Source organism: Eleutherodactylus coqui, chromosome 9, assembly GCF_035609145.1.
Source record: "Eleutherodactylus coqui strain aEleCoq1 chromosome 9, aEleCoq1.hap1, whole genome shotgun sequence".
NCBI lineage: Eukaryota > Metazoa > Chordata > Amphibia > Anura > Eleutherodactylidae > Eleutherodactylus > Eleutherodactylus coqui.
In genome coordinates this window covers 70017053-70305410 of record NC_089845.1, presented here as the reverse complement: position 1 = coordinate 70305410, position 288358 = coordinate 70017053, and the positions used below count along the sequence as shown (strand labels likewise).

Sequence of the window (288358 nt, the reverse complement as noted above, 5' to 3'; positions counted from 1 at the left end):
TCAATGGCTTTTCAGGGAAGGGCTTTAGAAGCCCTTCCCTGAAAAGCCAATTAAAAGTAGTGAAAAAAAAATTACTTACCTGTCGGCCGCTGCTGTGTCCCCCGCGGGGATGAAGAATTTCCGCAAGTTAAAAGAATTTCCTGTTGCTACATCTGACACATCTGTGGCAGATGCAGCAGAGGAATTCTTTAATTCTCTACCGCAGCTGTCACACATGTCAGCTGCGGTAGAGGATTCTGCTGCCGGCAATTAATTTCAGGGAAGGGCTTTGAATATAAGCGTCTTCTCCTGCTGTCCCCTGCACTGTGGTGCTGATCTATCAGCAGGCGGGGATTTTAAATCCCCGCCTACTGAAAGAGCTGAATGTGATAGGCTGAGCTGCTCAGCCAATCACAGGCAGCTCTCCCCGAGTAAATGATGGGGGGGGGGGCTGCCTGTGATTGGCTGAGCACCTCAGCCAATCACATTCAGCTCTTTTAGCAGGCAGGGATTTTAAACCCCCAGGTGAGGATTTTAAATCCCCGGCTGCTAATATATCAGCACCACAGTGCAGGGGACAGCAGGAGAAGATGCGGCTGTGCCCCCGCAGCTGAAGGGAGGTGAGTATCTATTTTATTTGTTTTTTAAACCACTTTTACTTGATTTTCAGGGAAGGGCTTATATTCAAAGCCCTTCCCTGAAATCAATTGCCGGCAGCAGAATTAAAGAATTCCTCTGCTGGATCTGCCACAGATGTGGCAGATGTAGAAGCAGGGAATTCCTTTAACTAGCGGGGATGAAGGAAGCAGCAGCAGCTCCATTGAAGAGAATGCCTGCATTTTTTTTTTTTAACACCAAAGTTTTTCTCTTTTAGGGAAGAGCTTATATGTAAAGCTCTTCTCTGAAAAAGAATGCAGGGGTGCCGTCAGACTATTGTTTTCAATGGAGCCGCCGGCAGCAGCCACAGCTCCATTGAAAACAATGCATGCATTCCCTGTGCTGCACGCATGTCCTATCTTTGCAGGCACGCACCTGCAAAGTACGAACATGTGCACACACCATAGGGAATGCATTGTTGCAAATAGAAGCATGTTTTTGTGCGTGCGTATGTACGCACAAAAACACGCTTGTGTGAACGCACCCTAATGGTAATATATACATGCTTAAACCATTGTGTATTTGCAAGTAAAGGTAATAGATGTACGATTTGCAATATATCTTTTGCACCCTAAATAAAAACCAATGTGGATAAAAAAAGAAGAAGAAGAAAACAGGATACATACCAGAGTGCTGTTGTTAATAGTGTACATTCTAATGAGGCACAAGTACCAGAAGGTTTTTCAACCTGTCCTGGGCCTGTTCTTTTTACTATGTAAGTGACATAGGGGAAGGTGTGCTAGGTAATTTTTGTTTACCTATAACACAAGCTTGTAATGGTGTTGATATTCCAGGTGGTGTCTGTAACAAGGTAAAGAATTAAAGCAAGCCGGAAAATATGGTTGAAATATTTGAGATTAAAAACGGGTCTCAGGGTCACCATAAGTACCTGTCCTTTTAAGCAGCTTTTGCAAACAAACAAGCAAATATTATTTCAGGTCAAACAAAAAAAAGGAAAATGCAATTCCATGAAATGTAATAACCCCATCCAAATAACAATAAACAAACACAACCCTTTTACAATTCAAAATTATTATTTTTTTAAATAGTGCACTATAAACAATTCATATTTAAAGGGGTTCTGACATGAATAATTTTTTTATGCTTTAGCAGCCATTGTTCCCTGGTCTGCCTAATGGACCCAGGGAACCCATGGTTTAATGGCTGCTAAAGCATAAAAATCTTATACTTACCTGTTCATCTGTTGTTGTTGACATCGGGGGGTCATCTCCCGGCAGCATATTAGCACTTTCTGCTTAGGTTAAGCAGCCTGACTAGAGCCACCTGATTGGTGCACGCTGTGCAGTCACGTGGTGCCGAAGAGCCAATCAGGTGGCTCTAATCAGCAGCGCTGCTTAACCTAAGCAGAAAGTGCTAGTATGCCTCCCGGCAGGCAGTCTTCTTCCTCCAGCAGCCGCGCCGCTCCGGGATCGCGCGCATGCGCAGTGGAGAGGTGCCCTCTGACAGGAGTCAGGACGGGCTGCGTCTCCACTGCGCATGCTCAGCACTCCGGAGTTCAGCCAGGACGGACGGGCCGCCCACAGCAAGCACTGCTTGTGACGTGCTTGCTGTGGCGGTCCGTCCGTTGACCTCGGAAGTGCCTGACGGACGGACCAGAGCAGGAAGCGGTCTTTTTGACCGCTCCTGCTCTGCTTTAAAGGCACAGAAGAAGATGCCGGCTGGAGGGGACATGCCTGGCGATCGGGCCAGGCCAGGCAAGGTGAGTACAAATTTTTTTTTTTCATGTCAGAACCCCTTTAATAGTGCTGCAGTCATAATAATAACCCATAAAATGAAGCTAAATTACTATTTACACCTTATGACATTGACAAAAAAACCTGATTGCTGCTTTTTGCACCCCTCTCTGACAAAAATAGTGAAAATTAACCAATAAACTATATGTAAAATACCAATATAATTATATGTAAAATGGTATAATTGAAAAATATAACTCGGCCTGCAAAAAACAAGATCTTATTTGGCTACATCAATGAAAAAAAATTAAAAACCCATGGCTCTTGGAATACAACAGTGAATAGTCAAAAAAGCTGGCTTAGTTCTTAAATTGGCATTCCCATCCTGGGAATCCTATTTCAATGTGTTCAAAATCACTAAACAATGCACTCACCCAAAGGATGTTTATTTCCAAAATGCTCCGTTCTCCAGATATTGCAGCCATGGATTCCTCTGTCCTCTGGTTGTTTACTGCTCGTTGCCATGGAAACAGTCCACTTTTTCTATGGAAAGAAATAGCAGAGCACAGTAGTAGCTGGTGGCCAGTTCGAAAGCTGGCGCTGGCCTCCTCTGATATTTCTTTCCAAAGAAGAGGTAGTCTGTTTCCCTGGCAACAAGCAGTAAACAACCAGAGGACAGAGTGATTAATATCTGCTGATTGCTCCATGTAAGTGGAGCTGAACAAGCATGGATCGATTTGAAGAATGTCGAATGGCGCTTGCTCCTGGCAGAAAAATCACCAGCACAAAATGGCCTTAAGTGCTTAGTTTAATAAAAGAAGAAAAAAAACCTGTACAATGCTTTTCTTGCTTAGTGCCAGCTAAAGTATATGAACAATGCAGATCGAAGAAGCACTAGAAAGAGTGTAATTATTCTATATAGCTGGTGACAAATGACTTTTGACAGGACTGGCTGGCTGGCTTTTTTTTATAAGGAAATACATTATTATTTGGCTCTTCACACACTGCGTATCAGCCCTTTGTCTGGTATTAACACCTAGAAAGATTCCTGGCATAGACGTCAAACATATCCACAGGTGGCTACTCAAGTCATTGGAGACCAAAAGACATTTATTTTAGCCTCCATTAGACTGGAATATGTCACTATACTAGCTTAATGGACACTGACCCAATAGAGGTTAAAAAAACCCAACCTTTTGGCCTCTCTCATGTGAATGGTGGCCTACATATGTATATGCTTGAAGAATGTGCAGGGAGCATTTTCTGGCACATATGGCAAATAGGCACTGCAAATGCAATGCAAAAGTATTTTTTTTATCTCCAGAGCTAATAGCCCTGTAGATATTCATGGCAGCAGCAGGCTTGGTGCCAGTGTCTCTTAGTAATCTGTGTGAACCATACAGTCTCTCAGTTTCTTTTGTCCTCCCCATGTTTTGCCCAAACTGAATTATGCTAAGACCACTCCAAGACACTAGCAACACCAAACCCACTGACGCAATGATTAGCTACAAGGATACTATTTCCGGAGAAGAAAGGCTTTTAAAAATCTGCCCATGTAAAGAAGGTTGGTGTATGTAACACTTCACATAACATTTGTCATTTCCATATTTAGGTACTATTCCCAAAGCACAAACCACATTCTATTGACTAATAGAATGAACCCCTCGGAACTTTCTCATCAGTCCTGGCTGCTCCTTTTATACCTGCAGCTTCTCTCTCTCCTTCTTTAGTACAGATTGCAGAGAATTCAGGAGCAGCTGACAGATGTTGCTCTCATCAGCACTTGTTTTTTGCTGCAGAAGAGAGGGAGAGTATTGTCCATCTTTTCTCCCACCGTCTTTTGCCATGGAGTCTCACACCTTCCCCCCCCCCTACCATACTGGTTTTGATAGTAAGACTCTCAGGAGGTAGCACTAGTAGCTAGGGCCACCACTTGCAATGCACCATGCTAGGCATTGGAACTCTGGTGCGTAGTGGAAAATACAGCCTTGCTAAGAATTGTTTACATATTGACTCAAACTAGCTACATTTAAACTAAACGGTAAAGAGCATGTGATATATGGCCTTACAGGAGTCAAAAGGGGTGTCGTCTCTCCTTAAGGAGAGCACCCAAAAAGTCTGTAGAGACACCTCGGGGGTGAGTGGGTCAGGGGATGGCATCATCTCTCCCCAAGGAGAGCACCCAGAAGGGGTGTAAGAAGACACCTGAGAGGTGAATGAAGAGACTTATACGGCAACACTGGGTAATTTATGCAAATAAGGAAGATGGAAGAATACTCTGCAGTGCCACCTATCGGATGGCAGCATTCCTTCAAATCAATATCAGACCCTTTATAAAGGTCTTTAAATCAATGTGAGTCCCTTTATACTCGGTATAAAAGGTCCAACATTGATTTAAAGGAATGCTGCCCTCCAATAGGTGGCGCTGCAGACGAATTGTTCCATGTTCCTCATTTGTATATATGGCCTTACAGTTACAGAAATACATGCCAAATAGCAAATAATGCAATGGAATCTAATTCCTCCAAGTAGAAAGCATCACAACCGTAATATAGTTCACTGTACTACTAGAAGTCCACTATATTACACTGTCTTATATTAAAGTAAACACGTAGGTAAATAATATTGCACACGATTTATACAAAATATAGCTCTGCATATAGTTTTGGCATCAAAAAGACAGCATAAAGGTTCTAAACACTAAAATACAGAGACAGGTCCCTTGGTAAGATTATATGCAGAATAAGATAAACTGTCTTTAAACTAATTAAAACAATAAATGGTGTGAACTATATTAGGAGTTAAAAAATGCTTTGTCAAATGTAACACATACAAAACATTATTTATAACATATACACAGTACAAAAGAGTGCAACATATACACAAAGGATAGATGTGTTAGTAACTAATGACTACATGTTTCATAAACACATCTCCTAGACCTATATTCTCTCCAGACATAAAACTCTGTTGGGACATGTAGCTAGCAGTGCATGAGTCAGAAACATATGCCAACTACTCTGTAACTATACTGTCACATATGCTAAATGTGTTAACAGCACTCACATATCACACATGGGGTACAGTGGAGCCAGAGCTCATAAGAAGCTCGTGAAATGAAGCATGAACAAAATGCAATTACAATATAAAAACATCTGCTTTGCAATAATGAAGGTATCCTTGTACAACTTACCCTTGTCATTGTTTTAGTGAATCAAGTGCACCGTTTCTTATCAGCGAAGGTAGAATCTATTTGTTACAAGACAAGGAACTTGAGAAAACAGAAAAAACAACAGACATATCGACACATTAAAAGGACATCAACTATACAGACATAACTGAGAAACTAAGATTATTTGCATTAGCTTTATTTACTGTTCTATTTTACAGCATATCCTATGCATTAATATTTAGAACAGTCTTGCTCATATGAAATAATAGAAAAAAAAGAGTTTAAAAAAATGTTGATTAAATATTGGTAGACTTTGTAAAAAAGCTAAGTGTTAAAAATGTGTTTTGTATTCATATATAAGTTACTTTGCATTTGCTTAGATCTGGATGTGGAGCAGGAGACACATGTAACTTCCCCATTTTCACCCACTCTAAAGTTGCTGAAACTGATAACACCATAGATGTCACAGCAGTACTAAAGTTTGTCACCTGGATTAGAACAATACTGGAAGTTCAAATCCTACCGTTCATACTTGACTCTTGAGTCACAATCATATAAGGGTTCGCAGAGGCAGTTACGTCTATAAGAGAATATATTATAAAAGCACTTCGCAGTTATAGACTAAGAATTAAAAATTAACTTTTATTAAGTCCTTTCTAAAAAACATATATGTGGGCCGACAAACACACAGAAAACATATAGTGACAAAGGGACAAAAAAGATGTTTTTATAGATACCACTGATAGTATATTGCAACAGTGAGATTTAGTATAGAGATCACTGTCAGTGGAGTCAAAAATATGACAATAATGCCTTATTTTAGATCCTGTCCGCTGTTATATGCATCAATGTTTGTACTCTAATCCCGATGCTAAACATATAGTGTCAGGATGGCGAGTTATATTGAACTGGATCCAAGGCAGTATATGGTAACCCAGAATAAATGATGTCAAATAATCAAGGGACCATTTGATTAGGTCCTATATTGACATCTGTCTATATAGGTGATTGTAGCATTGGATATCACCCAAATGAATAGGTATGGAGTCGATATTAATTATAGCATCAATCAGCGATCTAAATTGAAGCTGAATTTTTTTTTTTTTCAAATCAATTTTTATTAGATTTTTTATATAAACATACAAGGTATGGGCATGCCTCAACACATATGTAATACCGCTAATACAACAATCTTTTTACTCCAGAAACCCTGGCTCTGCAGTGACAGCGTTAAATAAAGGCTTTAACGAGAGATCAGGGAACTGAAGACCAGCGCGCGTCCGCTGCCCAAGTGGTCCCTGTGGGCCCTCCGGACTGGAGGATCCAACAAACCTGTTACACAACACATATTGGTAAAAGTGGGGCGGGTAGGAGGGGAAGGGGATAGGAGGGTAGGGGGGTCTTGGTAACTGCACCTACTGTTGGGAGAAAACGTCTAGGAGCCTCAACTCACGCCAGGGATGCCACGTTATAATGAATTTGTCATGTGTGTTATTCTGCCAGCTCGCCAGTTCCTCAAGATTATAGATCCAATCCACCTTCTCTTTCCAGTGTGAAAGAAGGGGGGGTGCCTCAGACTTCCAGGACAGCGGGATCAGGGCTTTGGCTGCATCTATCAACTGGGCCACCAATCTGTCCCTCCGAGGGTGAAACGCTTGGGAGGGTTTCCACAGGAAGACTATCTCCGGCGTTAGAATAAAGTTTTGTTTAATTTCACACAACACCTCGCTCACTCCCCTCCAGAAGGTCCCAAGTCCCTTGCAGGACCACCATATATGTAGGTAGGACCCCACTTCGGCGTCACACCTCCAACATCTGTTATGTGGTGCCAACCTGTATGCAGCCAACCACTGTGGTGTTTTGTACCAGCATACTAATAATTTATAATGGGATTCTTGGGCAAGGATACATGGAGAAAGGCCGCAGGAGTTGGACAAAATTAGATTGATATCTGAAGATGTCAACGAGATGCTCAGTTCCTTCTCCCAAGAGGCGAGAAATCCTGGCTTGATTATAGCATGCGGAACAATAAAATGGCTGCGGAGCTGCGAGATTCTTCTTGCCCTGGGGTTGGGATCGATTAAAGCGCGTTCAAAAGGGGTTTTGGGCCTGGTAGATGCATAAGCTTTAAAAAAGTCCTCCATGACCCTTGTAACCGTGGCTTTCACCAAAAAGGAGGGGGACCAATCCGTCTGGATTTTTTGTAAGATATCTACAGCCGGCAGGTGAGCCAGCGCCTGAAGGTCCCCCACCGTAAGGTGGTTAAATTTTTTCCTGACCGAGGTGGTAGTGGGATCTTCTGGTAACTTCATGTAATTGTGTATTAAACTTATTGGAGCCACCAGGGAGGGCTCTGGTGACAGAGTCCCCTTCAGTTTATTCCACACTTCGCACGGTCCTTTCAAAAGAGGAGAGAACCCCTTTGCCAGGTATCTTTTCCTCTCAGGGAACCATAGGTCTTTCTGAGAACCGCTGTAGGTGTGGGCCAATGCCAGGTTAGAGAGTATCTTGTCCCCTGACGGACACGTCAAGTCCATCCAGTAGTTCAACTGGGCTGCACGATAATAATCCAGGACATTCGGGAGGCCTATACCTCCCTCCGATCTCCTTTTGATCATTAGGCTGTAAGCCAATCTGGGTCTTCTTTGCCTCCAAACGAAGGCAGCAAAGACCGTGCGAATCGTTCTAAAGAAACTGGGAGGTATATAGATCGGTAGCATTCTGATCTTATAAAGGATAATCGGAAGGATGTATGATTTGAGGATATTGCGTCTACCAAACCAAGATATGCTGGGTATATCATAATCTTTCACAAGCTTTCTAACCTGGTCCAGTAGCTGGACGAAATTAGTTGCATATATATCCTCTATTTTTTGTGGGATTTTAACTCCCAGATAGTCCATGGCTGTCTCCGACCAGACGAACGGTGAAGAACTAGCTATGTTTTTGCCAACTGTGTGTGGAACCGAGACATTTAGAACCGTAGACTTGTCGAAATTAATTTTAAAATTTGATAATTCACCATAGGCGTTTAGTGTTTCGACAAGTCTGCGGAGACCCTCCTCGGGGTTAGTGATAATAAAGACGATGTCGTCTGCAAAAGCCGCGGAAGACAACCGATAGTTTCCAACCGCTAGGCCTTCTATCTTTGGGTCCTGTCTGATCTGTACTAGGAGGGGCTCCAGAGCCAAGATGAACAGCGAGGGTGATAATGGACACCCTTGACGTGTGCCATTGTTAATTTCGAAGGGGGGGGGGACAGAGTGTCGTTAACCTTAATTCTCGCATGTGGAGCGGCGTACAGAGAAAAGATGGCTGTTACAAAACTATCCGGGATATTGTAATTTAGTAGGGTAGTTTTCATGTACTGCCAATTGATCCGGTCAAAGGCTTTCTCTGCGTCGGTTCCCACGAATACCATGGGGATATTCTGTGATTGCGCGTATCGGGAAGCATGTAGAAGTCTCCTACAGTTATCCTTACCCTCCCTTCTTTTTACAAAGCCCGCTTGCTCCTTGCCGACAAGATCGGGGATAAATTTGTCGAGTCTACTGGCCAATAGCTTAGCCCATAGCTTGGCATCTAGGTTAATAAGGGAAATAGGTCTGTAGTTGCTACAGAGAACAGGATCTCTTTTTTCTTTGGGGATTAAAGTAATGTGGGCTTCTTGAGCCTGTCTAGGGAGAGGGGCCCCACCTAGCAAGGAGTTAAATAGATCCGTCATCTTGGGCACCAGGATATCCTGGAGGGCCTTATAATAAGGCATAGAAAGCCCGTCCGGGCCAGGACTTTTATTGGGGGGGAGGAAGCTAATATCTCCTTAACTTCTGCTTGTGTGACCGGAGTCAACAAAGAGTCAGCGTTCGCTTCGCTCAATTTCGGTAGAGGAATCCGACGGAGGAAAGACTCAATCCTGTCTTTTGCTAACAGGGCTTCTTCTGGGGAGGTTTGTTTATCCAAATTATATAGGCCTGAGTAATAATGTTGAAATACTTTAGCTATTTCGTTAGTGTCCATTGATATTTTCCCAGTGTGGGTTTTAATGGCAGTAATTGTGTTTTTGGTCTTTGCTTTTTTGATTAGTGAGGACGTAAATTTACTTCCTTTGTTGCCCTGTATATAGATTATATGCTTCCAGAACAAGTGTTTTTTATTAAATTTCGCGTTAAGACAGAGTTGGAGATCTTTTCTTAATTCCGTCAGCTTTCCCAATTCAGTTTTCACTTGGGAGAGTTTTACTTTTTGCTCAATGGTGGCAATTTGGGTTAATTTTTCGTCTATCTCCTTTTGCGCTATTTTCTTGGCCCTGGAGCCCATAGCAATCAACAGGCCCCTAACATATGCCTTGTGGGTTTCCCACACAGTTGGCACATTCACCCCTCCCCCAGAGTTTAGCTGGAAGAATTCCTCTATTTGAGCTGAAATGGCGGAGACATTTTCCAGAGAATCTAGCAAAGAGGCGTTCAGTCTCCAACGCCACTCTCTAGACGGCTGTCTGAAGGGAAGGAACGTTGCGTGGACCGGCGCGTGGTCGGAGACAGTCAATACATCTATGTGCGCCCCTTGAAGAGCTTTTAACAGCCCCGGGGAGACGAAAATGTAGTCCAATCTTTGATGTGTAAGATGGACCTGAGAGAGGAACGCATAGTCCCTATCTACAGGGAATAGGAGGCGCCATGCATCTACCAGGCCCAACTCCTGCAAGCTTTTGTTCAGTTTTCTTAGCTTCGATTGGGATATATGGGAGCGACCGGTGGAGGAGTCTAACAGGGGATTAAGAGTTAGATTCAGGTCGCCCCCCAGGATAATTTGGCCTATTGCAAAATTTTTTAATATGTCCAATTGTGCTACCAACCATGAGACCTGATCTGTGTTAGGTGCATACAAGTTGGCGATGGTGATTTGCATGTTGTCTACCCCTTCAGGAGCAGAACCCTTCCCTCACCATCCGTGTACTGCGAATCGCATATAAAGTTAACGGAATGGTGGAAGAGAGTTGAGACTCCCCTGGTGGCGGAGATCGCGTACGTGCTGTGGAAGTGCTGTGGAAATTGCTTACCCGGTAGCGTGAAGCACCTGGTCCCCTTGAAGTGGGTTTCTTGTAGAAGCAAAATTTTCGTCCCATATTTCTTAATCATACAGGCAGTGTTGTGGCGTTTGACCGGCGTGTTGAGGCCCCTGACATTGAATGACGTGACCTTCAACTCGTTCATCGTACCTGCTCACAACGGAAGATAAGACAAGAATTAATGGAAAAAGTGATAAACGTTACTTATCTTACTCAGTTACCAAAGCAGAGGTAGAGGGACAGGGACAGGGACAGGGAGGGGGCAGGGAAAGCGGGGGACGGAAGGCTTGTAGGTAAGGTGTGGAGCACCCCTAGGTGCTTACTGAGAGAACAACAGGGGTTGCCTCTCAGGGATATGAATCAAAAGATTTCAAAAGACTCAGAAAAAATGGAGGACGGACTGCGTCCAGGAGTATCAACGCAGTACTCAGTAATTAAACGAGAACTAAGTCAGCCTGACCTGACAGGCACGATCGGGGACCCCCTCTAAAAGGGGGGAAGTATTCCAGCATAGAACTTTAGAAAAAACAGGAGTTTAAGTAGAGAACAAATACTTAACAAAATAGACCATTCTTGGCCTGATTAATCGTGCAAACAAAGAAACTCCCAACGGAAGGCGGAGAGGGGAGAGACGTCTGGCCCCCTGTAGGTGGCTGCACAGCCCGCCGAAAGTTCCGCTGCCTTTCTTCCTCTCACTTGGATCAACAGGAGAAACATGAACCATGATAGACCTCAACCCTAGGCAATAGGGTTGGCTTGCTCCAGGGCATACGCGGTGTAAGTGGGTTGTCCATTACTGTTCCAATTAGCCCTTCAAGTGTCCCTTGCTTCGGATTCGTCTCTGGTTTTCTTTTTTTTCCCTTTTGGGGACTTGTGATTGACTACCGGTTGCCAGCTCTCTGTCGCTGTTAAGGAGGGTAGTCTCACCGGTTCAGGCAGCGGGAGCCAATTAGGAATGTCCAGAGGTTCCATTTCCAACTGATGCCAGCAACGATGCAAATCTTCCGGGGACCGTATATTTATCTTACGGTCTTTATGGGTTATCCCCAGGCCAAAGGGGAATAACCAAGCATATCGGATCCCCTTCTGTTTTAGGGCATCCAGAAGAGGGCGCATCATCCTGCGTTTTGCCAGAGTGGATGGGGACAAATCCTGGAAGATGCGTATGGAGGCGTCACCGTAACGGATGTCGTTAATTTGCCTTGCAGCCTTCAGGACTTCCAGCGCATCAGGGAATGCCAGAATCTTGCAGATAATGTCCCTCGGTGGTTCCGAAGGTGGGGGAGGGGGTTTAAGCGCCCTGTGGACTCGCTCGATGCAAATGGTCGCCGCTCTCTCTTCTCCTAGCAGTTGGCTGAAGATCTCTTTGGAGACTTTCATTAGGCACTCTGCAGCCCAGGTCTCAGGAAGCCCCTTGATGCGCACATTATTGCGCCTGTTTCTATTTTCAATGTCCTCTTGCATCAAGAGGGCTTTGTTAATTTGCAGGTGGTGCTCTTGTAAGGTTTTTTCCACCTCTAGGGAGTGAGATGTGATTGCAGCAGTAGTGGACTCCAGCTCTTCAACTCTGCGCCCCAGCTGCTTCAGCTCTTCTTTAATTTCAGTCAAATCAGTTTTGACTGGGTGCAGGGCTTGTGAAAGGAGCTCTCTCATAACGCTCCTGGATAAGCCTTCTCCCTCCTCTCCATCTGAAGAAGCCCCGTCCTCCCCCTCCTTACTGTTGGTGACAGAAATCCCTGCAGCCGGCGCCATCTTGAAGGGAGCATGAGGAGAGCGGGAGCTCCGTTCTTTTAGGTATCGCTGCATGTCCGCTTGTCCCTTACTTGCTCTGGGGGTGCTCTGGGCTTCTCCCCCCTTCTCTCTGCCGATTTTCCCCATCTAAGCTTCTTGTAGCCGCTGTGTGGGGTCCCCGCGGGTGCCGGTGTGATGGAGCTCCGGGCTCAGCACTCCATCTTCTTCAGCGGTCAGGCTCTGCCCCAATTGAAGCTGAATTGATTAAGATCATTCAAAAATAGCAACTCCAATATCCAGCATCAATCTTCAATAGAGTTGATGCTGGACAAGATGGACACGAGGACACAGCAGCTCAACGCGTTTCCCTGCTGTGATAGCCAGCAGTTCATCAGGAGCTATTAATAGACAATCCTGTATACTTCTGGGTTATGAACTGCGATAAAAGTGTAATTAGATGAGGTATCATGAATGATACTGATTGCGCAAATATATTATGTCATGCAAGGGGCGTTAGGTCCTCAAGATAAAGGTAAGCCCACCTGGCGTGACATATAGGGATAAATGGTGCAATTGACCCCACTCCTAGATTCCACACCGTGTTTCATCAGTTTTTTGGCTTGAAAAAGACCTTTTGTAGGTCGAAACGTCGCCTAAATTTTAAACTATGAAACAATAAAGCATGTTCCTTTAGACAAGGAGTTCATCTTGCATCATTATATGTTGCCACCTTTTTTGCTACATGTGTTTCCCTAAGGGGCTTATGTCCATAGCCCTGTTGGTGGCTTTGCATCAATCCAAAAAAAATTTTTTTCACTACTGGTAACAAGAAAATCCTTTAATAATAATCTTGTTATTTTTTTTCTAAATTTGCCTCCCCCGGAATATCTTTTTCCAGTGGGTTTTAAGTGAGTGGGTTTTAATTCTTAGTCTATAACTGCGAAGGACAATCATATAAGGATGGTTCAGGAAGCAGGAAAGGGAATCCCCGCCAGATGGCTGTGTTTTAGGATGGTACCGTACATGCCAAACAGGCCGTATTGACTATAATCGGGTCAGTTCGGTTTCCGCTCAGCTGCCCAGCTTTTGGACTGAAAAAAAGTGCTGAATATAGCGCTTTTCTTTCGGCATTGTGAGCCAGATCTGTGACAGAACCTCCGACCGGAGGTTTCAATGCAGATGTGAAACTAGCATAACAGACTCTGCGCAGAATAGGCAGCATTGTGAAACTAGATTTTATACAAGCACAATATTACCTGTCCAGTAAAAATGAACACCACTTCAACAGCCTAGGAGCGATTTGATGTGTCTCCCTGGATTTGGGAGTAGGAGATGACTGGCTCCCCCCCCCTAAGTGAGTTAAATCCACTCCATATACTGTATCACATTTATCTATTCATCTGATATATATCGAGCATCCTGGTGTTTTCAGAAAGAAGATTGAGCAGCCGGGATCTGTTATAGATAAGCCATTCTGGAACTGGAGAAGAGACCTATTATCATTATTGATCTCCATGGGTAAGCACACCCTATTGTGATGCCAACTCCCAGGAGAAAGGTACTTTTTTGTTGGTGATACTTTGAGTATGTTGGAGTTACTTTGTTTCAAATCTTAATCTGATATATGTGAGTACATACACATCTGCTACAGCCAAATCACTATTCGAATAACTGGCTAAAAAAATCAGATTATTCCAAACCACAGCCCTTGATGTCTGCCCTCCATCAAATTAAATTTACTAATGTTAAATATGGAAATTAAATCCCTGGAATGTTTTATGAACTGTACAATCATTTACACCAATTCTGCAGTGCATTCTGTCCTTCGGAAAAATATATATCAAATACAATTTGTTCTTGAATTCTGCATAAACGATACATCCCAATCAATAGGGCTTTTAGTGGGAGTGTTAGACATATAAAACGTACATTAGAGGGTTACTGTTAAGTCAGCTTTTGAGAACTGATGTTTGTGATTTTGTAAATATTCTACATTCCTATTTTGCCACAAATCTCTCTATTTGTCAATTGAGCTCTAGTCCATAATCATCTAAATAACAAATAGCCATCTCTACTTAATTGAGAAGAACTACAGTTGCAAGAAAAGTAAGCGAAGCATTAGGAATTACCAGGAATCTTGTATTGATTACTAACAAAATGTAACATAATGTAGTGTGATTGTTACCTAAGTGACAGTTATAGATAAATACGATCTAGCTAAACTAACACACAAACAGTTCATATCTGTTATTGAGCACATTGAGTAAACATCAACAGTGAAGGAAGAAAAACCAAGTAAACTATTGCATTTAATAACCTATAGATTCTCCTTTACCAGTAATCGTCTTCACCAAGCGTTTCCTGTAGTTGCAAATAAGATTTGCACAATGTTGGGGAACAGTTTTAAGCTATTCTTCCTTGCCAATCTTCTTTGGTATCAATATTGCTGGGATGCCATTCATATACAACCCTCTTTAGGTCAGCTACAGAATCTTGATAGAGTTAAGGTCAGGACTCTGGCTTGTCCATTCCAAAGCACACATATTCTTTTCAATCATTGATTTACTTGTGTGCTTTGGGTCATTGTCTTGTTTTACCATCCGGCATCTCTTGAGCTTAAAGTCATGGACTGCTGCGCTTACACCTTCCTGTAAAATGTTTTGGTAGACTATAGAATTGATTGTTCCATCCAGAGACGTAACTTGAAGCTCCCGGGTCCCGATACAAAACCTGTAACAGGGCCCCCAACTATAATGCTTTACTCATAGTACTGGGTTCCCTATATGGAGAAGAGAGGCCTTATGGGCGCCCTAAGGCTCCTGGGCCCGGGTGCAACCGCATCCCCTGCATCCTCTATAGTTACACCCCTGGTTCCATCAACAATAACAAGGTGTCCAGGTCCTGAGCAGCAGAGCAGCCCCAAACCATGATGCTCCCTCCGCTATACTTCACAAATGGACAAGAACACTAAATATCGAAGTACTGGTGATCAGTTGATTGTGATAGATAGTGCAGCTGAAACACCTACCAATCATTTGTCTACAAATTGGTCATGTTGTAGATGCTCACCTGAAATCCTCCAAAGTGGGAGATACATGTTGCAGTGGCTATGGATAATAGAGAAATATCTCAAGCAGGAAATTTCTCTCAATTACATAGGCCATATGAACAGGTGATGCCCTAATAGGTCAACCCGCTTAACTTGGAGACCTATCATAATACACACACATAGATACACACATACACAAATTAAGCATATTCATCATTCCAAGAGCAGCACATTTTTTACAGCATTTTAGCTTTTTTTTAGTATTCCTTTAAAAATAAATGGAAGTCTAGGTTACTATAAAATTACCATGCCATAATACTGCCTTTCTACATACAGGTTTTTGCCAAAACAAATCATGCTTTTGTTAATATTCAGCGTTATTCCATATTCTGTGCAAAAGGTTTTACAAGGCAAATGACAGCAGAACCATTCTTCTCTTGTATTTACAATAGTGAATTTATAGTCCTATCATTTATATTACTAAGACAGGCGGAGAGCTAATAAATGCAGATTAGGCTGAATAGAGCAAATTTCAGATAGCTTTTTAGCAGTAAGATATATTTTTTATCTAAATGGCTCATTGCACTGGAATTCAAATCTTCTGGTTTCACAAATGTTTAGAATTTTAATATTTATTGGTTTCTTTTGTATCACACATCTATTTTTAATCATTTAAAATTTGCTGAAATCTGAAGTTTTCTCACCTAGCCTTAAGCATAAAACATAACTCCACTGCACAAATTTCATAATGGTAAACAAATCATTAAACGTACAGAACTTGTATGTTTGTAGGAGAAGCTGCTAGCATCAAAGTAGTAAGACCCGACATTGGTAAAGTGCACTATTACAAGTCAATGATCAGAAGAGGATCTTTTTACATGGCAGGGAATCAAAAAAAGCTAATCTGGGAATTAGGCTATATGAATTTAATGTATTACGTCTTGGTATGGCCGGGCTCACACGATCATATGCGTAAAATGCTGCGTATATAGCACAACGTTTTACCGCTAGGTGAGCTGGCGGTGAACATTCTATCTCTGTGCTCTGTCTCTTACCGGCATTGCATATAAATGCCACACATACGCAATGTAATTGCATATGTACAGCGTTTATTACGTGCCTATAGAGAACAGTAGGGCTCTATCGTACGTAATACATGCGTATCATACACAATAAAATGTGATTGTTCTCCATAAGAGAAATCAAGTAATCTTGTAGATATGATACCTTTTTATGACTAACAAAAATATATGATTTTATAGTGAGCTTTCAAACATACACAGTGTTCTTCCTCAGGCTTAAGTGGAATAGATAATAAGAGGCATCTATATATATATGTACAAAAAGGCACAGACATGGTGTGATTAATTTGCACTTCAAACAATACCAGAACAGAATGAGTAGAGGAGTAAATACTTATTTAGTCCATTTAAATGGATGTGAGAGTTTTATGATCTCTAAATTGGTGTTAGGTGGTCACCAGGCAAGGTGTTATCCCTGCTCCAGATTTCTCATATTCTCCACTAATTTAAGAAGCCCCTTCCGAGGCTCATTCTGGTCTTGAAAGCGTCAAAGGTTGTTATAAATTAGTACTCGCATTAATTCTTCTGTGACGTTGGGATTTGAAATTACTGTTTAATATAGTTACTTTCAATATGCAATAAAAAAAACACCAGTGTTAGTGGGACAATGAAAATCAATGTACTTTCATCGACTCCATTCACTGCATAATACACGGTGAAATTACGCTTATGTGAGCCTGTCCTTAGTTGTCCTTAGTGCCATAATATAGAAGTCAATTTCATACTGAGGCATACAGAGCGTTTATCATGTATACAGAATACAACATAAAATGTTGTATGTATGGAGGTATTCTTCCTTAGAACAGTTGCTACCATTGTAAGCTGTAGAAGGCTGTACATTTCTCTTTCAAATGCAAGTCCAACAGAATATGATTGTGGTATACTCCATCCAAAGATACACTGTATGCACAATATACCTTAAGGGTGCATACCCACATGGTGAATTTGCTACAGATTTTCTGCTGCAGAAAAAATCTGCGCCAATATCCGCACCAATCTGCAGCAGATTTCATTTCTTCAGTTGAAGGGGTATAATCTACTGTGTACAGGCATGAAAATCGACACTGAATGGTACAGATTTTAATGTGGATTTTCAAGCCGCATCCACATGAGCGACTTTATCGACTCAATCACAGCCATTCAATAAATCAATGAATGGCTGGGATTGGTTCATCAAGTGCCAACTCTGATTGGCTGAGCCACAGCGCTTGTGAACCAATCAAAGCCAGCCCTTCTTGAAGGAGGGGATTTTGATCCTCCAAACCAGGAAGAGAGGGCAGAAGACTGAAGACGAGTGCCGGAGGTAAATAGAAGAAGACACGCCGCAGATGAGAGAGCTTTTTAGGTGATTTTTTAGTTTTTTCGGGGTTTTGTTACTGCAGCTAGGGCTTATTTTTGAGCCCCACCTGAAATTCTTGCATGTGGTGCTAGAAAGTCACACAACTTTATAGCACCACGTGCAACTTTGCAGTGACACAAAATCATGTTATCACCATGAGAAAACACAGCAATATCGTATGGACCACCGATGCGATATTGCTGTGATTTTCCCGCATCAAAATCGTGTCACCCGTGTGGATGAGGCCTCATAAAGATTTTTCGGCTGCAGAAAATCCACTGAAAATGCACCACGGGTTAACCTACTCAAAGACGCATTGCAAAAATGCTAAATGTATCTTTGTTTATTCTTTTTAGATAATTTATTTGAAAGTTTTTACATAAACTAAAAAGTAATAAAGATGAGATTGCATTATGTATATGATATGAATTAGCACTTTATTTTATCTATTAATTATGTGAGAAAACCTACTGTTTCTGCACCAGTACACTCTTCTGTGTTAAAGACGTGAATGTATAAATAATCACTAATCATTTTCTCACTATTTTAATGTCAATCCTGATATAGCGTATGGAGCAAAAATACTGAATTCAGCAGAAATGTTTTCTTTTAATGTATTTTAAGTGAGATCTCTGTGGCGTAGTTGCCTCGAGTCAGGTAGTAACAATTGGAGAATTGTTAGTAAGGAGATGCTGAGATGCTAAAACAACAATTCAGTAACAACCCACTTGTGTATGATGGCAAAAAAAGAAAGCTTGGAAATCTTCTGTGCAGAAACCGCTGAGTGTTGCTAATTAACGTTTGTGCACTTTTGACAGGCAAAATCTCCTCCAGAAACTGATTAAAGAGTGACCCTAAGGTAACGTTGGAAACGGCGCTTCAAAGTGCATTCTATGCATCATAAATGTCAACAGAGATGTCTTAATACGTAAAATGTGAGAAATATAACTTCCTGGCAAACATTTAGTCCACTAAACTTCTCCTATCTGTACTATATGGGATTATTATTTAACTTTTCCAATCTGCATTGCCAAAAGATGTTTATAATTTATCATTAGTGAATTCATGAACATAAAATTCTGTATTGTCTTTAGTAACTCTTTAAGATAAACTTATTTTTGTAAAAATATTTGGTTGTGGTTTTTTTTGTCTTTTCTTAAATTCTGACATTTCATTTTTTACATTGGCCACTAAGCACACCTATAGGCTCACACTTCCTGTTCTGTAGAGATCACTTTTCACCCTTGTAGTACAGATGAAACATTTGTTAAATAGTTAGTATGCTGCACCATTAATGCCTTTACGCTACAGGATGTACAGTTACATCCTACAGGTTCGAAGCTTGTATGAAGGGGGAGTGCGGGTCAATCCTGCTCCATACAATGCAAGTGTCAGCTGTTTTTCACAGCTAACACCCGCCTGCAACAGCTCTGGGTGATGCCCTTGCTTGGATGTTTTTTTATGACTTCAGCCTCTCCTGATGCATTCACACCATGCTCTATGTGAGTCATCTGTGAGTAGGTAGGCGGCGTAGTAGATGCGGCCATCTGTTGGTCAATAGAGCTGAGCCCCTGCAAATGAGTGGTGGAGTTGATGCTATATAAACCAGATGCTATTCCAGGCATATTGGCTGTTCCTTATCTATATCACCAGTCCACCCTCAGGGCTGGTGATCCAGTATTTGTTATTTTTTACTTAGGCTTCCTTGAACTAGGAGCCTTTCTTTTGTATTCATGTGTGACTGTGTTAAGCTTACACAGCTAGTAACTATATTTTATATCTTGCCAGCCAATCTATATTCCTACTTGTTATGTGATTGTGCACAGGTCAGGCAGTCAGCTCTTTGCATTCAAATACTTTGCTCAAGCTAGCTAGCCAGTCAATATCTCATCTGCGTATAGCTTAAGTATTGTTAGTTTATATATCAACCTTGCTCCCGATGATCCAATGCTGATGCGTTAGGGAGACACGTTAACATTTTTTATTTAGTTTTTGTGCTTCGATACAGAGTTTTCTTCACTTTCAAGCCATTGCATTAAGTTTGTGTGAGGTTATCTTGAGTCTAGTTATGTCATCTATTTGAAGCTAGGCTGGGTGAGCATTTCTCTCTCCTGAGCCTTCATATGCATTTTTCCTCACTTTCAAGCCCTAATATTGAGCCTATGTGAGGTTTTCTAGAGCCTAGCTATTTTCATTCATCTTGAAGGACCTATTCTAGGCTGAGTTTTGAGTTATAGATTAGTTTGGATAATCTGACTTTTCTATTTATCTCGATTCTATGGGCATTTATAAACAATTGATTGGGGTCACCCTATGTTAGCCCATGCAGATTGAGGAACAACGTTTTCAACCATTACTTGAAGATTCACCGACAGTGCTTCTCCTGCCAGTTACTCTGGGGTTTTGCTCTGTATCAGCACACTGACCAATTAATATTTGGCTATCTATGGTCTTTTGTGTCTGACTGATGTGGTTTCCCATGAGTATAATCCTTTTTATGACTAACTCTTCAGACATCATTTCATCTGTTATCCCTGACTTTTTAGTTGTGTAGTGTATTTTGTTCATTGTTTGTCCTTGCTTTTGATGTCAGCCCTCATTTTTAAATTTATCTTATTAAGGGCTCAGTCACAAGGGCGCATCGGCACCTGTGTTACAGCACGATAAGACGGCCGCATTGCTGGTCATGTGTTCTTTCTTCCGGCGGTGCAGAGAGTTGTCTGCACCTACAGTGTGGCCATCTTCTTCGTGCAGTAACACGGGCGCATCGGCGCCCGTATGCGCCCGTGTGACTGAGCCCTAAATGTTATTTTGTAGGGCTGTTCGCAATAAATTTTTACCCCCAATTCTTGATCAAAATCCACAGTTATACTTGTAAATTTGGTATAGTAAATCACTCTATAAGGCTGGTTATAGCAAGACAGGGCCTTTTATATAAAATTTTGTATAAAGAAATTAATGTGCACAGTATTAACTAGTATGAAAAGGCTAACATTCAGTAATACCCTCCTAAGGCACCAGGCCCAGATGGTTTCTCCAATGAGTATTACCAGACTTTTGGACCCATTGTATCACCTATTCTGATGAAAGTTATGCAAGAGGCAGCTGACACCCATTCAACTCCCATTAGAGCTTCTTGAAATGTTCATTCCAGATATAAATGTAAAATCCTGGACTAAAAAAGGAATGAATTTTATCTCAGACTTATTTCAACAAGGGAAAATTAGGGAATTTAAAGGGGTTGTCCCGCGGCAGCAAATGGGTCTATACACTTCTGTATGGCCATATTAATGCACTTTGTAATGTACATTGTGCATTAATTATGAGCCATACAGAAGTTATCAAAAGTTTTATACTTACCTGCTCCGTTGCTGGCGTCCTCGTCTCCATGGTGCCGACAAAATTTTCGGCCTCCGATGGCCAAATTAGCCGCGCTTGCGCAGTCCGGGTCTTCTCCTGTTCTCTATGGGGCTCCGTGTAGCTCCGTGTAGCTCCGCCCCGTCACGTGCCGATTCCAGCCAATCAGGAGGCTGGAATCGGCAATGGACCGCACAGAAGAGCTGCGGTCCACGGAGGTAGAGGATCCCGGCGGCCATCTTTACCGGTAAGTATAGAAGTCACCGGAGCGCCGGGATTCAGGTAAGCGCTGTGCTGTTCTTTTTTTCAGTCCCTGCATCGGGGTTGTCTCGCGCCGAACGGAGGGGGGGGGGGGGTTGAAAAAAAAAAAACCCGTTTTGGCGCGGGACAACCCTTTAAAGATCTAGTACAACAATTTCATATAGACCAACAGGACTTTTATACATACCTCAGAATTAAACATTACTTAGACTCCCATCCACAAACCTCCCTACAAGTTCCCTGTCCAATCTATGAGTTCCTGAATGATATGCCTAAACAAACACTGGGTACTACTAAGCAATTATATGTATATGTTAATGGAGAAGCGGAGATCGCCAAGAAAATACACATAATTAATTGGGAAAAAGATCTTGGAACTACCTATTCTATGGCACAGGTCGCTCACCACCTTGTAATGGACTCTAAAGGCCTTGTTGTGTGCTAAGATCCAAGAAATATATCACAAACTGTTTCTATGGTGGTATTATTACCCCTCCAAGTTAGCTCACTTATCTTCTGGCACTTCTAGTCTCTGCTAAAAGAATTACAGGCCCACTGGCACTATTTGGGACTGTCCTATCATTACTCCTTAGTGGAGAAATATATTCAATCTCCTTACAGAAATCTTTGGTATAACTATATTACCTAATCCAGCCCTGACCTTACTGGCATTAGGAATAGAAGATCTCCCCTCAAACACTAGAAGGCTTTCCTGCCATATTTTTACCTCAGCCATATTGGTGATAGCATGAAATTGGAAATCTGCCACTTCTCTGTCTATCAAAACGTTAACATAATTGGTTTCCGAGCATTGCCTTTATGAACATCTGTTTTTAGCTAAGCAAGGTAAACTCATTTCATTCCTGGTGGGACCTTCGGTTACAACATTTTCCCATATAAATGAACACATTTTTCCCCAACATCTATAGGAGGCCTTAAACCAGACTTTACTTCAGAATTAGTTCAAAGTCCAACTTTGACTTGAACTATAACACCAATACAACCATCTCATACCCTTTGAGTCAGGCCTGGTTGTCACAGAAACATTCCATTTCAATTTAATTCCACATCCTGATGGTTATTTGATATTTATGTACTATGGCACTCAAGTTATCTCTTTTTTTCATATAATTTAGTGCTTTCAACTGATAAATCAGATTTCAATATGCGTAATTAAATTGAAGGTTGATTGTTATGTTACTATAACCTTGTTAATACAAAACTTTCACAAAAATTATTAATAATACTCGTTTTTTTAGTAAAACGGTGATTAAACAAAAAACCTACACAAATCATTTCTTCATAATCATAGCTAGTGTTGAGCGATTATTGAAATATTCAGATCGGGAATGCCCAACCTGGTTTAAATCAGCTTCACTACTGGGACAGCTGTGTGTGTGTCTCAGTAATTAGCATTTGCTACATTTCAGTGCTTGGGTTCTAGGTTCACATTCAATCAAGGATAACATCTGCATGGACTTTGAAAAACTTTATGTAGATCTTACCATTTGAACCTAGAATTCCAGCATTGCAAGACAGCAATGCAAAAACTGAGCCACCACACTTGCCTGTTCTTCTCTAGAGGAAAAGAAGAAGACCAACAAGAATATAACAAAGGGACCATAAAAATCCCATTCAAACATTGCCCTTGGTCAGATTTGAACCTTGAACTCCATCACAGCAAGTCAACAGTACTAGCAACTGAGTCACTGTGGTGGCTCAAGATTCAAGTGCTAACAATGGAGCCACATTCATAGAAACACACACACACAAGCGCATGCTCACACTAACACGCCCCTCTTTATTTGTTAAGCTATTTTATGTCAATTTTTGAAAAAGATTGGGTAAGGATGACCTAATCCATTTTTTTTAAAGTCATCCCGATTTTATTGCCAAGCTAATCCTGACAAACAACATTTATCGAAGCACGATAAAAAAAACATGCAGTATTAAATTTATTTTTTTTTTAAGCTTCTTCAAATGGAAATTCTGAAAGAGGAACTAAAAAGTTTAAAGAAAATGATATGGCTGTTGGAATGCCTTGAGGAATAACTGAAAAAATGCAGCATTCTAAACACATTCAATTATAGACTGCACATTTATTATGATAACAAATGAGAGGTGAAATTATCACCTCTTAACTTTCTACATAATGAATGAACAGATAAATGGTTAACAGGACCCAATGTTCTACACAGTAGTTTCTCTACGATACGGAAGGTAAAGATAATTAGGTTACAACTTGTGCTTCTCGCAACATCTATAATTCTCGCAGCATCTACAATTCAATACTACCTCCTGTACATAAATATATTTATTCATAGTCAAGGCAATAATTATATTCCCTTTTTTTCCTTACTAATTTTCCTACTGCAGTAGCCAGTAATGAAGTTGTTAGATGAAGTTTAAAGATGTTCTGGATAATTAACTCAGCCCAGGTGATTGTCGAAGAGAAACATGAGCAGAGGATGGATACATTTCCTGTAGGGATTCTTAGGTTCATTTTTATAATAAGATTTGCTTCCATGAAATTATATTTTGCATTTTGTTCATTTTCTGATTGATATAAAAAATGTAATTCTTCCATTGTGTACCTGATCTCTGTTTATAAGTCTGTAAAGGTACCGAATATTCTGGCTATATGTAAATTCTAGAATATGCAATTCCAACTTGATCGTCTGCATAAACATTACCGTGAAACAAGAAAATCAATGGAAAAAAGTATTGGTTTTATTGTAAGTAGTGTATGATGTTCATAAGAGAAGTTTATATATGTTCTCTTATATAATGCCATACGGTAAATTTCAAAAGGAATCACACAAAATGGGATTCCGTCTTGTATCATGCAAAATTAAAGTTAGGTGCTTCAGAAGGCATTACTTTATTTTTGGATTCACAGGGGCAGTGTTCCCTGAATATGAGTAAGGCAAATCCACCTCGACTCAATATACTTTATTAAATGTATCTAAACATACTGTACATGTACCAGAGAGTATGGTATGTCCCTAGACCACGTGTTTAGCTATGACATCAAATCAGTGTTCCTTTAAGATAGTCAGGGTGCCATGTTAAGTGCAAAGCTGCAGCATGGGCATGCACTGATTATATAGGGTCTGTGCCCACTGAGATAGAGTAATTGGAGTCACAAAATCCTAACACAAGGGGGTCTTACTATTGTTGTACTGAAGAGTGCCGCACACATAGTGTGATGTGATGAACTGGTGACATATGACCTTCCTGTCTGCTACTCATTTGGCCAGTGCTGTGTGCTTTTCCCCGAGGCTATAATTTGGCAGCCAGCCCTTAGTCCAATTGTTACACTCTGATGAATGTAACCTGCTAGAACCTTGCAGCAAAATCAAATCCCTTCTTACATATTTAAAGCGATCCCCTGATCCTTGACAAACAAATATGCCCGCCCCAGCTTCTCTAACTACCTGATGCACACTCTACATTAATATGAATCATTAGTCTAAGACTCTACGCCTGCTTTGATTGACCAGTGCTGCCCACATGAGCAATCCTGGCCAGTCAGATCAGTGTGCAGTATCTTAGACTACCGTTGCACCAAGAAGTGATGCGGCCATCTTTTCTTGTCCAGGACTGGACTGTTGCTTTAGCAGTCTTTTACAGGGGCTGATTGTTGTGCACAAACATTTGTCTGGCTGTTGGATTGCCCAATTACTAGCCTGTCTGAATGTGCAAATGATCAGCTGACAAACGAGAAAACACTTGTGAATGGGGGAGGTGCTGCCAGCAATGATAATATTGTATCAAAAAGGAAGAATCATTAATAGAATTGTTTTTCACTGATATAGCTAGTCTAATTGGCCTATGTACCAAGCTATTTAATCCTTTCCAATTCAATTTTGGATTCAGGGTTTCCTAAAAGGCTTTCTCTTTTTGCTGTTACACAACAGTGCCATCTGCTGGCTAAAGCCAGTGTGTGTGCACCAGAGAGGCTAAGGCAGTGAAGTGGCTGGCAATAGATGGTAAGAACACCCTGTCGGATGTCTTCTGACATTGAAGCTGTACAAGCTTCAATTAGAATGTAGAAAGACGTCAGACAGTGGATTGGAAAGGGTTAAATGAGCGCTAATCTCCTTGGTCACAACTCATTTAAAACTATTGCTGTCGATCCTCAAAAAAGGGCCCTTCCATGGTGAACACAAAGGTGTCTGTTATATTCAGCCACTGCAAATCAGGTGTACCACAGAGAATCCCTCAGATCTATTACAGACTTAAGTTAGATGCCTTATTTTCTTTTCATTTAATGTTTCTAGACCAAAATATCTGAAATGTTGAAACGGTGTAAAGAAAATGTGAAAATAAGCAATGAACAATAAAGCAAACCGAGTAAGAGTATATAAATAAATAAGTGAATGAGATACTGCACAATTTCAATGAAGTTACATTAATAACTGCACAAAACATTGAACCATTATGTATTGCGCTATATTCAGAAGAAATTTCATATTTATTCTTGGTAAAATGTCATTTTCAGTAGTGATTCTGTATCGCCATCATTTACCTCTTTGGAACAAAAAACATTTTATAGTTGCTGTATGTAATTTAATTATTTGTCTTATTGCCATAACGCAAAAATGAGTTGGCATGGAACTAGCAGATGTTATTGGCCCATTACAACAATGCTGACACATTTTGTAATCCTGCTTCCACGCAAGCTCTAATGAAAGCACAGCAAAGCATGCATTATTCCTTTAATTAGTGTATTATTTTTCACATTAACTGGTTTCATCAAGGAAAATCACATCTGCTGCATCTGTACCAAATAAATTGCATGAATAGAATAATATAGCAAAGCCAAATTCTCCTTTTTAGATCCGTTTCTCTTTGAATTGACGCTGTTGTGTCATTAACTCTTTGCTAATCTGTATTCCAAAGCAAATGTTTTTGCATTAAAATATGCAACAAATATAAATGTGCTACAAATATAAATGACCATTGTCTTTTCAAACAAATTGTGCTTATATGATAGTCAATGTAATAACTTGAAAAATTGCTATTTATTTGATCTAAAATGATGTTTTCTGATGAAAAGAACCCTCCAAAGTGCTATCCACTATGAGATTTCTTCTTCCTAGCTTGCTCATATTATCTTTATTGCTGGAGACCACATCATTGTGCTCATTGAAGTCTATGACAGCAGAGGGAAGGGGAGGAAGAGGAGAGACTCATACAGATGTGCCTGCAGCTCTGAGGGAGCTCAGAATCAGCAAATTCAGCACTAATGTCATTATGCCTATATTTTGTCATAAAATTGCCCAAAATATTGTGTATTTCTGATCCATAATGTTGTATCAAATGCAAAACCCATTAATTAAGCAAATTAATCAAAAAGAATAATCCGCTATACCTTGCTTGAGAAGGGATGTGGCTTAATAGAAAGGGTGTAGTTTAAATGTGATAGTGAGAGGCAAAAATAAGCCAAAATTTTGCCACTAATTAAGTCAACAAACAGGTGCTAGGGAGAAACTTAATAGACAAAAGTGTTTTTAAATGTGTGCAAATATATCACCCAGCATTAGACACCGATTTATTTACCACTTTTTTAGCTGCTTGATATGTTTACGTTATTACACAGAATTATTAATTCTGCCCCTGTCCCTGTTGAACACATTTTTTTTTTAAACTTTGGCTTTTCCCTCTTTCATTTCAGCAGCACTATGCCATTTAAAATGAAATGCAACCACTTTTGTAACTTCAATGTACAAATTGGATCTCCCTTCAGAGGCTGATACGGTTATAGCCACTGTCCCAGGTAATTGTGGAGCAAAGATTACAACACAAAGGCTCTGGCTGCCAGCTATGAGATACTTGGGCTGTAGCATCTGGGGCATTGTAGTTTTTTCTCATATGGGGGCATTCAGAAAAACGACCTATGAAAAGATCTAGCAACAATTAATCTCCCGAATGCTACGAATAAGAGTGTCCCAGCTGGAAGGTGAGGGAATTATTACTTTTAATGGTTGAAGTTCAATAAATAAGTTTTATTCACAGAACAATTAAGTGCTGCATATCCACAGATATTATTATTACCTCTGGAACTCGTTTATTTTCATCTGTGCACCAGGGAAGGAAGCTGAGGCAATGCAGAGATAAGAAACCTCTTGAAAAGGATGAGCTGCCCTGTTCCTTTGTTAGTAAGTCTGTTTGATGTTAAGGATATTTAGGGTGTTTAACATCTATCTCCTAATTGCAATTTTTGCATTATTATTGCATCTGATTCATCGCATGCTCGTTTATCATCTATACCATATACATTGTTTTTTGTTGTAGCAAATATTATCCCTCTTTTCCGCATCGTCCAGTCATGACAGCACACATGGAGGTTGCCCTCAGACCTCTGTAGGGATAGGAGAGTTTAAAAGCACCTCCCTCTGTCTACCTCCAATGTTCTTCCTGTCTCTGCACTGGACACAGACAGTAAAATCCATTTGTGTGGACAATGTAGACTGGGTTTGATTGGCAGCTGCATTTCTCCTGGTTTACCTGTCTGGATAACCATCTGTGGAAGAAAACTCCTAGAAAGGACATAACACAGTGCCTCACATTACTTAAAATGGCTACAGGCTTTCTAGCAGTTGCTTCTACTAAAACAGTTCACTTTAGAACCAAGAATACTGTTTTAGGCAACTCAACAAGATGAAAATTATGGCTGAAGTCTTGGACTGAAGATACTACCTCCAAAAATAAACTTTTCTCAATTCAAGATTTTGAGAAAACGGAAAGGGGAACTTTCTCCTCAATCCAAAGCCAGAGTCCAGGCAATGACTTGGAGGCAATGGTAGTAAGATTATCTTGGTTCCTGGATTATTGAAAATGGATAACTAGAAATCCGTGGGCGTTACAGACAATATCCTAAGGGTATAAAGTAAGATTTTCAGTACTCCCTCCCAAAAAGTTCCAGATAACTACCTCCAAATCCACCCCTCTTGACAAAAAATTAGTAGATGGTATCAGGGATTTGTTATCCATGGGGGTAGTTGTTCTAGTACCCAAAGATAATTGGAGTGAGGCTATTACTTCCCATTATTTCTAGTCAGTAAACGCGTCATTCAGAACTATCATCAACCTGAATTCGCTCAACAAATATATCACCTACTGTAAATTTAAGTTGGAAATCATCAGATCCACAATCGCATTAATCAATAAAAATAATGTCCTGTGTACCATTGATCTTAAGGATGCTTACTATCTCATCTCCATAGACCAAAAATATCATAAATATTTAGGATTTGCAGTTAATTGGGGTTTGGAGGTCTACCACTATTTGTTTACCCTTTTCATTCCCACCACTCCCAGGGTACTTTCCAAGGTGATAGTGGAAATAACGGCTTATCTTAGAAAACCTTGATTATTTCATGGTCGTAGCTAAAGCCCCATTTGCATTGGACAAACTGTCGAGCAAATGATGCCCCCCAGAATGTCCCATTGATGCTTGCGCCTGTGCTGTTACACAGGAGCGAGTGTCGCTGGCATCTATCAGAGCATGGCCAGCATGGAGGCGGGGTGGCTAGAGAGTGCTCTCCCCCCACCCGCCTCCATTCACTGTAAGCAGACAGTCATTCAAAACTGAACAACTGCTGTTTACAATGAACGGCTAGTCCTTCAGGTTTTTGCTCAGTCATTCAGTGTCTGCATGCATTTCCATGGGACGACTATTGTTCAAACGCCCGCATTTACGTGAGGTTTTGAATAATTCTGACTGATAATCATCTTGTGTAAACAGGCCTTTACAATCTGAAGAGAACACTATGTCCTCAAAAAAGCCCTCTGCACTAAAAGGAAACATGTTGCCTGTCTTATTTCCCTGTACTACGTGTTTGCACCTAATAAAACCTTCAATTGGATCTGGTTGTCCTACTCTGACCTGTTAGACAGCGCCTTAAGGAGGGGGTATATATTTTACCACATACCTACCTCCTGCAAAGTAAGTGCTTTTCAAATGTCTGTAACCTACAACTTTTATGAGCACAGAGTGTCTTTTTCTGACATAGTGTTCTTTTCTTTATACCAGACCCCACCAGAGTTTTGGACCCCCCTGCAGCTCTTCAGCCTGTCTGGATGCCCCATTTGGCAAAAGAGGTCGCTAAAAATGCTCACAGGGACTTCAAGTGTGACAGCTAGCCCTACCTACCTGGGTTTAGTTGTTCACACCAGATAAGTCTATCTTTTCAACTACAGGGCTCGTTCAGACGAGTGTGGTTTAAGCGCAGTATAGGTACGTGAAAAGATCGTGACTATACTGCACTAAAAATTGCGTGAACTGGTGATTTCCAACTATTAAGTCTCAAGCTTAATTAGCTGTGAAATTTCCCATTCACATGACAAGGTACATGGAGCGTGTTATCCAGCATCCATAGGAGTCTATGGAAAATCCGACGCATCATGCACGAAAGATACGTCAGGTCCTATCTTTTCAGCGCACCATGGACCTTAGATGCATGCATTGCAGTCACATGTTCTATCATTGATAGGCGTGAGTATTTTGCGTGTCTAAAATTCCTTCATGTGAATGCTTTTATAGGAAACCATTGGTTCTAATAGACGCAGTCTTTTCACGCGCCTGTAATGCGCTAAAACCACACACGTGTGAATTAGCCCTCATGCTTATTATTTGGATCTTTACCATCTGAAAATCATGGACAGACATTTCAATCAGACAATGACTTTTCTTTTATTTTGGATAGATTATTTATAAACTCTCAATAGTCCAACCTCATTGCAGGCACTGAAAGTTTTCTTGGGTGTACTCCTCGATTCAGAGTTAGGTTGTTCTTTCCTCCTTCAGTCTAGGGAGGTAGGTAGGTATTATTCAGTCCATATCCACTTTCAGACATAGAAAAAAGGTGTCACTAAGAGAAGCAATGAGGATCTTGGGGCAGATTACATCAGGGAGCCCAGGGGACCTTGATTAGCCCAGTGTTTCCCCTCAGTTCTATTCCAGACCATTACAGAATTTTATTTTGTCAATATAGGAAAAAGATCCATCCACCATAAATAGGAAAATCAGGCTTAAGAGATCCCCTACCGGGTGGGTATTCCCTTCTAACCTCAATTAAGGGGTTCCAGTAGTCCCTTTCCCTCTTTGTGTCAGTAACTACAGATGCGAACTGGTCAGGCTGTGGAGCGCAAGTAGCAGACCTGTTTTTTCAGGGTTCCTGAGGAATTATTGTTAATTCCCAATCCTCAAATTTCAGAGAATTAAAAGCAATATGGGTAGTACTCTCTTAGGCAGGGGACTTACTTAGGGGAAGGCATGTCAAAATCTTCTCAGATAATATAACCGCAGTGTCCTTTTTTTGCCATCGGGGGAGACACCAGACAGTCACAACTACAAAAACTTGCCTGAAGAATCTTCTCCTAGGTAGAAACAAAACTGTTATCCCTCTCAGCTGTCCATCTAAAAGGATCCCAGAACAGATTAGGGGACTACTTGAGTTGATGGAAGTTGGACCCCGGAGAGTGGACACTGATCCATGAGGTCTTCAGCTCCATCATAGACCAACAGGGGCAACCTCTGATACACCTGTTTGCAGCAAAGGACAATATCAAATGCAAAGATGTTTTTGTTAAATTTCAAAGATAGGTCTGGATGCCCTCTCACAAGTAGGGCATGGACATAGCATATGCCTTCCCCCCACTGCCTCTTACTCCCCAGGTCTTGCAGAAAATACAGAAGGGCAGTGCAATAGTACTATTAATTACACCCTCATCTATTGAAGTCACTCTGAATCCGAGACCCTATGCCTCTACCTCCCAGACAGGACCTTCTAATCCAAGGTCCAATCTGGCACCAAGGATCCAAAATATTAAAACTGATGACATGGATGCTGAGAAACAAAGACTCTTAGATCGAGGTCTCTAGAGCAAGGTAATAACCACCCTCTTTCGGAATTGTTTGCTTCTTGGGCGGCTTGGATCAGCCTGATCTGAATGACCCTAATCTGCCTAGGATAACAGATGTTCTTCAAGCAGGTCTAGATAAAGGGTTGAGTCGTAGAACCCTCAAAGTACAGGTTTCCGCTCTTAGCTCCTTTTTTGATGTCCGTCTTGCAGAACATAGATGGATCCAGAGATTCATCAAGGGAGCAAGTAGGCTTTAGCCCTTTAATACAGTGTATTTTAGAATTTAAACTCTTAACTGTAATTGGTATTCTGGTTGGTATGAGCACAAGGTCTGTTTTCTTTCAACGTTTCTTTTTTTTCTTCATGAGGCCCAAGACGTATATGAAGCTATTTCATTTCTTTTCAACATTATTCAATGTTTTCTTTTTCACCTGCTCAAGAAATTTTTCAGCATGTGAAACTTGTATAATAAAAGAATCTTATAGTGAAATTAGATGAATGCCGTATTTACACCTCTGTAAAGGTCTTTATGAGAGCTGTATGATTCGCATCACAATAAATTATTTAGAAAATACATGATTTTACAATGTGATACATAGAAACCTGCTGCCTTTCGTATTCATACATCATTATCTGCAGGTAAGATCTAGTAATACAGTAGGAATGTGACATTATATTTCTGTACAAATGTGAAGGCTTTCTTTGATATGTATTGAGCACAATAGACAAATCTCATACTTTCCAGAGTACAGAGCACGCTACTGTAAAGTCCAACCTATTCGTAAGCCAAAAACTTCACCTGCTCTCTGCTAAATGATGTGAAGGGGTTTAGCATAAATCTTATGTTAGTATCATTGATTGCCAGCCATGTCCGATCTGGATCGGGGGGGGGGGGGGGGGGTGTCATGGCATCAGACTTGAAAAAGTCGCTATAGGCGACGAAACGCGTCGGACATATCTTCAATAAAAGTCATTTTATGTTTTGATACCTAAGGAGCCTTCTAGTGATTTAGTTAATAAGGCTTCTTTTGCTTTGGAGCGCTGGATCTTTTTTGTTTTCTTTTTGTATTCCATGGCATCAGTCCTGGCCCACTTGATCCACACATCTGCACATGTTCATTGTCATTCTGGCATTGAAAGTGAGTACTTCTCTGCTGTTGTATGGATGGATTGGTGACTGGGAGGCAAGTGTCCCAGCTGGCCAGTCAGCGCTTGTCTGTACACATTTATTCTGCATCGTCCTGATTGAGGACACCAGTTATACTTCTAAGTTGAAGTTGTTTCTGGTCAAGTTGTCAGCTGCTATCCTGTTCCACTGTCGAATAAGTTTCTTCGGTGTTAATAATATTTGGAGGGTTTAACATCTATCTCCTAATTGTTATTTCTGCATTGGTATTGCGTCTGGTTCATTGCATGCTTGTTTAGCATTTATACTATATACATTGTTGTTTATTGTAGCAAACATTATCTCTATTTTCCAACTGCAGAGAGTCAAGGTCACCCCAGGCTCCTGATGTGGGGTTGCCCTCACCAGGGTGAGTGTTCCGCTTTTAGGTAGGGCCTCATCACATCAGTAGATTAGGCTCAGATCCCACATTCACCCACTTTTTGTGTTCATTATTTATATTTTGGGTTACTTGAGTTAGTATATTGTGTGCATATCCATCCTTTTAGGTCAACAAATTATGTCCAATCCAGTGTTTTATGTTCAGCTCTGACATAACAGTTAGGCTAAAGTGTGAGTACCTTAAAAACAGATTTCTGAATCCCCCTCTCTGAGGCACATTTGACTTAGTATGTACTTTTACAATTAACCTTTTTTTCATAGGTGGCATATATTCTTATAGTTTATTAATTCCTTGTTGCAATGAAAATTATTAATGCCTGCTCTGATATTTTATTGCACTCCAACAGAGCAGCTAATTGATTATGTAGAGCTGCAGTATCAAGTATGACACAGGGATAAAGCAGCAGCCTGAGCCAACAATAAACATGAGTTAGGGGCGGACTTATTTTGATTTTTAGACTATTATGCTTCATTATTGCATTCACTGATTAATTATAGCTTGATAAAATAGAGCTAAAAAGCAGCTGACCAACCAACACTACAGGTAAACATTATCCATTGCAGTGGCATAAATATCGTTTTTAAGTTCTTAATTGGCCAAATATGCATCACCTGATACTGCAGGGCAGGCTCAATCACCATATTCCCTAGTAGCATGCAGAAAGCCAGATTGCAATATGAGGGAGCTAAATGTTCATGTGCAGACTAATGTGCAGCCACTCAACTCAACCCAGATTGGGGATGGGGTGACTGCAGACAACATAGTCTGCACATATGAACTGATACCAAGGATGTCAGCCATAGAGGAATACAACCCAAACTAGCAATGCAGTAGATTGCCCTGTAATCACCACAGTGCACCACACTGAGTGATGACTTTGTACATTTTTTCTCTCACCTCTGTGATTTTAAATTCTTAATTGGAATTGAACTGAAACAGAATATACAATGTACCTGTAGTCTGTTTTAAAATTTTGCAGTAAGGTAATTAACAGCTGAATACTAAAGAGGAGGTCAATAATCCATGTCTGAAGGTTATGATATGCTGGGTGACACCAATCATTTTCATGTAAGGATAAATCCCCTATTTGTTAAACCTCTATTACCAGAGATCCCATAGGGATGCACTACTATACCAGGCTGCTGCAGAATACACAACATTTATTAGAATTATGGCTGACCACCAGTTCATTCACATCAGCTGATTGCTGAGAGTCCAAAGCAGCAGAGCCCACTGATCTGCAATTGATGACGTATCCTGAGGATAGGTCATTAATAGCTTTGGGCTGGAAAACCCCTTTAAGCTCTTGGGCCCCAACACATAATCTAGTGGAGGGCCCCCTACTTACCAAGTGCCAGTTATAATATTGTTATATACCAGGGGGGCTTCTGCCCCTTTCATACACCAGACCCTACATGCAACTTCTACCTCAGCACCAATATAGCATGTGGTGTCAATCATGTGGTAGTTCCTCCTTGGCTATTCCTTGCATGGTTACTGAGTGTTTAATAATTGTAAGTCGGCAGCATTTAGGAATCGGAACATAGTTGAAATGTGAAGATCTTTTGGGCATAACAAGGGGCCATGAAACTTCTGAGATTATGTTAATTAGGTAAGAGAGAGCCGGTAAAGGCTTTGTTGTTTGTCTATTAAGTACTATACAAAACAAAGATATTCTGACAAATGTTAATATAAAAAAAAGTTAAATCCTGCTACCCTCATACTGTTAGATATTACAGATAGTAAAGTGTTTTTTGCAGTGAAAGCTTCATACTCAAGGTGAAGCATAAAACAATAATGTAAACATCACTGAACATAATGGCCTCCTCTTCTTGATCCTGTTCTGCTTCAAATTACAAGCTAAAGAGTGAAACAATAAGCTAACAGGCTATAATGTTTCCCTGGAGACATTTGTTTTGTCCTCCCAAACCCTCCATTTGAGAACATTTATTTTAGGAACACTGTAATAATTGGGCTACTTTATCTTCCTATACGTCTTTGCCTGCAATAGAGACCAAGAAAAATGTAATCTCAACTTTTAAATAACCGTCACAACCTCCAATGCTAAAACTATTCACTAGGAAAAGATTAGCTTTTCTAATTCTTCTCTATGTTTAGTGTCCATTTGAATCCATAAAAGAAATGCATCATTAAAAAATGAACTAATATTTAAATCTGGTTATATTGCAAAAATATATTTCAGTGTCTTTTTTATGCGACTTTCCCAATTTTAAAAAATCTTAAAGCCTTCTATTGGTGACTAGAGCAGTCAGAATAGACTGACATCTACTGTATTCTGGAGCTCACTAGTCAGCTTTGCTGTATACCATAGATGGTGATAGTAGAGGGCAAAGGTTTGCAGGCGCATTGTACTGCTAAAAGGCTAGATAAGGCAAGAGAACAATGCAATACTATTTATTAGAGATGAGCGAACGTACTCGTCCGAGCTTGATGCTCGTTCGAGTATTAGTGTGTTTGAGATGCTCGTTACTAGAGACGAGTACCACGCGATGTTCGAGTTACTTTCACTTTCATCTCTGAGACGTTAGCGAGCTTTTCTGGCCAATAGAAAGACAGGGAAGGCATTACAACTTCCTCCTGTGATGTTCCAGCCCTATACCACCCCCCTGCAGTGAGTGGCTGAGGAGATCAGGTGTCACCCGAGTATATAAATCGGCCCCTCCCGCGGCTCGCCAAAGATGCGTTCTGACATAGATCAGGGAAAGTGCTACTGATGCTGCTGCTGCTGCTATAGGGAGAGCGTGAGGAGTTATCTTAGGCTTGAAGAACCCCAACGGTCCATCTTAGGGTCACATATGACCGTGTGCAGTACTGTTGAGGCTGCTTTTAGCAGTGTTGCACTTTTTTTTTGTATATCGGCCGTGCAGAGCATTGCGTCCTAAGTCTGCAGTCATTGTACATAGTATAGGGCCAGTACTGGTGAGGCAGGGACAGTGGGAAAGGTGAAAGAGATATCCTGTCTATATAGGCAATGGGCTTTTTCAAACAAATTTGGGGAAAAAAATATATTTGGGCTGCCTGTGACCTTCCTCAGTGTACTGCGTGTCTGCTGGGGGTAGTAGTCCTAATTAATACGCAGCTAAGTGTTACAGCAGGCTTGCGCAAAACTGTTTCCTGGCTCTGCGTTGCCCGTTACATCACCGCCGTCATCCCGTCCACAGTGAAACAGTATACATATATACGCTGCCTACAGTATCTGTCTGCTGTCTCAGCTCAGCCTTTCAAAAAATAGAAGCAAAATACTTAAGGCCTACTAGTGGCGTTTGGCCACTTGACTGCTTCAGCGCTGTGAATTCCACTAGCTGAGTCATACGCACCTACGTCTCACTACAGGCGTGCGCTAAATTGTTTCCTGGCTCTGTGTTGCCCGTTACATCACCGCCGTCATCCCGTCCACAGTAAAACAGTATACATATATACGCTGCCTACAGTATCTGTCTGCTGTCTCAGCTCAGCCTTTCAAAAAATAGAAGCAAAATACTTAAGGCCTACTAGTGGCATTTGGCCACTTGACGGCTTCAGCGCTGTGAATTCCACTAGCTGAGTCATACGCACCTACGTCTCACTACAGGCTTGCGCAAAATTCTTTCCTGGCTCTGCTGTGCGTTCCGTAAGCGAAGTCAGCCTCCAACCACAGGCCAATAAGCGGCACATTTAATTACAGCGTTCTGTTTCTGCACTACTGGTAATACACCATGCTGAGGGGTAGGGGTAGGCCTAGAGGATGTGGACGCGGGCGAGGACGCGGAGGCCCAAGTCAGGGAGTGGGCACAGGCCGAGCTCCTGATCCAGGTGTTATCGCAGCCGACTGCTGCGGGATTAGGAGAGAAGCACGTTTCTGGCGTCCCCAGATTCATCTCACAATTAATGGGTCCACGCGGTAAACCTTTATTAGAAAATGAGCAGTGTGAGCAGGTCCTGTCGTGGATGGCAGAAAGTGCATCCAGCAATCTATCGACCACCCAGAGTTCTACGCCGTCCACTGCTGCAACTCTGAATCCTCTGGCTGCTGCTCCTCCTTCCTCCCAGCCTCCTCACTCTATTACAATGACACATTCTGAGGAGCAGGCAGACTCCCAGGAACTGTTCTCGGGCCCCTGCCCAGAATGGGCAGCAATGGTTCCTATCCCACCGGAGGAGTTTGTCGTGACCGATGCCCAACCTTTGGAAAGTTCCCGGGGTCCGGGGGATGAGGCTGGGGACTTCCGGCAACTGTCTCAAGAGCTTTCAGTGGGTGAGGAGGACAACGACGATGAGACACAGTTGTCTATCGGTGAGGTAGTAGTAATTGCAGTAAGTCCGGGGGAGGAGCGCACAGAGGATTCGGAGGAAGAGCAGCAGGACGATGAGGTGACTGACCCCACCTGGTTTGCTAAGCCTACTGAGGACAGGTCTTCAGACGGGGGAGGCAAGTGCAGCAGCAGGGCAGGTGGGAAGAGGCAGTGCGGTGGCCAGGGGTAGAGGCAGGGCCAGACCGAATAATCCACCAACTGTTTCCCAAAGCGCCCCCTCGTGCCATGCCACCCTGCAGAGGCCGAGGTGCTCAAAGGTCTGGCAGTTTTTCACTGAGAGTGCAGACGACCGACGAACAGTGGTGTGCAACCTTTGTCGCGCCAAGATCAGCCGGGGAGCCACCACCACCAGCCTCACCACCACCAGCATGCGCAGGCATATGACGGCCAAGCACCCCATAAAGTGGGACGAAGGCCGTTCAGCGGCTCCGGTTTGCACCACTGCCTCTCCCCCTGTGCCCCAACCTGCCACTGAGATCCAACCCCCCTCTCAGGACACAGGCACGACCGTCTCCCTGCCTGTACCCACACCCTCACCTCCGCTGTCCTCGGACCCATCCACCAATGTCTCTCAGCGCACCGTCCAGCCGTCGCTAGCGCAAGTGTTTGAGCGCAAGCGCAAGTACGCTTCTGCTCACCCGCACGCTCAAGCATTAAACGTGCACATAGCCAAATTTATCAGCCTGGAGATGCTGCCGTATAGGCTTGTGGAAACGGAGGCTTTCAAAAACATGATGGCGGCGGCGGCCCCGTGCTATTCGGTTCCTAGTCGCCACTACTTTTCCCGATGTGCCGTACTAGCCCTGCACGACCACGTCTCCCGCAACATTGTACGCGCCCTCACCAACGCGGTTACTGCCAAGGTCCACTTAACAATGGACACGTGGACAAGCACGGGCGGGCAGGGCCACTATATCTCCCTGACGGCACATTGGGTGAATTTAGTGGAGGCTGGGACCGAGTCAGAGCCTGGGACCGCTCACGTCCTACCCACCCCCAGAATTGCGGGCCCCAGCTCGGTGCTGGTATCTGCGGCGGTGTATGCTTCCTTCACTAAACCACCCTCCTCCTCCTCCTCCTACGCAACCTCTGTCTTGCAATCAAGATGTGTCAGCAGCAGCACGTCGCCAGCAGTCGGTGTCGCGCGGCGTGGCAGCACAGCGGTGGCCAAGCGTCAGCAGGCCGTGCTGAAACTACTCAGCTTAGGAGAGAAGAGGCACACGGCCCACGAACTGCTGCAGGGTCTGACAGAGCAGACTGACCGCTGGCTTTCGCCGCTGAGCCTCCAACCGGGCATGGTCGTGTGTGACAACGGCCGTAACCTGGTGGCGGCTCTGCAGCTCGGCAGCCTCGCGCACGTGCCATGCCTGACCCACGTCTTTAATTTTTGTGGTTCAGCGCTTTCTGAAAAGCTACCCACGCTTGTCAGACCTGCTCGGAAAGGTACGCCGGCTCAGCGCACATTTCCGCAAGTCCAACACGGACGCTGCCACTCTGCGCACCCTGCAACATCGGTTTAATCTGCCAGTGCACCGACTGCTGTGCGATGTGCCCACACGGTGGAACTCTACGCTCCACATGTTGGCCAGGTTCTATGAGCAGCGTAGAGCTATAGTGGAATACCAACTCCAACATGGGCGGCGTAGTGGGAGTCAGCCTCCTCAATTCTTTACAGAAGAGTGGGCCTGGTTGGCAGACATCTGCCAGGTCCTTGGAAACTTTGAGGAGTCTACCCAGATGGTGAGCGGGGATGCTGCAATCATTCGTGTCACCATTCCTCTGCTATGCCTCTTGAGAAGTTCCCTCCAAAGCATAAAAGCAGATGCTTAGCGCTCGGAAACGGAGGCAGGGGAAGACAGTATGTCGCTGGATAGTCAGAGCACCCTCCTGTCTATATCTCAGCGCGTTAAGGAGGAGGGGGAAGAGACAGCTGGGCCCACTGCTGAGGGTACCCATGCTGCTTGCCTGTCATCCTTTCAGCGTGTATGGCCTGAGGAGGAGGAGGATCCTGAAAGTGATCTTCCTAGTGAGGACAGCCATGTGTTGCATACAGGTACCCTGGCACACATGGCTGACTTCATGTTAGGATGTCTTTCTCGTGACCCTCGCGTTACACGCATTCTGGCCACTACGGATTACTGGGTGTACACACTGCTCGACCCACGGTATAAGCAGAACCTTTCCACTCTCATACCCGAAGAGAAAAGGGGTTCGAGAGTGATGCTATACCACAGAACCCTGGCGGACAAACTGATGGTAAAATTCCCATCCGACAGCGCTAGTGGCAGAAGGCGCAGTTCCGAGGACCAGGTAGCAGGGGAGGCGCGGAGATCAGGCAGCATGTACAGTGCAGGCAGGGGAACACTCTCCAAGGCCTTTGACAGCTTTATGGCTCCCCAGCAAGACTGTGTCACCGCTCCCCAGTCAAGGCTGAGTTGGCGGGAGCACTGTAAAAGGATGGTGAGGGAGTACGTAGCCGATCGCACGACCGTCCTCCGTGACGCCTCTGCCCCCTACAACTACTGGATGTCGAAGCTGGACACGTGGCCTGAACTCGCGCTGTATGCCCTGGAGGTGCTTGCTTGTCTAAAGAACCCCAGTCTGACTGGGGCATGCAGTGTGGGAGACCACCTGCATTTAATCGGACGTTACCTCAGCTGTGATGGGCAATGCAATGGGATATATTTATGTTCCGCCGGTGGCTTCCTGGGACCCACCCATTCTGTCGGTCCACACAGAGTTGTAACTGCATGTGTCCACTTCTAAAGAACCCCAGTCTGACTGGGGCATGCAGTGTGGGCCGAAGCCCACCTGCATTAAACCTGACGTTACCTCAGCTGTGATGGGCACTGCAATGGGATTTATTTATGTACCGCCGGTGCGTTCCAGGGAGCCACCCATGCTGTGGGTCCACAGGGATTTCACATTAGGGATTTGTACCTGCCAGTGTCTATGTATTAAAAACCCAGGTCAGACAGGGGCATGCAGTGTGGGCCGAAGACCACCTGCATAAAACCTGACGTTACCTCAGCTGTGCTGGGCACTGCAATGGGATATATTTATGTACCGCCGGTGGCTTCCTGGGACCCACCCATGCTGTCAGTCCACACGGAGTTGTAACTGCATGTGTCCACTTCTAAAGAACCCCAGTCTGACTGGGGCATGCAATGTGGGCCGAAGCCCACCTGCATTAAACCTGACGTTACCTCAGCTGTGATGGGCACAGCAATGGGATTTATTTATGTACCGCCGGTGGGTTCCAGGGAGCCACCCATGCCGTGGGTCCACAGGGACTTCACATTAGGGATTTGTACCTGCCAGTTTCTATGTATTAAAAACCCCGCTCAGACTGGGACATGCACTGTGGGCCGAAGCCCACCTGCATTAAACATGACATTACCGCAGCTGTGCTGGGCACTGCAATGGGATATATTTATGTACCACCAATGGGTTCCAGGGAGCCACCCATGCTGTGGCTCCACACGGACTTCACAATAGGGAGTTGTACCTGCCAGTGTCTATGAATTAAAAACCCCGGTCAGGTTGGGGCATGCAGTGTGGGCCGAAGCCCACCTGCATTTAATCTGACATTAGCTCTGCTGTCCAGGGCACTGCAATGGGATACATTTATGTACTGCCAGTGGGTTCCAGGGAGCCACCCATGCTGTGGGTGCACACGGAATTCCCATTGCGGAGTTGTACCTGCCTGTGACTTTTTATAAAAAAACGCGGTCTGACTGGGGCATGCAGACATCTTGACAGAATGAATAGTGTGTGGCACATGGGTTCCCCATTGCTATGCCCACGTGTGCAGCTCCTGATGGAGGTGGCACAGGATTGGATTTCTCATTGCTTCTGTACAGCATTATGGGCTATCGCCCCGTCCCTTTTAAACAGGGTCGTTGCCTGGCCGTGCCAACGCTCCGCAGTGTGTGCCTGCGGTTCCTAGTCATGGCAGACGCGCTTATAAATAGACATGAGGGTGGTGTGGCATGAGGGCAGCTGAAGGCTACACAGGGACACTTTGGTGTGCGCTGTGGACACTGGGTCGTGCGGGGGGGTTGGGCAGCATGTAACCCAGGAGAAGTGGCAGCGGAGTGTCATGCAGGCAGTGATTGTGCTTTGTTGGAGGTAGTGTGGCGCTTAGCTAAGGTATGCATTGCTAATGAGGGTTTTTCAGAAGTAAAAATTGTTGGGGGGGGGGCACTTTTGCCGCTATTGTGGCTTAATAGTGGGACCTGGGAACTTGAGATGCAGCCCAACATGTAGCCCCTCGCCTGCCCTATCCGTTTCTGTGTCGTTCCCATCACTTTCTTGAATTGCCCAGATTTTCACAAATGAAAACCTTAGCGAGCATCGGCGATATACAAAAATGCTCGAATCGCCCATTGACTTCAATGGGGTTCGTTACTCGAAACGAACCCTCAAGCATCGCGAAAATTTCGTCTTGAGTAACGAGCACCCGAGCATTTTGGTGCTCGCTCATCTCTACTATTTATACATTCACACAGTGTTTTGGTCTGTGCAGTTCTTTTCCATCTCGGGGTTTCATTGGCTGCACTATTATATCCTCCGAAAACATAGATATGAAAAGAACCCATGGTAAAAGGATACCAAAGGTTGCACTTTTAGGGTCCTTTCAGACAAGTAAGATTATTCCATATTGTGCACCCAGATTCCGCATCAAAATCTCTGTCCACGTTTTTATGCAGAATCAAAATGGCTTAAATCAGCTTGCAATTCCACATCATATTCCACAATAAAACTTGAGGCTTTCAGTGTGGACTTTGCAGTAGAGGAATAAGCTGGGGATTTTGGTACAGAATGTCGAGTAATTCTGCCCCGTATGAATGTATGTAAGCAGATGTAGTCTCCATTTGAGTCATTAAAATCAATAATTCGTATAGGATTGTGTTTGAACATCGTTTCGACTGTCCAGACAGATATCCTGAGATGGAAAGGCATAGTGTAGACCAGGGGTGTCAAACTCATTTTCACCGAGGGCCACATCGGGCTTATGGTGACCTTCAAAGGGCCGATTGTAAGACAGTATAGTGAGGGCTCGTTCACACCAGCGTATTTGCGTACATAATATGCAGTGAATAGAAGCCATTGGTTTCAGTGATTTCATTCACATGATGTATATTGTCACACAGCATAACCTATTTTGTTGCGTACTACGCACCACGATAGGCCATTGAAGTGAATGGGCCGCGCAGGAAACCGATGTATTCACTGCATATTAGCGCACCATCTCAGTGGGCCCGTCTGTGTTCTTTTCTGCATGCCCAAATATGTAGGTATAAGCGATTTTCGATTGCGCAAATACGTAGCGCATTTGTGCGACCGAAATGCAATTACGTCCGTGTGAACGAACCCTAATAGTGACCCCTATAGTGGTCGCAGTAGTCATAGTGACCCCTATAGTGGTCGCAGTAGTCATAGTGACCCCTATAGTGGTCGCAGTGATAAGTGACCCCTATAGTGGTCGCAGTAGTAATAGTGACCCCTATAGTGGCCCCAGTAGTAATAGTGACCCCTACAGTGGTCACAGTAGTCATAGTGACTCTCATAGTGGCCCCAGTAAAAATATTGACCCCCACAGTGGCCCCAGTAGTAACAGGCTACCCCACAGTGGCCCCAGTAGTAACAGGGTACCCCACAGTGGCCCCAGTAGTAATAGTGACCCCCACAGTAATATTAACCTCCTCCCAGCAGCAATATAACCCCCCCACCCAGCAGCAATATTAACCCCCACCAGCAATATTAACCCCTTCCCCCCGCACCAATATTAACTCCCTCCCAGCAACAGTATTAACTCCCACCCACCCAGCAGCAATATTAACCCCCTCCAGCAATATTACCACCCCACCCCCGCAGCAATATTAACCCCCCCCCCCGTCCCCTTCCCAACCCGGCAGCAATATTAACCCCCTGCCAGCAACAATATTATTCCCCCACACCCAGCAACAATATTAACCCTCCCAGGAATATTAACCCCTCCCCCCGCAGAAATATTAACCCCCACCCAGCAGCAATATTAACCCCCACCCCCGCCAGCAATATTACCACCCCACCCCCACAGCAATATTAACCCCCTCCCAGCAGCAAAATACCCCCCCCCCCCCAACACACCAGCAATATTAACCCTCTCACCCCTGGCAGCAATCAGTAATATTAACCTCCTCCCAGCAACAACAATATTAACCCCCCCACCCCCAGCAGCAATATTAACCCCCCCCCCGTCCCCGTCCCCTTCCCAACCCGGCAGCAATATTAACCCCCTGCCAGCAACAATATTATTCCCCCACACCCAGCAACAATATTAACCCTCCCAGCAATATTAACCCCTCCCCCCGCAGAAATATTAACCCCCACCCAGCAGCAATATTAACCCCCACCCCCGCCAGCAATATTACCACCCCACCCCCACAGCAATATTAACCCCCTCCCAGCAGCAAAATACCCCCCCCCCCCAACACACCAGCAATATTAACCCTCTCACCCCTGGCAGCAATCAGCAATATTAACCTCCTCCCAGCAACAACAATATTAACCCCCCACCCCCAGCAGCAATATTGACTTCCCCCTTCCCCAGCCATATGCTTACCTCCTCCTTGCTGTCAGCGCCGCTCCTCCTCGGATCGTGCTGAGCCCGGGTGGCATATTATCTTTTTCCACAGGACTTCTGCACTATTGAGCAATTCCAGCAACCTGATTGGTTGCTTGGTGAATCAGCGAACCCAAACAACCAATCACTGTGAATCAGCCAACCCAGACAACCAATCACCGTGAATCAGCCAACCCAGACAACCAATCACGTTGCTGGAATTGCTCAATAGTGCAAAAGTCTTGTGGAAAAAGTTCATATGCGCCCGGGTGCACAGTGTGCAGCACGGCACGCTTCCTCCCTGAGTCCTCTCCTGCGGAACTGAAGAGCAGGGGACTGGGGAGAAGGATTCTGATGTCAGAGTGTGCGCTAGGATCAGCGCTGTCAGTGTGATTACAAGTGGGGAGCAGGGGCACCCCAGCTGGTAATCAATACAGTGGTGAGCGGCCGTCGGCATGCCGCGGGCCACATAACATGAGACAGCGGGCCGGATTCGGCCCGCGGGCCTTGTGTTTGACACATGTGGTGTAGACCAAAACACTATTTGAATGTAGCCTAAAGCCTGTGTATCTGTCAGAGTTGGCCTTAGAGATGTGTGACCTGTGCACAGGGTGCAAAACTTTCTCAGAGTGCCAGGGACGGGGGGAGTTGGGCACCATCACAGTGCCCCCACCATCCACCTAAAGATAGCTCTTACCCACTCCTAGTTGCCTCCCTCTCTTTATACACAGCAACTCTTGATTCCTCATGGTTCTGCACTGCTCTCGGGCTGTTTAACAGGTGGACAATGATTACAAGGAAGAGTTGTGTAGAGCCGCGGGGATGGAAGAGCAGCTATGTATAAGGAGGCTAGAGAGCAAATCCATATTGTAAGGGAGATACAGTATACTGTATATACATTCTGTGCGATATATATATATATATATATATATATATATATATATGAAATTCTGCTGCGGAATCAAGGACATCTAGCAGAATTGTTGTTATGGACTTCTAACACACAAGAGATGTAATTCCGTGATTTAAGTCTGCAAAAAAATGCAAGAAATTCCACAAAATGTTCTGCAGAACACATTCCTCAGTTAAAAACGCAACAAAACCTATACTGAGACCAGTGTCACATGAATGTATTTGTACAGTTAGGGTTCGTTCACATGTTTTGTACGTGTATTTTTTTGCAAAACAAATATGTAGCATGCTCTAGCACATATTGAACTATTAACTTAATTGCCCATTTCAATGAATGGAAGCATGGTTGCATTCTTTTTGCACGCATACATACACTTACATCTGTGTGACGCCAGCCTGACAAAATCCACAACTCCGCTGCGTCCTGTGGAATAATTCTGCAGGTGTGCCAGTACTCTTAGGCCTTATTCACATGAGCATTTTCTCGCAGTTATTATCCGCAAGAAAACGTTGCCAGAAAATCACAACCATGTAAAGCATTGGGTTCTAATTAGAGATGAGCGAACGTACTCGTCCGAGCTTGATATTCGTGGGAATATTAGGGTGTTCGGGATGCTCGTTACTCGTAACGAGTACCACGCGGTGTTCCGGTTACTTTCAGTTTCCTCTCTGAGACGTTAGCGCGCTTTTCTGGCCAATTGAAAGACAGGGAAGGCATTACAACTCCCCCCTGTGACGTTCAAGCCCTATACCACCCCCCTGCTGTGAGTGGCTGGGGCGATCAGATGTCACCGGAGTATAAAAATCGGCCCCTCCCGCGGCTCGCCTCAGATGTCTTGTGAGTTAGCTGAGGGACAGTGGTATCATGCTGGAGCTGCTGTAGGGAGAGCGTTAGGAGTGAGTGTAGGCTTCAAGAACCCCAACGGTCCTTCTCAGGGCCACATCTTAAAGTGTGCAGTACTGTGTTAGCACTGTATATATATTTTTTTTCAAAATTGGATCTGCAGAGCATTGCGCCCTGCAATAGGGACAGAAGTGGTGGTTAGGCAGGGAGAGTGTTAGCAGTGAGTGTAGGCTTCAAGAACCCCAACGGTCCTTTCTAGGGCCACATCTATCCGTGTGCAGTACTGTCCAGGCTGCTGTTAGCAGTGTTGCATATTTTTTTTTTTTCTCAAAACCGGCTGTGCAGACCATTGCACCCGGCATTAATACTACAGGGATAGAATTGTGTAGGCAGGGCCAGAAGACATACATTATTCATTGAATACACGCAGTGTGGCTTGTCCTTTGAAAACCAAGGTAAAAAATTCTATTTCGCCTGCCTCTGACAGTCCTCAGGGCTCTGGGTACGTGTGTGCTGCGTGCAGAACGTTAAAAAAAATCAGATGCAGCCAGCTACGTTTTACTGCAGGCTTGCGCCAATTTTTTTCCTGCATGGGAAATCCCTGATCTGCTGGAGCCAATAACTTTGCATCACTGCAGTTCTCTGACACATTTTCAGGGCCACAACACAGTTATTAAACTTAGTAGTATTCATTGAATACACGCAGTGTGGCTTGTCCTTTGAAAAACTAGGGAAAAAATTCTATTTTGGCTGCAGGCTTGCGCCAATTTTTTTCCTGCATGGGAAATCCCTGATCTGCTGGAGCCAATAACTTTGCATCACTGCAGTTCTCTGACACATTTGCAGGGCCACAACACAGTTATTAAACTTAGTAGTATTCATTGAATACACGCAGTGTGGCATGTCCTTTGAAAAACTAGGGAAAAAATTCAATTTTGGCTGCAGGCTTGCGCCAATTTTTTTCCTGCATGGGAAATCCCTGATCTGCTGGAGCCAATAACTTTGCATCACTGCAGTTCTCTGACACATTTGCAGGGCCACAACACAGTTATTAAACTTAGTAGTATTCATTGAATACACGCAGTGTGGCTTGTCCTTTGAAAAACTAGGGAAAAAATTCTATTTTGGCTGCAGGCTTGTGCCAATTTCTTTCCTGGCTTGGAAATCACTGGTAATACAGCTTGCTGAGGGGTAGGGGTAGGCCGAGAGGACGTGGACGCGGCCGAGGACGCGTAGGCCCAAGTGAGGGTGTGGGCACAGGCCGAGCTCCTGATCCAGGTGTGTCGCAGCCGACTGCTGTGCGATTAGGAGAGAGGCACGTTTCTGGCGTCCCCACATTCATCGCCCAATTAATGGGTCCACGCGGGAGACCTTTATTAGAAAATGAGCAGTGTGAGCAGGTCCTGTCGTGGATGGCAGAAAGTGCTTCGAGCAAACTATCATCCACCCAGAGTTCTGCGCCGTCCAGTGCTGCAAATCCGAATCCTCTGTCTGTTGCTCCTCCTTCCTCCCAGCCTCCTCACTCCACTACAATGACACATGCTCAGGAGCGGGAAGACTCCCAGGAACTGTTCTCGGGCCCCTGCTCAGATTGGGCAGCAGTGGTTCCTCTCCCACCAGATGAGTTTATCGTCACTGATGCACAACCATTGGAAAGTTCCCGGGGTCCGGGGGATGAGGCTGGGGACTTCCGGCAACTGTCTCAAGACCTTTCAGTGGGTGAGGAGGACGATGACGATGAGACACAGTTGTCTTGCAGTGAGGTAGTAGTAAGGGCAGTAAGTCCGAGGGAGGAGCGCACAGAGGATTCGGAGGAAGAGCAGCAGGACGATGAGGTGACTGACCCCACCTGGTGTGCAACGCCTACACAGGACAGGTCTTCAGAGGGGGAGGCACGGGCAGCAGCAGGGCAGGTTGCAAGAGGCAGTGCGGTGTCCAGGGGTAGAGGCAGGGCCAGACCAAATAATCCACCAACTGTTTCCCAAAGCATACCCTCGCGCCATGCCACCCTGCAGAGGCCGAGGTGCTCTAAGGTCTGGTAGTTTTTCACCGAGACGCCTGACGACCGACGAACAGTGGTGTGCAACCTTTGTCGCGCCAAGATCAGCCGGGGAGCCACCACCAACAGCCTCACCACCACCAGCATGCGCAGACATATGATGGCCAAGCACCCCACAAGGTGGGACGAAGGCCGTTCACCGCCTCCGGTTTGCACCGCTGCCTCTCCCCCTGTGCCCCAACCTGCCACTGAGATCCAACCCCCCTCTCAGGACACAGGCACTACCGTCTCATGGCCGGCACCCACACCCTCACCTCCGCTGTCCTCGGCCCCATCCACCAATGTCTCGCACCGCACAGTCCAGCCGTCACTAGCGCAAGTGTTGGAGCGCAAGCGCAAGTACGCCGCCACGCACCCGCACGCTCAATCGTTAAAGGGGTTGTCTCGCGAAAGCAAGTGGGGTTAAGCACTTCTGTATGGCCATATTAATGCACTTTGTAATATACATCGTGCATTAAATATGAGCCATACAGAAGTTATTCACTTACCTGTTACGTTGCTGGCGTCCCCGTTGCCATGGCTCCGTCTAACTTCGGTGTCTTCTTGCTTTTTTAGACGCGCTTGCGCAGATCTATCTTCTCCATTCGGCTCGGCATCACCGGCATTTTGGCTCCGCCCCCTTGTACGCGTCATCGCGAAGCTCCGCCCCCGCCACATGTGCCGATTCCAGCCAATCAGAGGCTGGAATCGGCACATGTGACGGGGGCGGAGCTTCGCGATGATGCGTACAAGGGGGCGGAGCCAAAATGCCGGTGATGCCGAGACGAGCCGAATGGAGAAGATAGATCTGCGCAAGCGCGTCTAAAAAAGCAAGAAGACACCGAAGTTAGACGGAGCCATGGCAACAGGGACGCCAGCAACGGAGCAGGTAAGTGAATAACTTCTGTATGGCTCATATTTAATGCACGATGTATATTACAAAGTGCATTAATATGGCCATACAGAAGTGCTTAACCCCACTTGCTTTCGCGAGACAACCCCTTTAACCGTCCACATAGCCAAATTTATCAGCCTTGAGATGCTGCCGTATAGGGTTGTGGAAACGGAGGCTTTCAAAGCTATGATGGCGGCGGCGGCCCCGCGCTACTCAGTTCCCAGTCGCCACTACTTTTCCCGATGTGCCGTCCCAGCCCTGCACGACCACGTCTCCCGCAACATTGTACGCGCCCTCACCAATGCGGTTAGTGGCAAGGTCCACTTAACTACGGACACGTGGACAAGCACAGGCGGGCAGGGCCACTACATCTCCCTGATGGCACATTGGGTGAATTTAGTGGAGGCTGGGACAGAGTCAGAGCCTGGGACCGCTCACGTCCTACCCACCCCCAGAATTGCGGGCCCCAGCTCGGTGGTGGTATCTGCGGCGGTGTATGCTTCTTCCACTAAAGCACCCTCCTCCTACTCCTCCTCAACCTCTGTCTCGCAATCTAGATGTGTCAGCAGCAGCAGGACGTCGCCAGCAGTCGGTGTCGCGCGGCGTGGCAGCACAGCGGTGGGCAAGCGTCAGCAGGCCGTGCTGAAACTACTCAGCTTAGGAGATAGGAGGCACACGGCCCACGAACTGCTGCAGGGTCTGACAGAGCAGACCGACCGTTGGCTTGCGCCGCTGAGCCTCCAACCGGGCATGGTCGTGTGTGACAACGGCCGTAACCTGGTGGCGGCTCTGCAGCTCGGCAGCCTCACGCACGTGCCATGCCTGGCCCACGTCTTTAATTTGGTGGTTCAGCGCTTTCTGAAAAGCTACCCACGCCTGTCATACCTGCTCGTAAAGGTGCGCCGGCTCTGCGCACATTTCCGCAAGTCCCACACGGACGCTGCCACCCTGCGCACCCTGCAACATCGGTTTAATCTGCCAGTGCACCGACTGCTGTGCGACGTGCCCACACAGTGGAACTCTACGCTCCACATGTTGGCTAGGCTCTATGAGCAGCGTAGAGCTATAGTGGAATACCAACTCCAACATGGGCGGCGCAGTGGGAGTCAGCCTCCTCAATTCTTTTCAGAAGAGTGGGCCTGGTTGGCAGACATCTGCCAGGTCCTTCGAAACTTTGAGCAGTCTACCCAGGTGGTGAGCGGCGATGCTGCAATCATTAGCGTCACCATTCCTCTGCTATGCATCTTGAGAAGTTCCCTGCAAACCATAAAGGCAGCCGCTTTGCGCTCGGAAACAGAGCCGGGGGAAGACAGTATGTCGCTGGATAGTCAGAGCACCCTCCTGTCTATATCTCAGCGCGTTCAGGAGGAGGAGGAGGAGCATGAGGAGGATGAGGAGGAGGGGGAAGAGACAGCTTGGCCCACTGCTGACGGTACCCATGCTGCTTGCCTGTCATCATTTCAGTGTGTATGGCCTGAGGAGGAGGAGGAGGAGGAGGAGGAGAAGGAGGAGGAGGAGGATCCTGAAAGAGATCTTCCTAGTGCGGACAGCCATGTGTTGCGTACAGGTACCCTGGCACACATGGCTGACTTCATGTTAGGATGCCTTTCTCGTGACCCTCGCGTTACACGCATTCTGGCCACTACGGATTACTGGGTGTACACACTGCTCGACCCACGCTATAAGGAGAACCTTCCCACTCTCATTCCCGAAGAGGAAAGGGGTTCGAGAGTGTTGCTATACCACAGGACCCTGGCGGACAAGCTGATGGTAAAATTCGCATACGACAGCGCTAGTGGCAGAAGGCGCAGTTCCGAGGGCCAGGTAGCAGGGGAGGTGCGGAGATCGAGCAGCATGTACAGCCCAGGCAGTGCAACAGTCTTTAAGGGCCTGGACAGCTTTATGGCTCCCCAGCAAGACTGTGTCACCGCTCCCCAGTCAAGGCTGAGTCGGCGGGAGCACTGTAAAAGGATGGTGAGGGAGTACGTAGCCGATCGCACGACCGTCCTCCGTGACGCCTCTGCCACCTACAACTACTGGGTGTCGAAGCGGGACACGTGGCCTGAACTAGCGCTGTATGCCCTGGAGGTGCTTGCTTGTCCTGCGGCTAGCGTCTTGTCGGAAAGGGTGTTTAGTGCGGCTGGGGGAATCATCACAGATAAGCGTACCCGCCTGTCAACCGACAGTGCCGACAGGCTAACACTCATCAAGATGAACAAAGCCTGGATTTCCCCAGACTTCTCTTCTCCACCAGCGGACAGCAGCGATACGTAAGCAATACGTAGGCTGCACCCGCGGATGGAAGCTACGTTCTCTCTCACCATCCAAAACGGGGACATTTCTGCTTCATCAATCTGTGTCTAATATTCCTCCTCCTGCTCCTCCTCCTGAAACCTCACGTAATCACGCTGAACGGGCAATTTTTCTTAGGGCCACAAGGCTCACATATAATTTTTCTAAAATTTTTTTATACGTTTCAATGCTCTTAAAAGTGTTGGAACTTTAACTTGAACCAATTTTTCGTTAAACTGGGCTGCCTCCAGGCCTAGTTACCACTTAAGCCACATTAACCAAAGCGATTAATGGGTTTCACCTGCCATCTTGGTTGGGCATGGCCAATTTTTACTGAGGTACATTAGTACTGTTGGTACACCAATGTTTTGGGGCCCTCACCTACAGTGTAATCATAGCAATTTGTATGTTCTTCGCCTGCACTCATGGTACAGAAGTGTGTGTGGGGTTGGCCTACACTTTAGCTACATAAATGTAACTTGGGCCTTGGCTATACTGCAGCTACTGAAATGGAACTAAGACTGCGCTCCCACTATACTGCTGCTTCGGAATTGTTCCTGGGGCCTGTGTAGCCTGCTACTATTACTGAAATGGAACGAAGACTGCGCTCCCACTATACTGCTGCTTCGGAATTGTTCCTGGGGCCTGTGTAGGCTGCTACTATTACTGAAATGGAACGAAGACTGCGCTCCCACTATACTGCTGCTTCGGAATTGTTCCTGGGGCCTGTGTAGGCTGCTACTATTATTGAAATGGAACGAAGACTGCGCTCCCACTATACTGCTGCTTCGGAATTGTTACTGGGGCCTGTGTAGGCTGCTACTATTACTGAAATGGAACTAAGACTGTGCTCCCCCTATAATGCTGATAGTGATATGTTAGTGGGGCCTGTCGCTAATGCTACGGCTGAAATGTTACTAATTCTGGCTCTGCCTATACCGCTGCTAATGGTATGTCTCTGGGGTATGGAAACAGAGGCTTCCCAAAGACATGATGGCGGCGAGGCCATTTCCCACCAACGCTGTTACTGTTAAGGTGCATATAACCACGGACACGTGGAGAGGACACATAGTGCCTCCAAAACATCCCCCGCCACGGCCCACTTAATCCTGGCCACAATCCGAAAACCAACAAAATAAAACCGCGCTACTAGGTCCGCAGTCACCACCACATTACCACCAACGCGGTTACTGTTAAGGTACATATTACCAGTCTGACTGGGGCATGCAGTGTTGGCTGGAGCCCACCTGCATTAAGCACGACATTACTACCTCAGCTGTGTTGGGCAATGCAATGGGATATTTCTATGTACCTCCGGTGGCTTCCTGGCACCCACCCATGCTGTGGGTCCACAGGGAATTATAAATGCATCTGTTTCCACTTGTAAAGAACCCCAGTCAGACTGGGGCATGCAGTGTGGGCCGAAGCCCACCTGCATTAAGCACGACATTACTACCTCAGCTGTGTTGGGCAATGCAATGGGATATTTTTGTGTATCGCCGGTGGGTTCCAGGGAGCCACCCATGCTGTCGGTCGACAGGGACTTCACAATAGGGAGTTGTACCTGCCTGTGTCTATGAATTAAAAAGCCCGGTCTGACTGGGGCATGCAGAGACACCTTGACAGAATGAATAGTGTGTGGCACATAGGTTCCCCATTGCTATGCCCACGTGTGCAGCTCCTGATGGCGGTGGCACAGGATTATATTTCTCATTGCTTCTGTACAGCCTTGTGGGCTATCGCCCCGCCCCTTTTAAAGAGGGTCGCTGCCTAGGTGTGCCAACCCTCTGCAGTGTGTTCCTGCGGTTCCTCCTCATGGCAGACGCACTTCTAAATAGACATGAGGGTGGTGTGGCATGAGGGCAGCTGAAGGCTGCGCAGGGACACTTTGGTGTGCGCTGTGGGGGGGAGGGGGGGCGGTTGGGCAGCATGTAACCCAGGAGAAGTGGCAGTGGAGTGTCATGCAGGCAGTGATTGTGCTTTGTTGGAGGTAGTGTGGTGCTTAGCAAAGGTATGCCATGCTAATGAGGGCTTTTCAGAAGTAAAAGTTGTTGAGAGGGGGGGGGCCCACTCTTGCCGCTATTGTGGCTTAATAGTGGGACTTGTGAACTTGAGATGCAGCCCAACATGTAGCCCCTCGCCTGCCCTATCCGTTGCTGTGTCGTTCCCATCACTTTCTTGAATTGCCCAGATTTTCACACAAGGAAACCTTAGCGAGCATCAGCGAAATACAAAAATGCTCGAGTCGCCCATTGACTTCAATGGGGTTCGTTACTCGAAACGAACCCTCGAGCATCGCGAAAAGTTCGTCCCGAGTAATGAGCACCCGAGCATTTTGGTGCTCGCTCATCTCTAGTTCTAATGCATTCATTTACATGAGCGATTTTCAGACACAAGAAAAAATTGCGATTGAAAATTGCCAAATCGCCAACGTTTTTTTCTGCTGCAATTTTTCCTTGCAGTGTCAAAAGATAGTCCATGGCCTATCTTTTGACGAAAATCATAGGGAACTCCCATAGACTCCCATAGACTCCTATGGGAGCTGAAAGAGAGGGAGGGGAGGGAGTTTACTTGGGTCCGGTGCTCGTTGATGAAGACAGCTGTCTCTATTTAATAATAATCTTTATTTATATGGCGCCAACATATTACGCAGCGCTTACAAGACAGGTGAAATAAAAACTAAAGATTTTTTATCCTCCCAACATCACATCAGTGAAAACAACGCAAATGGGAGTGAAATCATTGTAAATCATTGCTTTCATATTGTGCTTTTTTTACTGACTATCACAGTAGGGCTCGTTTACATGGGCATCAAAAGCACGCAGGAGTTAGGCCTCCCTCACACAGGGCGTTTGCAGAAACGCAGCGTTTCAGCAGCGCTGGCATACTTTATGCCAGCGTTTTGGCTGCGTTTTCAGCTCGGCTGAAAACGCAGCCAAGAATGCTGAAAAGAAAAAAAAAAAGTAATACTCACCTAGCCGCTGCAGTCCGGGTCGCGGCCGCTGGTCTCTGCAGCTGATCCGGGTTTCCTCGGCACTCCCAAGTCTATTGCCAGAGTCCAGGTTTGAGAACCCGGCCTCCGGCAATAGAGTGCTGTGATTGGTTGTCGGTGCTTGCTCGATGCCCAATCACAGCCCTTCATTGATTGTCTCAGCCAATCAGAGCTTTCCGGTGCTGATTGGCTGAGACAGTCAATGAAGGGCTGTGATTGGGCATCGAGCGTGCCGATAACCAATCACAGCACTCTATTGCCGGAGGCGGGTTTTCTCAAACCTGCCCTCCAGCAATAGACTTGGGAGTGTTGGAAAAGCCCGGATCAGCGGCAGAGACCAGCGGCCGCGACCCGGACTGCAGCGGCTAGGTGAGTATTAACTTTCTTTTTTCTCTCTACCTAGCTGGGGCAGATTTTCGGGGTAGGGCTTCTATTGCAAGTCCTCACCCCAAAAATCGGCGAGTGGTTAACGCTGCCAAAAACGCGGCACCAAGTGTTGATTTTTGGGGAAGGACTTGAAATATAAGCCCTTACCTGAAAATCATCCCTAGCTGGTGAAAAAAAAGTATATACTCATCTTTCCGCCGCTCAGGCGCATCCTCCGGCTGGCTCCCCTGCACTGCTGTCAAGCTCTTTCAGCAGGCGGGGATTTAAAAATCCCCAACTCCTGAAAGGGCTGGCTGATTGGCTGAGCGCTCAGCCAATTTCAGGCAGCACTTAGCCATTCATTGATGAATAGCTAAGCTCTGCCTGTAATTGGCTGAGTGCTCAGCCAATCAGCACAGGCCTTTTGGCAGGTGGGGATTTTTAAATCCCCGCCTGCTGAAGGAGCTTCAGAGCAGTGCAGGGAAGCCAGCCCGAGGACGCACCTGAACAGTGGAGAGGTGAGTATATAATTTTTTTTTTCACCAGCTACGGATGATTTTCAGAAAAGGGCTTATATTTCAAGCCCTTTCCCGAAAATCATGCTGTAGGGGTTGCCTATAACCCACTGCTCTCAATGGGGCTGGCAGCAGCAGTGCCGACCTCATTGAAAACAATGGGATTGCATCCTGGACTTCTGCCACAGCTGTCACAGCTGTCATAGTAGTGGCAGAAGTCTGCGATATACTCCCTATGTTTTCAATGGGGCTGGCGCTGCTGCCGCTGGAGATTTTTACATCTCTTTTGTCTCTGTTTTTTCTCCATATTCAGTCTGCGTATGTTTATTTTTATTCCGTATGCAAACCGCTTTTTACGTCCGTGAAAAAAAACCTCAAAGAAGCCTAATTATTTTTTCTGCATCTTTTTTTAAAAAAATAGACAGCACATGACAGCACGGATGGCATCTGAGTGCTGTCTTTTCTTTTTGCATCCCCATTGACCTGCATTGGATCAGAATACTGCATGCCATTAGTTTTTTCACGCAATCTGTATGAAAAAAAATCTGTAGTGTGTTATCATGTACAATAAGGGCGAGCACCCACTGGCGTTTGCGTTTTCCGCGGCGTTTCCCGCGTTTTTTCCGCGCGTTTTTCGTGGCGTTTTTCGTGGCGTTTTCGCGGCGTTTTCGCGGCTTTCCCATTAATTTCCATGGAGAAAAATAAGGACACATATGCAACTGACAGTTCCTATGTTAAAAATGCAAACGCAACGCAAAAAAAACGCCAGTGGACAGGAACACATGTTATCTCTATGCCTGTGCAGGAAAAACGCAAAACGCAAAACGCAGGTAAAAAAACGCCAGTGGGTGCTCGCCCTAATATGGGTCCGATTGCTATCTATGTGCAGTCCATTTTTTTAAATGGACTACACAGGGCCAAAAAGAGCTAATTAGCTGGGGGCCTCGGACTGTATTGTGGTGCACTTGGAATGTGCTAAGGAAGCTGGAAATGATTCCTGTATCTTTAAATAATGGTGAAACAGAGCAAGCACACTCCTTCCCAGAAAAGAAATGTTGTTTTGCAAGTCGAAATAAAATAGGGTATTCACTTTCCTCCGCAGCCACAATAATTAAGGGATTATAACTGATCCTGAAATGCTTAGTTAATGCATATCTTTATTAAGGGCTTAAGCAGACTGAAGATGTAGTCCTTATTGCAAATCCACATGTGAATTAAGTCCTAATTAAATAATTCCCCCTTAAAGTCCTATTTCATTTCCTGTAGAGATATCCATTTAGGCAGACTACATTCATTGAAACATTATAGCTGTTCTCTAAATACGTAGATATAGAAAAATAGCAATGCAAGTATGAATATGGTATAGGTTCATTACATTATGCTGCCGACAAGGCTTTAGGGAAGGCAAGTTAAGATTTTATAAATCATTCAATTTTACAGTTCATTCAGCAATTGCATTTTCTTGTAGCAATGTTGTTCAGCAGATTTCTATATTTCACACACTTAGAAATTAAGCAAAGCTATTTTAAATGCTGTTGAAAATACACGGCTTAATTGACTTCTGTTGTTATTCATCTGGGATAAAAGCAAGAAGAATATGATCTGACCGGCATATGCGCTGGAATTTCCATTTGATATACTTTCAATGCAGTTTAGAATTACTGCCCTGTATATGTATAATCAAGAAAGCATGTAAGACAGTCAGTTCTGTGTGTGGCCCCCTGACTGTTAGGGCTCTTTCACGTGAGCGTATTACGCAGTGAATAGAGACCATTGATTTCAATGAGTTCATTTACAGCTGCGTAATTTTCACGCAACTTTTAGTTGCCGGAAAAAAATGCAGCATGTCGTATCTTGGTGCGTATTACGCACTGTAATGAAATCAATGGTCATGCATAAATATGCAGGAAATATACAGGAATAGAGATGAGCGAGCGTACTCGGAAAAGCACTACTCGCTCGAGTAATGTGCTTTATCCGAGTATTGCTGTGCTCGGGTCTGAAGATTCGGGTGCCGCTGCGGCTGACAGGTGAGTCGCAGCGGGGAGCAGGGGAGAGCGGGCGGGAGAGAGGGAGAGAGAGATCTTACCTCCGTTCCTCCCCGCTCTCCCCTGCAGCTCCCCGCTCCGTGCCGGCACCCGAATCTTCAGGGACGAGCACAGCGATACTCGGATAAAGCAAATTACTCGAGCGAGTAGTGCTTTTCCGAGTACGCTCGCTCATCTCTATACAGGAAATCTTTATCCTATTGATTTTCTGGGGTACTTTTTTCTGTGTATGCAATCATATTTTTGCCCATATGCACTGTATATTCGCATGAATTAATTTTTGCCACAATCTACTCCTGATCATATCTGGCGTATTTAAAGCTACTCACATGGGGCGCTGCTGTATGTATGTAAAAAAACACACTTAAGTGATTGCAAGCAATGATCGGAATAAAATGCTTGGAGAAATAATTAATGCTTAATTAGAGCCAGCTGTCTTCTTTTCCCAGCGTTGTATGCAGGGTAACTTCCTCCTCCGTCCATTTTTTCCAGCTACTGCATAACACAGCGAAAGATAAGTCAATACATATCTTTTGACGTGCCGTATAAAAAGACGGCTGAGAAAGTTTTTACACTTTCATGCGTGCTCCGTATAAGCGCCTGAATGTGCGTTTTTTTGCAATCCATTGGCATGATCACGAGCGTCATTTTTAGCGAAAAAATACGCCGCACCCCAGAATACCCTCGCTCTGCCAAAATCCTCAAGATGCCTTCAAGTGCCTATATAGAGGCACCTGTAAGTTTTTTGCTGCGTTGGACGCTGTAAAAATGCCTCCCCTCCCTTCTCTTTCCCTGCTACCATAAAAGTCTATAGGACCCGCCCGCGTATATTGGCCAAAACATAGTTCTAGAACTATGTTTTGGCTGAGCGTATATGCGTTGACTGTGTATATGTTCTATTTTTCACGCTGTCGGCGTATTTATACCCAGTATATTCGCCTGTGTGAGTGGCTGCATTGGAAACCAATGCTTCACATGGGTACCGTATATGCGCCCGGGTGTATATGCGCTTGTGGGAATAAAGCCTAAGTCCTATTTTTTTCATGCAAATATATTGTGTAGAAAAAAACGCATGCGTCCTATGTTTCGCATGGTCGCATTTTATGTGCAGAGGTATTGTTTCATCCCCCATAAAACAGTCCCATTTCTTAGCAGTGGACTGATTAAGTATTTACCACTCTGCTCATCTTGTCTGGGATAAGTGCAAATCAGTCCCAAATTTCTGTGTGTGAACATTTGTATTTAGATCAAGAGGGGTGTCATCTCTGCATTCGTATACAGTATATATATATATATATATATATATATATATATATATATGCCTCCAAATCAGTTTCATTAAGCCTGAAGAAGGCTCAATAGAAGATCCGAAAGCTTGCTATAACATCATATTTTTTTGTTAACCATTAAAGGGTATTATATCTACAAGATTACTCGGTTTCTGTTGCTGGGAAAAATCACAATGTGCCGAAATACCTGCACAAATATAGTCATCTGAATAAGCCCTTACTGTGACTTCCACTCAAGAATGGCATAGTAAAGAAGCAGACATGTAGTGGTAATTTTTGTATTTACTCCAACAAGGGTTGTGAGGCTTGGTTACAACACAAGGCTTGGAAATTATGGGCACAGTAGGTGCAGAGCTTGTTAGTTACTAAATGCCGTGAAACAGTTTCTCAATGACAGCTTGCAGGATATTGGTTACAGTCTCTCTTGAAGAACACACAACATATTGGTTGCAGTATCAACAGGCCAACAGTCTCCAAGAACAGCTCAAATTACTGAACTTGGCAGGGAACCATGTGTTGGCATTTTCATAGTCTCTGGTAGTGTTCCCCAGGACTTTACTCTGCTCGTAGTACAGTCTCTCTTTCTAGGTGGTGGTCTGGAGTTGCCTCAGTATTCCAAGGACACCTCTGGTTAAAGAACATCCTCAGGCTAGCAGTTGCAAGCAAGGCTACAAAAAGTGCAGGGCAATGGTTTTCCACCTAAAAGGATCTCAGGATCCATCACCAATATCTCCCTGCTCCAATTCTCCCCAAAGAATGCGCCCAGTTGTCAAGGAAACTGCAAATAATAACAGGGAGATATTGGTGATACCATTAAAAAAAATATATTACCTATATGATAATAATGATAACTTTTCCCCTTTTTCTTTTTGCAGGTAAAAATCTATTGCTAAGGTCAGAATTAGAGATGAGCGAGCACCAAAATGCTCGGGTGCTCGTTACTCGAGACGAACTTTTCGCGATGCTCGAGGGTTCGTGTCCACTAACGAACCCCATTGAAGTCAATGGGCGACTCGAGCATTTTTGTATATCGCCGATGCTCGCTAAGGTTTTCATTTGTGAAAATCTGGGCAATTCAAGAAAGTGATGGGAACGACACAGAAACGGATAGGGCAGGCGAGGGGCTACATGTTGGGCTGCATCTCAAGTTCCCAGGTCCCACTATTAAGCCACAATAGCGGCAAGAGTGCCCACCCCCCAACAATTTTAACTTCTGAAAAACCCTCATTAGCAAGGCATACCTTAGTTAAGCACCACACTACCTCCAACAAAGCACAATCACTGCCTGCATGACACTCCGCTGCCCCTTCTCCTGGGTTAACATGCTGCCCAACCCCCCCGCACGACCCAGTGTCCACAGCGCACACCAAAGTGTCCCTGCGCAGCCTTCAGCTGCACTCATGCCACACGCTGGCCTCATAGCCACACCACCCTCATGTCTATTTATAAGTGCGTCTGCCATGAGGAGGAACCGCAGGCACACACTGCAAAGGGTTGGCACGGCCAGGCAGCGACCCTCTTTAAAAGGGGTGGGGCGATAGCCCACAATGCTGTACAGAAGCAATGAGAAATCCAATCCTGTGCCACCTCCATCAGGAGCTGTACACGTGAGCATAGCAATGGGGAACCCATGTGCCATACACTATTAATTCCGTCAAGGTGTCTGCATGCCCCAGTCAGACCTGGGTTTTTTATAAATAGTCACAGGCAGGTACAACTCCGCAATGGGAATTCCGTGTGCACCCACAGCATGGGTGGCTCCCTGGAACCTACCGGCGGTACATAAATGTATCCCATTGCATTGCCCATAACAGCTGAGGTAACGTCAGGTTTAATGCAGGTGGGCTTCGGCCCATACTGCATGCCCCAGTCAGACTGGGGTGCTTTAGAAGTGGACACATGCAGTTACAACTCCGTGTGGACCGACAGCATGGGTGGGTCCCAGGAAGCCTACGGCGGTACATAAATATATCCCATTGCATTGCCCATCAAAGCTGAGGTAACGTCCGATTAAATGGAGGTGGTCTTCGGCCCACACTGCATGCCCCAGTCTGACCGGAGTTTTTAATACACAGACACTGGCAGGTACAACTCCCTAATGTGAAGTCCCTGTGGACCGACAGCATGGGTGGCTCCCTGGAACCCACCGGTGGTACATAAATATATCCCATTGCATTGCCCATCACAGCTGAGGTAACGTCAGGTTTAATGCAGGTGGGCTTCGGCCCACACTGCATGCCCCAGTCAGACTGGGGTTCTTTAGAAGTAGACACATGCAGTTACAACTCCGTGTGGACCGACAGCATGGGTGGGTCCCAGGAAGCCACCGGCGATACATAAATATATCCCATTGCATTGCCCATCACAGCTGAGGTAACGTCCGATTAAATGCAGGTGGTCTTAAGCCCACAATGCATGCCCCAGTGTGACCGGGGTTTTTAATACATAGACACTGGCAGGTACAAATCCCTAATGTGAAGTCTCTGTGGACCCACGGCATGGGTGGCTCCCTGGAACCCACCGGTGGTACATAAATATATCCCATTGCATTGCCCATCACAGCTGAGGTAACGTCAGGTTTAATGCAGGTGGGCTTCGGCCCACACTGCATGGCCCAGTCAGACTGGGGTTCTTTAGAAGTAGACACATGCAGTTACAACTCCGTGTGAACCGACAGCATGGGTGGGTCCCAGGAAGCCACCGGCAGTACATAAATATATCCTATTGCATTGCCCATCACAGCTGAGGTAACATCCGATTAAATGCAGGTGGTCTTCGGGCCACACTACATGCCCCAGTCTGACCGGGGTTTTTAATACATAGACACTGGCAGGTACAAATCTCTAATGTGAAGTCCCTGTGGACCCACAGCATGGGTGGCTCCCTGGAACCCACCAGCGGTGCATAAATATATCCCATTGCAGTGCCCTGCTCAGCAGAGTTAACGTCACATACAATACAGGTGTGCTTCGGCCCACACTGCATGCCCCAGTCAGACTGGTAATATGTTTATGTAGTAAAAGTGTAGGCCAACCCCACACACCTTGCTGTGCCATGAGTGCAGGCGAAGCCCATAAAAATTACTAGGATTACACTGTAGGCGAGGGTCCAAAAAAATTGGTGTACCAACAGTACTAATGTACCTCAGAAAAATTGCCCATGCCCAACCAAGAGGGCAGGTGAAACCCATTAATCGCTTTGGTTAATGTGGCTTAATTTGTAACTAGGCCTGGAGGCAGCCCAGTTAAAATAAAAATTGGTTCAGGTGCAAGTTTCAACGCTTTAATGAGAATTGAAACGTATAAACATTGTTTACTAAAGTAGTATGACTGAGCCTTGTGGGACTAAGAAAAATTGCCCGTTCGGCGTGATTACGTGAGGTTTCAGGAGGAAGAGCAGGAGGAGGAGGATGAATATAATACATAGATTGATGAAGCTAAAAGGTCCCCGTTTTTGATGGTGATAGAGAACGATGCTTCCATCCGCGGGTGCAGCCTACGTATTGTTTAGGTACCGCTGCTGTCTGCTGGTGGAGAAGAGAAGTCTGGGGAAATCCAGGCTTTGTTCATCTTTATGAGTGTAAGCCTGTCGGCACTGTCGGTTGACAGGCGGGTACGCTTATCCGTGATGATTCCCCCAGCCGCACTAAACACCCTCTCTGACAAGACGCTAGCCGCAGGACAAGCAAGCACCTCCAGGGCATACAGCGCGAGTTCAGGCCAAGTGTCCAGCTTCGACACCCAGTAGTTGTAGGGGACAGAGGCGTCATGGAGGACGGTCGTGCGATCGGCTATGTACTCCCTCACCATCCTTTTACAGTGCTCCCGCCGACTCAGCCTTGACTGGGGAGTGGTGACACAGTCTTGCTGGGGAGCCATAAAGCTGTCAAAGGCCTTGGAGAGTGTTCCCCTGCCTGTGCTGTACATGCTGCCTGATCTCCGCGCCTCCCCTGCTACCTGGCCCTTGGAACTGCGCCTTTGGCCACTAGCGTTGTCGGATGGGAATTTTACCATCAGTTTGTCCGCCAGGGTCCTGTGGTATAGCATCACTCTCGAACTCCTTTCCTCTTCGGGTATGAGAGTGGAAAGGTTCTCCTTATACCGTGGGTTGAGCAGTGTTCACCCAGTAATCCGTAGTGGCCAGAATGCGTGTAACGCGAGGGTCTCGAGAAAGGCATCCTAACATGAAGTCAGCCATGTGTGCCAGGGTACCTGTACGCAACACATGGCTGTCCTCACTAGGAAGATCACTTTCAGGATCCTCCTCCTCCTCCGGCCATACACGCTGAAAGGATGACAGGCAAGCAGCATGGGTACCCTCAGCAGTGGGCCAAGCTGTCTCTTCCCCCTCCTCCTCATGCTCCTCCCCCTCCTCCTCAACGCGCTGAGATATAGACATGAGGGTGCTCTGACTATCCAGCGACATAATGTCTTCCCCCGCCTCCGTTTCCAAGCGCAAAGCGTCTGCCTTTATGCTTTACAGGGAACTTCTCAAGAGGCATAGCAGAGGAATGGTGACGCTAATGATTGCAGCATCCCCGCTCACCATCTGGGTAGACTCCTCAAAGTTTCGAAGGACCTGGCAGATGGCTGCCAACCAGGTCCACTCTTCTGTAAAGAATTGAGGAGGCTGACTCCCACTACGCCGCCCATGTTGGAGTTGGTATTCCACTATAGCTCTACGCTGCTCATAGAGTCTGGCCAACATGTGGAGCGTAGAGTTCCACCGTGTGGGCACGTCGCACAGCAGTCGGTGCACTGGCAGATTAAACCGATGTTGCAGGGTCCGCAGGGTGGCAGCGTCTGTCTTGGACTTGCGGAAATGTGCGCTGACCCGGCAGCCGGTATGACAAGTGTGGGTAGCTTTTCAGAAAGCGCTGAACCACCAAATTAAAGACATGGGCCAGGCATGGCACGTGCGTGAGGCTGCTGAGCAGTGACTGCTGCCTCTCATTGGCTCAGCGGGACCAATCAGATGAGAGGCAGCAGTCACTCACCCATTCATAAATTCATGAATGGGTGTGTGAGTGAGATCTGCCTCTGATTGGTCAGGCTGTGACCAATTAGAGGCAGCTTATTCAGCAGGCGGGGATTTTAAATCCCTGGCTGCTGAATACTACTCACAGTTGTTCAGAGCAGTTCAGGACGACTGCCGCTGGCCGCGCTGAACTCCGTCTGCCGGGACCAGGTGAGTATATATATTTTTTTTATTTTTACACATTTCTGGATGAATTGCAGGAAAGGGCTTATATATTTAAGCCCTTCCTGACAATTCATCCCGCGCTCGCCGGCAGCCCATTGCTTTCAATGGAGCCGGCTGTATTGCCGGCTCCATTGAATTCAATGGTCAGTGCTCGTTTAATCGAGACGAGTACCGCGTGGTGCTCGTCTCGAGTAACGAGCATCTCGAGCACCCTAATACTCGAACGTGCATCAAGCTCGGACGAGTATGCTTGCTCATCTCTACTTCTCACCTGTCAGCTGCGGCGACTCACGAATCTTCAGGGACGAGCAGGGAGATACTCGGCTAAAACACATTACTCGAGCGAGTAGTGCTTTAGCGAGTATACTCGCTCATCCCTAATTATAAACAACCCAGACCGTCCTTAGCAATTTCTGCAAGGACATTTTAAAATGTCCTTGCAGAAAATCCCCACAACCCCCCCCCCCACCCCCCTTCCCTTTCACTGTGCAGAAGCTCTGTTATCTTAGTGCCTGATGAAAGCTGAGATTTAGCATGGTCTCCAGGCATGTGATGGCTGTGAATATTATAGTTTGGGAATATTCTTCCAAATCTGAAAAATTCTATATAAGCTGAATAAATGCTGGCTCCATGAAACACATTTTCTTTTTTTGCATCACAAAAACACAATTGCATTGTGAAAGTACCATGTGAGACCATGTCCGTGCTAAAATGTATTATGAGGGCAAACTGCTTCCTTGATCACAAATTTTTATATTTGATATACTTGTAATGTCTGGAAACAATAAAAAATAAAGTAAAAAAAATGATGCCAAGATAACATGGACATATAGTAAATGTTATTTATTAACTTTTTGTGTGCCATAACTATCAGTATTGCAAGCAGAAATGACAAATTTTGAAAAATGCTCATTTTTCAAAATTTTCTCTAAATGTTGTTTATTTTCTAAATTAACAAAAAACATACCAACTAGAGATGAGCGAGCATGGTTGTCCGAGCTTGATGCTCGTTCGAGCAGCAGCATACTTGAAGGTGCTTGTTACTCGAGCGAGCGCCACGTGGTGCTCGAAAAAATTGCATCCTATCCTCCCGCATGTTTAGCACCATTTTTTAGCCAATAAACATGCAGTGAAGGCTTTACCACTTCCTGCTGTGACATGCCAACCCTGTGCACATCCATAGCAGTGACTGGCTGGGCTGATCAGGTGACCTCCGAGTATTAAAACTCTGGGCACTTGAGGCTTGCCTCACACGCATGCTGCATGAGCTGAGGGATTGATCAGCTGCTATAAGGAAAGCTATAGTGTAGGGTGCAGGTTGTGGTTAGGCAGGGATCCTAGCTCCAAGAACCCAACAATCCTTTCTAGTACTACAACTCCTCTCATTGTGTGCATCAGCATTTTGGCTGGCTGGGACCAGTAGTACGCAAAAATTTTTTCTCAAACATCCCGGCTGTATACTGCATTCTGTTACCGGTTTTATGCAGTATACTGCTAGTGGTGTACACAGAGTAGATAGGAAGTAACAAAACTCCTATCATTTTTTTGGGTTTTTTTGCCTGCTGATAGCGTATGCTTTATACACGTGTGTTGGTGCTGTGAACCTATGGTATCTAACAACAGTATACACACTTTAAATTTTTCCTTTGTCTGCTGAAAGCGTATGCTATATACCCGTATCTGGGTGCTGTCTATCTCCCCTATCTAACAACAGTATACACACTTTAAAGTTTTTGGGGGCCTGCTGGAAGCCTACAGTATATACTTGTGTCTGGGTGCTGTCAATCTATGCTATCTAACAACCTTACACACTGTTTATTGTGTCTATCTTGGCCTATATGCATATGCAAAATAACTTGCATTTTGCGTAGCATTTTCTCCAAGTGCATTATCCAACATGATGAAGACTAGGGGTAAGGGTCGAGGTTGCGGACGTGGGTGTCCGAATGAGGGTGTGAGCAGAGGCCAAGTGTTATGGTATACTACCCTTGATATGCCAGCCCAGGTGCCCTAGATCTCACCCACAACCCCTGTCCCTGTCTACTTGCCTCCACTCCTGGCTAACCCCAAGCAGGCAACTGGGCAGCGATCCCTACTCTCACTAGGGAGCGAAAAAGGGATGCTGGCGTACCTGGATGGAAAGGGTAGAATACTGACAGAATAGGCAAATGTAATAACCAACACGAGCAATACTAAGCAGAACTGAGGCAGATGGAAAAACCTGGCGGATAATAGCAGAGTATAGCAGACAAGATGACAGAAGCAGGAGACCAACTGAGGCAGACTAGCTAGCACACTGAGGGAAACCAATAACTGTCAGTGATTGACAGTCTCTGCCCAGCCTTTAAACAAAAGCCTCCGCCCAGGGGCGGAGAGAGGGAGACAGCCAACTCCCAAAAGAACATAATAAAAGGGAGCTCATGCACGGCTGCTGCACTCACAGGTGCCACCAGCACCACGCCGCCTGTGCCGGCCAGGCACCCGTGCCCCGGGCAGCCGGACAGCAAGCCTGAGGAGTTTGTCGTGACCGATGCCCAAAATTTGGACCTTTCATAGACTCAGGGTAATGAGGCTGGGGACTTCAAAAGTAGTGTCTTAAGAGCTATTTGTGGATGATGATGAGACACAGTTGTCTGTTAGTGATGTTGTTGTTAGGGCAGTAAGTCTGAGGGAGGAGCAGACTGAGTATTCAGAGCAAGAGCTGCTGGATGATGTGGTGACTGACCCCATCTGGGTTGCTAAGCCTACTGAAGACAGGGCTTCAGAGGGGGAGGCAAGTGCAGCAGCAGAAAAGGTTGGAAGACGCAGTGGGGTGGCGAGAGGAAGAAGCAGGGCCATAGTAAATTATCTCCCAACTCTTTCCCACAGCACCTCCTCATGGCAAGCCTCCATGCAGAGGGCTAGGTGTTCGAAGGTCTGGAGGTTTTTTATTGAGAGCGCGGATGACCAATGCATAGTAGTGTGCAACCTGTGGGGAGCCACCACTACCAGCCTGGCTACCACGAGCATGTGCAGGCATATGATGGCTAAGCACCCGATGAGGTGAACCGAAGGCCATTCAATGCCTGCGGGTCACCACTGCCTCTTCCCCTGTGTCACATCCTGGCAAGCAGGGACGAGCATCTACCGGCATGCACCCACACCCTCACTTCCATGGTCCTCCACTGCCTCCACCAATGTGTCCCAGCACAGCGTTCAGATGTCGATAAGCCAAGCAGTGGAACGCAAGCGGAAATATGCTGCCACTCTCCCACATGCACAATCACTAAACATGCATATTTCAAAATTACTCAGCCTGGAGATGCTGCCATATAGGTTAGTAGAAACGGAGGCTTTCCGTAACCTGATGGTGGCGGCTGTCCCTCGGTCCCCAGTCGCCACTATTTTTCCTGCTGTGCCGTCCCGGCCCTACACCAGCACATGTCACGTAATATAAACCATGCCCTCACCAACGCGGTTACTGGGAAGGTTCACTTAACCACGGACACATGGACAAGTCCTGGCGGGCAGGGACACTACATCTCCCTGACGGCACATTGGGTTAACCTGATAGAGGCTGGGGCCAAGTCTGACCCTGGGTCCGCTCATGTGCTACCCACACCGAGGATTGCGGGTCCTACCTCGGTGATGGTTTTTCCTGAGTATTATGCCAGCTCCTCTAACCCTCCCTCCTCCTCCTCCACCTCTCAATTACCATGTGTGAGCATGTCACCTTCAGTCCGTAGCTCGAGGCGCTGCAGCACAGCAGCGGGGAAGCATCAGCAAGCCATGCTGAAACTCCTGAGGTGACAAGAGGCACACCGCCCAAGAGCTGCTACAGGGTTTGATGGAGCAGATGGATCTGTGGCTTTCGCTGCTGAACCACCAACCAGGCATGGTGATTGTGACAATGGGCGTAACCTGGTGGCAGCTCTGCAGCTTGGCAGACTAACACACGTGCTACCTCGGTGATGTTTTTTCCTGAGTATTATGCCACCTCCCCTAACCCTCCCTCCTCCTCCTCCACCTCTCAATTACCATGTGTGAGCATGTCACCTTCAGTCCGTAGCTCGAGGCGCTGCAGCACAGCAGTGGGGAAGCATCAGCAAGCCATGCTGAAACTCCTGAGGTGACAAGAGGCACACCGACCAAGAGCTGCTACAGGGTTTGATGGAGCAGATGGATCTGTGGCTTTCGCTGCTGAACCACCAACCAGGCATGGTGATTGTGACAATGGGCGTAACCTGGTGGCAGCTCTGCAGCTTGGCAGACTAACACACGTGCCATGCCTGGCACATGTGTTCAATCTGGTGGTTCAGCGCTTTCTTAAAAACTACCCCAATTTTACTGAGCTGCTTAGCAAAGTGCATCACAAAAGTCCACCACAGATGCTGCAACCCTCAGGACACTGCAACATAGCTTCCAGCTTCCAGTGCACCGACTGTTGTGTGACGTGCCCACGCGCTGGAATTCTATGTTGCACATGTTGGCCAGGGTTTATGAGCAGCGCAGAGCCATTGTTGAATACCAGCTGCAACATGGCCATCATAGTGGTAGTCAACCTCTGCAGTTCTTCACAGAGGAGTGGGCATGGATGTCTGACATCTGTCAGGTCTTAGGAAACTTTGAGGAGTCTACACAAATGGTGAGCGGAGATGCGGCCATTATCAGCGTAAACATCCCGCTGCTTTGCCTGCTGAGAGGGTCACTGCTAAGCATTAAGGCCGACGCTTTGCGAATAGAACAGGGGATGAGGGATGACAATACGTTGCTTGATAGCCAGACCACCCTCATGCCTGTTTCTCAGCGCATATTGGAGGAGGGAGAGGAGGAGGGGGAAGAGACTGCTGCCCACACTGCAGAGGGTACCCATGCTACTTCCTTCACATCTGTTCAGCGTGTATTGGCTGAAGAGGAGGAAGAGGAGGCTGAGAGTCATCCTCCTAGTGAGAAAAGCGATGTGTTGCGTATTGGAACTCTGGCACACACGGCTGACTTCATGTTATGCTGCCTTTCCCCTGACCCTCACGTTAGACGCATTCTGGCCAACACGTATTACTGGGTGTTCACCCTTCTCGACCCATGGTATAAGGAGAACCTTTCCACTCTCATTTCCAAAGAGGAAAGAAGTACGAGAGTGATGCAATACCACAGGGCCCTGGTGGAAAAGCTGATGCTAAAGTTTCCATCTGACAACGCTAGCAGTAGAGGACGTAGTTCAGTGGGCCAACTAGCAGGGTAGATGCAGGGAACAGGCAGAATGTCCAGCGCAAGCAAGGGAACACTCTCCAAGGCCTTTGCCAGTTTTATGGCTCCCCAGCCAGACTGTGTCACCACTGTCCAGTCTAGGCTGAGTAGGAGGGAACACTGTAAAAAGATTGTGAGGGAGTACATAGCCAACCATACCAAGGTCCTCTGTGATGCCTCTGCTCCATACAACTATTGGGTCTCAAAGCTGGACACGTGGCACGAATTTGCGCTGTACGCCTTGAAGGTGCCAACCTGCCCTGCCACTAGCATGTTATCAGAAAGGGTGTTTAGTGCTGCTGGGGGGATTCTTACGGATAAGCATACCTGCCTATCAACTGACAGTGCCGACAGGCTTACACTCATTAAGATGAACAAAGCCTGGATTTCCTCTGATTTCTCATCTCCACTGGTAGAAAGCAGCATAACATAGCATAAAGATTCTTTAAGCTGGAACAGGAGAATCATGCACAAATTTCTCCGGCCTTTGCCTATACTCTTAGCCAACAAATTTTTCAGGGGTTCGCCTATACTCTTGGAACACAAATGTTTCAGGGGTTCGTCTATACTCTTGCTACACAAATGTTTCAGGGGTTTGCCTATTCTCTTGCTACACAAATGTTTCAGTGGTTTGCCTATCCTTTTGGAACACAAATGTTTCAGGGGTTCACCTATACTCTTGGTATACAAATTTTTAAGGGGTTCGCCTATACTCTTGGTCAACCAATTTTTCAGGGGTACACCCATACTCTTGGTCAACAAATCTATCAGAGGTTCCCCTATACTCTTGTTACACAAATCTTTCAAGGTTTCGCCTATACTCTTGGTACACAAATGTTTCAGGAGTTCACCTAATCTCTTGGTACACAAATGTTTCAGGGGTTCGCCTATACTCTTGGTAAACCAATTGTTTCAGGGGTTTGCCTATACTCTTGGTACACAAATTGTTATGCGGCGATTGCGGCTCCTCCCGCGGCGGCGGGGTGCTGGGTCCCGCGGTTGGAGCGCATCTCAATGGCTTGTGGTCCGGCTGCAGGGGGCGCGGATGCCTGGCCGGCGGTGTGCAGGTGGCTCACAGCACGGTGTGGGCACACACCGGTGAGTGCAGCTGCCATGCACTAGCTTCCTTTTTATATTGTCCGTTGGCTTCTCCCTCTCTCTACCCCTGAGCGGAGGATTTTGTTTATAAGTCTGGCAGTGACTTGCAATCACTGCCAGTTATTGGTTTCCCTCAATGAGTTAGCTAGCCTGCCTCTGTCGGTCTCCTGCTCTTGTCAGCTTGTTTATTATTTCTGCCAGGTTATTCCATCTGTCTCAGATCTGCTTTGTATTTTCATGTTGGTTTATTACATCTGCCTTTTCTGTTGTTATTCTGCCCTTTCCATCAGCGTCCCTTCTTGGTCCCTAGCGAGAGTAGGGCCCTCCGCCCAGTTGCCCGCCTGGGGTTAGCCAGAAGTGTATGCAAGTAGGCAGGGACAGGGGTTGCGGGTAAGATCAGGGCAACCCCGGCTGGTATATCAAGGGCAGTATACCGTAACACAAATGTTTCAGGAGTTTGCTTATACTCTTGGTAAAACAATTGTTTCAGGGGTTCGCCTATACTCTTGGTAAAACAATTGTTTCAGGGGTTCGCCTATACTCTTGGTACACAAATGTTTCAGGGGTTCACCTATACTGCTGGCACAAAAATCTTTCAAGGGTTCGCCTATACTCTTGGCACACAAATATTTCAGGGGTTCACCTATACTCTTGGTACACAAATGTTTTAGGGGTTTCCCATACTCTTGGTACACAAATGTTTCGGGGGTTTGCCTATACTCTTGGTAAAGCAATTGTTTCAGGGGTTCGCCTATACTCTTGGTCAACAAATCTATCAGGGGTTCGTCTATACTCTTGGTCAACAAATGTTTCAGGGAATCGCCTATACTCTTGGTACACAACTCTTTCAAGGGTTCGCCAATACTCTTTGTAAACAAATGTTTCAGAGGTTCACCTGCACTCGGTACAAAAATCTTTGGTTGTACAATGGGTGGTTGAATTGTGCAGATGGGTAGAAGTACTGACATCTGAGTCCCCTTTATGGGCACGTTTGTGACTCCTGACAATTTTGTGATGGAGGTGGCATGGGATTGGAATTATTGAAACCCAACAGTCCTTTCTAGGACTACAACTCCTCTCATTATGTGCATCATTAATTTGGCTTCCTGAGACCAGTAATGAGCACAAAGCATTCGCAAGCATCCCGGCTGTATACTGCATACTGTTACCGCTTCTATACAGTATACAGCTACTAGTGTACATAGACTATATAGCAACTAACAAAACTATTCTCATTTTTCATTCTTTTATTTGTTTTTTGCTGAAAGAATCTGCATAATAGGCCCAAGTGTGTGTCCCATTGATAGAAGTAGCTTGGTCTATCCTTCTCTGATCTTCCCCCTTCTCCTCCTCTTAAACCAGCATTTCAGCATACTGAACAGCCAATTCTTCAGAGGGCCCCATAGGTTATTTAAAAACAATTTTTTTTACCAGGTTTGCCTCCAGCCTCTGTGAAAACATTTTTTTGCAGAGGGCCACCTTCAGGTTCTCGTCACCAATTTTGAAGAGGTTCACCACTACAGTTCAGCAAATGTGCTGGTTCCAGCATCATACGTCCAGAGTCCCCAAAGGTTTCCCAGCGCAGTGTCCAGCTATCTGACACCTAGACAGAATGAATTGTCCTGCTTTGGCCACTCACATTTCTTCATGGGTCCCACTGTCTTTGTAGTGATCAAAGGAAGCGTTACTGATTTCATGAGACATTGACAGTTTCACTGTATGCCTGTGGTAGCAACTTTTGTGACACCTCCTGCTTAAAACCAATCTTTGGTTTTAGAATGCATTGCTGAATTGTGCAGATGGTTAGAAGTACTAGCATCTGAGTCTGCTTCATGGCCAAGTTTGTGGCTCCTGATAATTTTGTGACGTAGATGGCATGGGCATTGGAATTCTGATCAGCACTGTATAGCAAGACAGAACTCATTGTACACTGTCTATTTTTGGAATTAAGCGGACGCAAAATACCCTGAGTGGTAAACAGCCGGTTTGGTTTGGATAGGATAAACGCACACATCCTTGGGGGTTAGCGCTGGTCGGCATGTATTAGCTCTCGTTTTACCACAGTATCCGAAACTTTCACAGGTTCACTGTATACCTGTGGTGGCTACTTTTGCAACACCTCCTGCTTCAAACCAATCTTTTGTTTTAGAATGGGTTGTTGAATTGTGGAGATGTGTAGAAGTACTGGCATCTGAGTCCCCTTTATGCCCATGTTTGTGGCTCATGAAATGTTGTGACGGGGGTCACATAGGATTGGATTTATGATCATACATTAATTTATCAGCAATTCTCATCAGCATTGTGGGCTATTACCCACAATTTCAAAGATGATCGCTGCCAGGCCCTGCCAACCCTCTGCAGTGTGTGTCTCCTGCTCCTCCTCATCCAATACGCACTTATAAATAGACATGAGGGTGGTGTGGCTATCAAGCGACCGTGTGGCATGAGTACAGCTGAATGCTGCGCTGGGAAAACTTTGAGTATTCTGTGGATGCAGGCTCGTGCCTGCATCCTTTGGAGGATTGGACAGCAATGCCAGCATGTAACACAGGAGAAGAGGCAGTGGTGTCACCTAAGATATGCCTGCGTGTGTGCCTTGCTGATTATGGTCTGTCCAAACTGAATTGTTAGGGGGGTGACCCCCAGGCTCTTGCCCACAATTTGGCTTAATAGTTTGACCTGGGAGCCTTAGATGCATTCATGCATGCTGCCCCTCCTGTTCCCTATCGGTTTCTGTGGTGTTTCCATGGCTTTCTGATGTTTTCAGGTGATTCACACAACCTCCCCTATGCAGAGCATGGGTTACCTTGAAAAATGCTTGAATCTCCCATTGACTTCAATGGAGTTCACTACTCGAAACGAGCTCTCGAGCATTATGAAAAGCTCGACTCGAGCAACGAGCACCCGAGCATTTTGGTGCTTGCTCATTTCTAATACCAACCAAAATTATATAAATTGATATAAAGTAAAATGTATAATGAAAAGAAAACAATCTCAGAATCACTTAAATAATTAATAGTATTACAAAGTCATTACCACATAAGGGCTCAGTCATACGGGCGCCCGTGTTACTGCAGGAAGGAGACGGCCGTACCTGAAGACGGACATCTCTCTGCAGCGCCGGGAGAAAGAACATGTGACCGGCTTCATTGCCAGTCATGTGTTCTTTCTTCAGCACTGCAGAGAGACGTCCGTCTTCAGGTACGGCCATCTTCCTCATGGAGTGAGGGCTCAGTCACACGGGCGTATTGGCGCCTGTGTATGGGTACCGATGCACCCGTGTGACTGAGCCCTTAAGTGAAACATGTCAGGTTTGAAAAATTGGTTAATGATATTTCCTTGTTATTGTTTACAGTCTCCTTGACAACAGGTGATGCTCCTCAGAGCAAGAACTAGAGGTGTGGTTGCAGCCAAAACTAGATATAAAAGTATATTGCATGGTATTTTTTTTTGCTTTGCAAGAGGATAACAGTTATGTAGTTAACCGTTTTAGGCTAAAATAAGGTTAGATTTTATATGGATACTCTACTGCCTTGGATTATGCCTTTTATGTGTTAAAGCAATCCAGCGGAAAGATAATATCAAATTCAGCATAAAGGACTGCAAGTGCATGGAATTTACACCATTGATTTGAGGATCTACAGTTCTATCATAGCTCTCTGGTCAGACACAACACCATTCTCAAAAACAAGGCTTATTGATGCTTTTGGCTCTTCGTCAGCCACGTGTAGACAGTCTCAGCTATACTTGACACTTGCTGTACACTCTACTGCTAAGTACGACTACAATTCCCAGAGGCATGTAAAGCAGCCCTATATATTCTCTGACCCTGCCTTCAATTGAGCCTTGCTTCAGTGGAACAACTGCAGTCTATTACTGTATACAGTAACAATGTCCAGTTTAGACATATACCTGGTGTCACAGTTGCAAATGGTTCATCTCAACCACTCCTTACAAGATACTATAACCTAAAATACAAGAAGAATTGCTAGGAAGCCTAGAGGCTGTTTAGTAAGTAATGCTAGTCAATATTGAATGAAACAAAAATTTCTTAAGGGCTCGGTCAGACGAGTGTGTGTTTTGCATGTGCATAATGCACGCTTCTTAAAGAACCAATGGGTTCTTACAAAAGCGTTCATATGCAAGGAATTATCACCGCAAAATGCTGCGCACCAAAAAAAGATAGAACATGTTCTATTATTGGTACACGTTTTGCAGGAGTTTCCATTGACTCCTATGGGAGCAGGAGTTAATGGAAAATCCTGCACTGGAAATAGATTCCCTTGTGCTTACAGCAGGGCATTTAAAATGTGCTTCTAGCCAGAAGCACCGTTTAAATGTCCCGCTGTTAACTCCTGTTAGTCCCTGCGGGGATGAGGGGACTCCCCAAAGGTTCCGTTAATCCATGTGGGGAGTTCCCTGATCACTGAACATTATGACAGCACGGTCACAGTGTTCAGTGATGAAGGGACTCCACGCAGGGATGAAACAATACCCTGAATAATGAATGGCTGTGATTGGTCCCTGCACGCAGCCAATCAGAGGCAGCACTTCCAGGAGTCAGGGATTTTTCAATTCCTGGCCAGAAGAAAAGAAGAAAAGTACCAGGGAGAGAACAAGCGCCAGAGCCGGACAACGCTTTTAGGTGATGCATTTTTTTTAAATAATTTTTTCATGCACCAAGGGCTTCTTTTTGGGGTAGGGCTTATATTTTAAGCCCTTCCCAGAAAGTCCCTGCAGGGATTGCCTTCATCCCATTGCTTTCAATGGGGCAGCAGCAGCAACTGTCCCATTGAAAGCAAGATCACAGCTATGACAGCTGCAGCAGGGGATTCTTTCATTCCTGCGGGGAGTCCCCTCATCACTGAACACTGTAACAGTGCTGTCACAGTGTTCAGTGATGGGGGAACCTTCGTGGAGCAGCTGTGCTTCTCCAAGCACAGCTTCTCCAGTGAACAGGCAAAGTTTCATGCGCTGCGCATATGAAACTTTGCCCGTTCACGTATTTTTGGCTCATGCGAGCAGCGCATTTTTTTCGTGCACATAGCCATGCCAAAAAAAACAACTTGTGTGACCTCAGCCTAAGTATAAGATGTGAAAAGAAATAGTAAATAACAGTGTTTCCATAACAGTCTTATAAAAACCCTGATGTTCATTGAAACCTACTTCCATTGAACTCAGCAAAACCAAGATCAATTCCTTTGTAGGGATAGGGTAGTTGTAGGGATCCCACCAACATAATAAGGTTGGCAATTTAAGGTATACTTTATGCTATGACAAACTGTGTCATGGGTACATGTCACCAATAAATAATAGTATACAAATAAACGGTGCATTATGTTTCAGCAGTCACATCTGCTACAGATCTACCAAATGTTGCATTTGATTTTCCAAGATAATGATCAATTATAATTTTGACATTTGTAATTACTTTTTATTGCCCTATACATTTAGGCATAAAAAATGATTTCTGATTAAAAAAGGTTGATCGCCCTTGTGTCCCAGTAGTCACTATCCTGCTCAATCACTGAACATCTTGGGGCAGGAACGGGGAAAACTAAAACATTTTTGACACTAGCCCATCAGTAAGGCCAGGATAATGTAGGTGCATGTTTGTACCCATATTACGTATTACAGATTGCGTCACTTTTGGGCATTAGACTTGCAATTGGGCAAAAAATATGTATTATACTTGTGTCCACCTGGTCTAACTTCAGAAAACCTGGTGCTCACAGCTTTTCATTTGTCCATTGATTTGTGATAGTTTTAAGTGAGTGTTTTGATGATGGCAAAAGAAATCAAGGCAATAAAAGTCTGAAACATTTTGATTTTTAATAAGAAAGTACAGGTTTCTGTATAAATAAATAGGAGTGAATATATAAATATACAGTCTTTAAATTGTTTAAAATGTATTATACATAGCAAAGTGTTCTTAATTGGAATCTTTATGGAAATAGGATGTCATTCTTGTTGAAAAAAAGCGAACTGGATGCATGTAATATTGCACATTTGCCCCCTTTTTCTCCACTAATTAGACTTTCATACATAAAAATTCATAGAAATGCTTCAATTTCTATTATTTTCAAAGGCATAAATCTGTCTGTGCTGAGCATTTCTTTTCTATGAACTTGGACAACACCTGCTTTAAAAATATGCATATTCTGTACAATGTACAGTATATGGTGAAGTCAGCAAATATATTGTATGATATTTTAACTATTTTACAATTCTTCTGACAATATATATAGTTTATAAAAAAAAATCATTTTCACAAATAGAGTATTACTGTTTACCCTTGCATCAGCTTCTTATTTTACCAATGCCATTGGGAGACTGTTGGAACATTATTATATTTTATATATTTGGGCTTTTTACAGTATTGATCCGAGAAACCCTTGATAGCAAAAGTGCACTGTGTGTCTGACTCTATGAATATGTATAAGGTCTATTTATTCAGACCTCAACCGTAATTAAGCTCAGAAAAATGCTATTCCTTATGCTGCAAACAAAATGCACTTAAACTTCAGTTACATGCCTTAATTGCACAGAAAGATTGGAAATGTACTTAGCAGTTTTCCTGTTACCAAAGAATGCCCAAAGTTTGCCACTGATCTGAAAAGGACATCTTAAAGGGAATCTGCCACCGCCAGGTAGTACCATAAACTAAATTATAGTGCTGTTCTATGAAGTGAGGGGAGCCGGGGGCGAACTTTCTGTAGTCACCCGCTCCCCCGTTCCAGTGGTGTCTGCTGGTCAGTTTCTTGGTTTTGACCTGTCCATTAGGCATAACATAAACCTCTGACCTGGTAGAGCATAACAGCTGAAACCCTTTTGATCTTGAGATTGAGTAGTTTTGAACCATCAATCAACAGAGTGTTAACCATATTTTCATAAAAAACTGTAGAATATTCTCTTTTGCTAGTTTCAATGACTGTGTAGATGACTGACAGCAATACTTATGTGCGCCACGCATAGCAACATACTATGCATAGCAATTACTTTTGCTATTACAATTATTACTAATTGTGCTTCTAGAGGGGAATATATATGATTAATACGGGGCATCAGATAGAATATGCAGCATTTTTAATTCAGATTACACGTTAAAAAAACCTACAATGCTATATACTACCTTAAAAATAATATGATGCCATGCACCCCTCAATAACAGTTAATTACCACCAGCTTCTACAATTTTACTGTATACTGTATGTAATCTGCAGATGTATGAGAGCGTACCAGGACTGGAGGTACTTTTACACTGAGCGATTATTATTCACAAATGAGACGTCATTCAGTTCTCATTCATCATTCAGTTTCTGACTGCAGCAAACTGACTGGTGTATTATTCAGTGTAAGTAGGCAATCGTTCACTTATGAACGACTGCCTGACTACCGTGAACGGAGTCGGGTGGGCTGGAATGATCCCGTCAGCTCCGCCTCCATTCAGTCAGCACAATCAGCAATGTGTGTTCCTGTGTAAAAGCACATGAAAGTTATGATAACTTTCTGAGCCACAGTTTATTTACACTTTTAATTGCTTTACAGTGGGTTTTGTTGTATTAAGATAATAGAATAATAGTTTTTTAGTGGCTTAAGATAAGATTCCTTTTTTGATAGCAATCACATTAAACTTTGCTGCATCTTTAAGTTCCATTAGCATCTAAAGGCCCTTTTACACACAAAGATAATCGCTTAAATGGCTGAACAATTGAATGAATGGACATTTTTGCATAAAATTACACACATAGTTAATGGCTTGAATCATCTCTATTTCCTTCATTATCTAAAGTAAACTCAGTAGCAGCTGTTTGCTCAGGTGGGTCTGTGTTTATGCGAGGAATTATCTGGCTGGCAGGATTCCATCGGCTTCTCCAAGCATGAGTCTCATTGTGTATGCAAGGCAAACAAACACTTTCCCCTCCAGTCAACAAGCCACTCAAAAGGCTGAACAATTCAAATGGAAAGAATTTTGAGCGACTTGACGATGGTTTTTAAGCGGGCTAAAAAACAGTGTCAAATGACAAGTGAAGGAATACTTCATGACTGTCGCGTATACATGTAACAATTATCATTCAGTTTGACCATTTGAACATGTTTTGAGTGATCATCGTTGCATGTAGAAGAGCCTTAAGGTATATAAGTCCTATTAAGTTCAATAAATAGTGACCATGTATGTGTAGCTAGCTCTACAGAGAAAGCCAAGCAAAAAATCAGCCCTGTTCTTGGGATATGTGAAGGGGCTTAGATTTGTACTAATCAAAGTTTTATGGCATGTTTTACAAAACACTGTTTTGTACAAAACTTGAAAAGGCTACTTAAGTGAAGTTGGCATTCATTGTATTATCATTGGAAATTCATTAGACTACAGGAATTAAATACATTGTATTTAATGATTATTTGAAATATAGAAACATTATATTAACATAATCAGTGGTTAGAACTTAACAGCAAAGCACCGTGGGTCTTATACCAATCAGCCATAATATTAAAACTACTGACGGGTGAATTGAATAACTGATTACTTTATTACATCAGCACTATTCAAGGGGTGAGATATATTAGGCAAAATACAGTCAGTTATGGAAGTTGATTTGTTAGAAGCAGGAAAAATTATCAGGTATAAGAATTTAAGTAACTTTGACAAGGGCGAAATTGTGAGGTCTAGATGAATGGGCCAGAGAATCTCCAAAATAGCAGATTTTGCAGGATATTTTGGTATACAATGGTTAGTACTTACTAAAAGCAACCGAAGGAGAGACAACTGGTGAACTGGCTAGAGGGTCATAGATGCCAATAGCTCATTGATGCACATCAGGAGTAGAAGCTACCCTGTCTAGTCTAATTTTACAACACACTTACTGATAGCTACTGTATGACAGAAAGGTGTCACAGAATAGTCAGAGTGCTGAGCCCTGTCCAATGCACACAATTGTCTACAATGGGCATATGAGCATCAGAATTGGATCATGAATCAGTCGAAAAAGGTGTCCTAGTCTGATGAAACCTGATTTATTTTACATCATGGGGATTTGCAGGTGCATGTGGGAAGAAATGGCACCAGAATGCTGTAAGGGAAGCACGCAAGCAAGTGAAGGCAATGTCATGCTCTAGGCAATATTCTGCTGGGGAACATAGGGTCCTGGCATTCATGTGGATGTTACTTTGAAACATACCACCTACTTAAGCCTTGCTGCAGACCAAGTGCATCACTTCATGGCAATGGTATTGCCTAATAGCAGTGGCCTTGTTTGGCAGGATGAGTTCTGACATATTGCAAAAATTGTTCAGGAATGGTTGGAGGAAGACAAAAGTGTTCAAGATGTTGAGTTGGCCTCCAAATACTCTAGATCTCAAACTGATCAAGCATCTGTAGGATATGAAGGCCCCATCTCGCAACTTAAAAGGACTTAAAGGGGTTTGAGACCCCACAATCCTGAGAAAGGAGGTCTTGGAGGAGGTCCTCACATGGATAGAGCAGTGGTCATACTTTCGTGCCACTGCTCTATTCACCTCAATGGGAGCGTTGCAAATTGCCAAGTACAAATGCTTGAAATAAACAGAGCAGCAGTATGCTTATGTGAACTCTGCTCTATTATTTATATCTTGACACAAAACCTTTAAAACCTCATCTGTTAATGACTTTCTACTAGATACCAAAGGAAACATTGAAAAGTCTTGTCGAGTCCATGCCTCAATCGATCAGAGCTGTTTTGGTGACACAAGGGGGAACTACCCAATATTAAGCAGGTAGTTTTCAAGTTTTCACTGAGCGGTGTATAACTTACAGGACCAACTACATATTTGTATTTCTCAGCTAAAATGTATCTCATTGCTGTAAAAGGCACAAGATTATCATATTGCAAAGCTCAAAAGACTGTTCTTGTATAAATCTAAGTATTATTTTTATTGCAAGCCAAAGTAACTTGTTATAAATTATACAAATTTTACACTGTATGCTGTAACTTCCATAATTCCTTCTAGCGAAAAAAGTCAATATACGTTGTCAAGGATCTCCTGCATGGATGCTCAAGAATTTAAAAAATTGAATAAAAATATTCATAGATATTTTAATAGTACAGATCAGCCTCTGATACATTAGTCTCAGTAAGGCTAAGTGAGCTAAGTGATCCAGTGGGAGAACCTGTGCCTTCCAAGGCATAGCAATGAAGATAGTCCAATGGAAGAACATTTGTGTCAGCATTTGCTTCTTCTAATTTTTCAGATAAGAATTCCTTAAAAATGGCAACATCAGGACCAAGACCCAATGACAATCGATACATACTCTGAATATCAGTTCTGAGTGGCCGCTTTGGCTTCCGTTCTCTCATTACTGTGTGATGTCTAAGTCCAGTAATATCAAAAGCTTCTGTGTCCTCTTCTCCTCCCCCTTCATCATCATACTTGACAATATTTTCTTTTAAATCTTCTCCTTTCTCATTCAGGCTATTCTGATTTTTCCGGCATCTAATGTGCACAAGTAAAGCCAACACTATAGACAAAACACAAAGAGATTATTTCCACACCATAAATGTCATTATGTTGTATAGTGTTAAACAGTATATTCTGTTTTTTAGTGCTGATGAATATTTTCGACTATGCCATCTGTCTGCCACAGGAAACAATGTAAAAAATATAGAATGACTTGCATTCAATATTTTAACAAAACAGAATAAAGCTGTTTTCCCTGTTAAAATATGTTATCATAGCAGTTCTAATATTTGTATATGGCTTCATTTTGGGAAACTGGTGAGTATGAGTTTGATGTCCCTGCAGCATTGCAGGTGGTCATTAAAATCGAAACGGTGTCAAGCCCCTATTTATTACATGGACACCAGAAGATATGATGACAGAGAGCTGCACTTATAAGGGATATTCACTTAAACTGGTGCATTCTGTTCTCCAGAATGGTAGCGAGGATGAGAGAAACCTTTGTCATATCCGGCATCTATTACAGTTATTTCTGAGGAAGGGACGGCGTCTCTAAAACGCATTCAATATTGGCTGTTTTTTAAAAAACCTTTTATAAAGAAGAATCGGGTAAAACTACCTACTTGAATACCATTTCATGAGAGTTGCGCCTCCATGTCTACAAATTTTTAGAATTCCTGTCATCGAATGAAAATTTGACATCTTTGGTACATCACGTAGGGTTTTTCTATGCTGTCAAACAGGTGAAAGGATGGTATCTGAGTGTGTGAGACCAACTGTCAAACATGGAGAAGGAAGTGTGATGGTTTGGGGCTCTTTTGCTGGGTCCAGAGTTGACAACTTGCACACTGGACTAAAAGGGTTACCACAGCATTTTGATATGCCATGCTATACCCTTTGGTGTACAACTAGTTAGTCAAGCATTATATATAAGTTTAAAATTATTTGAAAATCATAATTATACATATGTATTTAGGATAAAGAAACATTTAGAATGGAGTATGCTTATTTTAAGTAAATCAAGTAAAGGGACTACTAGTAGAGTGAAAATTATTAGATCTACTGAACTTTCCCACTCATAGCCTGGTAAATAGTCCAGTACGTATATATTTAAAGATAGATAGATAGATAGATAGATAGATAGATAGATATGTAGGCAGTACGTCTACATATATACATTCACATAAGGAATGAAAAGACAAAATAGTTGAGAAAATCAAAAATTGATTTCAAGCCATATACAATTTACAATAAAATGCCAAATACATTATGTCTTACATTATTGTTAGCAGGTTCACCTAAGGAAAATCATAATTTTATAAATTACCTAAAATTAAAAGGATAAAAACTGAGATGGCAATGACTGCTCCCGAGTTCAAAAAGTAAAATAAAAATCCTCTTTTTCCACACGATTCTGTATTGTTATCAATGCCACAATCACACACTTTAATGGTTAAGGTGCTGGTGCTGCTAAGTGAAGGGGTCCCATTGTCATTTATTATAACTGTCAAGTAAAATAATGGATTATCTTCAGAGCTATATCCATCTTGTGCTGTCAAAATGGTAGCTGTGTTATCTGCAAAAAATTCAAAAACATCTATTGAAGAAAAGTTTAAAAGATACATGTCATTTGTAAATGGAAAAGTCTTACTATAGTAAAATAATCATGTATTTCCTTTTCACTTGTCATAGCACATTTTATACCATTCCATCTTCCAAATGTGTTAAAAACCTTATAATATCTCTATTTTATTTTGTGATTGTCTTATAAAGACATGCTGTATCTTTTCCAGTTCAGGGATAACTCTCTAAAAAGTAATCAAAGTTTGAAACACTCCAAAATGTATGGCAAAAAAATGTTTTTTAACATATCCCAATTTGTACTGTTTACCAACTAGAAGTATATTAAAAACACACAATAGAAGTAAGGGCATTGCAAATACACTCATTGTCGAAAAAATAAGCTCCTGGAAGACGTTTTCAGAATCGAATGAAACTTTATATGTGTTATTGTAATGTTAATGTGATTACACATAGTGTAATGATTACACTATCAGAGTCATAGGCTAGTTTATTGCAGAAAACTGAAATTGAAGGGAGGCTCTAGTACCCTGTTGGTCCACCTCTAGCTTGGATGCAAGATGTAATACGGGCGGGCATGGAGACATACTGGTTCTGTATGTATTCTGCATCATATCGGTCCATATTTGTTGTAACGGAGCCTTCAGATTGTGAAAACTCATGTGCTGTCATAGTTGGTGTCCCAGATGGTCCCATGCATGTTATAATGGTGGCAATGTTGTAGATTAGGGTGGTCCTTATTATTTAACTTTCTGAATGTTTCTCTCCCACCCCCCTATCTCGTTCCAATCAACAAAAAATGATCTGTGCTAAATTTTAGCTCAATCGGACAACTGCAAGTTGACCCTCATCAACCATGAAGTTTTGGAATTTTCGCCCAGAAATTCATTTTTTCACATTAATTTTATCACATTAATTGATTGCCTTAGAACTCAGGGGTGTATGCCATTAGGACCCGGTGATTTGTCTACTTTAATCTTTTTAAGGCGACTTTGCACTTCTTCGTCGATAAGACTGGTGACATTTACTTTATCACTTTTAATTTCATTCGAAATTTAATTTTTCTGTAAGAATATACAGGCAAAAAAACTTTTTAAAAACTTTTTAACTGATCTGCTTTCTCCTTATCCCCCTCAACTATTTTTTGCTCCTTTCTTTTCATTTCCGTTTTAATCTTTTTGCTGTTTATATAGTTGAAGAACAGTTAAGGGTTAGTTTTACTCTCTTTTTTTTTGTAATGACTCTCTCTGTCTTCACCTTTGCTGCTTTTATTTGCTTTTTACATATTTTTTTTCATGCAGCTTTTCTTCAATGCCTTCTTGTTTTAGTAGTTTAAAACATTCATTTTGTTGTTTATTGCCTCATTTACAGCCTTATTGAGCCACATTGGGTTTGTCCTACTAACCCTTTTATTCCTTTAAGGTATGAACGACTAAAAGTGAGTATGTAAGATGCTTTTAAAAGTTTGACCATTGATTGTATGAACTCATATTTCTGAGGACCTTGTTCCTGTCAATAAGCTTCAGGACATCTCTAAGCTGATTGAACTTTGTCTACCTAAAGTTTAGTAGTATTGTAGCTCCCCAATCAGGCTCCCTATTGAAACACTAGTTGAAATTTCTTATATTATGGTCACTATTTCCTAGGTGCCTCCTGACCTGCAGCCATATTATTCTGTCAGGTCTTAGGGATAATATTCAGTCCAAACTAGCCGTCCCTCTAGTTGAGTCCTGCACAATTTGGGAAAAGTAATTGTCTTTCGTTATTGACAGTAACCCATTGCTGATGGTAGCTATTTAAACCAAGCAGAGAAACTGTTGAAGTATGGTGACATGTGCTTGATTTCAAGTGTGGTTGTTCTAAGTGTGTAACTTAAAATTGAGTGGAATCTCAGCTTATTTTATGTGTACTTGTATTTATTTATTTGTGTCCCTCGGACGGAGGGGGATATGCCCGCAGATTTACGCTGCGGGAGTACCGCAGTGGTAAACAAAAAGTCCCCGCTGTTGAGCGTGGAAAAATGAACGTTTTTCCGTGGTCTCCATTATTACTATATTAATGGAGACCTCCACTGCGGAAAAACACAGTGAAATAGAACATGCCATGATTTTTTTTTCCCCGCAGCGGAAATCTGCGCCAGAATCACGCATGTAAGCACTGACAGGCAGGAAAGCTATTTAATAGAACCTAATAGCTGCATTATTCCGCTGTGGATTTCCACCATGGGGAACATGGCAGAAATCCGTCCGTGGCCAGCAGCCTTAATACATCATGTTGAGAGAGTATATTGGGGGATTACATTGTTAGTTTAAAACACATATATTGTTACATTTGAAAAACACATTGCACTGGGGATTAATTAAGGGCGGGGTTACTTAATTAAGGTCTGAAAAATTGCACATGCTGAACTTGCTGGGTCTTTTCCAAACAGAAGATTCATTACAGGATTTACTGCGGCCGATAGCTGATATTTAAACCAAACAAAGCAACTGTTGGAGCGTGACAGCAAATGCTTGATTTCAAGTGTGGTTGTTTTAAGTGTGTTTGACTTAAAATTGGGGAACTTTAGAAGGGAATAACATACCTATTTACTGTTATTTTTAATTTGTATAAATTGCTTGATTTTTATCTGTACTATTCCCGTTTAGAATGTGCTCCATGATTGACAGTGTACAACTAGTGTACAACTTATGCCGTGTCTGCAGTCCTTGCAAAGCTGTTCAAGGGTGCATACTGCTGTAAGAAATGTGAGTGTGTTGTACATTTAGAAGCATAAATCCAATATCTAAATGTGCAGCTTGCTACACTGAGATTTATTAGTTACCTGGAAAGGTGTTTGCTGCTAAATGAGCAGACACTCGCTGGGGTAAATATGGGGATGGATGGTAGTATAGGAGTGCAGGATGAGCAGGCAGCTAGCTGGGTGATAGTTAGAAGGAGGGGTAGAGATAAGAGTGTCAGGAAGGCTAGTTCTGAACTGGTACACCCCAACAAGCTTGCAAAGCTGGCAGATGAGGGAAATGCCATTACAGCATTAGCACTTCTACAGTATGACATGCCCTCTGACTGCCAAAAGGATGTCTGCTCCAGTAAGAAGGGGAATAGGTACGCAGGGCAGGCTAGACTGGTCCTGGTAGGGGGAAACTCAATTATTAGAAGGACGTATAGGGAAATCTGCCATAAAGACCAGGATTGTCAAACAGTGTATTATCTTCCTGGTGCTCCAGTTTGACACACTGAGGATTGGCTTAACATATTGCTGGGAGTGGCTGGTGAGAATTTAACAATCATGGTGCACATTAGGTTCCTGGAGAACGGGGCTGACTTTGCAGCTGGCCACAGGTTCTACCATATGGATGGGCTGAATCTCAATGGGGAGGGTGCAGCTGTGCAGGGACAGAAGATGGATAAAAGGTTCGTCAGGTTTAAGCTTGGGACTGGGGGAGGACAACCAGAAAGATAATGGGGAAGATAGTGTAGACAGTGATCTGGGACAAAGTAATGGCAATCGGACGGGGTTAAGGAACAGGTTAGTAAAGTTAGAACTGGCGAAACAGAGGCTGAACAGACATCTGTCTAGGATGATTTAGTGAATCCTGCATTCAGCAGGGGGTTGGATCAGATGACCCTGGAGGTCCCTTCCAACTCTGTGACTCTATAACAAGAGTTAATAGGGATGCAATTAAAATAAAAATAGCTACATCGTTCCAAACTGTATACTGACTAATGCTAGAAGTCTGACAATAAGGTTGATGAACTCAAACTAATAATGTCTGAGGAAAACCAGACATTATTGTGGAAATAACTGAGACCTGGTTGGATGAAACTGTGACTGGGTAGTTAACCTACAGCATTATAGTTTGGTTAGAATAGTTTTTAAAAAATGGAAAAGGAGACATGTTTATCTTTATGTAAGGTCCTGTTTAAAGTTCACACTATGGTAAGATATATATGAGGTAGATGAACAAGTGGAGTCCTTATGGGTACAGATTAGAGATGAGCGAACGTATTCGTCCGAGCTTGATATTCGTGCGAATATTAGGGTGTTCGGGATGTTCGTTATTCGTAACGAACACCATGCGGTGTTCCGGTTACTTTCACTTCCTTCCCTGAGACGTTAGCGCGCATTTCTGGCCAATTGAAAGACAGGGAAGGCATTACAACTTCCCCCTGTGACGTTCAAGCCCTATACCACCCCCCTGCTGTGAGTGGCTGGGAAGCTCAGATGTCACCCGAATATAAAAGTCGGCCCCTCCCGCGGCTCGCCTCAGATGCCTTGTGAGTTAGATGAGGGACAGTGCTACTGGTACAGGAGCTGCTGTAGGGAGAGAAATAGCAGTTAGTGTAGGCTTCAAGAACCCCAAAGGTCCTTATTAGGGCCACTGATAGCTGTGTGTTGGCTGCTGTTAGCAGTGCCTTTTTTTTTTCTTTCTCAAAATCGCTCTGCAGAGCGTTGCACCCGGCATTAGGGACAGAAGTGTTGGATAGGCAGGGAGAGTGTTAGGAGTGAGTGTAGCCTTCAAGAACCTCAACGGTCCTTTCTAGGGCCATATTTAACTGTGTGCAGTACTGTGCTGGCTGCTGTTAGCTGTGTTGCATTTTTTTTTTCTTCTCAAAATCGCCTCTGCAGAGCATTGCACCCTCCATTGATACTACAGGGAAAGAATTGTGTAGGCAGGGCCACAACACAGTTATTATTCATTGAATATACGCAGTGGGTCCTTTTGGTGTAAAAAAAGGGAAACGAAATCTATTTGTCCTGCCTCTGTCCGTCCTAAGGGCTGTGGACACGTGTGAGCTGCGTGTACAACGTTAAAAAATCAGACGCACCCAGCTACGGTTTACTGCTGGCTTCGCCATTTGCTTTCCTTAATTGGGAAAAAAATACATGCTCTGCCAGAGTTAATAACTCTGCTACCCTCAAGTTCTGTGACACATTAGCAGGGACACAGCACAGTTATTAAACTTAGATTATTCATTGAATATACGCAGTGGGTCCTTTTGGTGTAAAAAAAGGGAAACGAAATCTATTTGCCCTGCCTCTGTCCGTCCTAAGGGCTGTGGACACGTGTGAGCTGCGTGTACAACGTTAAAAAATCAGACGCACCCAGCTACGGTTTACTGCTGGCTTCGCCATTTGCTTTCCTTAATTGGGAAAAAAATACCTGCTCTGCCACAGTTAATAACTCTGCTACCCTCAAGTTCTGTGACACATTAGCAGGGACACAGCACAGTTATTAAACTTAGATTATTCATTCAATAGAGGCAGTGGGGCCTTTCGTTTTCAAAAAAGGGAAAAAATTATATTTGGCCTGCAGTCTTGCGCCAATTTATTTCCTGCCTGTGAAATCAAATCACTGGTAATACAGCATGCTGAGGGGTAGGGGTAGGCCTAGAGGACGTGGACGCGGCCGAGGACGCGGAAGGCCAAGTCAGGGTGTGGGCACAGGCCGAGCTCCTGATCCAGGTGTGTCGCAGCCGACTGCTGCGCGATTAGGAGAGAGGCACGTTTCTGGCGTCCCCACATTCATCGCCCAATTAATGGGTCCATGCGGGAGACGGTTATTAGAAAATGAGCAGTGTGAGCAGGTCCTGTCCTGGATGGCAGAAAGTGCTTCGAGCAACCTATCGTCCACCCGCAGTTCTGCGCCGTCCACTGCTGCAAATCAGAATCCTCTGTCTGCTGCTCCTCCTTCCTCCCAGCCTCCTCACTCCACTACAATGACACCTGCTCAGGAGCGGGAACACTCCCAGGAACTGTTCTCGGGCCCCTGCTTAGATTGGGCAGGAGTGGTTCCTCTCCCACCAGAGAAGTTTATCATCACTGATGCCCAACCATTCGAAAGTTCGGAAGAGGCTGGGGACTTCCGCCAACTGTCTCAAGAACTTTCTGTGTGTGAGGAGGACGATGACGATGAGACACAGTTGTCTTGCAGTGAGGTAGTAGTAAGGGCAGTAAGTCCGAGGGAGCAGCGCACAGAGGATTCGGAGGAAGAGCAGCAGGACGATGAGGTGACTGACCCCACCTGGTGTGCAACGCCTACACAGGACAGGTCTTCAGAGGGGGAGGCACGGGCAGCAGCAGGGCAGGTTGCAAGAGGCAGTGCGGTGGCCAGGGGTAGAGGCAGGGCCAGACCGAATAATCCACCAACTGTTTCCCAAAGCGCACCCTCGCGCCATGCCACCCTGCAGAGGCCGAGGTGCTCTAAGGTCTGGCAGTTTTTCACAGAGACGCCTGACGACCGACGAACAGTGGTGTGCAACCTTTGTCGCGCAAAGCTCAGCCGGGGAGCCAACACCAACAGCCTCACCACCACCAGCATGCGCAGACATATGATGGCCAAGCACCCCACAAGGTGGGACGAAGGCCGTTCACCGCCTCCGGTTTGCACCCCTGCCTCTCCCCCTGTGCCCCAACCTGCCACTGAGATGCAACCCCCCTCTCAGGACACGGGCACTACCGCCTCATGGCCTGCACCCACTCCCTCACCTCCGCTGTCCTCGGCCCCATCCACCAGTGTAGTTCAGCACACCGTCCAGCCGTCGCTTGCGCAACTGTTGGAGCGCAAGCGCAAGTACGCCGCCACGCACCCGCACGCTCAAACGTTAACCGTCCGCATAGCAAAATTCATCAGCCTTGAGATGCTGCCGTATAGGGTTGTGGAAACGGAGTCCTTCAAAAGTATCATGGAGGCGGCGGCCCCGCGCTACTCAGTTCCCAGTCGCCACTACTTTTCCCGATGTGCCGTCCCAGCCCTGCACGACCACGTCTCCCGCAACATTGTACGCGCCCTCACCAACGCGGTTACTGCCACGGTCCACTTAACAACGGACACGTGGACAAGCACAGGCGGGCAGGGCCACTACATCTCCCTGACGGCACATTGGGTGAATTTAGTGGAGGCTGGGACAGAGTCAGAGCCTGGGACCGCTCACGTCCTACCCACCCCCAGAATTGCGGGCCCCAGCTCGGTGGTGGTATCTGCGGAGGTGTATGCTTCCTCCACTAAAGCACCCTCCTCCTCCTCCTCCTCCTCCGCAACCTCTGTCTCGCAATCAAGATGTGTTAGCAGCAGCATGTCGCCAGCAGTCGGTGTCGCGCGGTGTGGCAGCACAGCGGTGGGCAAGCGTCAGCAGGCCGTGCTGAAACTACTCAGCTTAGGAGATAAGAGGCACACGGCCCACGAACTGCTGCAGGGTCTGACACAGCAGACCGACCGCTGGCTTGCGCCGCTGAGCCTCCAACCGGGCATGGTCGTGTGTGACAACGGCTGTAACCTGGTGGCGGCTCTGCAGCTCGGCAGCCTCACGCACGTGCCATGCCTGGCCCACGTCTTTAATTTGGTGGTTCAGCGCTTTCTGAAAAGCTACCCACGCTTGTCAGACCTGCTCGTAAAGGTGCGCCGGCTCTGCGCACATTTCCGCAAGTCCCACACGGACGCTGCCACCCTGCGCACCCTGCAACATCGCTTTAAGCTGCCAGTGCACCGACTACTGTGCGACGTGCCCACACGGTGGAACTCTACGCTCCACATGTTGGCCAGGCTCTATGAACAGCGTAGAGCTATAGTCGAATTCCAACTCCAGCATGGGCCGCGCAGTGGGAGTCAGCCTCCTCAATTCTTTTCAGAAGAGTGGGCCTGGTTGGCAGACATCTGCCATGTCCTTGGTAATTTTGAGGAGTCTACCCAGGTGGTGAGTGGCGATGCTGCAATCATTAGCGTCACCATTCCTCTGCTATGCATCTTGAGAAATTCCCTGCAAAGCATAAAGGCAGCTGCTTTGCACTCGGAAACGGGGGCGGTGGAAGACAGTATGTCGCTGGATAGTCAGAGCACCCTCCTGTCTATTTCTCAGCGCGTACAGGAGGAGGAGGAGGAGCATGAGGAGGATGAGGAGGAGGGGGAAGAGACAGCTTGGCCCGCTGCTGACGGTACACCGGCTGATTGCCTGTCATCCTTTCAGCGTGTATGGCCTGAGGAGGAGGAGGAGGAGGAGGAGGAGGATCCTGAAAGTGATCTTCCTAGTGAAGACAGCCATGTGTTGCGTACAGGTACCCTGGCACACATGGCTGACTTCATGTTAGGATGCCTTTCTCGTGACCCTCGCGTTGCACGCATTCTGGCCACAACGGATTACTGGGTGTACACACTGCTCGACCCACGCTATAAGGAGAACCTGCCCACTCTCATTCCCGAAGAGGAAAGGGGTTCGAGAGTGTTGCTATACCACAGGACCTTTGCGGACAAGCTGATGGTAAAATTCCCAGCCGACAGCGCTAGTGGCAGAAGGCGCAGTACCGAGGGCAAGGTAGCAGGGGAGGTGCGGAGATCGAGCAGCATGTACATCCCAGGCAGTGCAACAGTCTTTAAGGGCCTGGACAGCTTTATAGCTCCCCACCAAGACTGTGTCACCGCTCCCCAGTCAAGGCTGAGTCGGCGGGAGCACTGTAAAAGGATGGTGAGGGAGTACGTAGCCGATCGCACGACCGTCCTCCGTGACGCCTCTGCCACCTACAACTACTGGGTGTCGAAGCTGGACACGTGGCCTGAACTCGCGCTGTATGCCCTGGAGGTGCTTGCTTGTCCTGCGGCTAGCGTCTTGTCGGAGAGGGTGTTTAGTGCGGCTGGGGGAATCATCACAGAGAAGCGTAGCCGCTTGTCAACCGACAGTGCCGACAGGCTAACACTCATCAAGATGAACAAAGGCTGGATTTCGCCAGACTTCTCTTCTCCACCAGCGGACAGCAAGGATACGTAAGCAATACGTAGGCTGCACCCGCGGATGGAAGCTACGTTCTCTCTCACCATCCAAAACGGGGACATTTCTGCTTCATCAATCTGTGTCTAATATTCCTCCTCCTCCTCCTGCTCCTCCTCCTGAAACCTCACGTAATCACGCTGAACGGGCAATTTTTCTTAGGGCCACAAGGCTCACTCAAATAATTTTTCTGAACAATTTTTAAAAGTTTCAATGCGCTTAGAAGCGTTGGAACTTTAACTTGAACCAATTTTTCGGTACACTGGGCTGCCTCCAGGCCTAGTTACCACTTAAGCCACATTAACCAAAGCGATTAATGGGTTTCACCTGCCCTCTTGGCTGGCTATGGCCAATTTTTTGGATGTACATTAGTACTGTTGATACAGCAATTTTTGTGGGCCCTCGCCTACAGTGTAATCAAATGAATTTTTAGCCCACCTGCATTACAGCTGACATTACCTCAGCTGTGTTGGGCAATGCAATGGGATATTTCTATGTACCGCCGGTGGCTTCCTGGCACCCACCCATGCTGTAGGTGCACACAGAGTTTTTACTACATCTGTACACTTGAAAAGAACCCCAGTCAGACTGGGGCATCCAGTGTGGGCCGAAGCCCACCTGCATTAAGCACGACATTACTACCTCAGCTGTGTTGGGCAATGCAATGGGATATTTTTGTGTACCGCCGGTGGGTTCCAGGGAGCCACCCATGCTGTAGGTGCACACGGAGTTTTTACTACATCTGTACACTTGAAAAGAACCCCAGTCTGACTGGGGCATGCAGTGTGGGCCGAAGCCCACCTGCATTAAGCACGACATTACTACCTCAGCTGTGTTGGGCAATGCAATGGGATATTTTTGTGTATCGCCGGTGGGTTCCAGGGAGCCACCCATGCTGTAGGTGCACACGGAGTTTTTACTACATCTGTACACTTGAAAAGAACCCCAGTCTGACTGGGGCATGCAGTGTGGGCCGAAGCCCACCTGCATTAAGCACGACATTACTACCTCAGCTGTGTTGGGCAATGCAATGGGATATTTCTATGTACCGCCGGTGGCTTCCTGGCACCCACCCATGCTGTAGGTGCACAATGAGTTTTTACTACATCTGTACACTTGAAAAGAACCCCAGTCAGACTGGGGCATGCAGTGTGGGCCGAAGCCCACCTGCATTAAGCACGACATTACTACCTCAGCTGTGTTGGGCAATGCAATGGGATATTTCTGTGTACCGCCGGTGGCTTCCTGGCACCCACCCATGCTGTGGGTCCACAGGGAATTATAAATGCATCTGTTTCCACTTGTAAAGAACCCCAGTCTGACTGGGGCATACAGTGTGGGCCGAAGCCCACCTGTATTATGCACGACATTACTACCTCAGCTGTGTTGGGCAATGCAATGGGATATTTTTGTGTACCGCCGGTGGGTTCCAGGGAGCCACCCATGCTGTGGGTCCACAGGGACTTCACAATAGGGAGTTGTACCTACCTGTGTCTATGAATTAAAAACCGCGGTCTGACTGGGGCATGCAGACACCTTGACAGAATGAATAGTGTGTGGCACATAGGTTCCCCATTGCTATGCCCACGTGTGCAGCTCCTGATGGCGGTGGCACAGGATTCTATTTCTCATTGCTTCTGTACAGCATTGTGGGCTATCGCCCCGCCACTTTTAAAGAGGGTCGCTGCCTAGCCGTGCCAACCTCTGCAGTGTGTGCCTGCGGTCCCTCGTCATGGCAGACGCAATTCTAAATAGACATGAGCGTGGTGTGGCATGAGGGCAGCTGAAGGCTGCGCAGGGACACTTTGGTGTGCGCTGTGGGGGGGGGGGGCGGTTGGGCAGCATGTAACCCAGGAGAAGTGTCAGTGGAGTGTCATGCAGGCAGTGATTGTGCTTTGTTGGAGGTAGTGTGGTGCTTAGCAAAGGTATGCCATGCTAATGAGGGCTTTTCAGAAGTAAAAGTTGTTGGGAGGGGGGGGGGCCCACTCTTGCCGGTATTGTGGCTTAATAGTGGGACCTGTGAACTTGAGATGCAGCCCAACATGTAGCCCCTCGCCTGCCCTATCCGTTGCTGTGTCGTTCCCATCACTTTCTTGAATTGCCCAGATTTTCACACATGAAAACCTTAGCGAGCATCGGCGAAATACAAAAATGCTCCGGTCGCCCATTGACTTCAATGGGGTTCGTTATTCGAAACGAACCCTCGAACATCGCGGGAAGTTCGTTTCGAATAACGAACACCCGAGCATTTTGGTGTTCGCTCATCTCTAGTACAGATATATGGAGGAAAAAATAATAATAAAATCTTTATAGGAGTTTTCTATAAACCACCAAATATAACAAAAGCCACCAAAAATCTATAACTGAGGCAAATAGATTTAGCATCAAATCACAATGGGGTAATTATCATGAGGGACTTTAACTCTGGATATATACACTGACCTTGTATGCCAATTCTGAGCAGTGTAGATGTGATTGCAGTAGCTATGAGATAGTAACTAACTCACAATTAGCTCCAGCAGTCATGTCTGTGTGTGAGCCTTTTACCCTCCTCCTTTCCTCCCCCATCACCTCCCTATAAATTTCTATGGGCAGTATAGGCAGTTAAAGGGTGAAGTGGTGGATGGAGTATATCTACCTTCCAGGCTCTTAGTCTGGGCAGGGTGGTGGTCCAGTCCACAACTTCAGCCTGCTTCTCAGAGAACTCAGCTGTAGGTACTGACCCCGTTACTGAGGCATGAAAGACTGCAGCTCTAGGGAGTCAGTTTCTGACAAGCTGAGGAGGGAATACAACCTTAGGCTGGATTCACACGAATGTATATCAGCTCGGTTTTCACGCCGAGCCGATATACGTCGTCTCTCTCTGCAGGGGGAAGGCTGGAAGAGCCAGGAGCAGTGCTCTGAGCTCCCGCCCCCTCTCTGCCTCCTCTCCGCCCCTCTGCACTATTTGCAATGGGGAGAGGCAGGATGGGGCGGAGCTAATTCTCAGAACTTAGCCCCGCCTCCTTTTATTGCAAATAGTGCAGAGCGGCGGAGAGGAGGCAGAGGGGGGGCGAGAGCTCAGTTCCTGCTCCTGGCTCTTCCATCCCCCCCCCCCTGCAGATGAGGACGACGTATATCGGCTCGGCGTGAAAACCGAGCCGATATACGTTCATGTGAATCCAGCCTTACAATGTGGACCTGAGAAAACCTCTGAACCCCCTTCATGGTGTATCGTTGTATCTGCTATTGAATGGACTTTTCTGTTGCTTTACCTGGAGTGTGCTTTAACGAATAAAACTGAAGTAAGTTGTATTAATATTTTAGTCCAGAGTGTCATTGCCACCCCCTGGAGGACTTTGTTACAGCAGTATGAGTCATCCCCTCCTCAACTTCATGTTCTCCATCTTGTTTTCTCTGTTACTAGACATGAACTTCCCTTTACAACGGACAGTATACAGCAAATTAAATGGATGACAGATCCTAGTGGCCTGCTCTATGGAGAATAAGGTGATTTGCACTTTTGCTAGCTGTCACTAGCTATCACATTAGCTATCATATTAACACATATGGTCCTACTAAAATGAATATGAGTTTAGAAAACTCAAGTTCATATATATTAAGAAATTCTAAGTTAATACAGGGGGTCCTGCTCTCATGTACCTGTCCTGTTCTTGCATTTCACACATTTGATTGGGCTCAGTATAGCGCTTAATTTTCCTTGCTATTGCACTTCTGGGAAACTGCCAGGTTTCTCCCCAGATATCCATGCACTGCGAGGGGTACTAGCAGCTGGACTTTTATTGATCAGTGAACCATTTTATAAAGTAGTCATTGCCCAAACACAGAACCCCTTTATGTATATTCTCAAAGGTGAAAAACAATGTTCAAAGACTTCATTAGACCTGCCCAGCCTTTTATTTGAACATCATTTATTTCTATGATGATCATTGCCTTAGAAATCCTGATCTTTGCCTTATAGACACATCCTTATATTTGAATCTCTTTACTAAGTCTTTTATCATTACTATACCATTTGCTTTATATTTTTTGATTGCTAGATCCTTTGTTAATGACCTAAGAAGGCAGAAGCTGTCTAATTCTGATATGTCTCACATGTCTTTATATTCGACAGGTATCTGCCTTCTCTACTGTCATGAACTCTCTTGTCTTCATCTTTAACTGAAATTCTATGTTTTATATCTTTATTTACAGCATATTCTTTTTCAGCTGTAAATTAGGTGTCATGAGTATTTGGAAAGTTAATATTTCTTTAAATTTGAAAAGTAATATGCAGTTACATACAGATGTAAGAACTTGAGTCTTATTCAATGAGTTCATGAGACATAAAACAGAATAGTGAGCAACGAAGTCTTTTTATTGCATCCATTAATTTTTATGTAAGGAAATCTAATATTTTCCTCAGGATTTTCACTCTTATGTAGTGTGAACATTTTTATTTCCTTTAAGGAAGCTACTGTATAATTGTCTCGTAAAATTAAAAGTATGCAAGTCAATGGGTTCACAAGGGACACATCAAAGTGCATTAGTAGAGCCTAAATAAGTAATTCTAGAATGACCGCATATACATATTTTTACTGTTACTATCTATCTATCTATCTATCTATCCCATATCTATCTATCTATCTATCTATAAAACCACTTTTACATGGGCTAATCCTCTGTTAGTTATAAAGACTGTCAATCAACAATTAGCATGTTGATTGGAGCTTGTTGCTGCTGTTCACTAGCTTTGGAGGATCGTTGGTATAGAGATGAATGACCATCTCTACTATTGTTCATCCTCACACAGATACCATTTGTTGCATGGGGGATGTGCTGCCAATAGGCAAGCATTTTTATGCCAACATAAAAGGTTTAATCAGCCGATGAACAAGCATTTGCTTCTTCATTGGCTGATTGTGGTCCTATTAGATGAGCCGATGAACCGGCAAATGAAAGATTGGGCAAACTTTTGTGTCCGATCATCAGCCAGTGTAAAAGAGCCTTTATATCTGATCAGCAGATTCCTTATTCTAACAGTAAGCAGCTCCTTAATAGGGTGTTCCCATCTCTCTGAATTACCTCCTGTGCAGCTTCTGTAGCCAGTTACTTTCTGGTTTCACCCGGGTGAAACCTCACCTTATAATTAACAGCCTTAATGTGCACAATCCTGCTGCCCTTATATAAGCTGCAGGTATAGCATTGTCACCATAAAAATCTCTCTGCACTGTTCATTCAGTTGTGCTAGTTACTGCTTTGTTCCCCTCTCCATTCTCCCTTTTTAGTCCCCCATTCTGCTTAGTACCTCCTTTCCCACACCTGCTCCCATTTGTCTCCACCTGTTCCATCTGTCCTGCTGCCGAGATGCAAAGTGTGAAGGCTCTACAACCTGGGCTGTTATCGCTGTAAATTACAGGTATAACAAACCTTTTGTGTCCTCTTTCATGGAGTGAGAAATCATTCGCAAGAGCGAATGATGACAAAGTTTGCTCATTTTCTCCTTCATCCAGTTTATAATAGCAGATACATTGTTCAAATTTTGTTCGCTTGATCATTAGGTTATTCACATTCACTGTAACAGTGAATGTAAATGACTGAACGATTTCTGAACAAATTCACTTGAGCGAGCCAACAATTTTTTGAACAGTAAAAAGGCCCTTAGAACTGACTTCTCTGATAAGCTCTGTAAACAGAGAAAATCTATTGACCCCCATAGAAGGACTTCGGAGATACTAAGCATGCCCAGAAGCTATCCTATTAAAATGTACTGCACAGCAGAGCAGTGGCCATGCTGACAGAGTACTGCCGAGTTTCCGGCCGCCAGGTGCAGATACTAGCTTGTAAGCATGACCACCACGACGGAAGAGTAGTGGTCAGTCCTTTTGACAATGAGCTGTACATTGTGAAGATAGAAAAGGGAAGATATATCTGCAGTGCTACATTTTGGACACATGAAGCATATTGGTGAGCTGCTTCATTTCACTTATTGGACACAATGAACATTGATTAATGAGATGGCGCTATCCCTTAATGACCAACAGCAGAATAATGAAGATCATTATAGGTTCAAAATTAAGTACTTATTAATGTTATATCTTATAAGTCTCCCTTCCTTCTAACTTGCTGTCCAATACCTGTTGTCCGGTGACATTATCTCTGTTACTTGAGTTGGCAATTTTGAGAACAGGAAGTGAAGGAGGAGGATGAGTCATCTTGCTCATTGAAGTGTATAAGAGCTGGAGTAAGGAGAAGGAAAGAAGCTGCAATACAGATAGATGTACTTTTGTAGCTAATAGTGAATGATTTACTGCTATTTATTCACATCTACACTGCTCAGTACTGCTGTACACTGTCCTGTAGGATGATTTTATGCCCCTCTTTGTGTGTTGTAGACAGGGAGCAGAATCTGCAGTTGTCTGTGCAGTGTATAGAACATAACAGCAATTGCCTCTTACCAATTCTGAGAGATCAGTAAATCACGGATACAGACTGCATAAGGGGAAAATGGTGAATAGTGTTATTCTTCATGTAGATATCAGCTTATTTTGAAAAATTATCTGAAAAGTTAGGTATTCTTTAAAGAAAATGCATCCATGTGCTTCAAAAAAACAAAAAAATCAATCAGCAGTGTAAATTGAGCTTTGGTGCAGATTTGAAATCGCCAGCATGTCAATTTATTCTGCGGATTTTCACCAGAGTTTACCCCTTCGAATGAGGGAATGAAATCAGCTGAAAATTGGCATAGGAATCCATGTAATACACAAATATGATTTTGCTGAGGACACTTCGAGGATTTTGCTGCAGATCCACCGCTAAATACAAACCAGAAGATTCATTACAGAGAATACATCCCATGTTGACTTAAAGGGGTTGTCCCGCGCCGAAACGGGTTTTTTTTCTTTCAATAGACCCCCTGTTCGACGTGAGACAAACACAAGGGATGGGTTAAAAAAAAAAAACAGTTTAGTACTTACCCGAATCCCCGCTCTGCGGCGACTTCTTTCTTACCTTAGCAAGATGGCCGCCGGGATCTTCACCCACGATGCACCGCGGGTCTTCTCCCATGGTGCACCATGGGCTCTGTGCGGTCCATTGCCGATTCCAGCCTCCTGATTGGCTGGAATCGGCACACGTGATGGGGCGGAGCTACGAGGACCAGCTCTCCGGCACGAGCGGGCCCATTCACCAGGGAGAAGACCAGACCGTGCAAGCGCGTCTAATCGGGCGATTAGACGCTGAAATTAGACGGCACCATGGCGACGGGGACGCTAGCAACGGAACAGGTAAGTGAATAACTTCTGTATGGCTCATAATTAATGCACGATGTACATTACAAAGTGCATTAATATGGCCATACAGAAGTGCTGAACCCCACTCACCCGTGCCCGGCGGCCCCGGCTCTTTCATGTGCCGGCTGCCGGGCAGCCGACGCGTGCGCAGACCGGAGCCGGCGGCTGCGTGAGTGACGTTTCTGTGCGAGGCTCTGCGAGCCCCGCACAAAAATAGGACATGCCGTGGCTTGTTTGCCGCGCGAGATTTTGCACGGCCAAACCGCGGCCGTCTGCATAGGAGTGCGTATTGTAATGCACTCCTATGCAGGCTTTGAGCGGCGGAAATCCAGCGGGAAATCCCGCTGCGGGATTTCCGCCCATGTGCAGGCAGCCTAACTCGGTACTGGTGTACCTTGATGCCACCAAGAAGTCCTGGTGGAGTCAAGTATGACAGGGGGGTAAGGCCCCCTGTACCTGATTGGCTGCAGAGTTGGATAGTCTGCAGTTGCTGGAAGGACACTAAGGATTTATGGAGAAAGCATCCAGGATCCCCCACTGCAGCCAGGCAGCCCCATTTGCAAGGAAGGTGCTTCCCTGCCGGCCAGCCAGAAGGTGTTCTTTCAAAGACATACCGGGCCCCCCGCTGCAGGCAGCCTGAACCACAGTGTCATGAAGATCTTCCCTTGATGGTGCCCTATTTACCGCAGAGGGGGGGGGGGCCTTAGCAGGGACAACACAGCGGCGTTAAGCGTCTTCCCTACCGGAGCTGCAGCACGGAGGCCAGAGCAGCATAGCACACTGACTGAAAGGCTGTGGCCACAGGAACATGGATATTTGGCCACCGAAAAGGCCCCTCACATCAGTTGGTTGGCATGCAGGTCCCCCGCTCCTGCCACACATTGCCAAATCGGAAAGTCCCTTCACCGGAGTGCAGTGAGAGGTGAAGTGTTGATCCACAGCCTCCTTACATAGCTAAACAACTGCAGAAAGCCGACAGCGTCTGCGGACACCATCTCACATCGCAATGCCACCAACTGCATGAGGATAGGCAGCTAACAGCGTTGCAGCACAGGGAGCGCTCCTCAGTCACATCCCATGGCTATTCAAGGAGAAGAAGGTTTTTGTACCTTCTAGGACCTTGAGGTTTTGACCCAATTGGCAGCTAGGGGTATAACAGGGGCGTTCCTCTATGCTACCCCTGCTAAAACCCCTAGCTTCCGGTGGCGTCAAGATACACCAGTACCGCTTAACTCAGTAACAATTAAGTTAACTGTTTGCAGGCCTCGCATCATAGTAAAATACTTTTATTAAAAGTGAACTTTTGAACTGAGAGAATTAGTTTGCTCATCTTCATAAGTCATTCTCACATTGGAAAAACAATAGTTTTGTATAAAGTAGTAGGTGAAGAGAATTACCTTCATTGTCTGTAATAGTAAAATTTGCACTGGTTGATTCCTCTGGAGGTTGAGAAAAAGAGAATGGATGGCTGAGTTTTGGTTCATCCTTATCTTTTGCAGTTATGGTGTGTACATGCTAACAAAAAAAAAATGTGAGCATCATTTGCATTGAATGGAATAAGCTGAATACAATGCATGTAATTAAAAAAGTGTCAAAACTGGAACACATTGAAAGAAGTAATTAAAATGAGCTAATCGAAAATATGGATTTACCAGGTAAACTACCATGAATGCTGCAATCATACATTACTTTTGGACAATGTGAAATGTACAAAAAAATATTGAATCTCTGAAAAACTGTATTGAATTATTAGATTGACAGATATAGTACTATGTTTGCAAACTAATGCTTGAAAATCATTTGAGTGCTTTAGCAAATTGATCAGGAAGCTGTAAAATTTTCTTTTCAATTAAAAAACATGCATAATGGAAAATCAAATGGATACTTGTCATACCCACAGAACACAAATATAGTTTATGCAATCATATTTACACATTGTATACCTTCACCATGATTTTTGCATTTTAATATTTAGTAAATGAAACAATATATACATAATAACATTTATAATAGTAAATACATGACCTGTGATTCTTCCTCACACTGCTGTGGCAGACTCATCTGCATACACCTCCCACACTCTTACAGCCATTTCTGCGGAAGGGCTGCATCCCTGAAATGTGTTAAAACTGGCTGTTTTTAATAAAGAAGAACTGGGTAATTCCCTTGTTTGATCGACTCGAGGTTTTGCACCCCAAGCCCATGTGTTTTACTCCATCTCAACTTAATCTCATAACACTAATGGGGGTACATGTACTCCTTCTAGGTTTATATGGAGTGCGTCCATAAGCTGAGCCACATAAGCACAGTGGATGTCGGCTGTTGACAGCCAATACCCATCTGAAACAGCTGCAATCAGGGATTACTTCAATCCCGGCCATTAACCACTAAGGAGCCTGACACATTGGATGGAACATTCCTCAGCAGCATTGCAATATATGCACTCCTGTGGGATGCTAACATGCAGATTGTGATGCAGAATTAAAAAATGGTAGAATTCTGCCAGCAATTTCACAGCAAAACCTGAAGTTAGTAGTGCAGAGTTTGCTGCCGAATTCCAAGGCGGCATATTCCGCAACACTGTTGTAGATTTAAATGGCGCAACAGAAGGAGCAAGCTCCCTCTGTCCCTTGAAAGGCCCCCTTAGGGCTCAGTCAAACGGGCTCCGATCCGCAATGGAGCCGGTCATGTGTTCTTTCTTCCGCCGGTGCGGAGAGTCGTCCGCACCTGCAGTGTGGCCGTCTTATCATGCAGGAACACGGGCGGATCGGCCCCCGTGTGACTGAGCCCTTACAATGAGATTACAGGATGCAATTTGAGTATTATAACAGTCTGGGGTCTGTAAAAAAGGACCTAAGACTTCCAAATATTTCTGGTATTTTAGCTGTGATTGTGACACATCTTAATATGTCTGCAGAAACATAATATACTGCAATATACTGCAATATTCACTAATGGTGATACTGCTAGAATGTGTTCCACCCATAGGACTATGTGTTCTGCCTATTTTAGCAGATCAGAGTGAGAGGTGTGACACCCTATGTATAATGAGCAGGGTCGCGGCTAACACATGTCTAGCTAATTCTTCAGTAGAAGGGGTATTGATATAAGCATAGGACAGTTCTATGTGGCTGCAAAGTGGACACATCTCCTGGCTGGGTGCATGGGTTAGACAAGAAAAGTAGGCTGGGTATAAGGAAGAAGTCATCGGCCCACGTGGTCCAACAGATTTACTATAAAATACACCAGGAATTGACTTAATTTATAGGCCATCTACTTCTGCTCATAGCAGGCATACATTTGCATATCTAGCACATGGACTGGCATTGATGCAAGAGACCTAATTAGACACCAGCACCTTTTTTTCTCATTTTCCTCCAGTGCACTTTGCATTAAGCCTGGCACAACAAAAGCTGGTTTTAGGAAATTCTCCACTATCATCTATTTTAAGAGATAATTTATCTGTATACATACAGTACAGACATTATCTAACCTCTTCATGCAGTATTATTCTGCATGCAGTATGTACTAATCACCTGAATGTTATATGCATTTTTATCTGGAAGCTATATGCACCATTAATAGAGATGAGCGAACGCGTTCGTCCGAGCTTGATATTCGTGCGAATATTAGGGTGTTCGGGATGTTCGTTATTCGTGACGAACACCATGCGGTGTTCTGGTTACTTTCACTTCCTTCCCTGAGACGTTAGCGCGCTTTTCTGGCCAATTGAAAGACAGGGAAGGCATTACAACTTCCCCCTGCAACGTTTAAGCCCTATACCACCCCCCTGCTGTGAGTGGCTGGCGAGATCAGGTGTTCGCCTAATATAAAAGTCGGCCCCTCCTGCGGCTCGCCTCAGATGCGGTGTGAGTTAGATGAGGGACAGTGCTGTTTATACCGGAGCTGCTGTAGGGAAAGAATTGGTAGTTAGTGTAGGCTTCAAGACCCCCCAAAGGTCCTTATTAGGGCCACTGATAGCTGTGTGTTGGCTGCTGTTAGCAGTGGGATTTTTTTTTTTCTCAAAATCGCCTCTGCAGACCGTTGCACCTGGCATTAGGGACAGAAGTGCTGCATAGGCAGGGAGAGTGTTAGGAGTGAGTGTAGCCTTCAAGAACCTCAACGGTCCTTTCTAGGGCCATATTTATCCGTGTGCAGTACTGTCCAGGCTGCTGTTGGCTGTGCTGCATTTTTTTTGGGCTTCTCAAAATCGCCTCTGCAGAGCATTCCACCCTCCATTGATACTGCAGGGAAAGAATTGTATAGGCAGGGCCACAACACAGTTATTATTCATAGAATATACGCAGTGCTGCCTGTTGGTGGGAAAAAACTGAAAACAAATCTATTTGTCCAGCCTCTGTCTGTCCTTACGGGCGGTGGACACGTGTGAGCTGCGTGAAAAACATTGCTAAATCATACGCACCCAGCTACGCTTTACTGCTGGGTTCGCCATTTGCTTTCCTTAATTGGGAAAAAAAATACCTGCTCTCCAAGAGTTATAATAACTCTGCTACCCTCACGTTCTGTGACACATAAGCAGGGACACAGCACAGTTATTAAACTTCTCAGGTTCATTGAATATACGCAGTGCTGCCTGTTGGTGGGAAAAAACTGAAAACAAATCTATTTGTCCAGCCTGTGTCCGTCCTTACGCCTGTGGAGACGTGTGAGCTGCGTGAAAAACATTGCTAAATCATACGCACCCAGCTACGCTTTACTGCTGGCTTCGCCATTTGCTTTCCTTAATTGGGAAAAAAAATACCTGCTCTGCCACAGTTAATAACTCTGCTACCCTCACGTTCTGTGACACATAAGCAGGGACACAGCACAGTTATTAAACTTCTCAGGTTCATTGAAAATACGCAGTGCTGCCTGTTGGTGGGAAAAAACTGAAAACAAATCTATTTGTCCAGCCTGTGTCCGTCCTTACGCCTGTGGAGACGTGTGAGCTGCGTGAAAAACATTGCTAAATCATACGCAGCCAGCTACGCTTTACTGCTGGGTTCGCCATTTGCTTTCCTTAATTGGGAAAAAAAATACCTGCTCTCCAAGAGTTATAATAACTCTGCTACCCTCACGTTCTGTGACACATAAGCAGGGACACAGCACAGTTATTAAACTTCTCAGGTTCATTGAAAATACGCAGTGCTGCCTGTTGGTGGGAAAAAACTGAAAACAAATCTATTTGTCCAGCCTGTGTCCGTCCTTACGCCTGTGGAGACGTGTGAGCTGCGTGAAAAACATTGCTAAATCATACGCACCCAGCTACGCTTTACTGCTGGGTTCGCCATTTGCTTTCCTTAATTGGGAAAAAAAATACCTGCTCTCCAAGAGTTATAATAACTCTGCTACCCTCACGTTCTGTGACACATAAGCAGGGACACAGCACAGTTATTAAACTTCTCAGGTTCATTGAAAATACGCAGTGCTGCCTGTTGGTGGGAAAAAACTGAAAACAAATCTATTTGTCCAGCCTGTGTCCGTCCTTACGCCTGTGGAGACGTGTGAGCTGCGTGAAAAACATTGCTAAATCATACGCACCCAGCTACGCTTTACTGCTGGGTTCGCCATTTGCTTTCCTTAATTGGGAAAAAAAATACCTGCTCTCCAAGAGTTATAATAACTCTGCTACCCTCACGTTCTGTGACACATAAGCAGGGACACAGCACAGTTATTAAACTTCTCCGGTTCATTGAATATACGCAGTGCTGCCTGTTGGTGGGAAAAAACTGAAAACAAATCTATTTGTCCAGCCTGTGTCCGTCCTTACGCCTGTGGAGACGTGTGAGCTGCGTGAAAAACATTGCTAAATCATACGCACCCAGCTACGCTTTACTGCTGGGTTCGCCATTTGCTTTCCTTAACCCCTTAGTGACCAAGCCTGTTTGCGCCTTAATGACCAGGCCAAATTTTGCAAATCTGACATGTGTCACTTTAACATGGAAAAACACCAGAAAGGTTTTGCATATCCAAGCGATTCTGACATTGTTTTTTCGCCACATGTTGTGCTTCATTTAGGCGGAAAAAATAGACCGATAGAAATTGTGTTTATTTATTAAAAGCGCCAAAATTGGGAAAATTTTGAAAAAATCGTCATTTTTTCACATTTCCAACTGCAATATCTTAAATATGTGCAAACATAATATAGAAATTTTTGCTAAGATTTATATTTCCACCCGTTTACTTTATTTTGGGCGCACATTGGAAAAACTTTCGTTTTTTTTTAACTATTTAGGAGACGTACAAATTTAACATTACTTTTTAGCATTTTGAGGAACACTTTGTTTTCCTATACCAAGCCGAGATTGGAATGGCTCATGAGTGTCAGAATAATAGATACCCCCCCAAATGACCTCATTTTAAAAACTACACCCCTTAATGTATTCACTGAGGGGTGTCATGAGTATTTTGACCCCACAGTTTTTTTTCAGGAATTAATTCAATTTAGAGGAGAAAAAGTAAAATTTCATATTTTTGCAAATCTGTCATTTTAAAGACATATTTTTTTCCTATAGTTTACATGAAAATCAGGATTTACACCCCAAAATGGATACCCCTATTTCTGCCGTGTTCAGAAATATACCCATTGTGGCCCTATTGTTATATCTGAGTCCACAACGGGGCCCAAAATGAAAGGAGTAGTCAGTGTCTTTCAAAACAGAAATTTTGCTTGAAGTCCTTTTAGGCCCCATAGCACACATGTAGAGTTCTTGAGCGCCCAAAACCATAGAAAACCCCCACAAATGACCCCATTTTGAAAACTAGACCCCTTAAGGAATTTATCTAGGGGTGTACTGCATATTTTGACCCCACAGTTTTTGAATGAATTCAAACCAAGCAAAAGGAAAAAATTGTGATTTTCGTTTTTTCGGCAATTCTGTCATTTTAAAAACAGCTTTTTTTGTACAGCACACATATGAAGGAAGACTTGCACCCAAAAATGGATACCCCTGTTTGTCCCGTGTTCAGAGACATACCCATTGTGGCCCTAATCTTATGTCTGGATACACAACGGAGCCCAAAATGAAAGGAGCGACCGGTGGCTTTCGGAACACAAATTTTGCTTGAAGTCCTTTTAGGCCCCATTGCCCACTTGTAGAGTTCTTGAGCGCCCAAAACCATAGAGAACCCCCACAAATGACCCCATTTTGAAAACTAGACTCCTTAACGAATTTATCTAGGGGTGTACTGCGCATTTTGACCCCACAGTTTTTGAATAAATTCAAGCAAAGCAAAAGGAAAAAATTTGGATTTTTGTTTTTTTGGCAATTCTGTCATTTTAAAAACAGCTTTTTTTGTACAGCACACATATGAAGGAAGACTTACACCCCAAAATGGATACCCCTGTTTGTGCTGTTTTCAGAAATATACCCATTGTGGCCCTAATCTTATGTCCGCATGCACAACGGGGCCCAAAATAAAAGGAGTAATCGGTGGCTTTCAGAACATAGATTTTGCTTGAAGTCCTTTTAGGCCCCATTGCCCACTTGTAGAGTTCTTGAGCGCCCAAAACCATATAGAACCCCCACAAATGACCCCATTTTGAAAACTAGACCCCTTAACGAATTTATCTAGGGATGTACTGCATATTTTGACCCCACAGTTTTTGAATAAATTTAAGCAAAGCAAAAGGAAAAAAATAGGATTTTCATTTTTTGGGCTATTGTGTCAATTTAAAAACAGTTTTTTTTGTACAGCACACATATAAATGAAGGCTTTCACCCCAAAATGGATACCCCTGTTTGTCCCGTGTTCAGAAACATCCCCATTGTGGCCCTAATAGACTTACAGGACCCATGGCTAGGCCTACAATGAAAGGAATACCCGTTGGATTTCAGGTTACAGCTGAATAAATTCCAGGCCCCATTGCCCACTTATAGAGCCATTGAGCGGCCAAAACTATAAAGAACCCCCTCAAATGACCCCATTTTGAAAACTAGACCCCTTAACGAATTCATCTAGGGGTGTACTGCGTATTTTGACCCCACAGTATTTGAATGAATCTAAGCAAAGCAGAAGGAAAAAGTTACGATTTTCAATTTTTTTGGCAATTTTTTCAATTTAAAAACAGTTTTTTTGTACAGTGCACATAGGAATGAAGACGTTCACCCCAAAATGGATACCCCCGTTTGTCCCGAGTTCAGAAACATACCCATTGTGGCCCTAATCTACTTACAGGACGCATGGCAAGGCCTATAAAGGACGGAACACCTGTTGGATTTTAGGGCACAACTGAATAAATTCCAGGCCCCATTGCTTATTTGTACAGAATAAAGATTGACTCCCTAAAAATCCCCCCCCTCCCCCTCAGCGCCCTTTTTGGCGTTCGCAAATCTTAGATAAAAGTAAAAATGTGAACTGTGTAGTATTTCCGAAGACAGGGGTAATTACGGAGGCTGGTTGAATGGGCCCATGGGGCAATAAAACCGGGTATCCCCCCCCCCCTCCTCTCATGCTTTTTGGGGGTATTTCGTGACCTCAGTGGCAGGTATGGGGTGTAAAAAGTGGCGTTCCGTGAGTCTCCGTAAGCTTGATGAGGTGCGGCGGTCTCACACAGAAGGCGCTCAACAAGGTGCTCCTGGAACTGCAGGAAAGCGAGCGTTCCCGGGGCTTCTTGTAAAATACGTATCACAGGTAGCGGTCTGAATAACGCCGGGCTCACGCGGGTGCAGGCGGAATCCGCTTGCGGAGGCCCACAGCGGATCCCATCTGTGAGCCCGGCTGTGACCCTGCGTACGGCTGCGTAATGTACTGCGCATAACTGCCTACTCACACAGGCGGTCATGCACAGTACACCTTTGTTTGTATTTCCCGCACCATCGCTTAGCGATGACGCGGGTACCCGCAGCCCGTATACAATGTAGTTGCGTATGGGCTGCGGGTATATCCATGACCATGGAGCACAATGGGCTCTATGTTGCCGATATCCGCAGTAAAATAGAACCTGCTGCGTTCTCTTTTCTGCGAGTGGATTACACAATTCCAACCCGCTAATGTGAGCGGAATTGTGTAATCCGATACGATTGATCTGCGTATTACCACGGATCAGACGCATGCGGAATCCGTCATTCCTATCCGGTCATGTGAGACCGGCCTAAGGTAGATCTCTACCTTTTTATCACGTGACCGGGGACCGCTCAACGAGGCCCCTGGTCACTGCTCCAGGCTCTCTGTGACCGTTGGTCGCTGGGAGCAAGGAGATTTTAAATTTCCTGGGCTCCCTGACTCCTGCGCATGTGTCCGGCTTTTTGCCGGCAATCGCATGTGCAGAATCCTGGAAGGTCCACGGAGGAAGATCGCGTCGGGATTCAAATACGCAGGCCTCCGGTAAAAAGATTCATCTCCTCTCACCGATCGCATCAGTGAGGGGAGATGAAACTTCAAATTTTTTTTTAACTTTTACGTGATCGCCATTATTGGATAATGGCGAACACGTGACCAGGAACTGCTCACCGCGGACCCCCATTAAATCTCCATGCTCTTGGCTACGTTTTGTAGCCAGGAGCAGGGAGAATTTAAATTATCCTGGCAATCCACAGCTTTTGCGCATGCGCCCGCCATTTTGGCGACGGGCGCGTGTGCAGAAGCTGTGGTAAGGTCCGCGGATAAATCTGGGGGCCTTAGGTACGTACTTTCATCCTCCCTCACGGATATGATCCATGAGGGGAGATGAAACGTACGCTTTTTAAACTTTTAAAAACTTTTTTTTACTTTTTTTTTTTTTTACTTTTTTACACTTTTTTCTCACTTTACATGATCACTGTCATCCATTGGATGACAGTGATCATGTCCCCGGTATAATCTCTCTGCTCCCAGCTACACATGGCAGCCAGAAGCAGAGGGATTTTAAATTTCCCGGGGCTCGAGCCCGTCTGTTCACGCGCCCGATGTCAATCATCGGGCGCGCATGCGCAGACGGGGATTCGGGTCCCGGGACATCGGGACACCGCTGAGGACTGGGGGTGAGTATTTTCACCTCCCCTCATGGATCCGATCCATGAGGGGAGGTGAAACTGACTTTTTTAAAACTTTTTCGCGATCGCCGCTAACCATTGGATAACGGCGATCGCGGTACCGGGGACCGCTCACCGCAGTCCCCGCTGACATCTCCTGCCTCCCGGCTACCTACAGGAGCCGGGAGCCAGGAGATTTTAAATTTCCCGCGCCGCCGGGCCTTCTGCGCATGCGGCTGACGTAATGCCGCCTGGCGCGCATGCGCAGAAGGACGGCTGCGGGGCCCGGAGCATCGGGACAGCGGGGAGCCGTGCGATGGACCTCGGTAAGTAGTTTCAGCTGCTCCGATGGATCCGATCCATCAGAGCAGCTGAATATGTCACTTTTTTTGCAGTTTTGTTTACTTTTTTGCGATCGGCGCTATACATTGCATAGCGCCGATCGCAATGCCGGGGGGGGCTCCGAACAGCCCGGGATGACAGCTCCATGCTGTCAGCTACCTGCGGACACCGACAGCATGGAGCTGTCACGTCCACATCCCGAGGGGCACTATTCTCTGCAGGAAGCATGTTTTTACGTCCTCAGAGAATAGAGCCCACTTCGGGAGGACGTAAAAACACTATGGGCTGGTCGTTAAGGGGTTAATTGGGAAAAAAAATACCTGCTCTCCAAGAGTTATAATAACTCTGCTACCCTCACGTTCTGTGACACATAAGCAGGGACACAGCACAGTTATTAAACTTCTCCGGTTCATTGAATATACGCAGTGCTGCCTGTTGGTGGGAAAAAACTGAAAACAAATCTATTTGTCCAGCCTGTGTCCGTCCTTACGCCTGTGGAGACGTGTGAGCTGCGTGAAAAACATTGCTAAATCATACGCACCCAGCTACGCTTTACTGCTGGGTTCGCCATTTGCTTTCCTTAATTGGGAAAAAAAATACCTGCTCTCCAAGAGTTATAATAACTCTGCTACCCTCACGTTCTGTGACACATAAGCAGGGACACAGCACAGTTATTAAACTTCTCCGGTTCATTGAATATACGCAGTGCTGCCTGTTGGTGGGAAAAAACTGAAAACAAATCTATTTGTCCAGCCTGTGTCCGTCCTTACGCCTGTGGAGACGTGTGAGCTGCGTGAAAAACATTGCTAAATCATACGCACCCAGCTACGCTTTACTGCTGGGTTCGCCATTTGCTTTCCTTAATTGGGAAAAAAAATACCTGCTCTCCAAGAGTTATAATAACTCTGCTACCCTCACGTTCTGTGACACATAAGCAGGGACACAGCACAGTTATTAAACTTCTCCGGTTCATTGAATATACGCAGTGCTGCCTGTTGGTGGGAAAAAACTGAAAACAAATCTATTTGTCCAGCCTGTGTCCGTCCTTACGCCTGTGGAGACGTGTGAGCTGCGTGAAAAACATTGCTAAATCATACGCACCCAGCTACGCTTTACTGCTGGGTTCGCCATTTGCTTTCCTTAATTGGGAAAAAAAAATACCTGCTCTGCCACAGTTAATAACTCTGCTACCCTCACGTTCTGTGACACATAAGCAGGGACACAGCACAGTTATTAAACTTTGATAATTCATTCACTAGAGGCAGTGGGGCCTTTCGTTTTCCAAAAAGGGCAAAAATTATATTTGGCCTGCAGTCTTGCGCCAATTTATTTCCTGCCTGGGAAATCTAATCACTGGTAATACAGCATGCTGAGGGGTAGGGGTAAGCCTAGAGGACGTGGACGTGGACGTGGCCGAGGACGCGGAGGGCCAAGTGAGGGTGTGGGCACAGGCCAAGCTCCTGATCCAGGTGTGTCGCAGCTGTCTGCTGCGCGATTAGGAGAGAGGCACGTTTCTGGCGTCCCCACATTCATCGCCCAATTAATGGGTCCACGCGGGAGACGGTTATTAGAAAATGAGCAGTGTGAGCAGGTCCTGTCCTGGATGGCAGAAAGTGCTTCGAGCAACCTATCGTCTACCCGCAGTTCTGCGCCGTCCACTGCTGCCAATCCGAATCCTCTGTCTGCTGCTCCTCCTTCCTCCCAGCCTCCTCACTCCACTACAATGACACCTGCTCAGGAGCGGGAACACTCCCAGGAACTGTTCTCGGGCCCCTGCTTAGATTGGGCAGCAGCGGTTCCTCTCCCACCAGAGGAGTTTATCGTCACTGATGCCCAACCATTCGAAAGTTCCCGGGGTCCGGGGGAAGAGGCTGGGGACTTCCGCCAACTGTCTCAACAACTTTCTGTGGGTGAGGAGGACGATGACGATCAGACACAGTTGTCTTGCAGTGAGGTAGTAGTAAGGGCAGTAAGTCCCAGGGAGCAGCGCACAGAGGATTCGGAGGAAGAGCAGCAGGACGATGAGGTGACTGACCCCACCTGGTGTGCAACGCTTACTCAGGAGGACAGGTCTTCAGAGGGGGAGTCAAGGGCATCAGCAGGGCAGGTTGCAAGAGGCAGTGCAGTGGCCAGGGGTAGAGGCAGGGCCAGACCGAATAATCCACCAAGTGTTTCCCAAAGCGCCCCCTCGCGCCATGCCACCCTGCGGAGGCCGAGGTGCTCTAAGGTCTGGCAGTTTTTCACAGAGACGCCTGACGACCGACGAACAGTGGTGTGCAACCTTTGTCGCGCAAAGCTCAGCCGGGGAGCCAACACCAACAGCCTCACCACCACCACCATGCGCAGACATATGATGGCCAAGCACCCCGCAAGGTGGGACAAAGGCCGTTCACCGTCTCCGGTTTGCACCCCTGCCTCTCCCCCTGTGCCCCAACCTGCCACTGAGATGCAACCCCCCTCTCAGGACACAGGCACTACCGCCTCATGGCCTGCACCCACACCCTCATCTCCGCTGTCCTCGGCCCCATCCAGCAGTGTAGTTCAGCGCACCGTTCAGCCGTCGCTTGCGCAAGTGTTCGAGCGCAAGCGCAAGTACGCCGCCACGCACCCGCACGCTCAAACGTTAACCGTCCGCATAGCAAAATTCATCAGCCTTGAGATGCTGCCGTATAGGGTTGTGGAAACTGAGTCCTTCAAAAGTATCATGGAGGCGGCGGCCCCGCGCTACTCAGTTCCCAGTCGCCACTACTTTTCCCGATGTGCCGTCCCAGCCCTGCACGACCACGTCTCCCGCAACATTGTGCGCGCCCTCACCAACGCGGTTACTGCCACGGTCCACTTAACTACGGACACGTGGACAAGCACAGGCGGGCAGGGCCACTACATCTCCCTGACGGCACATTGGGTGAATTTAGTGGAGGCTGGGACAGAGTCAGAGCCTGGGACCGCTCACGTCCTACCCACCCCCAGAATTGCGGGCCCCAGCTCGGTGCTGGTATCTGCGGAGGTGTATGCTTCCTCCACTAAAGCACCCTCCTCCTCCTCCTCCTCCTCTGTCTCACAATCAAGATGTGTTAGCAGCAGCATGTCGCCAGCAGTCGGTGTCGCGCGGTGTGGCAGCACAGCGGTGGGCAAGCGTCAGCAGGCCGTGCTGAAACTACTCAGCTTAGGCGATAAGAGGCACACGGCCCACGAACTGCTGCAGGGTCTGACACAGCAGACCGACCGCTGGCTTGCGCCGCTGAGCCTCCAACCGGGCATGGTCGTGTGTGACAACGGCCGTAACCTGGTGGCGGCTCTGCAGCTCGGCAGCCTCACGCACGTGCCATGCCTGGCCCACGTCTTTAATTTGGTGGTTCAGCGGTTTCTGAAAAGCTACCCACGCTTGTCAGACCTGCTCGTAAAGGCGCGCCGGCTCTGCGCACATTTCCGCAAGTCCCACACGGACGCTGCCACCCTGCGCACCCTGCAACATCACTTTAAGCTGCCAGTGCACCGACTGCTGTGCGACGTGCCCACACGGTGGAACTCTACGCTCCACATGTTGGCCAGGCTCTATGAACAGCGTAGAGCTATAGTCGAATACCAACTCCAACATGGGCGGCGCAGTGGGAGTCAGCCTCCTCAATTCCTTTCAGAAGAGTGGGCCTGGTTGGCAGACATCTGCCATGTCCTTGGTAATTTTGAGGAGTCTACCCAGGTGGTGAGCGGCGATGCTACAATCATTAGCGTCACCATTCCTCTGCTATGCATCTTGAGAAATTCCCTGCAAACCATAAAGGCAGCTGCTTTGCGCTCGGAAACGGGGGCGGGGGAAGACAGTATGCCGCTGGATAGTCAGGGCACCCTCCTGTCTATTTCTCAGCGCGTACAGGAGGAGGAGGAGGAGCATGAGGAGGATGAGGAGGAGGGGGAAGAGACAGCTTGGGCCGCTGCTGACGGTACACCGGCTGATTGCCTGTCATCCTTTCAGCGTGTATGGCCTGAGGAGGAGGAGGAGGAGGAGGAGGATCCTGATAGTGATCTTCCTAGTGAAGACAGCCATGTGTTGCGTACAGGTACCCTGGCACACATGGCTGACTTCATGTTAGGATGCCTTTCTCGTGACCCTCGCGTTGCACGCATTCTGGCCACTACGGATTACTGGGTGTACACACTGCTCGATCCACGGTATAAGGAGAACCTGCCCACTCTGATTCCCGAAGAGGAAAGGGGTTCGAGAGTGTTGCTATACCACAGGACCCTTGCGGACAAGCTGATGGTAAAATTCCCAGCCGACAGCGCTAGTGGCAGAAGGCGCAGTTCCGAGGGCCATGTTGCAGGGGATGTGCGTAGATCGAGCAGCATGTACATCCCAGGCAGTGCAACAGTCTTTAAGGGCCTGGCCAGCTTTATGGCTCCCCACCAAGACTGTGTCACCGCTCCCCAGTCACGGCTGAGTCGGCGGGAGCACTGCAAAAGGATGGTGAGGGAGTACGTAGCGGATCGCACGACCATCCTTGGTGACGCCTCTGCCCCCTACAACTACTGGGTGTCGAAGCTGGACACGTGGCCTGAACTAGCCCTGTATGCCCTTGAGGTGCTTGCTTGTCCTGCGGCTAGCGTGTTGTCGGAGAGGGTGTTTAGTGCGGCTGGGGGAATCATCACAGATAAGCGTAGCCGCTTGTCAACCGACAGTGCCGACAGGCTAACACTCATCAAGATGAACAAAGGCTGGATTTCCCCAGACTTCTGTTCTCCACCAGCGGACAGCAGCGATACGTAAGCAATACGTAGGCTGCACCCGCGGATGGAAGCTACGTTCTCTCTCACCATCCAAAACGGGGACATTTCTGCTTCATCAATCTGTGTCTAATATTCCTCCTCCTCCTCCTCCTGCTCCACCTCCTGAAACCTCACGTAATCACGCTGAACGGGCAATTTTTCTTAGGGCCACAAGGCTCACTCAAATAATTTTTCAGAACAATTTTTATAAGTTTCAATGCGCTTAAAAGCATTGGAACTTTAACTTGAACCAATTTTTCGTTACACTGGGCTGCCTCCAGGCCTAGTTACCACTTAAGCCACATTAACCAAAGCGATTAATGGGTTTCACCTGCCCTCTTGGCTGGCCATGGCCAATTTTTGGGATGTACATTAGTACTGTTGATACAGCAATTTTTGTGGGCCCTCGCCTACAGTGTAATCAAATTAATTTTTAGCCCACCTGCATTACAGCTGACGTTACCTCAGCTGTGTTGGGCAATGCAATGGGATATTTTTGTGTACCGCCGGTGGGTTCCAGGGAGCCACCCATGCTGTAGGTGCACACTGAGTTTTTAATACATCTGTACACTTCTAAAGAACCCGTCTGACTGGGGCATGCAGTGTGGGCCGAAGCCCACCTGTATTACGCACGACATTACTACCTCAGCTGTGTTGGGCAATGCAATGGGATATTTCTATGTACCGCCGGTGGCTTCCTGGCACCCACCCAGGCAGTGGGTCCACAGGGAGTTAAACCTACATGTGTCCACTTGTAAAGAATCCCAGTCTGACTGGGGCATGCAGTGTGGGCCGAAGCCCACCTGTATTACGCACGACATTACTACCTCAGCTGTGTTGGGCAATGCAATGGGATATTTTTGTGTACCGCCGGTGGGTTCCAGGGAGCCACCCATGCTGTGGGTCGACAGGGACTTCACAATAGGGAGTTGTACCTGCCTGTGTCTATGAATTAAAAAGCCCGGTCTGACTGGGGCATGCAGACACCTTGACAGAATGAATAGTGTGTGGCACATAGGTTCCCCATTGCTATGCCCACGTGTGCAGCTCCTGATGGCGGTGGCACAGGATTCTATTTCTCATTGCTTCTGTACAGCATTGTGGGCTATCGCTCCGCCACTTTTAAAGAGGGTCGCTGCCTAGCCGTGCCAACCTCTGCAGTGTATGCCTGCGGTCCCTCGTCATGGCAGACGCAATTCTAAATAGACATGAGCGTGGTGTGGCATGAGGGCAGCTGAAGGCTGCGCAGGGACACTTTGGTGTGCGCTGTGGGGGGGAGGGGGTGCGGTTGGGCAGCATGTAACTCAGGAGAAGTGGCAGTGGAGTGTCATGCAGGCAGTGATTGTGCTTTGTTGGAGGTAGTGTGGTGCTTAGCAAAGGTATGCCATGCTAATGAGCGCTTTTCAGAAGTAAAAGTTGTTGGGAGGGGGGGGGGGCCCACTCTTGCCGCTATTGTGGCTTAATAGTGGGACCTGTGAACTTAGGATGCAGCCCAACATGTAGCCCCTCGCCTGCCCTATCCGTCACTGTGTCATTCCCATCACTTTCCTGAATTGCCCAGATTTTCACACATGAAAACCTTAGCGAGCATCGGCGAAATACAAAAATGTTCTGGTCGCCCATTGACTTCAATGGGGTTCGTTGTTCGAAACGAACCCTCGAGCATCACGGGAAGTTCGTTACGAATAACGAACACCCGAACATTTTGGTGTTCGCTCATCTCTAACCATTAATCTTTACACTATGTACACTATGTGTGTTCTGTTTGACTATTTAATTGGCCCTAGTATTTAAATATTTATCAGCCCCATGTTTCCTGTTGTTTAGCTGCTTTACAAACTGGTTAAAAAGGCTTAAAAGAAATCTTTCAACTTAAGGGCTAATTCCCACGGACGGATTTCTGCCGCATTTCACGCGGCGGAAATCCCCGGACGTTATTCCACAGCTATTAGGTTCTATTGAACATCATAACTTTCTGCCTTGCAATGTTCACACTGCGAAATTCTACTGCAGAGTTCCGCAGCGTGAAAGAAGTTGCCGCATGTTCTATTTGCCATGGAAAAACATGCGGCTGGCTTCCATTGTGGTCAATGGAAGCCATCCGTCAAGTGATACTTCCATTGTGAGCACAGTGGAAGTATTGCGTGATTACGTGTCACCACCCACCGCTGCCACATCATGCACTGCGCATGCTCGCCAGCTCGCCAGATGGGACTCTCGCGGCGCATCCAGAGAGGTAAGTATGGGGTCTTTGTGGGGCGCCGTGTCGGACTCCACTGCAATATTCTGCAGGCATTTTCTGATACGGCCATGGGTAGGAGGCATACTGCTTGTTGATATGTGTGTCACCTAAAGTTAAAGTAATAGAGAAAATGAATTTTTTTCCCATTACGCATTTGGGCTTGGTCTCTATCTAGGACCACATGGTGAATTATTGCCTGTGTTTTCCCACTTGGGCCCCCTTTTTAGGAAATCCCTATATGCCATGTTTGGGTTTCTCTACACACTCATCAGGGGATAGAGAGCTAATTTGTTACCCTATTCGCATCTCTGGTTTTAACGAGCAAAAAAGTGATAAAACTCTTTAAAGGGAAAATCTTTCTTTATGTGTTTTGTTTGTCTGTTAAGCCTTCCTGATTTTATATCAGGGAACTCAAAAGTTAAGTTTTAAGGAATTAGTGCAGTGATTCCTCTGCTACAGTGAAAAAGTATAGAAAAGCAAAGTCTGTTGTGCTTTCCTATAGATATGGATACAGTAACAAAATATTTATACTGTACATAAGTTATTTTTTCAATATTAATGGAAATTGATGGATGACATGAGCCATTGCATTTCCATAACTTTTTCTTGTTTTATATATTTCAAAGTTACAAAATTATGTCTTTATTTACATTTAAAAAATGGAAATCAACTATCACAGATTTTCATTGTGGCCTCTAAACTTTGGACTACAACTGCATATACAATTTATATAGTGTTAGTCTCAAGCGTCATATAATAAAATCAAAATGAATTTAAAAAAATCCATAATGTTCTCTCATACAAGCGAATTATTTTGAACGTGACAGCTTCATTTAAATGCTGATTGAATAGTTTCCATGATTTTGACAATCAGAGTCAGTTTGATAGGCACAATAGAGTGTCTTACCAAATCTAACCTTAGAAATAGAAAAACGATTTGCCCTCAAGCATAATTAAATAATTTTGCTCACGTATAAAAATTGACAAATTGTGTGAAATGTTTGAATTTATTTCAGTGTTGAAGTCAAATGTTGTTTCTATGTTTGATAAGAGATGATGAACCTGCTTATTCAATACTACTGATTACAAATTTCACTGATTGCTCCCATTTGCCTCCTTTAGAGGTTATGCCTTCTTTATATGCTGGTATCTAGGACAGTGGACTGCAGGTTGTGCTGTACTGTAGTTCTTATGTTACTATATGTACTATAATTATAGTAATTATAATCAGTGACTAGAATAAAGAGGAACTTTCTTAGTAAGATGTTAACAGAGTTAACAAATTTCTATCCAGTCTGGCTTCCTCCATACATCTCTTAAATAATTTGTAGACACCAGCCAAAACACACCCACTGTTTAATCACTGCCCCATACCTTTCCTTAAGGGCTTCTGTAGTTCCTGTCCTTTATTCAGAAAATTGCTTCTGTAGACCCTTCAACACTGTCCAATACCCTAACCTCCATAGCCTCCAACCTAAAAAAAAAAGCCAACCTCTCCAGATTTCGCTACCTAAAGAATTGCATACTTTTATTCATCCCCAATATAGGTTTAATATTGTATGTCAATTTACTTTATCTCCACACATTTTATTTAATATTGTTACAAGTTGCGGCCACCACCATCTTTCCTCACTTGTCTAAATTGTCGGCCGCAGCTTACACTCTCCCCTGTCTATGGCAGGTGCTGGGTTGCGGTCCCCTGTCAGTCTCTCTAATACTTGAAGAGTGTGCATACACACTCCCATAGTCTTAAAGGTAAAGTGCGTATCTTGTATTTTTGTCCCCCTCCAATCTCAGAGCATCTTCGGTTATATCTAGCAACTTCCCCTTAAGGAAAGTTCCCAAGCTTTTGGTCTCCTTTTCCAAATGAAGAAGCTTCTTGTTTGTTCTGCCTTCCTTGTTACTGACTTTGGCTATACCAGGACTACTCTGAATTTTTCCACTACTGTTCTCAGCTTGCTTTACTGACCATTGTCTTGGCTGCTGGCTGCTCCAATTCCTTTTGAACTTATTCCATGTGCCCTGGCCTCTGGACTGTCTCTTGTGCTGAAATATACACTGGCTGCTTTGATTCTGGATTCCTTAAACTATGCCTCTATTCACATACTCAAGTGCTGCACCTCAGTCTATAGTCGCTCCAGCAGCCACATAGCTTGAACCAATTCTAGTGTAATGTCCTGGGGACCCCACAGAGAAGCCTAGATCTTGATGGATAGGGTAAAAGGGGGAAGACTAAAATTCATCAAGTGTTACCTCTAGATTTGGAACAAAGCCAAACCAGTGTACGGCACAGCGGGTCCATATCCGCTTATCCAGACGTACGCATTTTGATATAATATACTCATAAGTCTCTCTTACTCTTTCTTGTTAGGGCTCAGTCAGATGAGCACATTTTTCAAGCATTCCAGGCATCGGAAAAAAACCACACACATTGTATGTAGAAAAGTGGGTGCATTGGAACTCACATGCCCTATATTTTGCAGGTGCGAATTTAATTTGCATGTAAAAAATGCACATGACTGCTTTCATTGGAAAGTGTTGGTTCTTATAAATGCGAATCGTAAATGTCCCTAACATAACATGCGTGCACAAAAATGCTCGTCTGACTGAGCCCTTATTGTCAAGAGTGTTACTGTATCATATATTTACATTGAATATTGAACTTATAATTTAATTACTCTTGTACTACTGTGTTTTTGAAAACATGGAGGAGGAGAAGGAAGGGGAATAGGAAGAACAGCCATATGGAGCCTAATATAAACTATAATATGTTACGTGCTTGCTCAAGAACTGAGCCTGTAATCTTGAAAGGGTTGTTAAAGATTAGAAAAATATGGCTGCTTTCCTCCAAAAAAACATCACATCTGTCTATGGGCTCTTTCACATGAGCGTATATCGGCCTGGCGTTTTCACGGTTGGCCAATATATGCTGTGATCTGATGCATTGGATTCCAATGCATTAGATCATATGGCCATATTCCCACGACACAAAAGTGCCATGCAAGCCAATATAGCACCGGGCATTTTTACGTCACGCCCAAAAGAAAGTCTTGGAACTATCTTTTGGGCCAGAATACGTTGGCCGCTGCATGGGCTTCTATGGGAGCCAATGACAGTGGCTAGAAAAGGGAGGTGGGAGGGAGTTTAGCAGCGTGACTGCTAAACTCCCTCCCTCTTCTCTTCTTCCCTCTGGCTGATTACAATGGGAGGGGGTAGGATGGGTCAGAGTTAAGCTCTTGCCCCATTCCCACCCCTTGTCTGCAGCCAGGAGTAGAAGGGGCAGGACAGGGTGGCACTTAGCTCTGCCCCGTTCCGCCCCCTCCCATTGCAATCAGTCAGAGGGGAGGAGAGAGGAGGTGAGCCAGTGAGGGGGAGGGATGGGGCAATGGCATGGCTGCCTTGGCATATATGCGCCGGGGCCCATGCCATCTGAACAGGCACACAAATGTTAGATTTGTGTGCCCATTCACAAGTTTTTACACCTCACACTGTAGTGTATATCGGTCGGCCGTGAAAACAGCAGCCAATATACGCTCATGTGAAAGAGCCCTTAGGGTTATATCTGGTATTGCAGCTCAGTTCCATGGAACTAAATGAGGGCTGAGCTGCAGTACAAAACACAACTTGTGGACGGGTTTGGCACTGTTTTTGATAGAAGGTAGCCATGCTTTTCTAATCCTGGCTAATACATTTCATAAAATTAAAGATGCCACCTAAATAAAGTTCTACTCTTTAAAAAGTGGACAAACTATATAAATAAAATCAACAAAGAAATATATGTTTTTCATATAGGTATTCAAATTCATGTATAACTTATATACTGACAAAACTTTTTTTAGGAACTTACAAATACGATGCTAAAGAAAAGCTTTAAATAAATAATAGCATCGAAAAACAGATTCCCGTAAGTTGTTTGTAAATTTCAGTCGCAAAAGTTGACATCTGACGTTAAGACAAAGATAACAAGGTTAGGTTCAGCTTTTAGAAAACTTCAGCAGCTGTGTTATTGATTGGATCGCAATCTAATTGCCATGAATTGTGTTATTTCAGGATTCATTAAACTGGAAGCTTTGGAAAGAGAATTTTAAAACCAACATCTTTCCGAGAAATAAACAAGTGAACAAAAATGCATCTTTAAAAGTAGGATCCAATACATTTTAATGTTATTAGATATTCATTTATAGTTCCATTAATTCACGGTGCTGCTGAATTTTAGACTGTTATTGTTTTAAATTTCTCGTAGTTTCTTGTTTACGGTACTTGTTTCAATCTATTATAAAAGCATTTTAAAACTTTATTTTTTTCATGAGGACAGAGAAGACTATTTTAAGGTGTTGAAAGCTCGTAAAAGGCAAAATCTAACATAGTAAAATGACATGTGGAACAAGGAAAGGCTATAGAAAACAAATAGAAAAAGTCCAATAGAGTTGGCAATGTTATTTTGTAAGCTACTGCTATAATAAAAAATATTCTGTTGTGCAGATTTAATTTTACATAATTTTCACTATATAAAATCCTTGAAGTTTTGCACATATAGGCGCATGTAAGGGAGGGTTCTACACAGTGATTACCAGGCAAAAGCTTCAAGTCATTGTGGCTCAAAAATGAATTACCGTATATACTCGAGTATAAGACAAGTTTTTCAGCACATTTTTTTGTGCTGAAAAAGCTCCCCTCAGCTTATACTCAAGTCAGGTTTAAGAAAAAAAGAAAAAACACAATACTCACCTCCTAGCCGGTGTCTGTGTCAGTGCTGTGTGAGGAAGCACTGTGGTTGGATCGAGCACCAGCCAATTACAGCCGGCGCACGATCATTCACAGCCATCCAGTGGGACACAGACGCCAGCTGGGAGGTGAGTATTGTGTTTTTTTTACCTAGTATATACTCAACTATAGCTAGGCTTATACGCAAGTCAATAAGTTTTACCAGTTTTTTGTCGTAAAACTTATTGACTTGGCTTATACTTGGGTCGGCTAATACTTGAGTACATACAGTAAGTGGTAACTAACTGTTAATTGTTAATAGCAGTGTGGGACAAATGATTAGTGGTATTTCACTGTATAATGTGATGTATCATTGTTGGTGGTGTTTTCCTCTTGAGTCTGATGGCATGGTACTGGAACAATGAGACACAATGCTATGTTAAAAGTGGCAACTTACTTGACCCTCTGCAGGGAAGGACTTGTAATGTACACCAGGTGAGTACCTAGTGGCAGGACAATGGGCATAGTACTATGTAGTTTATAAAATGGGCAGTAGTTGGTGTGCTGATCATCATTACTGAGTGGCCTGTGGTGACGAAAGAAACCCCTTTGTTGCTAAGCATGGATACAATTGGTCAAACATAGAGCAACATTGCCTTATCTTGGGCTCTGGAGACAAATAGATGTGAGTAGGGCTTCCTGCATTGTGAGAGTGGAGTCTCTGTGAGGAGTTATGTCCCTTTTACACTGGATGACAGTTGTCTAATTGGCTGCACAAGTGCAGACGTCACCGCTAAGGTCGTTAGTGCTCGTGCAGAGCATTTAGGCTGCCAGACTTCACCTCTGGATCGTGGGCTTCTCACTGGCTTCTCAATCAGTGCTTCACCTTCTACATCAAGCGTTGAGCATTTACACTGAGCGAAAAGTCTGTGATCTAGCAATGATTTTTTTGCTGACTGAAAGTCAGTGATAACAAATAGTAAGTGACGTTTTTGTATTCACACTGAATGATTATCGTTCAATTTTGTTCGTTTGAAAAAATTTAGAGTGATAATCATCCCGTGTAAATGGAATATTAAGCTCAATAAAACGGGCTAGTGGGTAAACAGCTCCTGCCCAAAAGAGATAAGGAAAGTGAGGATTATCCAACCCCAATTCCAAAAAAGTTGGATGCTGTGTAAAGTGTAAATAAATGCTAAGAAAAAAAAAAAGAATGCAGTGATTTGGAAATCTCATATAACAATAGTAGACATGTTCCTGGTCCAATTTTTTTGTGATGTGTTGCTACCATCAATTTCTAAATGAGTTAGTCTTTAGAGTGAAATGAAAAAATATCTCACTTACAACTTCTAATATGTGTTCTATTGTGAATTGAATATGCTTATTTGAGATTTCCAATATACATATAATATGTGTTGCTTGAAGACTTTTAAATGTGCCTAGCTGCTATTGGACAAATCAGGGTAAGTTCAACCATTGCCACACTGTCTAATGAACTCTTGCTCAAGTTGTCCTCTCAGTAGCAGAAATAATTATGCATCTGTGCCTCTTCAGAGTATAGCTAAAGCTTGGTTCAAGTTCACCACTGCCTCTTTGACAATATTTCCGGGCTGTTTGAAGAAGAATTGTACCTGGCAATTTACTAGGCCACGTTACATTATTTTATATTTTTGCCACATAAGTTCAAAGTGATGAAAAGTAAGGCTAAACATGCCAACACTGCTACCTTACTCAAACACAATAATAGTTTTTCCACAATTATTTATGTATTTCAAGTTTCAGCAGTTTCCAATTATTAAAATGTATCTCTGGTATATAAAATATAATATGATTAGAGATGAGCGAACCTACTCGTTTCGAGTAATTACTCGATCGAGCACCACGATTTTCGAGTACTTCCATACTCTGGTGAAAAGATTCAGGGGGCGCCGGGGGGCGGGGGGAGGCGTGGCGGAGCAGGGGGTAGCTGCGGGGAACAGGGGGGAGCCCTCTCTCTCTCCCTCTCCCCCCACTCCCCGCTGCAACCCCCCACTCACCCACGGCGCCCCCCGAATCTTTTTGCCCGAGTACGGAAGTACTCGAAAATCGCGGTGCTCGGGCGAAAAAGGGGCGTGGCCGAGTAAGTTCGCTCATCTCTAAATATGATGTTTTCTTGCCTGGCATTTCAAACTCAGATGAGCATTTTGTAACATGTCCGTAAAATGGATCCATAATATGGATGTGTTACAGTTGACATTGCACTATATGTCAGCAGTTTTTTGGGGGCCTTATACAGAGTTGATGTTAACATCAATAGATCGAAATATAAATTATGTGCATATTCAAAAAACACAGCATGCATAGCTTTTATCTCTTTTGCAGGGGAAGAACACATATTGAAGTCTATTGAGAGTGCTTAAAATATGGATGCATCAGTATTTTATCAGTATTGCATCTGTATTTGCATTCATTTTTCTTATGCTCTATTGAGCAAAACCAGATTACTTTTTGCCCAAATTGAAGTAGTACCAATGAAAACATATACAGATACAATACTGATGTAATACTGATGAAATATTAATGAAATACTGGTGCATTCTACTTCATCATGCATCTACATTGTGGACCATATTATTGATTTTACATATGTTTGTGTGAAACAGACTATTAGGGGGTGTTTTCCGTTAGCAGCAATAAAGTGGCAGCATCAGTGGTGGGGTAAGCAAAAAGTAGATTTATTGCTCCATAAAAATGGCGACGTTTCGATTGGTGAGTCTTTATCAAGCCTTGATAAAGACTCACCTAGTCGAAACGTCGCCATTTTTATGGAGCAATAAATTTACTTTTTGCTTACTCCACCACTGATGCTGCCACTTTATTGCTGCTAACGGAACATACCTGGGGCTGTAGGTCCATAGCCCCGCTGGTGGCTGTTCATTTTTCCTTACTGGAACCTCTGCACGTGCTGTGCATTACCACTAGGGAAAAGTGATATGGAAAAGGATCTGGGGGTATTAGTGGATAATAGACTAAACTGGAGTTACCAATGCCAGTCAGCTGCTGCAAAGGCAAATAAAGTCTTGGGGTGCATTAAAAGAGGTATAGGGGCGAAGGACAAGAACATTATCCTTCCATTATATAAGGCACTTGTCAGGCCTCACATGGAATACTGCGTACAATTCTGGACACCGGTGCTCAGGAAAGATGTCACAGTGCTTGAGGGGGTTCAAAGAAGGGCAACTAAACTAATACATGGAATGACGGGACTGGAATACCCAGAGAGGCTATCCAAATTAAGACTATTTACTCTAGAAAAAAGAAGGTTAAGAGGCGACCAAATAACCATGTATAAGTACATGAGGGGACAACACATGGATCTCTCCCGTGATCTGTTTACACCCAGGACCACGACGGTAACAAGAGGACATCCGCTACGATTAGAGGAAAGTAGGTTTCATCACCAACACAGAAAGGGGTTCTTTACTGTAAGAGCAGTTAGACTGTGGAACTCTCTACCGGAGGAAGTGGTGATGGCAAAATCCATAGAGGAGTTTAAAAAGGGACTTGATGTCTTTCTGGAGAAGGATATTACAGGATATAAATATTAGGTTAAGTGTCAATCCTGGTATATAGGCAGGTAGGAACTATTAGGGGTTGATCCAGGGAACAGTCTGATTGCCATTAGGGAGTCGGGAAGGAATTTTTCTCCCAAAAGGGCTAATTGGCTTCTGGCCTTGGGGTTTTTTGCCTTCCTCTGGATCAACACAGTAGGATAGACAGGCTGGACTAGATGGACATTGTCTTCATTCGGCCTTACATACTATGTTACTATGTATATTACTAAGGAGTGCTGCGGGACTTTCCCTATACAATATTAGGAGGTGTTGGGACCCGTGAATGCATGAGGGCATTCAGACTCAGGATGCCCTTGATAGACCACCAGTAGTGAGAATTGTCTGACCGTTCGATCATCCGACAAGCATGAGCAGCTCCAACTGTTTAGTTGTCCACCATCCATAGACAGGTGGCATCATCATTACAGGCCCCCTGTGTTTGTCGAAATTATTTCCTGGCACTTGTGTGAAAGACATCTAGTCTCATGTCGTTTATTCCATGTATTGCCTTTGATACCCATCCACTATCGTCTTCAGTGATGTCATGAATGATAAAACTGGGCTGCTGCGGAGTGCAACCAGGTTGTCATTAGCAATAAATCCAGGTTAATTATGGGCATTGACAACAACAATGTTCACGTCTGGAAACTTTGGGGTGAGCACCTCAATCCTGCCTTTGCTGTGTAGTGGCACACTGCACCCACTGCTGATGTGATGATCTTGGGAGCCATCACATATGACAGTCGGTCACCCCTAGTAGTGGTATGAGGGACAATGACAGCTCAGCAATATGTACAGGACAATATGCAGCCACATGTGTTGCCTCTCATAGCAGCTTCCAAGAGGCATTTTCCAGCAGGATAATGCTTGGCTACACACAAGAAAGGTGTCAAAGGAATGTCTCCACAACATTGGCGCATTCCATGGCCAACCCAGTTGCTTGATTTATCGCCAGTAGGACATGTATAGGATAATCTTGGAGGTCAACTTTGAGAGCCTACAAATTTGTATGATGTAGAGGCTCAGTTGCAGGAAGCATGAACTAATATGTAGTAGGATACTATACAGAATCAGTATGCCATCACATCTTGCATTCAAGCTTGAAGTAGAGCTTCCCTTCAAGCATTCAGTTTTCTGCAATAAATTATCCTTTTGCTCTAATATTGTAATCACTTACTTATATCAATGCTACAATCACACATATAAAGTTTCATTCGATTCTGACACCTCCTTCTGGGTGTTTGATTATTTTTTTTGAAAATAAGTGTATTTTCTGGATTGCAATTGCACTTGCAATTATTTCAAGCTCCATGTCCAAGTGCACTCCAATCACTGTTAAAGCACAAGCATTACCCATTGTTCTGTAGTAGCACCCTAACACTGAAGCAAACAATAGAAATCAATGTCCTTGGTGTGACAATAGTCTCTGTGATAAGGAAATCTTACAATACACTGAAGTCTTTCATTTTCTATAACTTGTGTAATACATCTCTTCATGACTCCAAGGTTTGAAAATCTTGTACAAATTTAAAATATTATCCAGCGGGTATAAACGTACTAAATACAGCAGTGTGATAGCTATATTATACAGTTTATTAGTACATTAGTTCATATATGAAAATCATGTCATGTACATTACCTGTCCGATTCTTGATTTTTCACATACATATATATCAGGCAAATTTTGAAGTTGAGGAGAATTGTCATTAACATCCATAACTCGAATATACACATGTACATATGACACATAGGCTGCTGTTTCTGAAAGGCGAACAGAAATAAAGAAGATATTTAAAAAATGTGTAAAATTTCATAGCACATAAATAATACATTTCACATATATTTTACTGACTATACAGTACATTTTACTAAAATGTAAAGTATTTACTGGCTTTAAAGGTATGTTCTCAACTTTAGCTGCAATTGGAATACTACTTTATATGACATTGACAGGTGGAAGGACACAGCCAAACACTGCTGGGCTATGCTGTTTGCACAATTCTCATAGATGTCAGTGGAAGTTGTGCAAGTAGCGAGGTTCTCTGTTTCCACAGCTCTTAAGTTACAGGAACAGCATAGCTTGCCGTGCTACACTGTGTAAATCCTATTGATTTATAACAGAATAGTGGTGCCTGCTTGATTGTTTCTGTAAGGCCAGGAACTCCCAGTGACTGCATATGGACTATGGTAGTTGGGGTTGGGGTTACAACCCAAGCAGATTCTATCAGACGTTTAAGGCATAGCCTGTTGATATGTTGTAAAAGTTGAGATGGGAATACCCCCTATCAGGGCGAGCACCCACTGGCGTTTGCGTTTTCCGCGGGAAAAAAACGCAGCGTTTTCGCCGCGTTTCCCACGTTTTTTCCGCGCGTTTTTCGCGGCGTTTTTCGTGGCGTTTTCGCGGCTTTTCCATTAATTTCAATGGAGAAAAATAAGGACACATATGCAACTGACAGTTCCTATGTTAAAAACGCAAACGCAACGCAAAAAAAACGCCAGTGGACAGGAACACATGTTATCTCTATGCCTGTGCAGGAAAAACGCAAAACGCAAAACGCAGGTAAAAAAACGCCAGTGGGTGCTCGCCCTCAAAGTAGAGAAATTATTACCCACTAAAACAGGGTCATCTCTTTGGGATCATTTTACATGACTAAGAGCCAAATGGGATGATGCTAAATAATTTTATACACAGAGACATGTTGAGGTAAAAAGCACTCTGAATTTATTGTGACAAAGAACATTTTATAGTATTTTATTATCAGTAAATTACCTATTCCTGGACCATGTCCTCCCTCTTTCTCAAACTTAACCTCTCAAAAGCTGACCTCCTCATCTTTCTACCCTCAACCAGCCGAGCTCCCACCAACATCTCCATATCAGTATCTGGCACCACCATGACCCCCAGACAGCACACCTGCTGCCTTGGCATCACACTGGACTCTCTTTTACCCCCCACATCCAATCTCTGGCCCAAACATGCCACCTGCACCTCAGAAATATTGATAAACGCCAGCTACGGTCATGCTAAAGACACTCACTGTCTCTCTCATCCATTCCTGACTCGACTACTGCAACTCGCTGTTCATTGGCTTTCCCCGCACCAGACTCTCCCCTCTCCAATCCAGTTTTCTATCAAGCTGTTTCTCAGATGCCTCTGCACCATACCAGTGATTGCATTGGCTGCCCATCCACTGGAGAACTAAATTAAAACTCCTCACCCACAAAGCTCTTCATGGTGCCGCACCACCATACATCGCTACACAAATGTGAATTACTAGGATAGGAAATTCCTAGTAATTCACATCTGTAAATTTTTAAATAGTATCATGGTCAAAAGGTTAGGAATAAGCAATAAGTAGTTCTTTACAAGTATCACTTACTTGCCTCTGTTGCAGATACTGTTATATTATGCCAAATATCAGCTTCTCGATCCAAAGATTTAATTGTGAAGATAGAACCATTATTTGGATGAATTTCAAATGGTCTGGAGTATTTCTTGTGAAGAATGCCATACCTAGAGAAATTAAAGTGTAACTGAGTTTTCAACAAGTTTTCTAGAATATAACAGTTTTTCCTTACACTTTTGGTGATGTCTGTGCCCTGTTTCATATCTGTAACTCCTGATGCTCAGGTAGTCTTCCCCCATATAATGTATGTTTACACACAGGAGAGGCAGAGATTGCGGAGATCATTATCACAGCGTCTGCAGATGCCAGCTTGTAGCCTCTGATTGCACAGGAGAGGCCTGTGAAGATAGCTCCTCCCCGCATTGCTAAGGAAACATCCCTGTGTGCTCTGTACTACAACAGATCTGTACTTACCAATGGAAAGTGAATTGCAGAGAAGCTAGGAGATCCCTAGTGGCAGCCACTTCAAACATGATTTACAGTTGTAAAGCAAAACAATTTTTAATATTACAGAAATGATGAGACTAACAAACGCTAGTAGATGAGCACAAGTCATTTGAAAAGTTATAGTCCCTTTAAAGTGAAATTCCACATCTTAATATGTCACATGTATAAATGCATGTTTCTTCAGATCTACTCTATAAGCCTGAGGAAGAAAACTGCGTAGGTTTGAAAGCTTGCTATAATATCATGTATTTTGTTAGCCATTAAAAGGTATCATATCTACAAGATTACTTCGTTTCTCTTGCTGAGAACAATTACAATTTGCTCTACTGGCTAACATGGAACCAAATGTTGTTTGTTTTTACTAGAAGCAGGATTCTACTTGTTGCATGACCTGACTCACCAACACCTTCCTGAACAGCACCATAGCTTAGTTAATGATCATGTTAGGAGGTAACAGGTTCCCTTTAATTTCCAGATATGTTAAGGCTTCTTTCCCCCAAGAGCTGTGAATGTTTGGAATAGTCACCTCAAGAGATGAACAAGGAAGGAAACTTTAACTTCAATGTAGCAACTTACATATAAAGACCTACAGGGACAACTGGGGCATTTGTGCTGGAATGGAGGAGATTGAAAAGGTGGGTACGGTTTTATTTTTTTATTTTGAAGTACGACATGTATAGCTCTTTTTAATGATCTTCAACTAAAGGACAACCCCTTTACCCTCTCTGTTCCCTTTATACACATCCTCTCCCCTCCACTAGTCAAACTTAAAAGACATGCGTCAATGCTCAACCACACTTTAAATACATATGGCACAAAGCATAAGTAATTTTTGTGATTTCAAGATAATGGTGGTAGAAATTATGCAAACAGGAAATATTTGTATATTGCCAAAAAAGCAGAATCATAATTGTTCGACTAAAAATACTTTACATATTATTTTACAAATGCTTTCACCTTATCATAATATCAGTGCCGTCAGGGTCTTTTGCAGTCACAGAGCCAACATATGAGCCAACTGTGGCACTTTCAGGGATTTCCATGAAATATTCTTTTTCAAGAAACACAGGAGGTTCATCAACGTTAGAAACACTGATTCTTACGGTTGCTGTATCAAACAGTGCAGTGTTATACTTGTTTTCTGCTCTTACTCGAATGTTATATCTTCTTCTGCTTTCAAAGTCGACTAGCTAAATGTGTTACAGGAATGAAAAAAGTTTTATATTAAAATTTGAAAAATTGAAACACTTCAACAGTGTAACATTTAATCTTTAACAAGAAGGTGTAATCAGAAAATAACCTATTTATAACAGATCTTAAATATATATATATATATATATATATATATATATATATATTCCCCTTTAAGTTTAACATTAAAATTAGACACAGTTCTTCTTTTGCTTCTTTTTAGCTTTGTGTCAACATGGCTTAACAAGATCTTTATAATGGGACATGTACTTTTATAGTTTAACCTTTTTGTGCATGTATTTGCTAGTGCTTAATTTATGTTCATTTAATGTTGGGGGTACCTTTTAATCTTAGGTTTGCAGGGGTATCAGAGGTTAGACTACCACCTATCATAAAGTGTTGCCATTACTGATTTGCTATTACTTGATAAAAAGGGAATACTCCTTTTAATTTATTTTTTTATTCACAATTTTCTGAAATGTTTCTGTGTGACTGCATATTGTGTCTCTTGTAAGCCATCGGCAGGGAAAATATTGGACGGAGTGTTCAATTCACCCAGATAGTTAAGCTAGGTGAGATGAGGAATCTGGGAGAGTTGGGTTTTGCTCAGCAGACCTAGTTTATTAAGCCTTTCTTTAAGTGAATTTTATGGTCAGGATTTTATTAGAATTATGGGTAGGTTGGTAGTATAAGGTAAAGTAGCCCAGGGTGACATCACATCGTGACATTTTCTTGGCAGACTGTTTTTACAGGGTGGTTTGCCATTGCCTTCCCCAGTCAAGATTGGTAGTGGGACCCATCATTCTCTCTCCTGATCAAGAATGGTAATTTGTCTTGATCCCCAGTCAGTTCAGATGAGACTGCAATGAAAAGCAGTGTCTGTCAAGAGTCTGGGGTACAAACAATTCTGCTGTAGAGTAGATTGACTGACGTATAATATTCATCATACTTTTTATAGCATAAATATATGAGAAAAATCACTTTTAGTTAGTGCTCAGACAGGCATGACTTTCTTTATTTCTTTCATGAATTTCTTTGGATGTATTTATGTGCTGTATGTGTGTACCACAGATCTTGTGTTTGTGGCAGAAATGAAGCTAAGTTGAACATCATCTGGACAATCTCAGCCATTTTCTTATTGCCAAATTACACCCCAAAGCACATATCAAGGTATGCTACAAGTTTTCCCTAATAGACCTAAATGAAACAGCCTCGGAGACCTCTGTCAGGTCTAAGATTGGCTCCAAGGTGATATGAGCCCTGGCAATTATTCCATTGGGATTGTTAAAGGTATGTATATTGGGGAACAAGGCTATGCACTATAGAAATAGATCTCTATTGCCATTATACCATAGCTTTCTATGTAAAATTTGTATTTTACAGTATAAAGGGTATTTAAAGAGTCCCATTAGTACCACCTTTTGTAACTGCAGAAGTGTCAGCAATTATAAAGTGAAGTGGCCACACATTAGCATACAAATGAATAGATAACCTTGTACTGTACTTTATTGTTGTGCCAAGTTTCCCAAAGAAAGAGCTGCCTTTTTAGCAGCTTTCCTCTCTAGATATTAGAGGATAATGCTAAAAGGGAATCTCTATATATGACGTTCATAATAAAGAACTAAAATAGCTTACAAGACTGTATTGTTCCTACCGGACAACCCCATTCATTTCTAGAAAATCAACCAGTACAGTAAAACACAAGTCTTTACCTTATTTAGTGTAATTATTCCTTCTTGTGTCAAAGCATCAGTAGTTATATTAAACATACTGTAATCCCCTCTTTCATCAATTGAATAAATCATTTCTGCATTATGTCCAATATCAATGTCATCAGCCAAAACCGCTCCAACAAATTCTCCAACAGTAGATGATTCGATAATCGTCATCTCATATGTATCTGAAATAAAAGTGCCGTTCAATGTGGCATGTTTGATTAATATTTGTGTTTCATCTGTCAAATATATATTTTTCTTCAAAAACTTTGTATTACCAAAGCACAACTATAGCAAGCAGCACTTTGCCCAACAGTCACTGGTCTGATAATGGTTTTCCTATCCTCAATACATATTCAGTTTTGCTATTCCCTTTGTGATTCTAGATCTGATGCGTTACCACACCCAGTGGTTCAGATTAGTAGGGGTATTTTCACACATAGTTGAAAATGGTGAGGCCTTTCTGCAGCAGAAAATCCACACCAAAATCTACATCAAAGCCACAACAAAAAAAAAGGCATCATCTACTCCCTTGGTGTGGATTTTGATGCAGATTTGCAGTAGATTTTACCCTCTTAATTGACAGTGTAAAATCTGCTGCGAATCCACATCAAAAACTGCGTCAAAATCCAAATCAATGGCTACGATTTTTACTATTTTTTTGTTGCGGTTTTAATCCTGATTTTGGTACAGATTTTGATCCATTTCCAGCTGCGTGTGAACATCCCATATGGGTTATTTCTGCTTGCAAGGCATTTAGCTGTTTATCCGGAGCTAATCTACCTGGCTATAGAGCTTAGTTGATCTAGACCTTCAGTGAAAATTAATATTGCCGCTAGTCAGTGTGTTTGGTATAATATATTCTGATAGTCTTCTGATGTTTCTGATCTGGCTTGTGTTTGGACTCTAATTTTGAATGTCCTACTGTGCTCATATGGATTTAGACCTAGGAGTTCCTGAATTTGATTTCTGCCAGCCATGCAGTGACTTGTTTTCCCCCTGCTTCTGACCCTGCTACATACCTGGTTTTGCCTTTTTTACATCCTGAGACTTTGGCATTTTACTACTCAGTACAGACACCTGTATGACCAAATATGGGATTGACAAGGCAACTGTTAGGTGGATTTAGAACTGGCTGAGTGATCGTACTCAAAGAGTGGTCATAAATGGCTGCACATCCAAGTGGAAGAATGTATCAAGTGGGGTACCACAAGGCGCAGTCATCAACCGGAGGACAGATGAATCAATAACTTTAATATCTGGAGAATGAAGCATTTAGGAAATAAACATCTTATGGGTGAGTGTATTGCTTTGCGATTTCAAACACACTAAGAGATTGTAGTGGAAATCCAATATATTTATATTTTGGATAGTGGACATGTGTAGTGGACAGTGGACCTGTTTTTATATGTTAAAGGGGTTGTCCCGCGCCGAAACGTTTTTTGTTTTTTTTCAACCCCCCCCCCGTTCGGCGCGAGACAACCCCGATGCAGGGACTGAAAAAAAGAACAGCACAGTGCTTACCTGAATCCCCGCGCTCCGGTGACTTCTATACTTACCGGTTGAAGATGGCCGCCGGGGTCTGCTCCCTCCGTGGACCGTAGCTCTTCTGTGCGGTCCATTGCCGATTCCAGCCTCCTGATTGGCTGGAATCGGCACGTGACGGGGCGGAGCTACACGGAGCTACACGGAGCCCCATTGAGAAGATAAGACCCGGACTGCGCAAGCGCGTCTAATTTGGCCATTCAACCATTTTAGACGGCGAAAATTAGACGGCAACCATGGAGACGAGGACGCCAGCAACGGAGCAGGTAAGTGAAAAACTTTTTATAACTTCTGTATGGCTCATAATTAATGCACAATGTACATTACAAAGTGCATTATTATGGCCATACAGAAGTGTATAGACCCACTTGCTGCCGCGGGACAACCCCTTTAAGCATTCTGTATACCAAATGACAGTACTTTTCCATTGTTGTCTGTTTTCCTACGAATATAGATATATATTCTTTCATGTATCCAATATATCTACTTCCTCATATCATGAAACTTTCTGCTTACTAAACTCTGTAAACAAAGCTAGCAGTTAGTAACTCTAGAAGAAGTAAAATCAGACATAAATAACCACAGTCTGAAGCAGCTACCGCAATAATAACCTGAGCAGTTTTACTGGAAAATTATGCAAATAACACGGGAAATTTATGCAATTAATAGTTTAAGCTGTAATATCCAATCAAATCGGAGGAAACACAAGTGGGTCCAAGACAACCCACTCATCTCGTCCTGCTACCACATGATGGCCAATGGCAGAGGACCGGAGGATGGAAGAATTTCAAGATGCTTATCCAATAATTAAACAATACGTTGTATCTATGTAATCTTTGACCTGCCCAGATGGGCAGATATGTTAAACTCTTTAAAAGAGGCTGCGCTCCCAACAATAAAGCAGAATTGAGGAAGCTTATGCATGCTGAACCTGTGTCAGTGTGAAATCTTCTTATGCGCATAATCAATTCATAATTAATCTGGAAGGGTGTAAACATTCCTTATTGAGTAGGCTGTGGACGCGAAAAGGAAATCCACGACAGTTGGTGGCCCGTACGGGGAGTGGTCGATAGGATCTAGAGACAATTGGAAACAAGGCGTGGACATAGGCAACCTTGGACTTGGCGGGCCCAACAAATCATCAGAACACGGTAAGATAAATTAATTATCTATACCTGTGTGGCTGACTCCAAGCTTGCCTATGTGCCGTGTCAAGGCCGATCGCTCTGGATCCGCACGACAGGTATTTTAAGTCTCGACCACTCATCAAAACCTGTCATATATATATAAAGAAAAGGAATGTTTGCATGCCTGTAGTCTTGAGAGTACTGGTCGACTGGCAAGGTCAATGAGTTGCCCTAAGGGGAGGGGGGGGGGGGGAACCTGAGCAGGTATCCCTACTCGGGTGAGGTTTGGCTACAAATCCTAAGAGTAAGGGAACTGTCAGGGGAGTTTGAACAGGTATCCCTACTAGGGTGAGGTTTGGCTACAAAACCTAAGAGTAGGGGAACTGTCAAACATCTGGACAGGTATTGCTACTTTGGAGAGTCTGGTAATAGACCTAGGGGAAAGGGAACTGCCAGACAGGATCCCGAGGGGCAGTGAGACTAAGCCAGCCGTACTGGTGTTCTATCTATTTGTGTGTACGTCCCACTCCCATGTCTTACCCCGATTGTAAGAAAGGGTTATTGTTAACCATAAGCACCTGGGGATGGGAGATCTGTAAGCAGGATAACCCCCACCCCGCTCACCGGTGTGGCTATGGTCCACTGGTTGAGGGTTACTATCCACACTTATTTGTTTATCGTTTGAACGTTCATGAGTGGATCCCTCTGTCTGAGGGTAGATTATTAAACTGTGTAGCGGCAGAAATGCTAGAGACCCTAGGGCGGGACATACTGTGTCCGGCGTCTGAGAAGAATCCTATAATCATAAATCTGGCTGCCATGATTGAGATTGAGAGGCAGCAAACATTGTACCAAGGTCAATTCTTACACCCTCCAGAAAAGTGTGGAAGGTGTGGAAAGTCAAGTTATCATTGATTAATTAAGCAATCTTTCTGTGTGCTCAAAATGTCCTACCTGTCCTTTATATAGAGTTAGTGTGCTTGTCTGTTGTGTAGAGCTAATCCTGCTGAGTTGTTTATATAGAAATAGTCTGTTTGTCTATCATATAGAATTAATAGCAGTCCTACTCAAACTGTAAGAAGGGATTGTCGGCAATGAGAACGCATTAGCTGGGTTATAGCCAAGATTGATGCACCGTACACAGCGGCGTTGTGGGTTGTAATTTAAGAGCAGGTGGATTAGACCCAAGTGATAGAAGAGAAAGCAAATTCATGTGCTGTGACAAATAACAACTACTGTTCGTATGTCTTGTTATGTAATCTAATCTTTATTATACGTCCGTCCGTCAATGTAAAAACTGCATAGCCCACCATGCCCACAAGAAAATACATCTATGTTTGCCAAGTCCCCAATTCAATTGTAACCATATACAATGTGAGGTGGTCACAGCTGTGACCGTAAAGTTACAACATAGTAGTTATACAATAGACGTTAGAAATTCCCTGAATGTCAGTCAGAGGAAGGGAAGGCGGGCTGAAATGGCGTCGGTACCCACGCATGCCAAAGACACCAGCGTTCAATATAACAGGTTAATTGTATAACAGTTCAGTAAATAAGGAGATAGAATAATATCTCAGTCACTCAGCAACCTTTGGCACACAATATGTGAATTACAGTACGTTACTAGAGATGAGCGAGTATACTCGCTAAAGGCAATTGCTTGAGCGAGCATTGCCTTTAGCGAGTATCTCCCCGCTTGAGACGGAAGGTTCGGGTGCAGGCGCGGGGGAGCGGTGAGTAGCGGCAGTCAGCAAAAGGGAGCGGGGGGGGGAGAGAGGGAGAGAGAGATCTCCCCTCCGTTCCGCCCCGCTCTCCCCCACAGCTCCCTGTCCGCTGCTGGCACCCGAACCTTCCGTCTCAAGTGGGGAGATACTCGCTAAAGGCAATGCTCGCTCGAGCAATTGCCTTTAGCGAGTATACTCGCTCATCTCTATATGTTACCAATCAGATGGAGATGCCTGGCATCTAAGACTGAATTTGCTCCAGTCTCCGGTTAAAAATGTCAGTTGGTTTCCCATTCGCCTAGGGCAGGGGTGTCAAACTCTTTTTCACCGGGGGCCACATCAGGTTTTTGGTGAACTTCAAAGGGCCGATTGTAAGACAGTACAGTAAGGGCTCGTTCACACCAGCGTATTTGCGTACATAATATGCAGAGAACAGAAGCCATTGATGTCAATGAGTTCATTCACATGATGTATATTCTCACACAGCATGACCTATATTGTTTCAAACTACGCACCCCGATAGGCCATTGAAGTGAATGGGCCGCGCAAATACGTGGTGAATGCGCAGGAAGCCTATGTATTCAATGCATATTTGCGCACCATCTCAGGAGCCCATCTGCGTTCTTTTCTGCGTGCCCAAATACGCAGGCATAAGCGATTTTCAATTGCGCAAATACGTAGCGTATTTGTGCGACCGAAATGCAATTACGCCCGTGTGAATGAGCCCTAATAGTGACCCCCATAGTAGTCGCAGTAGTAATAGTGACTCTCATAGTGGCCTCAGTAAAAATAGTGACCCCTATAGTGGTCGCAGTAATAATAGTGACTCTCATAGTTGCTCTAGTAAAAATATTGACCCCCACAGTAGACCAGTTAGTAATAGCGATCCCCACAGTGGCCCCAGTAGTAATAGCGACCCCTACAGTAATATTACCCCCTCCCAGCAGCAATATTACCCACTCTCAGCAACAATATTAACCCCCCCCCACACAGCAACATTAACCCCCACCAGCAATATTAACCCCTCCCCCCTGCACCAATATTAACCCCCTCCCAGCAACAGTATTAACCCCCACCCACCCAGCAGCAATATTAACACCCCCCCCCCCCTCCCCTTCCCAACCCGGCAGCAATATTAACCCCCTGCCAGCAACAATATTAACCCCCTCCCAGCAGCAATATTAACCCCCACCAGCAATATTACCACCCCACCCGACCCCCGCAGCAATATCAACCCCCTGCCAGCAACAATTTAACCCCCCCCCCCCCAACACACCAGCAATATTAACTCCCTCAGCCCCGGCAGCAATCAGCATTATTAACCTTCTCCCAGCAACAGCAATATTAACCCTCACCCCCCAGCAGCAATATTAACTTCCCCCTTCCCCAGCCATATGCTTACCTCCTCCTTGCTGTCAGCACCGTTCCTCCTCGGATCGTGCTGAGCCCGGGTGGCATATGAACTTTTCCCACAAGACTTCTGCACTATTGAGCAATTCCAGCAACCTGATTGGTTGTTTGGTTCTCTGGGTTGGCTGATTCCCCAATCAGATTGCTGGAATTGCTGACAAGTGCAGAAGTCTTGTGGAAAAAGTTCATATGCGTCCGGGTGTGCACTGACATCAGTGAGCAGCACGGCACGCTTCCTCCCTGAGTCCTCTCCTGCGGAACTGAAGAGCAGGGGACTCGGGGGAGAAGGGATCAGCGCTGTCAGTGTGATTACCAGCGGGGAGCTGCGGCACCCCAGCTGGTAATCACTACTCGGCACGCCGTGGGCCACATAACACAAGGCAGCGGGCCGGATTCGGCCCGCGGGCCTTGTGTTTGACACATGTGCCCTACCAGCAACAATATTAACACCCCCCCCCAACACACCAGCAATATTAACTCCCTCAGCCCCGGCAGCAATCAGAATTATTAACCTCCTCCCAGCAACAACAATATTAACCCTCACCCCCCAGCAGCAATATTAACTTCCCCCTTCCCCAGCCATATGCTTACCTCCTCCTTGCTGTCAGCGCCGTTCCTCCTCGGATCGTGCTGAGCCCGGGTGGCATATGAACTTTTTCCACAAGACTTGTGCACTATTGAGCAATTCCAGCAACCTGATTGGTTGTTTGGGGAATCAGCCAAATCAGCCTGCTGACAAGTGCAGAAGTCTTGTGGAAAAAGTTCATATGCGTCCGGGTGTGCACTGACATCAGTGAGCAGCACGGCACGCTTCCTCCCTGAGTCCTCTCCTGCGGAACTGAAGAGCAGGGGACTCAGGGGAGAAGGGATCAGCGCTGTCAGTGTGATTACCAGCGGGGAGCTGCGGCACCCCAGCTGGTAATCACTACAGTGGTGTGCGGCCGTCGGCACGCCGCGGGCCACATAACACAAGGCAGCGGGCCGGATTCGGCCCGCGGGCCTTGTGTTTGACACATGTGGCCTAGGGAATGACCAGGAACAAGTCTGGGACAAAACTGTTGTAAAAGTAAATTAGCCACATTTTCCCTTATAATCCTGTCTATCTGTCTCTTACATTCTGTGTTAGAGAAGGGAGGGGCTGTCACGGGAGGGAGAGATTTTAAAAAGAGGAAGTCACTGGGAGAAGCATTGGTACTGCAGTCCCAGGGTAGATAAATTAGCAGACAGTATAAAAATGAATAAATTAAAATCAGGTAACGATAAGGCCTGGTATCCACAGGAGGGACGGGGCAGATTGACCCGTAATTTGTAAAATGTAAATTGTGTGATGCATAAGACTTTATTTGGTTGTGATGTGTATCCGAGGACTGCAAACGTTGAATGAGAAAATGAGGAAGCAAGTGATAAGCCAAATTCAGAGGGGTGGAGCTAGATGATGCAAGAATACATAATGGGTCATCCCTCTCTTGTATAAGGAGGGGGTGAGAATCATAGATAGCCTGGAAAAGTTTTGTTTTTTTCTCCTGTCTCAAATTTGATGGGACATTGCAGGCAGGATCAAATTAAATGAATAAGGAATTCTCTTAAAGAATATCACATTTTAAATAAGGCTGCCCAGATGGAAGGCATGTCTCTGTTATTTGCACTGATATTTTACAAACCCTATCTGCATCCATCATAATGGCGTCAGATGGATCGGTACGGGTTGGGACCTCAGGTGTAATTTAAAAAAAAAATAACAAAATTTGTAAATTAAACTGCTCTTTTGGTGGAGCTGGCTTATGTGTTTGGCCTGATAGCCGCTGCGGAAACTCAGCTTCCCACTGTTCCTGACAAATTATGGGCCAACTACAAGACAGACATAGGGAAACTGAATGTATCCACCATGATAATATGGTGTCAGAAGTCAAACAGTATCCCCTTAGAAAAAAAAGGGTGAAGGGTCAGCCACGCATGTTAGGTGCTGTGTGCTGATGATTTTGGAAAAACTGCTGACCGGCCACAATTTCACTGTTAATTTCCCTTGCAGAAGATGGCTGTAAGGCCTGGAGGCCTCCAAAGACAAACTCCAGTTCTGCAAGAATGGTTGTTCTCCTGGATCATTGTTTAGCCAGGGAAATAGACATCTGACAGAGGAACAAAAGGCTGCTGTCCAGGCCATACCTGTACCTACATCCGTTGCCAAATTCCGCACCTTTCTGGGCCTTGTTTCATACTGCCGCCCATACGACAGTATTGACACAGGAGGACAACCACGGCCACTGGGATACTACTCCATGAGATTGGATCCAGTGACTCGAGGAGCTCCCTCTTGTGTTTGTGCGGTGGCAGCAGTACAGGCAATGGTTGAAAAATCTTCTAAGTTGGTATTGGCACTTATCCCTGGCCTATTAGATCTGGCTACAATGTGCTCTTTCCATGCCTCCCCCAATATTTCTTTCCGATGTTGTACTACCTTGAACCCGGCTACTTTTCTTTTAATCGGGCATTCCGGTTCAAACGGGGGAGGGGAGGCATAGGTGATCTGATTATGGCAGATCAGCTATTTTTTTAACTTTTAAATTCTTTGCAACAAGATTCTGATTAAAAAAAACTGTTATTAGAACCCACTGTTAATAATGCATATTTTGAGTTTTCTTTTGTAGATGGTACCAGAGTGAGGATTGATGACTACGAACCAGATATGCAGTGGTCACACAACAAGATGTCCTAAAAGCAGAATGCCTCCGTATGTCGCAGCACAAAAAGCGGAACTAAAGGCCCTCACTGAGGCGTGTAGAGTGGCAGAAGGTAAGACGACAAACATTTACACTGACTCCCGGTATGCATTTGGCATAGCTCATGATTACGGCCCAATATGGAAGGCCAGACAGCTTCTTATCTCAGTAGGACAGCCAATTAAGAATGGTGCAGCGGTGCAGAGTCTCATGGAGGCCCTACTACTACTACTACTACCTGGCAATGGAAAGCTCACACCGATTCCTACAATGGAGAAGCGAGAGACGACACCCTCGCCGACAGCACAGCAAAGGCAGCGACCCTCAAGCCGTGGAAGAAAGAAGAAAAGATACTGACAGCATGAGTCAGTGGCAAAAACTTTGGACATTGATAAAACTTTGGACATTGACAAAACTTTGGACATTGACAAAACTTTGGACATTGATAAAACTTTGGACATTGATATGCCAAGGACTTTACAGTTACAAGCCAACGAGGAAGGAAAGCAAAATGGGCTAAAAGATGGGAGCAACAGAACAGGACGGCGTATGGCGAACAGTCAGCAGAACTTGCCTACAGAGGTCCCTGTCCCCCATGATGGCCCAACTGGTACACAGAATCAAAAGCAGCAATGACATCGACACTGAACGAGAATGGGCGACACCTGGGTTCTCTGTAGCTGCTGCATCATTTGTCCAGTTTGCATGATCTTTGCCATATGCGAGTCAGGACAGAAGTAAGGTGGCCATATAACACTTGCCTGGACCACTCTACCTATTTCAGAGAATGACAATTTGACCACATTCTGCTCACACCTGTTGGGGAATATGAATATGTGCTTGTTGTTGCTGGAGTCTTTTTCAGGTTGGAGGCCCACCCTGATACTAAGGTAAATGAGCAGGTAACCACACAGAAGCTCATGAATGAGGTAATCTGCAGATACAGGGTACCGGAAGTGAATGAGTTAAACGAAGGTACACACTTCATAGGTAAAATAATGTGACATCATGTCTGCTCTGGGTGTATCCCTGGCCTTTTACACACTCTACCATCCTTAGAGTAGTGGAAAGGTGGAGAGACTTAGTGGCATGCTAAAAAGGGAGAAGTGGAAGAAGGAATACTCTATAACTACTTAAGTGTTTTGCACCAGAGAGAGTATTACTGACTACCCTGGAAACTACACCTGCCAGACAAATGGGCAGGGTGGAGGGAGATTTTTGAGGAACTCACTAACGGGTATTGTTCTTTCTATGGTACGATAGGAGGGGAATGGAAGTAGAATCAGGTCCAGTCCTTAGTAGACGTTTACTGGCTTTGTGGAGACATGAGGTGGAGGAACCGCCTGGAAGGTAATTGGACAGGTGAGTGTGCCTTAGTAAATCCCTTTTGCTCCTCCACATCCTGTCAGACGGCATTGAGGATAATGAGGTTACCCCCAATAGTTACTTTATCTCGATCCAACTCTATGTTTTGTGGTTTTCTTGTCATGTTGGTCTACCCTTGTTTCTGCATAGGTACGGCGGTTCCTTCCAGTCTTGTCACTAGGTAGTGTAGGGTCAGTGTTGGCGGCCTGGACCTGTCCACCTTCAGGGCTATCTCCAGGAGGGACATTGGTGTGGGTGAAGATCAGGGAGTCCCACGCCGCGCGTACCTGTGCACACTACTAGTATTGTAACAGTACACTAGAGTGAGAAGAGAGGCTCCTGGTGGTAGTTTTGACCTACACGTGTACATTGACGTCATAGGACAGCCAAGGGGGGTACCTGACGAGTTTTTAAAAATTAGAGACCACGTTAAAGCTGGATTCGAGTCCATTTTTCCTGATCATTATGGTAAATAAAATGTCTGGATGGTAGACTGGAGGTGCTGCTGCATTGCTCTCTCACTCCTACTCTATTTGTTGCCCTACTATTAACAGCATAGAATCTTGCTAATCCAGAATAGATTGGTTTTAAGTATCTACTTCTCGGCTTCATTTAAGGCTCTCTGGCAAACCCCTATTTTTGGGCGACCATCTGTTTGCTCTTTTGGCGCTTTAAGGCGAGCATTAATGGTGGTGATCGCTCACCCTCTATTTTTTAAGAGGGGTGCACGATCCAAGGGCCCGTATAGCACTGTCATCAGGCCTTGTGGTATCGTTGCATGGTTTTCACGCCAAATTACGGCAGCTTTGTTCTTTTACATTAGCTGCGTACCACTTATTCCGGGTCACCGTCTGTCTGCACTGTCTGTGCTTTCAGGCGACTGGTCTTGGTGGTAACTGTCCACTTTCAAGGAGTGTGAGAGTGGGGTGCACGGTCCGCTTCGTTCCTTCATCGGGCCTTGTGGTACCGTTGCATCCGCCTGACGCTAAATCACGGCAGCTTCGTTCTTTCATATCAGTTAGGGTCATTGTACCCATTCTTAGTGTAACTTATCCACGATAGTAGGTTCCTGAGGAAGTCAGTCCTCTGACAGAAACGCGTTGAACTGAGAACCAAATACGAATTAAATTATATTCGTGTATCAACTTATCCAGTTTAGTTTTGGCACTTGTCCAAGATTTTCTCTTTTGGGATTTGTTATATCTAGGAATTGCTCCATTGCAGGTCCGGTCAGTAGCCCCATACTATTGTTGGTTTGCACCAGCATATACTATTTTTACGTGTGGGTGCCTTCCTCCTGTTATATGAGCTATTCACTCATATGGGGTTTCTCTCCTAACATTTTTTATCATTAGCTCAATATAGAGCTGTTTTTGTATATGTATGTTTGTCTATGTCACGTCATGTCAGTGAGGCACCCGGAGTTGTTTTAAATATTATTTAATAAAAGTTACGTTTTAGGAATACGTTCAGTGAATATTTCCAAAAAAAAGACTTGTCTTTCCCGGTATTCCTCTGCCTCCGTGAGTCCCACATAATATGGAATTGGAACTAAAAAAAATATTTGATTTGTCCCTTTAAGAAAATAGTATGACCATGGCTTTTATAGTTCATTTTGTTGAATACAATAAAGTAAGCAATTTGGCCGTTAACACCTATGAAAGCGATGTTTTGTAGCAAATATATTCACCTATAATATTATGGATAGTGCCCCCTGGTGTTACTAGTGTTGCCCACTTTGTCCATACATCTATGTGACTCAGTTCTGGTGGGCGAACAAGTGCTGTCAATGCTGTACTCTATCTTCTAACAATCCTGCATGTCTTTAAATTAGATCTCTCCATCTGTGCGAGATCTCGCCAAGTGCTACGTATGTGCATGGAGATGCTGTATATGAGTTTCTGATTTTCTCAGCATATCATAGTTTTCACAGCACTTGAAGGCAGTCAGTCAAGCTGGAGGGGACTAATTTTGTTGAAATTACAAAAACACAACAAGTGAAAAGAACACCACAAAAGAAAAACACATTGAATTTTTTGCTGCATAGACAGCAGGGAAATACATCCTAAAAATGCTTTGTGTGTGAAATAGCATGCAAAATACAATGTATACAGATGTGGCAACTGTCAATATGACTGCAGCATTGTAGTATATTGTAGTTGAGTTACTGTACTGTGTAAAATGTCAAGTTATTGTTTGCTGAATCTGTATAAATTTGAAAAACTGCCAAACGTATGCATTTTTACATGCAATGGTGTTGAGTAGAGATGAGCGAGCACACTCGTTCAAGCTTGATGCTCGTTTGAGTATTAGGGTACTCGAGATGCTCGTTACTCGAGTCGAACACCACGTGGTACTCGAGTCAATTGCATTTCCTTCCCCGCATGTTTAGCGCCATTTTCTAGCCAATAGACATGCGGGGAAGGCATTACCACTTCCTGCTGTGACGTGCCAGCCCTATCCCACCCCACAGTAGTGAGTGGCTGGGCCGATCAGGTGACCGCCGAGTACTTAAAGTGGTCCCGCCCGCGGCTCGCCTCAGACACATGCTTGCAGAGGTTAGGGAAAGTGCTGCTGCTGATATAGGGAAAGTGTTAGAGTAGGATCCTGTCATCAAGAACCCCAACAGTCCTTCTTAGGGCTTCTCTTCATAGTGTGCATTACTGTTTTTTCATCTCGGGCTGTGCAGGCCATTTCAGCTATAGTATTCTCAGTCTGCAGTATATTATGCAGAGTTTAGGGAAGGAGCTGCTTATATAGGGAAAGTGTTAGACTAGGATCCTGTCTTCAAGGACCCCATGTAAACACCTAGCAAACAAAAGGAGTCCGTGGAGGATATCAAGAATAAGGCCACTTTCACGCAGACCACACATCGCATGTGTACATTTTCAGTGTCTATTAGAGACCTTTCATATGGGTCAGAATTATTCCATAACACACAGCGTAATTTGCTGCTGCAGAAATCCGTACAAAATCTGCATGTCTAAACGCAGATTTAGATGCAGAATTTTGCCAGTAATTTTCTCTTAAAAAAATCTTTAGTATTACAGACATTTACAGCGGTATGGCATATTTCAAAAGCCATTGTCAAACTGCTAGAACCTGCTCATTAGAGAATACTAATTCCATTGCCAGACAACCCTTTGTTCAAGATGATATGCTACATAGAGATGAGCGAGCATAGTCGCTAAGGCAACCTACTCGAGCGAGTAGTGCCTTATGCGAGTACCTACCCGCTCGTCTCTAAAGATTCGGCTGCCGGCGGGGGAGAGCGGGGAGGAACGGAGGGGAGATCTCTCTCTCACTCTTTCCCCCCCGCTCCCCCCTGCTCACTCCCGCAACTCACCTGTCACCCGCGCCGGCAGCCGAATCTTTAGGGCTCATGTCCACGGGCAAAATAAGAATTAAAATCCGCAGCGGATTTTAACTCTTCTCCTGCCCGCGGATCCGCACCCCATAGGGATGCATTGACCACCCGCGGGGTAGATAAATACCCGCGGATGGTCAATAAAAAGGATTTAAAAAAAAATGGAGCATGAAAAAATCTGGACCATGCTCCATTTTCATGCGGGTCTCCCGCGGGGACGGCTCCCGCGGGCTTCTATTGAAGCCTATGGAAGCCGTCCGGATCCGCGGGAGACAAAAATCGGGATTTACTCACACGCTCCGTTTCTTCTCTTCGCGCGGCGCCATCTTCTCTCCGTCGCGGCCGGATCTTTTTTCTTCGGGACGGCGCATACGCGGGGCACGTCACCGACGTCATCATGCGCATCCGCCGAGCCGAAGAAAGAAGATCCGGCCGCGACGCAGAGAAGATGACGCCGCGCGAAGAGAAGAAACGGAGCGGATGGGAGGTGAGTTTATTCTCATTTATTCCTATTTTCAGCGCTCATGTCCGCGGGGCAGGAGGGACCCGCTGCAGATTCTACATGTAGAATCTGCAGCGGATCTGATTTTCCCCGTGGACATGAGGCCTTAGAGACGACCGGGTAGGTACTCGAATAAGGCACTACTTGCTTAAGTAGTTTACCTTAGCGAGTATGCTTGCTCATCCCTAATGCTATAGTATTGGAAAAATCCTAAACAATAAGCATAAAAAGCAAAATTTTTCTTACTTAGTGAAAATTTCGGGGCGTTGTCATTGACGTCCAACACATTAATTTTTACAGTTGTTGTTGACGAGAGTGCACCTGCATCACCAATCATATCTTTGACTTGTACTATTACTTGATATTGATCTTTAGTTTCTCTGTCAATTTGGGAAGCAACACGAATTATTCCTAGTTAAAACAAACATCAAAACAAAGATTAATACATTATTAATAATGCATCTGAGAAACATTCTACATTCTTGACATTGAAATAATAACCTCACCCTTAGTTTCTAGCAGTTAGTACCATAAACGGATATAAAATACTACTTTGAAGTTTGCAGATAAAAAAAAACGCAAAAAGCAAATACATTTGAATATAAAATCCCCTTTTTAGAAACATTTCACGTTGTACACTTTGGAATAATGAGGCTGGTCAACATGATTTCTTTCACAAGAATATTTAATGGTAATTCTAAGCGTATTTCACCTGGATTCAAAGATGCTGTTAGAATTTTTTCTATCAGGCAGGGTTTTTTTGTGAAACACTTTTGAAGGTTTATAAAATTAGTACTTATGTAGGTCAGCATGAAATACGGTTTACTTTTTGATGATGATTGACAGGAATATTTTGTTTGTGTAAAGTTGGTGATACTGATAAGAACTGAAGAATTTACTACGTGGACCCCTTCAACTAATAATTAGAGATGAGCGAACGTACTCGTTTCGAGTACTTACGCACCCGAGTACCGCCATTTTCGAGTACTTCAGTACTCGGGTGAAAAGATTCGGGGGCGCCGGGGGGCAGGGAGAGGCGTGGGGGTGCGGGGGGTAGCAGCGGGGAACAGAGGGGAGCCCTCTCTCTCTCCCTCTCCCCCTCACTCCCCACTGCTACCCCCCGTGCCGCCACGGCGCCCCCCGAATTTTTTCGCCCGAGTACGGAAGTACTCGGAAATCGCGGTATTTGGGCGAAAAAGGGGCAGGGCCGAGCACGTTCACTCATCTCTACTAATAATCTTAAAAAATACCTTTTATTACAATTGATTAAAAAAGAGGAAGAACAAACACACATATATTAAATTAAATCGATGCCACTTAATTCAAGAAATAGAGACCAAGTACGCTGAATAGAGGTGGTGTATTCAGCTATTACGTATTGTTGGTCTACACAAATGACTAATTGATCTGAAATATGACACGATTGGTTACGCAAATGTCATCTTGATGATACAGCTTTGACAAGTGCGATAACTAAGTATATTATATCACCCAACGCGTTTCCCCCACAACCGTGGGTTCTTCAGTACTTATGTACTTATGTAGGTCAGCATGAAATACGGTTTACCTTTCGATGATGATTGACAGGAATATTTTGTTTGTGTAAAGTTGGTGATACTGATAAGAACTGGGCCCCACATATATGCTGTTTATCACGTGTTGGGATTCTTACTGATTTGAAAAACGGTTCACATCATATGCCATTTGCTATTCTGATGATTTAGAGGGAACCAAAGGACCATTTAACAGATTGCTATTTTACCTAACTAACATTAAAAGAATCACATCTAAAACAAAATCTACAGTTAATTATCCCAATTTGCAATCTGTAATTAGGTCTGTCTTACATAGTAAAGAGTATTCTGTACCAAAGTATCCAGATTTTGTGACCATAAGTAACAGCTCTGACCTCACTTACACTGAAGAGGAAACATACAGCAAGTTGAGAAGTTGTTCATCACAACCTCTCATCTTATCTCAAGAAGATCTTATTGATCTTATCTAGGATTTAATCTTGTCTAAACAGCAATCAGAACTTCTAAAGGCCCAATTAAACACAACAGATTGCTCAAAATTAGCTCAGAAGTCATCTTTTGAGAGATAATTGTTGCATGTAAATGTGCCCATCTTTCACTTTTCTGCCGAACAATGGATCACAGTTCAGCATGAAATTCATCCTTTGACAGAACAGCTGATAAGCAGGACCGCATGCTATGTTCTGCCTGGGGAGCTCAGAGTACAGCTGATTGCATTGTCTCAGCTGTCAGCCCCGCGGCAGAACAAAGGGAAAGTAATCAGAGAACAGCAGGAGGTCTGTTCCCTGAATACAGCTCCTGGCGGCTCACATGCTACTAATTGGTACTAATAGGCATAAGTACCAATTAGTAGTTTATACAAAATGATTATTCAAAAGCTATCTTTTGAGCGATCATCTTTGTGGTGTAAATGAAACCTTAAGTTCCAGGCTCAAAGGATGGAAATTTCTCCACAAACACGTACAAATATGCAGATATCCTAGATGCAAGAGTGATTTTAAACTAGTTTTCTGAAAAAGGCATAGTTTTTTGTAGTAATGTTTGTCCTCTTATGGAGGCCTTTGGAGATCAGCACCGTGCAGATGAGTGGCAATTGTTCGTAGACTCATTAAAAATTAGTTTAAAGACTGTTCTTTTGCATAATAGTAACCAATTCCCATTAATACCAGTAGTGTATGCTGCTGATATCAAAGAGACATACGGAAATATGAAACTGGAATATCTGTGGAGACTTGAAGGTCATTGCTTTATTGCTTGGAATGCAACTTGGGTCACTAAATTCTGCTGTTTCTTATGTGAATGGGACAGCAGGGATGGAAAGTCTCACTATAGTCAAAAACAATGGTCTAAACGTGCATCTCTTATTCCTGGACAAAAAATGTACCTTTAGTGAATCCTGGAAAAGTGTATTTGTCTCCACTGCATATAAGGCTGGGACTGATGAAACAATTTGTAAAAGCAATTGATGGAAATTCTGCAGCATTTCTGCATTTGAAATCTAAATTTCCCAAGGTAAGTGATGTGAAACTGAAAGAAGGAATTTTTATAGGGCCACAAATTAGATGAGTGATGGATGATGAACAATTTCAGGAACTGTTAAATCCATTGCAAAATGCAGCCTGGCTGTTATTCACAAATGTCTCCTCTTCTGTTCTTGGAAATCTGAAGTCATAAAAACTATTGTAATGTAGTGAGTGATCTTGTGAAATCATACCAAGCTGTGGGATGCAATATGTTCTTAAAACTTTACTTCTTCAACTCCCACCTGGACTTCTTCCCCGAAAATCTTAGGGCAGTCAGTGACCGGCATGGCGAGCGTTCCCATCAGGAGATGTCTACGATAGAACAGAGGTACCAAGACAAGTGGAGCCCCAGTAAGCCAGCTGACTTTGTGCACGCAGGACCAGTTCATGCGCACATGTGACACACCCCTTCCATGGATGTATTGCCTATTTAAGCCTATTGAGCTCCAGATGTGTTCTTTTTCCCACATTTTGGGCAGTGTCATTCCCTTCCCCTTGTGTATTTTTGCACCTCCAATAGATTTCAATGGGACTTTTGCTATGCAAAGTACAGAAAAATTGAGCAGGTCCAATTTTTGTGCAAAATGCGCTTATGTGAACAAACCCATTGAAATGAATGTGTTTTATTCTCTGTGTTTAGCACACACAGATTTTGCATTAACAAATACCTGCGCAAACACGGTCATGTGAACAAACCCTTAAAGGGGTTGTCCCGCGAAACAAAGTGGGGGTATACACTTCTGTATGGCCATATTAATGCACTTTGTAATGTACATTGTGCATTAATTATGAGCCATACAGAAGTTATTCACTTACCTGTTCCGTTGCTAGCGTCCCCGTCTCCATGGTGCCGTCTAATTTTCAGCGTCTAATCGCCCGATTAGAAGCGCTTGCGCAGCCCGTCTTCTCCCTTCTCTTGGGTCTCGGCAGCAGCGGAGTTCTGGCTCCGCCCCCTTCTACGCGTCATCGCGTAGCTCCGCCCCGTCATGTGTGCCGATTCCAGCCAATCAGGAGGCTGGAATCGGCAATGGAATGCACAGAAGACCTGCGGTCCACCGTGGGTGAAGATCCCGGCGGCCATCTTCGCAAGGTAAGTAAGAAGTCACCGGAGCGCGGGGATTCGGGTAAGTACTATCTGTTTGTTTTTTTTAATCCCTGCATCGGGTTTGTCTCGCGCCGAACGGGGGGGCTATTGAAAAAAAAAGAAAAACGTTTCGGCGCGGGACAACCCCTTTAAAGATAAGTATGAAGATCAGTATGATGAAACATTATATTTCATATGACATTTGTCTCATTCTGTCCACATTGAAATACAGTATTCATGCTATTATTGATTTTTTCAGTCTTTTAAATACCAAGTCCATACACAAGATAAAACAATTCAGAAAACATCTTGCTCAATACAAAAGGTCTACTAAATGATTTATTTTTTCAACTCCACTTTGCTTTGCTCTTAAAGCTGCACAAAGAGTGAAAGCAAATAGAGTTGAGAAAATAGCTAAATGATTGCCATCAGAAATGATTGTGATAAACACCATATTGTATGTAGATTTTTTGGCTTTAACCTCTTAATGACATGGCCTATTTGGCATTGAGGACCAAGCGATTTTTGGTATCTTTCCATCTCCATTTTTCAAAAGCCATAACTTTTTTATTTTTCCGTCGACGCGGCCGTATGAGGGCTTGTTTTTTGCGTGGCGAGCTGTAGTTTTTATCGGTGCCACTTTTGGGTACATAGACAATATCGTAAAACTTTTATTATTTTTTTATGATAACAGGGAGAGAAAACGCATCAATTCTGACATATATATATATATATATATATATATATTTTTACAGCGTTAATTATGCAGCATACATGACACACTAAATTTTTTCTGCGGGTCGGTACGGTTACAACGATACCAAAATTGTTATTTTTTTAGGTTTTTATTAGAGATGAGCAAACACCAAAATGTTCGGGTGTTCGTTATTCGGAACGAACTTCCCGTGATGCTCGAGGGTTCGTTTCGAACAACGAACCCCATTGAAGTCAATGGGCGACCAGAACATTTTTGTATTTCGCCGATGCTCGCTAAGGTTTTCATGTGTGAAAATCTGGGCAATTCAGGAAAGTGATGGGAATGACACAGTGACGGATAGGGCAGGCGAGGGGCTACATGGTGGGCTGCATCTCAAGTTCACAGGTCCCACTATTAAGCCACAATAGCGGCAAGAGTGCCCCCCCCCCCCCACTGTCAGCATAAAGATCGTCCTCCTCTGGCACAGCTGTAACAGCTGTAGCAGAGAAGAACGATGTTTGCCCATTGAATTCAATGGAGCGGCAATACAGCATGTTCCACTGAATGCAATGGGCTGCCGGCGATCGCAGGATGAATGGTCGGAAAGGGGTTAAATATATAACCCCTTTCCTGCAATTCATCCAGAAATGTGTTACACTAAAAATATATACCGGCGTATAAGGCGACGGGGCGTATAAGACGACCCCCCAACTGTCACCTTATACGCCGGCAATACAGTGGAGCAAAGAATAAAAAGCATTACTTACGTTTTTAGATGATCTGCGGTGCTCCTGCAGGCTGTCACTCCCTCCTGGTCCACGGCAGACAAGCTTTCTCTATGAAAGGCTTTAAATCCCTGCCTCCAGGAAGACACGTGCCTTCAGCCAATCACAGCCAATGACAATGATGTCATTGAATGGCTGTGATAGGCTGTGTTTCTGGAGGCGGGGATTTCAAGCCTTGAAATCCCCGCCTCCAGAAACACAGCCAATCACAGCCATTCAATGACATCATTGTCATTGGCTGTGATTGGCTGAAGGCACATGTGCTTCTGGAGGCAGGGATTTAAAGTCTTTCGTGGAGAAAGCAATACTCTGCCGTGGACCAGGAGGGAGTGACAGCCTGCAGGAGCGCCGCAGATCATCTAAAAACGTAAGTAATGCTTTTTATTCTTTGCTCCACTGTATTGCCGGCGTATAAGGTGACAGTTGGGGGGTCGTCTTATACGCCCGGTCGCCTTATACGCCGGTATATATTTTTAGTGTAACACATTTCTGGATGAATTGCAGGAAAGGGGTTATATATTTAACCCCTTTCCGACCATTCATCCTGCGATCGCCGGCAGCCCATTGCATTCAGTGGAACATGCTGTATTGCCGCTCCATTGAATTCAATGGGCAAACATCGTTCTTCTCTGCTACAGCTGTTACAGCTGTGCCAGAGAAGAAGGATTTGTCTTCTATATGTTCTCAATGGGGTCAGCGCTGCTGCCGCTGGCCCCATTGAGCGCATATAGAATGCATCCATAGCGAGCAGCGGGAGGGGCAGATTTCAATACTCGGGTGACACCTTATCTCCCCAGCCACTCACAGCAGGGGGGTGGTATAGGGCTTAAACGTTGCAGGGGGAAGTTGTAATGCCTTCCCTGTCTTTATATTGGCCAAAAAAAAGCGCTAACGTCTCAGGGAAGAAAGTTTAATTTACCAGAACACCGCATGGTGTTCGTTACGAATAACGAACATCCCGAACACCCTAATATTCGCACGAATATCAAGCTCGGACGAACGCGTTCGCTCATCTCTAGTTTTTATACTTTTTTGCAATAAAAACCCTTTTTTTGGAAAACATTTTTTTCTCTATAGCTGCATTCAAAGTCCTGTAAATTTTTTATTTCTCTATGTACAGAGCTCTATAAGGGCTTATTTTTTGCGAGACGAGCTGTAGTTTTTATTGGTACCATTTTGGGGAATGTACGGCTTTTTTGATCACTTTTATTGCATTTTTTGTGAGGCAAAATGCTAAAAATTAGCATTTTGCCTCTGTTTTTTAGCGTTTTTTTAACACTTTTTGTTGTACAAAATAAAAAGCATGTTCAACTTTTTGAACACGTCGTTACGGACGCATCAATACCCAATATGTGGGGTTTTAATTTTTTTTTACCTTTTTTTATGCTAATATTAGAAAAAGCATAAAAAGGGGTTTTCTTACATTTTTCTTTTTTTTACATTTTTCTTTTCTTTTTTTCCACTATTTGAGTCCCTCTGAGGGACTTGCAGCACTGTGCCTATGATCGCTGTCATAAGGCATGGCAGAGCTACTGCTCTGCCATGCCTTATCGCTTATACAGCGATCATAGGCATAGGCAATACAGGACGCCAGTGTCTGGCGTCCTGTTGCCATGGTGACAGGCCGGGCTCTCGCGATAACGCGAGAGCCGGCCGGAGACACAGAGGGAGCGCGATCCCTCTGTGAACTCTTTCCCTGCCGCGATATACTTAGATCGCGGCAGGGAAGGGGTTAACAGCGGGGGGCGCATCTCCGCTGTCATGATCTCGCGCTATCCCGATGACGTACCGGTACGTCATTTTGCGTGAAGTACCAGGCTCCCATGACGTACCGGTACGTCATGGAGCGGGAAGGGGTTAAAGGTGTTTCTAGTTCACCCCTTTAGGTGCTTTTAAACAGGCTGACAGTCTCCTGTGGAGTCAACAGGGTAAGTGAGTGAGAATTGCTCACTTGTTGGAGTCATTTGGTTTTCAGCTCACCTAAAAACCAAGGCCCGTGTAAACAGGTAGTATACCATCTATCAGCGACTGCCCTTTCACTCAAACTGTAGGCGAGCTGTGGGAAGAGATCTAGAGTGTGCTCCGCCCTCATTAATTGAGTAGGACTGCCTACCGTAAAAGTTGCATCGCAAAACACGAAAACCGCGTTTTCGTGCGATGTGATGCCACAGAAAGGAAGGCTCCATAGGGGAACATCGGCTACAAAACAGCAAATCGCGGCTGTATTGATCATTCTGCGATTTTGTATTCTAGCAATGTCGCAGGCTACAAAACATAGCTCATATGAAAGAACCCATTGGAAACCATAGGCTTCATATATATGTGTTTTGTAGCACAGTCACTTTACTACCAAATCGCGCGATTTTGTAGCCCATGTGGAAACAATCTAATTCATGTAAAATAGGCAACATTGCTTTATTGGCTCTTTCTGGGGTTTTAAGTGAATAGACAGAACAGAACATTACACTCACCAGCCATGCAAAAATCAAACCTAATACATCTAATACTTGTTGCAGAAGGCTTACATCATGCACACAATATACCTCCACTAGAGATGAGCGAGCACGCTCGGATAACCCAGTTACTCGGGTGAGCCTTGAGTAACTGCATTCTTGTCCGAGCGTGCTCTGGGGGCCGGCGGGGGTGAGCGGGGGGGCGGCGGTGGGTAGCGGGGGGGGGGGGGGGGGGAAGAAGAGAGATCTCTCTCACTCTCTCCCCCGCTGCCCCCTGCTATCCCTCATCGCCCCCTAGCACACTCGGACAAGAATGCAGTTACTCGAGGCTCGCTTGAGTAACTGGGTTATCCGAGCGTGCCTGCTCATCTCTAACCTCCACTATTGGAAGGCATCAGACAACTAACTACAGATCTTGGGATATGAGATGACATGGTCACCTGCTGCTGTCATTCTCTCACTAGATCTCAACCACCTCCCAACCGTGACCTTCTAGCCATGATGGAATCACTTATAGGAAAAATTATTGGAGACATACAAAACTTCCCCTAATTGCTCAAATAGCAAACACTATCCAATGTAACTACACTATGGAATAATAAGTGGCTAGTACACTAGGTAACAATCAAATTTCATTGTCTGGTAAAATAGGCAGAAATCTGGAAACTACAATCTATGAATATTTTCATGACTATTTTTTCCTGAATGTGAGTTTTGTGTGACATTTATTGTTTTCTTATTACGGTCTCTGACATTATAGTGACAAGCAGACCGTGCACATGAAATTACATGCTTAGCTTCTTGTTTCTCTTACCTACAGTACTGCATACTACTCTGGTATTATAGATATTACTTTTTGTAGCATTGTGAACCCATATCCCTACAAATTATATGTACATGAAAACAGTTTATAATAATTGTACAATTTTGAAAACTATTTTTAAAAAACCTGAATAACAGATGTAAAGTAAAACTATTTTATGCATCAGTCATCTCATTGATTTTGCATGTGCCCTGAATAAATTCCACATGATTTTGTGATGCTTTGTCTGGAGCTGTATATGCTTTATTTGTGTGGCTAAACAGTGGTTGTGATGTGCATTGCAGCCTGTCAATGGCTTTCCTAGCAAGCTGCACTAATGTATTGAATTTGAATATTGAGAAATTAGAGCTCTTATCTTTCAGTCACAGTCCAAGAGTGCTATAAAAGCCCATTAAGACTCAACAACTATTGCTCAAAATTATCGTTGTGTGTAAATGTGCCCATCTTTCACTGTTCTGCAGAATGATTAATTTTAATTCTGCCTGATATCCATCGTTCATCAGAACAGCTGATAAGACGAACCGCATGCTGTGCTCTGCCCAGGGAGCGCTGATTACAGATGATTGCATGGTCTCAGCTGTTCTCAGCTGTTAGCCCCGCGACAGATCAAAGGGAATGTAATGAGGGAACAGCAGGTGGTCTGTTCCCTGAATACAGCTTTTGGCAGCTACAAATAGGCATTTACGAAGCCCTGTAGCTAAGCCAGCCACATGGCAGAGCTACATGTAATGAACAGGATGTCTGCACCAATGTGCCAGGCAATCATTTCACTCATTGATACTGTGCTCAGTTCATCGCACCTCAAGCAATCAAGATGAAGGCCACATGGTAAGCTGGTGGACCTCCACCTGATGCTTCCGCTCTGTAGAGTGCTTTCTGGCTCTAGAGTCGCAGCACTGCTCTTCCGCACCAACGGCAGCAAGGATCGACCACAGGACACTGGCATGAGCCAGTAACGGTATTATCTAGACTCAGGTTATGTTTAGGATGGTTGCAGTAGCCAAGTTATCATGGGAACACTCAGAATGTGGCTTTCACTTAGCCACCCATGCTGAGTCCAAGCCATACCCCCTCCTTTGTCTATTTTTACCATGTTATTGGCATGGCATTATGTATGCGCTGTTTGATACAACTATTGTTCAGTATCATGTACTTTATTCCCCAAAAGGCATTTTCTATCACATACCAGATCATCAACTTCCCAAAATAGGTGACAAACTTTAAGTCCTTCTCTAATGAAGGCTTCATCCCTAAGGCCAGATTTCGACTAGGAGTTTGTGGAGATTTTATATTTAAGATTTAAAAAATAAAGTGTCAATTAGGTATTTTATGTGAGCAAAGCACAATGCATGAATTGCTATTAAGAGCACTGTGTAGGCAAATTTTCTTTTTTTAAGATTCTTCTTTTTTAATTTTAATATGGGGCATGATCTTTCACCCAAAAGTCATTTGTCAGAGAATCCTTAATAAGTAGCACAAGGGTGTTACTTCCCAATCAAACATTATTTAGTCATCTCCTCTTGAGAGCTGTCTTTGGAATTTGAATACTCTAAATAAGTCTCATGAATCACTATAATTATGGTAGTTCAAGCACATCATAAGATCAGGTGCAAGTAAATGAGCACTAACTAGCAGGCTATGTGGCCAAATGCGACCGAATTTTTTGTAAAACTGTTTTTTGATTTAACAACACTTTTATCCACTTTATTATAATAATCTGTTAAACAGATGTGATCTTTAAATGTCAATATAATATATGAGATAGCGGAAATTATTTATAACGCGGGCTAACATACGACCTTTATTGCTGTTTATGCAAATATTTCATGTACGAGGGTGAATCAAAAAGTAATGCCTCTGTGTCTGTAACTTTTTATCTATTCCAGTGACTGTGAATGGCTATGAACAGTGTTATATAGGTGTCCATACTCTACTAATGTATGTTTTTTTTTTCAGACTAAGGCTTCATTCACACAGGTGATGCATTTTTACGCCATCCGAAAATCGCATCAGTGGAGGATAGCCGTGATCAAGTCTCAAGATTAATTAGTGTTTTCTCACCCAATCATAGGGGTGTATTGCATGAAAAGTATGCTGTAACGCGTAATTTCATTGGTCTGCAGATATGCTCAGGATGACTTCTAATGCTTAAATAGAGCCAGCTGTCTTCTTTTCTGAACACAGGTAAACTCTCTCTCCTTCCCTTTTTTTCAGTCCCTATAGGAATCTATAAGAGCTTCCAGCATTTTTCGGTAGAAGATAGATCAAGATCCATCTTTTGATGCAGAGTGAAAAATTGGTGACCGAAAATGGTCGCCGATTTGACGTTTTGACAGTGCAACTTTTTCCCACACCCGAAAATTGCTCATGTGAATGAATGCATTGGAATCCAATGCTTCTCATGGTCGTGATGTTCGCCCAACGTTTTATCGTGGCTAAGTAGTCACATAAAATTGCCCATGTGAATGAGGCCTAAGTGATTAGAACCATGGATCTGACAAAGAGCTGTCATTCAATTTCTGGCAAAAGAAGGATGTGCACACAAGGAAATTCCTAATCAGATAAGAAGGTTTATTCGGGCACTGTAATAGACATTAGCAATATGCGGAATTGGGGGAAGAAGCAGGAGAAACCAAAATTGCAGATAAGCCAAAGAGTGGCTCTCTGTTAACATCAGTTACCAATGAGAACCAATGATTACTAACTTGGGATATGACTAAGTTTGAGCTAAGTGGATTCCCAAGCAGTTGGCAGATGACAATCAGAGAAGGTGGGTAGAAGTCTGACTAGAGCTCCTGGATGCATTTGAAGCTGAGAAACAGGATTTCTTCCAAAATGTGGTCCCCGGGAGACATGGGCATACCTATATGACCTGGACAGTGAGGCTCAATCTAAGAAATGGTGCCACAGTAATTCTCCAGAAAAATTCAATTCTACCAGATAAACACAGAAGGTGATGACAGCAGTGTTTTGGGACAGACAGCCTTTTATTCTCATTGACTTTTCTGATAAGCATCACATAATCAAACTAAACACAAGCAAACTCCTCAATTTTTCCAGCCTGGATTTCATACTTGGGTTCAATGACGGCATAAATGTATTGAATGTTTTATCTTGAAAAGTAGTTTTGTGTACTATTTGTGTCACTTTAGTTTCGATCTGTTCATTAATAAAGTTGTTGTGACTGCGGAGGCATTACTTTCTGATTCAATCTGCCTGTCTGCATGCTGAAGGATATGGTGTTTTTTTTACCTGCCCTTGTAATATCTATCAGTATACTGGTAAGTATGGTATGGTATGAGGCATATAGGTTCCATATGGCATCCTGTAGCATATCGGTCTATAATTGCTGTAACTGAGCTTCTAGATTGTGCAAACTCATAAGCTTCCGAGGCCAATGTCCTAGGTGGTCCTATACATTTTCTATTAGCAATAAATGTGATGAACTTATTGGCCACAAAAGTGTAACAATGTGGTGGAGGCATTCTTATGACACCCTTGCTAGACAACGAAACAGTTTGGGCTGCACATACTTGTCAGACTTTTAGACAATCATCTTTACTGATGGTCTGTTGAGGACGTGCTGAGCCAGTTCGCCTTGTGTGCATGCCCTCATGTATCCACTGGTCCCAACATTTCCTAACAGTCTGGTCATAATGGCCTGAGTGGCGAGCAATTCGTGGATACAACTATCTAGCTTTTTGTATTCCAGTAATGCGCCCTCTCTGAAACTCTGTTAACTGGGCAAAATATCTTTGATTGTCCTGTAGAGATGTCTAGTAGTCACCAAGCTCTATACAAGTGGATAAAGAGGTCCACTACACATAAGTAGCCCATGGCGGAAGCACTTTTAGGTGCCTCAAGTTGCAAGGCCATTCATCTAATCATGCCACAACTATCATAATTTGCATATCTGCCTTAGGCCTCATTCAAGCATGTATTTGCACATACCTATGTACGTGCAAAAACATGCATCTATTAGAACAAGTCGTTCCCTATGGTGTGTTCACGTGTCCATGTTTTACAGGCGTGTAAATATGCGCACCTGAAAAAGATGGGATATGCGTGCACCAGGAATGTCCGTGCTGCGCGTAAATATTCCCTGCGGGAGTCCCCTCATCACTGAAAACTGTGAGAGCATCGTCACAGAGTTCAGTGACAAGGGGTCTCCCTGGGGGGAGTAAAGAATCCCCTGCCACAGCTGTGACAGCTGTGGCAGAGGATCGCAAAACTCTCCCATTTATTTCAATGGGATGCCGGCATCCACTGCAGTGATTTTTGTGGAAGGGCTTTAAATAAAAGCCCTTCCATGAAAATTAACCCTAGCTTGTGTAAAAAATAAAAAAATATATATACTCACCTCTCAGCAGCTGTTGGGGCTCAGACACGTCTTTTCTGCTTGATCCCCATCACTGTAGTGAAGCTCTTTCAGCAGGCGGGGATTTAAAATTCCCGCCTCCTGAAAGGGTTGCAACTGATTGGCTGAACACTCAATCAATCACAGGCAGCGCTCAGCCATTCATTGAATGACAGCTGAGTGCTGCCTGTGATTGGTCACAGCGTTCAGCCAATCACAGGCAGCGCTCTGCTTTCATTGAATGATTGGCTGAGCGCTGTAACGAATCACAGGCAGCCCTCAGCTGTCATTCAATGAATGGCTGAGCGCTCCCTGTGATTGGCTCAGCCAATCAGTCGCAGCCCTTTCAGGAGGTGGGGATTTTAAATCCCTGCCTGCTGAAAGAGCTGCATTACAATGTCGGGGACCAAACGACCAGATGCTCTGAGTCCCGACAGCACGGCGGACAGGTGAGTATTTTTTTTTACACCACCTAGGGTTGATTTTCAGGGAAGGGCTTACATTTAAATCCCTTCCCCGAAAATCACTGCAGGAGTGGCTGGCATCCTATTGCTTTCAATGGCGCTCCTGGCAGCAGCCACGGCCCCATTGAAAGCAATGGGTACGGAGTGTTGCTCACACGTGTTTTGACACGTGCATGGATGCGTGGTTTTGCAAATCCACGCTCGTGTGAACAAGGCCTTAGATCTAACTGCATGCCAAATTTTGTAGTAAAACAACAACTCCTTCTAGGAGATTGATTTTTTTGACAAAGAGTGTATTTAAGGACAGTATGTGGGATATGTAGATATTTATTTCTGTATGTACAGCCTACACTATTCAATAACACCAGATTGTAGGCTGAAGGTCATTGTGTTAGGATGTTACATTGTGTACTAATTCAGAGAACAATATTTTTCTAGGTATACTACTTCACATTTGGCTTCCTTTAATATATATTCAAATTAATTGTAATCTACTTTTTATCAGCATCTACAGTGTATATTGTGAACCTATACATTAATTTATGATTTGTTCTTATTCTCCCAATCAGCTTCCAATCATTGAACTGCTTTCAACTTTGCCAATTAAAACTTTGCTCACATTGCAATAAATCAAATATGTTACAGTGCTGGTACAAGATGAATTTCTAACTGCTGTATCATGAATTTTTCATGATGCTATAATCTATTGTAGCATTATACCCAAGAAATAACAAATGCTGTACAATTCACTTGCTGTATTGTATAATCAGAATACTCTTGAGCATTTCTCTTTGCAATGCATTTCAATGAAAATTTAAAAAAAAACTGACAATGGAAGAGATGTTTATTCTTGATATTTTTCCTTATTCTGTATTGGTTGCACAGTATGTTAAGTCTAACTGTATAATTGTGCTATATATAATAGTTATTTGCAGAAATGAGATATGCTAGATATTTTTGCTAGGCTATTCCATGATAATACGTCACTCACAGGAAGGCAATCAAGATTCTTATAGTTACACTAAATCCAACTCAACAAATAGAATCTAAAATATAACCTTTAATAATAAATATTAAAAATAGGAACTGAGCAGATAGTTAAGAAAGATATAGCAATTATTACACAGAAAAAAGATAACATCTGTGACTGCGATATTACAGTCCCAGGCAATATCTTATGTCTTACTAGGGGGATACATCTCTTGATGCACAGAAAAAGAGGGATAGGGTAATTAGAAAAAAATCCCCCTCCAAGTATTTTTACTATATTAGAGGTAGAATTACTTATTTATGAGAACCTTATATTAGAAATGTTTGAGCCCTTCAGTTTATCTGCTAACTGTGGTAGTCTTCTGCTAATACCTCACTTGGTGTTTTTGGATCTTCATCTGGTAAGGTAAGTTATTGTATTAGTTAGTTATTTTATCATGCTTGGGCAATGATGGTCCGTAGCGCCGATCAAGAATGACCACGACCGAGAGCATTGTTCCATTCAGTGCAGATGTCAAATCTTAGTCCTGAGTGGCATATTGTGCCTCCGCCAGAGTTTTTTCAAGGACCTCATCACCAAGGCTGCCAGCACTATACTCCTCAGGATGACCGGAAGTGCCCTCCCATCTGTGTGCTGAACACTTCCGAGGTACATGAACTCACTTAATTGTGTCTATGGTCTGTTTTCAATCTGTCCTGCTTAGCTGCATTATTTAATATGTTGCATGGCCTATGAGATTTTGGTCTTCTATGGTCTCTTCACTTTTTTTTACCTGCCCCAAAGGGCTAATGCAGCGTTTATGCCAGGATCCGCCAGTCTCCTGATCTTCAGAGAGCTGCTGGATGGCTCTGCGCTTGTATCTGCATTTGCGGTGTGTGACACGGAAGTGAACCATGGCCCAGCTTCACCGCATGTTTCCCGACTGGGGAAAATGCAGAACCCCTTGATTGAGGGGCAGGGCTATGAGCTTCTAAATCCAGGAGTATGCAGGCTTACTGGCATTACCTGAGCAGCTGCTGGTTGATCACCAAGACCAGGCAGTGTTTTGTTATTCTGACTAACTTGTATTGATTAGGGATGTGACATTTTCCATCTGGCTTCTGATGTTTTAGTTGCTTGCCAGACTAAGGAAACACGTTGAGTCTTAGTATCAACTTGACCAATTTGAGTCCGTCAGGTAGATTTATAAGTTTAGAATAGAATTAATATTCTATGTATTAGGGTCAGTATAGTTATCATCTCCCCAGGACTCTGAGGTATGCTACATCTCTCCATCTGGAAATGCAGAATTCTTTGATGCATCAAATTAGACTGACTCTCTAATACCATCCCTTGAGCTTTCACAGAGGTTTTGCATTGAGCTTGGTTTTACAATACCCTGCACAATAAGCCATTATTGGCATGCATCTGATATTATGTAGTAGATCCTACCTCGATGTAAGGCCAGTCATCCTTGTCTGCCCTCTGTGGAGTGAAGGTGATGTTTTTTTCTGATTACCCTATCCCTCTTTATCTTTATGACAATGGGTGTATTCCTCTAGTAGGACATAAGATGTTGCCTGTGACTGAAATATTGCAGATATTAGTATGGGTATCATCTCTTCTTAAGGAGAGCACCTTGAATGTGTGTGTGGAGGCACCTAGGAGGTGAGTGAGGAGACCTATAAGGCCATGTTGCTCCTCTGGGAAATATGCAAATAAATAAGATGAAACAATACCTCTGCAGCACCACCTATCGGATGGCAGCATTACTGCAAATCAATGTCAGACACTTTTTACAAGTCTGTATAGCAATGATTGGGAATTGACCAAAAGCCAGAAATCTATACACAGACAGCTGTTTTGGGGGTTTTGCTTCTCATCAGTGTGCAGTAGGTTCTTGGAGTGGCTAGTGAGAGGCCTATCATGTGGGTCGGAAAGGGTATCATCTCTACTTAGGAAGAGTATCTAGAAGTTGTGTGAGGAGACACCTATTTGCATATTTCCTAGAGGAGCACGATGGCCTTATAAGTCTCCTCACTCACCTTCTAGAGACTTCTAAGAGCCACTCCGGTGACATTTTTTCATTCACTATGTAACTAGCCCCCGAGTGTATATATATATATATACTGTGTATATATATATATATATATATATATATATATATATAGTTGTCCTGATGTAGCATGGGATTTATAGCACAGAACAGTGAAAGAAAAAACAGGGACAAATCTCAACATCAACATTATGTCCAGAAATGTTAGATAGGAGGCTGCATTCCATGGAAGTGACTGCAAAATGCATAAACGACCTCTACAGTGTGACAGGCAATCAAATGAGGGGTACTTGAATGAGAAAAAAATGTTTTTTTGCTGGAGTAGCCATGTAATAATTAGACTCTTATTGTCCTCCAATAATAATTGGGATCAAAATATTTTCTTAGAGTTAACATGCAAAGAAATAACTGCAAAGTTGAAAAATAACTATTCTGTTTAATGTCTAATACATATAGCTGAGGACTGATACCATAAGTTATATTCATAGTTGAGTAGAGAAAATAAAAACAGCGAACATACTGTTAGCAAACTACATATTTTTGCAATATGTGGGTCAAGCCAGCTTTAAAGATTGTCCTCACTTGAACCATATTTTCAGATCTCAGATGTTAAACATTTCTTACTATCACATTATATAGGTAAATGTATAAACAGATTTTAAGATTAACATTGAATAAATGTTATCTAGAGGTATAAGATACCACTCTGAGTCTATATGAAAAGATCATTAGTATTGTAATTAGAGATGAGCGAACCTACTCGACCACGCCCCTTTTTCGCCAGAGCACCGCGATTTTCGAGTACTTCCGTACTCGGGCGAAAAGATTCGGGGGCGCCGTGGGTGAGTGGGGGGTTGCAGTGGGGAGTGGGGGGGAGAGGGAGAGAGAGAGGGCTCCCCCCTTTTCCCCGCTGCTACCCCCTGCTCTGCTGCACGTCCCCCCGCCCCCCGGCGCCCCCCAAATCTTTTCACCCGAGTACGGAAGTACTCAAAAATCGCGGTGCTCGATCGAGTAATTACTCGAAACGAGTAGGTTCGCTCATCTCTAATTGTAATACATAAACTAAACTTATCATATATTAACATCTGTGTATAACTTTTGAAATCTTTGAAGAAAACAAAAATACTGTGGGTCAATACTGCTTAGGAATATTTATTTTCTGGCAAGTTTTTTCAATCACTGATGCTGTTGCAAAATCCTAACTTGTGAACATTTTGTATTCAAAGGTCCTGTTTTGTCAATAGTTTGATAAATCGTTCTTGGCATGCTAATATTAATGTTTTAAGTGTGAATGTCTCATACTTCACTATATATTTCTCTGGTATGCTGATCTATGATGGAACTAATATTTCATATACTGTATTATAAGTGTGTATTTTATATTATATTATACTCTAATAGTCATATATATATATATAACTATTAGAGTTGGTCTCTATATACTGTATTATAAGTCCATATACCGTATTATAAGGCCTTAGTCACACGGGCGTTTTTTGCCGCGATTTGCGCATGCGTCCGGCGATTTTATAAAACCATTGCTTTGCAATGGTATCGGACACGTGAGCGCTTTTTATGCGCTCGTCCGATAAATTATAGAACAGAAATCGCAGATCGCACATATCAGCGATCTGCAATTCCTGTTCTCTTCTCTATATGCGCTCAATGGGGCTGGCGGCAGCAGCGCCGACCCCATTGAGAACATATACTAGACAAATCATTCTTCTCTGCCACAGCTGTAACAGCTGTGGCAGAGAGCGATGTTTGCCCATTGAATTCAATGGAGCCAGCAATACAGCCGGCTCCATTGAAAGCAATGGGCTGCCGGCGATCGCGGGATGAATTTTCGGGAAGGGCTTAAATATATAAGCCCTTCCCTGAAATGTGTAAAAATTAAAAAAAAATATATACTCACCTTGTCCCGGCAGACGGAGTTCAGCCGCGGCCGGCGGCAGTTCTCCTGAACTGCTCTCTGCAGTATTCAGCAGTCGGGGATTTAAAATCCCCACCTGCTGAATGAGCTGCCTCTGATTGGTCACAGCCTGACCAATCAGAGGCAGCTCTCACTCACACCCATTCATGAATTCATGAATTCACTGATTTTCAGTGGTTCTCATTTTTGACTGATAGAGAAGGGACCCAACCAGGAGTTATCTGTCTCTAACAGCCATATGCTCTAGTGTGACTTGTTGCTCCTGTTTTTTAATGCAGTTAGTATATATGTTAGAGTTATGTATTTTTCTGATAAAACATGTATATGAGTGCTGTTGCTGTGTGTTTCTGCTTGTATTGTTTATTCGCATCCATGGTTTAACGTGGACCTGTAGATTTATATTTGGAAAGTGTTTACTTTTTTTCTTTCTTATTTTGTTTGCGCTGCATGTACGGCGGTGGAGTTGTGGTTGCCTCCACTTTGTCATGCACTCCCTTGCTCCCATCTGTCTCCTGTCCTTTTAATTAGACCATATAAATTGGTATCCTACTTTCCCTGGTTTTATTTGAAGACTTAGGCCCAGAAATAGCTGTGTGCTAAAAGGTAGGATATCCAGCTTTAGGTCCCGTTGGAAAACATGGTCACCTAGACGTTAGTGGATGGGCCAATATACTTTGATCAAACTTTATACTAAGAACCTTGCTGTCACGTCCATCCAGGATGTGCTGGATCCATAACCCGCAGATTTCACACAAATGCACACAAACTGTGTCAAAACAATACACCAAAATATGGGAACACTTTCCCAATCTAAATAAACTCATGGACGGGACTTGCCTAAATGCAGGCAATTTGTTCCGAGAAGGACATACTGGCCTCATATCTCGGCCCTTAGATAACTCTACATGGGACAGAAATACTGTAGAAAAGAAACACAAACTTAGCTTTGAGATGCAGCAGGCAAATGAGAGATCCAGGACCAAACTCTAACTGAGACCACAGTCAGAGCTGGACTGAAGATTCAACAACAATTCAGTTCAGCATCAGGCCATACTAAATAGCCCTGTCAATTACCCACAGGTGTGGCTAAGCACGTCTCACCTAATACCACACCCACAGGAGCCAGAAGATGGAGAACCACCTGCAAAACCTGCACTAGACTACCAGCAAGGCAACAATCCCAGAATTGCCGCTACCCTTTCATTTATTAATGTGGTTAGTATATATTAGTTATGTATTTTACTGATAAAAGATTTATATGAGTGCTGTTGCCATGAGTTTCAGCTTGTTGGTCCTATAATGACATTACACTACCACTGATTTGCTACGGAATTCAAATTGAAGAGGTGAAATCTGCACCAAAAAAGTCAACAACATCTGCAGCTACTAAACTATGTGTGAACGCGCTCTTAGGGATTATATATTTTCTTTTTTTCATGACTCTTTTGTCTTTTAGATGAAATACTGTTTGGTAACATTTTGCAACACCTGTATTATCTCTAAAATCATCCTGTACTGGTGTTTTCCTTCATTTTTTCCTGTGTTTTTTTATATACTCTCAGTTGTTCATTGCAAAACTCTGAAAAAAAAAAATCACAATTTCCTTTTTTACCTGATTTTATTTCAATAGAAAACTGTGGTTGTCCTTGTAGAATGCTGTAAACCAACCTGGCATTATTTCCATGTGTTGGATCATCCTTATCTGTAGCAATTACTTGAGTGACACGTGTACCTACAGTTAAAAAAATAATAATTTCACATACATATTTTTCAGTGATAAAAAGATAGATAAAATAGAAGGAAAGCAATAATAAAACGGCAATTTAAATTTCAAAGACTGTAAAATTCAGCAGACATCGTACTAAAGCCAACAGTACGTCTCTTTATTAGGTCTACTGCATTGCATTTGTGAAAATACATATATACTGTAACCTCTAGTGCTATAGTAAATATCAGACAAATGACATTGCTAAATAAATGGATCCTGAGAGTATCACTTGTGCAGAACATTATACTCTAAAGATAATAGCTATACAATATAACATATGGGCCTGCAGTTGCAATTGAGGTAGAGTGCACTTGCCATGAAAATCAATTTATATTTATTCAATCATTTTATAACATCACTAGGCCTTAGTAAGAAGAAGAAGAAGCAATCTAATCTGTCAACCTCTGCAAATGGTACATAATAAAATGATTTATCATAGACAACACATTGTGACTACTTGGGGGGATGTCAGCTCATTGGGATCGCCATCTTTGTGGTAAGATGGTTGGCACCTATATAAAATATACTCAGACTATGGATTTCAGTTTAAACTGGTGGTACCAGCTTTTACTAATTTTACGGTAAATGCTTCACATTCACAATTCAGGAACAAAATGAATCCCAGACCTGTCAGTCCACTAACTAACATTCATCAGATAAACCAGGGGCAAGGCCTACACCACCAAAAACAATGTTACAAGATGCGGCTTTTACCTTGAAGTACCAAATCCCACAGGCCCGATCAGTGCCGATCTTTTTCCCCAGTCAGGAGCCATTGTAGGATGAGCTCAACTCTCTTTTACAGAGCTCTTCCACATGGTGGCTAACTGCCCTCGTAAGGCAGAAGGCCAGGACAATGGGTAGGTAAAGGTAGGCACTTACCTAGGGCACCGTCTCATCTCAGTGAAAGAGGGGGCTGAATTTTAGTAAAAACGCAAGACTCTCGTGCCATTTAGCTTTATAAACCATGAGCATTTCTATCAGTGACGCAAGTGCTCATGGCTACAGTAGGCATTGGCATCGATGACAGTGGCATCTTCAACAGTATAACTCACCGCTTCTTTCAGTGTGAGAGCTATGAAAAAACCTGCCCCCTGCACTGTATTGCATCCTGATGTCACCCATTGCCTGAACATATTATGTGGTGGCGTCAAGAGATAGTACAGCGCCCATAGCAGATAAGGACCCAGAGAGTCAGTGGGAGCTCTTCTTTATCCCCACACGACTAATTTCAGACCAGGACTCAATGCATTGAAGGTGGTACCGGTCGGATCGTCTGCCGAGACACTCACGGTGAATCTGAGCAGGTGAGTATAGGGTCTCTGGGGGGCGCCACATCTGATTCCGCTGCGATATTTCGCAAGCGGAATCTGACCCGGCCGTGGGCAGGAAGCCTTAATGAACAATACTCAACAGCCCACACATATTTGCATGGGCTATAGTATAGCTCTCCTGCCCCAAGTTAACAAAGCTGAAAGCAAAAGCAGCAACTATTATAGAAACAAAATTCAGATTTTCCCTATTAAAAGATTGTAAAAATGATAACTTGCCATAACAATAAGTGAATTAAAAAAACATTGTTATAATATCTAATCTGCTGTAGTAGACAGATGGATACCATATATTATAGAGCGCAGCAACAAAATATAAAAATATGCTCATGAAAAAAAGAAATAAACAACCCAATATGAGTCTCAAGTCTGTCTTTAACTGCTATTAGTTAAACTGTAAATCAATGTTATTGGAGCTGTTATATGAGCAGATTTCTCTGCCCAATTTTGAGTAAATCCGGCGTCCCACGAGCGTATTTGCATGCCCAATATGCAGTGAATAGAACCTGTTGATTTCAATGACTTCGTATAGATTTCTGTGTTTTGAGCGCACAATTTTTCATGGAAAAAAAATACAACATGTTCTAATTTTTTCTGTTTATTTGCATACCAAAGGTCCTCATAGAAGTCAGAAGGTGGTGCACAAAATATGCAAGGAGAAACACTGCTCAATTTTGCTGGAAAAAGAGCACATCTAGAACTCATTAGATGAATTAAGCATTTCAAGCGGTACGTGTCTGTGTCCCGTGCATAAAAAAATATGCCCTGCTGGAAATAAAAGTACACTAAAATACGCCAACACACGCATAAAAGCTTCATCCACAGCGCAAAAATGTTGTGCTAAGGCGCATGCAATTGTACTTAGACTTGTTTAAAGCCGGCCTTAAACAAATGTCCTGAGGCCTTTGCTTTTGAACTCACCTCTTTGCCAATTTACTCGAATGCACCACTGCAATGGACTGCACTAGCTGCATCACCATGCAGCTTTCACAGGATGTTTCTTTCACATAAATCAATACTTCATAGCACTGAAGCAAAACTCTTACAGGTCAGCTAGTGATTCCCCTCACTATAAGGAAGTGTTAATTGCTATGAATACATAGAAATCATTTGCAGCTTGCCCTGATGTTTGTGAAGACATGCTAGCAATGAAAGCCAAGTCCAGAAGAAATTTAGATTTATGTGACTTATCTCAAAATGAATATCCCCATCAACCACAACAGGGGCTGGCAGAGATGAGCCATTACCTGAGTCAACAAACTTCTTTAACAGAGACTTATGAAACACATTTTTATTCTCATCGAACTAGGAATCTGCACACAAAAGACACAGGAATAATTTTTCCAATGATTTTGAATAGGCCGATAAAATGTGGACCTAACCTAAAAGGCTTTTGTTTGATTTTTATGTTCTTAGTTGACAACCATACCAAGTTTCCCACCAAGAAGTAAGTCCCCTCAGTACGTCTATTATCCACCAAAATTTTTAACCATCCTTTGAAGATTCTTCTGAATATCCTCCTACACCACCTCACTGTTAGATGAGAACTCATTTTCCTCAGGTACCTCTGACACCTCCTTAGAAAAGGAACCAAAACAAAGATGGAACCCATAATTACAAAAGAAAGGCGACTCCCCCATAGATTCAAACAATTTATTGTTAAGTGCGAATTCAGCTCAAGGCAAAAACCTCCACCAATCTTCCTGCTTCTCTGAGACATAACAGCGCAAGTATTGTTTCAGACTCTGGTTACATTTCTCAGTTTGTCCATAGGATGCTATGCCAAGAAAAAAGAGAGCTGAATTCCCAACCAAGAGCAAACAAAACGCCCAAAACAGAAAACAAACTGGAACCCACGATCGGAGTTGGTATTTGCTGGTAACCCATGCAATCTCACTATGTGAGTAATGAACAATCGGGACCAGGTTTTAGCATTGCAAAGAGCCATAAAATGCCACATCTTGCTAAAACGATCTACCAGAACCAAGATGACAGTATTACCTTCAGAAAGCGGCAAATCTGTAATAAGGTCCATAGACAAATGAGTCCAAGGCCTCACAGGTATCGGCAAAGGCATCAACCTCCCAGCAGGGGCAGTTTGAGGTGATTTTATTCTGGCACAAACCTCACAAGAAGAGACAAAACTGAAAATATCTCACCATAATGAGGGCCACCAGAAAGTTCTTGTGAGTAATTTTTGCGTATTATTAATCCCTGTATGACCAGCTAACACAGTACTATGTACTTCAGACAGCACTTGCAGCCTCAAATGAACAGGGACAAAAAGCTTTCACAGCGGAAGGCTTGCCAGGGCTAAATCCTGTGCCTTAGAGATCTGCTCCTCCAAATCTAGTGAAACTGCTGACACTAACACCCCCTCAGAAAAAATGGATGCAGGGGGTTCATCTGAAGCCACCAAGACAAAGCTCTTGGAAAGTGCATCGGCCTTAACAATTTTACTGCCAGGACGATATGTAACCAAAAAGTTGAAGCGCAAAAAAACCAGTGACCTCCATGTCTGTCTGGGGTTATGTCTTTTGGCTAACTCTAAGTAGATCAGGTTCTTGCAGTCTTTAAAAACCATCACCTTATGTCAAGCCCCTTATAAGAAGTACCGCCACTCCTCAAAAGCCAACTTAATAGTCAACAGCTCTCTGTCTCCAATATCGTAATTTTGCTCTGCAGTATAAAATTTACATGAGAAAAACTCACAAGGATGAAGATTCAACTGTGAAAACAGATCGTGAATGAGAGGCAATAGGTATGGATTACGCTTGGTGATTTTGTTTAGGTCTGGACTATTAGCAAGGCGGCAATCCCTGAACCGCCGCAACAACTCTTGATCTGGTCTTTCTCTGTCTTTGCTCTGCTTCCCTCTTCACTAACTCCACTCTTCTGCTCTTGGATCATAACCTCCTCTCTTTCTCTGTCAAGCTCCGTAGCATCTCTTGAGACCCCCCTACCTACCATACATATAGGAATATTCAGGCGGTTTACACCCAAACCTTTGCTGAGTCTCCACAGTCTTATCCGTCCCCTATATCTATTCTTTATTGCCCCAACCTGGCTCCTGCGCATTACAACACCACTCTTCTCGATCTCTCGCAGCATTTGACACTGTTGACCAAAAACTCCTCCTCTGTATGCTTCACTCCATTGGATTTAAGGACACTGCTCTCTCCCAGGTCTCCTCCTACCTATCTGACTGCTCCTTCAGTGTCTCCTTTGCTGGCTCTACCTCCCCTCCTCTTCCCCTTGCTGTTGCAGTCCCCCAGGGTTCGGTCCTTGACCCCCTCCTCTTCTCCATCTACACAGCCCCTAACAAACCATCCAGAGTTTTGGCATTTATTACCATCTCTATGCTGTAGATACACAGTTATACACCTCTGACCTACTGGTGCTTCTGCCCTCTACTAACTGGCCTCATCCTAACATCTCTATCTCTGTGTGTGGCACCATCATACCTCCCAGAAAGCCCACCCACTGTCTTGGGCTTATATTCAACTCCAATCTCTATGTTACCCCCTATATCCAATCTCTCACCCAAACATGTCAGCTGTACCTCAAGAACATTGCAAGAATCTGCCCCTAAATTCGCTCCTTTCTCACTGTGGACACGCTAAAAATGCTCACTGTTGCCCTCATCTACTCTTGGTTTGATTTTTGCAACTCGCTGCTGATTGGCCCCCCTGCACTAGACTTGTCCCCTCCAATCTATCCTGAATGTCGCAGCCAGGCTCATCTACCTGTTCAGCCGCTACTCAGACGCCTCTGCTCTGTGCCAGTCACTGGGCTGCCTGCCCGTCAAATATAGAATTCAATTCAAACTCATTATTTTCATCCATAAAGCCCTCCATAGCACTGCACCGCCCTCCATTACCTCCCTCATCTCAATCCACCACCTAGTCCATGGTCTCCCCCCCCCCCCCCGCTAATGAAAAGGGCCTCTTTAATTCAAACCTCTCATTACCGCTTCCAAAACTTCTCCAGAGCAGCACCATTCCTCTGGAATGCGCTATCCAAAACTATCCGGGCAATCCCCGACAAACAAAATACTTCAGGTACGCTCTAAAAACGCACCTCTTCAGGGAGGCATACCATATCCCCTAAACTAAACACCTCTTTACTCTGCCTGATAACATGCTTCCTGTCCTAGTGACTGCAATCCTTGCTAGTGGCAATTAACCTCCCCTAGAGTCTTACCGATTCAGCCACCACATAGCTTAAATCTGACCATTGTCTATGAGTATAGCATTCCATACTCTCCACCATATCATGCACATATCCAGCCCCTTTACCTTCTGTATCACCCCCTTATTTGTAGTATGTAAGCTTGTGCCAGCAGGTCCCACACCCCTATTGTTTTCATTAATTGATTATTACTAGAGATGATCGAGCAGGTTCGTTTAAGGCTAATGCTCGAGCGAGCATTGGTCTTTTTGAGTAACTGATTACTCGTCCGAGCATCATACGGGGAAGGGGGGGGGGGCGGCGGGGGGTAGAGAGAGATCTCTCTCACTCTCCCCCCCGCATGGTGCTCGGACGAGTAATCACTTACTCGATAAGACCGATGCTTGCTCAAGCATCAGCCTAAACAAGCGTGCTCGCTCATCTCTAATTATTACATGTAATAGTGCTTTTTGTATCTATGTATTTTGTATCTGTTCTCACCTGTTTTGTAAGCACTTGTTGTCGTTATATAAATAAAGATTATTATTATTACAAGGTAATGGGTATGTTTGCAACCACTATACCTCGTATGCCCCTTTAGTTACACTTTCCATTGCAATACATTAGTTATCCATGTAATGCCACATGTGCTCAGTCTTCCAAATTAAGACACACTTTTTGTAGCAGTTCTATACTTTAGTTACTAGATGAGGATCCTGTACAGGGGGCTACCCGTTTGACCCAGAATTCCATAATAATGTATATGAAGATAGGATTTCAATGCTAGAAAACACCTAATCTTCCAGTTCACTATTTGTAATAAAAAACATACAAATTATCCTGAATCATTATACGCTATTTACAGATTTTCTGGAAGGATGGGGCAAAAAAGCACATCAATGTTGAAATTGCTTTAAATAACTTGCCATTGCATTTTTTGGGAGGGGGAATGAACCCCTTAGTGACGGCCCCATTTCCATTTTATGTTCCTAGCTAAGAGGGCTTTAATCCTCAGGGACATAAAAACATGCTTCCTCTGAGGATTAAAGCCACATGGGCTGAGGACTGACAGATGCATGCTGATGGCTTACGGAGGTAGCCCATAACCTAGAGCTGTCATAGGAGTCCGGGATTTCTGACCCCTGGTCATGCATTCGGTGCTATCCAATGGATAGTGCCAATCACATGAAAGTAAATAAAAAGTGAAAAAAGTTAGAGTTTCAGCTCACCCCCATCCTCCATGATGTCCCTCAATGATCTGGTCTGAAAAGGACCTTTGACCGTCTTTTGTGCTTGCGCATCTAAGGAAAAATGGTGATGTATGCGCAGAAGACCAGATCGGCACAGGGAGTTTGAAATCTCCTGGTCCCCGGCTAGTGAAGGTAGTAGGGAGGCAGGAGATGTCATTGGGGACTCCCGGATATGACGATAATGGAGAAGTTCAAAAAGGTTAAACAAAGTTAAAGTCTCACCTCATGGATCAGATCCATGAGGGGAGGTGAAAATATTCACCCTCGTCATCTGCAATGTCCCACGCTGATCTGGTCCTTCTAGGACCTGACATCATTCTCCTCACATGCGCGCCAGATATCATATGCTAGACACACATGCCCAGAAGGGCTTGTGCCCCAAAAATTTAGAATCCCTCTGCTCCTGGCTAGTATGAGTAGCCGAGAGCAGAAAGATTTCACTGGAAACCACTGCATGTCGTTCCCGGTCACATGATCAGTGTTATCCAATGGATAACAGTGATCATTTAAAGTAAAAAAGAAGTGTAAAAAAAAGAAAAAAAAAGTTTAAGTTTCATCTCCCCTCATAGATCACATCCATGAGGGGAGATGAAATTATGCACCTAAGGCCCCCAGCATCTAGGCACACACCCGAAGCCAAAATGGCAGATGCATGCGCAAAATCTGCAGATTGCCAGGATAATTTAAAATCTCCCTGCTCATGACAAACAAATGTAGCGAGAGCCTGAAGATTTAATGGGGGGCCACAGTACACGGTCTATGATCACGTGATTACAGCTATACAATGGATAATGGCGATCACGTAAAAGTTAAAAAAAAGTTAAAATTTCATCCCCCGTCACGGATCTGAACAATTAGGGGAGGTGAAATTACTTACTTAAGACCTCTGGCAGTGTTCCCTGACAGGATCTTTATCCGCTGACCTTTCCCCAACTTTGGTGCACATGCCCGTCACCAAAGTGACGGAGATAAGCGTAGAAGCTGGGGAGGACCCGGGAAACTTAAGTATCTCTTTGCTTTTGACTACTAAAGATAGCCAGGAGCCTGGAGCAGTGACTGGCGTCTGCGGTGAGTGGTCCCCAATCACATGTTCACCATTATCCAATGGATAATGGCGATCATGTAAAAGTTAAAATACAGTTGAAGTTTAGTACTTCTTTCATTTTGGGCCCCGTTGTGCATAAGATTAGGGCCACAATGTGTATGTCACTGAACACAGGACAAGCAAGGGGATCTATTTTGGGGTGAAAGTCTTCATTTATATGTGTGCTGTACAAAAAAAACTGTTTTTAAAATGATGTAATTACCAAAAAAAATGAAAATTGAAATTTTCTCCTTCTGCTTTGCTTATATTCATTAAAAACGTACACCCCTTTTACCACTTAAAAACTTACACCCCTAGATGAATTTATTAAGGGGTCTAGTTTTCAAAATGTGGTCATTTGTCGGGGTTCTCTTTCATTTTGGCTTCTCAAGGGCTCTACAAGAGGGCAATGGGGCCTAAAGAGCCTTCAAGCAAAATTTCTGTTCTGAAAGCCATCGGCTGCTCCTTTCGGTGTGGGCCCTGTTCTGCCTGCGGACATAAGGTTATGGCCACAATGTGTATCCATTTTGGTGTGTAAATACTCATTTTCATGTGCACTATAGAAAAAAATGTCTTTAAAATGACATATTTGCAAAAAATATGAAATCGTATTCTTTCTCCTTTAAATTGCATTAACTCCTGAAAAAAACAGTGGGGTCGAAATACTCATGACACCCCTCAGTGTATATATTAAGGGATGTAGTTTTTAAAATGGATTCAGTTCTGGGGTATCTATCATTCTAACACCTATGAGCCTTTGCAACCTTGGCTTGGTGTAGTAATACAAAGTGTTCCTCAATATGTTGATAAGTAATTTTAAATTTGTACACCTCCTAAATGGTTAAGAAAACTAAAGTATTTCAAATGTGCATCCAGAATAAAGTTAACAGATGGAAATATATGTCTTATCAAAAATGTGTACGATATGTTTGGACATATTTAAGATATAACAGTTGAAAATGTGAACAAAAATCAAAATTTTCCCAATTTTGGCCCTTTTAATAAATATATAGAAATTCTATTGGGCTATTTTTACTAGCTAAATGAAATACAATATGCGGCAAAAAAACTATGTCAGAATCACTTGGACATGCAAAACCTTTACAGAGTTTTTCTATGTTAAAGTGACATATGTCAGATTTCCAAAATTTGGCTCCATCACTAAGGCGCAAACAAACTTTGTCACTAAGGGGTTAAAAAGAGCATTTTGGAAAAATAAAACCAGTACAAAAATATTTATTAGAGATGAGCGAACGTACTCGTCCGAGCTTGATATTCGTGCGAATATCAGGGTGTTCGGGATGCTCGTTACTCGTAACGAGTACCACGCGGTGTTCCGGTTACTTTCAGTTTCCTCTCTGAGACGTTAGCGCGCTTTTCTGGCCAATTGAAAGACAGGGAAGGCATTACAACTTCCCCCTGTGACGTTCAAGCCCTATACCACCCCCCTGCTGTGAGTGGCTGGGGCGATCAGATGTCACCCGAGTATAAAAATCGGCCCCTCCCGCGGCTCGGCTCAGATGCCTTGTGAGTTAGCTGAGGGACAGTGGTATCATGCTGGAGCTGCTGTAGGGAGAGCGTTAGGAGTTAGTGTAGGCTTCAAGAACCCCAACGGTCCTTCTCAGGGCCACATCTAATAGTGTGCAGTACTGTGTTAGCACTGTATTTTTTTATTTTTTTTCAAAATTGGATCTGCAGAGCATTGCGCCCTGCAATAGGGACAGAAGTGGTGGTTAGGCAGGGAGAGTGTTAGCAGTGAGTGTAGGCTTCAAGAACCCCAACGGTCCTTTCTAGGGCCACATCTATCCGTGTGCAGTACTGTCCAGGCTGCTGTTAGCAGTGTTGCATTTTTTTTTTTCTCAAAACCGGCTGTGCAGACCATTGCACCCGGCATTAATACTACAGGGATAGAATTGTGTAGGCAGGGCCAGAAGACATACATTATTCATTGAATAGACGCAGTGTGGCTTGTCCTTTGAAAAACAAGGGAAAAAATTCTATTTCGCCTGCCTCTGACAGTCCTCAGGGCACTGGGTACGTGTGTGCTGCGTGCAGAACGTTAAAAAAAATCAGACGCAGCCAGCTACGTTTTACTGCAGGCTTGCGCCAATTTTTTTCCTGCATGGGAAATCCCTGATCTGCTGTAGCGAATAACTTTGCATCACTGCAGTTCTGTGACACATTTGCAGGGCCACAACACAGTTATTAAACTTAGTAGTATTCATTGAATACACGCAGTGTGGCTTGGCCTTTGAAAAACAAGGGAAAAAATTCTATTTTGACTGCAGGCTTGTGCCACTTTCTTTCCTGCCTGGGAAATCAAATCACTGGTAATACACCATGCTGAGGGGTAGGGGTAGGCCTATAGGACGTGGACGCGGGCGAGGACGCGGAGGCCCAAGTCAGGGTGTGGGCACAGGCCGAGCCAGTGCGGTGGCCAGGGGTAGAGGCAGGGCCAGACCGAATAATCCACCAACTGTTTCCCAAAGCGCCCCCTCGCGCCATGCCACCCTGCACAGGTCAAGGTGCTCTACGGTGTGGCAGTTTTTCACAGAGATGCCTGACGACCGACGAACAGTGGTGTGCAACCTTTGTCGCGCCAAGATCAGCTGGGGAGGCACCACCAACAGCATGCACAGGCATATGATGGCCAAGCACCCCACAAGGTGGGACGATGCCCGTTCACCGCCTCCGGTTTGCACCACTGCCTCTCCCCCTGTGCCCCAACCTGCCACTGAGATCCAACCCCCGTCTGAGGACACAGGCACTACCGTCTCCTGGCCTGCACCCACACCCTCACTTCCGCTGTCCTCGGCCCCATCCAGCAATGTCTCTCAGCGTAGCGTCCAGACGTCGCTAGCGCCACAGTTTGAGCGCAAGTACGACGCCACGCACCCGCACGCTCAAGCGTTAAACGTGCACATTGCAAAATTGATCAGCCTAGAGATGCTGCCGTGTAGGCTTGTGGAAACGGAGGCTTTCAAAAGCATGATGGCGGCGGCTGCCCCGCGCTACTCGGTTCCCAGTCGCCACTACTTTTCCCGATGTGCCGTCCCAGGCCTGCACGACCACGTCTCCCGCAACATTGTACGCGCCCTCACCAACGCGGTTACTGCCAAGGTCCACTTAACAACAGACACGTGGACAAGCACAGGCGGGCAGGGCCACTATATCTCCCTGACGGCACATTGGGTGAATTTAGTGGAGGCTGGGACAGAGTCAGAGCCTGGGACCGCTCACGTCCTACCCACCCCCAGAATTGCGGGCCACAGCTCGGTGGTGGTATCTGCGGCGGTGTATGCTTCCTCCACTAAAGCACCTTCCTCCTCCTCCTACTCCAACGCAACCTCTGTCTCGCAATCAAGATGTGTCAGCAGCAGCAGCACGTCGCCAGCAGTCGGTGTCACGCGGCGTGGCAGCACAGCGGTGGGCAAGCGTCAGCAGGCCGTGCTGAAACTACTCAGCTTAGGAGATAAGAGGCACACGGCCCACGAACTGCTGCAGGGTCTGACAGAGCAGACCGACCGCTGGCTTGCGCCGCTGAGCCTCCAACCGGGCATGGTCGTGTGTGACAACGGCCGTAACCTGGTGGCGGCTCTGCAGCTCGGCAGCCTCACGCACGTGCCATGCCTGGCCCACGTCTTTAATTTGGTGGTTCAGCGCTTTCTGAAAAGCTACCCACGCTTGTCAGACCTGCTCGTAAAGGTGCGCCGGCTCTGCGCACATTTCCGCAAGTCCCACACGGTCGCTGCCACCCTGCGGACCCTGCAATATCGGTTTACTCTGCCAGTGCACCGACTGCTGTGCGACGTGCCCACACGGTGGAACTCTACGCTCCACATGTTGGCCAGGCTCTATGAGCAGCGTAGAGCTATAGTGGAATACCAACTCCAACATGGGCGGCGCAGTGGGAGTCAGCCTCCTCAATTATTTTCAGAAGAGTGGGCCTGGTTGGCAGACATCTGCCAGGTCCTTCGAAACTTTGAGCAGTCTACCCAGGTGGTGAGCGGCGATGCTGCAATCATTAGCGTCACCATTCCTCTGCTATGCATCTTGAGAAGTTCCCAGCAAAGCATAAAGGCAGACGCTTTGCGCTCGGAAACAGAGCCGGGGGAAGACAGTATGTCGCTGGATAGTCAGAGCACCCTCCTGTCTATATCTCAGCGCGTTCAGGAGGAGGAGGAGGAGCATGAGGAGGATGAGGAGGAGGGGGAAGAGACAGCTTGGCCCACTGCTGACGGTACCCATGCTGCTTGCCTGTCATCATTTCAGCGTGTATGGCCTGAGGAGGAGGAGGAGGAGGAGGAGGATCCTGAAAGTGATCTTCCTAGTGAAGACAGCCATGTGTTGCGTACAGGTACCCTGGCACACATGGCTGACTTCATGTTAGGATGCCTTTCTCGTGACCCTCGCGTTACACGCATTCTGGCCACTACGGATTACTGGGTGTACACACTGCTCGACCCACGGTATAAGGAGAGCCTTTGCACTCTCATTCCCGAAGAGGAAAGGGGTTCGAGAATGATGCTTTACCACAGGGCGCTGGTGGACAAACTGATGGTAAACTTCCCATCCAACAGCGCTAGTGGCAGAAGGCGCAGTTCCGAGGGCCAGGTAGCAGGGGAGGCGCAGAGATCATGCAGCATGTACAGCGCAGGCAGGGGAACATTCTCCAAGGCCTTTGCCAGCTTTATGGCTCCCCAGCAAGACTGTGTCACCGCTCCCCAGTCAAGGCTGAGTCTGCGGGAGCACTGTAAAAGGATGGTGAGGGAGTATGTAGCCGATCGCACAACCGTCCTCCGTGACGCCTCTGCCACCTACAACTACTGGGTGTCGAAGCTGGACACGTGGCCTGAACTCGCTCTGTATGCCCTGGAGGTGCTTGCTTGTCCTGCGGCTAGCGTCTTGTCAGAGAGTGTGTTTAGTGTGGCTGGGGGAATCATCACGGATAAGCGTACCCACACATCAACCGACAGTGCCGACAGGCTTACACTCATCAAGATGAACAAAGCCTGGATTTCCCCAGACTTCTCTTCTGCACCAGCGGACAGCAGCGATACCTAAGCAATACGTATTATGCACCCGCGGATGGAAGCATCGTTCTCTCTCACCATCCAAAACGGGGACATTTCTGCTTCATCAATCTGTGTATAATATTCCTCCTCCTCCTCCTCCTGCTCCTCCTCCTGAAACCTCACGTAATCACGCCGAACGGGCAATTTTTCTTAGGGCCACAAGGCTCACTCATATAATTTTTCTAAACAATTTTTATACGTTTTAATGCTCTTAAAAGCGTTGAAACTTTAACTTGAACCAATTTTTCGTTAAACTGGGCTGCCTCCAGGCCTAGTTACCACTTAAGCCACATTAACCAAAGCGATTAATAGGTTTCACCTGCCCTCTTGGTTGGCCATGGCCAATTTTTTGGATGTACATTAGTACTGTTAATACAGCAATTTTTGTGGCCCCTCGCCTACAGTGTAATCATAGCAATTTCTATGTTCTTCGCCTGCACTCATGGTACAGAAAGGTGTGTGGGGTTGGCCTACACTTTAGCTACATAAATGTAACTTGTGCCTTGTCTATACTGCAGCTACTGAAATGGAACGAAGACTGCGCTCCCACTATACTGCTGCTTCGGAATTGTTACTGGGGCCTGTGTAGGCTGCTACTATTACTGAAATGGAACTAAGACTGTGCTCCCCCTATAATGCTGCTAGTGATATGTAAGTGGGGCCTGTCGCTAATGCTACGGCTGAAATGTTACTAATTCTGGGCTCTGCCCATACCGCTGCTAATGGTATGTCTCTGGGGTGTGGAAACAGAGGCTTCCCAAAGACATGATGGCGGCGAGGCCATTTCCCACCAACGCTGTTACTGTTAAGGTGCATATAACCACGGACACGTGGAGAGGACACGTAGTGCCTCCAAAACATCCCCCGCCACGGCCCACTTAATCCTGGCCACATTCCGAAAACCAACAAAATAAAACCGCGCTACTAGGTCCGCAGTCACCACCACATTACCACCAACGTGGTTACTGTTAAGGTACATATTACCAGTCTGACTGGGGCATGCAGTGTTGGCCGGAGCCCACCTGCATTAAGCATGACATTACTACCTCAGCTGTGTTGGGCAATGCAATGGCATATTTCTATGTATCGCCGGTGGGTTCCAGGGAGCCACCCATGCTGTCGGTCGACAGGGACTTCACAATAGGGAGTTGTACCTGCCTGTGTCTATGAATTAAAAAGCCCGGTCTGACTGGGGCATGCAGAGACACCTTGACAGAATGAATAGTGTGTGGCACATAGGTTCCCCATTGCTATGCCCACGTGTGCAGCTCCTGATGGCGGTGGCATAGGATTCTATTTCTCATTGCTTCTGTACAGCATTGTGGGCTATCGCCCCGCCCCTTTTAAAGAGGGTCGCTGCCTAGCCGTGCCAACCCTCTGCAGTGTGTGCCGGCGGTTCCTCCTCATGGCAGACGCACTTCTAAATAGACATGAGGGTGGTGTGGCATGAGGGCAGCTGAAGGCTGCGCAGGGACACTTTGGTGTGCGCTATGGGGGGGAGGGGGGGCGGTTGGGCAGCATGTAACCCAGGAGAAGTGGCAGCGGAGTGTCATGCAGGCAGTGATTGTGCTTTGTTGGAGGTAGTGTGGTGCTTAGCAAAGGTATACCATGCTAATGAGGGCTTTTCAGAAGTAAACGTTTTTGGGAGGGGGGGGGGCCCACTCTTGCCGCTATTGTGGCTTAATAGTGGGACCTGTGAACTTGAGATGCAGCCCAACATGTAGCCCCTCGCCTGCCCTATCCGTTGCTGTGTCGTTCCCATCACTTTCTTGAATTGCCCAGATTTTCACACAAGGAAACCTTAGCGAGCATCGGCGAAATACAAAAATGCTCGGGTCGCCCATTGACTTCAATGGGGTTCGTTACTCGAAACGAACCCGCGAGCATCGCGAAACGTTCGTCCCGAGTAACGAGCACCCGAGCATTTTGGTGCTCGCTCATCTCTAATATTTATGTATGTATGTATGTATATATACACACATACATATAAAGAAAAAGTGCTTGCTGTGTAGAAAACCTGCTGCAAAGTAAGCATGCTTTTAAAAGTAGAAGTATTTGTAGTGTTTACAATTCTTCTAGGTAGACTTGCACACAGTTTTTGCATGATCAGGCTCGATAATGTGGAGATCATAACTCTGTAGGGGTCATATCATCACTTCCAGGACTCCTTGTTTTTCTGTATGCCGAGGATAATCCTTAATGACATTGGCTATATGTTTGCGGTCATTGTCCTGCTGCAGGAGCCAATTTGGAATCAATCAGACACCTCCCTGATGGTATTGCATGATGGATAAGTATCTGCCTGTAATTCTCAGCATTGAGGATACCATTAGTCTTGACCAAATCCCCAACTCTATTGGCTGAAATACAGCCACAGACTTGCAGGGAATCTCCAGCACGCTTCACTGTTTCCTGTGGACACTCATTATTGTACCGCTCCCCAGCCCTTCGGTAAACAAACTGCCTTCTGTTACAGGCAAATATTTCCCATTTTTACTCATCAGCCCAGAGTACCTGCTGTCAATTTCTGAACCCCAGTTCAAATATTTTCATGTATAGTTGAGTCTTTTTGCCTTGTTTCTAAATCGGAGGTATGTTTGTTTGTGTTTTTTGCTTTTTTTTTGCTTTTTTACACAATTCTGAAGGCAAATGGTGCTCACACCAAATATTGATTTGATTTAGATTTCCCTTTTGTTGATTCACATTGACTTTTGTTAACTGAAAATAATTAACTATTAACAATTCTATTTTTAAAAGCATTCTCACTTTGCAGAACTTTTTCCACACATGCCTCAAATGTTTTCACAGTTCTGTATATGATTTTTAAAAGACTTACAATATGGGATAAATAATGCATTAATTTCTGGGTGCAATTAGTTCTCGGTTATTATAGATGCAACATTACAAATCATGCAGTTTTTTTTTTACAAAAATAAAGGACTTTGTCAACTGAAAAGGATAATGTCACTTTGTTTGCATTTTTTAATTTTATTTTTAGTAAAACCTTTTTCCACTTTCTATTATGTTCCAGGAGAGGAATGAAACCTGCCATCCTCTGATCAGTAATATAATAGTGTATTATTTCTGTAATTGTAAATCTTACAGGCAGGCTATTAGGTCTCGCCTTTTACAGTGCCTAATAGGCATCCATACATGCCATATCTAAAGGCCATTGTTAGGCCACTGGCTGCTATGGCAACATATTGACTCCCTGCAATGGTGTTGCAATTATTGAGATGAAAACTGTTTTGATTCATGCTATTTGTAATATAAGAACTTGAATAATGGTGCTATAAAAGCTGTATATACTGTATAACAATGCATTAAATTACTATTAAAAAAAAACTAAACTGAAATATGTTGGATGTGGTACTAACACATCCAATAGGGGAGATAGTACACATGGTTTCATATTGCGGGAGATTATAGGAATAAGGATGTTGGCAGGAATAATCTTTTTGAAAAAGATTCTCATATTGTAGAAGTGCAATACCAGTGATGGCCTTTAGGAGGCTGGAGAGCAGGCACTCTGTGTGCTAATGTTGCTGATGTTTTATCGAATAGAAAAAGTAACTAATAAAAGAAAAATTTAAATCAATCAAGATATAGTATTAAAATGGGAAGTATACTGGATTTTAAATTTAGATATGAGAATACCGAAAGGTTTAAACATAAGGAGTGATTTATTGTACATTTATTAAATCTTAAAGGATCATACTTCTCTCATAAAACAACTATGTTTATATTAACAGATAAGAACTAGAGTTAAGCGAACGTACTCTGTCGAGCTTGATACTCGAACGAGCATCACGCCGTGTTCAATCCCGCCACAGTTTTTGGCTCCTCCCCGTTGTGACGTGCCTGTTTTGGCCCCTCCCCGCCGCGACGCATGGCGCCGTCAATGGCAAATTTTTTGGCAGGCAGAAAGAGTGAGAGAGAGAGAGAAAGGGAACCAAAAAGAAAAAAATCTCAGCACCCGGCGGCCCACATACAAAAATGCTCGAGTCTCCCATTGTAGCCAGTGGGGTTCATTACTCAAGTAGAGCTCTCAAATTTTACAAAAAGCTCGACTCGAATAACGCGGACCCGAGCATTTGGGTGCTCGCTCATCTCTGGTAGGAACATTGGATAAACATAGGCTTTTTTGTTCCCTGCCATGTATATGTTTATACATTGTTATTAGAGATGAGCAAGCACTACAATGAGAGACTCGAGCATTTTTGTATATGGGACCCCGGGTCCCGAGTTTTTTTTTTCTTGGTTCGTGTTTTCTCTCTCTCTCTCTCTCTCTCTCCCCCTGCCTGCCAGCCAACAAATTCGCCATTGACGCGAGTGCTGCGTCGTGGCGGGGAGGGGCCAGAACAGGCATGTCACAATGGGGAGGAGCCAAAAGCTGGGGCGGGTCGAACATGACGTGATGCTCGTTGGAGTAATGAGCACCATCGAGTACGCTAATACTCAAACGAGCATCAAGCTTGGCAGAGTATGTTCTCTCAACTCTAATTGTTATGCATTGGTATAATATAAATTCTGAAAAAAATTATATATATATATATATATATATATATATATATATATATAAAACCTATCTGTTATGGTTATCTAAAGCAGAAATGTATGCGTTTATAACTTTAGGATGCTTTTTAGACTACAAATGATAAATATATATGTAAACTTTTAATAATGCATATTTCATATACATTCTTTAGTGTTTCTTGCTATCTTAAAGGTTTTCTACTCTAAGATTTAGGGGACATATGCAGAATTATGCAGATAAGGATCTTGAAAGGGTTAAGAGTAAGCTTAAAGAGTGCAGCTATTTGGAACACAAAGGGTTAATCATTGAATGTGTACTACTTGTTTTTAATTATGCATGTATATAAGAGGAAAAGGAAGTCAGTATTGTTTTAAGGTGACCAAGACATCTTGAAGGAGTTGGAATGTGTCCTTGCTTTTTATCTGATATTATGGCACATTGAAATAAAGGCATGCAGATTTTTTACATAAGACCAGCGTTTTTTTCTTGGATTTTGTACAATAGGGAAGATAGTACACTTGAAGGTTTCATATTGGGGGAGCTTATAGGAATAAGGATGTAGGAAGCAATAATCTTTTTGAAAAAGATTCTCATTTTGTAGAAGTGCAATACCAGCAATGGCCTTTAGGAGGCTGGAGAGCAGGTATTATGTGTGCAAATCAACAGGGACAGCTGTATGAGTGTGTCTGGGGGAGTTAAAACCTACAGACACACTGAGCACTGGAGCTCCTGCTGCTGAAGGCCAGAGTTGGAGTCTCTGCGAGACGTCTAGTGGAGACCAAGTTACTGTGGCTGTGGAACTCTTTACCTGAGGACATAGTGATGGAAAAATTGATAAAGGAGTTTAAGAGGGGACTAGATGTCCTTCTAGAGTCCTATGATATTACAGGATACAGACATTAAATAACCAGTGGGGTTGTTGATCCGGGTATTGGAGTCAGATAGAAACTTTCAAAACGTTGATCCAGGGATTATGCTGACTGCCATTAAGGAGTTGAAAAGGAATTTTTCCCCAATAGGCTAAATTGGCTTCAGCCTCATTGTTTTTTTTTGCTTTCCTCTCGATCAATCAGGTGGTGTCGGAGGGTGGAAGCAGGCTGAACTAGTTGGACATTGTCTCCCTTCAGCCTAACATACTATGTTACTATGTTACCATGAATACCACGAGTCTGACAAGGAACGATGCCCCAAGTCTGACACCCTGGTTGGATAGGATATTTGTTGAACTATGTGTTGTGCGTTTGAGGCACTAGACCTATGATAGTTAAAAAATGACCTGTGTTATGTAGCGGACAGACGGCCAAGGATGTTTATCATTAATGTGTGTACTGTGACTATTAACAATAGCATGAAGTTTCTATTATTCTGTTTTTGATGTTACCACAATAAATGAACTTCCTGAGTTTTATCACCAGTTTTGGCTTGAATGTGCATTACTAAGGTAGGACCACCCATCTAGGTGGAGGACACATGGCATTCCCATTAGGTCATTACTCTTAAGTTGCCACAATATGTACATTACACAAACTCCTCTCAATATGCAGGCTCCAAAGTGAAAAATATGCAAGGAATAGTTAACTCAAAAGATGAGGAACCTTTTGTGTCCCGCAAATGAAAGAGCATAGAATTATTTCCTTCTCTGCATACATTTCAGTAATATATTTCCTAGAACTTTTTGATGTTCCTACTATTCCCTTCTACCTTACACTGTGACTTTATGTGACATAAGGTTGTGAGTGGTAAACTCAGTTAAGAGAAATGAATAAAAGTTTCCGAGCCAGAGGAAACTGAAATGGACAAGGTAATTTCAACCTTTCAATTAATGATCTTCTAAATGTTCTAAAAATAAAGAGCTCGTTTTAATAGACCTTTCTGAATTATGTGAGGTCATTAAGTAAGAAAATTATATTTTCTCACAAAGTAGATAGAAGTTCATAAAAAAGAAGTGAACAGGGAAGTGAAAGACAATGTTCAAGGTATATCAGTAGCTTTGGAGGTTTGAATCTGGGTCAGATTATGAGAGTTTAGAGATAGTCAACAACTCAAGACCCCAAAATTTAAGACAGTCTGCAATGTTCTTAATGAAAATAACTTTATAATTTATAAATTGTGATATCTTATTGGGGGAATTGTGATAATTAGCTTCTTTCTAGAAGTGTATTCATAACTACACTCTTGGATGACTCCCAGAGTAATCTGGGAGATCATAGAATGAATCATGGGACCTGCTAGAGTGCAAAGCACTTATGCTCCAGCAGATGCAATAAAATCAAGAACCAGCAGCCAGATCACACATAATGTGTCCAGACGTTGGAGGCAGATGTAACTTAGTTATTGTGACTTATGTGTTCATTAATAGCAACAAGCCAAACATTAAAGTTCACTTGTTAAGTTACAAAATTTGGAGTGAACCAGCAAAATACTTTAACATCTATATGCTTCTATCATCAGTCTATTTATGCTTCTAAATAATCATCAGACAGAGAAATGGCTTCTGACTGGATGATCTGTGCTACTTCTGCTTCCATTTCACTGCTGCACAACTGTCTGTGCATGATAATTTGGATCAGTGCTATTGCACTGGGTGCCACCATTTTGATGCTCTGCTTTCAACCCTGCTTTTGGATGGAGCACAGCTTACACACTACGAGTATGATCTGTGGAGTGTGCTCCTGTAATGATAAACAGCCAGAGCATGTGCTCCTGAGATGCTCCTGGCAATGATGAACAGGTGAAACATGTTTTCTACACTCCAAGCATGCTCGGGGCACAATGATGAATATGTAAAAAAAAAACCTGTGTCTACAAACACAACTGTCCTATACTGTATATTTGGTCCTACTTAATGTAGAACACCCCACAGTAATAAATAGTATTAGTCAAAATGTCCCTAATATTAATTAAATATACTGTAAGATCTAGTTAATTATTAGAGATGAGCGAGCACCAAAATGCTCGGGTGCTCGTTACTCGGGACGAACTTTTCGCGATGCTCGAGGGTTCGTTTCGAGTAACGAACCCCATTGAAGTCAATGGGCGACCCGAGCATTTTTGTATTTCGCCGATGCTCGCTAATAGAGATGAGCGAACACCAAAATGTTCGGGTGTTCGTTATTCGTAACGAACTTCCCGTGATGCTCGAGGGTTCGTTTCGAACAACGAACCCCATTGAAGTCAATGGGCGACCGGAACATTTTTGTATTTCGCCGATGCTCGCTAAGGTTTTCATGTGTGAAAATCTGGGCAATTCAGGAAAGTGATGGGAATGACACAGTGACGGATAGGGCAGGCGAGGGGCTACATGGTGGGCTGCATCTCAAGTTCACAGGTCCCACTATTAAGCCACAATAGCGGCAAGAGTGCCCCCCCCCCCCCACTGTCAGCATAAAGATCGTCCTCCTCTGGCACAGCTGTAACAGCTGTAGCAGAGAAGAACGATGTTTGCCCATTGAATTCAATGGAACCGGCAATACAGCCGACTCCACTGAATGCAATGGGCTGCCGGCGATCGCAGGATGAATGGTCGGAAAGGGGTTAAATATATAACCCCTTTCCTGCAATTCATCCAGAAATGTGTTACACTAAAAATATATACCGGCGTATAAGGCGACCGGGCGTATAAGACGACCCCCCAACTGTCACCTTATACGCCGGCAATACAGTGGAGCAAAGAATAAAAAGCATTACTTACGTTTTTAGATGATCTGCGGCGCTCCTGCAGGCTGTCACTCCCTCCTGGTCCACGGCAGACAAGCTTTCTCCACGAAAGACTTTAAATCCCTGCCTCCAGAAGCACATGTGCCTTCAGCCAATCACAGCCAATGACAATGATGTCATTGAATGGCTGTGATTGGCTGTGTTTCTGGAGGCGGGGATTTCAAGGCTTGAAATCCCCGCCTCCAGAAACACAGCCAATCACAGCCATTCAATGACATCATTGTCATTGGCTGTGATTGGCTGAAGGCACATGTGCTTCTGGAGGCAGGGATTTAAAGTCTTTCGTGGAGAAAGCTTGTCTGCCGTGGACCAGGAGGGAGTGACAGCCTGCAGGAGCGCCGCAGATCATCTAAAAACGTAAGTAATGCTTTTTATTCTTTGCTCCACTGTATTACCGGCGTATAAGGTGACAGTTGGGGGGTCGTCTTATACGCCCGGTCGCCTTATACGCCGGTATATATTTTTAGTGTAACACATTTCTGGATGAATTGCAGGAAAGGGGTTATATATTTAACCCCTTTCCGACCATTCATCCTGCGATCGCCGGCAGCCCATTGCATTCAGTGGAGTCGGCTGTATTGCCGGTTCCATTGAATTCAATGGGCAAACATCGTTCTTCTCTGCTACAGCTGTTACAGCTGTGCCAGAGAAGAAGGATTTGTCTTCTATATGTTCTCAATGGGGTCAGCGCTGCTGCCGCTGGCCCCATTGAGCGCATATAGAATGCATCCATAGCGAGCAGCGGGAGGGGCAGACTTTCATATCAGGCGGACACCTTATCTCCCCAGCCACTCACAGCAGGGGGGTGGTATAGGGCTTAAACGTTGCAGGGGGAAGTTGTAATGCCTTCCCTGTCTTTATATTGGCCAAAAAAAAGCGCTAACGTCTCAGGGAAGAAAGTTTAATTTACCAGAACACCGCATGGTGTTCGTTACGAATAACGAACATCCCGAACACCCTAATATTCGCACGAATAGCAAGCTCGGACGAACGCGTTCGCTCATCTCTACTCGCTAAGGTTTTCATGTGTGAAAATCTGGGCAATTCAAGAAAGTGATGGGAACGACACAGCAACGGATAGGGCAGGCGAGGGGCTACATGTTGGGCTGCATCTCAAGTTCACAGGTCCCACTATTAAGCCACAATAGCGGCAAGAGTGGGCCCCCCCCCCTCCCAAAAACTTTTACTTCTGAAAAGGCCTCATTAGCATGGCATACCTTTGCTAAGCACCACACTACCTCCAACAAAGCACAATCACTGCCTGCATGACACTCCACTGCCACTTCTCCTGGGTTACATGCTGCCCAACCGCCCCCCCTCCCCCCCACAGTGCACACCAAAGTGTCCCTGCGCAGCCTTCAGCTGCCCTCATGCCACACCACCCTCATGTCTATTTAGAAGTGCGTCTGCCATGACGAGGAACCGCAGGCACACACTGCAGAGGGTTGGCACGGCTAGGCAGCGACCCTCTTTAAAAGGGGCGGGGCGATAGCCCACAATGCTGTACAGAAGCAATGAGAAATAGAATCCTGTGCCACCGCCATCAGGAGCTGCACACGTGGGCATAGCAATGGGGAACCTATGTGCCACACACTATTCATTCTGTCAAGGTGTCTCTGCATGCCCCAGTCAGACCGGGCTTTTTAATTCATAGACACAGGCAGGTACAACTCCCTATTGTGAAGTCCCTGTCGACCGACAGCATGGGTGGCTCCCTGGAACCCACCGGCGATACACAAAAATATCCCATTGCATTGCCCAACACAGCTGAGGTAGTAATGTCGTGCTTAATGCAGGTGGGCTTCGGCCCACACTGCATGCCCCAGTCAGACTGGGGTTCTTTAGAAGTGGAAACAGATGCATTTATAATTCCCTGTGGACCCACAGCATGGGTGGCTCCCTGGAACCCACCGGCGATACACAAAAATATCCCATTGCATTGCCCAACACAGCTGAGGTAGTAATGTCGTGCTTAATGCAGGTGGGCTTCGGCCCACACTGCATGCCCCAGTCTGACTGGGGTTCTTTAGATGTGGAAACAGATGCATTTATAATTCTCTGTGGACCCACAGCATGGGTGGCTCCCTGGAACCCACCGGCGATACACAAAAATATCCCATTGCATTGCCCAACACAGCTGAGGTAGTAATGTCGTGCTTAATGCAGGTGGGCTTCGGCCCACACTGCATGCCCCAGTCTGACTGGGGTTCTTTAGATGTGGAAACAGATGCATTTATAATTCTCTGTGGACCCACAGCATGGGTGGGTGCCAGGAAGTCACCGGCGGTACATAAATATATCCCATTGCATTGCCCAACACAGCGGATGTAACGTCAGCTGTAATGCAGGTGGGCTAAAAATTCATTTGATTACACTGTAGGCGAGGGCCCACAAAAATTGCTGTATCAACAGTACTAATGTACATCAGAAAAATTGGCCATGGCCAACCAAGAGGGCAGGTGAAACCCATTAATCGCTTTGGTTAATGTGGCTTAAGTGGTAACTAGGCCTGGAGGCAGCCCAGTTTAACGAAAAATTGGTTGAAGTTAAAGTTTCAACGCTTTTAAGAGCATTGAAACGTATAAAAAAATTTTAGAAAAATTATATGAGTGAGCCTTGTGGCCCTAAGAAAAATTGCCCGTTCGGCGTGATTACGTGAGGTTTCAGGAGGAGGAGCAGGAGGAGGAGGAATATTATTCACAGATTGATGAAGCAGAAATGTCCCCGTTTTGGATGGTGAGAGAGAACGATGCTTCCATCCGCGGGTGCAGCCTACGTATTGCTTAGGTATCGCTGCTGTCCGCTGTTGGAGAAGAGAAGTCTGGGGAAATCCAGGCTTTGTTCATCTTGATGAGTGTAAGCCTGTCGGCACTGTCGGTTGACAGGTGGGTACGCTTATCCGTGATCATTCCCCCAGCCACACTAAACACATTCTCTGACAAGACGCTAGCTGCAGGACAAGCAAGCACCTTCAGGGCATACAGCGCGAGTTCAGGCCACGTGTCCAGCTTCGACACCCAGTAGTTGTAGGTGGCAGAGGCGTCACGGAGGACGGTCGTGCGATCGGCTACGTACTCCCTCACCATCCTTTTACAGTGCTCCCGCCGACTCAGCCTTGACTGGGGAGCGGTGACACAGTCTTGCTGGGGAGCCATAAAGCTGGCAAAGGCCTTGGAGAATGTTCCCCTGCCTGCGCTGTACATGCTGCCTGATCTCTGCGCCTCCCCTGCTACCTGGCCCTCGGAACTGCGCCTTCTGCCACTAGCGCTGTCGGATGGGAAGTTTACCATCAGTTTGTCCACCAGCGCCCTGTGGTATAGCATCATTCTCGAACCCCTTTCCTCTTCGGGAATGAGAGTGCAAAGGCTCTCCTTATACCGTGGGTCGAGCAGTGTGTACACCCAGTAATCCGTAGTGGCCAGAATGCGTGTAACGCGAGGGTCACGAGAAAGGCATCCTAACATGAAGTCAGCCATGTGTGCCAGGGTACCTGTACGCAACACATGGCTGTCTTCACTAGGAAGATCACTTTCAGGATCCTCCTCCTCCTCTTCCTCCTCCTCAGGCCATACACGCTGAAAGGATGACAGGCAAGCAGCATGGGTACCGTCAGCAGTGGGCCAAGATGTCTCTTCCCCCTCCTCCTCATCTTCTTCCTCCTCCTCCTCCTCCTCCTCACCGCGCTGAGATATAGACAGGAGGGTGCTCTGACTATCCAGCGACATACTGTCTTCCCCCGGCTCTGTTTCCGAGCGCAAAGCGTCTGCCTTTATGCTTTGCAGGGAACTTCTCAAGATGCATAGCAGAGGAATGGTGACGCTAATGATTGCAGCATCGCCGCTCACCACCTGGGTAGACTCCTCAAATTTTCCAAGGACCTGCCAGATGGCTGCCAACCAGGGCCACTCTTCTGTAAAGAATTGAGGAGGCTGACTCCCACTGCACCGCGCAAGTTGGAGTTGGTATTCCACTATAGCTCTACGCTGCTCATAGAGTCTGGCCAACATGTGGAGCGTAGAGTTCCACTGTGTGGGCACGTCGCACAGCAGTCGGTGCACTGGCAGATTAAACCTATGTTGCAGTGTCCGCAGGGTGGCAGCGTGCGTGTGGGATTTGCGGAAATGTGCGCAGAGCTGGCGCACCTTTCCGAGCAGGTATGACAAGTGGGGGTAGCTTTTCAGAAAGCGCTGAACCACCAAATTAAAGACATGGGCCAGGCATGGCACGTGCGTGAGGCTGCCGAGCTGCAGAGCCGCCACCAGCTTACGGCCGTTGTCACACACGACCATGCCCGGTTGGAGGCTCAGCGGCGCAAGCCAGTGGTCGGTCTGCTCTGTCAGACCCTGCAGCAGTTCGTGGGCCGTGTGCCTCTTCTCTCCTAAGCTGAGTAGTTTCAGCACGGCCTGCTGACGCTTGCCCACCGCTGTGCTGCCACGCCGCGTGACACTGACTGCTGGCGACGTGCTGCTGACACATCTTGATTGCGAGACAGAGGTTGCGTTGGAGGAGGAGGAGGAAAGTGCTTTAGTGGAGGAAGCATACACCGCCGCAGATACCACCACCGAGCTGTGGCCCGCAATTCTGGGGGTGGGTAGGACGTGAGCGGTCCCAGGCTCTGACTCTGTCCCAGCCTCTACTAAATTCACCCAATGTGCCGTCAGGGAGATATAGTGGCCCTGCCCGCCTGTGCTTGTCCACGTGTCCGTTGTTAAGTGGACCTTGGCAGTAACCGCGTTGGTGAGGGCGCGTACAATGTTGCGGGAGACGTGGTCGTGCAGGGCTGGGACGGCACATCGGGAAAAGTAGTGGCGACTGGGAACTGAGTAGCGCAGGGCCGCCGCCGCCATCATGCTTTTGAAAGCCTCCGTTTCCACAAGCCTATACGGCAGCATCTCTAGGCTGATCAATTTTGCAATGTGCACGGTTAAAGCTTGAGCGTGCGGGTGCGTGGCGTCGTACTTGCGCTTGCGCTCAAACTGTGGCACTAGCGACGTCTGGACGCTACGCTGAGAGACATTGCTGGATGGGGCCGAGGACAGCGGAGGTGATGGTGTGGGTGCAGGCCAGGAGACGGTAGTGCCTGTGTCCTCAGAGGGGGGTTGGATCTCAGTGGCAGGTTGGGGCACAGGGGGAGAGGCAGTGGTGCAAACCGGAGGCGGTGAACGGGCATCGTCCCACCTTGTGGGGTGCTTGGCCATCATATGCCTGTGCATGCTGTTGGTGGTGCCTCCCCAGCTGATCTTGGCGCGACAAAGGTTGCACACCACAGTTCGTCGGTCGTCAGGCGTCTCTGTGAAAAACTGCCACACCGTAGAGCACCTTGACCTGTGCAGGGTGGCATGGCGCGAGGGGGCGCTTTGGGAAACAGTTGGTGGATTATTCGGTCTGGCCCTGCCTCTACCCCTGGACACCGCACTGGCTCGGCCTGTGCCCACACCCTCACTTGGCCCTCCGCGTCCTCGGCTGCGTCAACGTCCTCTAGGCCTACCCCTACCCCTCAGCATGCTGTATTAGCAGTGATTTGATTTCACAGGCAGGAAAGAAATTGGCGCAAGGCTGCACTCAACCGTAGCTGGTTGCGTCTCATTTTTTTACGTTCTCCACGCAGCACACACGTACCCAGAGCCCTTAGGACTGACAGAGGCAGGGCAAATATACTTTCTTCCCTTTTGTTTAAAAGGATAGGCCCACTGCGTCTATTCACTGAATAATAAGTTTAATAACTGACACTGTGTTGCGGCCCTGCAAAAGTGTCACAGAACTTTACTGTTGCAGAGTTATTAACTGTGGCAGAGCAGGTATTTACCAGGCAGGAAAGAAATTGGCGCAAGGCTGCACTCAACCGTAGCTGGTTGCGTCTGATTTTTTTACGTTCTCCACGCAGCACACACGTACCCAGAGCCCTGACGGCTGTCAGAGGCAGGGCAAATAGACTTTTTTCCCTTTTGTTTAAAAGGATAGGCCCACTGCGTCTATTCACTAAATAATAATTTTAATAACTGTGTTGCGGCCCTGCAAAAGTGTCACAGAACTTTACTGTTGCAGAGTTATTAACTGTGGCAGAGCAGGTATTTCCCAGGCAGGAAAGAAATTGGCGCAAGGCTGCACTCAACCGTAGCTGGTTGCGTCTGATTTTTTTACGTTCTCCATGCAGCACACACGTACCCAGAGCCCTGACGGCTGTCAGAGGCAGGGCAAATAGACTTTTTTCCCTTTTGTTTAAAAGGATAGGCCCACTGCGTCTATTCACTGAATAATAATTTTAATAACTGTGTTGTGGCCCTGCAAAACTGTCACAGAACTTTACTGTTGCAGAGTTACTAACTGTGGCAGAGCAGGTATTTCCCAGGCAGGAAAGAAATTGGCGCAAGGCTGCACTCAACCGTAGCTGACTGCGTCTGAGTTTTTCTGAACGTTCAGCGCACAGCACACACGTACACAGAGCCCTGAGTACTGTAAGAGGCAGGCCAAATAGAATTTTTTCCCTGCTTTTTACAAGGAACACCCACACTGCGTGTATTCAATGAATACTAAGTTTAATAACTGTGTTGTGGCCCTGCCAATTTGTCCCAGAACTGCAGTGATGCAAAGTAATTCGCTACCTACAGCAGATCAGGGATTTCCCATGCAGGAAAAAAATTGCCGCACGCCTGCGGTAAAACGTAGCTGACTGCGTCTGATTTTTTCTGAACGTTCAGCGCACAGCACACACGTACACAGAGCCCTGAGTACTGTAAGAGGCAGGCCAAATAGAATTTTTTCCCTGCTTTTTACAAGGAACACCCACACTGCGTGTATGCAATGAATAATGTATGTCTTCTGGCCCTGCCTACACAATTCTATCCCTGTAGTATTAATGCCGGGTGCAATGGTCTGCACAGCCGGTTTTGAGAAAAAAAAAAAAATATGCAACACTGCTAACAGCAGCCTGGACAGTACTGCACACGGATAGATGTGGCCCTAGAAAGGACCATTGGGGTCCTTGAAGCCTACACTAACTCCTAACACTCTCCCTGCCTAACCCCCACTTCTGTCCCTATTGCAGGGCGCAATGCTCTGCAGATCCAATTTTGGAAAAAAAAAAAAAAAATACTGTGCTAACACAGTACTGCACACTAGTAGATGTGGCCCTAAGAAGGGCCGTTGGGGTTCTTGAAGCCTACACTAACTCCTAACGCTCTCCCTACAGCAGCTCCAGCACGATAGTACTTTCCCTCAGCTAAGTCACAAGGCATGTGTGGCGAGCCGCGGGAGGGGCCGATTTTTATACTCGGGTGACATCTGATCTTTCCAGCCACTCACAGCAGGGGGGTGGTATAGGGCTTGAACGTCACAGGGGGAAGTTGTAATGCCTTCCCTGTCTTTCAATTGGCCAGAAAAGCGCGCTAACGTCTCAGAGAGGAAACTGAAAGTAACCGGAACACCGCGTGGTACTCGTTACGAGTAACGAGCATCCCGAACACCCTAATATTCGCACGAATATCAAGCTCGGACGAGTACGTTCGCTCATCTCTATTAATTATTTAAAGATAAGCAGAATGTTTTAGATTTATTAAAAATGTTTTCCTACTACATAAAATTACTTCAACTTGATTCACAACCACCTTGCCCTTCCTGACTGCTGCTGATTAGGACATGTGACTACTGCAAACAATTACTGACTATGGAAGGTCACTGTTATGGCCTCTGATTGGCTGTAGTAGTCACAGGTCCTGGTCAGCAGCAACCAGTAAGGACAGAGGGGCTGCAATGCAATCTAAAGTTGTAATCACAGGGACGGAAAAAGTCTATAGAACTAAAGCTAAGCCCTTTTCACAGTAACAGACTAAAATATAGATGCTTTATTAGGGATATATTAAAAGACATAAATGGGCTAACACACAAACAAAAAAATATAAACCAGTAAAGTCCGTAACTTTTTGGTATATTACTGGCCTCCACTCAAAAACCAGATGTGTGTGGGGCCAGATAACAGATCAGTGCTACAAGCAAGTAGTAGGAAGAGCTTAGTCACTTCCTAAACTGGTAAAGATCATACAGCATCAAGATTTGGAGGTATGATGCTCCTCCAACTTGGTATTGAAGTGCTGTAATGATCTACTAGAGTGATTGCTGTCTTAGACAGTATCCAACATAGGGACGTGTCAATATCTCAAACTCTTTAGCATCAATCACGGGCAATGAGAAAAAGTTTTCCTATAATAAGGATTTTTCACAATCGGACACTCATAGTCGGAGTGTGTAAATGAACTGTGCTCGACGCGTTTCCCCACAAGAAAAATTGTGGTTCATCAGGAGCTCAGATGAATTCGACAGGCATTCGTATAGCACTGTTTGTAGTAATGAATTAACCAAAGATGTTTAAGATGAAGTCAGATAATACAAGTGGTGCAGTGACTTAGAGACAATCTGTGTGATTGCTCAGTATGTCAGATGCATAGAAGCAAAATTCCATGTTAGGCACCAACAAAAGAGATACAGGTATACTCCCAGCATTAGTATGCAGAGTATGGTCTCTCTGCTCAATCTTAGCTAATGGGGGTTTGGAAGTAGGAAGTCTGAGAGATATTGGCTCAGTATATTATGGAAACTGCAGCCAGAGTATATGCTCCCTGAGTAACAGAGAGCTATAAAGCTGTAAATCTGGATGCAGCATCAGCTTGGCAGTTTCAATAATAGCCCAGGCTCATCAAGGACTGTCTCATCTTGATATAACAAAAATCAGATGAGGATGTTAGGTATATAGAAAATGGTCACTATATAAGTGTGGCCACCTCTATAACCAGACTAAACTTCAGACCTAGGCTGAAAATATAGACTTAGTTTCAAGTAGTGTAAAGAGCCTTCCTGCATGCTACCAGGTATAGAGTAGCAGCAGGTTTCTCTGATCTACTCCTTCCTACAGAGGATAGTTGTTATGCCCATGCATCAAACGGTCACAAAGCACCAAAGATAAATAAATAAATAAAGAGGTAAAGCCTGTGGCTCTGATGGTGAGCCACAGGGGTAATGCAAGAGTGTATGTGTCAGCCTCTTATATACTGATTACTGGACCGCCTTGATGGGAGGAGAGTAATAAGTGAGCCAATCAGCGGCTCTTAAAAATAAAGGGGACCCGACTATGCAAATATCCATGCTGCAGCTCTAATTAAAGTGTTTTGGATGTGAATCCAAAGTTGTAACATGCTTATCAGCATGTTACCGGCAAGGGGGTTAAGTAAAGCAGTGCATAGCGGTGTCTGATCGCTCACCGCTATGCCAGATTATTCAAAAATGATGCTAGTAGCTCCTACCAGCATAGGAGGCTACTGCACATGTGTGTGACATCATCACATGGTCACATGATCGCAAGAATGGTCACATGACCGCCAGGAAGGTCCTGGTGGTAAAAGATGAAATGCAAGCCCTATATGGATCAGAGGGCAACCACAGCGACCAGAGCCAGGATTCAAAACATTTAAAGCTGCTAAATAAAGGTGTATTTGCAATGTTTGTACTTTCCTTTATGTATTATAATTTGTAAAGGACAAATATGGATGGTACCCATTATGAAGATGTTCTTTCAGGTAAGTATGCAAATCCAGTAATATATAATGGTACTCAAATGCAGAATAAGTATAATGCCACACAAATACATGTTTAGATGCTCTGATATCGAATATGTACACCATAATAGGATGTACAGGCTGAAAGAGAACATGGAACGGTCTATTCGGAGGAGAACATATTAATAGATCTTTATCCGGGGAAAAGGCACAAATACTGACAATTAATCCAGGAAACAATTAAAGCATAAACTTTCATTGAGGCCGAGTGGATTCAGACTGTTCATACGAAATATCCATGCCGCTTCCTTTTGTAACAGCCGCTGGTCCACATTTCCCCTTCTCCCATGTGTGCGTAACAATTCTATGCCTTGGAATTTTAGCGTATTTGCATCACCACTATGCGTTGACCAAATGTGGTCCGCTAAAGGTGTAGATTCTCGTCTTTCTATGTTTCCTATGTGGCCAAGTATCCTGCGCCGGAACTGCTGTATCGTCTTCCCTATGTAGTTTTTTGGGCAGGGGCAGGTGGCCATGTAAATGATATTACGAGTTTTACAGTTAATAAAATCTTGGCACTGGAAAGTCCGGTTGGAAACAGCACACGTGAAAGAATTAGCTTTTAGAATGAAGGGGCAGGCGGCACAGGTATGGCACGGAAAAGTGCCTACTGGTCTGTTTTGACCTAACCAAGTCAGTCTGGATTCGTCAGGATGTAAATGGCTTTTGACGAGATGATCTTTTAAATTATGGCCTCGTCTGTAAGTAATGCATGGTTTCGTAGGTATGTAATCTCTAATATCCGGATCATTTTTGAGAATGTCCCAATAATGAGATAAAATCTCTCGTATCTGCCCCGAAGCTGTATCAAAGGTGCCTATCACTCGTGGAGAATGTTCAATGGCCCGTCCTCGTGGTGTTAGTAATGTAGTACGAGGCTGTTGAGATGCATATTGATAGGCTTTCATGACTACTTCCTCAGGGTACCCCCTTGTTGTAAAACGTTTCATCAATTTTTTGCTTTCTTGGAAGAAGGAAGCTTCGTCCGAACAATTACGACGAAGACGAAGGAACTGGCCCTTAGGAATACCGCGTTTCAAAGGTGTAGGATGGTAACTCTGCCAGCCCAATAGACTGTTGGTAGCAGTCTGCTTCCGGTGCAAAGTTGACGAGATGGTACCATCCTCGTTCTTAGAGATCCGAAGATCTAGGAAGGGTAATGATGTCGGGTGGATGTCACTAGTGACACGTAGATTTAAGGTGTTCACATTTAGTGCATCAATGAAGGTCTCCAAAGATGAGGGAGTCCCCTTCCATAGAACGAGGATGTCGTCTATATAGCGTAACCAGAGGATGATGTTGTCGGACCAGAGTGGATTATTATAAATGACCCTTTCCTCCCACCAGCCCAGGTACAGATTAGCATAAGATGAGGAACATGGCGTCCCCATCGCTGTACCCCTGAGCTGGTGGAAGTACTCGGAGTCAAACACAAAATAATTGTGCTTCAAGATGAATTCGAGTAGGTCAACGACACACTGGTTATGGCTATTGTAATGTGCACCCCTTTGTTGGAGAAAGGAAGACACTGCTGTCAGACCGCCGTCATGAGGGATGGAGCTATACAGTGCTTCAATGTCTAATGATGCTAGGATGACATCGGAATCGATTGTAATACCATCAAGAATACGCAGGACGTCCATCGTATCTCTAACATACGATCTCAATGATAGAACGTATGGGCGCAAGATCTTATCAATGTAGATGCTAACATTCTGGGTGAGATTATTTACCCCCGATACTATAGGACGTCCCTTAATAGGGTTAGTACCCTTATGCACCTTTGGCAGTGCGTAAAACGTAGCGATGGTTGGAGTTGGAGGGTACATGAAACGGTATTCATTGGTATCAATATTTCCGGCAGCCAATTCCCGTTGTAAAAGGTCACGCAGTAGGACCAAAAAGGAGTTTGTTGGATCACATGAGAGAGTACCATAGGTGGAGGGATCATTCAAAAGTCGGCGGCACATGTCAATATATTGTGATCTATTAAGACAGCAATCACTCTAGTAGATCATTACAGCACTTCAATACCAAGTTGGAGGAGCATCATACCTCCAAATCTTGATGCTGTATGATCTTTACCAGTTTAGGAAGTGACTAAGCTCTTCCTACTACTTGCTTGTAGCACTGATCTGTTATCTGGCCCCACACACATCTGGTTTTTGAGTGGAGGCCAGTAATATACCAAAAAGTTACGGACTTTACTGGTTTATATTTTTTTGTTTGTGTGTTAGCCCATTTATGTCTTTTAATATATCCCTAATAAAGCAATCTAAAGTTGTGGGTAAACCCATTTGAAGGATGAAGTCCATTACTCGTGCTCCCTCGAATTTTGAGTCCTATGTTTCTGACCAGTCCTTACCCCCTTTATACTCCATAGACTCTTTATGGGGACTCACAAACACAGTTGAGCCATTTGCACAGTCTTATTGCAGTGCACAGAGCCTCCTTTAGTTCTTTTCGTACCAAACTGTACTGTTTTCGAGCATTGTCAATCCATCAGACTTTCTGTTAATGGAGATATTCCCCTACATACAGAATCCAGTGGAACATGCCATATTTCTTTTTCTAACCAATCCAACCACAGTCTTTGCCATAAGCTGAAACCCACAGTTGAGTCCCCTTAAAAAGTAACCTTCATTGATATGCAGTAAAATATTTTGTGGTAGCAATGGATTAAAAATATCAGAGCCTCAATATATTGTGAATGAGTATAATATATTAGATAAAACCAGTTTAAAGGAAACAATATCCTGCTTTGCTAATTTTGCACAAGAATCAGGGTCACAACTGTAACACTTGCTGCAAATGGTGCGTGCTACCATGCAGCAGTACACTGCTATATACTGAAGATTCAGCAAGTGATTACATCCGTGCATAAACTGCCAGCATGTGTGATAGATGCTGCCAGATAAACTGAGTCTGACATAAGCATAGCAGGATAAACTACATGAGGCTCTCTGCTAAAAGACTAGCTCCCCCAACATGTTTCACCAGGACTCTGGCGTCATCAGGGGTATAGGAGCTATAGTTGAAGCCCGGCTTCTGACGGGAAATAAAAAAGGTGGAGGGCGGGTTGAATAGTATCCATGTGGCCAATACAATTACATAATGTCATAATGACTGAGCCAATAGGACTCAGGATTCCTTCTCTGACATACTACTATTACAGCCAATCAAAGCAAATGTTTGCGACAGCCAATAGGGCGACATCTAAGAAACACCATCACAGCAGTCACACATGTGCAGTAGCAGAAAAGCGCCTGAACAGGAGCGTTGCACATGCGCATATCAATAAAGGTTATTTTTACAGGGACCCATGTAGTTGCAGGCACAGCTCCCATTAATATCAATGGACGCTGCAGCTGCAATTACAAGCTCCAGCCACTACACAGAGGTCAGAGAAGTGACTTCCACTCCGACCCCAGTGTATAGCAGAGTTGCATTTTTGTAGAAAACCCCTTTAATTATGCTTGTTTTAACCTCTATGCATCATGCATATAATTGTTTGTGCCAAGAAGTTGTAGACTTGATTCTCCTCACTAAAGATTCACAGTAAATCAAAGTGATTCACATTTTAGAGAATCAATTAGGACAATTTTGAAAGATTTTGTTCGGTTTTTCGTTCTTTTCAGCTTTATTTGTCCCGATTTTCCTTGTCATTTTGGCACTTTAAGCTTAGCCATGTCTTACGCCAATATTATACTGTATTTTCTCCAAGTACATCACATTTTTTACTACTAATATATCAATATGATTTATCATAAGTAGATTTCTCTACATAGCATTATAAGGATCTCTAGATTCAGATGAGAGGATAATGGGTGAAAGGCAAAGCCACATATTGCCTTGACATTTTTGGTTTGTTTAGTTTGATTGCACTTTTGTAGAAGCTGTCTAAAATAATAAATATATTTACTTTTTGCTATGCACATGAGATAACTGCAAAGAAAAGAACAAAATTACCATGATATTAAACAGTATGGAAGCGGATATATGAGGCTCTGTTCATCAAATGCCCTGAATTCACTAAGAGCCCTGAAAAGTTCCACTTATAAACCTACCAATATACAATATATATAAAAATGCAAGTCTCTTTTATTATTAGTGATAGTTTATAAATAGTGATGAGCAAGCATACTGGCTAAGGGCAATTGCTCGAGCGAGAGAAAAGGTTCGGCTGCCGGCGGCGGGCAGGGAGCGGAGGGGGAGAGCGGGGAGGAACGGAGGGGAGATCTCTCTCTCCCCCCACCCCCCGCTTCCCCTGCTCACTGCCTCAACTCACCTGTCCTCCGCGCCGGCAGCCGAACCTTTTCTCTTAAGCGGGTAGGTACTCGCTAAGGGCAATGCTCGCTCGAGCAATTGCCCTTAGCAAGTATGCTCGCTCATCTCTATTTATAATATAAAATATACATCTACGTATCAACATCAGCTGCAAGTAGAAAAGCATATGTTAGAGAATAATTTGCTGATTGGTGGGGGTCTCACCACTGAGACCTCGGCCAATCTTGATAACAGGATTTCCTCGTCCCATTCTACTGTCACTGCGGTTGCTGCTTCTTCCCCGACAGTGATAACACTCTGAATGAAGCACTATCCGAGCATGCATGGTCAGCGCTCCATTAATTTCAATAGGAGTGACAGAAATACCCAAAGTGGTCCCGCTTCTGTATCTTGGCAGACCCATTGAAAATGAATGGAGCGCTGACTGCACATGCTCAACCAGCGCTCCATTCAGAGTGTCATCACTGCAATGCTGGGGAAGAAGCAACCCCCCTGTGACAGGAGAATGGTACACGAGAGATCTGTTATTGAGATTGGAGAGGGTCTCAGCAGTGAGACCCCGCACTGATCAGCAAGTTATCCCCTATTAGTACTTTTTGTGATCAGGTGTTTATGAAACTTCATAGTGCAAAATCAAATGCAATACTCGAAGTGTTCTCTTGCGGCATTTTGTGGCCATTTTTGGGACTCAAGGTGAAATTTACAGTTTGTACTGCCCTAGGCACTAAGACAGAATATACTCTGCTAAGAGGGCATTTATACTGTCCAATTATTGTGATGTTTGCTTATTTTTGGGAGATCGTAACAATTACCCAGTGCTAAAAAAGATCAACGATAAACAATAAAATTCTCATTTATCTTTAATGCTCATCGATCGCACTACTGCATAGCTATCGTACTAGAACTGTGCTTACTATATAGTACTATACAGATGCAGTGTCATCACAGAGCTTACTGCATAGATACGGTACCAGAACCTAGCATACTACATAGATACAATAACAGAACTAAGATTACAGCATAGAAATAATATCAAAACCAACTTTCCAAAATAGAACACGAAAATAAACATTACTACATAGATTGAGCTTAATACTGATATTCAATATCGGAACTGAGCATACTACATAGATACAATGACAGAACCAAGCTTACTGCATAGGTAGCATACCAAATACAGATTTCAACCTACTAGAACCAAGCTTAAAGCCTGTTTACATCTCATTACGGTGTCTGTCCAGGGGTGTCAATGTGCTTTCTGTTTAAAATTCTGAAAATGGCAGCCCTGGACATGAACCTGAACCACTAATGAAAATTGCTAAAACGGAGACCAGTAGGCAAATTTCCATTCGTTTTTTGTATCTTGAGCAGGAAAGAATAACAGGGTCTACCACGCCATTCTTTCCAGTACAAAATGATGGAAACAAGTAGAAATCTGTCAAAACAGAGACCTATTGGGTTCTGTTTCAGCAACTTTCATTAACCCTTTCCAATCCAATTTTTATCCTGGTTTTCCTAGGGGGCTTACTCTTTTTCTACCATTATACAACCGCGCTATCTGCTGGCTAAAGCCAGTAATGCATGAGGTGACACATTGGATAGGCTCTGACAGCAGAGAGGCTGGCAATATACAGTAAGAGAACCCTGATGGACATCTTCCAACATCGGAGCTGTACAGCCTTAAATCATAATGTCTTAAGATGTCAACCAGTGGATTGGAAAGGGTTAAACGCTAAGACAAGTTCAGTTTAGGTTCATTCCAGGAGTTCTGTTTTCCGGGTTTAGAATGGAGGGCCTGGTGGCAGCCCTAGATTCACGGAAGTGTCAGCATCACCTCAACACAGTAATATGTAGCAGTGTTTGCAGTTCATGGACATTTTGGGTGTCTATGGAGTACCTGGGAGTCTCAGGCCCTGGGTGGCTGCCCAAACTGCAGACATTATTGTAATCTGCTGTAGTATAATTGTCTGTAGTATGCTCTGTGGCCTGGGCTCTTGCCAGCGGCCCAACAATCTTCCCTGCAAGCTGCATGAGGTACAGAATGTGTCACAGGGGCGTACCTAAAGGCTCAGGGGCCCGGGTGCAAAAGTTCAGCTCGGGGCCCCCCCACCCAGGGCCTCCACCCCACACGCCCCCGTACCCATACCTAGATCGTGCTGCATACATGATCTCCCCCTTGGCGTAATCTTTCCAAACATGATGCATTTCCTGCACTACATGAATATTTGTTTGTAGCCCCGCAGGCCACTCTCACACACACCACTTTTTACCGCTATTAGCACAGCGCCCCGAACGCCGTACTAACCGCGGTACAACACTCCCTTAGATTTCGATGAGGTTACTCAAATTTGTGCTCGAACATGGTGTTTCTAACGCTGTGATTTTCGAGAGCTGTCTGTTCTGTTCCTGCATTTTTGTGGTTTTTAACACACCTCATCACCCATCACAATGATGGGGTGCATTGAAGAGTGCTGTCAAACGCTGTAACCTGTGTTCAAAAACGCTGCTCGAAATTACGGTAAAAATGCCATGATTTTGAGCTGCGTTTTCTGAACACGTGTGAGAGCGGCCTCAGGGGGGTCGTGTTTATGTTGTACTTTAGAACCACAATTAAGACACATAAAAAACCTGCATGCAGTATTTAAAGACCGCATACGGTATTAGGGTGACTACCCACTACAGGTTTTTTTCACAACGAAATTTGCAGCGTTTTTTTTTTCTGCAGGGGTCTATGGGACTTGTAATGTTAAAATCACGATCGCACAAAATCGCGATTTCGCGGTAAATTGCGATTTTGCGCGATCGTTATTTTAGCATTACAAGTCCCGTAGACCCCTGCAGAAAAAAAAAACGCTGCAAATTTCGCCGTGAAAAAAAAATGTAGTGGGTAGTCACCCTAAAGGAGCTGCAGACACTATTAATAACCGCATGCGGTTTTGATGCGGTTTTTAATTGCGTGTAAAGGGTGCAAATTAATACAGTAAATCCAGGGAGAAGGAGAGGGAGAGAGAGAGATACACACACACACACACACACAGATACACACACACACACACACAGATATACACACACACACAGATATACACACACACACAGATACACACACACACAGATATACACACACACACACACAGATATAGACACACACACACACACAGATATACACACACACACAGATATACACACACACACAGATATACACACACACACACACACACACACACACACACACACAGATATACACGCACACACATATACACTTACCCCAGGGCTCGGTCCACTTCTCCTCCATGTGACAGCAGCAGCAGGAGAGGTAAACTCAGAAGCTTCCCCGTTCAGCAGGAAGCAGGGGGGACAGCACATGATCCCTGTCCCCTGCCGTCCCATGTGACCTCCTCCCTCCTCCCCTGCCGGCCCATGTAAGTACCTCCCTGCTTTTCCTCTCAGGCTGGCTGTTCTGACTGCCGCATCATGCGGGGGAAAGAACGGTCAGCCATTAATGCACTGAATGTGCATGGGGGTATGTCGGAGAGCGGCTCCGGGGCCCCCTGAGCTCATGGGCCGGGTCGCCATGGCGACCCCAGCACCCCCTGACGCTACGCCTATGATGTGTCAGCACCCCCAGTCACTGCCGTCTTCCCTCCATACTGACAGTAAGAGTATACCGTGTGCTGGGAAGGTGGCAGTAGTCTAGGCTCAATGGCAAGCATAATGTAAACTAAGTGCTGCCGGGGAACTTCCTGAAGTGCCATGCTGATGTTACGGGGGAGGCTAAAGAGCAGCCATGTTACTATCCACTATGATTTGAACGTTCTTTCATTTGAGCTACATTGGGATACTTAGAAAGATTTTTTCTTACATTTTAGTGTCATCCCTAAACATAGCTGTGCTAGGCACAAGCCCTCGGGTGCCTAGTGGTAAATACGGTCATGTACTCAGTAGCATTTTTTTCAATATGCATCATATTCTGGATATGACTATTTCTCTACCTTTTTATAGGCATCTCTAGAAAAAAGACAATAGCAATGCCATAACAAATGTGAAGTGTATTATATTTTTTAAAGCTGGCCTTTAAAATTAATTTTTCATGCAGCTTAAAATGACAGAAAATAAGACTATGAATAAACCATAATGCAGACTTTATCTCTTGTAGAGGAACAATTATCAAAGTGGCCACTAGAGGCTAAACTTATAGAAGGCTTCAATGGCTTAGATGTGAAACCCAGAGAAGAGAACATCTGAGGCTCAACAAAGAACTTGATTATAGAGCATTTGAGAGGGCTCAATAAAAAAGAGAGGGTGTAGCTCTCAGGGTCAGCTCTGAGCTCACTGTTTCCAGAGAGGTGTTGCTCACCCAGAGGCATTGCAGGAGATGATGCCCCCTACACTGACACTAGAAACTAATTGTGATGACTGATATTTAAAGTTTTTGTGCTAGACCTATTTATAATGCCAAGTGTATAGGTAGGAGCCAGATGAATCAGGTTTTTGTTCATGCATTTATGCACTGTGACAATGTCTGAAGGCCCATTTAGACAGGACGAATGTCGGGCAAACGATGCCCGACACTTGTCCCCGCATACACTAGCTCCATGCTGTTGGAGCTAGTATGGCTGGCTCATTCAACTCATCGTCCATTGTTTATACAGCATAAACGATGGATGATGAGCTGAGCGATCACCGTTCAGTGTAAATAGCAGCCGTTCAGTACTGAACGGCGGCTATGTTAAGTCAATGGAGAGGGGCGCAGAATAGCTTCTTGTAGTTGCCATGCATTAGCTGGAGGTACTTATAAGCTGTGTATGACCCTCCCATCAGCATAGTGCAGGAGAATTTGGTTTCATCTGACCAGGCAATGTTTTTCAACTGCTCAGTGATCCAATTTTGCACTCTTTCATCCACAAGAGTCTTCCCTTTCTGTTATATAACAATGACACCCTTATTAGTCATCTTTTGTTATAGCCCATCCATACTTAGGAATGACACAGTCACATTAGCCTTCAATTTTTCTTATCAAGTGGTGGTCAACTGCCTTTGTCAAGTCATAGGGGTGTGCCTGAAACATTTGATTGGTATGCCTTAAAACCTATTACGCTTTAATGTCCTAATTGCTGAAAGTTTCTCTTTATTTGAAAGTAATACAGATGAAGCAAAGCAGAGGTTTTTCACAGCTCCTCGTATTTTGTCTATTTTTAAGGAAGATAACTGAACATCACATAATCTCAGTTCAGCGAGTTATCATGGAGCAACATAAAATAAATATAAATGATATCTCTGGCTGGATCTGTAGATGCTAGTAGATATAGTAGTTTCCTCATTTTATTGTATTTCTTCAGAATAATTTTCTTTACCAAACGCCACGTTGAACACATACCTGCACTAAAGCAGTCAGAATAAGCAGCTGCCTAGGAGATATGGATGATTAAAGATATTCCCTGTCAGCCACTGATCATCATATTTCCTTATATAAACATATTACTTTATATTTGCAGCACAAAATCTTAGCTGTTAGTGGGACAATTCTTCAGAAAAAAGAAAGTTTGCAGTGTTAAAAAGGTAGAGATTCAGCATTTACCAGCTCTGAATAATGTCACTAAGACCTTTATACACGTATATAATAAATCTAAATGTATTCATTGGCTCTTCACCAAAGGATAAGCTGTGACAATGTAGGCAAAATAACCTGAAAAATTCTATCTTTTCCCAAATACTATACACTGAAATGAATGTCTTGATATAATCCTTCACGAGAAAGAGTATTAAGAAAATAAATCCATGAGGATGGAATAACATTGTAAATCCTCCCCTGGGGTAAGGCAGATGAAACATTTCCCATTTTCTGAGCCAAGACCCTTTAAACATCAGCGTATTCTGTTTTGTACACTTGTACATTGTAGGGCACCCTTTGCAATTTATTAACTCTCTCTGTTCCATAAGGAATTAGGTAAATGGAAGGAGCACAATGGGAGAATGTAAGTAAAGCATACCTGAAAGTAAGCATAAAAGAAAGACATTTCAGCATACCGAATAGCTATCTAAAGAGGTAAACATAAATACATGTATGAATTTCATTCGTTAGAGTAAAAGCTCAAGGTTGTATTTTCGCTTGCAAGGGCCTTTGTTAGTAAGCATGCTTGTCGCTTAGAACATGTTATGAGTAGTTTCACACACACGTTTTTTTTAAGTCACATTACTTCGAAGCATTTAAGAGTTTTTTTGAGGCAAAGAAAGAAGTGGATTCAAGAGATATGCAAAATATAAAGAAAGAATGTATGCGTCTTCTTTCTGCTAGACCTACTTTCAGTGTTGGGTTAAAAGCCTGCATTAGGTATAGTAAAAATAAAGGTTTGGTACCGTGTTAGCCAGTAGAGCAAAATGTGATTGTTCCCAGCAAAAGAAACCAAGTAATCTTGTAGATATGATACCTTTCAATGGCTAACAAAAATACATGATGTAATAGCGAGCTTGCAAACCTCTCGGGCTCTTCATCAGGCTAAAATGGAATAGATCCAAAGTGGCATGAATATTTATACACACTTATAACATACATACTTATGACAAGGCACAGATACGGATGTGATTGGTTTGCACTTAAAAGGAATACTGCAACAGAAAACAAAGTTTTTTGACTAGGCACTGATAAGGGAGTGAAAGTTTTATGGTCCCTGAATTACTGTTGGGGGGTCGTCAGGCCGGGAATGCTGCAAGAGGCACACAAGCATTTTCAACTAGACACTGATAAGGGAGTGAAAGTTTATGTTGGTTTTCACCAGGCCAGCAGTCTTAGATGTCTCATGCCTCCCATTCACCCATAAATCCTCATGAATAATTTAACCCACTATTCAGCGTTTCAAAAGTTGTTATCACTTTATATTCCCCAAATCTTCTATGGTTTTGTGACTTGAAACCACCCTTTAGTATCAAAACTCTCATATCCCCTATGTCATGTCTATGGTTAGAAAAGTACTTGGCCAGGATGGGTGGAATGTGTCCTCAAAGCACTGGTGAGAAACGCAACCAGCTACTTGCAAAACACCACGGACCTACTGAACAAACTGTCAACCATAGGTCTCCTCCCCAAGGGCGCCATCCTAGCCGCCATGGATGTGGAATCCTTGTATTCCAACATCCTACACGAAGATGGACTGACCGCCTGCCGGGTGCACCTTGAGGCCAATGGGGTTGCCTCTGAATCCATGTTACAACTCACAAGATTCATTCTCACACACAATTATTTCTCCTTTGGCAAAGAGATATTCCTGCAACTTACCGGAACTGCCATGGGCAGTAAAATGACACCACAATATGCCAACCTCTTTATGGCAAAACTGGAGAGTGACCTTCTGGCCTCCTGCCCCAGCAAACCATTGTCCTACTTCCGCTACATTGATGACATCATAATCATCTGGACCAACACCGAACAAGAATTAATTAGATTCCATGAGAGATTCAATGCATTCCACCCCACCATAAACCTCACATTAAGCTACTCGTATAATGAAATCAACTTTTTTGACACCACCATAAAGATTTCAAACAACTCAATACATGCCTATAATGAAAACCAATTAGTTGGCCCACATACCTCAGATGGGACAGCTTCCACCCTAAACACATCAAAAAGTCCATTGTTTACAGCCAGGCCATCAGATACAACTGGATCTGCTTCAACCCAACAGACAGAGAGGAACATCTATACCATCTTAAAAGGACATTTTTAAATCAGGGCTACCATCCCACCTCAATTGATGACCAAATCATCAGAGCCATTAGGATACCCAGAAATCAACTACTCCAATACAAGGAGAAGGAAACAAACAATTGTGTGCCTCTAGTAGTGACCTACAATCCGCAACTAGAGTTACTAAGGAAAACAGCAAAGAAACTTCACCATACCCTACACAAGGATGACCATCTGAAAAACATATTCCCAGACCCTCCCCTTCTGTGCTACAGGCAACCTCCAAATTTGAGAAACTTTATAATCAGAAGTGCATTGACACACAATAAGGAACTTATTCATGCAATGTAAGGAGCTGCAAGACCTGCTTACATGTACTGATCATGGACAGGATACAAATCCCCAACACACAGCAGGACTATAAGATCCCGGGGACATTCACATGTTCCACGTCCAATGTTGTGTACCTAATCATGTGCAGTAAATGTCTTGTTTGGGGCCTTTACGTTGGGGAAATAGGGCAAGAACTGAAAACAAGGATGAGATCTCATCACCATACAATGAATCACTGAAAGAGAGAATTAACTGTGGCCAAGCACTTTTCTAAACCTTAGATATGACATAGGGGATATGAGAGTTTTGATATTGAAGGGTGGTTTGAAGTCACAAAACCATAAAAGATTTTGGGAATATAAATTGATAACAACTTTTGAAATGCTAAATAGTGGGTTCAATTATTCATGAGGATTTATGGGTGAATGGGAGGTATGAAACATCTAAGACTGCTGGCCTGGTGAAAACCCCCATCAACAGTAATTCAGGGACCATAAACTTTCACTCCCTCATCAGTGTCTAGTTAAAAATGTTTGTAAACCTCTTGCAGCATCTCTGGCCTGATGACAACCCCACCCCCCAATAGTAATTCAGGGACCATAAAATTTTCACTCCCTTAGGCCTTAGTCACACGGGCGTTTTTTCACGCGATTTGCGGATCGCATGACGGATGCGCATCCGCAAATCGCGTGACCGGTGCGCGCAAGTCGCCCGCAAATCGCCCGAAAATCTGCTCCTAGCCGCGTTTCATTAGAAACGGGCCGGAGCTGTCCAGCGCATTGCATTCAATGGAGACGGCAATAGAGCCGGCTCCATTTAAAGCAATGCGCTGCGGGCGAGCCCGGGATGAATTGTCGGGAAGGGCTTAAATATATAAGCCCTTCCCTGCAATTCATCCTAAAATGTGTAAAAATAAAAAAAATATATATACTCACCTTCTCCCGGCAGCCGGAGCTCCGCGCGGCCGTCCTGCAGTGGGTGTGAAGGGGGTGTGAGTCAGACCTGCCCCCTGATTGGCTCAGTGCTGAGCCAATCAGAGGCATGTCTCACTCACACCCATTCATGAATTCATGAATGGATGTGAGTCAGACCTGCCCCTGATTGGCTCAGCGCTGAGAGGCAGCAGTCACTCACCCATTCATGAATTCATGAATGGGTGTGTGAGTGAAACCTGCCTCTGACTGGTCAGGGCTGTGACCAATCAGAGGCAGATCATTCAGCAGGCGGGGATTTTAAAGCCCCGCCGGCTGAATAGTGCCGAGAAGCAGTTCAGGAGAACTGACAGCGGCCACGACTGGACTCCGGCTGCAGCGGAAAGGTGAGTATACAATTTTTTTTTTATTTTAACACATTTTAGGATGAATTGCAGGGAAGGGCTTATATATTTAAGCCCTTCCCCACAATTCACCCCGCGCACGCCGGCAGTCCATTGCTTTCAATGGAGCGGCTGTATTGCCGGCTCCATTGAATTCAATGGGCAAACATCGTTCTTCTCTGTCACAGCTGTTACAGCTGTGGCAGAGAAGAATGATTTGTCTTCTATATGTTCTCAATGGGGTCGGCGCTGCTGCCGCCGGCCCCATTGAGCGCATATAGAGAAGAGAACAGGAATCGCAGATCACAGATAGGTGCGATCTGCGATTTCTGTTCTATAATTTATCGGACGAGCGCATAAAAAGCGCTCATGTGTCCGATACCATTGCAAAGCAATGGTTTTATAAAATCGCCGGACGCATGCGCATGCGCAAATCGCGGCTAAAAACGCCCGTCTGACTAAGGCCTTATTAGTGCCTAGTCAAAAAACTTTGTTTTCTGTTGCAGTATTCCTTTTAAGCGCAAACCAATCACATCCATGTCTGTGCCTTGTCATAAATATGTATGTTATAAGTGTGTACAGATATTCATGCCTCTTCGGATCTATTCCATTTTAACCTGAAAGGGTTCACAAGCTCACTATAACATCATGTATTTTTGTCAGCCATTAAAAGGTATCATATCTACAAGATTACGTGGTTTCTCTTGCTGGGAACAATTACAAGCCTGCATTAAAAAGTGCCACAAAAATAACAGTTTTTAAGGAAAAAAAAAACTTGTAATACTGTCTCCAAGCAAAGGCTTATTATCAATATGGAAAATGTTCCTGTCATTGCCCGTCTAGCTAAAGTTATTCTGACCAGTCACTGTAAAAAGCCCAACCATTAATATTTATGGTCAACAATACATGTATTTGTGAAAAAATGTTAGCTATACAACACAAAATGTAAAAATTCCCATAAAATATGGGAACTCTTGATTGAGAGTTAATAATATCCAGGTTAAGACTTAATGTAGGGTGTAAGTTGCAGTATGTGTATTATGTTATAGACCTTTTTATGTCCTTTGTTATTGTTTATGCTATATTTGACTTATCGAAATATGTGCAATTCTGAAAGAACACTTTGTAATACTAGTACAATTCAAAATATGGATTTCGTAATTATCGTCATAGTATCTACAACCTTCTTAGAAAACAATAAATATTCTACAATTTAAAAATAAACACCCTAACCATTAACTGACCTTGTGTGAGGATTTCAGAGTGCAGTTTGCACTGTGAAGTCATACAGAATTTTTAGCTGTCATGTGTACTATTGAAGGGGCTATATTTTCAACTTTTTATGACCCTCCTCCACATGTAAAATACTAGTAATTATCGGGAAATTATAGTACCAGTGTTTCTGGTGGTGCAATGTGCCACACAGCTCTGATACATGGTACATCAATTATGATCGCCACACATCATACACACAGCTCTACTACATGAATTTTGATTTCCACACAAAACAAACACAGCTTGACTCCTCCCACAGCAGTGACATCACCACAGGTCCTTTAGCTCACCGGATCACTGTGGTGGAGGTAGGTCAGTGTCTTCTGTCAGGACTGCTGTGCTGTGTCTGAGATAATAATGACTTTTCATTTTGTTATTTTTGTCCTCCCCCTTTCCAAGAGCCCTAACTGTGTTGTTCTTTTGTCAGTCAGGCTCTGTGTTTTATATATGTTGTAGGACCTTTGATGATGTCACTAGGGGTGGAGTAATGACATCACCAGGGGTGGAGCACGAGAAGCACTCACATACTCAGTGAAAAGTGGTCGCTAGTAGTTTGATTGTTTCTCTGTTACTGTTGTTTTCTTTGTTGAATAGAAATTCATACATTAAAACAGGTCAAAGCATTGGTAGAACTAAGATAGTATTTTATAGAATATATTATCTAGCAGATGTTCTTGTCCTAAATCTGTGATAAAGGGTCCTCCACTTATCATATGCCATTTATAATATAGTCTATTGAATTGGCAGAGGGGCCTGTGGATCTTTTTGGGCTCAGGTATAACTGCTGTTTCCGCACCCCATATATCTCCTGTAAGCCTCTATCCAAAAGTAATCTTCCCTAATACAAAAGGTAAAATATCAGATGGTACAGTTAACATAATAAATGCATATATCTTAAAAGTAGGGGCAGACTGGCCATTTAATGCACTGTGAAAATTCCCAGTGGGCCAGTCGGGTCCTGGGGCTGGTGGAGGGACGGAAGTTTTTTGGTGAAATGTAAAAAAAAGAAAAAACTTATACTCACAGGTGCCAGTGTGCTGCTCCCCCTGCTCCCATCCCAGTTCTGGGGAGATCAATCATGTGACATTTTACAAGTGATTACAAGACCACTCCACTCCAGGAACAGGAAGAGCAGCATGCTGGCATAGGTGAGTATAAGGTTTGTTTTTTAAATATTTCTAAAGGGCACTGTTACTGAATGGGGGCCTATGAGGGGGATTATTACTGAATGGGGCCTATATGTGGTATTATAACTGAATAAGGGCTCATATGGAGCATTATTACTGAGTGCGGGCCTATATGGGGCATTATTAGTGAGTGAGGATATGGAACATTATTACTTAATGGGGTCTATATAGAGCATTGCTACTTAGTGGGGGCTTGTGAGGGACATTATTACTGAATGGGAGTCTACAGAGCATTACAACTAAGTGGGGGCTTGTGAGGCACACTGAATGGGGGCCTATATGGGGGATTATGAATGAATGAGGGCCTATATGGAACATTATTACTGAGTGGGGGCCCATATGTAGCATTATTACTGAGTAGAGGCCTATATGGGGCATTGTTACTGATTGGGAGACTATTTAAGGTATTATTACAGAGTGAGGGTATAAGGGGAACCTTATTAAAAGGTGGGGGCACTTTTACTGTGTGTGGGACATGAAAAGTGCTACTTACTATATAGGGCCTACAGAGAGCACAAAAGGCAGATACTATTACTGTGTGGGTCACCTCAGGTGACATTATTACTCTCTGGAGTACTATGCATGGGGAGATTACATAGAAGTTTGAAAAATTAAGCTAGATCCCTGGAAAATTGAGAAGTCAAAGATGTCTGTATCAAATTCTACAGTGACACGTTATAACCGGTAGACGTCATCATGACGTCTTGGCAAGATGAAGAAAAAGGGAAAGTGAAGGACTCCAGTCATGGGGGATGTCTTCTGTAGTAGCTGAATATAATGGTACTGTAATCATTTTTATGGCCTGCAGACTTCCTGGTGTATATATAGTATATAAGTATATACAGCTACATGGTCACTGTATGGGGGTGTAATTTTCATTTTTGTATAGTTTATTTTTTGTTGGTGCTTTGATGTTATTATATGGTTATGGTCTGAGGGTGTTATTTGACCCTTACAGTATATAATGTTATTACTGGTTGTATTTATGTTTGCAGTGGCCTTTATTCAGTTCCAGTATGCTGGCATAAGTTGGTTTGTGGTAGTAATATGTGTTCATGGTGTGGTGGTATAATTTGGCCCTTACATAATATTAAAATTGGTAATGTGGGTCTTGGCATAGTGGATTTTGTTCACTTTCAGTATGGAGGCAACTATAGGGACCATGTTGATTAGTGTAATACTGTGTGTGTGTGTGGGGGGGGGGTATTTTTCTTCACTTCTACAAAACAAAAAAATACAATTTTAACTGTGATTTTTTGTTTATAAACTTTTTAAACATTTATTCAGTTTTTTATTTAGACCCACAATGTGATGTTTGGTATACTCAGTGTAGCAAATAATTATTCCCTGTGCATCTAAAACTGGAAAGCAATCTATTAGCTTGTGCTAAAGAATCAGCGTAATAGTCATACAGCTGTGGGATGTCCGGGGGCCTTTTCTAGCCTCTGGCTTCCATGGTTACTCATCAGCATTGTATTTGTGGGATGCCGATGGGGACAGAGGGAGCCCCCTCCCTCTATCTAATCACATAAATACCATGGTCGCTATTGACTGTGGCATTTAGAGAGTTAAATTACAGGGATAAGAGTCTATTTGATCCTGGCCATTGCAGCTAGAGCTTGGCTGTCAATCAACACAGGGATCATTTGGCACAGGGCACATTACATAAATATGTTATAACAGCTAAATACATGATATTTTTATTATGATATTCATTTTTATTATGGCTGTTTAAGAAGTTAGAAATAGGCAGCACCTTATTATATATCCCTCCAATCCTAACATGTTCTGAGCTTCATAGTAAATTTTCTGCAGCATGCTATGCACGCCACATAGTCCTCACCCCTCCTACTACCTTGGTGGCTGTGGCAGATAATTTTCTGACCCTTACCTACTTGTATTCGCCCCACTTGCTGCTAGTTTTGGCCCACCTACAACATTGGGTCCCTATAATTTTTTTCAAGGGCCATTTTGATTTCCAAGTCCACCCTCGCGTAAGAGTAGTGCATATATAACATACAGGGTTCCTCTTGCAAACTACTGATATACTCTTCAGGTTTAGGGTGCCTAGCACGATCGTGATAGCATTGGTTGGTGTCTGTACTGATTAATGTTATACTGATATTAAATAATCTATGCAGTATGTTATAGTGTGGCATAACTAATAAGGTCATACCTTACACAAATTAGTCTTCCTAAATTTATCACAAATTATAGCAGCCGCATATAGGAGAAGTAATGGTTACTTAGAGAATACATCATAAATTGCAGATAGATTAGAACTGAGTTTGTTTTTGCAGTATTTCTTTTGTATGCTGCACAAAGAAGAATTGACATAATTCAATAAGCATGCCTGGAAAAAATACAATAGCACTGAAAATGCATTGTGATGGTGATTAGTTGCCTTAATTCACTTACTCAGCTCTGCTACATCTGTGCATACTTTTGAGATTTACATATAATTGGCAACATTAATTCAAATTTTGATACAAAATTACATTTTTTCCCCATTGATTATAGCTTTAGTATAAGGAAGTCGTATTGTATAACCGCATAGTCAATCTAGACAATCTATGATACAGGTACTTGAACACTATGTGATTCATTTCAATTAACTATGTCTAGAACATAAAAATAATCATGTTAAACATATTACGGAGTTTGGTGCATACAGAATACTAATATGTCAAGGAGTAGATAAATGGAATCTTCCTTTGTAAGTAATCTCAATCCAATTATAAATGACTGATGACATCTCTGACACAAAGCAAAATAGAAATATAAAAGCTCTGTATTCCGCTGCTTTCTAGGATTGTGCTTAATAAATGCAGGCACACAGACACGCACAAAAGAAATTGCTTACGTGACTGCCCTATGATGGTTGGATTTTTATGTGACTCTTTTCCACAAACTCATCTTGAACCCAAAGTACAAAATCTAATATTTGAAGACTTTTTTGGTTCAGAATCAAAATCCCACGGCTTAAAATACAATAAGCCCTCCCTGACCTTTCTTGAGAAAATAGTATTGCTAGATTTACTTTCAAAAGAAGCTCACAGGTATTTTCAAACATGCTGAAAGGAAGCAATATGAGTGAAATAATCAGCAACATTTATAGACATTCAGCAGAAACCTGAAAAACAAGTAGTTCGTTCTTATTTTTGTATAATAGACACACATATTGTCACAAGTCAGGGGAGACTTAACTCACAGGATCACTATCTTTTGGGTAAATTGGTTGGTATGCAAAGAACTTTACTTCAACACAGAGAGTTTTCATACAAACTACCCCCCCCCCCCCCCCACTCGCCTCTCCTCCCTAGTTTTATTATTTTCTTTAGCAGAAAAGTATATCTCAGGAATACAACATTAAAGGGGTTGCCCGGTTACTGGGCAACATTACCCCTTTAGCTCCAACAGTCTTAAAATAACAAAACGAGCAGTAATTACCCATTCTCTGCCATGGGAATTCAGCACCAAAGCTTATTGGTGTTTGTTGTTGCTGATGATGTCATCGGAAGTCACGTGACTGCCATAGCCAATCAGAGGCTGCATGTTCTTCTGGCATCAGTATTTATATTCTGGGTGCCATTATACCAGGAGCTCAGAACAGTGACACTGCAGCCTCTGATTGGTTGCAGTTGTCAGATGACCTCTGGACCAGGGGTGTAACTATAGGGGATGCAGAGGATGCAGTTGCACACGGATCCAGGAACTTTAGGAGGCCCATAAGGCCTCTCTTCTCCATATAGGGAGCTCAGTACTATGAATAAAGCACTATAGTCGAGGGCCCTGTTCAGGTTTTGCATTGGGGCCCAGAAGCTTCAAGTTACTCCTATGACATTGACCATATGAGGAAGAGAGCTTATGGACCCTCTAAAGCTCACCCTCTGCATCTATGTATAATGCCATAGAATGCGTGGCCACCCAGCGACTGTGATGTGACATGTTGGAGTCCTTTAAAGCACTAAAAAAAAGGTAAGGGTGATTTTTCCCTTAAAGTAACATGACAAAACTTCATTATCACTTATTTCGCATACAGTACCTTTAGGGGACATCTCTGAAACCTCAGCAATATAAGGTTCATTGTTAAACTTTGGCTCGTTGTCATTGACATCTAGGACTTTGATGACAAATTCCGATTCTGCTTCAACAGGAACATTTGTGACTCTGTTTATAGCCTGAGCTCTGAGAGTATAAAATGGCTTTTCTTCTCTATCAAGTTTTTGCAGCACAGAGATTCTTCCTGTGTTTTCATTCATTACAAAAATTGTTCCAGCTCCTTCTCCAAATAAGACATATTTAATTGAGCCATCATGTCCATCAGAATCCGTTTTTAGCTGTAGATAGAATGAACAAAATGGAATTTTTAGTGCATTACAAAATATAACTCATCTACTTAACTACATCTGATGTTGAAAAATGTAAATGCAGCAGGTGAGCATTTAATACTTATGCTACTTAGGACAAAAGGTAAAGCTAGGACTTAGACTCAGGCTGCATGGGCAGAAATATCCATAGGACTGCAACTGTGATACGACATAGCTTAGACTTATGACAATCACATCCTTATTTATGTAATGGGGCTCCAGAAAATAAGCAGGGAATAAACAAAATTGCTTGACAAAGTCGCTGCAAAATCCTAAGTGTTGCTTTAGCATGCAGTCATCACTTGGATGTTGTCTTGAATTACACACAGATTACTAGGAGTTGAGTGTTGCAGTCTTGAAACTTGTTTAGGATTTCCATACAACCCCTCTGCAAAGTTTTTCTTATTTATGTACTGCATTTGCCATGGTACATTTACATTAAAGCCATATAAAAGTATACATGCAGGTTTCACAAAACTCTGGCATTTTATGTACTGCAACTAGAGATGAGCGAGCGTACTCGCTAAGGCAAACTACTTGAGTGAGTAGTGCCTTATGCGAGTACCTGCCCGCTCGTCTCAAAAGATTCGGGTGCGGCGGGGGAGAGCGGTGAGTTGCGGGAGTGAGCAGGGGTAAGCAGGGGGGGGGGGGAGAGAGTGAGAGAGAGATCCCCCCCCCCATTCCTCCCCGCTCTCCCCCACGCTCCCAGACGGCACCCGAATCTTTTGACATGAGCGGGCAGGTACTCACATAAGGCACTACTCGCTTGAGTAGTTTGCCTTAGTGAGTACGCTCGTTCATCTCTAACTGCAACCATTGTGTCAAAAAGAGTATGTGTATAACTCTGGCCTAAGGCGCAATGCACACGGGTATATTTAAAATGCGAGATCCGATGCAGGCGTTCCCGCAGAAAACACTGCCCATAGATATGCTATGCAAAACACTTTTCCATGCCCACGAGCAGAAATCAACTGCAATTTTCTGCTAGCAGGGGGAAAATCACAGCATGTCCTATTCTAGTGCACACCTCACATGCACGGACGGCTTCCGTTGCAGTTAATGGAAGCCATCCATGCCGCGGTGATTCACCGCAAATCAACATCATCGCCGGCGCGTCATTCTGCGCAATGGCGGTGGCATGCCAGTTGGCAAATCCCCAGCACAGAGGAGAATGCACTTCAAACAGGTACATGGGGGTCACAGCCGAGGCACAGGGTCTGATTCCGCTGCAAGATCTCTCAGTCGGAATCTGACGCGGCCGTGTGCATTCGGCCTAAGGCTGAACCTAAACACATAGCTTTTTGTAGCATAACAGTTAAGACAGCAACTGTTGCACAATAGTGACATAGTCCATATGAATACTATAATATACGACTATGAATAAGGCCGCCTGCAGACGGCCTGGTCGGATCCGGCTGCGAGAATTCTCGCAGCGGGACCCGACCCGAGCGTCTGCAGAGAGCAGTGCGGGCACTCACCTCTCCCGCGGCCCCGGCTCTCTCATGTGCCGGCTGCCGGGCAGCCGGCGCATGCGCAGAGCGGGGCCGGCGGCCGGTGAGTTATGTTTCTGTGCGAGCCCTGCACAGAAATAGAGCATGACGGAATTTGTTTGCCGCGCGGGATTTCGCACGGCCAAATCGCGGCCATCTGCATAGGATTGCGTTTGTTAACGCAATCCTATGGCAGCTTCCAGGGGCGGAAATTCCGCGGGAAATCCCGCCGAGGAATTTCTGCTCGTGTGCAGGCGCCCTAAAGGTGTCTTTTTCCAACTAATGCAGTTCAGTACTATAAGGTACTGCAAAAAAAGTCACATCCTAGATGTATGAAGTGTATGCACCACTTTTAGTATCAACTTACTACAAAATAGATTTTTGCCCTTTTCAGTCTCTTGAGAATACCATGTATATGTCAGCAAAATATCAGAAAGTTTGATATGAGGTAAAAAAAATGGAAATAAATAAAATAAGTAGCATTCACAAAACTGTATATCTTATAATTACAAAAGTAGCTATTTTGTTTGCAGAATTAAAGTTTAGTATGAAGCACTTATTCTTACACATGTTTTTCTAACATTTGTATGTGTCTAGATAAGAACACTGGCCATTAGTAGCCACAGTGTGTAAAAGTAATCTCTGCTTTGCAAGTCAAAATTGGTTTGGAATTGTTTTTTTTTCCACCTCAAAATCAAATACCAAAACACATAGGGGGAATTTATTAAGACTGGTGTTTCATATGTTTGAAGCCTATTAGAGGAAAATACAACAAACATTATGAGATGCAAGCCTATTATAACATTTGGAGCATCATGGTCATTCCTGTGCCACAAACTGATTATCTACAACAGCTACAAGCTGGTGTAGATTTCTGTTAGAATTTACACCAATTTTTAATTTAAATTAAGGTACATCAGTTGGACTGTGTGTAGCCCTACCCTTTCCCACTAGGTCTACTTACTTTTCAGAGTCAGGGCTCAGTCCGGCAAGCGTTTTTTTTTTCTTACGCACCTATGTGCACAAAACAAAACACTGCACGGATGTGCAAAATGCGCCTGACCGTGGCTCTGTGCCCATTGCCTGTGCCTATTCAATGAATAGCTGATTGCTGCCTCTGATTGGCTGAGCGCTGCGATCCATCACAGGCAGCGCTCAGCCGTCATTCAATGACACAGACATAGTACTTTCAAGAGGTGGGGATTTTTAAATCCCCAGCCAGCCGAAAGTGCTTCAGAGCAGTGCCGGCAGCCAGGGAGAAGACGTGCCGGAGCCCTGACAGCGGTGAAGAGGTGATGGTTTGTTTTTTGTTTTTTTTACAGCAGCTATGGATTATTTTCAGGGAAGGGCTTATATTTCAAGCCCTTCCGCAAAAATCACTGCGGGGGTTGCTTGCCCTCCATTGCTTTTAATAGGGCTGGTGGCAGTAGCGCTGGCCCCATTGAAAGCAATGGGATTGCATCAGCTGTGACAGCTCTGCCAGGGGATTGCTACATCCCCGCGAGGAGTCCCCTTGTCACTGAACACTGACAGTGCTGTCACAGTGTTCAGTGATGAGGGGACTCATCACGGGGAATCTTTATGCGCAGCACCGACCTTCTCGGCACACGGATGTCCCATCTTTTGCAGGTTTGAGTATTTTTGCGCCTGTAAAAGACGGACATGTGAACACACTATAGGCAACCAATGGTTCTATGAGACAAGCTTTTATTTTTGCGCTCATAGGCCCATGCAAAAAAACGCTCATCTGACCTTGCCCTAAGTGGTAAAAGCATCGAAAAACTGCTAAAAAGTTATATATTTTTACACGACTCATTTTATGCCATTCTTCTGGCACTTGACCCTTCATAAATCCCCCCATAGCCCTTTACTGCAGCTTATATACTACACTAAAGGAATATTCTGACAACCTAATTACCTAACTAATAGAGTTTTCTTCACTATTGATGCTCCAAAATGTAAACCATTCTGCCTTGTCAGAGTGAGCACATCATTTCTAATATCTCTAATGGCTAATTATAGATAGCCATATTTTATAGTTTTCCTTTTTCAAGCACAGTTTTTGCCTGGTCACAACTGTAAACTTTCCCCATTAATATTTCATTCGCAGTTATGTAACCTTCTTTATCTCAACAGGAATTCTGCTGCCTTTAGCCCTAATGCTCTAATTGCATTGAACAAATCTTTCAAAGAATAAAAAGGTATGCTAGACATTCTGGGAAAGCTGCAGATTCAATTGTTTAACAGTCACAATAAATATATGGCTTCTGCCTGTTCTCACTGTTTAGTTTTTTTGCTAAAAGACTTTTTTGTCTTCCAACTTTGTCAAGATTCTTAAAATGACTAATTATGTGGACTGATTAAAATAAACAATCAAATAATAGAACCATTGTATTAGATGTATGAAATGTGTACTCTATATATCTATAAAGCTGCTATCTGCTCTCAGAGATAAATTGGGGAGCATCTTGTTCTAGTTGAGCCCATCTTCACATGAGCAGGTCGGATTCCGCAGCAGATTCCGGCTACGAAGCCAGCTGGTGACCCTCCTTTTCTGTGATTTCTGTATTGTGCATGACTGCGGCAGTTCGCCATCAGTCATATTCAGTACAGATTTTTTTTTCCAATGTTTGCATTTCCTGTGACATCACTTAGCAATGACCTGATTACCCGCGGCCCATACGCAATGTCAATTGCATATGGGCTGCGGGTCAGACAGCCTCCATTGACTTCAATAGGAGCTGTCCGAACAGAGTCTGTAGTAAAATTAGTACCCACGAGGGTGAGCGAAAAAATACATGTCATTTAATGCGTGTGATTTGCTGCAGATCATCCATGTGGACATCGATCGCGGATTCCGCAATAGGGAATAGGGAAGATTCTTCAATGCTGTTCTATGGCATCATAGCTATTTAGACGTAAAGGGGCATTCTCATGTTGGGAATCCTATTGCAATGCGTTTGAAATAGCAAAACAATGCACTCACCTGTAAGATGTTTATTTTCAAAATGTTCTATTCTGCAGATATTGCAGCTATCCTCTGCCCTCTGTTTTTTTATTGGTCATTGCCATGGAAACAGACAGCCTTTTCCATATAAAGAAATAGCAGAGCACACTAGTAGCTACTGCACATGCGCTCCTGAGATCCTGACCATCAGACTTAGATAAAAGAAGGGTGCAAGCGCCGGCCTCCTCTGCTATTTCTTTCTATAAGAGGTGGACTGTTCCCTGGTAACGAGCAGTAAACAACCAGAGGGCAGATGAATCAATATCTGCAATATCTGGGGAACGGAACATTTCAGAAATAGGCATCTAATGAGGGAGTGCATTGTTTTGTGATTTCAAACACAATGAAATAGGTTTGCTAAGATCTATTATAGTGTCGCACCTGAGAATAAGCAAGGAGAGGAATATATAATTTTCGATGACGTAATTAATAGAGATGAGCGAATCTACTCGTTTCGAGTAATTACTCGATCGAGCACCGCGATTTTCGAGTACTTCAGTACTCGGGTGAAAAGATTTGGGGGGTGCCGGGGGGCGGGGGGAGGCGTGGCGGCGCGGGGGGTAGCAGCGGGGAACAGTTGGGAGCCCTCTCTCTCTCCCTCTCCCCCCACTCCCCACTGCAACCCCCCACTCACCCACGGCGCCCCCCGAATCTTTTCGCCCGCGTACGGAAGTACGCTCATCTCTAGTAATTAAATATTTTCATGGAATACGGTATTTATATGATTGCATTGAACATTTTTTCCAGTTTCCACTGCCCGTAGGTTACTTTCATGTAGTGATATTTTTGTCAATATTCTGCATTACCATTTTTGAGCCCAAACTACACAGAAAATTAGAATCTTTCCATTATAGTTTTGTAAATTCTATTATAGAATCATAGAATGGTAGAGTTGGAAGGACCTCCAGGGTCATCTGGTACAACCCCCTGCTCAGTGCAGGATTCACTAAATCATCCCAGACAGATGTAAGTCCAGCCTCTGTTTGAACACTTCCATTGAAGGAGAACTTACCACCTCCTATGATTGGTTTTGGCTTTAAAAAAAAACTGATGCAAATCCTGATCAAAATCCTGCCATGTGAAAATGACAAAGTGTTTTACATGCAGGGAAAGAATTATACTGGAACATAAACTTCAACTATAGCACCCTCTTTTTTACCCGCAACGTATTTTAGGGGCTTGGTACACTGTTGACCTCAGAGCTTCATTGCCTGTTGGTTATCAACTTACTTGATAATCGATAGAGTAAGCAAAATAAGCAGAACAAAGAGTAGTAGGTGATTGCTAGCAGCAATGCAAGGTCACATAGTTCAGAGTTAAATGAAACACACACTGTGCAAAAAGATTGGGCCATAATGCAACCACAATACTAGTCATGGTCAAAATGGATAGAAGCAAATGGGTTAAAGACAACATTGTGATGTGGCAACATCATGAATTGGAACGTGCCAATCACGAAAGCTGAATGTGTGTGACAGTACCCAGTTAAAGTGACTAAGGCCTTATTCACATGACCGAATATACACGGCTAATTTAGTCGCATTAAAAAATTAGTCTCATTCATTTCCAATGTTATCATTCAGATCAGAGTTTTTTAGCCTTTTTAAAAACATCGCAGTGGGAATAATAGGACATCGGCGACAGAAAATAGCAACCAATTTTATATGGTGCGTGAAAAAGATAGGTCTTGCCCTATCTTTTGCCGCAAAACCCTTGAGGCTCCCATAGACTTCTATGGGAGCTGAAATAAAAGGCTGGGAAGAGACAGCTGCCCCTATTTAAGCATTAATAGTAATTCCAAGGATTTCTGCGGACCGAGCTATTTCCGTGCAGCAGTGTGACTGGACAAGAGAGCATGGCTATTCTTCATTCAATGAATTTTTAGCTGCGGTCAGCCAAACGTAAAAACGCATACGGCCGTGTGAAGGAGGCCTAAGATGTATTTTTTCCTGGGTATATTCCCTAGAGAGCACATTAGGCTATATAATTGTTTGCCCTTTTGTTTTAATTCTTGTGGCTTTTATTACTTGCTTTTACCCTTAGTTAACTTTCACCCATAGCTCAAACCAGTCTGTTCTTTTTAGAATTTTGAGGTGTTGATTGACCGGTCTACTTAGTAATTTAATATTTAAGGGGTTTGGTCTACACTGGAATGGATGTATGAACTCTACCTCTAGGGATCTTACAGGTTCTCACAGAGCTGACATCAAAAACAACCAAAGTTTAACAAATAACAAAGAATATTGTAAAAAGATAGAGCCAGAACCAATGAAAGCAGGCTAGAGTCAAGTGTCAAGAATCATGCAGATAATAGGATGGGAATTCCTAGGACTTAATAGCCTGCCGACAGCTGACATTTTTGGGAGTTTGCAGTGGCCATGTCAATGCAAAGTTGCTGTAAAAAAAGAACCAGAACCCTGTAACAGTGCTAGAATAACACCAAATAGTTTTAACCCTTTGCAATCCAATTTTGGATTCAGGGTTTCCCAGGGTTTTTTTTTCTTTCTGCCATTATACAATGGTGCCATCTACTGGCTAGAGCCAGTACTGCGGTATGGGACATGCTGGATATTACTGGCCCCTAACAACAGAGCGGCCAGTAATATACAGTAAGAATACCCTGCCGGACGTCTTCCGACATCGGAACTGTAAAACCTTCAATCAGAATGTCTGAAGACGTCAGACAGTGGACTGGAAAGGGTTAATGTTAGCCATACATATAGAGTACTGTGCAAAGGTTTTAGTCAGGCTGCAAAGTAAAAATGCTTTCAAATGTAGAAGTATTAATAGTGTTTTGATCAATTATCAAAATGCTAAATAAATGAATAAAACAGAGATCAAAATTAAATCAATATGTGGAGTGATCAGCCTTTGCTTCAAAACAACATCAATTCTTCTAGGTACACTTGCACACAGGTTTTGAAGCAACTCAGTTGGGTGTTTATTTTTTTCAAACATCTTGAAGAACTAACCACAGATCTTATGTGGATGTAAACTTGTTCAAACCCTTATGTAATCCCAGACAGACTCGGTAATGTTGAGATCAGGGGTGTGTGGGGGCCATATCATCACTTTCAGGATCCCCTGTTCTTCTTTATGCTGAAGGCAGTTCTTAACAACATTGGCTTTACGTTTTGGGTCGTTGTCCTACTGCAGAATAAATTTGGAGTCAACTGGATGCCTTCTGTTTTTGTAAAAACATTCTTACTTTGCAGCATTTTTTCCACACCTGCCTAAAACCTTTCCACAGTACTGTGCATTATGTAACTTTTCTGTGTAAGTAAAAATAATGTGTAATAATGCAGGTAAAATATTATATATTTTACGTCAAAATTAGGCAATGTTTCTGAAAAATAATATGCTAAATAAAGGCATAAAATGTTCTAATGCGCACTGTACACGATTAAAACCAATATGCTAAAATAACTCTTGATATGTATGTAAAAGGGAAAGATCCACTGGCATCTATTTAATTGTGTAGAACAAAGGCACTAGCTCTTTAGCACAGACCTTAACAAAACAGTTAATTAATTGTTGCTGATACCCTGTGGGTCCAATTAAATGTTCCACTTAGTTAGAACTTAAACCTGGTTAATTTCAGGCTTGTAAGCAGGGCAGAATAATTATAGGGCATATCAGAGTACAGTACATTTTTATCATATAAAAAATAAATAAAGTAACAAAATGTCTCATTAAGACAATTATTTTATAAGATAAACCGATTCAAAAAATAAATTGTGAAATTAAATAAAAGTGATTTTTTGGAATACATGGCAATTCTCATTGCTGTTTTACTTGTTATCCCAAGAAAAAGTTTTTTTTAAGATATATAAATATTTTTATATAACATTTTATTTGTTAACTTATTTATAAGTAATTATAAATATATTGTCAAGTAGATTTTTGGTTGATGAACGCTTTGGAAATATACATGGCTCATTCCCATATGGAACTGGAATTGTGGTTTTACTGCACTTCTGCAGCATTTTAATGTGCTTGTAATTGACTGAAAAGCACATGCATTCTAGCACATCATTTCACAGTTTTGCAATGAAGTTTACAGCCAATTGGCTGCTACAGGTCCTAAAAACATGGTAATACATTGATTCAATGCCATGTGAGAACACAGCCTGCAAATTTATTCACTCGTGTGTTGCAATTTTTGGCCGCCTGCATCGCAGCAAAAAAATCATGTAAATTAAGGAAAGCCGCGACTTGGTCTCACCGCGAAATCTCATGTTTTCTCTCACCCATTCAGATGGCTGGGTGCAGCGTCTGTACACTGTAGCCCAGAATTCCGTCGGCAAAGAAATGAGAGTTTAGCAATGCTAAACTCTCTCCCCCTCCCTCTCCCCCCCCCCCGCCCCCCTTATAGAAGCTCCCATAGAAGCCTAAAGGGAGGAGGAGGGAGGTGGGAGGGAAGGAGTTTAGCAGCACTAGCTGCTACCAAAGTCCTTTGCTCTCCCCTTGCCGACAGCTCCCATAGGCTTCTATGGGAGCTGCAGGCTGATTACGGCCAAAAGATAGGGTAAGACCAATTTTTTCTGGCCACATGTAAAAGCAGCCAGCTGGACTTGGCAGCGTATGTGCTCTTTTCAATCGCCTGGTCTGTGCACATAAGTACTAGCCCCTCTCGCTAGAGGGTGCTGGTTATTCTACATATTCTCATCATCTCCTTTCGGAACCTTTGTGATAGTATGCATGCATGTGTTTCTGTTTGGTCTATGTCTCAATTTCCCTCCCCCCATAGGTGTGCAGATGATTCAATACGCCTGGTCTGTGTTAACTATGTTCTGTTTGGTTTATGTCTGGAGTTTCCTCTGTCTGTAGATGTTCATGTCTGAATCTCCATTGTTTGTAGGTGTGTGCATGCCTATGTCGTCACTTACGTTTTTGCCACTTTACTACACTTTAAGTATTACAATATATTCTAATATTGCTTTTGATCTTCCTCCAACTAATCTGAACTGGTGCTTGCACTTAGTTTCCTAATAAAAACACCTCCCTTCTGAACCTTATTTTTTTTTTTAATCTTATTTGTTTTTATTAGGTTTTAAAAAATGATTCATTGCACACTTTCATAATGCAAATCAAGTTACATCTCAAACAGTTGTAAGGTCAGGTGAGCATGTTGTTTTAACTATAAATTACAATAACAAATTATGCAATAAATTATTCAATATTATAATTAGAGATGAGCAAATCTACTCGTTTCGAGTATTTACTCGATCGAGCACCACGATTTTCGAGTACTTCAGTACTCGGGTGAAAAGATTCGGGGGGCACCGGGGGGCGGGGGAGGCGTGGCGGCGCGGGCGTAGCAGCTCGCTCATCTCTAATTATATTCAATTAGAAGAAAAATTCACAATTATTAGAATGCGAACAAGATATAACAGTCTCTCAAACAGTGGCAGCTAAAGATTTCACCTATAATTTGATTTCCAATAGAAAGAAAATATTGTCTTTGATTGAAGCACTAACTTTTTTTTTCCTCACCCAAATATATTTTATTGGGTTTATAAACTTGTTACATGAAATTTCCATTTTTGGAGTATACCATCTTATATCGATAGAGTTTGGAGGGTTTATCATAAGAGGAATAAAAGTTAGTCCGTGTAAATTCTCTATTTTTGTTGTGTTCCTCTAACAATATTGATCTCAGGCCTCTTCTAGATGCCATTAATTGCATTTTGTTCTTCTTTGATGAGTCTTTTTGCAGGGTTTTCTCTTGGGCCTGAATCTGCTCAAGGAGACTATTAATTTTAACCCGTTTATGTTTTGTATACTGGGCACCCAGTTTTATCAAAATTCCTCTAATAACTGCCTTGTGGGTGTTCCTGGTGGAGAAAATGTTAAGTTCAGGACTTATGTTTAGCTTAAAATATTCCCTTAATGACCCTTAAAGCTTTGTTTTTGGGGGATTTAATTAAGGAGATATTATTTCGCCAAATTCTCGTACTTCCCTGGGGGGCTCCTAAAGCAAGTTTTAAGTAAATTGGCGAGTGGTCAGAACACGTAGCTGTACCTATTTCTGAAGAGAGGACGGAGGGCAAAGTCCATCAACCGTGCTGCATACATTAATGCTTCCTTAACATGGAAGAAATGTATCCTCACAATTACATCCCAAGGATGTTTTTCAGAGAGAAACTTGGGCTTGGGCAGTCTGTGTGCTCTATCTATACTGAGCACCCATTCTGGGTGTTTGGAATTAGTGAGGACATAATTTTAGTTAGAAAAGTTTTTAACTCAGTCAGGGCTACATTTTCTTGGATTCCCCAAATGTAATATTATTTTGCTGGTTTTTATCTTCAAGATCGGCCAATTTTTTTTTTTTAAATGGAGATTACTTTGTCTTCCAAAGCATAGTGAGAGTCAATTCATTTGTTATAAGAAGAGGTTAGCTCCTCAGTTTTGTTCTCTACATGGTCAGTGCGATCTCCTAGCTCTTGCAGAGAAGCATTGAATATTTTAGAGATGTGGCTGATATCACTCTGTATGGAACCTCTTAAAGCCAAGACCATATTTTTAATAAAGTCCACTGAAGCCAGTTGGCTTGAAGATGGGAGATCTGCAATAGGGTCTTATTCTGCTGTGTTAGAGGACTGAGGGAGAAGGGAGGCTGAAAGCCTATGCCATTGCTTTTCAGGACTATCTGTGGGGAAGGGTGGTGTAACATAAGGGGACATGTGCTTAAACGCCATAATGGAGGTGCCTGCTGTGAAGGATTTTTCTCCTCTGTGGGTGTCACTCACCCCTGTATGCTGGGCTTCCTCCGCTCCCTTGTCGAGGTACAGAGAATCAAGTGCTGTGTCATCATTCTCAGCATAGCTGGCGGGAGAGGGGGTTCCGCTTGATCCTGCAGCCTGGCCGTGGCCGGTGCCGTATGCTGAAAAGAAATCAGAGACCCACTGTGGGGTAGCTCTGGATGGTCTCTGCTTCATTATAGCAGGGACTAGGAAGAATGACAGGTCGATATGTTCTCAATTCCACTGCCGGGACGCTGTATAGTAGCTTTAGAAGGCTAGAACCGGGCTGAGCTCAGAGAAATGTATCCATCTCGGGCTGCAGCCAGGCCATGTCCCAAACTTATTTACATTTTTAACATATGCACGATGTCTCAGTTAAGGCTGTAGCAGGGCAAATAGTGAAGTAGACGTCACCACATTGCTAATGCTCCTGAGCTGTAAAATTCAAGTAGTTTAATGCACTATTTTCTCTGATGGATGATGGTTGTTTCATGCCCCACCTGGAATCTCTGTGGAATTGCCCTTATCGGGGGGCGGGCTCTTTTCTCTGAGGAAATGGTCAGTGTTATGATAAGCCTGAGACAATATAACACAGGGATGCAGAGCTATGTGATCTCTTAATAATTTATGGTGAATGTGGATGAAATGCCAGAAGGGAAGAACAAGTTTTGAGAAAAGTGTTTGAATCATTCAACAATACCATGGATGTCTATCTGAAGAGTCAGTCTGACATGACAAGATGTTCTGTACGATGTTAGAAAGATCCCTAGACAGTGATGCCAACAACGTAGCTATGCAATTGGAGAGGCCACAGTTTTGACTTTTTTCCAGCAAAACCCACGTCCATCATTTGGGCAGCAGTATGACACCGCAGTTTTCCAAATTCCAAACTGCATCAGAGTCTGAAGAGGAACAATCTATATCCGTGTCATAAAACCACACAGCAGGAACTTTATCCTTGAGATGCAGAGTGTTGGATTATTTACTGTGATTGGTTACTATGGAAGGCGGAACAGGATCCATATTTTACAATTATAATTATATAGACTGAAAAGTCCAAATTTAACTAATATGGGGTATTGGAAATTAGTGTTGAGCGAGTATTGAAATATTTGGCTCGGGAGAATAATTGTCAATAGTAACGGTCTGATTCCGATTACCATTAAAGTCAATGGCAGTAAAAATCAGGTTCACTAAAGTAATTGTGTTTTCTTTTTTTTTACAGATTTGAACCTAGAACTCCATTACTGTTAAGCAACAGTGATAAAAAATGAGCCACCACATTTTATTCTCCCTTCTCCATAGGAGGAGAACATGGAAAAAAAGACAAAGAAACACATAGAGAACATTTTATGTAGATGTTGTCCATAATCAGCTGTGAAACTAGAACCCTGAGGCTCCAAGGCAACAGTGCTACGACTGAGTCCACAAGCTTCTTCCTCTTCCTGCTTCTTCTCCAGTGTAGAAGACAGAGAAAAAGATGAAGGACGAATGAGAAGGAAGAACAAGCACGGTGGCTCAGTCATTAGCAGTGTTGCCGTGCAGTGTTGGGGTTCTAGGCTCAAATCTGACCCAGGGCAACATCTGGATAGACTTTTTACATTCTTCTTCTCCTCTGAAGCAAAATAGACAAGCATGGTAGCTAAGTCATTAGCACTGCTGCTTTACAATGCCTGAGTTCTAGGTTCAAATCTGATGCAGGGAAACATCTGCATGGAATCTTTCCAATTATACACAGATTTTCTCTTTCATGAGATTTGAACCTAGGACCCCACCACTGAAGTATAATACTGCTAACCACATTCATTGGAATGATTTTCTGGTGATTTTTGTTAAAAATCGGGTCAGGATAATCCGATACAATTTAGGAAAAAATCAGCCCACTTTTAGCACATGGCCGATCGTGACAAGCAACACTTTTTGACATACATAATCAACAAGTATCTCAAAGATGGAATGCAAAAGCTAGGACAGTTCAGCTAGTCTGAATAGGCATTCTGGGTCAACAGCTAGATGGTCTTGTACTTTAGGAGGAGGTAGTTTATGCTAATTGCTTTCCCCATATTTCCTTCTCCCCAGTGGCATTATTTTAAATTTAGAAACATTGAAAATTCTATTTTTTTTGTTTTGGCTTTTTTCAGTAAATCTAAATAATTATCCATGTTGCAGGCACCCACCAAGAACATCAACATTAGGGCTCATGCCCATGGCCAGGTCAGATTCTGACTGCGAAATCTCGCAGCAGAATCAGACCCGGAACCCCACAGAGACCCCATACTCACCTCTCTGGATCCGCCGCAAGCATCTCAGCTGGCGAGCCAGCGCTGATGTGCAGTGCAAGGCATTACGCGCTGGCGCTGGGCTGTGATGCGGATTCACGTGGTACTTCCGCAGTACCCACTGCACAGAATATTATGGGACTGCAATGGAAGCTGTCCGTGCAATTTTCCGCACAGAATAGAACATTCTGCAATCCTCCCCCGCGAGCGGAAAATCGCAGTTGATTTCCACTCGTGGGCAGGGGAGAATCTTTTAACCTAGCATGTCTATGGGCAGTCATTGCTGCGGAATTTGCATCTAGGTCTGTTTCATTATGCCTGAGGAAGGATCCCGAGGGGTCCGAAAGCTTGCAATAACATCATGTATTTTTTTTAGCCATTAAAAGGTATCATATCTGCAAGATCACTAGGTTTCTCTTACTGAGAACAATCACATTTTAGTCTGTTTTTTTCCCTCTTTCATTCAAATGGAATCCATGAGAAAACACATTGGCATGTTCCAATGCATACTGCATTATTAGGGTACTTTTCTGTTGAAGGACTATTTCTAGGAGATAAATATGGTACCTCACTTAGGCACCATACAACAGCAGGTAAATTACCTACAAGTTTGTAATAGGCTGAAATCAAACATATAATGTTTATTGAAGTTTTTGTATCAATTTTCATGAGCCAAACACAAAAGCAAATACGAAAGCAAGGAAGCATGTTTTCCTTTGTTTCCGATTCTTTTTGGAACTACTACTGGCCTTGGTTAAAAAACTGCATGTGCGGGAAAAGAACCGTAATATGGCTTTAACATGTGCATGGACCTTAAGACTATGTATGTTTTTTTCTTCAACATTTATAAGTGAAACAAATGATATAGGTAAAGAGAAAAAATGGAAATCTTATTTTTATCTAACTTTTATATGAATCGTAAAGTTATAGTTATATGTGACTTACTTGCCCAACATATATTGGATTCTTTACTTCTTGTTCCTCAATGACATACAGTGGCTCCCATGACCATCCTCGCTTTACCCTTACATGATTTGCTAATTTCATTTCTTGGGTTGGAATGTTCACAAAATTCATACTTATGACACAAGGCCATAGCATGGAAAGTTCCAAAGATATAGACAGCCATGTAGAAATGTTTCTCATATTGTACATTCCAATGAGAAAATAACAACCTAGCCTTGAAACTTCTTTTAAATATACTGTTTACATTGCATTTGCTTCATTCTGTCCTCCAGAACACAGAATTCCATGGTCTTCTAAGCCCTTAAATAAACAAAAAAAGAAATCATGAATGTAATACTTGACTCGATTTTGTAATATATGAAAAAATGCAAAGCCTATTGTGCTTAGAAATGCCCCGTGTACTTTATGTACTGTATGTATTACTTTAAACTTGCATTTTGGTTACAGTTTCGCAGCTGTCCTTCACGAATATATTTAGGAACACAGTAGAAAGCATTGTTTTATCTATTGTAGTACAAATGTGGTCACTCGTACAAAGAGTGTAGTATATTCAGTACCAAGATAATAAAGTATTCTGTACTCATACATACCAATTGTATGCATCTTTTAATGCCATGCGCTAATATAACATAAACAATATAGACTATCACAATGCACAAAAACAACTTGCATGCTCATATCTAGTAGTTTACATAGTTTTTTTAAATTTTATATAGTAAATGGTGAAAGTTCTTATATTAAAAAATAAACAATTTACTAAAAAGAACTGACCTTTACATTAACCAATTGAAATAAAATCCAAAAGAAATAGGGACACAATATACTGACAAAGTTCTCAAAATTAATTTGCAGGGATTGTCTGGTATAGAAAACTCATTTTAATATAGTCTATTGAGGTTAGCTAAATATATAGAAGGGGTTTCCTAGTCAGAACTTCAATCAGCCAGAGTGGTGACAATCAAGAAGTCTATGCATTACACGAACAACCCATTAATTTCAATGGATTCCTTCATTTGTTGGCACTGCAAAAAAAATTGAATATATTCTGCCAGGTTCTCCCAGAGATTAGAGTTGATCAAAGGGGATTATAACAGTGGGACCCATGTAATAAGATTAGCTTTCTGTAAACTATTCTGAAAATTGATTGTCCAAAGTTGGCAGTCCCCTTAAACAGCAGATGTTGACAGCAATGCCCTGATATACACTTATTATTGTAATTGCTGCCGTTACATGCATGGAAGCACTTATTAATATTGTGATATTAGAGGATTAGCCACTTCTCAGGATCGTCAACTTCTCTACTCAAAGAACACACTTTTACACGGAGAACGTCTTTAAAGTTTGGCACCTGCCAGTTTTATTAATTTCAGCAATGGATCGCAATATTTCACACTGTACATTAACCATTATACAAAATAAAACCTGATTGTCTGGTCACTCACTGTGCATCAACTTTGGCCCTCCCTATTCAGCCTAATGCCATGACTCCCTGAGCAAGAGACCAGTGTTTAGGCCTCGATACGTATTGGAGTTTTTGGACTTTTTTTAGCTTCCGTAGTGAGGCTAGGTGACGTCACCCCTAGCCCGCAGTAAATGCGTATGCAGCCGCTACCGGCAGGAGTAGCTACGGCTCACACGTGTGCTCTTTGCTTTTTCTTTACTGCTGGTTATGGCCTTTTGCTGCCTCTCTCCACCTGCTGCTGCTGGGTGAGTGCTTTTTACATTAATATATTGTTGTTTTTTACTTTTACTGTCACGTTTTTCTTGTATTTTTTAACATTGCCTTTTTGTACTCCATCCTGCTGCAGTTTATATGCCTCTTTTCTTGGTTGTACTAATATAGGCACATTCATCAAGTTTAGCGCACCGTTTGTAATGTATTACTTTTGTAATTCCATAACTCGTTACACATCATAAACACAGTCCATTTACCCACTCTTGGGCTACAGTACAGAGGTGTCACTCTTCTCTCTCTCTCTCAGTTAGGGTGACAGAACCCCTGACGCTCCCTGCTCCCGCTTAGGCTACTCCTCAGCCCTGGTTCAACAGCAAAAGTGTGAGTGACAAGCCCTCTCCTTTTGCAAAAGTCTGTCAGGTGCCTCCTGATTACCAAGGAGAAGCATCCTTTCTCTGCCAAAACACCATTAAAGAGCACTCTAATGGCCATACCTGTTACTATTTTATCACATATGCATCCCTTCTGACAAAAGCCGTAGGTGTTATCACTTGACACAACCCTGTAGGGTCAAATATTCTGCTTTGGAACAACCTTTTCCAAGACACACCAACCATCTTCTAACTTTTTCAGTATTAGGGGACCTTATACTCTCAACTACTTGTCCTGCACTAACTTTTAGGGCACTCTCTAAAACACTTATCTTTTTCACTAAGTAGTGAAGATGACTTTTTTACTTTCACAAGGACTGGTACATCTTCTGTATTCTTTCGCCATTCCTTCTTACCTTCCTTGTGACAGAAGTATCCACAACTTCAACACTTCTAGTTGAGTAAGTGCTTCCATTTTATATGCTTGTGCATTCTTTTGAAAACTTCTACCTACAGTCTTCCTCTTAAACACAGCATCACTATGTTGTACCGGTACCACTAATTCAACTTCATCACCAGCATCTTCACTGAACACATCACTTGCGTCTTCTAGGCTCTGCACCATACTCATATGAACAGGGCCTTTAACTTCACAAAAGGACATCTTTTTCCACTGTAGGGCTCTGCCTCATAATGCATCCATCTTTAGTAACTTCCAGCAGTCTCTGATCCATCTTATTTTCTTTCACTACTTTACTCATGGTGTTTGCTGACACCTCTGTATTTTCATCCATCACTGGAACAACAACAAGTTGTTTTAATCTTTTGTCTATTCCTGCCAGTTTACCCCTAAACTTCTTAGGAGATAGCGTTTGTGGACCACATCTATGCTTTGCCTTCATTCATCTCAGCTTTCTCGAATTTTCATTTCTTCTGCTTGCTTTTTCTGAGCTCCCTCAAAATTTCCAAGTCTTTGAACCTTTTTGTTAGCAACATATTTGGTACTCATCAAGTCATTCATTTCAATGACAACTGCTTGATGAGCCCATCTAATACAATCTTTACCATATTAAGGATCATTTCCATCTGTAACTCAATTTGCAACAATTCATCTTCCATTGATTTCTTTTGTTTCAGAGATTCTTTCTTTTTCCTTTCCCTTTCACTCCCAAAGGTTTGCTTTACCGGACAGATTTTCTCATCACAGTCTTGTTTATAGCAAGCAGTTTGCTCTTCCATTATCTTTCTTAGCTCTGCTTCCCCTCTAGACAATCTTCTAAGATGCTCATTCTCAGCTATAGGGACCATATCTGTTACTACTAAGCAAAATATACAGACTACTATTTCCTTCTAGTTCTTTCTGAGCATTGGTAGTTGCCATAGCTTGTAGATGTGGTATTGTATATGATATCTGTTATAGCGATCATTCTTAGTTTAATGCTAAACTGATTTTTACATGGATGTCAAAGAGGGTGGCCCCCATCTTGGGACTACCATATATAAGTCAGAGTCATTAGGACTTGGGACTACCATATATAAGTCAGAGTCATTAGTTTATGTAATCCTATGCTCACAGACACAATTTGACCGCGTGAAAATCTGCGCGGTAAACAAATTGCGGCATGTTCTATTTCTGTGCAGGCCCCACACAGGCCCGCACAGAAACATCGCCGCTGACGCTCCCGACTCTGCTCTGCCCGTACACGGTTGTGCGACAGCCGGAACATCGCAGAGAGGAAGAGAAGATGCCGAACAGGTAAGTATGACATCAATGTCAGGGCATGGGTCCCATCCCGCTGCGTGAATTTTGCAGCGGGAATCCGACCCGGCCGTGGGCATGAGGCCTAAAGCTGAAGTATTGCAGCATTTTCTGATGTCTTCACTTTGTGAGGTCATTTTTACACCAACTAATGCATTAGTAAGCTGTCATAAAAAAAATGAGTCCTTAATGAAGATTAGAGATGAGCGAACGTGTTCTTCCGAGCTTGATATTCGTGCGAATATTTGGGTGTTCGTGATGTTCGTTATTCGTAACGAACACCATGCGGTGTTCGGGTTACTTTCACTTCCTTCCCTGAGACGTTAGCGCGCTTTTCTGGCCAATTGAAAGACAGGGAAGGCATTACAACTTCCCCCTGTGACGTTCAAGCCCTATACCACCCCCCTGCAGTGAGTGGCTGGGAAGATCAGGTGTCCGCCGAATATAAAAGTCGGCCCCTCCCGCGGCTCGCCTCAGATGCCGTGTGAGTTAGATGAGGGACAGTGCTGTTTGTACCGGAGCTGCTGTAGGGAAAGAATTGGTAGTTAGTGTAGGCTTCAAGACCCCCCAAAGGTCCTTATTAGGGCCACTGATAGCTGTGTGTTGGCTGCTGTTAGCAGTGGCAATTTTTTTTTTCTCAAAATCGCCTCTGCAGAGCGTTGCACCCGGCATTAGGGACAGAAGTGTTGCATAGGCAGGGAGAGTGTTAGGAGTGAGTGTAGCCTTCAAGAACCTCAACGGTCCTTTCTAGGGCCATATTTAACCGTGTGCAGTACTGTGCTGGCTGCTGTTAGCTGTGCTGCATTTTTTTTTACTTCTCAAAATCGCCTCTGCAGAGCATTGCACCCTCCATTGATACTGCAGGGAAAGAATTGTGTAGGCAGGGCCACAACACAGTTATTATTCATTGAATATACGCAGTGCTGCCTTTTGGTGCAAAAAAAAAGGAAAATAATTCTATTTGTCCTGCCTCTGTCCGTCCTAAGGGCGGTGGACACGTGTCGGCTGCGTGTGCAACCTTTAAAAATCAGACGCACCCAGCTACGGTTTACTGCTGGCTTCGCCATTTGCTTTCCTTAATTGGGAAAAAAAATACCTGCTCTGCCACAGTTAATAACTCTGCTACCCTCACGTTCTGTGACACATTAGCAGGAAAACAGCACAGTTATTAAACTTAGATTATACATTCACTAGAGGCAGTGGGGCCTTTCGTTTTCAAAAAAGGGAAAAAATTATATTTGGCCTGCAGTCTTGCGCCAATTTATTAGCTGCCTGTGAAATCAAATCACTGGTAATACAGCATGCTGAGGGGTAGGGGTAGGCCTAGAGGACGTGGACGCGGCCGAGGACGCGGAGGGCCAAGTCAGGGTGTGGGCACAGGCCGAGCTCCTGATCCAGGTGTGTCGCAGCCGACTGCTGCGCGATTAGGAGAGAGGCACGTTTCTGGCGTCCCCACATTCATCGCCCAATTAATGGGTCCACGCGGGAAACGGTTATTAGAAAATGAGCAGTGTGAGCAGGTCCTGTCCTGGATGGCAGAAAGTGCTTCGAGCAACCTATCGTCAACCCGCAGTTCTGCGCCGTCCACTGCTGCAAATCCGAATCCTCTGTCTGCTGCTCCTCCTTCCTCCCAGCCTCCTCACTCCACTACAATGACACCTGCTCAGGAGCGGGAACACTCCCAGGAACTGTTCTCGGGCCCCTGCTTAGATTGGGCAGCAGCGGTTCCTCTCCCACCAGAGGAGTTTATCGTCACTGATGCCCAACCATTCGAAAGTTCCCGGGGTCCGGGGGAAGAGGCTGGGGACTTCCGCCAACTGTCTCAACAACTTTCTGTGGGTGAGGAGGACGATGACGATCAGACACAGTTGTCTTGCAGTGAGGTAGTAGTAAGGGCAGTAAGTCCGAGGGAGCAGCGCACAGAGGATTCGGAGGAAGAGCAGCAGGACGATGAGGTGACTGACCCCACCTGGTGTGCAACGCTTACTCAGGAGGACAGGTCTTCAGAGGGGGAGTCAAGGGCATCAGCAGGGCAGGTTGCAAGAGGCAGTGCGGTGGCCAGGGGTAGAGGCAGGGCCAGACCGAATAATCCACCAAGTGTTTCCCAAAGCGCCCCCTCGCGCCATGCCACCCTGCAGAGGCCGAGGTGCTCTAAGGTCTGGCAGTTTTTCACAGAGACGCCTGACGACCGACGAACAGTGGTGTGCAACCTTTGTCGCGCAAAGCTCAGCCGGGGAGCCAACACCAACAGCCTCACCACCACCACCATGCGCAGACATATGATGGCCAAGCACCCCACAAGGTGGGACGAAGGCCGTTCAGCGCCTCCGGTTTGCACCCCTGCCTCTCCCCCTGTGCCCCAACCTGCCACTGAGATGCAACCCCCCTCTCAGAACACAGGCACTACCGTCTCCTGGCCTGCACCCACACCCTCACCTCCGCTGTCCTCGGCCCCATCCAGCAGTGTAGTTCAGCGCACCGTCCAGCCGTCGCTTGCACAACTATTGGAGCACAAGCGCAAGTACGCCGCCACGCACCCACACGCTCAAACGTTAACCGTCCGCATAGCAAAATTCATCAGCCTTGAGATGCTGCCGTATAGGGTTGTGGAAACGGAGTCCTTCAAAAGTATCATGGAGGCGGCGGCCCCGCGCTACTCAGTTCCCAGTCGTCACTACTTTTCCCGATGTGCCGTCCCAGCCCTGCACGACCACGTCTCCCGCAACATTGTACGCGCCCTCACCAACGCGGTTACTGCCACGGTCCACTTAACTACGGACACGTGGACAAGCACAGGCGGGCAGGGCCACTACATCTCCCTGACGGCACATTGGGTGAATTTAGTGGAGGCTGGGACAGAGTCAGAGCCCGGGACCGCTCACGTCCTACCCACCCCCAGAATTGCGGGCCCCAGCTCGGTGGTGGTATCTGCGGAGGTGTATGCTTCCTCCACTAAAGCACCCTCCTCCTCCTCTGTCTCGCAATCAAGATGTGTTAGCAGCAGCATGTCGCCAGCAGTCGGTGTCGCGCGGTGTGGCAGCACAGCGGTGGGCAAGCGTCAGCAGGCCGTGCTGAAACTACTCAGCTTAGGCGATAAGAGGCACACGGCCCACGAACTGCTGCAGGGTCTGACACAGCAGACCGACCGCTGGCTTGCGCCGCTGAGCCTCCAACCGGGCATGGTCGTGTGTGACAACGGCCGTAACCTGGTGGCGGCTCTGCAGCTCGGCAGCCTCACGCACGTGCCATGCCTGGCCCACGTCTTTAATTTGGTGGTTCAGCGCTTTCTGAAAAGCTACCCACGCTTGTCAGACCTGCTCGTAAAGGCGCGCCGGCTCTGCGCACATTTCCGCAAGTCCCACACGGACGCTGCCACCCTGCGCACCCTGCAACATCACTTTAAGCTGCCAGTGCACCGACTGCTGTGCGACGTGCCCACACGGTGGAACTCTACGCTCCACATGTTGGCCAGGCTCTATGAACAGCGTAGAGCTATAGTCGAATACCAACTCCAACATGGGCGGCGCAGTGGGAGTCAGCCTCCTCAATTCCTTTCAGAAGAGTGGGCCTGGTTGGCAGACATCTGCCATGTCCTTGGTAATTTTGAGGAGTCTACCCAGGTGGTGAGCGGCGATGCTACAATCATTAACGTCACCATTCCTCTGCTATGCATCTTGAGAAATTCCCTGCAAACCATAAAGGCAGCTGCTTTGCGCTCGGAAACGGGGGCGGGGGAAGACAGTATGCCGCTGGATAGTCAGGGCACCCTCCTGTCTATTTCTCAGCGCGTACAGGAGGAGGAGGAGGAGCATGATGAGGATGAGGAGGAGGGGGAAGAGACAGCTTGGCCCGCTGCTGATGGTACACCGGCTGATTGCCTGTCATCCTTTCAGCGTGTATGGCCTGAGGAGGAGGAAGAGGAGGATCATGAAAGTGATCTTCCTAGTGAAGACAGCCATGTGTTGCGTACAGGTACCCTGGCACACATGGCTGACTTCATGTTAGGATGCCTTTCTCGTGACCCTCGCGTTGCACGCATTCTGGCCACGACGGATTACTGGGTGTACACACTGCTCGATCCACGGTATAAGGAGAACCTGCCCACTCTGATTCCCGAAGAGGAAAGGGGTTCGAGAGTGTTGCTATACCACAGGACCCTTGCGGACAAGCTGATGGTAAAATTCCCAGCCGACAGCGCTAGTGGCAGAAGGCGCAGTACCGAGGGCAAGGTAGCAGGGGATGTGCGTAGATCGAGCAGCATGTACATCCCAGGCAGTGCAACAGTCTTTAAGGGCCTGGCCAGCTTTATGGCTCCCCACCAAGACTGTGTCACCGCTCCCCAGTCACGGCTGAGTCGGCGGGAGCACTGTAAAAGGATGGTGAGGGAGTACGTAGCGGATCGCACGACCATCCTCGGTGACGCCTCTGCCCCCTACAACTACTGGGTGTCGAAGCTGGACACGTGGCCTGAACTAGCGCTGTATGCCCTGGAGGTGCTTGCTTGTCCTGCGGCTAGCGTCTTGTCGGAGAGGGTGTTTAGTGCGGCTGGGGGAATCATCACGGATAAGCGTAGCCGCTTGTCAACCGACAGTGCCGACAGGCTAACACTCATCAAGATGAACAAAGGCTGGATTTCCCCAGACTTCTGTTCTCCACCAGCGGACAGCAGCGATACGTAAGCAATACGTAGGCTGCACCCGCGGATGGAAGCTACGCTCTCTCTCACCATCCAAAACGGGGACATTTCTGCTTCATCAATCTGTGTCTAATATTCCTCCTCCTCCTCCTGCTCCTCCTCCAGAAACCTCACGTAATCACGCTGAACGGGCAATTTTTCTTAGGGCCACAAGGCTCACTCAAATAATTTTTCTGAACAATTTTTATAAGTTACAATGCGCTTAAAAGCGTTGGAACTTTAACTTGAACCAATTTTTCGTTACACTGGGCTGCCTCCAGGCCTAGTTACCACTTAAGCCACATTAACCAAAGCGATTCACCTGCCATCTTGGTTGGGCATGGCCAATTTTTACTGAGGTACATTAGTACTGTTGGTACACCAAATTTTTGGGGCCCTCACCTACAGTGTAATCATAGCAATTTGTATGTTCTTCGCCTGCACTCATGGTACAGAAAGGTGTGTGGGGTTGGCCTACACTTTAGCTACATAAATGTAACTTGGGCCTTGGCTATACTAAGGCTACTGAAATGGAACGAAGACTGCGCTCCCGCTATACTGCTGCTTCGGAATTGTTACTGGGGCCTGTCTTGAGTGCTACTATTGCTGACATGGAACGAAGACTGCGCTCCCGCTATACTGCTGCTTCGGAATTGTTACTGGGGCCTGTCTTGAGTGCTACTATTGCTGACATGGAACGAAGACTGCGCTCCCGCTATACTGCTGCTTCGGAATTGTTACTGGGGCCTGTCTTGAGTGCTACTATTGCTGACATGGAACGAAGACTGCGCTCCCGCTATACTGCTGCTTCGGAATTGTTACTGGGGCCTGTCTTGAGTGCTACTATTGCTGACATGGAACGAAGACTGCGCTCCCGCTATACTGCTGCTTTGGAATTGTTACTGGGGCCTGTCTTGAGTGCTACTATTGCTGACATGGAACTAAGACTGCGCTCCCGCTATACTGCTGCTTCGGAATTGTTACTGGGGCCTGTCTTGAGTGCTACTATTGCTGACATGGAACGAAGACTGCGCTCCTCCTATAATGCTGCTAGTGATATGTTAGTGGGGCCTGTTCTAATGCTACGGCTGAAATGTTACGAATTCTGGGCTCTGCCTATACCGCTGCTAATGGTATGTCTCTGGGGTGTGGAAACAGAGGCTTCCCAAAGACATGATGGCGGCGAGGCCATTTCCCACCAATGCGGTTACTGTAAAGGTGCATATAACCACGGACACGTGGAGAGGACACGTAGTGCCTCAAAAACATCCCCCTCCTCCTCCAACAGGGAAAACATTCTTGGCAAATGTCTTTGCATTGGTTCGTCTGGTGGCAGTCCAAGAATTTCACCTTTACCGACACAACAAGAGAGCCCCCACACCATCCCCCCGCCACGGCCCACTTAATCCTGGCCGCATTCCGAAAACCAACAAAATACAACCGTGCTACTAGGTCCGCAGTCACCACCACATTACCACCAACGCGGTTACTGTAAAGGTGCATATAACCACGGACACGTGGAGAGGACACGTAGTGCCTCAAAAACATCCCCCTCCTCCTCCAACAGGGAAAACATTCTTGGCAAATGTCTTTGCATTGGTTCGTCTGGTGGCAGTCCAAGAATTTCACCTTTACCGACACAACAAGAGAGCCCCCACACCATCCCCCCGCCACGGCCCACTTAATCCTGGCCGCATTCCGAAAACCAACAAAATACAACCGTGCTACTAGGTCCGCAGTCACCACCACATTACCACCAAAGCGGTTACTGTTAAGGTACATATTACCAGTCTGACTGGGGCATGCAGACACCTTGACAGAATGAATAGTGTGTGGCACATAGGTTCCCCATTGCTATGCCTACGTGTGCAGCTCCTGATGGCGGTGGCACAGGATTCTATTTCTCATTGCTTCTGTACAGCATTGTGGGCTATCGCCCCGCCCCTTTTAAAGAGGGCCGCTGCCTAGCCGTGCCAACCTCTGCAGTGTGTGCCTGCGGTTCCTCCTCATGGCAGACGCACTTCTAAATAGACATGAGTGTGGCGTGGCATGAGGGCAGCTGAAGGCTGCGCAGGGACACTTTGGTGTGCGCTGTGGGGGGGAGGGGGGGCGGTTGGTCAGCATGTAACCCAGGAGAAGTGGCAGCGGAGTGTCATGCAGGCAGTGATTGTGCTTTGTTGTGGCTAGTGTGGTGCTTAGCAAAGGTATGCCATGCTAATGAGGGCTTTTCAGAAGTAAAAGTTGTTGGGAGGGGGGGGGGGCCCACTCTTGCCGGTATTGTGGCTTAATAGTGGGACCTGGGAACTTGAGATGCAGCCCAACATGTAGCCCCTCGCCTGCCCTATCCGTTTCTGTGTCATTCCCATCACTTTCTTGAATTGCCCAGATTTTCACACATGAAAACCTTAGCGAGCATCGGCGAAATACAAAAATGCTCTGGTCGCCCATTGACTTCAATGGGGTTCGTTGTTCGAAACGAACCCTCGAACAGCGCGGGAAGTTCGTTCCGAATAACGAACACCCGAACATTTTGGTGTTCGCTCATCTCTAATGAAGATGTTATGTTAGGGACCTAATTATCAACAATGAGTAGAATTTGGAAAGCTCCTTTGGGCTACAGTGCAAGATTTACCTGAAGATAAGTACTGCAGTGTATTGTTGAATTTGTTACTCATCATTTCAGATATAATGATTCTATATTGGAGTGATCTATCTATCTATCTATCTACCTATCCATCCACCCATGCTTATATCATAAAGTAGAACTTTGAGTTCACCTAACATATACTAGGCACATACTTCAATGTCATGGCCAGAACTATAGCAAGTATACGGTAAATGATAAACATAATAATTCAGATAAACTGACTTTAAGTTATTAATCCCCAATATGTTTGATGCAGCAGCAAACATTTACAGGAGACATTATCTGTTTAAACAGCCGCATATCTTTATAGGGTTTGAATAAGGATTTAAAATTTCTATTTCCCCGTTGCACTACTCTTATCATTTTATTGCTCTATTCTCTTTGCAAATACAGATCTCATTCTGAGATACATCTACATCTGTCAGCTTAAATCCTTATAAATAATATGGTTAGCGAAAACATTTAACATTATACAACCTTAACAGCCTTAAAGTGCCTCTAAAGCATCACATACAATGCTCAGAATGTTTACTCTGCCTGACCTTAGTGCATCTTTAAAGTATTTTCTTCTTCAAACTGATAACACTTCTCATTTAAAGAACCTTGCTATACGCAATAATGCTCTAAGTACGGCCATATAGATAGAAATAAGCTCTCACACGAATGAAATCTTATCCACTAATGTAATTATGAAGCTTATACATAAAGTGACTGTCACATTTCCACTGCTGTAATACCTAGCGCTGACCTTTCCCAAGCACAGATATCATATCCCAAAATGAGAGCCCGACTGATGGTTTTTGCAATATGTTTTGCCTTGTAAATAGCCTGAGGGCTCCTTCAGATGACCATTTGCATGTGTAAAATTTGCACACGCAATACGCAGAGAATAAAAACCATTAATTACAATGGTCCGTTCTTATTTTTGTATTTTGCGCACACGGAAAAAAATATATTCTATTTTCATGCGTATTCGCATGCCAAGGGCCCCATAGAAGTCTATGGGAGGTGCGCAAGTGTGCGCGCAAATACAGGAACATGCACAATACGCTGCACAATGAAAAAGAGAGCCCTTCTGGACCTACAGTACAGTATTATGTGCCGATACGTGCACAAGTCAAACTTGTTCACTGCGCAAGCTTGTTGCGCTGAAGCATGCGGAATTGTGCATATGGTCATCTGAAACCGGCCTTAGACCTAAGTCACAAGGGCGTTTTTTCCCGCGATTTGCGGATCGCATAACGGATGCGCATCCGCAAATCGCGTGACCGGGGCCGACGATTTGCTGAAAAATCTGCACCTAGCAGATCAAAGGAGCGCTACCCGCTATCCTCTGTGGCAGAGGAGAACGATGTTCGCACACTGAATTCAATGAAAGCAATGGGCTGCCGGCAAGCGCTGGATGAATTTTCGGGGAAGGGCTTAAAATATAAGCCCTTCCCTGAAAACCATCCTGAAAATGTGTAAAAAAAAAAAAAAAAAAAGTATACTCACCTTTTTCCTGCAGCCGGAGATCAGCCGCGGCCGGCCCGCAGTTCTCCTGAACTGCTCTTTGTAGTATTCAGCAGGCGGGGATTTAAAATCCCTGCCTGCTGAATGGGCTGCCTCTGATTGGTCACAGCCCTCACCAATCAGGGGCAGCTCTCACTCACCCATTCATGAATTTATGAATGGGTGAGTGAGTGCTGCCTCTGATTGGCTGAGCGCAGGGACCAATCAGAGGCAGCTCTCAGCTATTGAATGACAGCTGTATTGCCAGCTCCATTGAATTCAATGGGCGAACATCGTTCCTCTCTGCCACAGCTGTTACAGCTGTGGTAGAGGAGAACGATCTTTAGTATATGTTCTCAATGGGGTCGGTGCTGCTGCCGCCGGCCCCATTGAGTGCATATATAGAACACAACGATTCGCAGAACGCAGATAGGCGCATTCTGCGAATCGTTGTGTCCTATAATTTATCGCACATTCGCATAAAAAACGGACATGTGCCTGCTCCCATTGGGATGCATTGGGTCTACAGATCTGCAGATCGCAAGCGCGTCTGCAGATCGGACCAAAAAATGCCCGTGTGACCGATCCCTCAGGATGCTTTTACGTAACAGGCTATTCATCAAGACAATGTAGGATATTACATCTTGGGGATAATCTGCATCAGAATCTGTAAGACTAACGTAGATTTTGACGCGGATTTGAAAATGGCTTAATTCATTGCGCAATTCTATGTCAAAACCCATATTTAGGTGCATATTTTGACAGCTGAATAGTTTCCAAAGTATAGCAGAATATTCCAGTGTGTGGGAAAGCACTCTTACTGGTTTGTGTAGGAAGCCATGTAAAGATGTGGATGATTTGTTCCAGATGTTCATGCAGATTCCCCATCCAAAATGCAGTTGCAGTACAAAACTATTTCAATGTTTTACAAGTCTCCATTCTCATATAGAAAAAAAGAAACTTTCCATAAAGATTTTAGGGCATGCTGCTAATTTTTCAGTCGACAGCATGTCCTATATGGTTCAGATTTGTTGCAATGCGATGTAATACAAAGAGCGAAATCTGCTGCAAATGTACAAATTCATGGCAAAATCTGTGCATAAAATATTCAAATTTTTCTGTGGCTTTCCTGTGGAAAATTTCTGCTATGTGCGAAGGCAAGCTAAGGCCATTAACAGATAAGCATATTCTGGACATATTTATGCGAAGGGTGTCTCGGTCTGATCAAGAGTATCCTGACCTGAACTACAAGCATTATAGGAATCAACTACTCCAATACATAGCTACAGGTATTAGGGAAAAGCGCAAAAAAATTCCATCATATCACAAGGATGACCGTCCGAAAACCATATTCCTGGACCTTCCCCTCCTGTGTTACAGGCAACCTCCAAATTTAAGTAACTTTATAATCAGGAATACATTGCCCTCTGACACAGAAAAAGTAACTTATTCCTACAATGTAAGGAGCTGCAAGACCTGCTCACATGTACTGACTACAGGCAGAATACAAATCTCCAATACACAACAAGACTATAGGATCCCGGGGACATTCACATGTTCTGCACCTGATGTTCTGCACCTGATGTTGTGTACCTGATCCGGTGCAGTAAATGTCCTCTTGTGGCCTTTATGTTTGAGAAACAGGACAAAAACTGAAAGCGAGAATGAGGTCTCATCATCACAAAATTAAAGAGAGAAATATAGAATTACCTGTGGCCAGGCACTTCTCTAGTCATGGACCCAACATTGAAAACATAAAACTTAATATACTGAAAGGCAATTTCAAATCACAAAGCCACAGAAGAATTTGAGAGTATAAATTTATAACAACTTTTGACACTTTGAATAGAGGGCTAAATTCCTCAAGAGAATTCATGCGTGACCGGGAAGTATGAGACATCTATAGCACAGATAACACTGCTGGCCTGGTGACCCCCTAACACTAATTCAGGGACCATAAAACCTTCACATCTTTATCAGTTGACTATTTAAGTATGTTTTTATTTCTCTACTCATCCTGTTGTGGTATCCTTCTAATTGGAAATGAATCACATCCATATCTGTGCCTTGTAATAAGTATGTGTGCGTATATATATATATATATATATATATATATATATATATATATATATATATATACATGCCTCTTCCGATCTATTTCATTATGCCTGAGGAAGAATCCTGAGAGGTTCGAAATCTCAGAATAACATCTATTTTTGTTAGCCATTAAAGGGGTTGTCCCGAGGCAGCAAGTGGGTCTATACACTTCTGCATGGCCATAATAATGCACTTTGTAATGTACATTGTGCATTAATTATGAGCCATACAGAAGTTATAAAAAGTTTTATACTTACCTGCTCCGTTGCTGGCGTCCTCGTCTCCATGGTGCCGACTAATTTTCGCCCTCCGATGGCCAAATTAGCCGCGCTTGCGCAGTCCGGGTCTTCTTCTTTTCTGAATGGGGCTCCGTGTAGCTCCGTGTAGCTCCGCCCCGTCACGTGCCGATTCCAGCCAATCAGGAGGCTGGAATCGGCAATGGACCGCACAGAAGCCCTGCGGTCCATGAAGACAGAGGATCCCGGCGGCCATCTTCAGCAGGTGAGTATGAAGACGCCGGACCGCCGGGATTCAGGTAAGCGCTGTGCGGGTGGTTTTTTTAACCCCTGCATCGGGGTTGTCTCGCGCCGAACGGGGGGGGGGGGTTTAAAAAAAAAAAAAAACCCGTTTCGGCGCGGGACATCTCCTTTAAAAGGTATCATATCTACATGATTACATGGTTTCTCTTGCTGGGAACAATCACAGGAATTTTTGATATTCAGAGTTTGAATCAGGAGATCTGCGGTCAGTCCAGGACACAGGTCCATTATGTGAACACATTAATGTGATTGGAATACACTCATGTCACCGGCCTTAAACTACACAGCAAATGCAACAATTTTGTTTCAGGATCACATATGAAGAAGAAAGGTGGTTTTGCTTGCATACGTTTTCATTCATTTATGGTTTACATCCCTGACATACCAGCTACGTGTTCCAATAAATAATGTGGCGTCTTTCAGTTGAAAAAAAAAAGATCCTGAGTTTACAGGAATAACATTTTATTATGTAGAGGTATGAGTGGACACATACATTCAAGGCAACAGTATTGGCGTAATATGCTACATTTGAAACATAAGTAGATGGACTGTAGCTTTATGCTGAAATGTTGTTTTGAATACAATAAGTTTATATTTCTATGCATACTGTATGCAAATATTTGAAAACAAGTGCTTGTATATTAATTTACTAAGAAGATAAAACAGATAGTATCAGCTCAGGATGCAGTGATATATACAGGGTGCAGTCAAAACCACTAATCTAGCGCTATATCTCAATTCTAGTGCCCTGTGTTGAAATAATAATAGTATCGGAAGGCATGCATGTGCTACACAAAGTATGGCACAATTGCAGAGTTGAAGCATGTGAGAAGCAGAAATCCACTTTCCGCATCCGTCTAACTCCCATGGGAGAACTGGTATGACTGAAGTAAGGAAAGCATACTTGAAGTGGCCTCCTTCTACAATGATACATACATGGAGCCATTCAACAGTGCAGTTCCGAACTGACACTATAATTGTGGGACCATGTTAGTAAAGCAACAATTCAGTGCAGATGCAATGCAAATTTCTAGTGAGAGCATGATCCAATCAGAAGACAATGCAAATTTGAGTGTGAACATGTGGGTTGGAATTTGGTGCGATCGCCTCTTTCGACCTGTGTTCATTCCATGGAATTGCAACATGGAATGGTACCTAAATCTTCTGCAGACAGCGGTGGATGACTTCCTGGATGATCTGCCCCTTCCATAGCAGGAGGAGGCCACTTTAAGTATGCTTCCCTTACTTCAGTCATTGCAATGGTCCCACAGGATTTAGAAAGATGCGGAAAGTGGATTTCTACTTCTCACATGCCATTCTTCAAGTTTGCAATTGGTTTTACTCTCTCTCTCTTACATGCTGAACAACACAAAAATTAAATCCATGCGTAGGGACCCCAAGGGGCCCATGCGCCATACTGTCATGTAGTGCATCCATGCCTTCCTATTTAAATAAGCTCTTGTTATTTTGATATAGGATACAAGTGGCATAGTAATATAAGTTGCAGGGGTCACAATTACACCCAGGCTTCCAAGCTAGGAGGCCCCCTCACCACTATTATTACTGGGCTTCACTTACATGAACTTACTAACGAAACATTTGAATTGCCTCCTTCTTGTAACTGCAGAATGCCCATGAGGTGTTGTATGTCAGAAATCCTTCAGTGGGCGCAGTGTGTAATGTGTCCTTCTTCATAGCCCTGCTATATATACTATGCATGCTACAGTGTTCAATGTTTACATTGAAATACCCTTAAACTCCTAAATAATTGTCCTTCAACTCTTTATCATGACCATATTTCACCTGTCCAGCAGTGAAAGGGTTCTAGCCTGTAACTTACAGGAGCCTTTTCCAGCATTCATGGCTCCCATACTTCACCAGAAGAAGCCATCCCAAGCCACTGGCCCAAAACTCCTGGCTACATAACCGGGCAGTCGGTGTTAATGCAGGCCTGTTGTTTACTGAATCAAGAAGCCTATGTGCCCTTATTGCTTAGCTAGATGAAGGTTCAATGTAGCTTCGGAAGGGACTAAATTTCAGGGGGCCTTTTTTGGAGGGTGAGGGTCACAATGGTGTTTCTGTTACACTGAAGAGGGACCAAGGGGGCTTTCTTTTACTGTACATGGGTTTTTCAAGTGCAATAAAAAAAAATCATATACCACATATGTAAAATTAAACAATGATATACTCACCCTCTCCCAGTTTCACTGTAGCTCCAATGCTACACCTCAGGTCTCTACTGTGAGAAGGTATTGACAGTCTACAGCAGTCTGTTTACCATAAATCACAAGCTGCTGAAGATGATCAGAGATCTCAGTGTTTGAGCACTAATGTCTGTGATTGGCTGTAGCAGCCTGTGACATCCCATAAACAGGCTGCTTCAGCCTGTCAACAAATACTCTGCACTGAAAATGGAGCTATGGGGAATTGGGTGAGGTGAGCAAAGAAATGTTTATTATTTTTATACTTGGGGTGTAGGAATTTAAAAAAAACTCAGACAAAAGGACGACTATAACTTTGTGAGCATAGATGGGTATTATTACTTTTCTGGGCACAAAGTGGACATTAGTACTTTGTAGAAGGGCACAGAAATAAATTATTAGTATGTGAGGCAGAAATGGCTGTTATTACAGTGTGGGGGCACAAAGCAGGCAGGATTTTTTGTGTTGGTTACTGACGAGGAGGTATTACTCTGTGTTACTGTAGCACAATGACTTTGTAGAGCACAGTAAAACCACTTCTGAGGAATCACAGTGGGCTTCCCTCACCTCCTGTAGAATGTGGAGCTATTGCTTGAGTGAGAGCTGCTTGAAGTGCCATATTGGCCCATCCTCTACCACCTCTTCCACCACCAATGACACATCCTCAATCCCTTGCTTTCTTCTTGTCTCCTTTTATTGATTTGTTTTTATTTATTTTTGTTGTTCACCTATTAGTGTAGTTTTCATATAATTTATCAGCTAACTTCTAAGTTTGTAGAAAACCACTGCTAGCTGTATAAGGCCTGAAAATAATTTGTAGTGGCTGGACTAGACACTTTGAATTATGTCTACAGCAGCTGACACTCACTGTGTGTATTTGCTGTTTCCCTGTTTGGTTTTATTTTTTATTAACAAAAAAAGCACCACCAAATAAATAAGCCATAATCGCTGGAAGGCACAATATATAAGAATAGAAGGTCACAGAGTATAGCTTGTATCTTTGTGAGCTATCACTGTTTGGCTTAGCATAATTGAATTCCCCAAACCCCACTGATAGCTGCATAAGGTCTGCAAATAATTCATAGTAGCCGAACTAGTGATTTTGAACAACATCTGAGGCAACAGAAAACTGCAATATTCTATCTATTTTATCTATCAGCATTGCTGCTATTATGTTGACAGCAGCAGAAATGCACCTGTTATGATTGTGTGGGCAAACTAAGCACGGGGCCCACACAATCGCAACCAAAGAGGACTTGGTACGCACGCACAAGTAGCACACAGGTTTCAAGCAACTGACCCTGTGCTACCGGGAGGTTAACCTGGCCCCACCTAAGCGGGGACATCGCCCCAATAGAGGGCAGCCCAGCGGTCTTCGGATCTGGGCCCTAGCTGCCCCTAGGAGCCACGCACCAGAACAGGGCGCATTCACATGCCACATGACAGGGACTGAACAATAGGACACACAGAGACAGAATACACAGCATACAGCAGCCACAATGCAAATACTAATAGCAGATGATAAGGTGAATATAAATGCGAGGTGTTAGGTCATACATTAGCCAATGAACTTAAGCTGCAAGCCCCGGCAAGGCCCCTCGTATCTTGCAGTCCCTACACTAGCAAGACACATCTACTAGAGGGTCCAACCTAGCGCAGACATAGGAAACAAACTCAGCAGACCAAACTGAGACAAAATAAACGTACAAACGGACATGAACTGCAAGGCACAGATCACAAGCAAGCTGCAACAGACAAGGATTCAAGACTGCTCACCCTGAACACCAGACAGAGACTGACCAGGAGCTGGGTTTATATGTGAGAACAGACCCAGGAGATTGGCTAGCAGGAAGTACCACACCGAGCCAGCTCAATCAATTAACCCTGTGAGGGCTGTGCTGCTAGGAAGCTTAGAACTACAGATCCCAGCAGCACACGTAACAGCACCCTCTACCAATGTACAGACCATATTTTGTATAAGCATATAGACGTGATGCAGCAACTTTCTCTTCTCTCTCCAATAGAACCCTGTTTAAGTTCTCTACTAGTATACTCAGCAGCAATATATATATGTAGATTGTGTTGTCACCAAATGTGTCCTCTATCTTGAATATAGGCAGCAGTTTCATTGGACGGCTGCATCATATAACTTAACCATATAGAACATAGGCACAGTGTAACAATCAGCCATTTTACAGTTGAACATAGGACAGAGAAGTTGCATCACATTTATATGCCTATATAACACATGGCCCACTGTTAGTAGGGATATATATATGTATATATATATATATATATATATATATATATATATATATATATATATCCCTATATCAGCAAGGTGCACGGGCTGCATGCTGATCTCTGTAGCAGACATTATGGGAACTTAGATTTTCCCACATTTCACCAAAATCGTGAAATGCGAAAATCATGCCAATTTTATTGCCTGGCTGATCAAGATTGAGCAGCACTATCTGTAAGTCAAAAAAAGGGTTAGAACCTACGGAGAAATGAAAATGGACAGATTTGTACTTCTGCTGGTTTTCAATTACAACTACTGCTGCCATCTGAAATTGGCCTAAAGCTGGGATTACACGTGCAGCTTTCTTTAACTAAAGGGGAGGATTTGTACCAGTGTTTCCTTTGACCAGTTTCACACAAGCGTATTACGGTTGTATTTTTGTGATCCTAATACAAACAAGTGTTGCGGTCCAACTGACCCAAACTCAAAGCATCATAGGCATCTGTGATGTTCTAATCTCAGGTCCCTAGACCCACAGGCCAGGACACTCATCCATACTGCAGGCACATTTACACTCATGTCAAGCAAAACTGGCATTTCACGCATCTACTCCTAACCTTGGCTGAAAACCCACACATGTAATTCCAGCCTCTTGCTTCCTTAGGGGCCTTGAACCCAGGACCTGCAAGTTTCGACTGATTCCACCTTAGCCAAAGTGGAGATAAGCTAAAGATGGACACCTGTTGATGCATAATAGGAACCTTTAACACATTATGCCACCGTGATAGAAATATATATTGTATGAACCGGCGTTTATCAAATTATGGTCATCGCGTGGGCACAGGAGCTGTGCTGGCAAAATCGCTGCAGATGCCCGGTGCTGACTCAAAATTCTACTCCCTCTGTAATGGCCAGGATCCTACAGAATTTATGTGGGAGGGAGTAAACTCTGATCTCAGCTATTTAAAACTCTCTATGGTTAATTGGTCAATAGCAACTGTATACCTATATGGTTAAGCAGAGGGAAGGGCGCCGTCTGTCCACATCAGCTCTCCTGTGAATATAACTGTAGAGTGCCGATGGTTTGCCATGTCTGCCAGAGGCCTAGCAAACGCATAAAGACCTGCCATGGCTGTTTGCCTGTTAGGCTGTGCCAGCGATTGCCTGACAATTTTCCCTTCATATGGAATAATGCTTAGGTGTACTAAATATACCAAAGCATTATAAAAACAATCAAACAATCACATCCGAGGCCCCCCTAGTGGGACTAAATAATTGACTAAACAAAAGTTAATAAAGATTATTTAAAATAAACGTACACAGTAAAAAAAACAAATAGCTATTTTTTCGCTAAAAGTGGTCTTATTTTGTAAAATTGTTACACACACTCACGGAGTATTGTCACTGTCACCACAACACATATAATAAACTTAACCCATTTATTTAAGCTGTATGGAAAATGACGTTAGAAAAAAATAGAAAAAGCTGCAGAATTTTTTTTTCACTTACTCTCAGCCACAACATAGTACAACATGATTCCATATGGGCAGGCTTCAACATACACACTGTACAAATAAATCATTGCACATCAATTTCCTAAATGAATTTATACTAGTCATAACCCATAGGAACGCTCTCACTTTAAAAAAACACATGTTCATACTTATATATATGGCTCTCTTAGTCAATCAGTTTTGTGATTCTATAAATACTATATAATAACACTTCTCTTTGTTTCTACCAGAAACGATTTTCGCCTAAAACATTAATTAGAAATAGATTCCAATGAAATTGGAGCATAATTTGTGTAGATTGTGTGAAGTCACAAATGTTAAAGATCTGTATAAAATAACACACAGCAATACACAATATCATGGCAATGTACTTCTTACTTATAAATAATAGGATTTTAGATGTTTTAATTCGACGCGTCCAACTAATATGCTAAATTTTCTTTCATATTCAGTTTCAAAATATAAAAAATATGTTTTCAAGGAAGTTAAAATATTGCAGACTTACACACTTTCGTCTTGTATCAGCTTGGTAAAAGTCCACATCGCCCATCCTGTTTCCAGTAAAAAGCTCTTGTGTTCAGCTTTACAAAACTCCCAGTATTTTACTGCTTGCTATTTTGGGTGTATTGGGTGGTAAACACGGAACACAAGGACTTTTGTATATAGCATAATGAGACTTCTCTGATGTTCATTCAGCTCATTAGATTAAAATGCAGAAAGCTTCAGCAAGCAAAGTTCAAGCTCAAGAAGAAGACTACCCTTGTAAGTTATGCATCTTGTACAAGTGTAATTTGTAACCTAAATGACACTGTCCTCTGTGTGACTCTGTCACAAAGCTATTTGTCTAGTTTTGCAGCCTCCCAGTGGAAAATCTTCTACTTAATAGATTATTAGAATGAAGTTTTATCGGAAAATGTTGCATTATGTTTATTTTCATCTGTGAACCAGGAGATAATGAGCGGTGTATAGTGGAGATTAAGTAAATCAAAGTCCATCAGGAGAACTATTTTACATGGCACATCCTAACTCTTGGCCTCTTTTAATTCATGGATATGAAACACTTGAAAAAAAGTTTGAAATCCATGAACTTATAAAAATAAAAAGTAGATTTGAAGGGGTGTGAATATATAATTATAGGGCTTTAGAAGCAGGGAAATGATTCTATTGATCACTTGCTTGGCATCTGACTTTGTAGTAGTTGGAAGCTCTACTGACCAATGATGAGGAGTTTTTTTAAGTATTGCTTTAGTAATCATTTTCAGTATTAGTCAATTGTGCTTCAATGTTTCACCGACAGATAGAGCAGTATATTCGTATCATTTTCAAATAATTTGTATTTGTTTTATATTATTAGGGTTTTTAGCAGATGAAAATAATAAAAATGATGATTTGAATGTCTAGAATCACTCTAGAAGAGATTAGAATCAATCAAATGTGCCTCTAGCTTCTCATAGTAACAGATGTTTTCAATATTTGAATGCCTTCCAGCTGCAGCCCTTTTTTGTCATTTTCATTTATTCCTCTTCGCTTTCAAAATTTCATAACTTTTTTCTTTTTTCTGGCACGAGGACTTGTTTTTTCTTTTCAATAATTTTTTTGGGGTTTTATAATAAACAGAGAATGAAAGAAAGTTGACATATTTGTTGCATTAGAATAGAACTTTTGTTCCATGACATACATATTTTAAGCATGCAATGTGTTGTTGAATAGCAATGAGACTAATGTTTCTTCTTAGGCTGAATGCACATGGGCGGAAATTCTGCGTTGAGATTCCACACAGAATTTCTGCCGTTGCACGCTGCAATAGGCTTGCATTGGTTTATGCAATCATGTGCAGACAGACATGATTTTGATTGCGAGAAAACTCACGCGATAACAAAATCAAGGCATGTCCTATTTCAGTGTGAGCCTCACAGAGGCTCGCACTGCCGCGAGATCGCTGATGGGCCAGCTCTGCACTGTGCATGTGCGACTGTGTGCCAGCTGGCACATCTGCAGAGCAGAGCGAGGATGCCGGATAGTTAAGCCGCGGGTGACTGCAGAGGCACAGGGTCGCATCCTGCTGTGAGAATCTCGCAGTCAGAATCCGACCCGGCCGTCTGCATTCGGCCTTACAAAAGAGAAAAAATAGTAGCCAGGTTAATGCACTTCGTCACATTGAGTACTAGATATCAACTTGTTTTTTGAGCAACAAGTTGTATTTTTATGGGGTAAAATTTAAAGTACCATATAATTTTTTGAGGTTTTAAAAATTTCTAAGTGGGGCAAAATATAAAAAAATAATGCAATTGAGCATTTGTATTGCTTGCTTTTACAATGTTCGCGGTGCGGTTAAAATGAGAGTTATCTTTAATCAGTGCAGCAAAGCGATTATGGAGATACCAAATTTATATAGTCTTCTGTTAATGTAGTAATTAGAGATGAGCGAACGTACTCGTCCGAGCTTGATGCTCGGGCGAATATTAGGGTGTTCGGGATGTTCGTTATTCGTAACGAACACCACACGATGTTTGGATGTTCGGGTTACTTTAACTTTCTTCCCTGAGAAATCTTTTCTATATGCGCTCAATGGGGCCGGCGGCAGCAGCGCCAACCCCATTGAGAACATATAGAAGACAAATCCTTCTTCTCTGCCACAGCTGTAACAGCTGTGACAGAGAAGAACGATGTTTGCCCATTGAATTCAATGGAACCGGCAATACAGCCGACTCCACTGAATGCAATGGGCTGCCGGCGATCGCGGGATGAATTGTCGGAAAGGGGTTAAATATATAAGCCCTTCCCTGCAATTCATCCAGAAATGTGTAAAAATAAAAAATATATATATACTCACCTGGTGCCCGCAGACGGAGTTCAGCGCGGCAGGCTGCAGTTCTCCTGAACTGCTCTGAACAGCTGTGAGTAGTATTCAGCAGCCGGGGATTTAAAATCCCCGCCTGCTGAATAAGATGCCTCTGAATGGTCACAGCCTGACCAATCAGAGGCCAGCCCTCACTCACACCCATTCATGAATTCATGAATGGGTGAGTGAGGGCTGCCTCTGATTGGCTCAGGGGCAGCTCTCCTGCCCCTGAGCCAATCAGAGGCAGCCCTCACTCACCCATTCATGAATTCATGAATGGGTGTGAGTGAGGGCTGGCCTCTGATTGGTCAGGCTGTGACCATTCAGAGGCATCTTATTCAGCAGGCGGGGATTTTAAATCCCCGGCTGCTGAATACTACTCACAGCTGTTCAGAGCAGTTCAGGAGAACTGCAGCCTGCCGCGCTGAACTCCGTCTGCGGGCACCAGGTGAGTATATATATATTTTTTATTTTTACACATTTCTGGATGAATTGCAGGGAAGGGCTTATATATTTAACCCCTTTCCGACAATTCATCCCGCGATCGCCGGCAGCCCATTTCATTCAGTGGAGTCGGCTGTATTGACGGCTCCACTGAATTCAATGGGCTAACATCGTCCCTATCCGTTGCTGTGTCGTTCCCATCATTTTCTTGAATTGCCAAGATTTTCACACATGAAAACCTTAGCGAGCATCGGCGAAATACAAAAATGTTCCGGTCGCCCATTGACTTCAATGGGGTTCGTTATTCGAAACGAACACCCGAACATCGCGGGAAGTTCGTTTCGAATAACGCGAACCCGAACATTTTGGTGTTCGCTCATCTTTAGTAGTAATGCTTAAATACCTTTTTAAAAATTGCTTTCTCTTGCCGTCTTTTGACACCCATAACCTTTTAACTTTTTTGGCAATGAGATTGTGCAGGAGCTCTTTTTTACAGCAAGACTTGTTGCTTTTATTGGTAATACTTTTGGGTACATGTGACTTTTTGATCATCTTTTATCAATTTCTTCTTGGCAATGGGGGAACAAAAAAAGCGCATTTCTGGCACTGTGTAAATTTTTTCTAAAAGCGCTTAACATATGGGATTAATAATGTGATATTTTAATAATTTAATTTATTTATTTTTGTTTTTCAAAGTGATAACTGTAAAACCTTCTATTTTTAAACTTTTGATATTTTAAATTTTTTATAATAATTAAAAAAAGATCTTTCACTTTATATTCTTCTTTAGTCATTACAGGTGACTTGATCTCGTAATACACGTCATTCTGAACAGCAATCTTTTATGGCAATTTTGGGGGCTTTCAGGAGGCCCCCATCTGCTATGACATTCAGATAGCTCCCCGCAATGTTACTGTGGGTGTGGAGATATTTGGGACTCCTGAGCACTGATCAGAGCATTTAAATGCTGTTGTCAGAATTATTAAATTAAAAAGACCTCATTCCCTGTGTGCAGAGTGCCATGTTTGATAATGTAACCAAATCACATATAACACAAGCACAAACCGGAAGTGAGCAGCTGTGTGAAATCCAGCAAGCGCTAACACCAACTACTCATTCTCAATGAGATTGCTGAGGATGCTCGAGTATATACAGAAAATAACCTCCCTTTCGCATACTAGCCCCAACCCTAGTCTCGTCAGTACTAGCTCCTGCTCACTCTCTGTACTCAGACCAATGACAGAGGGAAAAGTCTCCAGATTGCTTTCCTCTGCTAGTCCTACCACCTGTGCTAGTGACCCTCTCCCCTCACACCTCCTCCGGTCCCTCTCCTCATTGGTTACTTCCCATCTCACCACTGTATTTAACCTCCTTCTGACTTCTGTCATCTTCCCCTCTTCATTCAAACATGCTATCATATCCCCACTGCTAAAGAAACCAACTCCTGACTTAACTGATGCTGCTGACTACCGACCCATGTCAAATCTCCCCTTCATTTCCAAACTACTAGAACACTTGGTTTACTCCTGCCTTATAAGCATTCTATCAGAAAACTCTTTTTTCTCGACCCCCTACAGTCCGGCTTCCGCCCCCTACACTCGACAGAAACTGCCCTTACAAAGGTGTCAAATGACCTCCTGACAGCCAAATTGAGAGGCAATTACCCCCTACTTATCCTCCTCGACCTCTCCTCAGCATTTGACACTGTTGACCACAAACTTCTCAGTATGCTTCGCTCGATCGGTTTAAAGGACCGGCTCTTTCCTGGTTCTCCTCCTACCTATCTGACCGCTTATTCAGTGTCTCCTTTGCTGGCTCTACCTCCTCCCCTCCTCTTTCTCTTGCTGTTGGGGTACCCCAGGGCTCGGTCCTCAGACCCCTCTTTTTTTCAATCTACACAGCCCCTATTGGATAAACCATCAGGAAATTTGCCCTTCAATACCATTTCTACGCTGATGACACCCAGTTATACACCTCTTCCCATGACATCTCTGCACCTTTCCTCTAAAACATCACTGACTGTCTGTCCATTGCCTCTAACACTATGTTCTCTCTCTACCTAAAACTGAGCCTCTCAAAAACTGACCTACTGGTGTTTCAGCCCTCTACTAACCAAACACATTCTAACATCTCTATCTCTGTGTGTGGCACCCCCATAACTCCCAGATAGCACGCTCGCTGTATTGGGGTTATATTTGACTCTGATCTCTCTTTTACCCTCTACATCCAACTCTGGCCCAAACGTGTCACCTGCACCTAAAGAACATCGCAAGAATCCACCGTCATCTCACCATGGACAGGCTAAAAATGCTCACTGTTGCCCTCATCCACTCTCGGCTCGATTATTGCAACTCGCTGCTGATTGGCCTCCCCTGCTCCAGACTCTACCCCCTACAATTAATTCTGAATGTGGCAGCCAGGCTCATCTTCCTGTCCAGCCGCTACTCGGATGCCTCTACCCTGTGCCAGTTACTGCACTGACTGCCCGTTAAATACAGAATTCAATTTAAACTCACTACCTTCATCCATGAAGCTCTCCATAGCATTGTGCTGCCCTACATTGCCTTCCTCATCTCAATCCACCACCCAGCCTGGGCCCTTAACTCTGCTAACGAAATCAGACTGAGTGCCCCTTTTAATTCGAACCTCTTATTCCCGCCTCCAAGACTTCTCCAGAGCAGCACTAGTCCTCTGGAACGTACTACCCTAAACTATCCAGGCAATCCCTGACACCCAAAATTTCAAGCGTGCTCTAAAAACGCACCTCTTCAGGGAGGCATACTACATCTCCTAAACCAAACCTCTCTGTACTCCGCCTGACAATGCACTCCGTGTCCTACTGACTGCAATCCCCACTAGCCACCATCAACTCTCCCCTGCAGTCATACCGATTTAGCCACCACACGGCTTAAATCTGACTATTGTTTATGTGTATAACATCCCTCGCTCTCCACCTCGCCATACCATACACATCTCCAGCTCCTTAACCTTCTGTATCACCCCATTAACTGTAGTATGTAAGCTCATTGAGCATGACCCTCACCCCTACTGTTTCCATCAACTGATTAGTATGTGTAACCGTGGTTTTTGTATTTTTGTACTTTTGTCTTTCTGTATCCCCCTGTTTTTGTAAGCATTACGGAATATGTTGTTACTATACAAATAAAAAGAATTATTATTATATACACAAAGTGGAAGTAGGCACTTAAATATCAGGAGCAGAAGCCATCCCTTCATAACAGTACACCTGCATAGATTTGATAAGCTACATTACACTAATAATGCTGTAGTATGAGGATCAGCCAGAAGGCATGCATCAGAAGTTCACCAACCAATGCATGTGCAGAAGGGTGTGACTTATCTACCCACAAAAGCGGTCAATGATATGCGCATGCGTTAGTCAGTTATCTGTAAACATCTGGCACACGTGTGAAATTTCACATAGTTTCATTGATGATGTAGCATACAACAACAGAGCTGGGTGCGTTTATACTAAAGACTGTGGCCAGAAAAGACAGTCCAGCCCACCCATCAGACTGGATTATAGATAATAGCATGTGACACAGGAAATTTTAAAACACTTTTTCTGCAGGTTTGCTTTCTGATGTAAAGATAACACACGCATTGTTGGAGACAGCTGTAATTGAACAGCCTACTGCTGGAGTCGATTTTGTAGGTTTGAAAGTGCTGTTAGGGTTCCCCTTAAAAAAATAAAAGGATAAACATCATATTCAGCACTACAATATGCATCCTCAAATAGGGAAGCAGATGAATATATCCTATGTAGATACATCATAATGACCACAATGACCAGGATGCATAAAGGTAAATCGTGGGGGTTCTACTAAATAAAAGAAAAAAATAAATACAATTACTATCTACAAATACTAAAATAAAAGAAATCACCAAAGGGAATAAACACAGTCAGAGGAACGCAGCCAAACCCCAAGCTTTAGGCCTCATGTCCACGGGGAAAATCAGGCCCGCTACGGATTCTCCATGGAGAATCTGCAGCGGGACCCTCCTGCCCCGCGGACATGAACGCTGAAATTAGAATAAACTCACCTGCTGCGGGCCGTGCGTGTCTTCTCTTCTTCGTGGCCGGATCTTCTTTCTTCGGGCCGGCAGATGTGCTCAGGCACATCCGCCGAGCCGAAGCAAGAAGATCCGCATCCGCATCCGCAAATCGCGTGACCGGGGCCAAAAAAATCGCCAGAAAAATCTGCTCCTAGCCGCGTTTCATTAGAAACGGGCCGGAGCTGTCCAGCGCATTGAATTCAATGGAGCCGGCAATACAGCCGGCTCCATTGAAAGCAATGCGCTGCGGGCGAGCGCGGGATGAATTGTCGGGAAGGGCTTAAATATATAAGCCCTTCCCTGCAATTCATCCAGAAATGTGTTAAAATAAAAAAAATTATATACTCACCTTGTCCCGGCAGCCGGAGTTCAGCGCGGCCGGCCTGCAGTGGGTGTGAAGGGGGTGTGAGTCAGACCTGAACTCCGTCTGTTGGGACAAGGTGAGTATACATTTTTTTTTACACATTTCTGGATGAATTGCAGGGAAGGGCTTATATATTTAAGCCCTTCCCGACAATTCATCCTGCGATCGCCGGCAGCCCATTGCTTTCAATGGAGCCGGCTGTATTGCCGGCTCTATTGAATTCAATGGGCAAACATCGTTCTTCTCTGCCACAGCTGTGGCAGAGAAGAATGATTTGTCTTCTATATGTTCTCAATGGGGTCGGCGCTGCTGCCGCCGGCCCCATTGAGCGCATATAGAGAAGAGAACAGGAATCGCAGATAGGTGCGATCTGCGATTTCTGTTCTATAATTTATCAGACGAGCGCATAAAAAGTGCTCATGTGTCCGATACCATTGCAAAGCAATGGTTTTATAAAATCGCCGGACGCATGCGCATGTGCAAATCGGGCGACAAAAACGCCCATCTGACTAAGGCCTGAGCCTGTATTCAGACCCCTACCAATGTAATATTTACCACCCATCATGTGTTAGTTGATAAAAGACTGATATACCACTTTAATATACTGGTCCTGAGTTTCAGTCTGTTTTAAAAATCAAGACTACATTCTATTTAACTTAAAAAAAAAAAAAAAAACTATTTTAATGGTTTCTATCCCAGAAAGTCAACAGTTAGTTGACTGACACAGCCTCTACAAAATTAGTGCAACTCTAATAAAGCAATGTTTTATGCTTCATTGCATTCTGATGAGTTAACTTAAGACCCATTTACACGCAATGATTATCATTCAAAATTTGTTCAAACAATGGCATATCAGCGATAATCATTGCATGTAAACGCTACCATAGTTCACTCTTTGGCTAAGCGATGATTTAAGGTGAGCTTAAAATTCACCATTCAGATGGAGAGAGATAACAGGGACTGCATGCTGTGTTCTACATGGAAGTCAAAGATTGCATTGTATTCTGCCAACAGCCCATACGAGAACAATAGAGTTATGTGCAGAGCTCAGACCACATGCTGTGCTCTGCAAACAATTTCTGGAGGCCCTTTTACACTGAAATGAAGGCTGATAAAGTGTTAATGGACATTAGTGTCCATTAAAATTTTATGCGAAATGATTGCTAAAACTGTCAATCTTTCAATTATTTGAAAGATTGTCTTTGCGTGTAAATGGGCGTTTGTTTAGTTAGTTAGTTAGTTAGTTATTTGCATTAGCAAATAAATGGGGGGCTTTCAAGGGTTCTCTTAGTTTTTCACCCTGACCCATTGATCCTTACTCAGTAAAAGATATGACTGGTACAACTGGCTGTACTATTACTTTTGCTAATTTGTCTTTGCCTATAATTGTGTCTTAGATCACATTGTATTAGTATTAGGCTGCCTTCACACATGTAGGATCTGCTGTGGAATTTCTGCTTGTCAAATCACTGCATGAATCCCGCAGCATTTATAGTACAAGCCAGGTAAGTGAGATTTAACAAATTTCCTTCACACGTAGTGGAATTCTCCCCCTGCGGAAACTCCCAAAATTTGAAAAACGCTGCGGATTACAAATCCACAACATGTCTACTTATGCTGCAGAAGCTACACAGAAATGCAGCAGATTTTTGCTATAGAAATCAATGGAGAACATAAAAACCCCACAAAAATCTCCAAATACACTTTTAATGCAAATTTTGAAGTGTTTCCATTTCACTAATGCACTGAAACTGCTTGGAAATCTGCATTTATTGATGTTAAAAAAAAAAAAGTTGACAGTGTGAACTCATGTGGAACAAATACTACCATATCACAAAAACACAATACATTCCACAGCAGAAAATCTGTACATAAAAACGCAAATACGTGTACAAAATCCACAACAAAAACGGTAGCAAATTCCACATAGTTCCTTAACTCTGTCCATCTTCAGAAAAGCAAAAGAATTTCCGCAGCTCAGACGTTATGTGTGAAGGTAGCCTGAGGCCATATTTATTCTTGCGCACAAAGCTCGCACAAAAATAGACTCCATTGTGTGCAATGGGTCTATTTATAAGAGTGATGTTCTTTCATAGCAATGCTGTGAAATAAAAAAACACAGCATTTCCTATTTTCAGTCTCCTTACTCACCTTCTAGGTGCTCTCCTCAAGGAGAGACAATACCCCTCCCAACTCACTTCACAGGCCTCTAACTAGCCAAGCCAGAATCCTACTGCACACTGATGAGGGGCAAACACCCCGAAACAGCTGTCTATGTATGGGTTCTGGCTTGGTTTTCAATTCCCAATCTTTGTTAAGACCTGTATGAAGAGTTGTACATTGATTTGAAGGAATGCTGCCATCCAATAGGTGGCGCTGCAGAGGTATTGTTCCATCTTCCTTATTTGCATATTACCCAGAGGAGCATGCATGGCCTTATACGTTTCCTCATTCACCTTCTAGGTGCTCTCCTCAAGGAGAGACAATACCCCTCCCAACTATTTTCATGTCTCAAATGAGAATAGTTCATGCACATGTGCAGTGTTTCACACATCGCATAGAACTCAGACCAATTTACCACATTCATTTTCAGGAATGTAATTCCTTGAAATTTTATGGGCACATTGGTCTTCATTGTGTGTTTGTAGCACATGGATCTCTTTATCCACTGCCCTAATTCTCTCCCGACTGTTCCCTTGTATACCCACCCATAAAATATGACTTTTATCTAACCAATATACCTTTATTTTTCTGCCTTGTCTTCCTCACTCATCTTTCGCTTAAACACCATCCTTGTTAGAAGTCTTCTCCCTAGCATAGCACACTCTCTTCCACTTAGGTGCAATTATCTGCAGAATGCAGTTTGGTTTCCACATGGACCACGGCAGCTGACTCATCACTAGCCTCTCGCAGTAATCTATCCATCTGTTCCACCACATGTCGAACCCTGGCACAAGAAGCAACTTATTCTGTCTATCTTCCAGATTATAGAATTCTCTATGACCACTATCTGTCTCACCCTACCTGCATTACCGTCCCTCTGACTGCTAGTGGGGTGTTACGGAGAGTAGTATACACTAGGGTTGTCATTACAAAGACTGACGCCCTTGTATCATCCCCTAACTTGACAATTTCGCTTGGAAGTATGGAAACAGGATTGACCTTCCTTTTCTGGGAACTCTTTCAAATCCCCCTAGCTACATTAACTCAACTATTTGCCTGCTCCTCCTGATCCTTTTCTCCAACCTCCTTATCTATCCCACTAACTACTTGCTTGGTGAGCTGCATGCCCCTCTGAAGAGTGTCATTTGCTCTCAAGATTGATTTTTACGCCTTGATATCTCCACTACAAGCTTTTTGGTGGGCAACATGCTTACATCTACACTTTTTACCCTGGCACTCCTACTCCAGTCATGTCTACATATGGCAAATTAGACACTGAAATAAATTTCCAAACGTGCTATCCATTATCAGGCTGGTTTCAGACGAGTGTATAAAACACATCTGTAATATGGATCCGTATTACGGAAGTGATTCAAAAGACATTCCATCCGTATGTCATCAATTTTTCATCCATATTTTTATTATTTTCTATTGGGCAAATACTGATCCTTATTTGCCCAATAGAAAATAATATAAATTCTGAGGCACATAGGCAAAAAACAGATTGCACTGCAGTTTCGAAAAACAGCTGTAGAAATACATCCATGTGATTAGACCTATAGATTTATATTAGCTCCATACTAGGGTCCCCTTAACATAGACCAAATATGGAGCAAAAATACGCCTGTCTGAAAGCAGCCTCAAAGTTCAAAAAACAGTGAAGAACAAAACAAAAGCAGAGCACTTACATGGACTTTTACTCCTTCTATCTGTTTTTTTTTAACTCCACTTATTAATAAGTCACTTAGTGCAGCGAGCTCAGAATGAGTCCTGCCGTTTTAAAGCATCTTAAGCAATTAACCTCTGCCCTTAATTATTTTCCAGCAGAATAAAAAAATGTTTTAACTTGTGTCAGTTGTTATAACACAATCTGCGCAAAAAGCAAAGAAAATTCTATATTCAACCATCTCCATTTTTTTACTCTACCTATACATAAGCCACAGTACAGCAATCCTAGTGCCCTGCTTTCAATTCTTTCCATCTCTAGGGTATCTATTTATTAGATTGGCCTTTATACTAAAGATATGGTCGCGCCAGTGCTTTATAATGGGGTAAAATAATGCTTTTCATGCTTTTTTTTACAACTTGTGATAAAGGCTTCTGGTGCATGAGCAGTACCGTGCCATTTTCGCTGTATAATTACATTGCAATGCTTATATTCCAGGTTCAGTGAGTACAAGCTTGATAAATGGAATCTGTTTGCATTATGCTATAAATAATAGCGAATGTGGATCTTGTTCTTGGATATACGGAAATCTTGTAGTACAAAAACTCCCTGAGGGGAAGAAAAAGACATACACAGATGTGTTCATTAACCAGAAGGTATTTACTATTGCAGGACATTGTTTTTGTTATGGATAACTGTATGTTCTGGGATATTGAAGGCCCAGGGAAATATTACTTTAAAATATAGTATCTCAATAGGAAAACCCATTGAACCGCTGAAATGATATAACAGCTGTTGGATGCTGTAATGTTCTTCCAGCCCCTTAGAGAGCCAGACAATTACATTTTACATTAAGGCAGGATTCACATGATGAGAATCATACTTGCGTTGCATTTTTGCGCATCAGGCGTTGCATAATTGCATGTGCAACTGCATTTTTTACTGTACTTTTTGTGTATGCAAAAAACATGCACCAATGCTCTCAGCGATTGAAAAAGCCAATTAGTTTAATGCCTTTAAGATGTGTTCTTTCCAAATGCTTAGAAAAATAGAGCATGCTGCATATTTCTTGTGCGATGAAATTGCGCATGCAAAATACACGCATTGAATGTGATTGAATCCATTGAAATCAATGGATTCTATTTATAATTCTACCTAATGCAAGACAAAATCCTGATTTGATTATTAAGAGTCATTCGCTTTGAGTGTAGACACGCCAAGTCACACTGAGCCACAACTCATTAACGCAGTAGCGTACTAACGCAACATGTGTTAGCGCTGCTATATTGGTATAACATCATCTTACAAGGTTAAGGGTCTTAGGCGGGGGCAGCTATACAATAATATCTCTCTCTACATGGATGACATGCTGCTGTTTTTGAAAAACTGACCACAGTTGTTAAGAAAAGCCGTGCTGACTTTGGGAAAGCTCTCTGTTCTTATTATAAATTGGGGCAAATGTCATCTTAGAAGAACATCAATTAAAATTGTCTCGTTCTTCAAATATCTCAGGATCCAAATAAGTGAGAGAGTCTTTAATTTTGAACAGTTTAACCCCTTAGTGAGCAAGCCTGTTTGCGCCTTAATGACCAGGCCGAAATTTGAAAATCTGACGTGTGTCACTTTAACATAGAATAACTCCGTAAAGGTTTTGCATATCGAAGTGATTCTGACATTGTTTTTTCGCCACATATTGTACTTCATTTAGGTGGTGAAAATAGTCCGATATAATTTGTGTATATTTATCAAAAGTGCCAATATTGGGAAAATTTGGAAAAAAATTTTATTTTTTCACATTTTCAATTGTAATATATCAAATATGTGCAAACATACTGTACGAATTTTTGCTAAGATATATATTTCCATCTGTTTACTTTATTCTGAATGCACATTTGAAAAACTTTTGTGTTTTTTTTAAAGCATTTAGGAGACATACAAATTTAACATTACTTTTCAGCATTGAGGAACTTTGTTTTCCTACACCAAGCCAAGATTGCAGAGGCTCAAAGGTGTCAGAATGATAGATACGCCTAGAAATGACCCTATTTTAAAAACTACACCCCTTAATGTATTGACTGAGGGGGGCAGGAGTATTTTGATCCCACCGTTTTTTTTTTTTCAGGAATTAATTCAATTTAGAGGAGAAAAAGTAAAATTTCATATTTTTGCAAATATGTTATTTTAAAGACATTTTTTTCCTATAGTACATATGAAAATGAGGATTGACACTCCAAAATGGATACCCCTGCTTGTCCTGTGTTCAGAAACATACCCATTGTGGCCCTAATCATATATCTGGATGCACAACAGGGCCCGAAATAAAAGTAGTCAGTGTCTTTCTGAACAGAAACTTTGCTTGAAGGCGTTTTAGGCCCCAGAGCACACTTGTAGAGCTCTTGAGTGGCCAAAACCATAGAAACCCCCCACAAATTACCCTATTTTGAAAGCTAGACTCCTTAACAAATTTATCTACAGGTGTACTGCCTATTTTGACCCCACAGTTTTTGAATGAATAAAAGCAAAGCAAAAGGAAAAAAATATGATTTTCATTTTTTTTTAAACTCTGTCATTTAAAAAATTTTTTTGTACAGCACACATATGAATGAAGACTTGCACCCCAAAATAGATCCCCCTGTTTGTCCTGTTTTCAGAAATATACCCATCGTGGCCTTAATCTTATGTCTGGATGCACAACGGGGCACAAAATGAAAGGAGTAGTCGGTGGCTTTTAGAGCATAAATTTAGCTTGAAGGCCTTTTATGCCACATAGCACACTTGTAGAGTTCTTGAGCGGCTAAAACCATAGAAAACCCCCACAAATGACCCCATTTTGAAAACTAGACCCCTTAGCAAAGTCATCTACGAGTATACTGTGTATTTTAACCCTACAATTTTTGAATAAATCTAAGCAAAGCAGTAGGAAAAAATTAAGATTTTCATTTTTTGGGCAATTGTGTCAATTTAAAAAGTTTTTTTTTGTACAGCACACATATAAATGAAGACTTTTACCCCAAAATGGTTACCCCTGTTTGTACCGCGTTCAGAAACATACCCATTGTGGCCCTAATCTACTTACAGGACACATCGCAAGGCCTAAACTGAATAAATTCCAGGCCCCATTGCCCACTTATAGAGCCATTGAGCGACCAAAACGATAAGGAACCCCCTTAAATGACCCCTTTGGAAAACTAGACCCTTTAATGAATTCCTCTAGGGGTGTACTGCATACTTTGACTCCACAGTATTTAAATGAATCTAAGCAAAGCAGAAGGAAAAAATTACGATTTTCATTTTTTTTGGCAATTTTGTCAATTTAAAAACTTTTTTTTGTACAGTTTACATAGGAATGAAGACGATTTACCTCAAAATGGATACCCCCATTTGTCCCGAGTTCAGAAACATACCCATTGTGGCCCTAATCTACTTACAGGACACATTGCAAGGCCTATAATGGAGGGAACACCCGTTGGATTGCAGTGCACAACTGAATAAATTCCAGGCCCCATTGCTCACTTGTACGGAATAGAAATTGACTCCCTAAAAATATCCCCTCCCCTTTCCCCCCTCCCCTTTCTGGCGTTCCCCAAATCTTAGATAAAAGTAATAATGTGAACTGTGTGGTATTTCAAAAGACAGTGGTAATTATGGGGACCTGGTTGGCATGGGCACATGGGGCAATAAAACCGGGTATCCCCCCTCCTCTCATGCTTTTTGGGAGGTATTTCTCGACCTCAGTGGCTGGGATGGGGTGTAAAAAGTGGCGCTCTGTGAGGCTTCGTAAGCTTGCTGAGGTGCGGCAGTCTTACACAGAAGGCGCTCAACAAGCTGCTCCTGGAGCTGCAGGAAGGTGAGTGTTCCCGGGGCTTCTTGTAAATTACATACTACAGGTATCGGTCTGAATAGCGCTGGGCTCATGCAGCCATATGTGGAATCCGCTTGCGGAGGCCCACAGTGGATCCTAGCTGTGAGCCTGGCCGTGGCTCTGCAGACGGAAGTGTAATATACTGCACATTACTGTCTACTCACACAGGCGGTCATGTGCAGTACACCTTTTTTTGTTTGTATATCCCACACCGTCGCTTAGTGATGACACGATACCCGCAGCCCCTACACAATTAGTTGCGTATGAACTGCGGGTATATCCACGACCATAGAGCACAATGGGCTCTATGTTGCAGATATCTGTGGTAAAATAGAACCTGCTGCGTTCTCTTTTCTACTAGTGGATTACGCAATTCCAACCCACTAATGTGAGCGGAATTGTGTAATCCAATGCGATTGATCTGCGTATTATTGCGGATCAGACGCATGCGAAATCTGTAATTCCTATCCAGTCATGTGAGACCGGCCTAAGGTAGATTGCTACCTTTTTATAACGTGACCGTGGACTGCTCAGTGAGGTTACTGCTCCAGGCTCTCAGCGACTGTTGGTTGCTGGGAGCAAGGAGATTTTAAATTTCCTGGGCTCCTGCGCATGTGTCCGGCATTTTGCCGGTGGTCGCATTTGCAGAATCCGGGAAGGTTCACGGAGGAGGCTCGCGTCGGGGTTTAAATACGGAGTCCTCCGGTAAAAAGTTTCATTTTCTCTTACCGATTGCATGTAATATGTCTACCGAGTCTTAGTTCTTAGACCTAGGATATTAACTCTCAAGTTTGTTTTGTTATGTTAATTATTTAAAAATATTTTCAATAAAGAAAGAATTACTCAAAAAAATTATTCAAAAAAAGCAAATCTTAAGTCGTTGATCCAATTGTCTAGAGATATTCAAACCACAAGAGTGAAACATACAAAATAGTATTCCTAATCTCCCGTTATAATTATAAGAATCCATATTAATAAATGAGATATTCAACATCAACTGCTGACTGGAACTTGTTAAGACATATTTCTTACATCTTCAAGCATTTGCTTCTAAGATAGGTTCCTAATTGGCTTCAAAATATCATTAGGTTACTTTCATTGGATCTTTAGGCCATTCCAACATCTAATTTAAATAATTACATTGCTGTAGTTGGAAAAAGACAGGCAGAATAGAGCACAATTTATAGCTTTCTTTTCAAAGATGGCATAGTGCATGTGTTAATAATATTACACTATCATTAGGCTTGCACTTACGCTTAACAAATCTACATAACATAGTGTTATATTAGAAATACTAGACCAAGATTGGTGACCTGTGTAGAATGTAGACATAAGACTTTTCTGTATTATGCATTGTATTACATTAAAATAGCTATTTCTGATTATATGGTAATCCTACTATTAAACACATTTGCCTAAGTGCATTCTCCTTCATACTAAACAAAAGGAAAATTTGATGACAACAGAAATGGCATTATAAGTGCATAGACATGACTATATACAGTACTATGAAAGTTAATACATCATACATATTTTCTCTTATGTTACAATAAACTGCACTAGAACAATGATTTTGATGAGACTCTCCAATATTTCCCACTAGAGTGAAGAATAAAGCTCTCTGCACATTGTCAGTTGGAGCCTCTGATGGGGGTTCAGTCACTTTTGACAGGAAGAGTAGTGCAGATGCACAGCTACAGGTATAGCAAATGTTAACTTGACATTTAATGCATTATATTAACTTTAATATACTACAATGTGGCGATTGAGTTATCATGATGTGCCATAAGGATCTGTGCTAGTAATAAAGCTGGGTACTAATTTTACCAAAGGATGGATGGCTGAGTCAACCTACCCGAACCGTGCGGGGATTGAATTCGAAACCTTCAGGTCATGTGTGAGAGCTTAGGACTAGAGATGAGCGAGCATACTCGTCCGAGCTTGATGCTCGTTCGAGTATTAGGGTACTCGAGATGCTCGTTACTCGAGACGAGCACCACGCGGTGCTCGTCTCGATTAAACGAGCACTGACCATTGAATTCAATGGAGCCGGCAATACAGCCAGCTCCATTGAAAGCAATGGGCTGCCGGCTAGCGCGGGATGAATTTTCGGGAAGGGCTTAAAAACATAAGCCCTTACCTGAAATTGATCCAGAAATGTGTAAAAAGTTAAAAAAAAAATATACTCACCTTGTCCCGGCAGAACGATGTTAGCCCATTGAATTCAATGGAGCCGGCAATACAGCCGGCTCCATTGAAAGCAATGGGCTGCCTGCGAGCGCGGGACGAATTTTCGGGAAGGGCTTAAAAATATAAGCCCTTACCTGAAAATCATCCTAAAATGTGTAAAAAGTAAAAAAAATATATATACTCCCCTTGTCCCGGCAGAACGATGTTAGCCCATTGAATTCAATGGAGCCGGCAATACAGCCGGCTCCATTGAAAGCAATGGGCTGCCGGCGATCGCACAATGAATTTTTGGGAAGGGCTTAAATATATAAGCCCTTCCCTGCAATTCATTCAGAAATGTGTAAAAAAAAAATATATATACTCACCTGGTCCCGGCAGACGGAGTCTCCTGAACTGCTCTCTGTAGTATTCAGCAGCCGGGGATTTAAAATCCCCGCCTGCTGAATGAGCTGCCTCTGATTGGTCACAGCCTGACCAATCAGAGGCAGCTCTCACTCACACCCATTCATGAATTCATGAATGGGTGAGTGAGTGCTGCCTCTGATTGGCTCAGCGCAGCTCTCAGCTGAATGACAGCCAGCTCCATTGAATTCAATGGGCTAAAATCGTTCTGCCGGGATAAGGTGAGTATATTTTTTTTAAACTTTTTACACATTTTAGGATGATTTTCAGGTAAGGGCTTATCTTTTTAAGCCCTTCCTGAAAATTCATCCCGCGCTCGCCGGCAGCCCATTGCTTTCAATGGAGTCGGCTGTATTGCCGGCTCCATTGAATTCAATGGGCTAACATCGTTCTGCTCTGCCACAGCTGTTTCAGCTGTGGCAGAGGGGAACGATCGTTATGCTGACAGTGTGGGGGGGGGGGTCTCACTCTTGCCACTATTGTGGCTTAAAAGTGAGACCTCGGAGCCCGAAATGCAGCCCTGCATGTTGCTCCTCGCCTGCCCTATCCATTTCTGTGCTTTTTACATGACTTTGGTTATTTGCTAAGATTTTCACAAATGAAAACCTTAGCGGAGCACCTGTTATATACAAAAATGCTCGAGTCGCCCATTGACTTCAATGGGGTTCGTTACTCGAAACGAACTCTCGAGCATCACTGAAAGTTCGACTCGAGTAACGAGCTCTCGAGCATTTTGGTGCTCGCTCATCTCTACTTAGGACTGCATACTGCTGCATTACGAGCACTCTGCACCACATGAGCACTCCATGATAATGGTTGCTATTGCTGTCAAAACAATAAAGATCTTAATGGAATTGATCTATTGGTTGCCATTTAGACCTTCATATGTTGGATCTGGAGCAACATCATGTTTTTTATGATAAACAGAACCCATGGCACAGTTAACATAGCTTATATGTAACTTCTCTTTTTCTTGTAAATTCAGTCTTTTTTATTTAATTTAGAGCACCAGCGTAGGGTTTGGGTTACAGCTGGATGGTGTCAATTTGTGTGGACAGTGTATAGAATGACTATTCCAAGATTATAATATATCTTTAAACACTTTATCACTCTTCCTTCCAACACTTACACTGTCACTATAATTTGGTACCTGCGTGCACTAAGTTGTATGTAATAGAAGTTTAGTTTTGTAGTCTGCAAAAGCTTCATTTTCATCTGCACTTAGAGTTAGTCACTTGGTTAGTCAATATTCATTTAAAAGCAAATCAAAAATTGGCTCCATCATAAAAAGAAAAGTCTCAGCGCTAAAGTAAATAGAATCTAAGCCTGCTGATAATCTATAATTATGGCTTCTGAATTGTGAGTTTCTTAAATTTATAAATATGATCATCTTCCCTTGACTACACTTAGCATCCAGCTGAACCAGTTACGTCTTGGATGGACAGAATCTCTAGAGCAGTGTTTCCTAACTGCTGTCTTCAAGACACCCCCATGTTTTAAGGATTTCTATAATATTGCACAGGTGATATAATTATTATCAGTACTTCAGGTATCGCCACATGCTCTCTCTACATAATATCAAACATGGCCTATTGGGGATGGCTTTGAAAAGACTGTTCTAGAGGGGTCTGAACACTGTACTAGAGTATTTGACTGAATTCAGAAAGTACAATAACTTTGAATGAAAATAATCTTCCTCTGTTGCCAAACGAATACAATCCCTGTAATAACACAGATCTGCAACTGAAAAGCTGTTTGATTATTTTCAACTAATTTTCCATGTATTTTGGTGTGCTGAAAATGGAAAAAAAATTGAAAATAATCCTAGACGTCAGGATTTACCACAAAATGCAAAATTCTCTTCAAATTTGGCAATTTTTTCTTAATTTGTGGGTTTTTTTTATCTTAAAGTCAAAATTACTATTAATTATTTCACATCAGTGCATTTAAGATATGCAATGCTAAAAAAACATAACTTTCAAAGAAAAGAACTTACAAAGTGAGCTAATGGAAATCAGCATCAACATGTTACAAGCTGACATGCACGGGCTTGATTTAATTTTTTTTCTTGGTTCTCGCCTTTGGTACTTTTGTATCTTGACGCCAGCAGAAGTATGGGTGGAGACAAGATACAGGGTGCTTGACAGGGCGGTGACGCCCCCAGGAGCTGATTGGCTGCCATGAGCAAGGTCCTAGCACGCCGCAGCAATCATTCTCCTCGGAGCAGCCGTCCCTCTCCCTTCTCCCCATGGTGAACCGCTAGGTGGCACCTGCGCTGACAGTGCGATACTGCAGCAGTTCTAGGAATCCCCCTGCTGTGAGGCTGTGCCCCCCCATTTTCCCTGGCGAAGCCCTTACTCTGTGACTTATGAAGCCTCAAAGCATCTCCCCTGGCCATCTGCTCCCTCACATCTCCCTCCGCAGACGTGTTTGTGCCACTGTGCCGCCTCTCAGCTTTGTCCCAGGCACCGGCTCTCTGCTGCTGTGGCCGCTGACAGCTCGGTCCCCCACTCAGTGTCTGCCGCCGCTGCCAGTGACGCCAGCTCTCTGCTGCTGTAGCCGCTGACAAATAGAAAGAGAGGGAGTAACTCCCACAATCTTTTCTTGTTAGCTCGTCATTCTTAAATCGTGTTTCCCCAAGTTGGCGTTATGGCTCCGCGGAAGTGTATTAATTCGCCTGACAGTTTCTGTTTCATTTGTGCTGAATATACAGTCTTGAAGCAACAGCTGAATATTACAGACTTTGTGAAAAAAGTATACTTTGCATACTTCGGACTAAAACTTGGAGATCAAGATAAAGTTTGGGTGCCTCATAAAGTGTGTAAACGATGTGTTGAGGACCTCCGAAATTGGTTCAAGGGTAAGAAAAAAACTTTCCTTTATGGGATTCCTATGGCATGGCGAGAGCAAAAGAACCATATCGATGACTGTTACTTTTGTTCATGTGATGTGAAAGATCTTCACTCACCAACTCGTCCCATCCCCCATGGCACAGATATACCAGTACCCAAGTCCCCTGCTACCTTGGAAGAGATACCTAGGTCCAATGAAGGTGGAGTTATACTAGAACCAGATGACGAATCAAGTTCTGACTTTGAAGATGATACAAGACCAACATTTTTTTCCCAGGAGGATATGAATGATTTGGTAAGAGACTTGAATCTTCCCAGAGATGTCACTGAGTTACTCGGTTCAAGTCTCAAAAGCAGGAATTTATTATTGCCAGGAGTGTCTTATTCATGGTTTAGACATCGTGAAAAGGAGTTCATTCCTTACTTTGCCCAGGAGGACAAGTTGGTTTATTGCATTGATGTCGAAGGTTTGATGGGTCAATTCAAAATCCAATATGATTTAACGCAATGGTGTATTTTCATAGATTCTTCAAAAAGCAGTATCAAAGCAGTTTTGCTCCACAACGGCAGTTTTTGCACTTCCATCTCTGTAAGTCATTCTGTACACTTGAAGGAAACCTACGTAAACGTGAAATTGGTTCTTCGTAAACTTAAATATGAAGACCACGGTTGGCAAGTGTGTGGGGATTTAAAGATCTTGTGCATGCTGCTCGGGCAACAGGCTAGATATAACAAATACCCTTGTTTTCTGTGTCTATAGGACAGTCGAGACTGACAAAATCACTGGACCAAGAAGAGTTGGCAGCCAAGGGTGCTTACAGTCGGTCAAAAAAAAGCCCTCTGAGAAACTTTGGTACCTCCACATAAAGTTCTTCTACCACTGCTCCATATAAAATTAGGATTGATGAAGCAATTTGTGAAATCACTTCCAAGGAATGGAGAATGCTTCAAATATTTGGTCACCAAGTTTACAGGTCTCTCGGAGGCAAAATTGAAGGAAAGTGTGTTCGTCGGACCAGACATTAGAAAGGTTATAGATGATCAAGCATTTGTTAATACCATGACAGCTTCTCAAAAAGAAGGGTGGATTGCATTTAAAGAGATCATAGAGAAATTTTTAGGCAATAAGAAATGTGAGTGAAGCTGTGAGTGAAGAACAAGGTGAACGATTCCACCAGGACATTAAAGAGATGGGAAAGAAAATACCAGGGAAAATGGAGCATTAAAATGATGGCAGACAACTGTTGGATGCTTCAGAGAGACATTCCAGATGCTACTCACAAGCGTAAATATACCAAGAGGAGCCACACAGGGAAGAAGAAACTATTTTAATGAGCTAATTTCAGTTCAAAAATGATTTTAATGTACAATTTGTAATTAAAAATTAATTTTATTTTCATTTATTTTGAGGTCTTGCCTTATTTAACATAGATAACTGAATTGTCAGGAGACGTGATGTCCTATGACAAAACGGAGGTCATTTTCGGATACAGCTTAACAAAAAATATAACGATTAAGTGGAGTAACCAAAACAGCTCTTAAAATTTTTTTTTGCAGACCTGTGTAATAATTTCTACCATTGCTCAATAGTACAACCAATTTAATAAAAAAGTGCCGTATATTTTGAGGCTACTACATATTAAATTAAAATAGATTACATATAATTTGATTAATTTTGTTTTTCTAACTTTTTTATTATTTCTGACATATAAATGCATTTTGAAACAATGTACTTTATTATACATCACAGATTAAAATTAATTTATGCTAATGTAATGTTTAAGATACTACAGCTGTTAATAGCAATATACACATATGCCATTATAGCAGATCACTGTAAGCCCTCACATACTGTACAGACATGACTGCTTTAGCCTGAAAAGAAGCAGAAGAGAAAAATAATCAAGCTCTACAGCCAGGAGCAAGACAGCTGTCATAAAAGTCAAATGGGACAGCACAAAGTCAGTTTGCCAGAAACAAGGTCAATTAGTAAGAAATCTGATAATCACCAGTCACACAAAGAGGGAACTGGTGCAGAAGGCACTAGTTAACACCACTCAAAGTCAATCACTATACTATGGAAACATCAAACTCAATACAGATCAAACATCCAAGGAGCCTGCAGCAAGACAGGAAAAGAGGACAAAAGTGGTCATGATTGTTAAGCAGGTCTTATCCTATGTGCCCAAGAGGCAGCTGCAAGTTAAATATAAAAGTTTATTTTGTGGCTTCAACGTTTTTTAAACACAATTATAATTTAAAAGCGATTTTAGAAAATGCAAAAATAAAGACTAATTGGGAATGGTGTATTTAATTTTTCATAAAAAGAACAGCTTGAAACTGAAAATGCTGATTTTCAAATGTCTGATTCTTTGAGAGTGAATATTTCAAGACATCTTTCTATATAATTCTACAGCATCTCTCAGCTTTTAGGCTTTTTCTAAATCACCTCTTATTGTTCTGCTCTCACTTATATTTTTATCCCTTACTACTCTGCCACTTCCATTCCTTTGTCATCCCCCGTATTGTAAGCATTAACTAAGACCCCAACGTTTCTGCTCTACAAAACTGAATTAATACAAAAAATATTAAAATATGCTGCACTTCACTTTATTTATAATGTTCAGCAGGTCCTTTAAAAAGAATTTAACATCATAATAATACTGATTTTTTTGTTTTAGCACAATAAATACAAGCAAAGCTGATTTTGCAGAAATAAATTGCATTGAAGCCCTGTTAAATCTATGCTTCTTAATCAAAATGAATCATCATGAATATTTATCAGAGGCGCTCATCCTATACATCCCTCTAAGGCCTCATGTCCACTGCTGTATCAGTAAAATGCTGCGGGTCTTCCCGATGCTTGTAAACTCCCGATATGCCAGCAGAGACTGCATATGGCTGTGAGTGTACTGTGCATGCCTGCGTATCACACATGGTCATGCACCCTGTGACTCTTTTTTATTTTATTCCCCACTTTGTTTCATAGCGGGGTAGCATATGAAAATGCTGCCCATGAGCAATGCATTGGACAGTGTTTTACATACTGCTTATACAAATGTATAGAGCACACACTGCGTGGTACACAGAGACATAGAGAATGCTGCAAACTATTTCTCGTTCATATTGACACTCAGTGTCTAAACGCACATATGCATGGATCAATGAGAGAGTCCATTGACTTTTATTGACTCCATTCACCATGTATCATGAAGCCACGCAACGTACACATAATATGCGGTGAAAAAATGTCCATGGACGTGAGCCCTTAGGACTCACTCACATAGGTGTATGGGGGCTGCATATTACGCACGTATTTTTCAGGCATGTAATATGCAAGACAAAGTTGACTATGCATGTAAAAATGTCAAACAACTTAACCCATTCCCTCCATATGACGGAAGGGTACGTCATGACAGCGAGGTACTTTCCACAACTGGACGTACCCTTACGTTATGTGGATAGCATAAGATCATAAGAGATCTTGCGCTATCTGGCAGTGGGAGCAGGCTGCCACTGATAGCCGGTTTTCCACTGCAACAGCGGGGGTGGATTGGAGATGTGACCCCCGCTGATAACCCCTTTCCTGCCAATCAATGTAGATCGCGTCATGGGAAAGGTTCACAGAGGGAGCGCGCTCCCTTTATGATGTTATCGAGGCCTCGTGATATAATCGCAGAGAGGACGGCTGGTTGCCATAGTAACAGGATGCCACCTACAGGCGTCCTGTATTACCATTGCCTATGGTCGCTGTAATAAGTGATAAAGCATTGCAGGAGAAAAGTTCTGCAATGCCTAATCATAGCAATCATCGGTGCTATGGTAAAAGTCCCCCATAGGGACACAAATGGTGTAAAAAAAGATCAAAATAATGTACAAAAAATAAAAATGTAAAAAAAAAACTTTTTTGAGCTTTTTCTCATATTAGCATAAAAAAAGTATTAAAAAATCCCACATATTTAGTATTGTCGTGTCCGTAACAGCACATACAATAAGTTGAACGTGCTTTTATATCCTGCATGGCAAAAAGTGTAAAAAAAGACGCTAAAAAAATGAGGCAAAATGCTAATTTTTAGCATTTTGCCTCCCAAAAACCGCAATAAAAGTGATCAAAAAATCTGTATGTACCCCAAAATGGTACCAATAAAATGGTATCGCACTGCGGTGGCTGGATAGAGAGCTCACTAAGTACCAGGCGCCAAGGATGTAAACTTCCGTCCTGTGGTGGTAAGGGGTTAATAATAATAAGTACAGAAGTGCCGGTTTATTTTTTGCTTTAAAATAACATTTTAGAAAATGTATAAATGTATTACTCTTTCACTGTATTTTTGTTGTATACCTTCAGAATTGTTATTGTATTTGTTGCCAACTTATTAATTTGCCGGTTTCATTCACAATACGAGTTCTTCATATAACAATCACTTTTCCTGAAGTTGATTCTCCATACTTAGTAAAGATTACGCACGCACTCTAACATTCTTTTAAGTAAATATATTCTTGGCTAACAATGGCATAGAATGTGTAATGTTCTCTGTCATTTGGAAAGGCCTGCCATAGAAAGTCTTGTAGTGTCAGACTACTTTAGTTCAATAATAGTGCTCTACTCTTTGCTGTGATGATAAATGATCTGAGCACTCACCATGCATAGATGATTTATGTTGATGATATAGCTCTGCACAACATTCATTAAACATAATAGGAAACAACTTTAGAACATGTTACACTAGCTCAGCAATCGGTCAAAATGCAATGAAAAATCACCCTAAACAAATTAGTAAACGAATGGTGCAGAATGCTAATAGAGAAAAGCTTACTGCACTAAAATGGAGACAGTTGAAATATGCTGGCATTCTTGTGTATCAGTGAAAGTGACACCAACATTTTTATCATATTTTGTTCTGTTTTACTTATTCTACAATTACTGGAAATATAACATTCAATAAGACAGCATTGTTTTATACATAAAATGAATTACATTAGAAGAAGCCAAAGTAAAAGACGAGGTCATTTAAAAAAATTCAATGGACTAATCATCTATATGCCTACAAGTGCGCAATCATCAATTGAGAATTCAGAGAATTCTATTCACAATTTCCCCACATTACGGCTTTATTCATGGAGCCTTTATATTGCTCCATTCTCTTGCAGCGTTACTCAATCCAGTTTTCGAAGGGATTGTCCTGAAAAATAATTGTTAAGAATTATATCCAACCCATGATCATAAACATTTTTGTATCTACACATATGAAAAGAATGTTTGTATCTCCAGATACTCTACTCAAGTTAGTCTCCTGACTGTCCTCACTGGAGCACTTCCTTACAAACTATCAGGTGGGCCTCACTGTTGAGGCACTCCCCACCCCATTGTGGGGGGAAACAGTTTTGTCAGAAGAGAACATATGCTCTGAAGGCTATTCTATGATTGCTGTCTTCTCTAGTTTAGAAATATAAATGACTTGGGGCATGGCTAACTGCATGGCAGGGAGGATGTGCGCCTTGGAGCTCCATGAAGACCTCAGAGATTCCACAGCAACCCAGCTCTTTCCTGCCTTGTAGGACAATGGGAAGAGGACATCAGGACCTCTCCCCCTGCTATACTCACCAACTCCTGAGGTGGGTGCACCGATTTGCTGGCATGGAGGCTGCAGCTTAGAGAAGGTCCGAGAATTGCCTTAGAGCCGGGTGGCGCACGCCATCCTCGCCCATGGCAAAACAGCCAGGAACCACTCTGATGCTCCACCTTGCCTCCCCGTGACTCTTTTCTGTACAGTGTGGGACCTGCGTCTGTAGAGAGTTGTGCCACAGGCACTTTAATTAGATGCTACAGCCACAAACCCTCACCCCTAGTGGCACAGACTTAGGAGTGGATGCTTGCCAGCAGCCTGAACCCTATAGCACTGTGGAACCTGCCTCTATCTTCCTGGGGATATCAGATAAGGCACAGTTTTGCCCCCTCTCCTCCATCCTCTCCCTTTCCCCACTGACAAAAGAAAAGAGTCTACTAGCCCAAATACCTCCTGGTGCAGGGATCAGCCAAAAGCTGCAACAGCTCAGAAGCATTCTTTATTGCACAAAACTACAGTGTTTCCCCAAAAATAGGACAGTGTCTTATATTAATTTTTGTTCAAAAAGATTTAACAGTTTTACATGTATAGCTGCCTGGACACTATTTAAATTGACTTTTTTAATTAACTGTTAGCAGGACTTAATTTTGGAGTAGGGCTTATATTTCAAGCATCCTCAAAAAGCCTGAAAAATCATTTTGCATCCTCAAAAATTCTGGAAAATCATGCTATGTCTTATTTTCAGGGTATGTCTTATTTTCAGGGAAACAGGGTAGCTACCAGCCTTCAGTCCCATTTCCACTGCATATTAAGACAAAGCTTAATTTTTCACCGCATTGCAGGACAGCCCTCCTGTTACTCCTCTGGGTAGCGGAACCTTTCTCTACAAACCTGCAGATACAAAATCAATTCCAAATATATAGCCACCTTGAGCGAGAGAAACTGCTATCCCTCTTACTACACACGCTCCTTGGACTCCTTCTCTACTATTTTCGTGGTCATCACCCAGATGATGCTGATGAACGAGGCGAGCATAATTCGCAAATAATTTCTTCCACTTTGCCACAGGGAACCCACATAAAACTTTAGAATATCCCAAAATGGTGAAACCCGGCAGAGAAAGAAACAAAGTCCTTCTTGATATGTCAAAATCTTCCAAGAGCCAAGTGGACTTGGACAAATATTTAAAGAAAAAAACACACTTCACCTTCTGTGCAAAAGTTTAAAATTTCACATAACAACCAGCAGGAGCAGGACCTTGATAAATCAGACATGGAGTGCGTATCAGTCAGCTCTGAACAGACCAAAGACCAGAACCAAAGACCAATTTTGTGCCCTTTTATTTAAAAAATCCTTGCACAGTCTCTTCCCCCAGTAATAAAGAAACTGGCAGACATAAAATCTGATGTGAAAAAGAAAGGGCCATTATGATTACTAAACTCCTTAAGCAGATTCACACCCTAGAGTCTGCACATAAAAAAACTCTCTCACCAGACACTCTGGCAGATCTGGTCCGGGTCAGGAAAGAGCTGAAATCAAAATAAGACCAGGCATACCCTCACTTAAGAAACCAATACAAGTGCTTTCAGTATGAATATTCCAATAAAGCAGGCAAACCTCTGCCCCGTTTGATCCATCCAAGGGCTGCACAGACATTCATTCTCCGAATCAAAAATGCGACACACCAAGAAAAAAAATAATCCTGGTTAGACAAAGTATTTATGGAAGGTTCCATTAACAAGAAACACTCTGGAATGTTATTTGTTCTTGTGTCATTTTTTACTGCTCTTTACTGTTTATATTAATGTTAACAAATAGTTCAATTTGGCTTTAAGGGGGTTTTTTTGTTTAAAAGACTAATTTCCAACTGGTTTATTAGATAATTCTGAGTTAGTAGTAGAATGAAGTTTCACATTTGGGACCAACATCAATTAGCTGTAGCAAAGGATGTCTATGGGTTACATACACTGGCGTACCTATAGGGGATGTGGTTGCATCCGGGCCCAGGAGCCTTAAGGGGCCCAAGAGGCCTCTCTTCTCCATATGTAGATCCCAGTACTATGAATAAAGCATTCTAGTTGGGGGCCCTGTGGCAGGTTTTGCATTGGAGCCCAGGAGCATCAAGTTACCGACATGTATAACCCCACAGAAATCCTGGATATATTCCAGAAATACTATTCCCAGCTCTACAATCTTCAGGGACAATTTGCAGACATGAACCAAACTTTACTTGGATGGGGACATCACAGTAGAGGAGATAGAGGAGGTTATCAAAAGTACCCCAGCAGGAAAAAACTCAGGGCCTGACGGCTTCACCCCCACCTTCTACAAATTTCTCAGACAGCATATTGCCCCCTTTCTAACCAGGGCTTTCTCCACGTCCCAGGAATACCCCTTCCCACAACAGACTCTTGAGGCACATATAAGCATAATTCCAAAGCCGGGAAAAAAACCCACAGTCTCCACTAACTATATGTCAATCTCACTGATTAACGTTGACATAAAAATCTTTGCTAAGGTCCTGGCCAACAGGCTTTCTCCACATCTCCCAAACATTGTACACACGGACCAGGTGGGCTTCGTCAAAGGGAGAGAAGCCAGAGACAACATAATAAAAACCATGCTCCTTGTGGCTAAGGCTCGAGACGGTGCTAATCCAATGTGTCTGTTGTCGGTGGATGCGGAGAAGGCCTTTGACAGGGTTCACTGTCAATTTCTTGCGGCAACCCTTAAACAGATAGAGCTGGGTCCTACATTTTTGACTAGAACACTTGCTCTTTATGCTTGCCCCATGGCCAGGGTTAGGATAAACGGCACGCTCTCCTCCCCCATCCATATTGGGAATGGTACAAGGCAGGGCTGCCCCCTGTCTCCTCTGTTATACGTATTAGTGATGGAGCATCTAGCGACAGCAATCAGAAACAAACCGAACACCAGTGGACTGACAGTGGGGGAACCCATTATAAAGCCGCCTTATACGCCGACGATCTATTGTTATATATCACACAACCACGCATCACCCTTCCCTCCTTGATTGAAGAATTTGGAAGATTTGGCCACCTATCTTATTTTAAAATGAACAACAGCAAAACTGAAGCCCTAAATATATCCTTGGGCCCAGAAACAAAAAAACACACAATAGAACACTTTCCCTTTAAGTGGCAACAAGAGGCCATAAAATACTTTGGGATACATATTCCAACAGATCACTCTAAACTATTCTCCATGAACTACTCTACCCTGCTGGACCACACTCTAAAAGACCTCTCCGTCTACTCTACCAGAGTTTTGTCATGGTTTGGGAGGATACATACCATTAGAATGGATGTCCTACCCCGATTCTTATACATTTTCCAGGCCATCCCAATTACAATCAGTGCCCTCTCTTCAGGAACTCAAACGCCAATTCAGAGATATTCGTATCTCCTGGCTCAAGTATTTCCAGTTACACTCCTTCCTTGCGCCTTGGGAAGGAAGCGGCACCCCGGGCCTGGAATTGACACCCTTTGAGGAGTTGTTTGAGTTGCGGTCCCCTCCGGAGCACATATTGTCGCAAATATACAGTCTTCTGATGCAGGAGCTTAGTCATACGAGCTCAAGCTTCAAGTGGGCCTGGGAGCAGGAGTTGAGGGAAGAAATCACTCAGAGTGCCTGCAAAAATTATTTATTTTCACACACAAATTGACCATGGCATGCGCTGCTCAGGAGAAAGGGTACAAGGTGATGGCTAGATGGTACAGATACCCGACGCGACTTCACGCGATATTCCCCTTGGTGTCCGAAATGTGTTGGCACTGTGGGACAGATAGAAGCACTCTGCTACATGTCTGGTGGGGTTGCAATAAATTGTGCCCCTTCTGGGACAGGGTGTTTGCCACCTATAACTCGATGTGCGGAAAATGTAATGCACTTTCACCTAACCAAAAGGATGCTTTGGATGCGACATACACCTGGGGGTCCTCCTGCCTCCTGCCACTGCTGCTGGCCCCTTGCATATGAGCTGTTCTCTTATGGTCTGCTGTGTGGGCAGGCCATGAGTGGACTCCCAGTTCCCTCTCCCCCCCCACCTCAACACACTGCACTATGACGTTTGCTGAGCTTCTCAATTTTTCCTCGTTGGTGAGATGCTTGAGTGTTAAAAACTGCTGGAGGTTCCCCTGGCTCTTGCCTCTGTTGCTGGCCCCCTTGTATATAAGCTGTTTGCTTAGGTCCTGCTGTGTGGGTAGGCCCCGGATGGATCACCAGCCCCCCCATCCTAGACATGGTGCACTTCAACTATTGCTGAACTCCTCTACTTTCCTTGTTAAGGGGACGCTTGGCTATTGCAACTTCTAGGGACTGCCCCAATTCTTGCCTCTATTGTTGTCCCTTTGTATATAAGCTGGTTACTTATGGACTGCGATGTAGGTGGGCCCTGGGTAGACTTCTATCATCCCCCCTCGACACAGTGCTCTTTGACTATTGCTGAACTCCTCAATTTCCCTTGTTAAGGGGACACTTGGATGTCACAACATCTGGGGATCTCCCTGGCTCCTGCCTCCACTGCTGTCCCTTAAATATAAGCTGGTTGTTTATGGCCTGCAGTGTAGGTGGGCCCTGGATGGATTTCCATCATCCTCCCCTCCCCCATCCCCCTCTGTCAACACAATGTTATATGACTACAGCTGAGCCCCCAAGTTTTGGTTTACAATACTTCTCAGGTCTTCATCTTAAAAATGTACTGTAGTTGTGTATCATACACACTTGGCTTTATTACCCTATATGGGATTATCACAAATTTGTCTGCTGTTGTTGTTATGTCAGATAGAAATGATGTACATATTTGTGGCCTTCTTGATTCCCACGAGCATTGCTGAGACTTATACGCATACTAGTAATGCGCACCTGATGTCGCATTGGTTGGCTCTTGGGCATTCCTGATGGACTCCACCAATGGGTCACCTCTAGACACGACGCCATGTGGGAGTCGTTGAGGTCTTTAAATATTAGTGCAGTGATTTACTCAGATTTTATTGCTATTGTGTTCAGTTCCCTGTGGTTTGTTATTGAAGAAAGTGCAATGAGGCTTACCCCACACTAAGCCCAATCAGGTGCAAATCAGACACGTCTGAGGTTGGTTTTAACCCACAGTGAAGCCTGCAAAATATAATTGTCCCCAAGCTCCCATTATACAACTACAACAAATAGTTTCACAGTGCACACACCTCTACTTCCAGGGATTCTTGAATTGCCACAGGAGAAAATATGCCCTTCTTCCCCTTTCTATTGATTTCAGACCCAGAAGGTCACTATCTATTTGTAAAAGGCTCCCTTTCTAAAGTCCCATTTAGACACAACTATTATTACTCAAAATTCTCTCAAGAGCCATCTTTTGAGCGATAATCGCTGGGTGTAAATGTGCCCATCTTTCACTTTTCTGCCAAACAATGAATTTCAGTTCCGCATGAAATCAATCATTTGGCAGAACAGCTGATAAGAAGGACCGCATGCTGTTTTCTGCCCAGGGAGCGCTGATTACATTGTCTCAGCTGTCAGCCCTGAGGCAGAACAAAGGGAATTTATTCAGAGAACAGCAGGAGGTCTGTTCACTGAATACAGCTCCCTACAGGTCACAGGCTACTAATTGGTATTAATAGGCAGTAGTACCAATTAGTAGTTTATGCAAAATGCTTGCTCAAAAGCCATCTTTTGAGTGATCATCTTTGTGTGTAAATGCACTTTAACTTTAAAATCTTATTAGCAAGTCTCTGCACTCCTAATAAAAACCAAGTTCCCTGGCTAATCAACCAAAAGTTAATTGACTTTGCTGAGGACCCGATAGTAATAAGTGGAGATTTTAATACCACCCCCGACCCATGACTAAACACTACTTCAATTATTTCCTTGATATTTCTGAAGTCTTTAAGAAAACTCAGAAATATTCTTTCAATCTGAACCTTAGGGACTCTTGGAGAATTCTTCACCCCGACACAAGGAATTTCACATACCACTCCCAAGTCCACTCCACAATACATAGAATTGGCTATTTTCTTATCTCAGACAAATATATTCAGGCCCTGGTAGATACAAAGATCAGCTCAATTACAGTGTCAGACCACGCACCAATCACTCTGACAATATCTATTACAAGCCTTCCCACCAGGGAAAGACCTGGAGCTTAAACAACACACTTTTCGAAGACTGCAGACACACTCCCATTCTGTAAAACAAATTAAAAGAATTTTTCGATTTCAATGAGTCCCCAGAGATCTCACCTTCCAGTCTCTGGGAAACCCATAAAACATTTATGACAGGAGAATTAATCGTACTGGGATATAGAGTTAAGAAACTAAGAGATCTAGAAGTAGACTTTCTTCTGGCCCAAATCTGCATCCTTGAAAAACTTTACAAACTATCCCTGCAAGACAAAATGCCATCAGACCTTAAGATCCTCAGAAACAAATTGAAAGACTTATTAAATACAAAAGCAGCCAAAACCCTCTTCTCTAAGTTTAAAATTTATGCACATGGGGATAAAGGTACTAAAGTGATGTCTTGATTAACACTTAATGCCACAGGGCATAATTTTACCTTCTGGCTGCAGGGTATTTAATGCAACAGGACATAAGCTTATGTCCTCTAGATGGCGCTGGATCAGAAATGAACTCACACAGGTTCACAGGTTTTTGGTTCACAGGTTATTGTTTTATTGTTACTGGTATAATCAGTGTCTATTAAAGCTGTTACAAGTCATCACCCTAATAGAGCTGAAATGTCTAAAAACTTGATTCTGGATGTTAAGAACCATGACTGAATGTATTATCTTTGAGACCTGCGTGTTCTGTAAGAGTGCAATATATAGAATGGCCTGCAGAGGGTGATAGACAGGCATTCTGTAACCTGAAACCAGAGGTAATACCTATCGGTGTGGCCAGAAGCAACATAAAAGTCTCAGTTCCTGCCACACTAAGGGGGAAGTGACAGCCTCTGACTTGTCTGGACCAGTAAGAGGTGGCGTGAAGGTTCCATGTCAGGAACTCAGAGCCTGAGGTCTGGTACAGACCAGCTTAAGCCCGTCATGCATCTGAAAGAGGAGGACGCCCTCTAGACTCCACAGGCGGAGTTAGTGGCGGGGACCCTGTGAGTTGTAAACCCTGGACATTGTATATGAACTGTGTTGTATGCTGTATGAGTTGTTTGCTGTATCTCCTTGAGCCTTTATATGTGAGGTGCCCATTTCTCGATGCAGAGGTCGGCGATCTGCAGGCAAGTATACCACGGTTTGCCACAGTCCAGAATGCAAAACATTTGTATCTTCATATACCTCTGTACAATCTGTCTCAATATGCCTCCTAGATCTGTATGCTCTGTTATACACTTTCTTATAAAAAAGAGATTGTTAAAAAAAAAAAAAAGAAATATAACTAACTCCTTTTCTGCTTATTTTAATGTTCTACTGTGTTTGGGAGACAAATTTTAAGCTAAAATGAGGTATAGTAGGTTTTAAATATTTTATTATAGAACAAGAAAGAAGTCTGCAGCACCACAATAAAATTGAACAAGTCTTTATTAGTCATCAAATAAAATCAATGTACATGGCTAGTAGACCCCAGACTCAAGTAATTGGAACTTTACTAATGCATGTCATGGTGTCATATAAATAAATAATTAAGGTTTTACAAGTTGCAGCCACCGCTGCCACCATCTTTACTCACCTGTCCCTGCTGTTGGTGCTGGTACGCACTCTTCTTCTGTCCTTAGTGGCCTTCTGTGCTCTGGTCTCCTGTTAGCTTCTCTCTGCTGCTTGAATGGTATGGGAATGTACAAATCCACAGTCTTAAAGGGCCAGATTCCATCCTATATTTCTGTCCACCTCCAATTCCAGAGCACCTCATGTTATATTAAGCACCTTCTCCCTAATGCCAGGCTCACACGACAGTATGTTTACCACATATTTAGAGGGCTTTGTACGCCCATATGATACGCGGTAACTCTCAGGCAATCAATTACATTGCCATATGCAGTTTCACTCACATTAGCATGATGGAATTGCACAATACGTGAGCCCAAGAATGTTCTATTTTGCCATGTTTACGTGATACAGAGCCCATTGTTACATTGTGCATGGGCGGCGTATGTATGCGCCATGGCTTGGTGACGATGTGTAAAATATAAACAAAACCAAAAAAACAGGTGCATTTCGCATGACAGCGTGCATGATTACACAGTCATGTGCTGTACAATTTCACCGTCGTACGTGGCAGTATGTAGAGTCATGGCCACCTCCACAGCTGCAAAAACACTGTAAAATGCTGTGGGACCCCCGCAGCATTTAACGCTTACGGACGTGTGAGCCCGTCTAAGGAAAGAGCCTAAGCTTTTGTAGTCTCAGCTAATCTCTTTGTCCAGCCGAAGTTAATATTCATTTATCCTGATTTCCTGGTTACTGACTCTGGTGTTACTTAGACTATTCTGCATTCTCCATTCCTGACCTTGACTTGCTTTATTGTCTATTCTCTTGTCTGCTGTTTGACCCAACTACTGGCCTTTTTGTACCATGCTGAACCTACCTGACCTCTGCCCTGTCTTGTGTGTTGAAATATAGGCTGCCTGCCTCAATTCCGGATTCCTTTGACTGTGCCTTTGTTCGCACAATCAAGTACCGCATCTTGGTCTGCAGATGTATCAGCAGCCACATAACTGGGATCACTTCTAGTGTAAAAGCTTGGGGATCCAACAGAGAAACCCAGATCCGGACTGGTGGGGTGATAGAGTGAAGATTGGGTTTCTCAGGTGTCACCTTTATATTTGGCCAAAGGTTAAATCAGTGTGTGGCACAGCGGATCCACATCTGCTGATCCTGACATAAGGTACCATTACCTTTCTAATTCATTCCATCCAGAAACCAAGTTTTGCACTTCAAAAAGCTTCTCTAGTATAGAGGAATATTTGCCAATCCCCTTCTCTTCTCTATCTGTTGACTCTTTCTATTGCAAAAAAAAGTGAAAAAATACATATTTTGAAAATAAATCTCAACAAAATGTCGACCAATACTAACTGACTGAGGCATGTTCCTGGCTATGTACCTAAGATATTTTTGCAATATGGACCTTGACCTTGCTTGATGTGCACCCAATGTACTATACTTAACAAGTGGCTCACTCAATGCAATAAATGACATGGTCTGATTTGCAATTCATGAATATATTTATGATCACCATCTGTCTGGAATGCAGAGTAAAAGGCACCCAGCAATTGATAGCACATCGAAATAAAGTATAAACAGAGTTGATTAATAAAAGGGATTATTTGCCCATTGGACACCACTACATTTGAAAAAAAAGAAAGTTTTGCCTTGTTTAGCAAGAAAATGACGGGCATTATTGAAAATATGTTTTAATTTTTCATCTTGAAATAAAATAGGAAGGGAATTGCAAAATATTGACTTAATCTACTCCAAATTTCACTGTAAGATTTAGAGACAACAAGTATTGTAAAATTCTTGTAAATATTTTTAGAAGCATGCAAAACAAGAGTAGCTCTTATTTATTGGCAACAATGGTTACCGCTCTGTTTAGCATCCATGGCATATAACTATGTTCGATTAATCTATCATTTAAATCCTTAATAGTACTAGAATAAATAGAAAGATTAGAACAAGACCATTTAACCCACATATAGTCACCAATTGGAATAGATTTGATGATATGTGAGAGGTGGCTGAACAATACTTGTAATATAGAATTGGCTGATAGAGGTTTCCTACAAACCGATGATGAAATGCGTACTTGTTTTGAAAATGAATCCTCATTGAGTGTTAAATCTAGAAAATTCCCCTGCTTGTAATGTAGTTAGTTTCGTTTACCTCGCTTGGACGACGAGGGTCCAGAGCACCGATCTAGAATGACCACGACCGAGAGCATTGTTCCATTCAGTGTAGATGTCGGAGGAGGTACCGTTGCCTATCTGTTGCACCCACGAGTGCCGCGGGTGACCAGGAGGCCTACGCCATCCGACAGGGGGTCCTCTCTCGATTTTCCTAGCAATTGGTGTGGTTAGAGCATCGTGGGCCGGGACAGCTTCTGACAAGCGTGCAACATGACCAAAAAGGGCAAGTCATGTAATGTAACTGGCCCAGAAATGTAAGATTTTATTGGTTGTCACTTTAACATATACTGTGACCATTGATAATGCCCAGCCATCACCAGATTCTGGCTGGTAAGGCCTCATGTTTAAATAGTTTGAAAAACACAGATTTTGGCCACTTTCTCACAATAGTTTTTTTAGTCAATACTCATATCAGTGTTTGCAAAGCAAAGCCAGAAGTTGTTCCAAAACGAAGAGAATGTACAATAGATATTTTTCAATTATACATTTTAGCCTATTGTTCCACTCCTTGATATGAAATAAATATATTGAATATGAACATCATTCAAGGTATGTAAGAATGTTTAAGACAAAGGAAGGGTGGAGTCTACCATGCAATGATGCAGGTAAAGTCTACTTTCAACCTCTGGGGTTGATGGATGTATGAACACGACTTCTTCCTAGATAGTTGAATACATATCATGGATGCTAAGTATAAAATTTGTTTGCTTTTCCACGTTTTGCTGATCTACTATTTGTATATCTTATTTTTAACATTTGTTCTCTTTTGAAGGTATTTTCTGATATATTGAACATCTATCCACTTTATAATTTTGAGTAAATTTTTTAACATTTAGCCTGCCTGCATGAACCTATTTGTTTTTGCATCTTAAAACTCATTGTAAAATAACTGTTTGTACTGTTTCCTATATTTTTGTAAGATGTCAGAATTCTTTGATTACTTGTGTAATGTTTCTCACAAAGGTCATACATGTACAGCTCAATAGAGAGAACGCATTTGAGAAAACAAAAACAGCTAGCAACATTTAGGGCATTGGCCAATTTTACATTGACATTACCCAGCAATGCGCATT

At 43.7% G+C, this 288358-nt stretch overlaps 1 protein-coding gene across 1 annotated transcript; it reads right to left on the bottom strand.

The window, feature by feature from the left end:
- Window positions 1-75300: 75300 nt before the first annotated feature.
- LOC136579155 (cadherin-19-like) lies at window positions 75301-251584 on the bottom strand. Its single transcript, XM_066579503.1, has 12 exons — window positions 251498-251584; window positions 229761-230081; window positions 214969-215263; window positions 163921-164040; window positions 143875-144039; window positions 129869-130056; window positions 127923-128155; window positions 126492-126625; window positions 124751-124872; window positions 98911-99028; window positions 81229-81477; window positions 75301-79962 (listed from the first exon to the last, which is right to left on the bottom strand). Exons 2-12 carry the CDS (start codon window positions 229968-229970, stop codon window positions 79541-79543), a joined length of 2256 nt encoding a protein of 751 aa, XP_066435600.1. The 5' UTR covers window positions 229971-230081; window positions 251498-251584; the 3' UTR covers window positions 75301-79540.
- Between the last annotated feature and the right edge of the window lie 36774 nt (window positions 251585-288358).

What these genes read in the sequence shown, in the direction of transcription:
- LOC136579155 (XM_066579503.1), bottom strand. Translation starts at nt 229,970, where the DNA reads ATGTACAATATGAGAAACATTTCTACATGGCTGTCTATATCTTTGGAA. An exon ending in ATCCAATATATGTTGGGCAA is followed by an intron (nt 215,264 to 229,760) that starts GTAAGTCACATA and finishes TTCTATCTACAG; the next exon opens with CTAAAAACGGATTCTGATGG. An exon ending in AGTATCTGCAACAGAGGCAA is followed by an intron (nt 124,873 to 126,491) that starts GTAAGTGATACT and finishes TTCGCCTTTCAG; the next exon opens with AAACAGCAGCCTATGTGTCA.